The sequence below is a fragment of the Scyliorhinus canicula genome, chromosome 2 (genome assembly GCF_902713615.1).
Source record: "Scyliorhinus canicula chromosome 2, sScyCan1.1, whole genome shotgun sequence".
Taxonomy (NCBI): domain Eukaryota; kingdom Metazoa; phylum Chordata; class Chondrichthyes; order Carcharhiniformes; family Scyliorhinidae; genus Scyliorhinus; species Scyliorhinus canicula.
Genome location: NC_052147.1, coordinates 44,276,208 through 44,521,217, shown reverse-complemented (window position 1 = coordinate 44,521,217; position 245,010 = coordinate 44,276,208). Strand labels below are relative to the sequence as shown.

General features: G+C 46.0%; 2 protein-coding genes across 9 annotated transcripts; one reads left to right on the top strand and one right to left on the bottom strand.

Moving 5' to 3' along the window:
* Window positions 1-42,047: 42,047 nt before the first annotated feature.
* On the bottom strand, window positions 42,048-164,002 carry LOC119953087 (mitochondrial basic amino acids transporter). Of its 2 annotated transcripts, XM_038776931.1 has the most exons (6): window positions 163,882-164,002; window positions 87,684-87,816; window positions 79,497-79,630; window positions 49,995-50,038; window positions 47,644-47,727; window positions 42,048-45,361 (listed from the first exon to the last, which is right to left on the bottom strand). In XM_038776931.1, the coding sequence occupies exons 3-6, from the start codon at window positions 79,528-79,530 to the stop codon at window positions 44,618-44,620; spliced, it is 906 nt and encodes a 301-aa protein (XP_038632859.1). In that variant the 5' UTR covers window positions 79,531-79,630; window positions 87,684-87,816; window positions 163,882-164,002; the 3' UTR covers window positions 42,048-44,617. The 2 variants fall into 2 exon arrangements, with proteins under 2 accessions (XP_038632859.1, XP_038632852.1); XM_038776924.1 differs by lacking the exons at window positions 87,684-87,816; window positions 163,882-164,002 and having other exon boundaries at window positions 79,497-79,819.
* A 19-nt stretch (window positions 164,003-164,021) lies between these two features.
* Window positions 164,022-211,937, top strand: slc25a47b (solute carrier family 25 member 47b). 7 transcript variants are annotated; one of them, XM_038776970.1, is made up of 7 exons: window positions 164,034-164,384; window positions 176,021-176,159; window positions 180,443-180,486; window positions 180,565-180,636; window positions 182,566-182,748; window positions 196,683-196,965; window positions 204,787-211,937. In XM_038776970.1, the coding sequence occupies exons 4-7, from the start codon at window positions 180,586-180,588 to the stop codon at window positions 205,071-205,073; spliced, it is 804 nt and encodes a 267-aa protein (XP_038632898.1). In that variant the 5' UTR covers window positions 164,034-164,384; window positions 176,021-176,159; window positions 180,443-180,486; window positions 180,565-180,585; the 3' UTR covers window positions 205,074-211,937. The 7 variants fall into 7 exon arrangements, with proteins under 7 accessions (XP_038632907.1, XP_038632924.1, XP_038632881.1 ...); XM_038776979.1 differs by lacking the exon at window positions 176,021-176,159 and having other exon boundaries at window positions 164,022-164,384; window positions 196,683-196,990; XM_038776943.1 differs by lacking the exon at window positions 176,021-176,159 and having other exon boundaries at window positions 164,031-164,384.
* The last annotated feature ends 33,073 nt before the right edge of the window (window positions 211,938-245,010 follow it).

The following is a 245,010-nucleotide window of genomic DNA, read 5'->3' as shown; positions in this document are numbered from 1 at the left end:
GGCCATATGAACACAGTTTCCATTGGCATCAAGACCTGGAATGGGACTTGAACCCGGAGCTTCTGACCTAGAAGTAGGAACACTACCAGTGCTCCTACCATAGAGGCTCGGAAAATTGTGTATGTGCGCAACGGAGGAGTTGAGTTATCAGAAGAGAACTTTATCAATGTACTCCAGGAATGGGCAGTGCAAGAAAAGGCTTCCGATATGACAGCAGGTTTGAAGTCTGACAGATCAGAACTTTACAGAACAGAGTTGGTAAAGGAATTCACAGCTTTAGGAGTAGGGTAGAAGAAATAGTGAGGCCAAGAATATTGGGTTGCAACTGATTTGGAAGTTTATTATATATGGGTGGGGCATAAATTTTCACGGCTCTGTCAATGTGATCCTCGGGAAGTTGAGGAATGTAGTGTGTTCATCAACAAAATAACATGGTTGAATGAGTGGAAGGTCACTTTTGAGGACAAAACTCTGGGGAGCACTTTGGGGTGCAGAAGGAGGGAAGAGTGCAAACTAGGTAACTGAACATATGGTATCTCATAAAAGCCAATGTGTCACCAAATGCTGTCAACAGCATTGTAGATTATCTTGTTGCAGGGAGAATTTCCAAAGTTGTCAAGTGCAGAGTTCTGGGAATGAATTACATGGATAATAAAAACAATGGAATAGAGATCAAGTATTATACCAAAACTTTCAAGTTGGCAGTTAATTTGAGAGAGAATCACATTAGAAAGTATTAAAAAAATTAGTGTAGGGTGAGCAATTTTCTAAAACAAAATCTGGATTGGCGGTGAAATGACAAGAAATGGGATTAACTTTGAGGAATGCATCTTGAAGGCAGCAGTGTCAGGACCACTTTAAAATATTATTAGCTTTAATCATAGGTTTATGGCATGGGAATAGGCCACTTAGCCCATTGTGGCTGCACTGGCTGAAAAATGAGCCACCCAACCTAATCCATTTATCAGCATTTCGTCTGTATCCCTGCAGGTTACAATACTGCATATCCAGGCACCTTTTCAATGAGTTGAGGGTGTTGTGTTTTAATATTGGTACTGTTAAAATTTAAAGATTAATCAATGTATAGGTGGGTACGGAGGTGATTCAATATTACAACCATTAAGTTGCCACATGGATTCTCCAAACCCATAATTCACTAGTTTGCAAAGGCAAGCTAAACGACATACAGTACATAACAGTCCCTTGGAAATGTCAGTGTAACAAAACATTTTCTGAACTAGGCAGAGGATCGATCGACTCTATTCCTGGCTGAACCCTGGGGATTATTCTACCCCCAAACAAAACACATGGGTTCGCCGTTACTGTAACTCAGACACTCAAAAGATCTTTTTCCTCCTGGTGTGGATTACAGCAGACGTCTGGTGCTTTTACAGATAATTCATTGGAGACCGATTATTTCGGACTTGTAGCAGAATCTGATGTTGTCTAATGCATGTGAAGGCAAGCCAGACGGAGGAGATTAGACTGGAGTCCCCGTTCCTCGACTTGGAGATGGCTCACTCGAAGTGGTGATATCAGGCACTTGCATGAGAGGTTTATCTTCAGATGGTGCTTGACTTGTCAACATGTCTGCCAGGTGAGATCATATTCATCTTGGACTGTTTAAGAAACAGGTCCTGTGAGCAATCATAGTAATAGGAACCCATTTAGCTCCAGTACCATAATTAGAAACTAGAACATCTTGTCCAGAACAGAAAATTATTGGTTTTGATCTTTGTGCTCTTCGCTTTGTCGTGTTGTTGATCTTGCACAACTTGTCACATTTTTGTTGGTTTCAACAGATCAAAGCAAGTGTGTCTGCTGTGACATTAGTAGGAATGCTGGATACCTTTTTAATCATACAATGTGGCGTGTTTCAGCAGATCAGCAATAATGTGTCCATGTGCTTTTGAATGAAGGAATATACCTGTGTCGACCTTTTTGGCTTCACTGTCGGCCAGATCTGTTTCTGGTAGCTTTTGGCTACCTCCTGGAATATGTTATACATTGCTGAGTCTTTGCCAGCTGGTTTCAGTTTGTGCAGAGTGACGGTAAGCTCATTATCCTTCTCTTTGTTTTGTGGAATTGTCACGCATTCCTTTATCATTTGATTTCTGAGGATAATGAACTGTTCTTTCAACTGTTTATTTTCTCAATGCCCCTTGCTCTGGGGTCTCTTGTTGGTTTCTCTGGTCTTTTCTGCGTTTTTAGGTTTTGCCAGGCCTACCAGTAATGTGGGTGCTTTGCATTTTTTTACTTTTAAAACTAAGATTGTACAATTAAACAATCTTTAAGTTAAAGATTTCTCTTCTGGACGATCCTCTCATTTTTCTTTTTGCCTCTGCAAATTAGCTATTTAGAAATTTTGTTTTGAGAGTTTTAGGTGTTTTGTTTTCAAGCTGTCAGCTCTGCAGCAATGTGTTTAACTTTTAAAATTGTCTCCTGTTTTAAAAGAAACTGCAGTGATTTGTTGGGCTTCAGGGCAATTCATGTTTCTGTGTTTTTTTTTCTCTGCAGGTGTTTTTCCACTTTTAATTCCCCCGCCCAACTTATTTTTGTGAATTAACATTAGAATAAAACCCACACTAACTGTGATCCCATAATGCACTGACTTGTAAAGTACAAGACGTACGGTACAGAAGAGGGTTTCTGCCTCTACGAATCTTTCAACCCCCCCCCCCAACTTTCTGGATGAAAAATAATTTCCTCATCTCCACTCCAATATTTTCAGCAGTCACTTTAATCTATGCCCCCTCAGCCTCTCTGATCCAAGTAAAACCCCAGCCTATCCAATTGTCCATAGCTGCAATTTTCCAGTCCTGCAACATCCTTGTAAATCTCTTGTACCCATCTATTCTGTAATGAGGTGACCAGAACTGCGCACACTCCTCTCCTTTTGGCCCAAACTAATATTTTATATAGTTTGAGCATAACCTCCCTGGCTCTTGTATTCTATGCCTCGGCTAATAAATAAAAGGATTCCATTCCTTAATCATCTTATGAACCTGTCCTGTTACCTTTGGGGATCTGTCGACATTCACTCCAAGGTCCCTCACTCCCTCTATGCCTCTCAGTATCCTCCCATTTATTGTGTAATCCTTTGCCTTGTTGGACCTCCCCAAATGCATCACATCACACTTCTCTGGGTTGAATTTCGCTGGCACCTTTCTTGGCACCTGATCAACCTATACCTCCAACAGTACTGCACTCATTGAAGTGGCAGCCTGGATTGTGTGCTCAAATTTCTGGAGTGGGACTTGAATGCATAGCCTTCTGACCCCTGAAGTGAGAGGGCTGCCACTGAGCCACGCAGATCAGCCCTTGATGAAAAATCTACAAATGCATTCTTGAATGAGTGGAGTAAGGTCATTGTAATTAGAGGAGAAACTGATTCAGGAATTAGCTTTACTACAGGAGAGCTCAGACAACCATAAGCAGGACGGAGGCAGACAGGAGGATGCACAAAGGTTTGGAGAGAATCAGTGGAACAGAGAGACCGTATGTTTTTGTTTAGGTGAAATTAATCCATATAATTATAGAGGTGGAACTCGTGACTAATGGAAAACAAAATGTACGTCTTTAATATGAGAATTACATTTTGGAAGATTAAATATTAGGAGCTAAATTAATAGTAGCAAATGGATTTTTAGAGATGAGGCCATGGGTTTAATATTCTGCCAAAGAATACAGAAAATAAAGGCACAGGGGAAGGGCAACAGATGCATGGGTAGAGATACGTTTGGAAGATGCTGCTGTGAATCTTGTAGATGGTATTGGTATACACTGCATGGTAAATTGCATTGTAGTAGATAACATCAATTGAAAGGTAGATGTTTACTGGATTTGCAAGGGAATGTTTTGGTCTTTGCTCAGTCTCCAGATTACTAAGCCAAATCATTCCAGCAAAAGCTTCCCCTTTTTACCTTGGAATATTTACCTCACTTCCTGTCAGTTGCTGGAAATCCTGGAAACTGAAAGATGAGCAAGACCCTCAGTGAGTATCAGGTTTGTCAATTGCATTGCTGCTTTCTCTCAGTATTTTACTGACAGATTCCACAACTTTGTAGTTGCTTTGTAAGTACTAAAGTGAACATTTTGTTGGGATATGAATTAACCAACTGCAAAATCATTTGTCATGATTCCTATTGGTATTTCATTTATGACACAACCAAAATACATAGAAAATGATGCCCTGCATCACAGAAAATAATTTGGAAACACAAAAATTGGTCCAGTTGATACCAAGTTTAAAATGTTCCATCCTGAGTGATAACTGACCGTGCCATGGATGCTGGTGGCCATTAGGACTTCACCAAAGTGGCCACAGGTTTAATATTCTGCCAAAAGAATACAGAAAATAAAGGCACAATTCTGGATGTGGACAAGGTTCCCAATTTCTGGCATACATTTGAAGTGACAGATTTTCCAAGTGTTCTATGACTACAGTAATTAAATCAAGTTATAACTAGGGAATCATAATTAATTTTACCCTTGCATGATTAAGTAGGTTCATAGAATTTACAGCCCAGAAGGAGGCTATCCGGCCCATGAAGTTCACACTGGGACTCGGAAAGAGCAACCCATTTAAGCCCATCTCCGCCCTATCCCAGTAACCCCACCTAACCTATTTTTGGACACTAAGGGCAATTTAGTATGGCCAATACACCTAACCTGCACATCTTTGGACTGTGCAGGGAGAAAGTGCAAACTCCACACAGTCACCTGAGGCCGGAATTGAACCCAAGTCCCTGGAGCCGCAAAGCGCCAGTGCTAACCATTGTGCTACCGTGCCGTCTCACATGTATTGCCCTTATTATTAGTAAAGTTCAGTTAATACCATTGTTGGAAGCTACAGTGAGATTTCACCTAAGTGGCCAGTCTGTTTTGCGATTACAGTTGGATTATCCCTGTCAACAGATTTATGTCAGCTGTCACAATAACCAATCCTTTCCCAATAACTTTCCTCACACCCATTTTCTAGTGCAAGATACTGGACTGTGATCGAAGTAGCATCTTTGAGTGATTTTACTTCTCTCTAGCTCAGGAGCCATTGGTGCCATGTGAACACCACCACGTTGCCATCCAAGCCACACACCATCCTGACTTGGAACTATGCCTTTATTGTTGCTAGGTCAAACCTGGGAACTCCCTGTCTACACATGCACTGCAGCGGTTCAAGAAGGTCACCATCTTCTCAAGGGCAATTAGGGATGGGCAACAAATGCTTGCCCTGTTGAGAAAGGAATGCTGGTCTGCCTGGGGCATTGCTGCTCTGGTCAGTGCATTTGCCCTAACACATTTCTACAAGCATTTTATCTTTTCTGCTACCTGGATTTTGTGACGGTGTAATTTATGTTCAGTCAAAAAGAATATCAGGTGAAGAGTAAAACAGGCTTCTGATTTGCTTGTGCTTTTCATTGCATGGTGTTAAAATTTTTCCTGGTGCCCAATCTAAAGTTACTTAAGAACACCACAAGACCCAAATTGTCAACTGTGGAGCCAATCCATTTGTTATAAGTGTAACACTGCCACCATGAGGTAGTTAATTGTACTACAGCTGCTTGAGGAGTATACTTTTTCTTTGAACTAGAACAGTGTTCTTCAAACTTTTTCCGGGGACCCATTTTTACCAACCTTCGCGACCCGCGCCAGCCAACCTACGCAACCCACCATTTTCACTTACCTTGTTTGCTGCTGACAAAAATGGAGGAAATGGTTTTGGGTCCCTTTGGCCCTTGTACACGCCCCTCCAATGGAACCTGTTGGATGAAGGTGAAGCCTTCCGTTGTCGGAAAGTATGGAGTCTCCATCTGTCCAAAGTTCAGCATTTTTTTTCCCTGTAAAACGTGGGTAGGCACATAGTTTTGCCCATGCGCGACGATGATCTGGCACGCATGCACAGTGCAGCTGCTTTTGTTTTACATGTTTGCGGCCATTTTGAAGGCCGATTGCAGCCGGCATTATTAATAGCTGGCTGTTGTGTGCAGATTTGCGTGATCGGGAGCGCCGTGACGGACGGCTCTGCGACACTCCCTTTACCTGCCTGAGACCTACCCATGGGTCACGGCCCTGAGTTTGACAATACTTGTCCTAGAATCACTAAAGTGCAAAATGAGGCAATTTGGCCCATTGGGTCTGCACCTTTCGAAAGAGCACCCAGGCCCAATCTCTGCACTACCCCTGTATTCCCACCCAACTTTGGACACTAAGGGACAATTTAGCATGACCAATCCATCTAATCTGCACATCACATCTTTTGACTGGGAGGAAACTGGAGCACTCGGAGGAAACCCACACAGACACTGGGATAAAGTGCAAACTCCACACAGTAACCCAAGGTCAGAATCGAACCTGGGTTCCTGATGCTGTGAGGCAGTAGTGCTAACCTGTAGTGTTTGTCTCATCTTTCTTGCCCTTCCTGTCACCCAATCATACAATCATTCATTTTGTATCTGCCAGGCACTTTGCCCCTCCAATCTCTCATCCCAGCCTCCATGGCTCCTCTGCCTTCCCACTATTCTGTTGCCATTCTGGTTTTGCACCATCCTTGAATGAGTCTGCAAAAACCTTCTGTGCCTTTTGATATCCTCCTGAACACAAGATGCTTAGCGCTGCTTCTCCTAGGCCATTTGTTATCTCAAGTCCAAATGTGCAGACTTGAGCATTTCTGGCAATCAACTGGCTTAAACATTAACATGCGTGTTAGACCTCATCAAGCTTTACTAAGTTGGCAAAACCGAAGAACTAAGATCATCTTGGACATGATAAATAACCTCCAATTTCTTTTCACTACAAACCTTTGACCTAATTCTCTTGCATCATCCACCCTTGCCTACAATAACCAAGACTCAATTACCTGCAAATGCTTGTATTCAAAATATCGTCTTGCATCTTTGACTTTGTCTACATAAGGGGCTGTTTAGCTCACAGGGCTAATCGCTGGCTTTGAAAGCAGACCAAGGCAAGCCAGCAGCACGGTTCAATTCCCGTAACAGCCTCCCCGAACAGGCGCCGAAATGTGGCGACTAGGGGCTTTTCACAGTAACTTCATTTGAAGCCTCCTCGTGACAATAAACGATTTTCATTCATTTCATATATGTTTCTGGAACCTACCTCTTCATTCACCTGAGGATGGAGCAGTGCTCCGAAAGCTAGTGATTTAAAACAAACCTGTTGGACTTTAACCTGATGTTGTAAGACGTCTTACTGTGCTCACCCCAGTCCAACGCCAGCATCTCCACATCATGGCTACCATCGACACCGCAAACTGCTGGCTCAAAGTGGAGAGGATTTCCAAGAAGATTGCGCATATAGACACTGACCCATTAAGTTTTACAAAGGTGCAAGAAAACAGACAAGATCCCGAAATGGCTACAGATCTCAAACCCACTCAAGTCAACCTACAACAAAGACTACCCTGAGCGACTCTGCTGTCGCATGTCTCTCACGCCTTAACCACCTCGTACACCAGCTCTACAAACACCGCAACCTCAAAACCAAGATAGAGGCCATATTCTCAACTTACAATCAGGATGCAGCAGACCAGCTGTGGAACACCGCCAAACAGATGAGACAATGATACTACGCCACCTATATGCACACCAAGAAGAGGAAGCTTGAGACACACTGCATCACCACCACCAGCATCCAAGCCCCCCCCCCCTTGCATCACCACCAAAATGGACCCCATCAGTCCCCCGGCAGACTAGGAGGAATTCATCAGGCAAATGAGGCTCCGGGAGTTCTTCCACAGACCACAAGAGGCCGACAGCAAACGCAATGAGACAACCAATGAACTGGAACAGCAGACCCAGAGATCTGTGGTGCGGCAACCGAAGAGGAAAGTCCAATTGGACCCCTCCGGAAGGCCACTGCCCTAGACTCGACATGTATGCTCAAGCCGTCAGGAGTCGCGTCAATGCCAGATTCATCAGTTGCATTCACAAGACAACCCCGAATGTCACCCAAGCACAACGCAACACCATCTGCGCTCTCCAGTCGAACCGCAATATCGTCATCGGACCAGCAGACAAAGGAGGGGCCACCATCATGCTGAACAGAATGGACTATTGCAAAGGAGTGTACCGACAACTCAACAACCAGGAACACTACAGACAGTTACCTGCAGATCCAACCAAGGAACACGCCCGCCAACTCAACAGATTGATCAAGACCTTGGATCCAGACCTTCAGAGCACCCTATGTGCTCTCATCCTACGTACTCCGCGTTGGAGATCTCTACTGCCTCCCGGAAATACACAAGGTCAACACACCAGGCCGTCCTATCATATCAGGCACTGGGACCCTGTGTGAGAACCTCTCTGGCTACATCAACAGTATCTTGAAACTCATCGTACAATGACCGCCCAGCTTCTGTCGCGCTACGACGGACTTCCTACAGAAACTCAGCACCCATGGACCAGGAACATTCCTCGTCACAATGGACGTCTCGGCACTCTACCCCAGCAGTCCTCATGACAACGGCATTGCTGTAACAGCCTCCATTCAACTCCAATAACTGCCAATCTCCAGACCCAATTCTGCAACTCATCTGCTTCATTCTGGATCACAACGTCTTCACCTTCGACAACAAGTTCTTCATCCAGACAGACGGAACAGCCATGGGGACCAAATTCGCAACTCGGTATGCCAACATCTTCATGTACAAGTTTGAACAAGACCTCCTCACTGCACAGGATCTTCAACCAACATTTATACACCAAATACATCGATGACATTTTTTTACTTTGGACCCACGGTGAAGAATCACTGAAATGACTACATGATGACATCAATAAGTTCCATCCCACCTTCAGACTCACCATGGACTACTCTCCAAAATCGGTTGCATTCTTGGACATGCTCTTCTCCATTAAGGACGGGCACCTCAGCACTTTGCTTTACTACATGCCCATGTATAACCTGCTTTTAGAGGTTAGAGGCTTCTCCGTGATAGTGACTTTGAGGGTGACGGCAGCACTAAATTTCTTTGCCTCGGGATCCTTCCAGAGATCAACAGGGGACCTGTGTGTCATCTCTCAATCTGCGACACATCGTTACATAAAGGAGATCATCGATTGCCTTCCAAGGCCAATTGTTACATCTGGTTTGTTTTGGATGTGAATAGCCAGGCTTCAGATTCACCAACTTTCCAGGTATCTCGGACATTCTCAGGAATGCAGGGTGCAATGGACTGCATCCATGTGCCCATACGGCTCCCTGACAGCAGCCCTAATGTTTATAAACTGCAAGTTACACAGTGGGCTAAACAGCTGGCTTGCAATGCAGAACAAGGCCAGCAGCAGGGGTTCAATTCCCGTACCGGCCTCCCCGAACAAGCACCGGAATGTGGCGACACGTCACAGTAACTTCATTGAAGCCTACTTGTGACAAGTTATTATTATCTACCATTCCATTAGCATTCAAATTGTGTGTGATTTGAACCCCTCCTGCATGCTTGTGCACAGTTCCCTGGGAGTTGACATGACTCCTACATCCTCAGTCACTCCCAGGTCCCTGGTATTTTCAAGGGGCCAGAATCTCTGCAGGTATGGTTGCTGCGGGGGGGGATAAGGACTACCCACTTGAACACTAGCTGATGACTTTGATGCGTCACCCTCAGGGTCGTCCTGAGCAAGGGTGCAGCTCTGTTAATAGCTCCACACACACTCCCTTCTAGAGCAGACCAAAGGTCTTCTGAAGTCACGTACCTGGACCACTCAGGTGTGTCTCTGGCACTGGAGAGGGTTGACCACATGATGACAGTTTGCTGTGCCTTTCATAATATGGCTATACAAAGAGATGAGACCTTGTCAGAAGGTGAACTGGAAGAGGATGAGCGCTTGTAGGAAGATGAGGATCTGTGGGATGTCCAGGGGACTGCTGAGGTCAGTATGAGTATGCTGATGCTATGGAAGAAAGAAGACATGGGAGATGTATTTTAATAACTGACAACAAGTTTCAGAAAGTATATCTCCCTGGGCCCTCAAAGCCCTTTCCTGGGATAGCTGAACCATCACTGAGAGACCGGGTCCTACATACACACTTGGGCATTCTGATCTCATGACTCACAAGGATTTCATTTGAGCTGTGGACAATGGTGACCCGCTACTGGACTCAGTCTGTCAACTTAAAGTCCTCTGAGCAACGTCAATGATGTGAGACAAGGTATGACACTTTCACTGCCATTAAATGGTGTAAGCACTGCCATGAATGAGATGCAGACCAGCCTAGGGATCTCATCCTAAAGTGCATGTCATGGGTCAGATACTAAGAGTGATAAGACCCAGATGCCCCTAGAATACCATTGCTGATGAGCTTCCCTCAACCATTGCTATCCCTTGAGGAATAAGAATTCAAAATGTTCGCATGATACATTTCTGACTAAACAAATCTCCCTGACAACACACTAAGATTAGTTGCTCTGAGGTTGACATCACATGAATGTTGCTCTTAAAATGGGACACTCTGGCTGAGTGAGAATAATAGTGATCTTTATTAGTGTCACAAATAGACTTACATTAACACTGCAATAACGTTACTGTGAAAATCTCCTAATTGCCACACTCTGGCGACTGCTCTGGTACACTGGGAGAATTCAGAATGTCCAATTCACCTAACAAGCACATCTTTGGGGATATATGGGCAGAAACCCACACAGACATGGGGAGAATGCGCGGGCTCTGCACATACGCTGACCCAAGCCGGGAATCAAACCTGGGACCCTGGTGCTGTGAAGCAACAGTGTTAACCACTGTGCTACCAAGCCACCCAATCAAATGTGGGGAGCACTCAGCCAACGTTTGCAGCAAGGCAGAGAGCTGGAGAGAAGTCAACAGAACCTGTGAGGGTAGGAGTTAAGGAACAGTTCCTGGGATTTAAAAATCCAAGTGAATTGGTTCTGTACAATTGCTGAAGGTCTAGGCGAGACCAATGGATTTTAAGCCAGGCAAAGAGGATGACTGGGAAATTGAACTGGTTGGTACTTTATTTTGCAGCATTAAATAGTGACCAGGTGAACTCTGAGACAAGGAAGGGGACAATGAAAGAAAGAGGTGCCATGCCCAGCAGAGGAGTTTGAGTTACTGTGAGTTGGAAGGGCCAAAGGCAGGCCATCAGTAGCAAACAAGGTTCATGAGCACCTGTAAAGTTTAAGCAAGAGGATAGGATTGAGCCAGTGTCATGGCAGATTGAAATGGGGATGAAGGATGTCCCCAGGCTGAGAAGCAGGTAGTGAGGAAGGTGCTGCCCCAGTTTGACTAGCCACAAGAGAGTAATTAAGAATAATCTTTATTGTCACAAGTAGGCTTACATTAACACTACAATTAAGTTAACGTGAAAAGCCCCTAGTTCCCACATTCCGGCGCCTGTTCGGGTACACCGAGGGAGAATTCAGAATGTCCAGTTCACCCAACAGCACGACTTTCAGGATTTGTGGAAGGAAACCGGAGCACCAGGAGAAACACACGCAGACACTGCACAGACATTGACCCAAGTCGGGAATTGAACCTGAGACCCTGGCAATGTGAAGCAACAGTACTAACCACTGTGTTGCTGTGCTGCCAGTATGGCAGGAGCCAAATGCCCACTTGGAAGTGGTACTGTCCCAGGCAAAGTGGAATAGGTTAAAGGACTGCCAATTCACAAGACCACAGAGGGTGCTTATGATCCAGTGTTCTGTTCATCAATGGCTTCATGGCACATTTAATTGGGGAACACCGAAATCCCCAAACAGGCCAGGGAAGAGTGAGGGGGACCCCCCACTTAGCTGAAAAGCCTCGTGGCGCAGCAGTTGAAGTTAGCCCAAGCCCTATGAGTGAATCAATCTGAAAGATACAGAACAGAAACATCAGAAGGTCATACCTCAGGTGGAGCACTCTAACAAAGAAAGAAATGCAAACCCCTGCTGGAGGAGCAGGAGGTCTGGCTGTCCAAAACCGTTACCTTTTCAGATGAGGGACCCCAGAAAGGTCCACAAACAGATACTCCATTGGTGATGGAACTACCTTTCTCCGATTTAAGTCAAAAGTAGTCCATACACCTGCTGGATGAGCAGGAGCTCTGGCTGCCGAGCCCTAACTTTCCGATTAGGAGGCTTCTCGAGTAAATCTAAAATATCCCGGGAGGAAAATGGCTCCCTCGTCAAAAAGCCAACAGGGAGCATAGCTGAAGCTGAACCTCCACCAGAGGGCAGTGATGTTCCGAAGGACATGGAACATGTTAGCACAGCGCCCTCTCCAAAGCCAAAGGCCCCAGGCAGGAAGCTGGTGATTGATGTTGCTGACCACTGTAAGGTCATTATAAAGGGGGGGGGGGGGGGGGGAGCAGAATAGTTGGCCGTGGAAGAGTGAGGGTGCTACCTCAGCCCTTGACAAGCATCCTAGAGGTAAAACAAGAACCAAACCCCCACAGTTGAGAGCAGTCGTCGCTGAGCACATAGGACAGGTTAGGGGAAGACCCCCCCTCCTCAAATGAAAAAGGAAGAGATGAGGGACGTCTACTCTAAAGAAGATAAGAGTGTGCAGACATCGGGGGAGAATAGCAGGGAAACCCACTTTGGGGTAAACCCTGGTAAACCAGATAATCGTAACCTTTATTGTCACAAGTAGGCTTACATTAACATTGCAATGAAGTTATTGTGAAAAGCCCCTATGTAATCAAACAAGCTCTATTCCTCAACCTGGATTGTTTGATAAAAGGCTCATCGAAAACTGAAAAAGTGCTAGAACCAGAATACCTACAGGTGGTGAAAGTCTGAGCACAAGGCACTAACCTCCTAATAATTAGACCTGTAAAAGTGCTCGAGTGAACCATCCAATTTAAGGGTTCCAGAGGCAGGAATAGAGTTACACCTGACTGGAATGGTTCAGTCCAATGGCAAAAATACCCAGACCCCATTGATGATACTTAGTCAGCATCACAGCAAAGGACTGATACGACTACCGGCCCGAGCTGACTATAAGGGAAAAAACAGTCAGACACTGATACCAAGCTGATCAGTAAATGAATGTAGCCAGCCATTTGAAACAAAAATGCAAGCAAATAATCCAGTTTAGGATAGGATAAAAACACTTTGGGATTATCTGGGTATTGATCATGGCTGAGAGAATGAATGGGTGTGTGAGCATTTTGCTGTTTTATAAGGTTTATTTGCTCCCTTTTTGTAACGGTATGAGAAAGGGAAGTGTCAGGATGATAGAGAAAAAACCCTGAAACTACACATAGTTTTGGATTTTAAAAAGGACCTGAGTCTTCTATTTCACAAATGGGCATAGAACCAAAGATGGCTGAGAATGCCCAACTAAACACTGACAGGAATGGCTGCAGGGTCTGTGTCTAAGGAACAATGGAACCCTCCCTGTGCTGCCAGGCAAAGTACTTGTAAAACCATTCAAAGACTGATTACCATCTACGATAAAGTCAAAGTAACAAAACGACTATCTCACCTCAAAGACCCTGGTGCCTCGACGAACTATATTCCGGTTTGTTCTGGCAATATACAAAAAACAAGGGTTAAAAGCTTGCCGATGGAGCAGCACTGGACTGCTGTCTGTGTGCCTATGTGGACGTGCTGTGAGATAGGCAGCTGGAGGTTGCCACTCTGAAGATGACACCGTGACTAAGACAGGGCCCCTGCAAAGTGGCCAGCTTTTGCAGGGACATCTAAAACTCTTTCTGACAGTGAAAGGCAATCATCCAGGATTGCAGCCGAAAAAATAACTGAAAACTCTGCAGAACAACAGGACGCTTGAACCAAAGATTCAACTATTCGCCAGCAGAAAAAAATCATAATGGCCACAATGCGCCATCATCTACTCTGCGCAACTCAAAGACTATTCCAAAAAACAAATTTTTTGTATTTACTTACTATTGGACTCAATTCTTATCTCTAATCGATAGACTGTAGATGCATGTGTTTTACCATTTCACTTTACCTTTTAGTTAATAAATTTACTCTATCTTAACTCTAGATTCTGTTGAATTTGTTTCTTTGGAACATAACTATTGGGTCTGGAGAAGGTATCCAGGGGAAAGAAGACCTTTGTTAGATTAAACTTTGTGGCTACCAGCAGAAGGTGGATTATAATAATAATAATCTTTATTAGTGTCACAAGTAGGCTTAAATTAACACATCAATTAAGTAACTGAGAATCTTCTGGTCACCACACTCCGGCGCCTGTTTGGGTACACAGAGGAAGAATTCAAAATGTCCAATTCAACTAAAAGCACATCTTTCAGGTCTTGTAGGAGGAAACCGGAGCACCCGGAGGAAACCCACGCAGACACGGAAGAACATGCAGACTCCCCACAGACTTTGACTGAAGCCGAGAATCGTAGGCCCCTGGCGCTGTGAAGCAACAGTGCTAACCATTGTGCTATTAAATGAATATGCGGAACCAGTCATTCCTCCTCACCTAGGTTTGTGACCCATAGGGGGTAATCCAGTTAGTCGGTGACCAATCAAGGGGTCTTGACCATATCAGTAACTTTTGGCGATTCCCATCTGGGTCTGGTCGGAATAGGCTGATACCAATTGTCAACAACAGGATAAAAATAGGCTAGCAGAATGGGCAGTCAAGTAGCAGATTGAATTTAATGTTGAGGGGTGTAAGGTGATGCACTTTCACGAAAGGAATAGAGCGAGACAATACCAACTAAAAGGCATACTCTAAAAAGTGTACAGGGCCTGAGGGGCCTTTGTTCATAGACCTTTGAAGGGGCAGGACATTGAAACAGCAGTCAGCAGAGAATATGGGATTTTAGGCTTCATGGAAGTATTGAATACAAAAGCAAAAAGGTTGTGCTGAACTTGTATAAAGCTCTGGTTAAGTCACAGCTAGAATGTTGCATGTAGTTGTGGTCTTCAGGAAGAATGTGAGGATCCTGGAGGGGATGCAGATGAGATTTGCTAAAATGGTTCCTGGAAGGGGAGATTTTAGCTACAGGATTTGGTTAGAGAAGCTGGAGTATGCACTCCTTGGAACATAGGAGATTGAGGGGAGTTTTGATAGTGATTATGACAGGTAGACAAGGTAGTCACAATGCTGTTCACATTGGCTGCAGGCAAAAGGACTTGTGGGCATTGGGTTTAAGGTTTGGGTAAGAAATGCCGGGCGATATGAGGAAGAATGATTTCATGTGGCGAAAATCTTGTTGATAGTAATAGATTTTAAGAAGTTTCTTAAGGGTGGAGAGAAAGGTAGAAAGATTTAGGAAAGGAATTCCAGAGTTTAAGATTTGGACACAAGGAGAGGCAGAGTGCTTGGGGGTGGTGGGGAAGCTACTGATGTGACCAAGTAAAAGAGTTTCTGGTAGCGTAGTGCCTTGTAGCACTAGCACCCACTAGCTTTACCCAAATGATACACTTGCCCTGCCAACTCTGACTGTGATGCAGCAAGCTGGACTACTGCTATAATGCCAGGTCAGTTTATTCTAAATTTGTGGTGCTTCTGGTATGTGCCATATGATACACTGCAATTGCATAAAGTCATGGGATAGCTTTATGTTACAAGCAACTCTTCTGAATGGCTATTAGTCAGCCTTATAGTAGTCCTGCTATGAAACATAATATCCCAGGCCCAAAACACTCATTCCAGGTTAAGCAACATTTCACTTCCACCTCTTTCAATCTGGTCTATTGCATTCGCTGCTCCCAATGTGGCCTTTATATCGGAGAGACACATGTTAGTTTCTCTGCTGTTTGGCCTTTTGTTCTCTCTGGGGACAATCGTTTGCACCCAGTTTCCCTGGGTTTCTGTGGCTATTAGCACCTAGTTTCCCTGGGTTTCTGTGGCTATGACTCCCACTTTCTGTCTTTTAGCTTTGACAAAGGGTCACATGGACTCGAAACGTTAGCTCTTTTCTCTCTCTACAGATGCTGCTCAACCTGTTGAGATTTTCCAAGCATTTTCTCTTTGGTTTCAGATTCTAGAATCCACAGTAATTTGCTTTTATGAAACATAATAGCTGAATCATTGTCACAAGTCAGGGAGTACTGCCCTAGGGGCTTCTGAAAAGAAATAATTGAGGGCCATCATTAAGAATACCATTACAACAGTCTAAATGCTGAAATAGAGAATGTTTTACCAGCTCTGGATTCGGCATTAAAGAATTTCTGAGTTTCAAAGGCTGTATGTTAAGCATGCTTGTTAAGACTTCCGGTTGCGGCTATGCGGAGCTAAGCCGCACGTTCGGCAGCTCCCGCTACTTAAGGAATTTTGGGCCTATTTGAGGGCCCCAAACAGCGCTGTTTCAACAAATCCCGGTGGGGGAAGGTGTCTGGAGGAACATTCCCCATAATTTATGGTGCTCACCCGGAGTGGGGCAAGGGAAAAGGCTGCAGCAGTTCCCCAAGAAAAACGGGGGAAGAAGGACAAAATGGCGGCCGGCGGAACACCCGAGGACTGGTGGAAGTGGGTGCAGGAGCAGCAAGCCTCTCTTCTGCGCTGTTTTGCGGAGTTGAAGGCTGAGTTGCTGGACTCCCTGAATGCGACTACCAACAGGCTGCTTGAGACCCAGGCGGCCCAGGAGGTGTCCATTCGGGAGTTGCACTTCACAAAAAGTGGCAAGACCGCTTGGATGAGCTGGACGTTCGCACGAGGCAAAATAATTTGAGGATCCTGGGCCTGGCGGAGGGGCTGGAGGAGTCGGATCTTCCGTCTTATGTGACCACGATGTTGAGCTCGTTGATGGGAGCGGGGTCCTTCCATTTGCCCCTGGAGCTTGAGCAATCCCACAGAGTGCTGGCCAGGAGGCCCAAGACAAATGAACCCCCGCGGGCGGTGCTGGTGCGGTTCCATCGATTTAGTGACCGGGAGTGTGTGCTGCGCTGGGCCAAGAAAGAGAGGAGCAGCAAGTGGGAGAATTCGGTAGTGCGAATCTACCAGGACTGGAGTGCGGAGGTGGCGAAGCGGCGGGCCGGGTTCAACCGGACGAAGGCGGTGCTGCATGCCAAGCAGGTCAGATTTGGAATGCTGCAGCCTGCGCGTCTGTGGGTGACATATAAGGACCGGCACCACTACTTCGAGTCTCCGGAGGAGGCGTGGGCCTTTGTACAGGCGGAGAAGCTGGACTCGAACTAGGGTCTGGGGACACACTATGGTCATTGCTGTTTTTGCTGTTGCTGTTTTGTAATTTTGACATTTTTTTTAATGCTGGTTTTCTGCTCTGTTTCCGGGTGGGTCTGTTGGGTATGGTTTTGGGTTATGTGGGGAATGTTGGGGGTTTGTGTTTTTTATTTTCTCTTCTGTACGGGGCTGGGGGTTGGGGTGAAACTAGATTTTGGGGAGCTGCGTCAGAAGGGTGGGGTGTGGCAGTATGAAAGCGCGGGCTTTCCTCTGGTTTCCCACGCTGCGGGGCAGGGGGGGTGGAGCTGGCGGTGGGGGCGTGGCCTCTACTGGTTTTTCCCACGCTGAAGCGGTGCCAAGGAGGTGTGGCAAGAGGGGGATGACCCCATGTCGGGAGGGGACGGGTTTTGGCGGGAGTTGCCGGGGTCAGTAGAAGTCAGCTGACTCACGGAAGTACCATGGAGGGTGCGTCACGGCTAGGAGGGGTCCTAGCCTGCGGGGGGTGGGGGGGATACCGGGTTGCTGCTGGAATGGCCAGGAAGGAGCTGGTGTGGGCCAGGGGGGTAGAGGAGAGGCGTTATCGCCATGGGGAACGGGTCGGGCGGGGCGCACTGGCTTGGGGCGAGCAGTCGATGAGCTATGGCTAGCCGGCGGGGGAGGGGGGCGGGTTGCCCTCTGATCCGGCTGATCACCTGGAACGTGAGGGGGCTGAATGGGCCGGTTAAGAGAACTAGGGTATTTTCTCATCTGAAGGGGCTGAAGGCGGACGTGGCTATGCTCCAGGAGACCCACTTGAAGGTGGCGGACCAGGTTCGTCTGAGGAAGGGATGGGTGGGGCAGGTTTTTCACTCAGGATTAGACGCGAAGAACCGGGGGGTGCCGATTCTGGTGGGGAAGAGTGTGGCGTTCGAGGCGTCTGAGGTGGTGTCGGACAAGGAGGGCAGATATATTATGGTGAAGGGTAGGCTGCAGGGAGAGAAGGTGGTGCTGGTTAATGTATATGCCCCGAATTGGGATGATGCTGGCTTCATGAGGCGCATGTTGGGCCGCATTCCGGACCTGGAGGCAGGGGGCCTGATCATGGGGGGGGGACTTTAACACAGTGCTGGATCCCACACTGGACCGGTCCAGTTCAAGGACGGGTAGGAGACCGGCGGCGGCCAAAGAGCTGAGGGGGTTTATGGACCAGATGGGAGGGGTGGATCCCTGGAGGTTTGGGAGGCCGAGGACGCGGGAGTATTCCTTTTTCTCTCATGTCCATAGGGTTTATTCCCGAATAGATTTTTTTGTCCTGAGCAGGGGATTGATCCCGAAGGTGCACGATGCCGAGTATTCGGCCATAGCGATTTCAGACCATGCTCTGCACTGGGTTGATCTGGAGATGGGGGAGGCGCGGGACCAGCGCCCGCTCTGGCGCCTGGATGTGGGGATGCTGGCTGATGAGGAGGTGTGTAGGAGGGTCCGGGGAAGTATTGAGGGGTATCTTGATACCAACGACACGGGGGAGGTCCGGGTGGGGATGGTCTGGGAGGCTCTGATAGCAGTGATCCGGGGGGAGCTGATTTCCATCCGGGCCCATAGGGAAAGGAAGGAGAGGGAGAGACTGGTGGGGGAGCTCCTGGATGTGGACAGGAGATACGCGGAGGCACCGGAGGAGGGGTTGCTGGGGGAACGGTGTAGCTTGCAGGCCAAGTTCGACTTGTTGACCACCAGAAAGGCAGAGACACGGTGGAGGAGGGCGCAGGGCGCGGTATATGAGTATGGGGAGAAGGCGAGCAGGGTGTTGGCGCATCAGCTCCATAGGCGAGATGCGGCTAGGGAAATTGGTGGAGTGATGGATAAGGGTGGGAATGTGGTGCAGAAAGGGGCAGAGGTAAACGGGGTCTTTAGGGACTTCTACGAGGAACTGTACCGATCGGAGCCACCGATGGGCGGGGGGGGGGGGGGGGGGGGGGGGGGGGGGGGAGGGGGGATGGAGAGCTTCATGAACAGGCTATGTTTCCCAAAGGTTCAAAAGGATCTGGTGGAGGGGCTGGGGGCGCCGATAGAGTTGGAGGAGCTAGTCAGGGGGATTGGTCAAATGCAGTCAGGTAAGGCGCCGGGGCCGGATGGGTTCCCGTGGAATTTTATAAAAAGTATGCGGATCTGGTGGGCCCCCTGTTGGTGCGAGCCTTCAATGAGGCATGGGAGGGGGGGCTTTGCCCCCGACGATGTTGCGGGCGCTGATCTCTCTGATCCTGAAGCGGGATAAGGACCCCTTGCAGTGTGGATCATACAGGCCTATCTCGCTCCTCAATGTTGCTAAAAGTTATTATGATGCCGGCGGTGGAGGCGGAGATAGTGGTGGCGCTGGATGCAGAGAAAGAGTTTGATAGAGTTGAGTGGGGGTACCTGTGGGAGGTGCTGGAGCGGTTCGGATTCGGGGAGGGGTTCATCAAATGGGTGAGGTTGCTCTACGCGGCTCCGATTGCGAGTGTAGTTACCAATGGAAGGAGATCGGAGTACTTCAGGCTCTACCGTGGGACCAGGCAGGGGTGCCCCCTGTTCCCCCTGCTCTTTGCACTGGCGATTGAACCTCTGGCTATGGCGTTGAGGGAGTCAGGGAGGTGGAGGGGTCTGGTGCGGGGTGGGGAGGAACATCGTGTACCGCTGTATGCGGACGACCTGCTGTTGTATGTGGCGGACCCAGAAGGGGGAATGCCGGGTGTGATGGAGCTGTTGGCGGAGTTTGGGAGCTTCTCGGGCTATAAGTTAAATTTAGGCAAGAGTGAGATATTTGTAGTACACCCGGGTGATCAGGAGGAGGGAATTGGTAGGCTCCCATTTAAGAGGGCAGTGAAGAGTTTTAGATACCTGGGTGTGCAGGTGGCCAGGAGTTGGGGGACTCTCCATAAGCTTAATTTTACCAGGCTGGTGGAGCAGATGGAGGAGGAATTTAAAAGGTGGGACATGGTGCCGCTATCGCTGGTGGGTAGAGTGCAGTCCGTCAAAATGACGATTCTCCCGAGGTTCTTGTTCCTCTTTCAGTGTTTGCCCATCCTTATCCCTAGGGCCTTTTTTTAGGAGGGTGACTAGCAGCATCATGAGCTTTGTTTGGGCGCATGGGACCCCGAGGGTGAAGAGGGTCTTCTTGGAGCGGGGTAGAGATGGTGGAGGGCTGGCATTACCCAATCTCTCGGGGTATTATTGGGCGGCCAATGTGTCGATGGTGCGCAAGTGGGTGATGGAGGGGGAGGGGGCAGCATGGAAATGGATGGAGAGGGCGTCCTGTGGAGATACAAGCCTGGGGGCCCTGGTAACGGCGCCGTGGCCACTCCCTCCTACGAGGTATACCACGAGTCCGGTGGTGGCGGCTACCCTCAAGATTTGGGGGCAGTGGAGGCGACATAGGGGAGAAGTGGGGGGCTCGATGGAGGCTCCGTTAAGGGGGAACCATCGGTTCGTCCCGGGAACATTGATGGGGGATTTCAGGGTTGGTACAGAGCGGGCATCAGACAGCTGAGGGACCTGTTCATTGATGGAAGGTTTGCGAGCCTGGGGGAGTTGGAGGAGAAATTTGGGCTCCACCCGGGAAACATGTTCAGGTATCTGCAGGTAAAGGCATTTGCTAGGCGGCAGGTAGAGGGATTCCCTTCGCTTCCCGCGAGGGGGGTGAGTGACAGGGTGCTTTCGGGGGTCTGGGTTGGGGAGGGGAAGGTATCTGATATCTACAAGGTAATGCAGGAGGTGGAGGAGGCGTCAGTAGAGGAGATGAAAGCTAAGTGGGAGGGGGAACTGGGGGAACGGATCGAAGATGGTACATGGGCTGATGCCCTGGAGAGGGTTAACTCTTCCTCCTCATGTGCACGGCTTAGCCTCATCCAATTCAAGATGCTGCACCGGGCCCACATGTCAGGGTCTAGGATGAGTAAGTTCTTTGGGGGCGAAGACAGGTGTGTCAGGTGTTTGGGGAGTCCAGCGAACCATGCCCATATGTTCTGGGCATGCCCAGCACTGGAGGAGTTCTGGAAGCGGGTGGCGAGGACGGTGTCGAGGCTAGTAGGATCCAGGGTCAAGCCAGGCTGGGGACTCGCGATTTTTGGGGTTGGGGTGGAGCCGGGAGTGCAGGAGGCGAAAGAGGCCGGTGTGCTGGCCTTTGCGTCCCTAGTAGCCCGGCGGAGGATCTTGCTACAGTGGAAGGATGCGAGATCCCCAAGCGTGGAGACCTGGATCAACGACATGGCGGGTTTTATTAAGCTAGAGAAGGTCAAATTCGCCCTGAGAGGATCGGTACAAGGGTTCTTTAGGCGGTGGCAACCTTTCCTCGACTTTCTGGCTCAACGATAGGGTACGGGGTCAGCAGCAGCAGCAACCCGGGGGGGGGAGGTGGGGGAGGGGGGGGGGGGGAAGAGGGAGGGGGGGGGGGGGGAAGAGGGAGGGGAGGGGGGGGAAGAGGGAGGGGAGGGGGGGGAGGGGGGAAGGAGGGAGGGAGGGGAGGGGGGAAAGGGAGGGAGGGAGGGGGGAAGAGGGAGGGGAGGGGGGGAGGGGGGAAGGAGGGAGGGAGGGGGGAAAGGGAGGGAGGGAGGGGGGAAAGAGGGGGGAAGGGAGGGAGGGAGGGAGGGAGGGGGGAAGAGGGGGGAAAGGGAGGGAGGGGGAAGAGGGGTGGGAGGGAGGGGGAAGAGGGGGGAAGGGAGGGAGGGAGGGAGGGGGGAAGGGAGGGGGGAAGGGAGGGAGGGGGAAGAGGGGGGTAAGAGGGGGGGAAGGGAGGGGGGAAGAGGGGGGAAAGGGAGGGGAAGGGAGGGGGGAAGAGGGGAAGGGAGGGGGGAAGAGGGGGGGAAAGGGAGGGGGGGAAGGGAGGAGGGGAAGAGAGGGGGAAAGGGAGGGGGGAAAGGGAGGAGGGGAAGAGAGGGGGAAAGGGAGGGGGGAAGAGGGGGGGAAAGGAAGGGGGGAGAAGGGGGGAGGGGGGGACGATGACTATGTTTGCTTATTTAATTTTAATTTATTTTTATGTTTTCTTGTTGTTTACTGGGTTTGGGGGGGTGGGGGGGGGGGGGGTGTGATACATGCGTTGATACGATCTTGGGGGGGTTACAGTTATTATGGGGTTATATTGTTGCTTTTCATTGTTTGTTGTTATATTTTCTGTAAAAAATTCCAATAAAAATTTTTTTTTTAATAAAAAAAGCATGCTTGTTATGGGTAACTAGCACATGGTTCTTAATTGTATATTGGTCCCTCCAAATGTCTAATACAAACACAGAAGGCCCAGCAATGGGGAAATAGCCATGTAATTTTCAAGGGCACACACATGCTTATGTTTTACTGGAGTAGGGCAGCACTGTGGCGCAGAGGTTAGCATTGCTGCCTCATGGCGTCGAGGTCCCAGGTTTGATACCGACTCTGGGCCACTGTCCATGTGGAGTTTGCACATTCTCCCCGTGTTTGCATGGGTTTCGCCCCCACAGCCCAAAAACGTGCAGGGTAGGTGAGTTAGCCACATGAAATTGCCCCTTAATTGGAAAAAAAAATGAATTGGGTTTTCTAAATTTATTAAATAAAAGGAACAAAAAAAAAAAGGTTTTACTGGAGCACTCTATATTGCTGCAATGTCAATGGATTTGTTCTGTGAACCAATATATGGCAAGTAAGAAACAGCGAGCAGTTTATTAAGAAAAGCTATCTGCACATAAGGAACTGATGGCCTGGATACTCGAGTGGCAAAATGTCCTCTTATATTGCACCTCCCAATATGTGTATCAAAATTGTTTAGCTGGAGAAGGCTGTGTATAACGAGCGACAGTGCAGAGGTGGGAAACTATTGTCACCTCATGTAAAATGCATGACTGCCAGAGCAACAAGATGGGGAAAAGAATTGAGCAGAAAGGTTGACATCAGAGTTTATTAGTAGCATAATCCTTTTCATTGTGTTTCTTCGCTCCTTAATCGTTCACTCATTCATTTTCACATCCAGCTATATACTGCAATGTTGTGGTGTTCTACGCTAGAATGTTTTGTGACAATAAGCGATTTTCATTTCATTTTCATTTCATTTAACAGGAGACCATACAATTGAAGCTTTCTAGGTCTGGGGAAGCAAAGTTCTGACCATGCTACTCCTAGGGAAGTAATTTATTTGTTTACAGCACTGAGTATTAGGATACTTCATTGAATTTTTACTTAGGATACTTTATTGAACATTTTCCAAAACTGCTGATCTGAAATACTGTCATTTGTAGTCTATCCCAGACTGATTTGCTTTCCAGTCAGCCTTGCTGAACTACGCTGATTTATTTTCTAATTTAAAACCCATTCCCTAATGCTTAATCCCATCAGGGCCCTGCTGTTTCCTGTGATATAAATTGGTTAGCCCCCAAAATGGGCAAAGGAATAATGAAGACGAGAATGCAGACAGGATGCACATTCCATGCCACCTGCTAATTATAGTGATTTGTGCGCTCAGCCAGCATTTCATGTGTTGTTCACAGTTTGCAGTGGGAGCTGACTATCGCTATTAACTAGCATTTCTTACAACTAACCTGCAAATAATTAAAACTAGGCTGCACTTCTTAAAGGGGAGGAGTACTCTGATTGCAGTGGGCACTAGTAGCTGTTCTACAAAGAAAGAAAGACTTGCATTTGTGTAGATTTTTAAAAGAATGTATTTTATTACAAACATGTTTCAAAGAAGGTTACAGCAAATAAACTCCCCAGGAAACATACTTCCCAGCAATCAACTATACAGTCTGCAGATTTTTTCCCTTTTTCATCCCTGCCCCCTCCTGTTCTCCCCCTCCGCGATGAACAACTCCTCAAACACTCCCTATCTTTTCTCAAACCCATCCCTGCAGAGTGCATTTGTATAGGTTATTAAAAAAAAAAAATTTTTATTGAAATTTTTGAAAAATGTATAACAACAGAACAATAATAATAATAATAACAATAATAAACACCACCGGCACCCGTAACAACGCATATAACAAACCCCCCCACACCCCCCAAACCCAATAAACAACAAAATAAATGAACAATAAATTAAATTAACATAAACAATGCCCCCCTGAAACCCACCCCCCCTTTTCCCCCCTTTTCCTCTCCCCCCGCCCCCCCGGGTTGCTGCTGCTGCTGACCTAGTTCCCTATCATGAGCCAGAAAATCGAGGAAAGGCTGCCACCGCCTAAAGAACCCTTGTACCGACCCCCTCAGGGCGAATTTGACCCTCTCCAGCTTAATGAATCCCGCCATGTCATTGATCCAGGTCTCCACGCTTGGGGGTCTCGCATCTTTCCATTGCAACAAGATCCTCCGCCGGGCTACTTGGGACGCAAAGGCCAAAACACCGGCCTCTTTCACCTCCTGCACTCCCGGCTCCACCCCAACCCCAAATATCGTGAGTCCCCAGCCTGGTTTGACCCTGGATCCTAGCACCCTCGACACCGTCCTTGCTACCCCCTTCCAGAATTCCCCCAGTGCCGGGCATGCCCAAAACATATGGGCATGGTTCGCTGGGCTCCCCGAACACCTAATGCACCTGTCCTCACCCCCGAAAAACCTGCTCATCCTCGTCCTGGACATATGAGCCCTGTGCAGCACCTTGAACTGGATGAGGCTAAGCCTCGCACATGAAGAGGAGGAGTTCACCCTCTCCAGGGCATCCGCCCATGTCCCCTCCTCAATCTGCTCCCCCAGCTCCACTTCCCACTTAGCCTTCAGCTCCTCTACCGATGCCTCCTCCACCTTCTGCATCACCTGGTAGATGTCAGACACCTTCCCATCCCCGACCCACACCCCCGAAAGCACCCTATCCCTTACCCCCCACGGGGGCAGCAAAGGGAACCCCTCCACCTGCCGCCTAGCAAATGCCTTGACCTGAAGGTACCTGAACATATCCCCCGGGGGGAGCTCAAACCTCTCCTCCAGCTCACCCAGGCTTGCAAACCTCCTGTCAATGAACAGGTCTCCCAACTTCCTTATGCCCGCCCTGTGCCACCCCCGGAACCCGCCATCAATGTTCCCTGGGACAAACCGGTGGTTCTCCCGCAGCGGGGCCTCCACCGAGCCCTCCATTTCCCCCCTGTGTCGCCTCCACTGCCCCCAAATCCTGAGGGTAGCTGGCACCACCGGGCTCGTAGTGTACCTCGTTGGAGGGAGCGGCAACGGCGCCGTTACCAGTGCCTTCAGGCTCGTGCCTCCACAGGACGCCATCTCCATCCGTTTCCATGCTGCCCCCTCCCCATCCTTTACCCACTTACGTACCATCGAGACGTTAGCCGCCCAATAGTACCCAGAGAGGTTGGGCAGCGCCAGCCCCCCTCCATCCCTGCCCCGCTCCAAATAGACTCTCCTCACCCTAGGAGTCCCGTGCGCCCAAACAAATCCCGTGATGCTGCTGTTCGCCCTCCTAAAAAACGCCCTCGGAATGAAAATGGGGAGGCACTGAAACAAAAACAAAAACCTCGGGAGCACCGTCATTTTAACGGACTGTACTCTACCCGCCAACGACAGCGGCAGCATGTCCCACCTTTTAAACTCCTCCTCCATCTGCTCCACCAACCTAGTAAAATTAAGTTTATGCATTTGTATAGATAACACTTTTCATGACCACATGACATTTCAAAAGCATTTTAGAGCCAATGAAGGATTTTGAAGTGGAGTCACTGCATGTAGAAAATATGGCAGTGAATAGGCACACAGCAAACTCCCACAAAAAGCCACGTAGCAACGACCAGATAATCTCGTGTGTTGTTGTAGAGATAAATATTGGCCAGTTCACTGGGGATAATTCCCCTGCTCTTCTTCAAAATAGTGTCATGGAATCTTATAGAGCTACCCAAGCAGGAAAATGGGGCCTCAGGTTAATACCTCATTTGAAAGTCAGCACCTCCAATGCTCTCTCGGTACTGCATTGGAGTGTCAGCCTTGATTTTTCAACTCAAACTGGATTTGGAGCCAGAACTTTGTGAGCGGGGGGACAAGGATGCTACCAGCTGAGCCAGCCGCTGATACTCTGACTGTGGGAAAAGGGGAAAAGTGGCAGAGCGTGGGAAAGAGGAAGCCTCCAGGTTTTCAAAAACTTTGCTGGAAATCTTGGTGGATGAGGTGGAAAGAAAGAGAGGTGTCCTCAATCCGCGGGGGTGCTAATGTGCGGAGCGTAGCATGGTGGCAGGAGGCTCTCCAGACACATGGTCAAAAGGCACAGGCACAATTAGCTGTGGAGATTGCTGCCAGCCGTGCAGCTCCAAGAACCTGGAAACTGTTTAATAATCAAGGTCAGTGGATACATCTTCATATGCCATATCCCACCAGCAGCATCACTAACCTTTGGCATTGCTCAATTCACCACACCTAGATCGAATGAATACCTACCAAAGATCTATTATCAATCAGGACCATATATTTAATATTCACCACACCCTCATACACTGAGCACTGCCAAAGGCCTCAGATCCACACACCTCAGCTTGTAGCCAATATCAGCTATACAATTGTGACAGCCACATCACTCAAATTGTATGACGCTCACTGACACATTTCTCTTGCAGTAAGTGGCACCCAACTGGAGGCAGGAGTTATCTAGAGGGGAGAGACGTGGCTACGTGTTCAAACCACTATAGTGAAGACACTGCTAGCCATTACTGGCTACGACTGAGGCCGTGGCCACCAACAAGGCTGAAACATTAACAAAGACAGGAACCTCATACCTAATCCTCCTTCTCATTCTCACTTTTCCCTCATCCCTAATTCTTCTGACTTACAAAATGCCGTAGGTATGAACCTCTTGCTTCTTCATCTCCCATCACCACAACTCCATTTGTCCCATTTTTACTTCAGATAGCCAGGAACTACAGCCTGGCAGTCATGAAAGGGGAGGAAAACAGCGAAAGGTCAATTTCACACTCATAACCATCGCTCAGATACTGACACTAGGCATAAAGACTAGCCTGGATGCAGCATTTGCACAAGGTGATCCACAGGCAGGGCAATGGGATAGGGTAGTGCAAGTGCTTGCTCCCCATGGTTAAACATTAGTTCTGCTGCAGAGGACTCAGATGAGGACATCACTGGGCAAGTCTCCAGTAAAAGACCAACTGTTGTACACACCAAAATGCTTGATGCATTGGGAAGCCTGCCAGAAACCTGCATTCAAATCAAGCAGCATGGAGGAGCCCAAAACCTGAGTTTAAGTCCAGGGTTTTATGCAGAGTTTGGGGGTCCACCCTTTCCATTACAGAAATGGTAGCCAAAGCTACAAACACACTTGTGGATCAATGATATTGATGGCCAATGTCTCACTTTCCATTGGAGGACAAGGAGCAGACATCTAACATCTTGAGTTCTGCCTTGCAAGCTCAGATTGCTGCCATCATAGCTGTGGATTACAGTCTTCAAGGGTGTCACAGCAATCTGTTCTCCAATTGATTACTTGGAATGTTGAGGGACTGTCCCAGGAAAGTGTCAGTAGCTTCACAGTGTCACCTCTGAGCAGGTCTTCGGACAATGGAATTTGTACTTGCACCATTGCCAGCCTCAATGCCCTTAGAGTAAGTCAGCCTACCAGCTGATATGAAAGGATGTGCAGTCTGAAGTTGTCCTCCATGGCCGTCTGCAGCTACCCAGCTATGCTGTAGCCACTAGGGTAGCACCTCATTAAGGCATAGGGACAGGCACAAGCACACAAGATATAGGGCACAATTCTGCAGAATTGAGTTTAAGTTCACTGAATGGCGCAGTTAACAGGATGTTTCTCAGCGCCTTCAGGGCTGTGAAACATCCCAATATTCAATGGCACTTTGTCATTTCTTTGGCCTCAGGGAGATTCTCGCCACTGAGGCCGCACTTAGAAGGATTTCCTGCTGGCGAGCTGAAGCTTGCAAAGGTTCCTCGCAGATCGAGGTACCATTTTGGAAGGCTGCCCCAATCTCCCCCACTCTTTCAGGCCCCACCTACTTTTGGCCACCCCCCCTCTCGTCCCCCCAATGTTGAGGAGGTCCCTGAGAACTTTCCTCTAGCTGGTAAGGCTCTCCCTAGGCCTGATCCTGGGTAGTGCCAACATGGTACCCTAGCAGTGCCCCAGGCACCCTGGAAGTGACACCCAGGCATTCTGGCAGGGCACCAGGCAGGCAGTGCCTGAGGGAGAGCAAGGGTGCCACCCAGCACCATTGCCGACTACCTGGGGGTCTCCACTGGCCTGAGACCCCCCCATATGCCATTTCGCCTGGTCAATGTTTATGTGGAGCAGGACTAAACAGTGCTCTGGTGAGGTATCCCAGACTCGGCCGGTGAGTCACGGGTGCCAGGTGAATCCGGCGAATGTATACGTAAATGAGCCGTAGGCACATGCTGATCTGGATCACACTCAGTGAGGGCAAGATCCAGATCATGACGTCTCGTGAGATTCTGTTGAATCTCACGAGACATTTTGAGTGTTGCCCCAACACCATGTGAGCCGCGATGAGGCCGCTGAGTCGTGCCCATAGAATATTGCAAGAGTTGAGCATTTTGTTATACTGCGGGACTATTTATTGTTATATGTAAATTACCGTTACTATCAACTACATTCATTTTCATTGCAAATACACTAAAAACAACCTGTAACTCAACCTGTTAAATTACAGGCATTCTCGATGTTTATTTGGTCATATTGTAATCTGGTAAATTATGGACATACGCTGCTGAATGTTTAATGAGGGTGGCACGGTGGCACAGTCGTTAACACTGTTGCCTCATAGCGCCGGGGACCCGGGTTCAATTCCAGCCTCGGGTGACTGTGTGGAGTTTGTACGTTCTCTGTGTGGGTTTCCTCCCAGTGCTCTGGTTTCCTCCCACAGTTCAAATATGTGCAGGTTAGGTGGATTGGTCATGTGAAATTGCCCCTTAGTGTCCAAAGTTTAGGTGGGTGATAGGGTTACAGGGATAGGCTGGGGGAGTGGGTCTCGGTAGGGTGCTCTTTCGCAAGATCGATAGGCTCGATGGGCTGAATGTCTTCCTTCTGCACTGTAGGGATTCAACATGATTCTATGCTGCTTTTAAGTTGGGAGGGAGTGTAGTATAGCGCAAGAGTTTTAAAAAAAAATGTTTTTATTCTCCATTTTCACATTTTCCTTCAAAATTTACATCCCACCCACAGACAGTAAACAGTTTAAACCGGCCAGCACGGAGGCCCCCGCCTGGGTCCCTTTCCCCCTTGCCCGGCCCGAGGAAAGCCCAGAAATCCCCTTTTAGCACACAAACCCCGCATATCCACCTACACCCCAAAGGGCCCTCATTTCGAGTGAAAGTCCCATCACTTCCCTTGTCCAAATATATACAACATTGGCTCCTTTCGCCCATACACCCGCATGCAGTGAAACCAAAAAAGAAGAAAATACAGTCATGAGGTTACACTAGCACATGGCCATTTCACAATTTCTCAGTTCTGCCACAGTCCTTCTGCCTTCGCAAACTCCTCCGCTGCTTCCGCCGTTCCAAAATAAAAGTCCTTGAGCTTGTAAGTCACCCTCGGCTTTGCTGTATATACAATGCCGCACTGCATCTTGCTAATGTACAGTGCCCTCTTCACCCAGTTGAAAGCAGCCCGCCTCCTCGCCAGCTCCACCATAAAGTCCTGGTATACACGTATACCAGCTCCAGCCCACTGCACTACCCGCCTCATCTCCTTCCTCATTGTCTCCATGCATTTTGTAAACTGCCTTTCGAATTCCGCAGTCATCACCGTAGTTATTTCTTCAGCCGTAAGCAATGCGGCCTCCCCTGGTGCTCCAGCCTCCATTTAGTATAGAGCAAGAGTTGGGAATTTTATTATATTGTTCTCTCTTCTGGGAACATGTAAATAAAGTTTGTTCAATAATGACAGTCTGTAGTTTAGAATGTGTCAGTCTTAGTGCATTATACAACAGGAGGCAGGCATTAAGGGATAGCTGAGGGGTAGTATGGGACGGAGGAGTTAAGTCTGGGGGAGAGCTGAGGGGTAGTATGGGATGGAGGAGTTAAGTCTGGGGGAGAGCTGAGGGGTAGTATGGGATTGAGGAGTTAAGTCTGGGGGAGAGCTGAGGGGTAGTATGGGATGGAGGAGTTAAGTCTGGGGGAGAGCTGAGGGGTAGTATGGGATGGAGGAGTTAAGTCTGGGGGAGAGCTGAGGGGTAGTATGGGATGGAGGAGTTAAGTCTGGGGGAGAGCTGAGGGGTAGTATGGGACGGAGGAGTTAAGTCTGGGGGAGAGCTGAGGGGTAGTATGGGACGGAGGAGTTAAGTCTGGGGGAAAGCTGAGGGGTAGTATGGGACGGAGGAGTTAAGTCTGGGGGAGAGCTGAGAGGTAGTATGGGACGGAGGAGTTAAGTCTGGGGGAGAGCTGAGGGGTAGTATGGGATGGAGGAGTTAAGTCCACAAAAGTTGGGATTTGCTACTGTCTTGAGTTGCCAATGTTTTTTTTAAAGTTGTAAGTTTGTAAGGGTGGGATGGGGGGGGGGGGGGGAATCACTCTCCCCACCCCCCCCCACCCCCCCCCCACATTTTGTTTATTGGGAAGATGTTTTTGGTGTATTGTGGTATTTTATCATGTAAAGGTTGCGTCCGATGGGGCCCTTTGGGTTGTGTTGATGGTTTTGATGTTTTTTAGTGAGGCTGGGGGCCTGTTGCACACGCTAGGGTGGTGTCGATAGGGGGAGGGGGAATATGGAAAGGAGCCTTCGGGCAGGAGTCACCACACTGGCAAGTAATGCTAGTGAACTGGAGTGTGATGGGGAAGGCCGCAAAGGTTGGCCAGTTGGTGGTGGTGGGGGGAAAGAGGTGGTCGAAGGGAGTGAAGGGGAAAGCGATGTAGCAGATATAGAGAATGAGAGTGGTTATGGGCGGAGCAGGAGCCATCTTGGATGGGCCTGGTTCAGAGTGGGTTTGGGCGAGGCAGAGCCGAAGGAGGGGTAATGACAGACGATAGAGGGGGCTGGAGGCGTAAGCGTCTGATAAGTATTGTGGGTTACATGATCCGGTCAAGAGGCCTATGGTTTTGCACACCTAAAGAGTTTGAGAGTGGAGGTAATTTTCTTGCAGGAGACGCATCTCCAGCTGAAGGACCAGGTTAGGCTGAGGAAGGACAAGTATTTCACTCAAAGTCGAGGGGATGGTCATTGTGTTGAGCAAGAAGACAGGGTTTGTGGGGGCTAGGGAGGTGCCTGATCTGGGGAAGGTTTGTAATTAGTGAGTGGGGTGTTAGAGGGGAAGCCGGTAGTGTTAGTCAACATCTATGTGCCTAACTGAACCAACGCTGAGCTGTAAACATGTTACTGGGGGCGATTCCTGACTTAGGCACGCACCAGCTGATTATGGGTGTAACGGAGCTGAGGTCGAGCTCCAAGTCGATGGGGAGGTCGAGGATGGCGAAAGAGCTGGGAGAGTTTATGGAAAGGGTGGGGTTGGTGGATTGATGGAGGCTCAGGAACCCGGGAGGGAGCGAGTACTCCTCTTCTCGCATGTGTATAGCGTTTACTCTAGGCTTGATTTTTTTTGTGGTAGGTCAGGCGGTGCTGATGGGGCTGAATACGTGGGAATTGTGATCTCGGATCACGTGCTGCATTGGATGGATGTGACTTAGTCTGGGGCAGGTGCAAAGACCAGGGAGGAGATTGGATTCAGGGCTTCTGGCAGACAAGGCGTTTTGTGCGAAGGTGAGACTGGCGATTAGGAATTATGTGGAGCTTACTCTGAATGGGGAGGTGTTCACCACCACGGTTTGGGATGCTTTTAAGGCGGTGGTCTGAGGTGAGATCATTTTGTTTAAGGCTTATAGGGATAGGAGGAGGGAGGAACACCGTGGCTAATAGACAAGATAGTCGAGGTGGATAGGAGATACTCGGGGACCCCCCCACGAAGGCGTTGCTGGCGGAGAGGAAGAGTTTGCAGGGGCAGTTTCATAAGTTGACGATGGGCAAGGGGGTGGGGCAGCTGCAGAGGCTGAGGGGTGCAGTACAACTATTGAGAGAAGGTGAGTGGTATGTTGGCCTACCAGCTGCAGCATCAGGTAGCATCTAGGGATATTTTGCAGGTAAGGGTGGAGAAGGGGGAGCTGGTGTCAGAGCCAGAAAAGATAAATGAAGTGTTCAGGGGGCTCTACAAGATGATGGAGAAGGTGGAGTTTGTTGGCGAGGTGGGGGCTTTGGGACAGTTTCTGGATGGGTTGGAGTTCCCGGAGGTGGAGGAGGGGGAAGAGGCAGGCATTGGAGGAGCCTTGGGGCTGAGAGGTCATGGATTGCATTTGGGGAATGCAATTGGGGAAGTTCCCGACAACTTTCTGGCAGAGTTTTATAAGTAGTTTGCAACAGAGTTGGCCCCCCAGCTGTTAGGGATGTTTAGCGAGGTGGTTGGGGGGGGGGACGTTGTCACAGTCATTGATCTTGTTGATCCCAAAAAAGGAGAAGGGCCCACTGGAGTGTGGGTCCTACAGGTCTATGTCTTTGTTGAACACGGCCATGTAAATATTGGCGAAGATATTGGTGTGTAGGTTGGAAGGGTGTGTGCCATAGGTGGTCCCTGAGGAACAAACAGATTTTGTGAAGGGTAGGCAGCTCTTCAGTAACATTAGTTGTCTGTTAAATGTAGTTATGACTCCGTCAGGGGGGCGGGCACCAGAGGTTATTGTATCCATTGATGCAGAGAAGGCCTTTGATCGGGTGGAGTGGAGGTACTAGTTTGAAATTCTGGGAAGGTTTGGGTTTGGGCCGAAGTTTGTGGCATGGGTTCGTTTCCATTTGTGTCCCCTGTGGCAAGTGTGCATACGGACGAGATGAGTTCAGGGTATATTGGGTTACACAGGGGAACGAGGCAGGGATGCCTGCTGTCGCCGTTGATATTTTGCTTTGGCAATTGAGCCCTTGGCGATAGCCCTTCAAGGATCGGCCGAGTGGCGAGGGATTATGAGGGACGAAGGGGTGGGGGCAGGGAGTATCGGGTATCATTGTACATAGACAACCTGTTGTTGTTTGTGTTGGACCGTCTGGGGAGTATGGGCAGAATTAGGGGCTTGTTGGAGAGATTTGGGGCTTTCTCTGGCTAGAAGTTGAACGTAGGGAAGAGCGACTAAAGGGTTTCCGGTGAATGCGGCGGGACAGGGGCCAATTTGGGAGTACTACTGTTTAAGGTGGCAAGAGAGCAATTCAGGTATATGGGAATCCAAGTGACACATGAGTGGGCCAGGATGCACAGGTGGAACGTTACAGCCTTAATGGAAGAGGTTAAAGGGGATCTCAAGAGGTGGGATGTGTTGCACTTGACGTTGGCAGGGAGAGTGCAAGTGATAAAGATGAATGTGCTGCCAAGGTTCTTGGTTGTCTTTCAGACCCTCCTGATCTTTCTTCCCAAGGCCTTTTTCCAGAGGGTGGAGGCGCTGATCTTGGAGTTGAAATGGGCTGGGAAGGTACAGAGGGTTAAGAGGGCTCTTCTACAGAGGCAGAGACAAAATGGTGGGGTTTGCATTCTCGAACCCGATGCATTATTACTGGGCTGCGAACGTGGAGAAGGTGAGGCGTTGATGGTGGTGGTGGTGGGGGTGGGGGGGCGGATGCAGAGTGTATTAGATTGAAGGAGGAGTCTTGCAGGGGTTCTGAGGACACTGGTGACGGCCCCTTTGCCGTTAGCCCCGGGGGATGTATACGAGGAGCTTGGTGGTGCAGTCGATGATCAGGATATGGAACCAGTTGAGGAGGCATTTTATGTTGAATAAGATGTTGGTGCTGACACCACTGTGTGGGAACCACAGATTTGAGTTGGTGGGGGGGCGGGGGGGGGGGGGGGGGGGGAGGGCGGTTTCGATGGGATGTATGGGAATGGGCTTGATCAGTCCAGGGCACACATACTTTGGGCGAGGATGAGTGGGTTCTTCCAGGGGTTAACAGATGGGTGTGAGAAGTGTGGGTGGAGGAAGCGAATCATGTGCACATGTTTTGGGACTGCGAGAAGCTGGAGAGTTTTTAGGAGGCAGTGTTCGGGACATTTTCTGGAATAGTGGAGGGCAAAGTCAGGTGGCAATCTTTGGGGTCTCGGAGGAGCCGGGGGTCTAGAGGGGAAGGAGCAGGTGTTGTGGCCTTCTCCTCTCTGATTGCCTGGTGAAGGATCATTCTGAATTGTAGGTTGGATAGGCCGTTGGGGGTGGTGACATGGCTGGGGGATTTGTATGACTTGCTCCGGCTGGAGAAGATTAAGTTTGCTCTGAGGGGGACAGAAGAAGGTTTCAAGGTGTGGTGGAGGCCGTTCATGACTTTATTTGAGGAGCTGTACGTCGCAGGGGGTGTAGGGAGGGGGAAGGGGTAGAGATTAAAAGAGGAAAAAAAACAATATAAACTAGGTTGAGTTGGATTGCTTATTTTATTGTGTAAGTTTAGAATAAAATATGAAATGAAGTGAAATGAAAATCGCTTGTCACGAGTAGGCTTCAAATTAAGTTACTGTGAAAAGCCCCTAGTCGCCACATTCCGGCGCCTGTTCGTGGAGGCTGTTACAATTCTTCAAATTGTAGCGCTTGCTGGGAGGGGTGGCTGCCAGGGCTGGGGTTAATAGTGGGGAGAGGCTTGGTGACAGCTCCGAGAATTTGGCGAGGCCCCCTTGAGATCGGAGTGGCCTGGTTCTGGTTGCCATTGCTGCAGTATTTGTTTTAGGAGGATAACTCCAGGCTCCATTTGATGATGATGGCCAGGAAGAAGTAGACATGGAGCCCAGCCTGGGATGGCAGTCCGCTCAATATGTGCTCCAGGGCCGCTGCACACAGGACAATCTCATCACCTCCAGATTTGTCGACTAGGCCACAGGCAGCTCCGCCAACCTGTCCCATCTTTCCATACTCTCCCCACAACCCCACCTTCTTCCAAATGGCGCCCTCTTCCTCATAACTATTCACATCCTCCTGTCTCTCCTTCCTCCACTCCAACTTACCAACCCACCTCCCCCCTCCTTGGGCCCTACCAGCATCGCTACAGGGTGTTGGCCCTGGGCAGGCAGTACTGGAGGGCCTTGTTCACAGGATGGAGGTTGATGATGACTCGTGCAAGATGAGCTCTGGTGCAGGTTCGTTTGACAAACTCTGACTCCTACCTTCAGGATCACATTCCACTGTCTGCCTGGGTGATCCCTGCATGTGTACTGGCAAATCCATCTAAAGAGCCCATATATCGTTTGGGAGGGGGTGGTTATGGAGATGGAGATGGTGGGCAGTGACAGGTCACTCAGTTGGTAAGCTGTCCTACAAGGCGGCCTCACACTTCTGGCCCTGTCCCCTGCCACCTCGGAGGGCGGCCCCAGGTGGATTGTTCAATTGTCCTGGGACCCTGCCTGTACCATCGACACTATCTACCTCCCATACCCCCACCTGACACACCCTTTACACCCAGCCCAGCGCTCACACCCTAAAGACAGGGGATTGAGCCAGTTGAAAAACTGTTTAATAGTGCCCTGACCCATACCTCTAACCTATGTGCTGCATCTGTGTCAACTTAACTGGTGTCTAATTTCCTTATTTTACGTGGCCTATTGCTCGTTTTAGGTGTGACCTCAGACAGCACATCGGAATAGAGGCAGCCTGCTGCATATCCTGCCGGCTGACCTGGGATGCCTTTGGCAGCTGTCCTCTGGAGGGCTTAGACCTGGATGGGCACAGCTGATTTTTGGGTGTCACAGGTGACGAGGTGCTACCCTGTTCTGCCCGCTGCCCATGAGATGCGCAAGTGTCATGTTGGGGGCGGGGGGGGGGAATTCAGAAGCGCTGAGGTGCTCCAGCACCTTCTGTGCGAGAGGCACCGGCATAGGTCCCTTCACTTCCCCCTCCCTCGGGGTGATTGATGCCCCCCCCCCCCAGGGGACTCCATGGGACAGTGAGGCCAGAATGAGCTCTGAAAGCTCCACTGTCACCCAGCACTAACAATCCTGGAGGTTCTTCCTAGACTCAACCGGGTTCTTCCTAGACTCAACCGGGGTCTTGATGGCCTCACTCATGGAGCACTGCAACTGTGCCATATCCCTCAACGAGCAGACAATGTCCCTCACCGCCTCGGACAAACCCCTCTGGGACTGTGCCACATCCCTCTGTGACTGGCCCACGCTCTCAACATCCTCAGCTATGACCCTTTGTGAATGGGTCGCAGCAATGTCCATGTGGAGCCAGAAAACGGCTGCCTGTGATTGGACTCCCCTGTCTGAGCCTCAACATCGACTGCAGATTGCCCCAAGCCTTGGATGTCGTACCCAAGACTTCCACTGCGGACACCACCCATTCAGTATTGGCCTGGGGGCAGCACGGTGGTGCATCATGGGGCCGAGGTCCCAGGTTCGATCCCACTTCTGGGTCACTGTCCGTGTGGAGTTTGCACATTCTCCCCGTGTTTGCGTAGGTTTCGCCCCCACAACCCAAACATGTGCAGGGTAGGTGGATTGGCTATACTAAATTGCCCCATAATTGGAAAAATGAATTGGGTACTCTAAATTTATTAAAAATAAGTATTGGCCTGGGTACCACGCATTGTCAGCATGATCTCCTGAACCAGCGGCACTTGCAGACACTGGAAAGTTGCTGACACTCCCTCCTGTACATCCTGGCTCTGCGTCTGCAGCTCCACAGTGATGGGATCAAACTTCCCAGAAGTGCAATACTGGTCCAGATTACAGCTGTTTCCTAGAATCAGGCAGACTTCAGACTGTCCTCTCCCTCAGGTGTCCCTGCCTCCACCTGATGTGCTGCAGCATGTGTGACGCATGCACCAGAAGCCTCCACACTAAAATGCCCCACTGAGGTGATAGTCTCTGCACTGGTGGCGGGTGCAGATGAAATGTCAGTGTCGTCTCCGGACTGCTCCTCCGGGGTCTGTTGGGGTTGTGGTTGGGGGCAAGATACTCCAGACGGGCCAGCCTGGTCTGATGGTGATCCCACAAGACAGAACACATGGTGAGATCTTGGGAAGGAGTGGTCTGGGGGAAGAGGTTTGACTCACTTGCTCTTGGGACATTACTCTACATTGGGAGCTCAATTGGTTGTCGCATGCCAACCTTCTTTGAAGTAGCCCTCTCCTGCACCTCCCCGGATAATTCCATCGCTCTCTGCTTGGTGGACGTGAGAGCCCAGAGGTCTTGGATGCACCTTCTAGTCTTCGTTATGGGCTAACTTTTTCTACGGGACACAAAAAAGGGCATGGCGAGACACATGTGTTACACGGGGGGAGGGGTACTGTAGTTGGTGGCATGTGTGCGCAAGGCACCTGGCCAAAGAGGACAATAAGGGTGTTGGGGTTTGGTGCAGGGTGGGATGTGATGGGCGATGCAGGCAGATGGATTTTGATTGGCCTCTATGAGAGTGTGATGGGAGGAGTGAGGGACAGGAGTGATGGCAGGGGAACAGAGGTCGTAGCTCATCCAGGTTACCCCAAGGAGGTCATCTTCTTCCGACACTGCGTGCCAGTCTACCTGGTGAGGCTCACAGCACTTACCGCCTCAGCCACCTAGGTCCAGTTGCCAACCACAAATGGGTACCTCCTGCCCATCCTGGGGAAGAGGCTGTCCCAACTCCCCTCCATTTATCGAGCTCTAACTCGGTAAACCTTGGGGCCGCTCTCCTCTGTGCCACCTTGGCTGGAATGAGTGTGTGTAGGAGTGGAGCGCTTATTAGTCAATTCCAGCCCCAGCAAATCCGATGCCAGCAGAAATGAGAATTGCTCTAGATTCATGTGGACAGAGTGCTGTTTAGTATGTCCTGAATTACTCTACAAATAGCACCACCCCCCCACCCACCCACCCACCCACCCACCCACGGGAACGTGAACCGTATGCAAATCAGTCCCGGCACCAACAAATGAAATTCAGCCCTGGCTGTTTGTGCATGTCCTCCTCCCTTCAGCCGTCCAGGACCCTAGCTTAGAAATTCCTTCCCTAGACCCCTCTGCATCTCTCTAAAACTCACTTATGATGAAGCTTTTGATCACCTCGGTCAATATTTACTTTTGTTTTGGTTTCAATATTTGAGTACTTCATTATGAAACATTTTCCAACTTTTCCTGTGTTAAAAGGAAAAATATGACTTTTCTTAACGTCAATTCTATATTGGGCTTGAAGATTCAAAAACAAAAAATGGAATTTCAAACATAGTTCTTAAAATGATTGTTGCCAGCTACAATGACAGCTAGGGGCTGGTTTAGCTCACAAGGCTAAATTGCTGGCTTTCCAGTCAGGCCAGCAGCACGGTTCGATTCCCGTACCAGCCTCCCCGGACAGGCGCCGGAATGTGGCGACTAGGGGCTTTTCACAGTAACTTCATTGAAGCCTACTCGTGACAATAAGCGATTTTAATTTCATTTTTTTCATTTCAGAAGGAGGCCATTCGGCCCATCGAGTCTGCACCGACCTACCTGAGCCCTCACTTCCACCCTATCCCCATAACTCAATAACCCCTCCTAACCTTTTTGGTCACTAAGGGCAATTTATCATGTCCAATCCACCTAACCTGCATGCCTTTGGACTGTGGGAGGAAACCAGAGCACCCGGGGGAAACCCACGCAGACACGGGGAGAATGTGCAAACTCCACACAGTGACCCAGCAGGGAATCGAACCTGGGACCCTGGCTCTGTGAAGCCACAGTGCTATCCACTTGTGCTACCGTACTGCCCAATAGATGGGGATCCTCTCAGAAGGAGCGATCACAGTATCGTTGAATTTAATATACAGGTGGAGGGTGAGAAGGTAAAATCCAATACCAATGTCTTGTGCTTAAACAAAGTAGAGTACAATGGAATGAGGGAGGATTGGCTAAGGTAGATTGGGAGCAAAGACTTTATGGTGGGACAACTGAGGAACAGTTGAGAATCTTAAAGCAATTTTTCCACAGTGCTCAGTGAAAAGGACAATAGGAAAAGGGATAATCAGCCATATCTGAAGGAAATAAAGGAGGGTTTCAAATTGAAAGAAAATGAATACAAAATGGCAATGGTTAGTGGGAAACTAGAGGTTTGGGTCATCTTTAAAAGGTCAGCGGAAAGCCACAAAAAAAGCTATAAGAAAAGTAAGGTTATGAGAGTAAACTCGCTCAGAATATAAAAACCTACACCAAAGGTTTCTACAAATATATAAAACGAAAAGGAGTGGCTTTTTTCCACTACAATAGGTAAACATTGGTCTTTTAGAGGATGAGAAGGGAGATTTAATAATGGTTAATGAAGAAATGGCCAAGGCATTGAACAGGTATTTTATGTCAGTCTTCACGTGGAAAACACACGTCACGTGTCAATATTTAACTGCAAGGAGGCTACGGGAGGTGAGGAGCTAAAAATGATCATTAAGGAAGTAGTGTTAAGCAAGCTAATGGGACTAAAGGTAGACAAGTCTCCTGGCCCTGATGGAATGCAGATAAAAAGAGATGGTGGGGGAAATAGCAAATGTGCCGTGGTGATTGACCAAAATTCATTGGACTCCGGGGCGGTTCCGGCAGATTGGAAAACAGCAAGTGTGACGCCACCGTTTAAAAAGTGAGGTAGAGGGAGGCATGTGGCGCAGTGGTTAGCACTGGGACTGCGGCGCTGAGGACCCGGGTTCGAATCCCGGCCTTAAGTCACTGTGGCGTTTTCACATTCTCCCCACGTACGTGGGTTTCACCCCCACAACCCAAAGATGCGCAGGTTAGGTGGATTGGCCACATTAAATTGCCCCTTAATTGGAAAAGAAAATAATTAGATACACTAAATTTAAAAAAAAGTGAGGTAGACAAAACTGGGAAACTATAGGCCGTAAATGCTTGAATCCATCATCAAGGAAGAAATAGCGAGACATCTGGATAGAAATTGTCCCATTGGGCAGCCACAACATGGGTTCATGAAAGGCAGGTCAGGTTTAACTAATTTATTGGAATTCTTTGAGGACATTACAAGCGCGGTGGACAATGGGGAACTAGTGGATGTAGTGTATCTGGATTTCCAGAAGACAATCAACAAGGTGCCACATGAAAGGCATAAGATAAAGGTGCACGGCGTTAAGGGTCATGTATTAGCATGGATAGAGGATAGATTAACTAACAAAAAGCAAAGAGTGGGGATAAATGAGGGTTTTTTTGGTTCGATCAGTGGCTAGTGATGTGCCTCAGGATCAGTTTTGGGACCGCAATGGTTTACAATTTACAGACGATTTGGAGTTGAGGACCAAGTGTAATGTGTCAAAGTTCGCGGATGACACTAAGATGAGTGGCAGAGTAAAGTGTGCCGACAACACCGAAAGTATGTTCTATGTTCAAGTCTGCAGTGGGATATAGATAGTTTAAATGAGTGGGCAAGGGTCTGGATGGAGTACAATGTTGGTAAATGTGAGGTCATCCATTTTGGTAGGAGTACAGCAAAATGGCCGATTATTTAAATGGCAAAAATTTGCAGCATGCTGCTGTGCAGAGGGGCCTGGGTGTCCTTTTGCATGAAATCTCAAAAAGTTGAATTGAATGTTCAGCAGATAATTAAGAAGGCAAATGGAATTGTATGCCGTTATTGCTGGAGGGGTGGATTTAAAAACAGGGAGGTTATGTTGCAGCTGGGTGCTGGTGAGGCTACACTTGGAGTACTGTGTACAGTTTTGGTCTCCTTATTTGAGATGTACTGCACTGGAGGGGGTGCAGCAAAGATTCACTAGGTTGATTCTGGAGTTGGAAGGATTGGCTTATGAGGAGAGACTGAGTAGACTGGGACTATACTCTTGGAATTTAGAAGAATGAGGGGGGGGGGGCGGATCTTATAGAAAGTATGAAGGGGAATAGTTAAGATAGAAGCAGGGAGGTTGTTTCCACTGGCGGGTGAAGCTAGAACTAGGAGCGGGCATAGCCTCAAAATAAGGGAGAGCCGGTTTAGGACTGAGTTGAGGAAGAACTTTTTCACCCAAAGGGTTGTAAATCTGGATTCCCTGCCCAGTGAAGCAGTAGAGACTTCCTCATTGAATGTTTTAAGACAAAGATAGATACGGGGCCAGATTCTCCGGTTCTGAGGCTAAGTGAGGAGGATGTGTGGCCATTTACATGGAAGGAATTGGCGCCGCCCCCTCATCGATGCTGCGACTCACGAGAGGATAGCAGCCAGCCGCACCACATAAAACTCCCGGCCTCCGCAAAATAAATGGCCGGAGAATGGCCGGGTCCATGGCTGCTCATGGCGCCGGCAGTGCACGGACCAGACCTGCCAGATAGTGCCCCCCTGGACCCCCCCACACCACCCCCTGGCCACCCCCCCCAGCCCTCGCGGAAGCGCTCCCGGCCAGAAACACTGCTCCCGCCCGACTGTGGTGGCGCTGGACACTGTCTGCAGCCACCATGCCGGGTTCTCACATGGCTAGGACCAGAAGTGACCTGCGCCGTCGTGAACCCGACCCATCAGGGGCAGAGCATCGGGGAGGGCCTTCAGGTAACACGCTGAAGCCGTCCCAATGGCTTGTGGCGCGATGACGCTGTTTCAGAGGGGCGGAGCATGCAAAACCTGCATCAAACAGGCACCAACCCGATTTTGATGTAAAAAGGGATTCTCCGCCTGATCGCTGATTACGAAATAGACGTTGGGGAATGGAGAATCCAGTCCAAGATTTTGAACAATAAAGGAATTAAGGGTTATGGTGAGTGGACAGGTAAGTGGAGCTGAGTCCACAGAAAGATCAGGCATGATCTTACTGAATGGTGGAGCAGGTTTGAGGGGTCCGATGACCTACTCCTGCTCCTAGTTCTTATGTTCCAAGGAAGGCTGGAATAAAAAGAGTGACTTATAATAAGGACAGGGGCCGGAATTCTCTGGCCCTCGCTGGCGGCAGGATTCTCTGCCAGCATGGCATCGCATCAATGGGAAATGCCGCAGAGAATCCTGCTGCCAGTGAATGGGTGCCGCCTCCCGCTGCCAAGAGACATGTGGCTGGGAAGCTGTAGAATCCCAAGGTTGGAAAGCTTAGCTCGACAGCAGTGTGGGATAATGAATGTAAAACGCTGAATTTTGTGTTTTTCAAATATATGAAGTAAAGCAGAATTAACAGGAATTTGATCTGAATATGGATTTTATTTTCCCTTTTCCCCACCTTCCAGTCTGCATATGGTACTTACATAGTAAGGTACATGATGTGAAACACATTGAAACAAGCATTACACAGTAAAACCCAAATGACCAAAAAGTCATAGCTGTCGTGTATTGTTAATCAAGCATGCATTTTTCGATTCAGAAAAGGAAATTGTTCAGATAATATATAGACATTCAAGGTTTCCAGAGTCAAACACTTTGAAATTGCAATTCGCTTGATAGTTAGAAAGTTGATCATAGTGCTAAGAACAAACAAATGTTTCTCTTTTCTCACATTGTGAAATAAAGTGTTCTGTGCCCATCAAAAATGTCCTGGAAATGGTGCAAAATATTGAGAATCTTTGTTGATCAGCATCTCAGACCAATATGTATTGCACCTGTCCCACGTTACAGTGAAGATTAGATTCTGTAATCCCTACCTTTTGTAGTCATTCAATGCCACATTAACCATGGTAAATCAAGGCAGTTTCTTGTATGCTTTCCAGAAATTGCATAAAAATGGGCAGATGGGAATTAATGCATAAAATGCATCTATTAAAGGAGTGATGGACCTTCATTTAAAAAGCCCTTGAACCTTTGTTAGATGAAACAAGTAATATTTTAAAATTTCATCTTGAACAATAAAGCATAAAACTGCTGTACACTATGCACGTTTATTTAAAGTAAGTTGCTTAGGACCTTTTCCTTAATTCACAGATGTCAGAAGGCCACTGATGTGAGGGTCTGCTGCACAAATCTGAAGCAATAAGAGTGACTACTGTTTACATATGTCATTGGATGGCAAACCTGAACATCTAGCCTGTTCCAAACCACAGGGCTACCAATTTATACTAGTGCCACCAATCACTGTTAATGGGCTAAAATGACATTAGGATCTTAACACTTGCCCCCCACTATGAGGTTTCCCAATACTGCAGCCTCTGGAGAAGCAAGAGACAGCATACATTCAGGAGCATTGTAGCACATACTGTGCTCATACACTCAATAACCTTCTCGAGTGTTAGGAAAACAAAATAATCTACATGGACCCTGATCATAATAACTTGCTATCAATCTGTGAACTGACCTAACTCAGCAACCCCTATAGGACTGGTGACTTGCTGGATTGGTTTATTCACAGTAACAATTCTTCAACAACACATCAAGCAACAGAAAAAAAAACTCCATAGGTGTACTGCACATAAATCATAATTAATATGAACAAGGTAACACAACACATTAAAATGACAGAAGTGGACTGATTCCTGAAAACTCTGAATTGTAACATGAAATGAAATGAAAAATCACTTATTGTCACAAGTAGGCTTCAAATGAAGCTACTGTGAAAAGTCCCTAGTCGCCACATTCCGGCACATGTTCGGGGAAGCTGGAACGGGAATTGAACTGTGTTGCTGGCCTGCCTGGGTCTGCTTTAAAAGCCAGCTCTTTAGCCCTGTGCTAAAGGTTCCAAGTAAAATCTAATTTTATATACTAGATTACTTGGTGATATTAGGGAAAAGGGCTATGAAACATATCATTACAGCTAGAAAACCAGTGGAGTTGGGAAGAACTGTCGGAGAGTAATTATAAAATGCTACGAATGGATTTGCAGAAATAGGACTGGCTAGAAGAGTGCGGATTATTCAGGTTACACAAGATATCAGCAAAAGGACAAAAATCTGCATGATCCTTGATATAAGTGCGCAACAGAAATGAGTCAGGTTTATGGCCATTTCGGTGCTGAGCTTAACACTGTGGTTATTTAGAATAGAGTAAACACTGAATAGAGGTAACACTAAGTGTTAACTTTTCAGTCACCTTAAATGCTGATTTCTGAGAAAACCTAACTAAGCTTTAGTATATTACTTAAAGTTTTCTTACAATACAAGTCATTAATCTGCAATGGAATTGCCCCAATGTGCTGAAAACACAGACAAAAAAAAATAGAGTATGACTTGTTTTAGTTGCATGCTTCTTAGTACATTAGGAGGTGAAACTTTACTCTTACTGCTGGGTGGAAAACAGATGGTAATGGGTCGGGTGTCAATTTTATTTAGCCCGTACCCAATTTACCACTGAATTCCCTGGAAATGAGAAACAAAATGGGTGACCAATCCACTACCATATTAACCATTCACCAGGTAAAAGTGAAAATTTACTTCAATTTCTTTAGAAATCATCATCCAAGCTTGGACCCTTGCTAACAACTTACTTATTCTAGAGCCAGTCCCATTAATTAGCTTTCTGTACAGTCCATGTAATGGGCACAAAAAAAAAATCACATTTTTATTACTTGCTTTTATTAACTAAAATACAATATATACATTCATTTAATATAAGGCATGAAGCTGTAGTCCCACAAAACAACAAAACTGATGGAATAATGTTAAAAGTAAAACCCATGGTTATATTTGATAAAGAATTAATTCTTACATGGAACTTATTTACACCCTGAAACATTTTTCATTATTTTACTACACTTATAAAAATAGGACAGAATAAAATTCAGTTATCACAGCAGTTACTCTGCACAGGTAACATGAGGAAGACACTTTAGAGGCTCGAGTGCTGCTGGATTGCTGAGGCAGTCTCCAGCTCCTTACGTTCCTCCTCAGCCCGTGTGTACATGAGGAAGAGTGTGACAGTAGCAAAGGTAGCAGCATTGACAGGGAATGCCCTCAGAAGAGTAGAGGTGAGCCCTCTTGCGAACACCTGCCACCCTTCCTTCTTGTAACTTTGAAGGACACAATCCCAAATGCTATTGTACTGGTTTATCCCTCCAACTCCATCAGCTTGTAATCGGGATTTTATCACATCAATGGGATAGGTGGAGATCCAAGATGCAATCCCAGACATACCACCAGCAAAAAGCAGTTTAGGAATTATAAAACTAGCACCAGGTTCACAGTTTAAAGCTCTAGTCAGACAATCATAAGTTAGGAAGTAGAAGCCAAAGGCAGGTATTTCTCTCAACACAGTGGTCACCATGCCTTTGTTGATTCCACGAATTCCGTGTTTTCTATAAATTCTAAACAAGCAGTCAACTGAATTCTTGTAGACTTTGCTTTTAACTTGGTATTCACCCATGCCCTGAAGCTGCAACCTTGTTTTTGCTAGTTCCATGGGGCAACAGATAACACACTGGATTGCCCCAGCTGCAGCCCCTGCAAGGAACTGGTTAAGTGGTGTGTCACTCTCTAAGTAACGCATTGTGTTTCCTTGGACACCAAAAACAATAGCATTGATGAAGGTCAAACCCATCATTGGTGAACCAATACCTTTGTATAGTCCAAAGACCTAAAGCAAAAAAAAAAGAAAATAAAAAAGTTAACATTTTTTGCAACGAGCGTTAGAAAATCCTGCGAGAATGAATTAGAAGATGAGCAAGAGCAGGAGAACCAAAGGAGGGGTGGCTGGGGAAGGTGGCACGGTTTATATCTGCCATGTTGGTTGGGGTTTGTTGGTTATATTGTTGCGTTTTTGATATTTGATGTTTAAAATTCTAAATGCCTCAATAAAATATTTTCTAAAAAAAAAGAATGAATTGGAAATTGCCCAATGATAGCTAACTAAGTCGTGGTGGGTAAGGCTTTCTTTCAAAAAGATTGGAGTCAATTATACAGTGCGAGTAGCATGATCGTAACATTTACAACACATTAAGATTCACATGTACAAGGATTCTCCATTTGAAACCACAATTGGACTGCTACTGAGCTGGGATTTTAAAAAAGAAAAAAGAGGTGCCTAGTCAGAATATGGTGCAAGGAGACTAGGAATAGATATGTATGGTGTCCTTTCAGCCTTGATTACAACCAACTTGGAGCAGGTTCTCCAAAAGGTAAAAACTAAGAAAAGTGGAAATTACCTCAACTACTCAATTACCTCAACATGCAGCACGGTAGCATGGTGGTTAGCATAAACGCTTCACAGCTCCAGGGTCCCCGGTTCGGTTCCCGGCTGGGTCACTGTCTGTGCGGAGTCTGCACGTCCTCCCTGTGTGTGCGTGGGTTTCCTCCGGGTACTCCGGTTTCCTCCCACAGTCCAAAGATGTGCGGGTTAGGTGGATTGGCCATGCTAAATTGCCCGTAGTGTCCTAAAAAAAGTAAGGTTGGGGTGGGGGGGGTTGTTGGGTTACGGGTATAGGGTGGATACGTGGGTTTGAGTAGGGTGATCATTGCTCGGCACAACATCGAGGGCCGAAGGGCCTGTTCTGTGCTGTACTGTTCTATGTTCTATGTACTCTTCCCCAGTACGTGGTTCATCAAGAGCACAGTACAATGGACAAACAAGTTCTGATGGTCAGTATAAGCTGGCAAATTAATCCAAGGATTCAGTTAATGCTGCAACAAGCGGATGACAGATTCTTGAATTTATTTAATGCCTTTAATACCGTAAAATGCTCTAAAGTGCTTCACAGGAGTATTATTAAACAAGATTTAACATGCCAAATAAGGAGCTATTCAAGCAAATAACCAAATGTTTGATTAAAGTGGTTGATTTAAAAAAAGTTTTTCTAATTAAGGGACAATTTAGTGTGCCCAATCAACCTACCATGCACATCTTTAGGTTATGGGTAGGGCAGCAAGGTGCAGTGCTTAGTACTGCTGTCTCACAGCGCCATGGTCCCAGGTTCAATCACGGCTCTGGGTCACTGTCCGTGTGGAGTTTGCACATTCTCCCTGTGTGTGTGGGTTTCACCCCCACAACCCAAAGATGTGCAGGGTAGGTGGATTGGCTACACTTAATTGCCCCTTAATTGGAAAAAATGAATTGGGTACTCTAAATTTAAAAAAAAAATTATATAACTCTTTGGGTTGTGGGGACGAGACCTACGCAGATACAGGGAGCAAGAGGTAGATTTTAAGGAGCATCATAAGAGGTGACCGATTAGGGAGTGAGGCAATCATTTTTTCTTTACTAATTTTTACAGAATATGGGCTTCGATGGCTAGGCCAGCATTTGTTGTACATCCCTAATTGCCCTCAAGGTGATGGTGAGCTGCCTTCTTGAACCGCTGCAGTCCATGTGATGTAGGTACACCCACTGTGCTATTAGGGAGGGAGTTCAATTGGATTGGAGGGCTAAAGGAGATTGCAGAGATAAGGAAGGGCAAGGCCATGAAAGGTTCAACAAGATTAATATTAGAAAATTAGAGTTTTGTGGTACAATTCACTCCTTGCTCAAACTCGGGAATAATGGTTCAGTCCAGAAAGTGAAATTTTGTGGGGTGCTAACAGGTCTGCTGCAACTAATCGAATGGTCTTCAGGAAAGGAGAACAGGGGAAGAAAAGATATGAAAGGCTGTTTTAAATACCAACACAACCAGCTCACTGCACCTTGGATAACTGTATCCTGCTCCATCATCTGTCCCTTCCTTGTAAATATAACTCTCAAAAAGGAAAGGCAAAAAAGAGAAAACCCAACAGACACAGTAATAAGGAAATTCTGTCTGATGTCTATGGAATTCAATGCGAGCACTTGAAGATCCTGACTCCTGAAGAAGAGGGACATGGAAACCTGAACAAACCAAATATAAATTGTTTCAATCAATTAATCTTGTGAATGTGCTTGCTACTTACAGACTCTTGTTTGATGATGGACCGGAAACAATGTACAGTCCCACGGTAACGTGGCTGATCAGGATTTTGTACTTGAAGTCGGACCTACAAAACAAATATACTTCTAGAAAAGGAAGAGACATAGTCGGGCAGGAATAACAAGATATTTTGTTCCAAAATCTATCACTCAAAAATTGCAGTTACAGTTTTAGCATTGTTTGATATGTATATAAATTTATTTCTACAGCTCCCATGTTAAAATTTACATTCTGCAAAGTATACATATGAAGAAACAAAAAACATGCTATGCATTTAAAACTCAATTTTTTTTTCTGAAAAGTGATAGTCACTTGGTATACAGGCAAACGGGACAGAAACTGAGAATGTAGAAATTCACCTTTTCTGTACTTACTAGGAATCCCGTGATGAGGCTTATCTCTCATCACAAAGTAACACTTTTGCTGTTAATGAGGACAGCCCCTAGCTCAGAAAGTAGAAGTAGTTAAACGCAACAAACTTCACACATTGCATGAAAATAGCAAGAAAATGTAGCTCCCAACCTGACAATATTGCATCAATATCCTGGTTAAAAATCTCGAGCAGCCATTAAACACAATACAATCAGATAATGTTGACCTACGCTGACACTGCTATAGTTACGGAGTAAACAGAGTGATTAGATTTTCTAAAATATCAATGTCAAATTAAATATCATAAATTTTTGGGATGGGTATGAATCTCGATTGCGCCGCCCCCACCCCTTTCGTTTCCTTGGGCTTTGCACCTCTTGTGGCTGAGCAATCTGTTCCCAGGCCTCAGCCAAATGTCACTATCCTGGATGCAGCAAAGCAAGTGACACAGCTCAAGAGACGACTGTCCCTTGTTATTCTTCTCCCTCTATGAGACAGTACCCAGACTCTGCTCACTGCCTCTTCACAGTACTGCATTGATGCACTGGTGCAACAGGTTCACAAACTCAGCATCATTTAACAGGAATAATCCACACTTAATGCAACAGAAAATATTTTCTTTATTTCTCCACACTATCTCCCCCCCCCCCCAAACATGCCCATTTATTTTTAGCTCCTCACTGACTGCCATCTCCCTGGAGGTAGAACGCCAGGGTTACCTACTTCTTCCAGGTCTACCATAAATGTTGGTCTGATTGGCAGATATAAACTTCATGTAAAAGGTAAGCCTGAACAAGCTAATTTCCAAAACACAAGTGTAATATTACTGCAAAGTGTTCCAATTAGCAATCCAAGCTATAGCTGACATACCTAGTCAGCTCGGCAGTACAAGCCATTTTACTTCAGGGACCACTAATGGCCAACACTTTCTGTAAAAAATAATGTATCCTGCCCTTTACCTTATACTGCACTTACACTACAGTCCTGCTGCTGTATAAATAAGGTGGTGCTATTGCTTCTGGGGATAGAGATGTAGCGCAGGAGGTTGATTTCTCCTTGGTCTGCTGAAAGCAAACATAAACAGGTGATGCAGGTAGCATCAGATTCACATGTTGCCATTTTCATGTTCTTTTCCTGCTTGGAGAAGCCAGTAGTCTGGTTTTTGCAATAGGCCATGTGCACTTTCCTTCTGGTATCAGGAAGTCTATGACTAAAAGCTTCAAAGTGAAATAGAGTTTGAAACAACTGTATATACTTAATCTCTTGACATGTTCAGTTCTTACACTGTTGTCAATAGTGCTCTGGAATCTTGCTGCTCAAAAGTAAATAAATTAGGAGCCTGGTATAATGGGGATTTGCTTTCAGTGAAATGATCCCACAATATAAATGCAACCATTTGTTCCAACTGACCTTTCATTCTAATTATTCTTAACTCGCAAAAATAACCCAATATAAACAGGAAAATCATTTATATTAAATTTTTAAAAGGCATTTGAATAACCTTTTCCAAAATGCCCACATATTCCAGCCTCAAAACAAAATCCATCAAGCAAAGACTCACAAAATAACCACTTGGATTTATTTCAATGAAATGGCATGCTCGTTCATTCAACGACTTCCAAACTCTCCAGGTCAATTTTGAGGTCAAAAACCATCAAGGACAGTCATTAAATATTTAATGGCACAAAGTAGCACACAAAGCTGCAGCCAATCATTACCTTGGATAGGCTGAAAGTGTCTGAATGAAAGCGAAAATTGATTTTGTTATAATTGAGTTTAGGTTAGAAAATAATATATCTGATGATAAAGTTTCTGAAAATAAAGGTTTTGAATAAATTATAATTGTATGATGAAACATAATTTTCCTCTTTTTAAAAAAAGTATCACTTTTGAAATTATGGTCTTTGGTCTCAGACATGTTTAACACGATAGATATCAGCAAGTCCGCATCAGAAAACTCACCTTTACTGTGTCAAATGGATGCCCGACAAGAACACCCGCAACACCTGCAACAAACAAATGGCAACAAATTAGCATATCTGCTCAACTCGTGCTGGTAGATACCATCTGAGCCCCACCCAAAAGGCCACCCCCCCAAACAATGCACTGCCTGCCTAGAGCTCCTCTAGCAGAATTTCCACACCCCCACAGACCCCTGTAAAAGGGGGATTCCCCCGCCAAAAGGAACACCCACCCCTAGCAAAGAGACCCCTGTCTGGAAGCTAGAGAGGAGTCCTGACTGGGAAGTGGAAAGCATTATAGCTGTAATACTTACCTTGCAGCTCTACGTGCCCATTGCTCGCAGGACAGCAGCTGTGCCAGTTCCCACAGATCCATTATCTGCAAGCCATTCATAGCTTTCCATTAGTGGTCTATGATTACAGCTTGTAAAAACCATCTGCAGCTTTGATCCCTTCACACTTCAATGACCCAAGTGGTGAAACCTCATGTGTGTGTAAACATTGACCACATCAAAGAGCAGTGCAGTGAAATCACATTCTTGAGTGATTGGAATGCACTTGCATCTCGGAGGTCGTCTGTGGAGGGAGTTAGGCAGCGGGGTCCCTGTGTGGGGGACAGGGCGTTTGGGTCACCCCTGTACTTGGGGGTAGGAGACCAATTTGCGGTGCGGGGGGCCCGATAAGTGTGACACCCTGGGAATCCCTCGCATTCCATGCTATGCATATATTTGCATGGTGGAACACTGAATTGCATCCCCCTTTACAACCTTGGAGGAGGAGGAGGAGGAGGAGGAGGAGGGGGGGGGGGAGACTCACTTTGACTAAGGGGCCTGAACAGGGAACACGTGGCTGAGACTGCACATAGCTCTGTTTTTTTTTTGAAACAAGGGGAACTCTGCTCGCCGGAACTCCCCACTGTAGCGAGAGATCTCAGAAGCCCAAAAAGAATCCCCAACCTCCCCCTCAGCCTGAATGCAACTAGAGAGGGTCGCCTGGCCCCCAACACCCACATCGGGCAACCCTGCCCAATTGCAGGTGGGCAAAAATTGCCAGCGTGGGAGACTCCACAAGTGCCATTCCATCTGGTCCCCGTTTGGGAGGACCAATACCAAAACAGTGCTCACCCGAGATCCCCAAGGTGAAGTGATTGAATCCCAAAGCCTCAGGTACCTTGAGAATCTGTACATTAGAGCATGGCTTAATGCCTCGCTCCAGTATGCAGATTTGCTAAAAAGTGATTTGCCCATTATGGGCAGGGTTCTCCTTGCAATGTCTCACGAGGCATTGCGAGTCGGGTAGATCCCGAGAATGGGTTCTCCCGGCTTACACGCGCAACGGCGTGCTGCTTTACCGGCGCAGCGTGTCTGGAGGAACACGCCCATAATCTCCCAGAGAATCCCGCCCATTATATTTCTATGGCTTGGAAAATCTACATACAAATTATACCTTTTGATGTCATAACGTATGAAGAATTGCCATTCTGATTCTGAAAATTCGTCAACTAGTCAGACAAGATTTTACTTTTTAAAAAAAAGGTCCAAAGAGGCAGGACCTCCAGCTGTGCCAACTACTGTTATCTGGCAGCAAAATATTGCACAGAACAACACCTCCAGCAGCTTGCATCCTATTCACAACTTTGCAAGTAGTTCACAATGTTTCAATCCATTGCTCTCGATTTGACGGTCCAAAAATACAAGGGGCTTGTAATAATCTCTCAAGCTGATAGGGAAAATTGAGAGGCCCCCCTCTCACTGAAAATGGAATTTGTGGTAAACAAGATGAGAAAAGGATTTTCTTCAATTGTATTACACCCATGGTTCAACAGCCTCCCATTATTGGACATGAAAAATGGCCACTTGGGTGAGGTACTAAAGGTGTCCCACCCCAATATATGTGGGAAAATATGGCTGGGTTTAGTTTGACCTACCTGGATGCCATCCTTCTTATTGCAGTAGTTGTGCTTAAGTTACTTTTTGGGTGCACTGAAGCACTAAATTAACTGCCTAATTTTTCTCATGGGCAGAACACTGAAGATGTAATTTTAGTAAAAAGGTCAATGCAAGAATGAAATGAGATTTCACATGCTAATTTTTCTCATAACATTACGGAGATGTTTGGAACAAAGCCAGGAGACAACATGGTCTAATGGACTAACCATCTGCTAACTACAAGGCTTTGTGCAGGATATCAAGCAGGTTTTCAATATTATTTCATCCAGAAAACCAGATTCCAGCAACTTTGTTTTGGAAAAACATCAAGTTGCATCTCGTTTTGATTGCATGTTATGCCAAACGCCAAAAGAGAATACGTGCTTTGTAAAGTTAACGAAATATTTTTCCCAAGAAGAAAAAGATTCAAACAAACAGGATTATGTATTGAAAAAAAGAAGGGATTCCTGTTTAAACAGGCTACTTACAGAAAAACATTCCGAATAGGTTTACTTCCATTATTAAACAAGAGCTCAATGAAGATCGATGTAAAGGTACCACCACATGAACCAAACCACTGGTTCCTATATATAATATATATATATATCCCATTGTTTGCCTACCTTCACTGCTCATCCAATCGCATCCAGCATCCATCTCCCCTTCTCCGTACTTCCCAATGTTCTCAAAAGACTAAATTGGGGACACTGATTCAGCCAATTTTCAAATCTCAGATGTACTAAATCTTATCCCATCCTCTGGTATAATAGTAACAATTTGAAAATTAATCTCCTCAACCGTAAGCCACTCCACCATTAAAAACAAAAAATCAAACTATACACCACTTTAGGAGCATCAATCAACATAAAAATGGGGATCTGGGATGAACAATAATTGAAAGGAGCATTGCAGGTCAACAAAGCGATTAAAAACGGTGCCAAATCACTAGGGCGGGATTTAACGAAATGGGAACAAAGTCCCATAGCGAGCCGTTTAGCATCGTGTCTCCCGGCATTCACAGCCCAGAGAAAAACGCTATAAAATGGCACCCCGGTTAGATTGGGGGCCTCAGTGGGGAACATGTGGCCAAGGCCACACATTGCCACCGGAACTCATTTTTAAATGGTGTCCCGATCTCTGGAGCCCCTGAAGTGATCCCCAAACACCACCTCCCCAACCAAGCCCCAATGCACTATGGGAGGGTCCCCGCCAGCTTGGCATCCTGCCGGTGCCACCTGGGCAGCTTGGCAGTGGTGATCTTGACCAATACTGAATGGTGCTCGCCCAAGGTCTGAGGCGAAGGGAATAGATCCCAACGCCTTGGGTACCTGCACATTAAAGTGAGACTAGTTGTCTCATTTTAATATGGAGTTTTGCTTAAAAGTCCATTGTGGGCAGGATTTACATTGCAACATCACGCAAGATCACCTGGCTGTTCGATTGCACTCCAAAAGATGTCGGTAAACATGTCACATACAGCGATGAATTGGGCAGGCTCAGCACGTGAGCTTCAGGTCAACTTTCATCGTTAACCCCACAGCTGCTGATGTCCAACCCAGGTCACCCTCTCCCTCCGCAGGCACAGAGCAACATGAAGGAACAGCACTGTTGTAAGGGTGCTTCCTCATTTCCCCATTATTTTTGCTGTTATCATTTTGATCTATGGATGCTTAATGGACATGTATCTTCAAGTCAAACAGCAGCGAGAATTCAAGAAGTTGCAACATGGTACATGGTGCTGCTAGCTTTGGACAGGAAAACTAATTTCAGCAGCCAAGAGACAGGGTGGGACTTGGTTCGATTGGTTGGTTGGTGGCCTGTGAATTGGCCAAAAGGCCATATTCTGCCCGGTGATCGAGTCAATAGACCCAAGGTAAGCAGAGTTGAGACCTGGACACACGGGGACAAGGACCTGCTCCCCCTTCTCTCTCATGCCAGAAAGGGCAGCACGGTAGCATTGTGGAGAGCACAATTGACTGGGTTCTCTCCCTGCCACATGTGCAGTGTCATGGGAACCTCCTAAAAGGCTGAGCTCCCTCTGCACCGATAACCCTTTATGCAGCCACGGTAATGCCTCGGGGCTGCAATGACTGGCTTCCAGCCAGCCACTGCGTTAAACCCATGCATCCCAGTAAAAAAATTTAACCTCCCTCTCTAACAAGTTCACAATGAACTCTTTAACAACTTTAACTAGCCTTAATTGGGACCAAGGTGGGATCATTGCTCCCCCCTACCTGGTAACACCAAAATCAGTCACGCTAAACAAATACGCTGATCGTGCCGGTATATTTGGAACACCCACCTCCATTCGTGGCATTGTCGGGTCCCAAACATTCAAGCCCGTTCTGCATATTATAATAATGTAAAATAGAAAAAAAACATAGATGCAGTAGGGAAAGCACAAGACAGAAAGATTCACAAGGATTGTACTAGGACTGAGAGATTATAGTTATTAGGAAAGATTGATCAGGTTGTGTTTTTTTTCCCTTCAAAGTTTTAAGAGATGATCGGAGGGATCTTTAAAATCATGAATGAGCTGGACAGGGTAGATGTTGAGGTAATATTTCTACTTGAGAGAATCTAAAACCAAAGTTCATAAATATAAACAGGAACTAATAAATCCAATAGGGAATTTGTTTGGGAGAGAAGTAAATTCACTACCTTGGGGAAGCAATTGAGGAAAAAAAAATAGCCAAGAGAAAATGGAGATGCAAAGAAATGCTGAAGGGCCGCGTTGAGGTAGATGGAATTGGAGGAGACTCAAGAGTAGAAACACAAGCATTAGTTGGTTGAATGGCTTATTTCGGTACTAGATATCCTATGTAAGGATACAATATCTGGTGTTGTGGTTAGCACTGCTTCCCTACGGTGCTGAGGTCCCAGATTCGATCCCGGCCCTGGGTCAGTGTGTGAGGAGGTTGTGTATTCTCCCCATGTCTGCATGGATCTCACCCCCAAAACATCTACAAGGTAGGTGGATTGGCCAGACTAAATTGCCCTTAATTGGAAGTAAAAGAAATGGATAAACTAAATTTAAAAAAAAAAAGCAATATCTGGGCAGGGATTCTCTAAAACCACGACTAAATGTTGACACCAGCATAAACACCGGAGTGTTTCACACCGGCATCAACGGGCCTCTTGGCTCAGCAATTCTGTGGCCCACAGGGGACCAGCACGGCGTCGGAGTGCTCCGCATTGCTCCAGCTGGCGGGTCTGTGCATGCGCACGGCGGCCGCTTCTGCGCCACGCACCATGGCGGAGCCACACAGCGGGCAAGTGTGGAAGGTAGGGCCCCCCCCAAGTTTGCGCGCGCCTGCCGATCGGTGGACCCCGAACGCGGGCCTAGCCATCGTGGAGAACCCCCCCCCCCAGACTGATTCCCCCCCACCCCCAACCAGGAGGGCCACTGCAGCCGCGACTCCGAGCTCCTGCCGGCGGGAACTCGGCCGGGCGACTGCGGAGATTTGCTGCGGGGGCCTCGTTCAATGGACGCGATTGTGCATCTGAGGCCCCATTCTACGTCCCCCATGTCAAGCGCCATTTCGCTGCAGAGAATCCTGGTCGTGGTATTCACAGTAACAATTTGACTTAGGAAAGTATAAATTTAAAAACAGAGCAAATGAACCAATGTTTAATGTTTGACGGTTTGAAGGCCATGATACAAATCACATTCCGAGCCTTTAACAGTTAACCAAAGCTGCCACTTCCAGGTAGGATGGAGGATGCAGTGTATTTTTGGAGGATGCAGTGTATTTAAAAAAACACAGGTGCCAAATCGCAAATGGAAATTACACAATCTGTTGCAGAGGTTAATATCCCATTCAAATAAGGAGTTCTTGCCTAGCAACAACACGCAATCCAGACTGGGGCAGAATATGCTGCTAAAATAAGTAAGATTAATGGTCATCACAGAATACTATAGCAGAGGACGCCTTTCAACCACGATGGCTATACTGGCTTTTTGGTAGAGATTAATCCAAACTTTCTGTCCTTCAAACTCAATACATAAATGAGAATTAATGTTGAAATTCACCACTCTTGCACTTCCTTCTCAGTCCTGGGCTGTTACTTTGACATTCCATTTCTTCTTGCCTTGCGAAAGATGCAATAACCTAAACATGTCCAAGGCTTGCATGTCCAAGTAACAGCTGATTTCATGCTACAACTAATGAACCATTAACTCATTGATGTTTCCCAGACGTAGCTGTACATATTCACCTACATAAAAATTATTGCCCTTCTGAAACTCCACTTATTGTCTTATCTGAAATACAATGAGGTACTCCCCCAGAACTGCACTGCCATATCAGTCTGGATGACGGGCTCAAATCCTCAAATAGAGCTAGCAAGCACAACCTTTGGAGATTTGGAGGGAGAAGGTACTATTAACTGAATCAAACTGACGAGAGTGCTGTCTGAATTGAAGGTCTGTAAGTTCATCACGAAGGAGAACTTTTCCATTGCGACGAAAATCCAGTAAATGGCTGAAAATCTGAAGTCCTGCTCCCAAACCTGACCTTTCCAATCTTCGTGGGGGTGACATAGGAGTCAGGTTAGGGTTCGCACACATGTGATTCAGAGGCAGAAGGCCAATCACAAACTGCCCCCACTGCAGTGGGATTTAGGACGAACAGGAGTGTGGCATCTGGAGCGAGCAGGATAGATCAGATCAGAGGTTTGAACTTGATGGTAAGTTAGCTCTTTGGATAGGGTCCCAGGACACCTTTGGGAGAAGTAATGCATCTTTTGGGATTGTTAAAAGTGGTCAGGATGCAGTTTTTACGCACAATGTCATTGGAATATTCAAGTTGCCCAGCAAGTGTCAAGGAACTCTCCAAGGATAGTAGGGAAGTTGATTTGGTGGGGATAAGTCAAACTGTGATGGGTTGGAGGGCATGGATTGGTATCAAGTTGACATAGACGTATGGGTCTTTAGAGTGTGCGTGCGCGAGTGTGTATGGGGGGGGGAGGGGGGGGAAAGAGGGGCATGGCCTGGAGCATGTCTAGAAATTATCTATATACAGCAGCAGGACACAAACGCAAGCATTGTACCCAGCCGACCGCTGGATCCATTACAGTTGTGCCAGGATCACTTAACCCACCCCTCATGTTAAGACTTCTCCCTCCTACTGAAAAACTGACCTGTGATTGGACACTTTCAAGATAGTGCTTGGCCAGCCGAGTTGGCGAACCTGACCCCGAGATGAAAATCTGGGCGTAACAGTGGCACCGGGGATCTCGGCGTAGCTGGCGTATTTGTATGAATTTTTAAGACTTGAAAAGATCAAGTTCGCTCTCAGGGGGCCAGAACAGGGATTCTTAGTAAGATGGATTTTTTTGGGGATCTATTTGCTGCCAGTCGGTTGACTTGAGGGGGGTGGGTAGAAATTGGCAAACTATTTGAAACATGTTTTTATATGGTTGTTGTTGTTTGTCAATGTTTTTGATTGTGTTTGGAACAATATATACATGTTTAAACTTTTAATCTGCACCGAGGTCCATTTTTGACTAGACAGCATGGGAAACTAAACAACATGGATATTCTATGTGCTTTTTATTGTTCTTTTCCCATGAGCTTGTAATGCCCTGAAACATTATTGCATTTCCATAGCCCATTTCTGTAACTACCTTGGTCTAGCTAAAATATTAAACCACTGAAATTTCTATTTAATCGTGGGTACCCAGTATTATCCTTTACTCAGGGCATTCAAGAGATCCATTGAAACTTGACAAGATGCCTTCAAATGTTAATCTTTTTAAAAAATAAATTTAGAGTACCCAATTATTTTTTCCAATTAAGGGGCAATTTAGCGTAGCCAATCCACCTATCCTGCACATCTTTGGGTTGTGGGGGTGAGACCCACGCAGACACGGGGAGAATGTTCAAATGTTAATCTTACACCTACGAGATTTTAAATAAACAGCAAAAAAATGGAGAAACAGCGATTCAGCCAAGCTCGGCCAATGGAAGAATTCATGTTTCAGTTTTACACGTTCCAGCAGATCTCCAGTGTTTACATATTTTGCTTTTTACTCATCAAATCTTACATATTTCCCAATCCTGCAGCAATTGTGCATTCTCTGAAGGAATTCAGATAGATATGCGGTAACACAGACCTGTAGTAATGCCCCAAGTGGTCAGACAACATTGTGCTCATTATAACTTTATGTTGGTTGGAAGAAACTCAATACATAGTTTTCAGTTACTCGGAATTACCAATCCAGCACCTTGACCACAACACTGCCATATGCAATGTCTGAACTGAACCAATTGGAGGGTGGGGAAAGCACTCTCTCTTTGATTTTAAAAGTAATGCAGCTTCACCTGTGATTCACCCATGATATTTCACTATTATTGCTAGTAGCAGTGCAACACAAGTAAATATTCAGAGTAAAATCTATTTCAAATTCTGTTAATCAATATTCTTTCTAGCCTGTGGTCTTCAGGTTAAAAAGCCATTTGTCCAACTAAAGTGGGCATTTAAAATTTTATAAGATTCTCCATGATCTCGTCTTACAAAACAGCCAGGGATTACAAAATGGCGGCGCGGTAGCACAATGGTAAGCACTGTTGCTTCACAGAGCCACAGTCCCAGGTTTGATTAGAGTCTTGGGTCACTGTCACGGCGGAGTCTGCACACTCTCCCCGTATCTACATGGGTTTCCTCCGGGTGCTCCAGTTTCCTCCCGAAAGACGTGCTGTTGGGCAATTTGGACATCCTGAATTCTCCCTCAAGTGTACCCGGACAGGTGCCGGAATGTGGCAACAGGGGCTTTTCACAGTAACTGCATTGCAGTGTTAATGTAATCCTACTTGTGACAATAAAGATTATTATTAAAAAGAAACAAAGTAAGAATTTGCGGTGGTACTGTAACAGTTTGTAACATCATATCACTACAGATAATAAAAAATGTTAGATATATCATGTAATTGGTGATGATGACTTCTAAATAGAACCAGGAGGCCAGCATGTTTCTTTTGGTCTTCTTTTCCACTGATTTCATGCTAAATCACCAAGCTTTTGATCATTTTAGGTTCACTGCATATCACAACACTTGCCTTGAGAAGCTGTATTTTTTTTTCATATACAAGAACCATAGCAACATTCCAGACTACTGACAAGTCAGTGGTGTTGTACACAGCTCACTGGTTGTATACAACTCTTCTGTTGCTCAGTCTCTTAGACCGTTCAATAAGACTTGCAACTCTCTGGGTGGTGGCAGCAGTCATATGTGCTACCCTTGGACTGGGAAATGCCATTTTTCAAGGCACCGTTGAAGCCTCTCCACTCCTGCTAATGGTCTGCCACATGTATTTTGCAAATCTTGCTGCAGAGTTTATGTGAGAGGGGCCATGCAAGGACTGTCAACTGTTTGAAGCACTCGCCTTCTTCTGATTTCTACATTCAGATCCATCTGTGTACATAATCTGCTCCCCCCCCCCCCCCCCCTTCCATAAGTTTATAAAGCAAGTCCTGTTCTGGCTGACACTCAAACTGTATTTAATTTTGAGACCCTATACTCGCATTTTGTATAATATTATAAGCTAGATTTTATAAAAAAATGGTGAGATGCAAAAATCTAACAGTGTACTTCCCTTTATCTTGTGTGATACAAACAGCAATATTAAATGGCTGTCTCGTATCCCGAGATGCAGGACAGCTATCCAGGGCAAGTGTAGAATAACACATTTCATGTTAATACACCCAACATATCTGAAATAAATAAATTAGTCAAACAAACAAAATATCTCAACATTTCCCATGTATTAAATTACTGTTAAACTTCTTGCCTAAAAGCTGCTACATTTCGAGCCCAAACGTTTCTCAACTAAAGTTGCCCAATTAGAACATGGGAACAGGAGTAGACCATTCAGCCCCTCGAGCCTGTCCCACTATTCAATGAGATCATGGCTGATCTGTGACCCAACTCCCACTATTCAATGAGATCATGGCTGATCTGTGACCCATCTCCATGTACATGCTTTTAGCCTGTATCCCTCAATACTTTGCTTAACAAAACTCCATCTCAGATTTAAAATTAACAGCTGATCTAGCTTCAACTGCTGTTTGTGGGAGAGAGTTCAAAACCTCTACCACCCTTTGGAGTGAAGAAGTGCTTACCAACATCTCTCCTGAACGGTTTGGCCCTAATTTTGAGACCCTATAGTTTTAGAATCTCCAACCAGCGGAAATAGTTATCTACCCTGTCGTTCTCTGTTAATATCCTGAATACTTCGATCAGATCACCCCATTACCTTTTAAATTCTAGCGAAACAGGTCTAATTTGAGTACTCTCTCCTTGTAACTCAACCCCTGTAGTCCAGGGTATCATTTTTTTAAAACCTATGTTGCACTCCCTCCAAGACCAAAATATCCTTCCTGAAGTGTGTTTCCCAGAACTGCTCACCACAATCCCCCAAATGGGGTCTAACCAGTTTTTTCTTTAATAGCTGCAGCATAACCCCGGTCCTGGTGTCTTTATATTCAGTCCTCTAGATATAAAAGCTAGCATTCCATTAGCCTTTTAATTATTTTTTTGAATTTGTTCCTGGCATTAAGGACTTATGCACGTGAACCCCCAAGTCTCCTTGGACATCCACTGTATCTAACATCCTTCCATTTAAAAAGTACTCTGCTCTATCCTTTTTAGGTCCAAAATGGATAACCTCACACTTGCTCACATTAAATGCCATCTGCCATAATTTTGCCCTTTCACCTAGTCTGTCAATATATCCTTGCAATTTTCTGCTATCATCAAGGCTACCTAACTTTGTATCATCCTCAAATATAGATATCTGACTCTCTATGCCATCATCCAAGTCAATGAATAGTGTGAATAATGGAGGCCTCAACACAGATCACTTTGGCACACCACTAGTCACCTCCTGCCAATTAGAGTAATTACTCCCACTTGGTTGCCTGCCACGCAACTAATTTCCTAACCATGTCAATAATCTGCCCTCAACTCTGTGGGCTTCCACTTTAGTTAAGTCGCGTCAAGATCAACTAACATTGATCAATAGTTGCACTCACACTGGTATGTTTATGCCGTTCACCAACATGAACACTGTACTTGTGAAGGCTTGTGAGGGCTTAAGTTCAATTCCTATGCAGGGAGAGCAGATCTTAACATTATAATTTCTGATTACTGAATCAGCACTTATGGCAGATTGCAGCTATCTGAGCAGTTGCAAGAATTGAGACCAGGCAACAACATTTACATTAGAGTCTAAACCCATAACCATTGAGCTGAGTTTTCATACAAGAATACAGGTCGCCAGGGGTGGGGAAGGGAGTGAAAACTAAACAATTACAGTTGCATACAAGCATATGGATAGGGGTGAGGGGGAGAAGGGAGAAATGTTCTCAATCTCTTTTGCAAAGCTGAAAGAAAAATACAACCATGAGTAAAGTTCCATTTAAGCTTGAAACCCATTCAAAGCATCACTAGATTCTTGTGTTGTGTCAATGGCATTAATTTGAACAGTCTGAAGTAGTAAAACTATCACTGAACCTGCCAAAAACTGTCACGTATTTGATGATCTTAATCATAAAATCATGGACCTGTTTACCAATTGTACCAGAATGTTTTGTTAGAACAAATCACATCCGAATATAGCGATATCTACAGTCACATGGTTTCACGACTGTGTTAAGCTGTGCATTAGAATTGGGCAAGCTATTTCATGATTAACAAAGATTAAGCATGCCAACGAAAAGATCTAGTAAGCAGATTAAATTACCTTTACTGGCCTGAATCGCACAATTTTCTTTATTCTCGTCTTCAAATTACTGTTTGCAGTACTCAATGGGGGGGGGGGGGGGGGGGGGGGTTGGCAAACAGAATCTCTAAAGTAAATTAACAATGTTTGCTTTACAGGAGAAAATTTCTATTAATATTTATGTTACTACACTCCTTCACATTAACAGTATAACACCAGTAGAAAATCTCTATTGCATCGCAGACTGAGGTAAACATCAGTTAATGCGAACACCACATTAATAAGGACGCCATCAATTTTATTGCAGATTCTCCATATCCAACAAGCAGTCATGAAAACAGAATTTCTTTGAAAAGAAAACACGGAGGTGGAAGAGGAGGATGGGACCTAATTAACACGATAACCTGTATCTTGTATTAAAAAACATAAACTAGCTCTATTGAAGCCGGCTTTCAAACAGTCTTGCTATACTCACAAAATACCACCAACTATTAAATAATGACAAGATCAATACGTGTATGAGATTTTACGCTCTGAAAATAATATGGTATAGAATTGCAGAATGGTACAGCATAAAGGGTGGGAACAAATGAGCTGGTTCAGCTTTTAACCCCCTAAATTCCCACAAGGAATTAACTTCTATTATTTATTTAAGAATACTGGGGAGAGGGCCCATGCTGTACGAAGAATTGACAAAAGACACTTTTGTATTTGTCTACAATAGTTGATAAGGTGAGCTAAAATGTTCCAATATTTGTCAGCTTCATTAGTTATGCCCAGTGAAGATATATCACATTTCTAACTTCCAAGATAGAGACTTTTACTTTTAAAGTGGACAATTACCGACAAAGAGGGCCAAAGTGACCTTTTGTGATTTCTAGACAAACAAGGATCAACTTCCTCTCTGACCATGCTTCTGGAAAAGTCATTGAAAATTAAATCTCAATGGGTGGAGAGAAGACCGGTCACTTGTGAATTTACATCTTCTATTTCTTGGGTATTTAATAAAATTCTGGGCACAAAGAGATGTGGAGCAACTAGTTTATCACAAGCAGATGTGAACAGCCTCCATTGATTCTCCTCTTTTGTAGCAGTGGCTTGAACGTCTAATTCTTTGTGGCCATATCATTTCTGATTAAATGGTCACATGATCGAAACTAGACTTCCAGTATCAAATCATATTACTCCAAGGACCAGCCAGAAACAAGTCAGCCTGGAAATCAACTGGACACAAGAAACATCATCCTCCAACAAGAAAGGATCCCAGCCTAATATAACAGTAAACTCAGGCAGTGAGAGAGGGATAACTTGTCTTCACCTGTACAGATCATCTCCACAGAAACTTGGCCACAATTCTATTTGAAAGCCCAGACTTTCAACTTCCATTTATCTCTAAATAACTGCAAGAGAACATATCCAAGCCTGCAACACATGCAACTTAAAGGACTAATTTAAATTTGTGATTTACTTCTCGTTATAACCTAAATGCATGCTTTTTACCTCTGTAATTCATCTTTGTGTTAGTGTGCGTATGCATTTGAGGAATTGAATGTTATAGTTACATTTCAGGTTGCGTGTGAATAAATGTTCATCTTTTCTTCAGATTTAAACTTAACAGAAAACCTGGACGGAATTTTGAGACTAAGTGCCATGGCTGGTGTAGGTTAGGTGGATTGGCCTTGCTAAAATTGCCCCTTATTGTCCGAAGATGTGTAGGTTAGGTGTGGTCACAGGGATCTGGCAGGGGAGTGGGCCTAGGTAGAGTGCTCTTGGGCAGCACGGTGGCTCAACGGTTAGCACTGCTGCTTCACATTGCCGAGGACCCGGGTTCGATCCTGGCCCACACTCCGTGTGGAGTTTGCACATTCTCACCGTGTCTGCATGGGTCTCACCCCCCACAACCCAAAGATGCGCAGGGCATGTTAATTGGCCATGCTAAATTGCCCTTAATTGGAAAAAAAAAAGAATTGGGTACTCAAAATCAAAAAAAAGGTAGGTGCTCTTTCAAAGGGTTGCTGCAGACTTGATGGGCCTGGTCTCATTCTGTACTGTAGGAGTTCTCTGGTTCTATGGGTGCAAGAACATGGAAGTGTTTCTCGCTTCAGCAGCCAGCCATGGCAAATCTTCTAGTCCTGGCTTAATTAATTACGCAACCAGACATTTCACGCCATATTCAGTGGCGGGACAGATCTGGATGGTGCACATGTCCGCCGTCATGTCTGGGTGCTATATTTAAAAGGCATCCAACATACTGGCGCACCATTGAAGACAGATGGTGGACCTCCTGAAAATCAAGATAGACGTCCGGGAGCACTCGCCAAGACTGGAATACGGTTCCTCCCCAGGACACCTGCAGATGTATCCCCAACCCACTATTGTGATGTTCCAGCATTCAGGCAGCCTCCATCCTGAACTTCGGAGGCAGCTCAGGCATTGTTCAGATGAGTTCCAACATCTGCATGCCATCTTGTTCAGAGTGTAAATTATGCCGGCATGTTTTCCTGCTGGCACCACGAAAATCTGCTGTGTGTGTGGGGGGGGGGGGGGGGGGGGGGGGGATGGGATTGGGCCTTCACTTGCATCCAAATTAACACGATGCACAGGAGGTTCACGTTGGCCTCTGGCACACACTACTGGGGGCTTGGGAGAATTCCATTACCGGTTTTGTTTCTATTGTTAAAGTCGCAGCACTCGAATGGTTTAAAACACTCCCTCCAAAATACGCAGCTTATTGTGGATAACCAAGGGGTGAGGAAAATGGGAAAAGCCATTCCACCATTTCTTTCCTGCTCATGACATATTGCACCCTGCAAAAACAAAAAAGACTAAAAGTCTTTTAAAGAAAAATATGCAGCTAACAACCCTGGTATTTGCTTATGGAAAGACTGTAATTTGCCCAAGAAGCGGACTTTCCACATAAATTATGTAAGTAGTGTGTCAAAGGCTTGAAGTAAAATAGATGCATTAAGTGTTTCATACTTGAAAAATTGAGATTTGAAAAGGTCTTATTTTAACTATTAGAATTGTATAGTGTGGTGTGCAACGGTAAATAAATGTAACTAAGCATAGTAGAAGCCAAGTCAAACATTAAGTCCAATCCAGAACCAGGAAAATTCTCTGCCCAAGGATTAACTGGTTCCTGAGACATCAGGTTTGAAAACACAAAACTAGAAGTAGTCTATTGGAAAATGATTGAAAGTCAAAGAGGGCAAAACATCTAACAAATATGTAACAAGAGGTGAATAAAGTGAGGGGTCAGCTAAGGAACCAATGCTCATTATGCAATGTAATTTCTGGTCTGACTGAAGATACTACATGGAGAAGTTTAAAGACCTTTATACAACAGAAAGTTGCAGGTGAGCACTGGTCATCACTGACTACAACAAATGGCGATAACAAAACAACTAACTGTTGTTGAAAGGAGTTCACGAAAACTTTACTAAAAAAGGATGTGATGGATTACACTGGATGGGTAGTCATTTGGAAATGAAGCTGTGCTTTATCGTCTCATTCTTGACGGTTCAATGTCCTCTAACTTTGGTTATTGCTAACTTCCCTACCACAATTCTATGTTCCAAATGTAAGGTAGATTTCATCGTGAATGCAGAGTACCAAGAACAGAAATGCAGAGTTCTTTTACCATTAACAGAAATACTTAACTTGGGCAGGTCAAGTAAGTTTAAAATAAATAGAACTGCCCTACATCAATATGTACAAAAATATATTATCGGTGATCCAAAGATTAAACTCTAAACTGGAGACACATAGATGACGCCACAAAGCACAAGAACACATGAAACAGGAGCAGCTCAGATGGGCCCACAAATCTGCTTCACATAGTGATTAAACAGGACAACATAAAATAAATGGGTAAAATTTGTGAAACAAATCATTGCAACATTAATGAATATTAATGATAATAAAGGACAAGATCCATCTTGAAGTTAAAGATACCATGACATAGCATGCCATTCGGTCAAACATGGGCATTATCATTTCCCCTCCTCTCTCAGCTGATGAATCAGTGGTCCTCCACGTTGAGCACAACTTGGAAGAAGCACTGAGGGTAGCAAAGATAGGGAACAGAGAACAATACAGCACAGGAACAGGCCCTTCAAGAATGTACCAGTCATGATACCACCCTTGGCCAAAACCCTCAGCACTTCCTTGTGCCGTATCCCTCTATACCAGTATTTTTCAAACTTTTATTCCGGGGACCCATTTTTACCAACCGGCTAACCTTCGCGACCCACCATTTTCTCTCACCTTTAATGCGAGATGTGAGCCTGCTTGGTCCTCATTTACTTGTTGGTTGCTGACAAAATGGAGGAATCGCAGTTGTGCCCAAAGCACGTGACGTCCACATTTGGGTGGTGTGACCTGCTCATTGCCTCCCTTCCGGCAGGAAGATTACACTGAACTTTTAAAAAATCTTCTCCTTCATCTCCGATTGCGCGAATTCCCACACAACTGCCGGCTTTTAACAATGCCGGCTCCGAGCGGCCTTCAAAATGACAGCAGCAACCATATAAAAAAATGCGGGCGCACTGTGTATGCGTGCCCGCTCATCGGTGCGCATGCACTGAACCATGCCCATGGATGAGGGGGCACGTATGCGCAGTTCGGCCACATTAAAAAAAATATGGTCACTGCCGCCATTTTGAAGGCCGCTCGCCGCCAGTATTGCTAAAAGCCAGCTGTTGCGCGCGGATTTGCACATTCGGGAGCGCTGCGACAAACGGCTCCGCGACCCTCCCGACACCCACCCGTGGGTCGCGACTCTGACTTTGAAAATGCCTGCACTATACCCATCATATCCATGTATTTGTCGAGGTGCCTTTGAATCGCATTAATGTATCTGCTTCCGCAACCTCCCCTGGCAATGTGTTCCAGGCACTCACCACCCTCTGTAAAAAAACCTGCCTCGCACAAGTCCTCTAAAAACTTTGCCCCACAGACCTTAAACCTTTGCCCCCTGGTGACTTACCACTCCACCCTGGGAAAGAGTGCCTGCCCATCCACTCTATCCATGCCCCTCACAACCTTGAGACCTCAATCAGGTCACCCCTCAAACTTTGTCATTCTAATGAAAACAGTCTAGAGTCTATTTGGCCTCTCCGCATAGCTAACACCCTCCAAAGCAGGCAACATCCTGGTAAACCTCCTCTGCACCCTCTCCAAAGCCTCCATATCTTTCTGGAATTGTGGCAACCAGAATTGTGTGCAATATTCCAAGTGTGGCATTACTAAGGTTCTATACAACTGTGGCCTGACTCGCCAGCTTTTATACACTATGCCAATGAAGGCAAGCATTCCGTATGCTTTCTTGACTACCTTGCCCACTTGTGTGTTGCCACTTTCAAAGATCTGTGGACCTGCATGCCCAGATTTCTCTTTCTATATTCCCAAGAGTTTTGCCATTTACGGTATATTTCCCCTCAATGTTAGACCTACCAAAATGCATTCCTTCACATTTGTCTGGATTGTCTCCATTTGCCATTTCTCTGCCCATCTATGACCTATGTCCCACTGTATCTTCTGACAATCCTCAACACTATCTGCCCCTCCAGCAACCTTAGTATCATCTGTGAACTTACTAATCAGACTAGCTAAATTTTCATCCAAATTGTTTATGTACACCACAAACAACAAAGGCCCCAGCACAGATCCATGTGGAACACCACTAGTCACAACCTTCCATTCAGAAAAACACCCTTCTACTGCTACCCTTGGCCTTCGGTGACCGAGCCAGTTCTGTATCCATCTTACCACCTCACCTCTGAACCCGAGTGACTTCACCGTTTGTACCAGTCTACCATGAGGTACCTTGTCAAAGGCTTTACTGAAGACCATGTAAACAACATCCATCGCCCTCCCCTCATCAATCATCTTTGTCACCGCTTCAAAAAACTCGATCAAGTTAGTGAGGCACGACCTCCCCTTGTCAATCACTAATGAGTCCATTTGTTTCCAAATGGGTATAAATCACGTCCCTGAGAATTCTCTGCAATAATGTACCTACTACCGACATGAGGCTCACTGGCCTTTAGTTTCCTGGATTATCCCTGCTACCTTTCTTTATTAGCTATTCTCCAGTCCTCTGGGAATCTCACCTGTAGCCAATGAGGATACCGCTATTCTCCAGTCCTCTGGGAATCTCACTTGTAGCCAATGAGGATACAATGATGTCAGTTAAGGACCCAGCAAATTTCCTCCCCTGCATTCCTCAGTATTCTGGGATAAATGTCATCTGGTCCAGCAGACTCATCTACCTTAATGTAAAAGACCCAATACCTCCTCTTTTTCAATGTCAACATGGCCCAGACTGTCCACACACCCTTCCACAAAGTCTTTTTTTTTGGTGAACACTGATGCAAGAATACACTGTGGATGGGGGACTTCAATGTCCATCACGAAGAGTGGCTCAGTTGCACCATGACGGATTAATAAAAAAGACTGGACATGGAGCAGGTGATGAGAACAGAAACAAGGAGGAAAGCCCAAGTGATCTCATTCCAACAGAGTTGTGCATATCTAGCAGCTCAAAACTGGGCATCTGCGAAATATCATGTAGGCCTTCAGCAACAACAAAATTGTATTCAACCACAATCTGTAATCTCACGGTGCTATATATTTCTCACTCTAGCATTGGCATCAAGCCTTCAAATCAACCTTGGCTCAATGAGAAGTATAGGAAAGAATGCCAAGAGCAGCAGTAGGCAAAAACTTAAGAGGTGCCGAGCTGCAGAAGCTAAAATGCGAGATCCTATGAATACTAAACAGTAGAAGCAGCATGCTATAGAAAGCAAAATTATCCCATAACCAAAGAATCAAATCAAAATCTGCAGACTTGCTACATCCAGTTGTGAATGACATTGAGCAATTAAACAACCAACAGGAGAGAGGTTTCACAAACATCCCCATCTTCAGTAACGGGAGTACGCAGCATGACACTGCAAAGACAAGCCCTTACAACCATCTTCAGTCAGAACTGACAGTGTGGATTATTCATCTCAGGCTCCTCCCAAGATCCCCACCAGCATAGACGTCAATCTTCAGACAACATGGATTGAATTTAGTTGAGGCAAAGCGGGTCCCAAAAGTCGTGTGTAATATTTCCACGACACTATATCAGTGTAATAAGGCACTTATCTGACAGTGTTGGACCAGTAGGAGAGATATCCCACTGCCAAGACCTGCCACCCAATCAGAGGCTCCCAGAGAACTGTGGGCAGCTATCATCAGTGATACAGTGAGGCCTTCACCAGGGTTCGTCACCGGATCCTCAGAGATAGATAGTGGAGTGGGATCACATGGAAAGATAGGCTTTCAGTGGTTCCTCCTTTCCCGATACCACAAGAGGCCCTTGATAAGCCATTGACAAACCCAACAGGGTTTACATTGAGGCTCTCTGGCGGCATGGGAGACCCACGCGAGTCAACTAACTACCTGAGCTACCATTACATTCCAGTAAGCTCAGAGCTTACAAGTGACTCCTGAACTAGCTCAATTGCCTTCCCGCATCAGTTGTTGAGTTTCGCGCATTAGTCTCATTCCGCCCTTCATTAAAATGTAAGACACTTTTCCTAGCCACCCATGTGATTCCCTTGGCTTCCCTACCATTTTGCCCACTCCAGCAAGTTCCAAACATTTCACATGTTATCACGAAAGAACTGATGGCACTGAATATGGGTCCTGACAATATGCCAGCTGTAATCCTGAAAATTTATGCACGTGAACTAGCCGTGTTCTTGGGCAAATTGGCCCAGAACAAGTACAACACAGTCTTTTACCCAACAATGGGGAAATTGTCCAGATATGTTCTGTCCACACAAAGCAAGACAAATCCAATCTGGCCAATTAATGCCCCACCAGTCTACTCTCAATCAACAGCAAAGTGATAGCAGGTATTGTCAAAGTACTATCAAGTGGCACTTACTCATTAATGCTCATTTTTGAGTTCAGCTCCAGATATCATTATAGCCATGGTCTAAAAATAGACAAAATAATTGAATTCCAGAATTGAGGTGAGTGTGACTCCCCTTGACATCAAAGCAGCATTTGATCGAGAATGGCATCAAATGAAGTTGAGCATCTGGAGAAAAAATCTCCACTGCTTGGAGTCACACTGAGCACAAAGGAAGAGGTTGTGTTAGACCCAGAACTGCAGGAATTCCTCAGGGCACTGTCCTAGGCCCAACAATCTTGCGCCATTAATCATCGTCCCTCCATCATAAAGTCATAAGTATGGATTTTGGCTGGTACCATTTGTAACTTCGCAGATACCAAAGCATTCTGTGCCTACATGCCGCAAGTCTCGAGCTACATTTAGGCTTGGATTGATGAGTGGCAAATAACATTTGTGTCACACATGTGCCAGGCAACAATCATCTCCAACAAAAAGGAATCTAACTATCCCATCTCCCTTGACATTCGAATGGCATTACCATAGCTGAATGCCCCTCTCTCAACATCCTGGGGGTTACCATTGACTCAAAATTGAACTGGACCAGCCATAGGCTACAAGAGCAGGTCAGAGGCTGGGATGCCCAAGATGGGTAACCCACCTCCTGCCTCCCCAAAGCCTGTATACCATCTGGAAGGCCCAAGCATATTCTCCACTTACCTGGATGAGTGGAGCTTCAACACTCATTAAGCTGATCATTGAAGACAAAAGTCAACTGGATCAGCACCACATCCCACACTCGGTTGTGAAATCTCCATCATTGAATATGCTTAAAACCGGGAGATATTTTGTCACTCATGGAACAAAGCGATATCAGGAATGGCCAGGGAAGTGGAGTTGAACCTCAAAATCAGCCATAAAGAGAATAAAAGACAACCTAAATTTTGGTCATATTATTTCAAGTTTAACTGTGACTTCAATTGGGTAAATTAGACAAGGAATGGAATGAAAATTCTTTGGATATAGGTGGGAGTTCTCATTTAACACAATGAGAATCCTAAAGTGAAAAAAATTCCCAGAATTGGTTTAATAATAATAATCTTTATTGTGACAAGTAGGCTTACATTAACATTGCAATGAAGTTACTGTGAAAAGCCCCCAGTCGCCACATCTCCGGCACCTGTTAGAGTACACAGAGGGAGAATTCCGAATGTCCAAATTACCTAACAGCACGTCTTTCGGGCTGTGGAAGCACTCGGAGGAAACGCACACAGATACAGGGAGAACGTACAGACTCCACACAGACAGTGACCCAAGCCGGGAATCGAACTGGGGACGCTGGAACTGTGAAGCAGTGCTACCCACTGTGCTACCAATTTACATTTCTTCCAAAATCCAGGATGCTTTGCATCAGTATTCACCAAAAAGAAGGAATTGGTGGATGTTGAGTCTGGAAAGGGTGTGTAGATAGCCTGGGCCACCTTGAGATCCAGAAAGACGAGGTGTTGGGCGTCTTGAAAAATATTAAGGTAGATACGTCCCCAGGGCCTGATGGGATCTACCCCAGAATACTGAAGGAGGCTAGAGAGGAAATTGCTGAGGTCTTGACATAAATCTTTGGATCCTCACCGTCTTCAGGTAATGTCCCGGAGGACTGGAAAATAGCCAATGTTGTCCCTTTGTTTAAGAAGGGTAGCAAGGATAATCCAGGGAACTACAGGCCGGTGAGCCTTAATTCAGTGGTAGGGAAATTACTGAAGAGAATTCTTAGAGACAGGATCTACTTCCATTTGGAAGCAAATGGACGTATTAGTGAGAGGCAGCATGGTTTTGTGAAGGGAGGTCGTGTCTCACTAACTTGATAAGAGTTTTTTGAAGGGGTCACAAAGATGATTGATGCAGGTAGGGAAGTGGATGTTGTCTATATGGACTTCAGTAAGGCCTTTGACAAGGTCCCTCATGGTAAACTGGTACAAAAGGTGAAGTCACATGGGATCAGGGGTGAGCTGACAAGGTGGATACAGAACTGGCTAGGTCATAGAAGGCAGAGAGTAGCAATGGAAGGGTGCTTTTCTAATTGGAGGGCTGTGACTAGTGGTATTCCGCAGGGATCAGTGCTGGGACCGTTGCTGTTCGTAGTATATATAAATGATTTGGAGGAAAATGTAACTGATCTGATTAGTAAGTTTGCAGACGACACAAAGGTTGGTGGAATTGCGGATAGCGATGAGGACTGTCAGAGGATACAGCAGGATTTAGATTGTTTGGAGACTTGGGCGGAGAGATGGCAGATGGAGTTTAATCCGGACAAATGTGAGGTAATGCATTTTGGAAGGTCTAATGCAGGTAGGGAATATACAGTGAATGGTAGAACCCTTAAGAGTATTAAAAGTCAGAGATCATAGGGCAGCACGGTAGCATTGTGGATAGCACAAATGCTTCACAGCGCCAGGGTCCCAGGTTCGATTCCACGCTGGGTCACTGTCTGTGTGGAGTCTGCACGTTCTCCCCGTGTGTGCGTGGGTTTCCTCCGGGTGCTCCGGTTTCCTCCCACAGTCTAAAGATGTGCAGGTTAGGTGGATTGGCCATGATCAATTGCCCCTTAGTGTTAGGTGGGGTTTCTGGGTTATGGGGATAGGGTGGAGGTAAGGGCTTGGGTAGGGTGCTCTTTCCAAGTGCCAGTGCAGACTCGATGGGCCGAATGGCCTCCTTCTGCACTGTAAATTCTATGAAAAAAAATATATCATAGAATTTACAGTGCAGGAGGCCATTCGGCCCATCGAGCCTGCACCGGCTCTTGGAAAGAGCACCCTACCCAAGGTCAACACCTCCACCCTATCCCCATAACCCAGTAACCCCACCCAACACGAAGGGCAATTTTGGATACTAAGGACAATTTATCATGGCCAATCCACCTAACCTGCACATCTTCGGACTGTGGGAGGAAACCGGAGCACCCGGAGGAAACCCACGCACACAGGGGGACGATGTGCAGACTCCACACAGACAGTGACCCAAGCTGGAATGGAACCTGTGACCCTGGAGCTGTGAAGCAATTATGCTATCCACAATGCTACCGTGCAGGTCCACAGGTCACTGAAAGGGGCAACACAGGTGGAGAAGGTAGTCAAGAAGGCATACGGCATGCTTGCCTTCATTGGCCAGGGCATTGAGTATAAGAATTGGCAAGTCATGTTGCAGCTGTATAGAACCTTCGTTAGGCCACACTTGGAGTATAATGTTCAATTCTGGTCGCCACACTACCAGAAGGATGTGGAGGCATTAGAGAGAGTGCAGAAGAGATTTACCAGGATGTTGCCTGGTATGGAGCGCATCAGCAATAAGGAGCGGTTGAATAAACGCGGTTTGTTCTCACTGGAACGACGGAGGTTGAGGGGCGACCTGATAGAGGTCTACAAAATTATGAGGGGCATAGACAGAGTGGATAGTCAGAAGCTTTTTCCCAGGGTCGAGGGGTCAATTACTAGGTTTAAGGTGCGAGGGGCAAGGTTTAGAGTAAATGTACGAGGCAAGTTTTTTTTTTTAGACAGAGGGTAGTGGGTGCCTGGAACTCGCTGCTGGAGGAGGTGGTGGAAGCAGGGACGATGGTGACATTTAAGGGACATCTTGACAAATACATGAATAGGATGGGAATAGAGGGATACCGACCCAGGAAGTGTAGAAGACTGTAGTTTAGTCGGGCAGCATGGTCAGCACGGGATTGTTCCTGTGCTGTACTTTTTTTGTTCTTCGTTTGCTTCTCTGTCTAGCAATCTAAAAACTACACAGAATATACAGCAGAGGCTAGCACTGCTGCCCCACAGCGCGGAGGACACGGGTTCGATCCGGGTCACTGTCAGTGTGGAGTTTGCACATTCTCCTGTGTCTGCGTGAATATTACCCCCATAACCCTAAACGAATTGCAGGCAAGTAGATTAGCTACGTTAAATTGCCCCTTGATTGGATACTCTCATTTTTTTTTAAAAACTGTACAGCGAAGGCCATTTGGCCCATCCAATCCATGCAAGCATTTGTTCTATCAAGGCTCCTCCCATCTTTCCTTATCTAGCTATCAGAATACTCCTCTATTCCCTTCCTCCTCATATGCTAATCAATCTTCTACCTAAATGACCAGAATTTAAAAAAATAAAAACTTGGGATACATAGGCAATAATAGCCAAGGATGAAACCAATCCGATTCTCAACATGTCCAACCAACAAAAGTAGCAGTCAACAACATCAGCAGAATGCTAAATTAGATTGTCAAAACAGTAGTAGAAGTTGCAGGATATTGAAAGCTGAAATCTTTCTGGATCGGTTAACTAAGATTGTCCAATAACTTTCCTCATCTGTAAACATGGTCATCTTGCATACAACAGCCAAAGTATATGAAAACTAAAAATATGGCACAATTCTAAAGCAGGAGGGGGAAAAAAATTCTAGAAGTAGTTCATAATAAATAATTCTAGCAAGTTAATACTGATGGAATTTAGGTACAACTCACTCAATTTCAGCTACTTGCTAATCTGAATTTAACAATCAATTTTTTTTCTCATGTATTTCAAACCGGTTATGTTTCGAATCGACTAAAAAAGTATTTAAAAATCAGGCTACTGACCCAAGAAATTTGTTAAAACCTTTTCTTTCTTTTTAATGTGACATCACCTACAAACTGCATTATTTCGAGAAAAATTCACTTGAGTTATAGTGATAAGTTCACAAGATGTATGAAAATGATCTTAACCAAATTGAAACCGTGTTAATCTAGAACAAGTTGACAAGGAAAAGGATAGAGTTGGGATAAGGCATGGAGCTTTTTAAAAAGAAAATAATTTCCAATTAAGGGGCAATTTAACGTGGCCAATCCATCTGCCCTGCACATCGTTGGGCTGTGGGGGTGAGACCCACATGAACAGTGACCCAGGACCTCAGTGCTGTGAGGTAACAGCACTAACCACTGTGCCGCCCTGGGCATGGAGCTTTTAATCAGTATTGAACATGTTGGACTCACTCTGCCAGTTGAAGAGATAATCATCATAATTTGTACACCAAAAACACCATAGTCACAATTTTGTTTTTACCTACATTCAGTTACTTGCAAAGTACAGTAACTAAAACATGCAGGCTAAGATTTCAGTAAAAGTCAGCTGTGCATTTTGTTAAAGGTTTGCCATAATTCCCCCGAGCTATTTTTGTGGATGCTTGGTGTCTGCTGCATGGAAGTGATCTTCAGGCGATACAGTGGCACTTCATGGTGATGGCAGCACCCTGGGTTGTCTTTTGTTTTCTTACAACAACAAGAAGTACACCAGTGGTCTCACAGACTGTATTTCCATAACTGATCTGCGACTGCATCCGTCTAATAGGTATCTGCTCAAATTACTTTTCTTCATCAACTTGAAAGTTAACTGTAACATGAACCCAGATGCATTTTTAATTAGTGAAGCCAGTAATATGCAGTGCGATTTCTCATCCTCGTCACCTTTTGCTTCTTTTTACATGATCGTTGATGTTTTGACCCTCATTCAACATCGCACTGAAAAATTCTCGTCATTGTCACATTGCTGTCTCTTTGCTGCAGCCAAATTGGCTTGACATTTCTTACAATAGTAACCACACTTCAAAAAAGTGCTTCATTAGCTATTGAGACATCCAATGGTTGTGAAAGGCATTATATAAATGCAATTTTTTAAAAAGCCAAGATACATGCACATGCAACAACGTGTAGTTTTTTTCAATGGTTTTTAACAATGAGACTAACAACACAAAAGTGGAGGCTTAATAAAGTCACTGTTTATCGATTGCACTCTGAAGGAGCTTAATAGTACACTCTCTGGAGGGTGCATAGAAATCACTAACTGCAAATTATGGATTTCCACATTATTCTGTGCAGACAAGTTATCGCCCTTTCAGTGGAGCACTAACAGCAAATGCTGACAGTTCTAGGCTGCAAACGAAAGATGGTACCTCAGGCAGTGCCTCACTCCTTCAGTACTGGAGTACTAACTTAGATTTTTGTTTTTAAGCTAGGAGTGGGACTTGACACAGGGGCAAGTGTGCTATCAACTGATCCATAATTCTGCTCTTTGATGCATCGCCTCAACAACTGCCCAACTAAAAAGAAAATAGTTTAATCTTGCGTCTCGCATTTTCTGTTTGCTATCCGAAAATTAACTAAAACAGTTAGCTATATAATAGTGATGGTACTTCAAAAAGTAACTGACTTCTTTAAAATCCAAAGAGTTGTGATTGAAGACTGCACAACTGACATTGCTAATGTCGAAATGCTTTAAAGGGATTGGTGAACATATTTAAAAGTGGGCTGCATTACACCAATGGGCAGCATGGGTTTAATTAATCATTTTGCAGAGGTCTGATTGCAACTGTATCTACAACATGATGTTAGGAACGCTGGAATAGCAAACTCTAAAAATAAAACTGAAGTTGGTGGAGGCCTAAACCATAGACGAATGAGCCGTCATAGAACATAGACCATTACAGCGCAGTACGGGCCCTTCGGCCCTCGATGTTGCGCCGACCTGTGAAACCATCTGAAGCCTATCTGACCTACACTATTCCATTTTCATCCCCATGTCTATCCAGCGACCACTTAAATGCCCTTAAAGTTGGCGAGTCTACTACTGTTGCAGGCAGGGTGTTCCACACCCCTACTACTCTCTGAGTAATGGGTGGTTATTATTTATTTCCATAGGTACCACGTGAAGGAGAAGGTCCTGAGTTGGGCAAAGCAGAAGGTGCAGTGAGCTATTTACCAGACTTAACCGTGGAGCTGGGAAGGAGACAGTCGCCCTTTGGCCTAGTGAAAACAGCACTGTATAACAGCAGAATGCAGTTCAGCGTAGTGTACCCAGCTAAGTTGAGGGTGACCTACAACTCCAAAGACTTTTATTTTGAGAAGGTGGAAGCGGCAGAGGCACTTGCGAAGGCAGAAGTGAGAAATGGGACTAAGGATTGGTCTTGGACTGAGAGGGGGGGGGGGGGAAATGGAAAATTGTATATAGCTCAATTTTTTAAATTTCATGTTGTTCTATGTGTTAAATGAGGTGAAGTTGCCCGTTTGGATAAGGTGTTTTGTTTTTTTTTTGCAATGATGGTTTTTTTGGGGGTTTGTGTTTTTGTTTCTTTTGTTTTCCTGGGAGCAGGTGGGGGTAACAATGGGACGGGGCAGGCCAAGCTCAGTGGGCAGGGCCGGGAGTTATGATGACAGCGGATAGGAGGGCAGGGTGGGTGAGAGACCCCCGGTCAGGATAGTTAAGAGAAATGTGAAGGGTTTGTTGGAGGGAGGTTTTCAGGGTCATCTCGGAGGTAGTGCACAGGAACTTGGAATCATTTTCAGGCTGGCAGACCGGCTCGGGCTGCAGGGGCAGATGTTTTAGCCTTCACCCAGCTGATTTTGTGGAGGCGGGTCCTGTTGGGGTGAAGGTTAGCACCTCCATCCTGTGCCTCGGGACCTACTTGAATTTTTTTTTGACTCTCGAGAAGGGGAAGTTTGGTGTGTATATTGAGCAGGGTGCTGTTTTTTGTTTGGAGGGATTGGTTTTTTTCTTTGGTGGTTTATTTGATGAAAATGTTGGAAATGAGAATAGAAAGATTAAAAAAAATAAATAAAACTGAAGTTGAAAGAACATAAATGGAATGGGGCTGGTTTAGCACAGGGCTAAATAGCTGGCTTTTAAAGCAGACCAAGGCAGGTCAGCAGCGTGGGTTCAATTCCCATACCAGCCTCCCTGAACAGGCACCGGAATGTGGCGACTAGGGGCTTTTCACAGTAACTTCATTTGAAGCCTACTTGTGACAATAAGAGATTTTCATTTCAAATGGCAAAATCGTACTACTGGATATGCCATCAGTACTAAAATAATGATGAGAAAGGAGGAACTAGAGAAAAATAGAGACTCGGTACAAAATGGTTGTGATTTACCATGCACTTGTTTTTTTGCAATAATTTTGAATTTTGTGGGCATGGACGGAGAAATAGGTGAGTTTACAATATTCTAGCTTTGGCAGCCAATGTACCTTTTCTCAACTGACAGATAGCTGGGTGAATATTATCTGTGTTTTGTGGGCATGGACAGAGAAGTAGGTGAGTTTACAATTTTCTAGCTTTGGCAACCAATGTGCCTTTTCTCAACTGACAGATAACTGGGTGAATACTATCTGTAACCAACAACATCTATGGGACAACATGAAAAAGATGTATTTTCATCAAATTAACATTATTTTGTGTCAGGCTTCTGAAGTCTATTGTTGATCACTGCTTTAAGTAATGAAAGTTAAACTTAAAAGCTGCTCTTTGACTTATATTATGTATTTACAGGACAGTGAATATGCTGCGAGAATTAGCAGTCAGAGTAACCGATTCAGACCATTAAACAGTAAATGTGGTTTGACTTTTTTTTTAAACAAAGGGCAAAACTGAAGTATTCCTTTCAGGAAATTGACTGCATTATTTATAACTGGTTGCACAATATACTAAAATGTTGCAACACAACTTCACAATTTGGAAGGTTATTAGTCAGTTTTGTGACAAAGTAAATTTGCTTAGAGTTTGTATTATGCCTCAAACTGTGCTTCTAAATTATAATCAATAATTGAAGAAGACAGTGCCAGTGAGTGGAGTGCTTTTAGCAACATGTACTGTCCCATCTATGTAAAAGTTAGATTTTCAGAAAACAAACTAAACTTATTCAGATTGTTAGAACTCTTTCCCCAAACCTGTAAATTAATTTAAGCGTTGAAAAGCAAAATCTAAACACTTTTGAAGGTGACAGTGCAAGTTGATAAGGCAATTATAAACTAATCCAGAGTAAAAACAAATGTTTTACAGAGGATTGGACAACAGTAACCTAAATTTAGGGTGCAGCCTCTGTCACTTTGCTCTTGTGGATTTATATTATTTGATTACCTTACTACACTCGAATGACCCTTATTATTTAATCATTCCTGTTTTTACCCCGCTCCAACTTTCTGCAATACGCAATTCAATAAGATGACTCCAAGTATTATGTTGGTTACATCTCCATTCTAGTTCTGTACTCAATGCTAGACTTGGATTTTGAGATTCGTTTAACTTCTAACATGGATATCGAGTTTCAATATATTACAGACGATGTAATAAACTAAGCAGAACAATAATAGTCCTCCCAGTGCCAAATACACAAATAAACATTTGGACATTTATTTAAATAAGAGTAAAGCAACAAACTAGACAACAGTCACACTATGAGTAAACAGTCCAACCCAAAACAAACAATATCAACTTTGGCTCAGCATACTTAAAGGTAAACAAGGGCCCCCTGGCGAAAGAGATTGACAAAAGAAGCATCTTGTTTTCAATGTACATTTTTAGCTGACTGCATTGGGCAACAGCTTGCCAGGAATGTATCGGCTAACGCTATGGATTTTCACGTGTAGCACTGCTATTAATAGAGACAGGGATGATCAACGCAGGCAACTGTCCCCCCCCCCCCCCCCGAAGAGAGAGCTGGAAAGGAGTTGACTTCCTCGCAGGTTCAGAGAAAGGGGTTGAAGTGGTTGCGAAGGGAATCTTAGTCGGCCAGTGCCAGGAAAGGGAGGGAAGTGGCGAGGCTGAACGTCCCCTCTCAGACCGCCAGGCAGCACCGCTTCCTAATCTACTTTGGTCTGCCCTGACCTTGGGTCGGCGATTAGCAGAGACTGAGTGCTAAAGCCCACCACCCCCACCGAGCTGAGAGCAGCTGGTGTGTCCCCCCCCCCCCCCCCAAAAACCGGAGGCACCCATCCGACTCGGAAGGGGATCCGCTCTGTAAATACGTGGCAACCGCTCGATGCACTGCCTTGCCCGGCTGCGCCTTGCCAGACGTTTTCAGCATGAAGGAGGCCGATCCCCCTTTTTTATTGTTGGTTCGTTGCTGAATACATATTTGAAAAACAACCACCCCTCACCTCCCAGGCATCCTGCCGCGAAATCCAATGCCATTTCTCCTGCTCACACTCAATGGAAGGATGGCTCCTCCTCGTTGATCGGGCTGCTCACGCCGGCCGGGCCTTTCTGTTCGGGGCTGTCGACTCAGTTTACACTTAATAATAATAAAGAAAACAACAGTCGGCGGAATATTTACACAGCTTTAATGGTGAAGCACGTCCCGTCCTTCAACGCAGCTGGAATTCCACACAAGTCACCTATTTTCACCCCCCTGACTAAGCGCATCAGCCCCGTTTCCCCCTCACAGCCTCTTTCTTTTCTATTTCGAAACCTCCCGAAGCGGGTTTATAACCTTTTTTGGCTCAAGTGTCATCCAATCAGCGCAGCCCGCGAGTGAACACTCCCCCCGACGCCCCTCCCCGCTGCCCGGCCCACCCCGACTCCTATTGGCTGGCTGCTGTTTCCCCCCCCCCCCCCCCTGCCCCTGCCCCGAACGGCCGGCATCGCCCACTGACCCGCGAGCCGGGCCGCACGAGCCGGGCTGCTTGTGCCTTTCGCGAGCCACACTCGCCCCCCCCTCCCCCCACCTCAGGACGGGAACCGTCACATTTTAACGGACCGATCGAATGGAATGAAGCCAACTACCAGGAGAAGCGGGCGGCGGGTGGCTTACAAGCCGACGCATGCCCCCATCCAAAGGAGGGCAGAGCGCAACCCAATTCAGTTTCTTTTTGTTTTCAACGTTGCCGTTGAATTTGCAGCAAAAAAAAACAGAAGACGCTGGACAATCTCCTCTCAGCGGGTCTGACAGCATCCGCGGGCAAAGAGAGAGCGCGGAGTTTCCAGGTTTTGAATTTGCAGCTTTGTTGCGGTCACATCATCACCAACACCTTCCTGCCTGGGAAATAAAAGCTTTCTTGGGCCGATCTCCAAACATTTGCTCTCTTTTTTCCCCTCTCCTTCCAGACGCTGACTGACCTGCTCAGTTTATCCAGCCTTTCTAGTTTTATTACCTGATTGTCCTTGTGATTCATTGGCCTTTCTGCCAATGGAAACAGTTTCTGCCTCTCCTCTCTTGGGCAGTCCCTCAGCGTGGAGGATAACTTGCTGCCAACTCCAGAGAGGTGGGTTCTGCGGTAGCTGAACAGTCCAATCCTGGATCCGCAGACTTTGCCATCCGTTTGGCAAGTTAGGGTGCTTGATGTGGTGGGTGGGGGACGCTCTGGATTCTGCATTCCTCTGTTTACACTTGGCCTCCATGTGCTCCACCCTACAATGCTGTGGAGGTGATTGGCACCTTCGTGGGTGCTTTTTCTCCAGTTTATGCGTTCTGAGGCAAGTGGATTCCCACATTTCGGTGGAGATGTCGCATTTATTTAGGGAGGCTTTCAGAGTGTCCTGATAGTGTTTCCTCTGCCTTCTTAATGATTACCTACCATTGCAGAGCTCAGAATAAAACACTTGGTTTGGAAGTCTTGTGTTGGAGGCATGTGAGCAACATGGCAAGCCCATTGCAGCTGGTCAACCGTGACCAGTGCCTCGATACTGGGCCTGGGAGAGGCCACTCACGTTGGTACGCCAATCCTATCAGTAGATTTGCAGGATTTTGCAGAGACAGTGCTGATGTTATCCAAGGATTTGAGGTGCATGTTGTACATTGTCCATGTTTCTGATGCATACAGAGGGCAGGGACCACGGCTGCTCTGTAGACCATGAGTTGGCGTTGGGTTTGAGGTCTCAGTCTTCAAATACTTTGCTCCTCAGGCATCCGAGGACAGCAATAGCATATTGGAGTTTGTCTTCAATATCTACTCGCACCAAGAGGAGGCTCCCGAGGAATGGGAAATGATCCACATTGTCCAAGGACTCATCATAGATTTGATGGTTGGGGGGCAGTTTCGTGTGGCAGGAGCGAGCTGGTCGAGAACCTTTGTTTTCCAGATGTTTAGTCTGAGGCCTATTCTCTCATATGCCTCGGTGAATGTGTCGGCAATGGTTTGTGCGCGCACACAGGCTTGTCTACGTACTGCAGCTTGATGACAGAGGTTGAGGTGATCTGGACTGGAGGCGTTGGAGGTTGAACAGTTTCCCGCTTGTCTGGTACTTTAGCTCCACTCTTGTGGGTGCTTCAGGGTGGAGTGTTACATAGAACATACAGTACAGAAGGAGGCCATTCGGCCAATCGAGTCTGCATAGACCCACTTAAGCCTTCACTTCCACCCTATCCACGTAACCCAATAACCCCATCTAATCTTTTTGGACACTATCAGGGCAATTTAGAACATAGAACAGTACAGCACAGAACAGACCCTTCGGCCCTCGATGTTGTGCCGAGCAATGATCACCCTACTCAAACCCACGTATCCACCCTATACCCGTAACCCAACAACACCCCCTTAACCTTACTTATTAGGACACTACGGGCAATTTAGGATGATCAAACCACCTAACCTGTACGTCTTTGGACTGTGGGAGGAAACCAGAGCACCTGGAGGAAACCCACGCAGACACGAGGAGAATGTGCAGACTCTGCACAGACTGTGACCCAGCAGGGAATCGAACCTGGGACCCTGGCACTGTGAAGCTACAATGCTATTCACTGTGCTACCGTGCTGCCCAATCGTGTTGTTGCGAGGAAGATGGAGAAGAATGTTGGTGCAATGACGCAGCCCCGTTTGACCCAGTTTGCACACGTATCAGGGCTTTTCAAATTTCGGGTCATGACCTGCAGATGGGTCATGGGCAGTTTTGGGAGGGTTGCGGAGTGATTGCGATGATCCCATAGGTGGTCTCAATTGCAGGAGAACTGCCCAAAGGCCGTTACTGGCTTTTTAAAAAAAAATAGAGAATGGCGCTGTCTCCGCTTTTTAAATGAGAAGGAAATGAAGCTGTATGCAGTCTTCCGACCACAAGCGACAGCAGTGAGCAGGTGTCCTGAATGTACACTTAGATGCCCAGTATCCTGTACATACGTGTTTTTGGCATCAAATCACAGAAGAGAGCTTCCTCCATTTTGTAGCTGCTGGCAAGCAAGGCAAGAGGTCTGTGAAAATGAATTGTTTTCTTACAAGAAAGAGACGATCAGAGACATAAATAAGCCGTGTATCTACTGGTCAGGATCTCATATCTGAATCTATTGGAGCAGCAGCAGCTCAGGAGAATCCAGGGCAAGACAGAGCAGTGGTTAACAGCCCACAAAGAATGGTGGCTACCTCCGTCTTTTCACTGAGAAGGAAACAAAGCTGTACGCAGTCTTCCGACCATAAGCAACAGCAGTAAGCAGGCCAGCGTGTCCTGAATGTACACTTGACGCCCAGCACCATGTATAAAGATGATTTCTCGAGGTATAGCTTTGCTAATTGTGCCAATGCAAATAAGGGTGCAAAGCCCATGTTTGTTATATACAGAGCATACTGGCAAATAAGAAGTTTCAGGTTTCGAAAGTGAAGTGTTGGGTGAAAAATTCCTTTCAAGTTGAGACCCTAGAGTCAACTATTAACTTACAGCTGACTCCAAATGAAAAGATTACACTGCTGTACCTTACCTGTGACAGCACATTAAAAACACCAGAAGTCCATGAAGCTGTCAGCATTCACGAGTAGCATCTCCCAGGAGTATTCAGTAAAACCAGCATTTTGTTGCTATTTCCCTTCACGATGACTTATACATGTTAGAGGTTGGATTTTCCATTCTCACAAAGATGAAGGTGGCACAAAGAAACTGGCTGAAGTCTACACCTGATATGCGCATTGTCCTCTTGTGAACCTGATTGGAGTGAGATCGTGAGGACCAAGCAGGCTCCCTTTTTGCATTAAAGGTAAGCACATGTTCCCATTTGCATCAAAGGTAAGAATGTGGCATGTGCTTCGAAGGGCGGCCGGTGTGGGCCAGTGTTCGTTTTGTTGACATTGAGGGAGTTCACCAGATTCTCGATCTCTTCCTTGACATCCTCCCTAAAGAATGATGCTCGAGAGTTAAACCGGATATTCCACAAAACCTAACAGTGGTTTTGCATAGCTTGATAGTTTTTGTATTCCTACATTAATAAAGTGAAGGAGCCGTATGCTTTTTAAAAAGCCTTCTCTGCTTATCCTGCCACCGTTAAAGATTTGTGTACATACACCTGCTCTGAGCTTTCCCTGTAGTGCATACTGTTTGAGACTTCCTGGAATAAAATTTTTCTTCCTCAGCCTTCACCTTGCCGTTCGCATTCCCTCACTAAATAGCCCTTGTTGCATTGGTGACAAGCAGCGTACAGAAACTTGCAGTAAGTAGCCGGGGTATGGAATGCACTGTGGAAATAGTTGAGTCGGAAACATTAGTGACCTTCAAGCGGCTATTGGATAGGTACATGGATTACGGTAGAATGATGGGGTGTAGATTAATGTGTTCTTAATCAACGACAAAAGTTCGGCTATGTTCTATGTTCTAATTCACACAGTGTGGCCCTATACCTGAAACACTCCACTTATTTCACCATTCTGCTTGCAGCTTCTTTCTGTACTTGGTACAGCGACCCATTCTGGGCCACCAGCATTAGCCTGCTGAATAGTCTAGCATTGCTAGCAGCCATTTCCATGCTGAGAAATTTCCAGAACCTTCTTAAAAGTCAGTGTGGCTTCACACAACAGCTGACGCGGAATGCTGTCCTCGTGAAAGCCTCAAGTCAACCCATCGGTTGGCACGGCAGCACAGTGGTTAGCACTGTTGCTTCACAGTGCCAGGGTCCCAGGTTCGATTTCTGGCTTGGGGCACTATCTGTGGAGACTGCACATTCTCCCAGTGTCTGCTGGGTTTCCTCTGGGTGCTCCGGTTTCCTCCCTCAGATGAAAGATCTGCAGGTTAAGTGGATTGGCCGTGCTAAATTGCCCTGAGTATCCAAAAAAGGTTGGGTTGGGTTCCAGGGATAGGGAGGAAGTGTGGGCTTAAGTAGGGTGCTCTTTCCAAGGGCCAGTGCAGACTCGATGGGTCGAATGGCCTTCTTCTGCACTGTAAATTCTATGATTCTATCTGTAAGCATATCTTCTAAAATTGCTCCAAATTCTGACAGCTGAGGTAATTCTGTCACAAAGGTAGCTACCGATTGACCGGCTTTTCATAATGGTTATGAAATTTGAATCTTTGAGCAATCACAGAGGGCTTTAGGTTATGGTGATTCTGGACCAGAGCAACTAAAACTGCAAGTAAAATCGCTCCTGACTTCAGTGGTGTGGCCAGATTCCCCATCAACTTAGTGCATCAACCTTTCTCGACACACACCCTGGAGAATCGAAAGCTATTTTCCTCATCTTCTCTGCCATTTGCTAAAAGGAAATACTGCAACCTATTCACGTATTCAGCCCAGTCCTCGCTTCTTGCATTCTTACCAGCCACCTCGAATATAGCCATGGTGCGGCTAACTTGAAATTCCGTCAAATAAATCCATGGTAAAGCAGCACGGTGACGCAGTGGGTTAGCCCTGCTGCCTCACAGTGTGGAGGTCCCAGGTTCGATTCTGGGTCACTGTCCGTATGGAGTATGCACATTCTCCCCGTGTTTGCATGGATTTCACCCCCACAATCCAAAGATGTGCAGGCTAGGTGGATTGGCCACGCTAAATTGCCTCTTAATTGGAAAAAAATAATTGGGTACTCTAAATTTATTTAAAAAAATAAACCCATGATGAAAATTAGCTACTACTAAATGCCCCAACTTTCGTACCTTGATTGTATGTTCCCACAACCCCATCTCTTACCTCAGACAGGATGCCAGCCCCTTTCCACTTCACTCATCCATGCCCCCAATCTCACCCTCTGTCCTCTCTTGCATCCCTCTTCCACTCCTCCATCCATGCAAATTGCAACCTCTCAAATCCCATCCCCTCATCCTGACTTGCCCGTTCTGGTCCCCAGTCTCCATGCAAGCTGCATTTTCTTCTCCTTCCCTGTGCCAGAGTTCAAGGAGGAAAACCGCTGATCTCAGACACAATTGGACATAACCAACAGGATCTTACTGCCTTCAAACAAATCTTGAAGGTAGCACACAATTTGAAAATGTTTTGTGCTAATGAGTATTAAAACGTATTACAATTACAAACCTGCCTCAGGATGGTGTGAGACCTGACACACTGCAAACATATCACTGGTCTGTAATTTCCTACATTCTGCCTCCCTCCCTTTTTGAATAAGGGCGTTTACATTAGCCTCTGTAAAGTGCCGTGGGTCATTTTATTACAGTAAAGACTTTGAATAAATATATGTGTTCTGTGAAAGGTAAGTACATTAGAAGACCCGACGTCAATTGAAGAGGAGGTTGTGACAAATGTTACAGGCGATTCTATCACTTATAGTTCGAACACTGGCATATACAAATTTGTCTCATTTCAAAGTCCCCTCATAGTTCAAAATGTCTTGACATAATTCAATCTACCATTTGATTTCTGGACAGAACACCATCGATTCTCAACTTTCCTGGGATTAGATTTCTCTGGGTCTCCTGACATTTACTGTTAAATCTCGTACATCTATAGTAACCTCCCGGATTTTTTTGCATTTCTCAAGCCGTCTTGCTTCATTTATTTATTTTATTGAATACATTCATCATTATGATTTCAACTAAGAGTACAATCCTAAACTAAATTACCCAATTTAAGCTGCTCGAGGTTCATTCACAAAAAACTCAATTTAGTTTGTGACTTAATTTAGCTGATTTTTCTAATTAATGGAATTGGCTATGTGGACAGGTGATCAGGTACTTCCTCCCTATTTTAAAAAATTGCTTTGGAATTTTGGCATTTACTTGTTTTTGAAGAAAGGTGAGCCTTTTTGTTCTTCCAGCGATAACAGTGAGGCTATTCTCTATTCAATGAGCAGAATAGTCAGTCTGTCAAGGGTTCTGTTGAAAGTGAAAAGGTCATGTGAAAGGGGTGGTGATGCAGTGGGATGCGGTGGCATAGTGGTAATGTCACAGGGTTAGTAATCCAGAGACTAGGGTAATGATCTGGGGCCCCGGGTTTGAACACCAGGCATACCTAAAGATGAGGTAGTACCTGGTGAAGCGATAATACAGGACGACTAGTGTGCCAAAAAGCATATTCAGCAAGTAATAGACAGAGCTAAGCGGTTCCACAACGTGTCAGATCTAAGTTCAGCAGTTCTGCCACATTCAGCTGTGAACGGTGGTGGACAATTAAATAACTCACTGGAAGTGGAAGCTCCACAAATATCTCCATCCTCAATGATGAGAAGATCCCAGCACATCTGTGCAAAAGACAAGGCTGAAGTATTCGCAACAATCTTCAGTCAGCAGTGCCTAGTGGACGATCCACCTCAGTCTACTCCGGAGGTCCCCAGCATCACAGATGTCAGTTTCCGAATCACTTCACGTGAGGGAATAGCAGTCAACATGGATTTAAAATTGATTTAGATCCTGCTTTGATTTCTGTTAAAAAATGACTGTTCAAATAGACTGTGACGCCTAATCTGTACCTGGACTGTCAAAGGCATTTAACCATGTTCCACAGAAAATATTTTTAATCTAGTTCAAAACTGTGGGAATTCAGGGTAAATCTACAGAATTGATAAGAAACATGAAGTTTAGAAAATGAGAGATACCTATTAGAGGTAGTGCACAGTTGGAAGCAGAATAATGGCAGACAAAACGTAATGAAAACACATGTAGCGTTTTTCATATTGGAAGGAAAGTGCCAATACATACTCCGGAATGGTGAAATGAAAGTCACCATAGTCCCAGAGGACCATAGACTTCCCTCTCCTTTGAAAGAGAGAGAGCTGACTAGTGGTGAATTAACCCAAGGGTCACCACACCTCAGGTTTGGGACAAGGTTCAGGTTTGCCTTCATGGTAATCCCAACTGGTACAAGAACTGAACCCGGCTGTTGGCGTCATTCTGCATCACAAATAAGCTGTCCAGCAAACCAAACTAACCGATCTTCCTTCCACGAAAGGTATTAAATTAGCAAAAGATTAAACTTAGAGACCCAGCACACTTGATATTCAATCAATGTAAAGCAGCTGTCAAGAAAAAAAATAATGTAGCCAATACTAAACTGTACAAACCACAAACGAACATGATGTTACGATGAAACAAATTAAACAATCAAGCATTGGGCACAGTCCAAAGAACCTCAAGACATATCCCTATTGTGACACACTGCAATAACTTTTCAAACTATCAGTAAAAAACTTCAGGAGATAAATTACTCTTACTTTCCAAATGCTGTGATCACCTTTTCTTGTGATCACCTTATTTTCTTGAAACCCATCTAATGCCTTCTTGAACCGAAGCAAGGAATAATCCTCTACCACCTCCTCTGCAATTTTGTTCCACAGGTTGATGAATCTTGAGGGGGAAAGTAAATAGAAGATATTAATTCTCTGGACAGCTTGTAAAGTGGACCTCATCAACGCAAACATATCATCTATTTGCACAGTGCCCATACCTTTAACAATCTTAAATCTTAAAAGTCTATTTCTCCAGCAAGTACAATCCCTAAACATCAACTCTATGCTCCCGAGTAAATTATCTAGTCAGTGAACAAGTAGAAATTCCTCCCCAAACCTTTTCACTTCTTTACCAGCTTTTCCCTTGAGGTTATCAGGCTTAATATTTCATGTGGCTCAGTGACACACTTTGTTTTATTGTTGTTCTGTGAAACACCTTGGAATACTTTACCACATTAGAGGTGCTATACCAGTGCAGGTTGCCCTCCACTGACACTTTCTGCAGAGCCAGAATGCTCCTGAGGTAGGTAGGACTAAAGCTGGGCATAAGCATCCTCATTTGGAATAATCTGTGGTTAAAATAATTAACATAGAAAGTTTTGTATTTAAAAAAGTGAATTGTTTTTGAAAAGGCTGGAATAAAGGTTTTTCTTTATTTGTTGTTAACACATTTGATTAAACTCACTCCATTTGTCTGGTTATATAATATGTTATCCTTAAGCCATAGTTTATGCCAAGAACTTCTTATTGTGATAAACAGTCTATTTAATTAGAGATACAATTGATTACTGTGCAGAGATAAGAAGGCATTTCCCAAAAATTGTACCTTTTGTTTCCACATAGCTTTGGTAGCCAATCCTAATTTTCACATCCTACTGGATGTTACTTTCACATCAAGGGTTAGAAATTTTGAAGACTTCAAAAGTAAATAATCTGATTAATTTGACTGAAAATGGTATTAATGCTATCCCTAAATGAAACTGAAGGAAAATTTACAGGACAGATATGAATAGCTGAGGTTGAAGGAGGATTTGAGATGGAAAATGACTAACAGAAAGACAAACAGGCTTAACTCTAATTCAGGGTGACACGGTACTACAGTGGTTAGCGCGGTTGCTTCGCAGCACCAGGGGCCCAGGTTCGATTCCCGGCTTGGGTCACTGTCTGTGAGTAATCTGCATGTTCTCCCCGTGTCTGTGGGTTTCCTCCAGGTGCTCCGGTTTCCTCCCACAAGTCCCGAAAGACGTGCTGTTCGGTGAATTGGACATTCTGAATTCTCCCTCAGTGTACCTGAACAGGCACCGTAGTGTGGCGGCAAGGGGATTTTCCACAGTAAATTCATTGCACTGTTAATGTAAGCCCATTTGTGACATTAATAAAGATTTAGAAATATATATTTTTTCAGGTTCTAGTACAACAGCAAGAACTTTGGCAAAAATTAATGTTCTTTTTCATATGCTAGGTAGGATACTTTGCATCTTTACTAGATGGAAGAATGGCATGTTTAAAAAAAGTGAAGGTTGTTCCCTTATGATTCAAGATTACAAAGGAATTAAACTCTTAGCATATACCTTAAGAATGGGAGAAAGTAATGGATCAGAGGGTGAGAAAATAGTGGGATTCTTGCCCAGAAGCACCACCAATGCCATTTTTGTTTTGAGACAAGTAGGGAGGAATATTGAGAAGGCCAATACAACACAAATACTGTAACCATCGATCGAGAGAAGGTTTGTTACTGGGTAGACAGGGCTGAAGCACTCCAGATTGAGGGTGGCTTTTCATCTTTGAGGTCTTCAAGCCATCTTTAAATATTGTGGATGCCTCCAACAGGAGCAAATACAGCTGATGCCGGTCTGTCCTACCAAACACTTCCAGGACAGCCCTGCTCTGCCCACTCAAGACGCTGACTGCATATGTGCTGCAGGCTTTCCATTATGGTCACCTGGCAGTATTGGCCTCAAGTGTCACACATTGTTGGCATCATCTCCTGCCCCCATACTCTTTGGGATTCCTCCAATTGGATATGCATTCGCTGGCACGTTGCTGACATCTCCTCCTGAATCTCACGGCTAGCATCTGCATCAGTTCTGGGATAACATTTTCCAGAGGCTCGGCATCAGACTAGGACTCAGCGGAGTCCTGGGATCCAGCAGTCCTCCGACTGCTGACTTCTTTGGATGTTCCTGCCTCCACCTGATGTGCATAGGATAAGAGTCTCTGTACTGGCGGAAGGTTGGGGTGATAGCTGTGACGCTTTGATGGTGGTTTCCTTGGAGCTCTCCCCCAAGGTGGTCTCTTGGGTGGCGGGGAAGGGGATAATTCCAGACAGCCCGGCCCTATCAGATGGAGATTCTGCGAGAGAATGGACATGTGGTCAATGAGAGGGAAGGATCATTTTATCTGACATGAACAAATCACTTGAGGCAGATCATCTGGGTGAAGGGGCAGTGGATCCTCACCTCTACAGCATAGACCAACTTCGCTGTCGATGACTGCTCTCTCCTTAGACAACCCCTTGATTTTTAAGGCCTGTTCCTCATAGGTGGTGAGGACATGGATCTCTGCTACTCTGCCTTCTGTCTTGGCCCTATCTCGCTTATTATGATGTGGAGATGCCGGTGTTGGACTGGGGTGAGCACAGTAAGAAGTCTTACATCAGGTTAAAGTCCAACAGGTTTGTTTCGAAACAAACCTGTTGGACTTTAACCTGGTGTTGTAAGACTTCTTACTCGCTTATTATGGGCTATTTCTCCTGCGGGGACATCTTCTCCTGCGGGGACAAAGAGAGGGCTTTGTGAGCCACGTGCTTGATGGATCAGTGAGGGTCTGTAACAGGTAGCATGTGTGGGCACTGCAACTGGACATGAAGGAGTTGTGCTGGTGGGTGCCAGGGGGGCGCTGAGGAACATGGATGAAGATTGGATGTGGGGAGGGTGCGATTGGGTGTCAGTCAGGTGATTGGAAGATGAGGGGTAGCAGGCAGAACTGATGCCAGGAGAGATGGTAACCTACCCTTGAAGCTCGGTGGAGGTTGTTGGTCTTCTTCCAACATTGGACGCTGGTCCTCATGGTCATGCTGTCCGCACTGACAGCCGCTGCCACTACCTCTCAAATGGCATTGGTGACCCTGCTGCTGGTTTGCCGACCCCCTCGGGTGTTGGAACAGGATCTCCCGTCTCGCCTCAATGGCGTCCAGAAGCCTGTCCAGATCGGCATCCCCAAAGCGAAGAGTAGGTCTTCGCTGTCATGCTGGTGTGTTGACTGAGTGACTCGTGAGGAAGTGTTTAAAAGCAGCTCCTCCTTGATAGTGGCAAGAAGCTGAGGGACGAGTCTGGTGAAATCAGACAGCAAGATAGCCATTAATGGCGAGGCTCATGTGGGAGCTCAATTTTGGCACTAAGTGCTCTTAAATGTAGACCGCGATCTTGCCAATGCAGTTGTCGAGAAACACCCCACCAATTGCGCCCAAAATGAAATTATTCCGTTAAATTAGGCTCCTAATTTATGGAGTTTGAGACTAAAGAAGAGGATTAGTGTGAGGTGTAAAGATTATGGGTGAAGACCTGGAGAAAGTGAATAGCTCAAAGTAGCTGGGGGTCAGCGGTGATAGAAAATGGAAGTGTTGGAATGGAAATTAAATAACAGAAAGCTCGGGAGTAATGTGAAGACGTGCGGAGAGGCGTTGAGTGATGAAAATTACTGCTGAAACTGAAAGGAAGAACCTACAAGACAAGGGACTGGTTTAGCACAGTGGGCTAAGACAGCTGGCTTGTAATGCAGAACAAGACCAGCAGCGTGGGTTCAATTCCCGTTCCAGCCTCCCCGAACAGACGCCGGAATGTGGCAACTTGGGGCTTTTCACAGTAACTTCATTGAAGGCTACTGATGACATAAGCGATTATTATATTATTATTACAAGACAGTTGTCAGACCAGCCTTATTACACAGGGCAACATGAAGAAGAGGAGAGGTACAGTAACTGGATACTTATGAGACGCAGATACAGAGATGGAGTGACGATAAAGAATAAGCTAAAGAACCAGTACATTATTATTCAGTGAAGATTGTGCGGTATTAGAAGAAAGCTGAGCAGAGGTTGAAATATTATGGTTTTTGTTGCAGAGAGAGAGGGAGGTTATGTAGTAGGGTAAGTGATTGAGACGGACTCCCAGGAAGGGAAAGAGGAAGGCCTAAGACCAGATGGAAGAATGTGATGGGGAGAAAATTAAACACACGCAAGATTTGGAGAAGAATGAGTAACTGACAGGAGGCATGGAGAAGGGTGACCATGACCCCCAATCAGCACTGTGGCAACCCCAAGTAAAATTGTAGAAAATGAAAGAAAAATATTGTTCTCTCCTGATCGTGTTTTCTATTGTTTATAATCATGAGGACCAAACAAGGAATACTGCCAAAATTCAAATCCTATACAAATAAGACTTTGAAAATGGAAAATCAGTCCTTATGGTTGGGAAAACAATTACCCAGAGGAAACAGGAACTTGTTCTGCAAATACAACCAACAATAGGGATACAATGGGATTTTACGATATGAAGAAATGTTGGCACAAAAGTAGATAATTAGATTTCTCGGAATTGAAAAGAGTTGTAAAGAAAACGAAACAGTTTCACTGCAGCATTAAAAAGGACATTTCAAAATAGGAGAGAAGGGGCTTTGTGGCAAAAATTGTCCAGAGGAAAGAGGAACTTGTTCTAGACATAGAATTTAAAGTCCAGAAGGAGGCCATTTGGCCAATTGAGTTTGCACCGGCCTTTGGAAAGAGCGCCCATGCCTCCACCCTATCCCCCAACCCCACCTAACCTTTTTGAACACTAAGGGCAATTTAGCATGGCCAATCCACCTAACCTGCACATCTTTGGACTGTGGGAGGAAACCGGAGCTCCCGGAGGAAACCCACGCAGACATGGGGAGAACGTGCAGACTCCGCCCTACTTAAGCCCCTGCCTCCACCCTATCCCCACAACCCCACCTAACCTTTTTGAACACTAAGGGCAATTTAGCATGGCCAATCCACCTAACCTGCACACCTTTGGACTGTGGGAGGAAACCGGAGCACCCGGAGGAAACCTACGCATACATGGGGAAACGTGCAGACTCCGCACGACAGTATCCCAAGCTGGGAATCGAACCTGGGACCCTGGAGCTGTGAAGCAACAGTGCTAACCATTGTGCTATTGTGCCGCCCACCTGCAAATACAACCAACATTAGGGATACAATGGGATTTTAAGATATGAAGAAACATTGGCACAAAAGTAGATAATTAGATTTCTCGGAATTTAAGAGTTGTAAAGAAAACGAAAGGTAAAAGAACAGTTACACTGCAGCAATAAAAGGGGCATTTCAGAATAGGGAAGAAGTGGCTTTGTGGCAAAAAACGTCCAGAAGAAACAGGAATTTTTTCTGCAAATACAGCCAGCAATAGGGATACAAGTGAGTTTCCCAGTGCTCAGCCCAGCGAGGCCAGCAACAGTACTCAATGTTAATTGGTCCTCTCAACGAGGCCTTCTCGCCCCGAATGCTGGCTCGCCAGCTGATTCGCCAGTACCGTGCTCACCAGCCCCCCCACCCCCCACCCACTTACAATGTCGAGAAGTCGAAGCTGCACTTGCTCAGCCAACTCAAGCCAGCTTGCAACCATGTCGCCGAGGCGACCAGCCCCAAGATTTGGGGATGCTGACAAGGGAGAGGCTTCTGGACACGGTGGAGACCTAGAGGGTTGTCCTATTCCTCCAACGGTCCTGGAAGGTGAGCCAGTGCTGCCTGGGACAAGGAGGTGGCAGCATTCAGTTCAGGTAGTGTGACCAGAAGGACTGGCCTCCAGTGTCGGAAGAAAGTCAACGACCTACACCGGGCAGCCAGAGAAAGTAGACAGCAATGTCCCACCCCCCCAGGCAATCCCCAACCCTCCCTCCAAACCTTCCCCTTAAACCCTCCCTCCACCTAACCCTCCTTTCATACCTGCCTCCACAACTGTGAACCACGCGTGTGGCTAACAATCCCCTCTCTGTGTTCCGTCAGGAAAAGCTCTACCATAATCGGCGGGAGAACGCCCAGACTGGCGGTGGAGTGCCGGACTGGAGAATCCTCACCTTAGAGGAGTGGGCCCTGGAGGTGACTGGTGTGGCAGAGGACAGGGCGGTCACCAATGCGGAGACTGGCAGATGCCGCGGAGGTGAGGGACCACCAGGCTCCACCCGGAGGACCTGTCAAATGTGAGCAGTGATTGCATTACTGATTGGCCCAGCCCTCCCACTGTCCATTCTCTAGCAGGTCCAGCATCCGACGGCGCCGGCCCATCCCAGGCGACACCCTCTCCCGACTCCGAGGAGAACACCTCGGAGGAGGGCTCCAAGGATGCAACTGTTATAGTAATAATAATAATATTTAATATAATAATAGCGGCATCACAGGTGCCATTCTCACCCTCCGCCAGCACAGATACACCCCCCTCGGTGGGAAATGTTAGTGATCAGGCTTCTGGGGCACAATCTGGTGAGCACCACACTGCTGCTGATGTGCACCTGGTGGAGCCAGGAACATAGAACATAGAACGATACAGCGCAGTACAGGCCCTTCGGCCCACGATGTTGCACCGACATGGGAAGTCAAAAACTAAAGGCCATCTAACCTACACTATGCCATTATCATCCATATGCTTATCCAATAAACTTTTAAATGCCCTCAATGTTGGCGAGTTCACTACTGTTGCAGGTAGGGCATTCCACGGCCTCACCACTCTTTGCGTAAAAAACCTACCTCTGACGTCTGTCCTATATCTATTACCCCTCAATTTAAGGCTATGTCCCCTCGTGCTAGCCACCTCCATCCGAGGGAGAAGGCTCTCACTGTCCACCCTATCTAACCCTCTGATCATTTTGTATGCCTCTATTAAGTCACCTCTTAACCTTCTTCTCTCTAACGAAAACAACCTCAAGTCCATCAGCCTTTCCTCATAAGATTTTCCCTCCATACCAGGCAACATCCTGGTAAATCTCCTCTGCACCCGTTCCAAAGCTTCCACGTCCTTCCTATAATGAGGCGACCAGAACTGTACGCAATACTCCAAATGCGGCCGTACCAGAGTTTTGTACAGCTGCAACATGACCTCATGGCTCCGGAACTCAATCCCTCGACCAATAAAGGCCAACACACCATAGGCCTTCTTCACAACCCTATCAACCTGGGTGGCAACTTTCAGGGATCTACGTACATGGACACCGAGATCCCTCTGCTCATCCACACTGCTAAGAATTTTACCATTAGCCAAATATTCCGCATTCCTGTTATTCTTTCCAAAGTGAATCACCTCACACTTCTCTACATTAAACTCCATTTGCCACCTCTCAGCCCAGCTCTGCAGCTTATCTATGTCCCTCTGTAACCTGCAACATCCTTCCACACTGTCTACAACTCCACCGACTTTAGTGTCATCTGCAAATTTACTCACCCAACCTTCTGTGCCCTCCTCTAGGTCATTTATAAAAATGACAAACAGCAACGGCCCCAGAACAGATCCTTGTGGTACGCCACTCGTAACTGAACTCCATTCTGAACATTTGCCATCAACCACCACCCTCTGACTTCTTTCAACTAGCCAATTTCTGATCCACATCTCTAAATCACCCTCAATCCCCAGCCTCCGTATTTTCTGCAATAGACGACCGTGGGAAACCTTATCAAACGCTTTACTGAAATCCATATACACCACATCAACTGCTCTGCCCTCGTCTACCTGTTCAGTCACCTTCTCAAAGAACTCGATAAGGTTTGTGAGGCATGACCTACCCTTCACAAAGCCATGCTGACTATCCCTAATCATATTATTCCTATCTAGATGATTATAAATCGTATCTCTTATAAGCCTCTCCAAGACTTTACCCACAACAGACGTGAGGCTCACCGGCCTATAGTTACCGGGGTTATCTCTACTCCCCTTCTTGAACAAAGGGGCCACATTTGCGATCCTCCAGTCCTCTGGCACTATTCCTGTAGCCAATGATGACATAAAAATCAAAGCCAAAGGCTCAGCAATCTCTTCCCTGGCTTCCCAGAGAATCCTAGGATAAATCCCATCAGGCCCCGGGGACTTATCTATTTTCACCTTGTCCAGAATTGCCAACACTTCTTCCCTACGCACCTCAATGCCATCTATTCTAATAGCCTGGGTCTCAGCATTCTCCTCCACAACATTATCTTTTTCCTGAGTGAATACTGACGAAAAGTATTCATTTAGTATCTCGCTTATCTCCTCAGCCTCCACACACAACTTCCCACCACTGTCCTTGACTGGCCCTACTCTTACCCTAGTCATTCTTTTATTCCTGACATACCTATAGAAAGCTTTTGGGTTTTCCTTGATCCTACCTGCCAAAGACTTCTCATGTCCCCTCCTTGCTCGTCCTAGCTCTCTCTTTAGATCCTTCCTCGCTTCTTTGTAACTATCAAGCACCCCAACTGAAACTTCATGCCTCATCTTCACATAGGCCTCCTTCTTCCTCTTAACAAGAGATTCCACTTCTTTGGTAAACCACGGTTCCCTCGCTCGACCCCTTCCTCCCTGCCTGACTGGTACGTACTTATCAAGAACATGCAATAGCTGTGCTCTTGAACAAGCTCCACATATCCAGTGTGCCCAACCCTTGCAGCCTACTTCTCCAACCTACACATCCCAAGTCATGTCTAATGGCATCATAATTGCCCTTCCCCCAGCTATAACTCTTGCCCTGCGGGGTATACTTATCCCTTTCCATCACTAACGTAAAGGTCACCGCCAGGAGAGACAGCAGTTGGAGGTCTGCTGGGTGCCTGGGTCCCAGCCTGCATGGAAAAAAAATTTTTCACGGCCCTGGTCCCACACCTAAGGAATGCAGAAAAGGCCTTTAACAGAGTCGAGTGTAACAGAGAACAGAGAGCACGGTAGCACATGTGGATAGCACTGAGGCTTCACAGCGCTAGCGTCCCAGGTTCGATTCCCCGCTGGGTCACTGTCTGTGCGGAGTCTGTACGTTCTCCCCATGTCTGTGGGTTTCCTCCGGGTCCTCCGGTTTCCTTCCACAGTCCAAAGGCGTGCAGGTTAGTTGGATTGGCCATGCTAAATTGCCCTTAGTGATCAAAAAGGTTAGGAGGGATTATTGGGATATGGGGATTGGGTGGAAGTGAGGGCTAAAGTGGGCCGGTACAGACTCGATGGGCCAAATGGCCTCTTTCTGCACTGTACGTTCTATGTACCTCTTTGAAATACTGGAGCAGTTTGGCTAGGAGCAGTGTTCGTCTCCTGGGTGAAAATCTTGATGTCCCCAAGGCGAGCGTTCGGACCAACACCACCAGCTCTGAATACTTCCAGCTGCATAGAGGCACACAGCAGGGATACCCATTGTTCCTGCTTCTGTTTGCCTGAGCAATTGAACCCCTGCCGATCGCCCCGAGAGACGCAAAAAGCTGGAAGGGCACCCAGAGTAGGCAGAGAGCACAGAGTCTCACTCTATGTGGATGACCTGCTCCTCTACCTCTCGGAACCACAGAAACGCCCGAGAGCAATCATGCAGCTCCTGAAAGAGTTTGGAGCCTTCTTGGGCTACAAACTCAACAGGGGCAAGAGCAAGGCTGTCCTGGTGAACCCAAACAGGGAGAGACAGAGCTGGAGGGACTCCATTTAAACTAGCCCAAAACAAATTCCGCTACCTGGAGATCCAGATAGCCCACGAATCTACAAGTGGAATCTGTCCAGTTTATCGGAGGAAGTTAAAAAGGACCTATAGAGATGGGATACGCTCCCACTCTCCTAATGGGGAGGGTGCAGACGCTCAAAATGAACGTACTGCCAAGGTTCCTCTTCCTGTTCAGATCCATACCGATCTTTATCCCCAAGGCCTTCTTTCACAACATTGATAAAATGATCATGGCGTTTGTGTGGAGCGTAAGAATCTCCAAATCAACACAGCAAAGGTAAAAGTTATGGGCGATCTCTGGGACAGACTAGCGACGCTATCGAATCTACAATACTACCACTATGCAGCTACGGCGGAGAGAGTGAGGGGATGGATACCTGAACCCACCATGGAATGGGTGAAGATGGAGAAGTCTTCCTGCAAGGGAACGACACTCCGGGCCCTCGCCACGGCATCCCGCTCGATGAAATACACATCCTGCCCAGTGACGGCAGCCACACTGAAGACATGGAACCAGATGAGGCAACATTTCGGTATAACCAAGATGTCCCCCATGGGCCCATCTGCGGAAACCACAAATTACCGCTAGCCATGCTCGGCACCACTTTTTAAAAATAGAGATAGGATGGAAGGGATGTTAACAGTAAGGGACTTTTACATGGGGGACAGACTAACGGCACTGAGCGAATTGGCGGAAGATCTGGAACTACCAACAGGACAGGAACTTAGACGCCTCCAAACCAAGCACTTTCTCCGCAAGGAGACAGTAGGTTACCCCAGGGCCTGAGAGACAAACTATTAGAGGAACTGATAAACACGGACAGTAAGGGGGGAACTGCAGGAACATCTATGGACAGTTACTGGACGGGACAAGACTACCACTGGACGAAGCCATGCGGAAATGGGAGGACGAAGTGGGGACAGAAGTGGGTTGGGGACTCTGGAGCGAAGCACTGAGCAGGGCCAACTCCACCTCCTCCTGTGCAAGGCTCAGCCTCATGCAGTTTAAAATGGTGCAGAGCGCACCTAACCAGAACCCGAATGAACAGGTTCTTCCCGGAGGTGGAGGATAAATGTGAACGGTGCTAGGGAGGTCCGGCCAACCACAGCCACATGTTCTGGGTTTACCTCAGACTTGTCGGGTTCTGGACAGCTTTCTTCGAGGCAATGTCCAAGGTTGCAGGGGGTGAGGATGGAGCCGTGCCCGAGAGTGGCAGTCTTCGGAGTATCGGAACTGCCAGAGCTACACACGGGGAAGGGGGCCGACGCCCTTGCTTCCTTAATTGCACGCTGGAGAATCCTGCTCGGCTGCTGATCAGCAGCATCACCCACAGCTGCAGACTGGTTGGAAGACCTGGCGGAATTTCTTCATCTGAAGGGTCGGAAGAGGGCTTCCACAAAGTGTGGGGGCAATTCGCCGGCCTGTTCCAAGACCTGTTCAAGGCCAACACCGACTAGGGAAATAGGGAGACGGGGGAGAGCGGACAAGAACACACACTACAAGGAGGTACCAAAGGGGAGAGGAGAGGAGGTGGAAATCCAGGGGAGCCACAGAGAAAAGAATGGAGGGGGAGGGGAAGGGGCAGTAAGTGTTATGTTATGCTTCTTCATGTGGCATAAGCTGCTTCCTTGATATAAACTCTGACAAAGGAAGGTTCAGACATGGAGATGTGTTAAAACCTATTTATTGAACAGTTAGCAATTCTCCTACTGGAGTTTGACTCTCCTGCTAATCTTGCTATAGTGACTCAGTCTAACTAACCAGTCTGCTCTAATCCATGTGGTGGGTGTGATGCTTCCTGATTTGCCCCTGTCCTTCTGAGTGTCGCCTATGGAAAGAGGAAGAGCATGTGTGCCCTGTCCTTTTATACGGGTAGCCCCCTTGTGGTAGTGTCTCCTCTGGGTGCCTTGACTGCCCATTGGTCATGTCCTATTCGGTGTGTTCATTAGCTGTATGTCCGCATGTCATGAGGACGCTGGTGCTCCCTCTGATGTTTACTTCATCTTAGTGTATTTGCATTAACCCCTTGTGTATTGACAGTGATGTATATCACCACAGTACGTGCCTCCCCCGAACCCACAAGGCCTGCAACAAAAACGTCAGAAAGGGGAAAAAAAGGAACAGGAGCTCAGCGACAGAATGCCCAGGGTGGGAGAGGGGGATACCAAGGAGGGGGGGGGGGGGGGGGGGGGGGGGAGAAAGGGGTGAAGATAGCCCAAGAAAGATGTATGTAAATAAGAAACTGTCTAAATTGTAAATATCGGACACAAAGTTTCACTCTGTAAAACTGAAAAATGCCAATCAAAACATTACAAGAAAAAAGAAATCCACTCATCCAAATTAATTTGAACTTATCAACTGAACACACTGCTTAATTGGTAGGCCTCATACCAGATTACATTTTTGCTAGACAAGGGATTGACGAATCATCAAATTTAGCTGAAGTAGTACTAGAATCATTCCATGTTTATTCCAGCCTAGAAAGTAACAAAATCCTTGGAAGGGCTAGATTTAATAAGTGTATCCAGCAGCCAGGAGAACCTGTCAACTCATTCATTAATGATCTGTACAGGATGGCTGGAGGCTGAGAATATAGAAACTTAAAATCTGAATTAATTATTGATAGAATAGTTGTAGGCGTAGCGGACGATGCTCTCAGACATGCTGCAAGTGAAGGAAGATCTCAACCTCGAGAAACCAGCTATCCAGATTGTTAGGCAATTTGAACTCTTCGTTGCAGCATTGCAGCACAGGTCCATTTTAAGAGATAAAAGTAAACCATTTTAGAATGGAAACCCCACAGTTGAGTTAGTTAAACAGCACAGAAACTTCCAGGTCACAGGAAGCATACCCAAATCACCCAGTTGAATTAATATGTCAATGCTGTGGAGCAAAGCCCCCCCCCCCCCTCCCCCAACCACCACAGGCAAGATCAATGTCCTGCAATATCAGCTCAAGGCTTTCAAACTAATAGAATTGGGCAATTCTGCAAACTGTGCCAGGCTAAAACATCCAAGATAACCCAAATATGATTCATGAGGCTGAGTCAGCAAACAAAGAGGAGACATTGCCTGGGAGAAGGTCAGAAGATTCTGGAAACTGATTTTGGAATGCGGACATTTCAGTTAATGGCCTTCTCAAACTTAAAATTGGACACAGGTGCCAGTGTTAGTCCAATCGGACAGAGAACCATGGCTGATGACTCAATGGCCGATGCCATGAACGATACCAATGCAGAGGCATAAAGCCCCTGATGAAAGGCACCCTTGTAAGTGACACTGACACTGAGGTACAAGGATAAAAGAATTGGAGAGGCCCTGTTCGTGATCCACAACCTACTAAGCCACATAGCCTGCGTTAGACTTAACCTTCCGTAAAACATTGACAGTTTAAACCAACAATTTGAGCCAGAAATATTACACTGTACGATGTCAGCCATTTTGCAGGGCCTCAGGCGGTTGTTTGCTACATTATATCATTATCGAATAAATTGGCAATGGGCAATGAACAGGACAAGACTCACAGCAGTCGAATGCCTGCAGGAAGCAGGCTGACACGGAAAGAAAAAGGGGAGTATGCAAAAACATCAGTTCAGTTCCTGGATCATATCATCAGCAATAAAGGCATCCCAGTGTACCCAGAGAAAACCAAAGCTAGTAACAAGTTTTCAACACCATCCTTGACTTTTTAAAAAATATAATAAAAATTAGAGTACCCAATTCATTTTTTCCAATTAAGGGGCAATTTAGTGTGGCCAATCCACCTACCCTGCACATCTTTGGGTTGTGGAGGCGAAACCTACGCAAACACGGGGAGAATGTGCAAATCCCACATGGACAGTGACCCAGAGCTGGGATCGAACCTGGGACCTCGGCGCAGTGAGGCAGCAATGTTAACCACTCTGCCGCCGTACTGACCCCCCACCATCCTTGACTTCTGACCTTCAGCGGTTCTTGGGGACGATGAAGCACCTGCCAACAATTTTACCAAATTTGGCACAGATGACACAATATACGAGGCATCTGCTTAAGAATGTCCAGTTATGATACTGGAACAAGAGCAAGCATTCATTCGCATGGAAGCAATGCAGGTCTCCAGTTACATTCTGTCCCACTCTGACCGATTGCTGCCCACCACCACAGCAGCAGATGCTTTGTCCACAGGCCTTGGAGTGGTCCGGTCCTGTTCTCAGAATAATTGCATTGAAAGCTCAATGCTTCTAGAGGCCTGTCAGACATGGAGACGAGATATATCATTATAGAAAAGGTTACTTTTGCAATCACGTGGGCATGTGAGAAGTATCTCAATGACACAGTTGAAGCAAACCATAAGCCCTTAGGGTTACTGAATGAGAAGGAGCTGGGAAAGATACCTCCCAGAATCTAGAACTTTCACCTACCCCTCATGATGTTCGCTACAAGATGGCTTATGTCCAAGATAATAAAAAACAAACAACGGCAGACATACATTTCAAGGCCACTCTAGGTCTTCCAACAAAGGACATCAATCCCATCAAAGAGCTGAAACATACTCTCGATTGACAAGGAGACACCTGCCAGTGACACAAGTAAACTACAACAGATTGACTAGGAACAAATGTGTGATTAGGATTGTGTGCACATTGCCATTACAAGAGTGGCCACAACAAAGACGAAGCAGTGGTCCTATGAAAGCTTGTACGAACAACAACAAACACTTCATGGTCATAGATTATCTCCTGTCTACAATGAGTGGCTGGCCATCCCAATTTCCCTTCACCCAGAGATTCTTCAAAAAATAAAATACATCAGGGCCACCTAGAAATCACAAAGTACAGGACACAGACCCAATCTGATGTCTGGTGGTCAGGCATCTTCTGGGTGATTGAGGACAGCATAGAAAATTGTCAGGTATGCTGCACAGGCCAGGACCAAAGAGAGTCCCTCATATCCATACAGTTCCCTACCAGGTCTTGGGAGAAGCTGGGCATCAACCTATTGTCATCATCAGCAAGATATTCCTTATAGTGGAGAATCTCTTTTCCAGATGGGTTGAGATAAAACAGCTAAATGTAACCACCACAGAGCCGCGCAGTAATCAAGGGAGTAAAAGAAGTGTTTGCGAGCCATGGCACCCTGGATGAGATTATGTTCGATAACCACCCATAATTTACAAATTAGTATTTTGTGCATTTCACCACCACACCTGGCTTCCACCACCATACCAACTCCCTAAGATACCCGCAGTCGAATGGGGGGCTAAACGTGAGGTGTGCACTTTATAAGCCCTCCTTAAAACGAATGAGGATTGTCCCACAGCACTGTTAATCTGCAGGTTCACCCTGTTACAATGCAGCCTAGCCCCATCTGAACTCCTAATGAGCAAGAAACTGTGCACCCAACTTCAAATCCTTCTGGAAAAACCTTATACCAGGAAGGATCTGTGGAAAACCAGTGGGAAGCACTAAAAGTAAAGATCCTAAATGGATAAAGTAGACATGACACCTCCAAAAATAAGAGTGGTTGTATAAAGGAATACAGGGGAAGACCTAACAGAAAAAGAAAGCATATGATAGGCATAAGAATTAAGCACTGCAGACAGCTGGGACGAGTACAGGAAGTGCAGGGACATCGTCAAAAGGAAATCAAAGACAGGACATGAAAAAAGATTGGCAAATAAAGTTAAAGAAAACTAAAAGATGTTTGACCAATATATTAATGGTAAAAAGGTTAGTAAAGGAAAAAGTGGGACCTATCAGAGATGAAGAAGGCAACATGTGTAGATGCAGAGGCTATGGAAAAGGTTTTAAATGAATATTTTGTCTCTGTGCTTACAAAGGAATTGGATGATGCAGATTTACTAGTCCAGGAAGAACAATGAGATACTGGATGGGATAATCATAAGGGGGAGGATATACTCGAAAAATTGAAATTCTTGAAAGTTGATAAGTCGCCAGGGCAGGGTGGACTGTTTCTGAGGCTCCTGAAGGAGGAGATAGCAGATGCTTGAAGGATGATTTTCCAATCATCACTAGACACAGGGTAGGTACTGGAGGACTGGATAAATGTAAACATGGCACCATTGTTTAAAAAGGGATTGAAGGAAATGGCAAACAATTATAGGCCAATCAGTCTTACATCAGTGGTGGGCAAATTAGTAGAATCAATCCCGAGAGATAGGATTAACTGTCACATAGAAAGGCATGGACTAGTCACGGATAGTCAGCATGAGTTTGATAAAAGGTCTTGCCTCTCAAATTTGATCGAATTCTTTGAGGAAATGACAAGAAGGTGGTGTGGTGGATGTGGTGTATGTGGATTTTAACAAGGCGTTTGACAAAGTACCATTGGCCAAGAAAGTGAAAGCCCATTGGATACAGTGCAATGTGACAAACTGGCAATAAACTGGCTTAGTTGGACCCAGTTGAGACAGCACTTCGGGATAAGCAAAATGTCCCTAATGGCCCCCATCTGTGGGAATCACAGATTCCCCTCAGCCATGCTAGATACCACCTTCAAAAGTTGGAGGCGGGATGGGGCACACTGACGTTCAGGGACTTCTACGTAGGGCACAAACTGGCGACACTGGACGAACTGACAAGGAAGTGGAAACTAGCAAGAGGACAGGAATCGAGACACCTCCAAATAAAGCACTTCCTCCGCAAAGAGGCAGTAGGGTATCTCAGGAGCTCAGAACACACACTACTAGAGGACCCGATAGGCACAAGCAGCGAGAAGGGGGGGCTATGTGGGAAAATATACGGACAGCTACTGGACAGAGCCTGAACACCACTGGACGGGACCAGACAAAAATGGGAGGACGAATTGGGGACAGAGGTAGGATGGGGAGTCTGGAGTGAAGCACTGAGCAGGGTGAGCTCCACCTCCTCATGTGCAAGATAAGCCTAATGCAGCTCAAAGTGGTGCACAAGTGCACCTGACCAGATCTCAAATGAGCAGGTTCTTCCCGGAGGTAGAGGACAAATGTGAGCAGTGCTAGAGGGGGCTGGCCAACCACACCCACATGTTTTGGGCTTGCCTCAAGCTTGCTGGGTTCTGGACAGCCTTCTCCGAGGCAATGTCCAAAGTTGTGGGGGTGAGGGTGAAGCCATACCCAATAGTGGCAATCTTCAGGGTATCGGAGCAGCCAGAGCTACACATGGGGAAGGGGGCCAACGCCCTTACTTTCGCTTCCCTAATCGCACGCCGGAGAATCCTGCTCGGCTGGTGAACGGCAGCACCACCCAAAGCTGCAGACTGGCTCGCTGACCTCTCGGAATTTCTCCACTTGGAGAAGATTAAGTACACCATCCGAGGATCAGAGGAAGGCTTCCTGGAAACTTGGGAGAAGCCCGTCGGCCTGTTCCAAAACATGTTGGAGGCCAGCAACGAGGAGTAAGCCAGGGGGGAAAAAAACAAAAAGGTGAAGAACCAAAGGACTGCGCAACCCATGGGGGTGGGGTGGGGGAGAATGGGGAAACCACAAGAAAAGATGAAGGGTGCTGAAACCAGTTTGGGGGGGGGGGGGGGGGGGTATGAGGAGGAGGGAGGGGGATATCATAGTCCGATCCAAAGAGCAGCAAAATGTATGTGCAGTTAGTCAAATGAAGGACTAAACAAACCTCTCTGTAAAATAAAGCAAATTAGCGCAGGCAAGAAAAATGTTACGTATACAAATAACAACTGTTTATGAAACAAAGGGTAATGGCCGATGGCTACCCTTGCAATTGGAAAGTTGTTTCAAGTAGTGTTCCACAGCACTCAGTGTTGGGACCCTTACTGTTTGTGTTGTGTATTAACGATTTGGATGTGATTGTGGGGAACATGATTGGGAAATTTTCAGACAACATAAAGATTGGCTGAGTGATTGACAGTGTAGAGGAATAATCTCCAAAACGATATAGATGGATTGGGTGATAAAGTGGCAGATGGAATTTAACACAGAGGTGTGAGGTCATGCATTTAGGGAGGTCAAACAGTTATAGGGAATACACAATCAATGGGAATACACTAAAGAGGGGTATATGAAGTGAGATATATTGGTGCACAAGTCCCTAAAGGCAGCAGTTCAAGTAGACACAGTTTTTAAACAAAGCATATGGAATGCTCTCCTTCATTGACAATATATAGAATATAAAAGTAAGGATATAATGTTGGAATTATATAAAACACTGGTGAGACTACAACTGGAACATTGCAGTTCTGGTCGTCACATTACAGAAAAGGACATTATTGCTCTGAAATAGTGCAGAGGAGGTTCACAAGAATGTTGCAAGGGCTAGAAAAGTGTAGCTACGAGGAGACATTGGATAGGTTGGAGGTTATTTTCCTTAGAACAAAGAAGGCTGAGGGGTGACTTACTTGAGGTGTACAAAATTATGAAGGGAAGAGGTAGGGTGGTCAGGATAAAATGGTTTCCATTAGTGGAGAATTCTAGAATCAGGAGACAGATTCAAGATAAGTAGCAAAAGATGTAGTAGGGCATGAAGGAAGAACCTTTTTACCCAGAGGATAGTGGGAGTCTGGAATTTGCTGCCCGAGTTGGTGGTGGAGGCAGAGACCCTAAACTCTTTTTTAAAGTACCTGGATCTGCACTTCAAGTGCTCTCAGCTGCAAGGCTGTGGACTGGGTGCAGGAAGGCGAGATTAGAAAAGGCACCTGGATGTCCTTGGGATGGCATGGAAAAGGTGGGCTGAATGCTTCCTTCTGTGCTGTAACATTTCTACGATTCTATGAATGACAGAGCCCACAATTCCTCTGACAGTAGTGTGAGTGAGATATGAAAGGGTTATAAAGCCTACAGACCACCTGAACCTATGAACTCAGACTTAAAGGGAGGAGATGGGGTAGTAATAATGATGTAAATACATGGGGTAAAATAGAATAACTTGAAATACTTTGGGTAAAGACTTGTGAATGGGTGTAGTATAAGGCTCTGACAGATATTGGGTTAATGTGGACTTTAATATAGTACCGCCCAAATAGCAATGAGAGAACGAACACATGGTCCACACCAAGGGGTCAGTCCAGTGTTGAACAGATGTGTGAGCAAGCATGGAGACAGGTCCTAGCTTGAACCCTTTACTGTCTATATATGCACGCGGTTCTTGTAGTTAATAAATACATACAGTTAACCTATTAGACTACAAAGGCTTCATTAACACCTACCAAATGGCATTAAACACTCATAATAATATTTTGACATCCGCCAGTCAGGATAAAAATTGTACCCCTCAATAGAAATAATTTGATGTCTAATTTCAGAAGTGCAATTTTTTTAATGATAATGCACAAGACTAAGAGGTGAAATAAAGAGTTTGAACCCAGGATTAAATTGAAAGAATTCAATACAATGCCGTCCCTTTAAATAGAAGGCAGAGAATTTACAAGTCATTTTAACTTCCAACATTGTCAATGATCTACTTTTATACTGGTTTCCTTTTATTTCTGTTTTGAATCAACATTATGTTCTTGGTTGTATTTACACAGCTAATCCTGTTTTCCTCTGCGAGACAATTGATTTTCAACCTCCAGGTTTCATTTTTGATTTTGAAAGCCAAATTTCTCTTTTGTAGGATTTGAATTTTGGCATTATTCCTGGTTCAGTCTTAATTATTCCAAACAGTACTAGAGAAGAGAGTAATACCATATTAGATAATTAGAAGACTAAGAATAAGAAATAGAAGGACTGGTTCAGAATGCTTGTATGCAAATGCACAAAATGTAGTGAATAAAGTTAATTAAAAAAAAATTAATTTACGGGTTGTGGGCATCGCTGGTTAGGCCAGCATTTATTGCCCATTCCTAGTTTCCCTTCAGAAGGTGGTGGTGAGTTGCCTTCTTGAACCACTGCAGTCCTTGATGTGTAGCTACACCCACTGTGCTGTTAGGGAGGGATTTCCAAGATGTTGTCCCAGTGACAGTGAAGGAACGGCGATATATTTCCAAGTCAGGGTGACTTGGAAGGGAACCTTCAGGTGGTGGGGTTCCCAGGTATCTGCTGCTCTTGTCCTTCCCTTGTGGGTTTGGAAGGTGCTACCTAAGGAAACTTGGCGAGTTACTGCAGTGCATTTTGTAGATGGTACACATGATTGCCACCTTTCGTCGGTGGTGGAGGGTTTGAATGTGGAAGGGGGAGCAATCAAGCGGCTGCTTTGTCCTGGATGGTTTTGAGCTTCATGAGTGTTTTTGGGGCTGCACTCATTTAGGCAAGTGGAGAGTATACATTATACCCCTGACTTGTGTCTTGTAGATGGTGGACAGACTTTGTGGGGTCAGGAGGGAAGTTACTCACTGTAGGATTCCTAGCCTTTGACCTGCTCTGATAGCCATAGTATTAATATGGCCAGTCCAGTTCAGTTTCTGATCAATGGTAACCCAGAGGATGTTGATTGTGGGGGATTCAACGATGGTAATGCCGTTGAATATCAAGGGGCAGGGTTAGATCCTCTCTTGTAGGAGGAGATGGTCATTGCCTGGCAATTGTGTGGCACAAATGTAACTCGTCAGCCCAAGCCTGGATATTGTCCAGGTCTTGCTGCATTTGGGCATGGACTGCTTCATTATCTGAGGAGATACGAATGGTGCTGAACATTGTGCAGTCATCCTCAAACCTCATCACTTCTGACCTTATGATGGAAGGGAGGTCATTTATGAAGCAGCTGAAGATGGTTGGGCCAAGGACATTACCCTGAGGAACTTCTGCAATGATATCCTGGAGCTGAGATGATTGACCTCCAACCACCACAACCATCTTCTTTTGTGCCAGGTATGAATCCAACCAGTGGAGAGTTTCCCCTCTATTTCCATCGACTCCAGTTTAGCTAGGGCTCCTTGATGCCATACTCGGTCAAATGCTGCCTTGATGTCAAGAGCTCTCATCTCACCTCTGGCTTCCAGTTCTTTTGTCCACGTTTGAATCAAGGCTGTAATGAGGTCAGGAGCTGAGTGACCTTGGCGGTACCAAAACTGAGCGCCTGTGAGCAGGTTATTGCTCAAGTGCTGCTTGATAGCGCTGTTGATGATTCTTTCCATCACTTTGCTGATGATGGCAAGTAGACTGACAGGGCGGTAATTGGCTGGGTTGCATTTGCCTTGTTTCTTGTGTACAGGACACACCTGGGCAATTTTCCACATTGCAAGAAAAATCAACAGGCATTTGGAGAGATTTTAATTAATTAAGGAGATCAGCACATATTTGTAAAAGGCACATTTATATTTTTTGGTAGATAAATTTTACCCATATGAAAGTAGGAGCCTATTGTTGAAGAATGTCAAAAAAAGCTGGAACTTAGGGTGGAAATTCTTTGACTGACTCTGGGGGTTTCGCATGGCGCCTCAGCAGGGAAGTTCACAGCGGCAGCGGCTCTGGCAGAAATGCTAACTAGGGTGCTGAATTTGACAAGCATTTCGAGAGGCAATGGAGAGTGATGTTTGAAACCCTCGGAAATCGATAGAGGCGCGCTGAGCCCTGTCCGAGAAAGGTTGGAGAGAACTTTGGAAGCTGTGAAGCAGCATGGTGAGGTGATGAAAGGGGTGGAGACACCTCTGTTGAGGCATAGTGACCAAATTGCCTCGTTGGAGGCCGAGATCTCCTTGGTGGCAGAGAAAAATAAGAGTCTGAGGGTTAAAGTGGACGATCTAGAGAATCAGTCGAGGAGCCAAAACACCAGAGTTGAGGGGTTGCTGGAGGGCATGAAGGGCCCGAATCCTAGTGCGTATTTCTTGCAGATGTTCAGTAAGATGATGGGGGAAGGATGGACTGATGTCCTCTCCAGAGCTCGACAAGGCCCATTGAACATTCAGGCAGAGCCTTAAGTCAGGGGTGGGCAAACTACGGCCCGCCAAAGGTCTTTATGCGGCCCACCAAGATCAAGTCATAAAAATGTTTTTTTAATTTTTTTTTTAATTTAAGGTTAATGGGGGGGGGGGGGGGGGGGGGGCTGTTGGGTTACTGGTATAGGGTGGATACGTTGACTTGAGTAGGGTGATCATTGCTCGGCACAACATGTGTTTCATGTGAAGTTTCTACTTTAAAATATTAATTAATAAAAATTAATTGCTTTTTTTCTTTAAACCGAGTTACTTTGTTTTTCAAATAAATGTGTTTCATGTAAATTTTTTACTTTAAAATATTAATTAATAAAAATTAATTGCTTATTTTTTCTTTAAAACCTTTTATTTTGGCTATTTTAAATATTAATTATTTTACTTAATATACTATGCGGCCCTTTAAAATTGTGAATTTCTGAATGTGGCCCTTGCACGGAAAAGTTTGCCCACCCCTGCCTTAAGTGAATGAGCCACCACGAGCAATTATCATCAGATTCCATAGTTTCCTGGAGAAGGAGTGGATCCTGAAGTGGGCCAAGGAGAACTGTGATTAAAGATGGGATGGGAGCTTCGTAAGAATCTATCTAGATGTTGGAGCGGAGCTTGCAAGGAGGTGGGCAGCCTTCAATAAGGTTAAAGCAGTCTAGGTGATAGCATAAAATTGCAAGGAGAGATTGACAGATTAGGTGAGTGGACAAAATTATGGCAGATGGAATTTAATGTAAGCAAGTTTGAGGTTATTCATTTTGGACCATAAATGGAAAGAGGTTAGGTATAGTGGATGTCCAAAGAGACTTGGGGTTCAGGTGCATAGGTCCTTAATACCAGCAAGTGCAAAAAAGTAATCAAAAAGGCTAAGGGAATGCAAGCTTTTATATTCAGAGAACTGGAACATAAAGACACCAGGACCGGGGTTATGCTGCAGCTATTAAAAAAACACATGGTTAGACCCCACGTGGAGGACTGTGGTGAGCAGTTCTGGGTAGCACACCTTAGGAAGGATAGTTTGGCCTTGGAGGGAGTGCAACATGTTTTACAAAAATGATACATGGATTTACAGGGATTGAGTTACGAAGAGAGAGTACTGAAGTTAGACCTGGAATTTAGAAGGTTATGGGATGATCTGATCGATGTGTTCAAGGTATTAACAGGGAACACAAGGTGGATAAAGACCAATCGGCTGGATTCTCCGATTTGAAGACGAAGTGCTGACGCCGGCATGGGAACAGTGGTGTTTTACGCCCGGAAAAAGGTGCAAAAGCTGCACCAATCCTCAGTCTGGGGGGGGGGGGGCTAGTAGGCAGGCAACGTAAAGCCCCCCGGCTTTAGCTGCGTATATGGCCGGAGAATTGGCAGGTCCGTGGCCACGCATGCGCATGGTGGCGGCCTGCAGCGACCGCACAGTGCAACATGGCGCCGGCCGCACACAGACCCAGCCTGCCAAATAGTATCCCCCTTTGGCCATGCTGGCCATCCCCGGACCACCCCCAACAGTGACCCCAGACCCCACCAAAGCCCCACCTGCCCGCGGACCGGCTCCCACCCGACTGTGACAGCACTGGACTCAGTCCGCAGCCACCACGCCGGGTTCACAAAAATAAATAGCTTGAGTGACCGTCGTTTTGGAGGGGGGGGGGGGGGGGGGGGGGGGGGAAGAGAGCATCGAAATGGGGGCCGGCCCCCATTTTGCCGCAAACGGGGATTCTCCGGCCAATCGCCAAACACGATTTTGGCGTTGGAAACCGGAGAATCCCGCCCAATCAGTTTCCACTGGTTGGAGATTCTAAAACTAGGGGGCATAGTCTCAGAGTCAGATCGTTCAGGGGAGATGTTAGGAAGCACTTCTTCACTCAAAGGGTGGTAAGAGGTTTGGAACTCCTCATTGCTAATTTTAAATCTGAGATCGATAGATTTTTGTTAAGCAAAAGGTATTGAGGGATTTGGGCCAAAGGCAGGTATATGGAGTTAGATCAGCCAATATCTCATTGAATGGTGGGACAGGCTCGAGGGGCTGAATGGCCTACTCCTGTTCCTATGTTCTCAGTTTACGTTTTACTTTGTTTCAATTGGGTAACTATGGTTAAGAAACCTTTGGGCTCGAAATATAGCAGCTCTTATTTTTTTAGGTAAGGAGTTCAACGGAAGTTCAACAGTAACTTAACGTCAAAATATTTCATTTGTATAACTAATTTATTTATTATTTCTGATATGTTGGGTGTATTAACATGAAATGTGTTATTCTGCGCTTGCCCTGTATAGTTGTCCACCTGCATCACATGATACGAAACAGCCATTAATATTGCTGTTAGTTCGAGAGGTCAGGCTGTCAAAAGTGTTGTTGGAATACTAGGATTATATTTTAACCATCATGGATGTTTCCAATGTAACACAAAAGATATCCATGCTCGTATAATCCTGCCTTTTTAAAAATAGTTTCCCAAAATTCTAATAATCCCAGTAACAATTAGAAATGAAAATATGCTCCCCGTGTTTGCACGAGTTCTTCCCCCACAACCCAAAGATTTAAAGTTTTTTTTTTATAAATCTAGAGTACCCAATTCATTTTTCCAATTAAAGGGCAATTTAATGTGGCCAATCCACCTACACTGCACATCTTTGGGTTGTGGGAGCGAAACCCACGCAAACACGGGGAGAACTCCACACGAACAGTGACCCAGAGCCGTGATCGAACCTGGGACCTCGGCCCCGTGAGGCTGCAGTGCTACCACTGCGCCACCGTGCTGCCCCCCCACAACCCAAAGATGTGGTTAGGTGGATTGGCCACACTAAATTGCCCCTTAATTTAAAAAAAATGAACTGGGTACACTAAATTTATTTTTAAAAGTGATAAAAATATGCTTGCATCACAATTTATAGGGAAACACTAAATATGTTAGATTTTTGCATTTCACCATTTTTAAATAAAATCTGGCTTATAATATTATACAAAATGCGAACTAAAGTTGAGTGTCAGTTAGAACAGGACTTACTTTGTACAACACCACTGATTTGTCAGTAGTCTGGAATGTTGCAATGGTTATATATGGTTTTTGTATATGAAAAGAAAATACAGCTTCTCAAGGCAAGTGTTGTGATATGCAGTGTGGCTAACATGATCAAAAGCTAGGTAATAAATTAACATAACACCAGTGGAAAAGACCAAAAGGAAACATGCTGGTGTCCTGGTTCTATTTAGAAGTCGTCATCACCAATTACATGATATATCTAACATTTTTATTATCTGTAGTAATGTGATGTCACAAACTGTCATGGCACCACTGCAAATTCTTACTTTGTTTCTTTTTGTAATCCCTGGCTGCTGTACAAGAGGTGGTAATGGAGAACTTTTTAAAGTTGAAATGCCCATATTAGTTGAACAAATGGCTTTTTAACCTGAAGACCACAGGCTAGAAAGAATAATGGTTGACAGAACAGGAAATACATTTACTCTGAATATTTACTTGCGCTGCATTGCAACTAACAATAATAGTTGAAATATCATAGGTGAATCACAGGTGAAGCTGCATCACGTTCAGAATCAAACAAAGAGAGAGAGTGCTTTCCCGATCACCCCACCCTCCAATTGGTTCAGTTCAGACATTGCATATGACAGTGTTGTGGTTAAGGTGCTGGATTAGTAATTCCGAGTAACTGAAAACTATGTATTGAGTTTCTTCCAGCCAACATAAAGTTATAATGAGCACAATGTTGTCTGACCACTTGGGGCATTACTACAGGTCTGTGTTGCCTCATATCTATCTGAATTCCTTAAGAGAATGCACAATTGCTGCAGGATTGGGAGATATGCAAGATTTGATGAGAAAAAATCAAAATATGTAAACACTGGAGATCTGCTGGGACGTGTAATAACTGAAACATGAATTCTTCTGTTGACCTAGCCTGACAATCACTGTTTCTCCTATTTATTTAAAATCTCGTAGGTGTAGGATTAACATTTCAAGGCATCTTGTCAAGTTTCAATGGATCTCTTGAATGCCCTGAGTAAAGGATAATTCTGGGTACCCACTGTTAAATAGAAATTTCAGTTATTTTATATTTTAGCTAGACCAAGGTATTTACAGGAATGGGCTATAGCACTGCAATATTGTTTCAGGGCATCAAAAGCTCAATGAAAAGAACAATAAAAAGCACAGAATATCCATGCTGTTTAGTTTCCCATGCTCTCCAGTCAAAAATGGACCTTGGCGTAGATTTTAAAAATATATATTTTATTCCAAACAATCAAAAACATTGACAAACAACAACAACCAAATAAAAACACGTTTCAAACAGTTTGACAATTTTTCCGTCTCCCCAAAACTACCCCAAAAGCACCCCCCCCCCCCCCCCAAACCGGCTGCCGACAAATAGATCCTACATAGCGACAAAGAGCCTCCATCTTACTTAGAATCCCTCTTCGGACCCCGAGAGTGAACTTGATCTTTTCCAATCTTAAAATTCATACAAATACCCCAGCTACGCCGAGACCACCGGTGCCACTGTTCGGCCCAGATTTTCATTCCAGGGTCAGGTTCACTGACTCGGTTGGGCAAACACTATCTTGAAAATGTCCGACCACAGGTCAGATTTTCAGTAGGAGGGAGGAAACTTAAATTGAAGGGAGTTGGGTGATCCCGGCACAAGTGTGCTGAATGCAGAGGTGGGCTGGGCACAATGCTCGTCTCTGTGTCCCGGTGCTGAATAGAGAAAATTTCGAGAAGCACTCCAGCCCATGACCCCCCTCCTCCCGTGGACACACACACACACACACTCACTAATGCTCCATATGTCTATACCAACTTGGTGCCAACTCATCACCGTTTTTCCCTTATCCCCATCAAATCAACTTCCTATGATCCTTGGAAAGTTCCTTGACACTTGCTGGGCAGCTTGAATATTCCATTGACTTTGTGTGTAAAAACTGCATACTGAAGTTCACTTTTACCAATCCCAAAGGGTGCATTGGGACCCTATCCAAAGAGCTAACTTACCATCAAGTTCAAACCTCTGATCTGATCTATTCTGCTCGATCCAGATGCTACACTCCTGTTCTTCCCAAATCCCACTGCAGTGGGGGCAGTTTGTGATTGGCCTTCTGCCTCTGAATCACATGTGTGCGAACCCTGACCTGACTCCTATGTCACCCCCACGAAGATTGGAAAGGTCAGGTTTGGGAGCAGGACTTCAGAGTTTCAGCCATTTACTGGATTTTCGTCGCAATGGAAAAGTTCTCCTTCGTGATGAACTTACAGACCTTCAATTCAGACAGCACTCTCGTCAGTTTGATTCAGTTAGTAGTACCTTCTCCCTCCAAATCTCCAAAGGTTGTGCTTGCTAGCTCTACTTGAGGATTTGAGCCCGTCATCCAGACTGATATGGTAGTGCAGTTCTGGGGGAGTACCTCATTGTATTTCAGATAAGACAATAAATGGAGTTTCAGAAGGGCAATAATTTTTATGTAGGTGAATATGTACAGCTACGTCTGGGAAACATCAATGAGTTAATGGTTCATTAGTAGCATGAAATCAGCTGTTACTTGGACATGCAAGCCCTTTCATGTTTAGGTTGTTGCATCTTTCGCAGGGCCGGCTCAAGGCACCGGCAACTCGGGCAGTCGCCCGGGGCGCCATGTGCTAGGGGGCGCCAGACTCGGGTCCCGCGCATGCGCAGTTGGGCCGGTGCCAACCAGCGCATGCGCGGTGGCCGCCCTCCCCTGCTGTGGCCGCCCTCCCCCAGGGGAATGGGACAGTTCAGCGCCGACGTTTCAGCGCTGCCGTTTCAGCGCCTGGATGTTTCAGCGTCAAAAATTTCAGCGCTGCCGTTTCAGCGCCAAAAATTTCAGCTGGCCAGCGCTCATTCATTCACAGGTCACTTTACAAGCGCAACGAGATTAACAGGGGAGCCAAAAAGCTGCAGTGCAAAGGTGGTGACACAGGTATACTTAGTTATAACACTTAGTTATTTGGCCTTTTTTTGGAGTTTTATTACTGTGTGCTAAGTGGTGTGCAGAACCCAGATACAGAAGCCTCACCCCCAAGGTCTGCTTAAATGTCATGTCTGAAGCTTTTAAAATTTGCTTCTCTTTAAACATGGGGATAAAAATCCCATGCTCTTTAAACATAGGGGAGAAAAAGCTGAAACTGTCAGTGAGAGTTTTGAAAAACCCTCCGTTGAACTACATGTCATCTGGTGTAGGTTAGAAAACAATTTACCATCTGCTCATGCGGTTTCAATAATCAATAATCAATTATCACCCCCCCCAAGGACTATTATTATGACTGCATCCCGCTCCTTTCATTCTTTTCGTCTCTCTTGAGGGTGTTATTTCTAATCATGGTGCACTCTGTTGGTCGGGTTAGTTTCCCGGGGTCCCCCTGGCTGGGGCTGGAGTGATTATCCTTTTCCTCTTAATATGAATGGGGACAGTACATTTTCCCTGCTGGGGCGGGAGAGGTTTGGATTTGGATGGGGTGCAGGTCCAATGATATGGCCAGTATCCTGTTGTCCCTGGGTACTTGGGATGTTCCTTCTGGAGGATGCTTATGAGGGGCAGTTCCCCAAGGTCTTGTTTTTCCTGCTGTATGATTTTTTTTTTCTGGTGCTGAAATGTCCTGTCACTGAAAAGTCCTGGCGCTGAAACGGCAGCGCTGAAGCGGCGGCGCTGAAACGTACCGCACCCCTCCCCCAGGGCGGCCCCCCCCTGCCCCCCGGGGGTCCGTCCGCCCCCCGCCCTCCGCGGGTCCGCCCCCCGCGGGTCCGCCCCCCGCCGCGGGTCCGCCCCACCCCTGCGGGTCCGTCCCCCCCGCGGGTCCGCCCCCCCCGCGGGTCCGCCCCCCCCGCGGGTCCGCCCCCCCTCCCAGGCCCCACCCCCCCCTCCCAGGCCCCGCCCCCCCCCTCCCAGGCCCCGCCCCCTCCCAGGCCCCACCCCCCCCTCCCCAAGGGCGCCGAAGTTCAGCTTGCCCGGGGCGCCAGGAACCCTAGGGCCGGCGCTGATTCTTTCGCAAGGCAATTTGCTAAAATTACGAACTGATAACTGTGCGGTGAGGGAAAACAATTAGGTATCTCCTCCTTGAGCAATGAGGAAAGGAATGTAAGAGTAACAGCCCAGGACTGAGAAGGAAGTGTAACTTAGAGTGGTGAATTTCAACATTAATTCCCATTTATGTATTCAGTTTGAGGGACAGAAAGATAGATTGGATTAACAAGGAGAGGAGAGAAATCTCTACCAAAGAGCCAGTATAGCCATCATGGTTGAATGGCCTCCTCTGCTATAGTATTCTGTGATGACCATTAATCTCACTTATTTTAGCAGCATATCCTGCACCAGTCTGAATTGTGTTATTGTTAGGCGAGAACTCCTTATTTGAATGGGATATTAACCTCTGCAACAGGTTGTGTAATTTCCATTTGAGATTTAGCACCCGTTTTTAAAAAAAAAAACTACTGCTTCCTCCATTCTACCTGGAAGTGGCAGCCTTGGTTAACTATCCAAGGCCCGGAGTGTGATTTGTATTAAGGCCTTCTAACCTTCGGGTAGAATCATTCTTGAAAAGTCCGGTAATAATAGCTTCATTGAAAATTTGGAGGCAGTTCCGCCAACACTCGAGGTTGGGGGCAGGGTCAAGGGAAATGCTGATTTGGGGGAACCACAGATTTGAGCCAGGGAGGTGGGATGGAAATTTTTGGAAATGGGAGGAGAAGGGAATTAAGACACTAAAAGATTTGTTTTGCAGGATTGAAGGAGCTGGAAGCGAAGTATGGGCTGGAGGTGGGAGGATGGGATCATTGTTATTGATATGGGGATTGGTATATTTGTGTTATGGGAGCGGCGTTTTCAGAACCCCAAAACGTATCATAGAGTTCAACCAACTTCTCCCTTTAATGGATTGTTGCTTTTGAAGCACACGGCTTGTTCTCCAGGTGTGGTATTTCAATTATGGACACGTGGGTTTTTAAACACAAAACAATGTTTATTCCATGAATTCAACTTAACCTTTTAAATAAACATTGGATCACTTATCACCCCTTACTTCAAAGATAACCCCGAAAATAATACAACACTAAATAATCCCTCAAAATGTTCCTTCAAACCTCCAAAAGACTTCACCTTTAACAACAGAAACAAATGAGGTTAAAGACATTACTATTAGGAGTTTAAATTACCCAAATGATTCAGAGATAGTCTTTCATGGCAGAGATCACACCAGGTCCAGTTCACTGCTTACACAGACACACCAAAGCTCTTTTCCTCAAAAAATGACTTTCTCCTTTCAAACAGCTCACGGCAAACCAGCCAGGCACTTTTCAGCTGCTCTCTCTCAAACTGAAACTAAAAGCAGAAGTGAGCTTTGCTCCCCCCATCCTCTGACATCACTTTAGTAATATGAGCTGCTTCATTTCTTAAAGGTACATTGCTTAAACATCCATTTCTTAAAGGTACTCTCACATGACATTTGTTATTGATTATTGTTTATTGTTGGTGGGTGTAAATTGGGGAGAAAATGCGATAAAGGAGGAGAATAAAGAAATGTTTTTTTAAAAAAGAATAATTCTTGAAAGAATAACTGCAGTTCAAAGATCAAACATTCTTTAATTTGTTTGGTTTTTAAATTTATACTTCAAGTCAAATTGTTACTGCAAACATCAGATAGTGCTTTTTAAAAAATTTGGAGTACCCAATTCTTTTTTTTCCCCCCAATTAAGGGGCAATTTAGCCTGGCCAATCCACCTACCCTGCAGATCTTTTGGGCTGTGGAGGTGCGACCCATGCAGACATGGGGAGAATGGACAAACTCCATACAGACAGTGACCCAGGGCCGGGATCGAACCTGAGTCCTCAGCACCATGAGGCAGCAGTGCTAACCACGACACCAGATAATGTAACCTTGCATCGAATATCTAGCACCGAAATAGGCCAGTCAACTAGTGCTGGTATTTCTACTAGAGTCTCCTCCCATTCTATCTATCTCATCTCAGCCCTTCAGCGTTTCTTTGTATTATTCATGTACTTAATAACCTGTTGAGCTGCTCGCAGAAAAGTACTTTTCACTGTACCTTGGTTCACGTGACAATAAACAAAATGCAAATCCAAATCTCCATTTTCTCGAAGCTGTTTTTTCTCAATTGCTTCCCCAAGGTAGTGACTTGAATTCTCGACCAAACAAATTCCCTATTGGATTTATTAGTTCCTGTTTATATTTATGAATTTAATTTTAGATTCTCTCAAGTAGAAATATTACCTCAACATCTACCCTGTCCAGTTCATTAATAATTTTAAAGATCTCCATCAGATCATCTCTTAAGACTTTGAAGGGAAAACAAAATGCAACCTGATCAATCTTTCCTAATAACTGTAATCTCTCAGTCCTGGTACAATCCTTATGAATCTTTCTGTCTTGAGCTTTCCCTACTGCATCTATGCATGCCAGGAATAAGTGCAGAAAATAATCAAAAAGGTAAATGGAATGCTAGCCTTTATATTTAGAGGATGTCCAACGATACTTGGGGGTTCAGGTGCATAGGTCCTTAAAATGGCAGGAACAAGTGCAGAAAATAATCAAAAAGGCTAAAGCCTTTATATTTAGAGGATTGGAATATCAAAACCTCAGGGTTATGCTGCAGCTATAGAAAACCCTAGTTAAATTAAAATTTTAAATAAATGTAAATAATCTTTATTGTCACAAGTCGGCTTACATTAACACTGCAATGAAGTTACTGTGAAAAGTTGTGAAGTCGCCACATTCCGGCGCCTGTTTGCATACACAGAGGGAGAATTCAGAATGTCCAATTCATCCAACAGCATGTCTTTTGGGACTTGTGGGATGAAACCGGAGCACCTGGAGGAAACCCACGCAGACACGGGGATAACGTGCGGACTCCGCACAGAAAGCGACCCAAGCCAGGAATCAAACCTGGGACGCTGGCGCTGTGAAGGAGCAGTGCTAACCACTGTACTATCGCGGTTAGACCCCACTTGGAGGACTGTGATAAGTTCTGGGCACACACCTTAGGAAGGACATTTTGGCCTTGGTTGGAATGCAAAATGATCCCTGGACTGCAGGGGCTAATTTCTGAGGAACAAATAATCAAATTAGACCTATTTTCACTAGAATTTAGAAGGTTAAGGAGTAATCTGATAAAAGTATTCAAGATATTAACAGGGAAAGACAGCAGGAGATAAAAGATAAACAATTTCCATTGGTTGGAGATTCTACAACTAGAGGCCATAGTCTAAAAATTAGGGCTGGGCCATTCAGGAGAGAATTGGGAAGAACGTCTTTGCTCAAAAGGATGGTAGGGGTTTGGAACTCCCACAAACAGCAGTTGAAGTTGGATCAGTTGTTAATTTTAAAGCTGAGATAAAGGTTTTTGTTAAGCAAATATATTCAGGGATATGGGCCAATGGCAGATATATGGAGTTGGGTCACAGATCAACCATGATCTCATTGACTGACGGGACAGGCTTGAGGAGCTGAATGACCTACTTCTGATCCTATGTTCAGGGCTGGAAATGGTCGGCCAATATTTGGGGAGGTTGTTGAATGTTGTTCATTTCCTGTCCATTGGGCCTGAGCCAGAGTTGATTGTGTCTTGGATGCTGAGAAGTCATTTGATAGAGAGGAGTGGAGTTACCTTTTTGAAGTTCTGGTGAGGTTTGGAATCCGGCCAAAATTTATTTTGTGGGTACGGTTATTGTACAGGGATCCATCTGCTAGTGTTCGTACCAATGCTTTGAGCCTAGGTATTTTCAGTTGAAAACAGCGACAAGGCAGGGGTGTCCCCCTCCTATTTGAGTTATTAATTGAACCCTCACCTATTGCTTTGAGGACGTCAGATCAATGGAAGGGGATAAAGAGGGGAAGGGTGGAACATAGGGTGTCCCTATATGCTGGTGATTTGCTGCTTTATGTTATGGATCGGGTCCCCACTATGGGTGAAATAATGGAGCTACTGAGGAGCTTTGATTCTTTTCTGAATGCAAGTCAAATCTGGAGAGCCAGTCCACCAGTTGATCCCCCAAGGAGGGGAGCCAACCTGGGGCTACTGCTTTTTTGCCTGGTCAGCGCTAGCTTCAGGTATCTGGGTGGCCCACGGCGCAACTTTTGAAAGAGAGGAAACATTTGGCAGAAGCTGGGGAGCGGGGGGGGGGGGGGGAAAGAGGACAGAACAAGGCAGGAGGGAGAAGCGGGGGTGAAGGACCAGCTGAAGGCAAGAAAGAACTGGATAGGACAGACCTACCAAGCGTGCTATGGGATGAGTGCTGGGGAGGATGGCAATACTGTTGAAAATACGGTGACGGACCCAAGGGGACGGTATGTCATGCTCAGCGTATCCTGGAAGGTGCACCACTGTTGCGTGTGAATGTGTAACCCCCCCCGCCACACACCCCTCCACCCCCCCAAAATATGGGACGACACTGACTTTATCAAAAAGACTATGGCAGGAATCCCTAGCATGGACACCAGACACATCGGAGCGGGGCAGGTGGGGGAGAGAGACTTCAAGTGCGTCCAGAACCCATAGACGGGTAAACCCAGCCCCAAGTCGGAGAAGCAATCAGCAAAGCGATGGCAAGGGAACTGCAAATCTTTATGGAACAAATGGGGGACAGGGTTGGACCTGTAGGGGTTCACACACCTGAGGTAGGAGGAGGAGGAGTTTTCCTTCTTCTCCCCCCAGGTTCACAAAGTATACTCCCGTATCGACTTCTTTATAGTGGGTAAAGGGGTGCTTCCAGTGGTAGTGAGAGTGCAATACTCCGCAATAGTAAACTCCCACCACGCTCCGCACTCTATGTGGATGTGAGATTGGACATGGGCCGGGCCTATGGAGGCTGGACAAAGCGCTCCTCACCTTGAAGGCATTTTGCGGGAGAATGTCACAAGCCATCGACAGGTATATAAACTGCAACCAGAATAGGGAGATCCAGATTCTGAGAGCACTGAAGGTGGTAATAAGAGGGGGGGGGGGGGGGTGGTGAATAATTGTGTACAGGGCACACAGGGACAGGAAGGAGAGGGCAGCTAGGCAATGGCTGATCGACTCCATATTTGGAGGTGGATCGACAGTACTCCACAGCCCCAACCGTGGAACTACTGGCGGAGAGGGAAAAAAAACTTACAAATGGAGCTTGATATGCACTCCACTGGGAAAGCAGTGCACCAACCCCGCCTGATATGGGGGAACCTTCTATAAACATGGAGACAAGGCCAGCCACCTTCTGGCTCACCAGCTGAAAAAGCAGACTAGCCACAAGGGAAATAGTGTGGGTGAAAGTTAGAAACAGCAGACTAGCCACAGCCCCAGATAAAAATCAGCGAGGCTTTCGTGACATACGTCTTGGGGCTGTACACCTCTGAGTCTCCGGAGGGGGACTCGGAAGATGAGACAGTTTCTCGATGGACTGCACATACCAGTCATGGGGGACAAAAGAAAACAGGGACTGGAAGCATTACTAAAACAGGTGGTGGTGGGGGGGGGGGGGGGGGGGGGGGGGGGGGCGTGGGTCATGGAGTGTATCAACTCCATGCAGTTGGGAAGGCACTGGGTTTGAATGGATTCCCGGTGGACTTCTATAAAATATTCACAACAGCACTGGCCCTGCATCTGCGGGAGATGTTCAATGACTCGTTATCGAGAGGGGCCCTGCCATCCATGATGACACAGGCGTCGATAATCGTTGATCCCTAAAAAGACAAAAACCTAAACACAGTCGCCAAAGTCCCAGCGAAGGCCCTGATGAGGCAATTGGAGAGTTGTGTGCCAGAAGTAGTCGCGGAAGATCAGACAGGCAACTAATAGCGATCATCAGGTGCCTGCTGAACATGATCATGACCTCACCCGTGGAAGGGCACCAGAAGTGATCATCTCCCCAGATGCAGTGAAGGCCTTCAACAGTTGAATAGGAAGTACTAGAACGGGTTGGATTTGGGCTGGGTTCATCTCACGGGTGAAACGCCTGTACAGTGCTCCCATGGCGAGTGTACGGACAAACACCACCAACTCTGAATACTTATGGCTGCACAGAGGCACGAGGCCCCTTATATCGCCACTGCTATTTGCCCTGGCAATTGAGCCACTGGCCATCATTCTCAGATCAGCAAAGGGGTAGAGAGGCATCCAGAGGGGAGACAGAGAGCACAGAGTCTTGCTCTATGTGGACGACTTGCTCCTCCAAGTCTTGAACCCCCTGGCCAGCTTGGGAGGAATTATGGATCTCATAAGGCAGTTTGGAGCCTTCTCAGGTTACAAACTCAACCTGAGCAAGAGCAAAATATTCCCCCTGAACCTGCAAAGTGGGGGGACGAATGGACCAGAGTTAGGAAATTTGCTGTTCAAGCTGGCCCAAATCAATTTCCGATACGTGGGGCTTCAGACAGCCCATGATTGGACACAAATAAAACCTGTTGAGCCTGATGGAGGAGATAAAGAGGGACCTGCAGAGGTGGGAGTCACTCCCACTCTCCCTGGCGGGGAGAGTGCAGACGATCAAGGTGAACATGCTGCAACAGATTACTCTTCCTATTCAGATCCCTCCCGATCTTCATCCCCAAGGCCTTATTTACTAAGTTAGACAAATTAATCATAGTGTGTGTGTGTGTGGGGGGGAGGAGAAGAAGAGGGGAGAGAATCCTAGGATCCCCAAGAGTATCCTACAAAGAAGGAGGTGAACCATTGGGGGACTGGCCCTTCCGAACATCCAACTCTACCACTCGGTAGCGATCGCAGAGAATATGGGGATGGTCAAGGAGCCAGGAGAGCACTGGGTAAAAATGGAGATGAGCTCCTGTACGCATGACATCCGTCCTGGCACTGGACACGGCCACAGTCCCATTCCCCTGTTTAAAGCGTGTAACCAACTCAAGAAACACCAAGGACTGGTGGCAATGTTCTCCACGGCCCCCATCTGCAAAAATTCACCCTGGTGACATTGGAAACCTCCTTTAAAAGGTGGAGACAGGACGCGGGGCATGGACGGTAGGGGACCTATACATAGACGACAAAATACCGGCTCTGGGGGAACTGACAGACAAGCTACAGCTTCCAAAAGGGAATGAGTTGTGATATATGCAACTAACGAACTTCCTCCGCAAGGAGACAGCAACTTTCCCCCAGCGACCAGGACACTCCCTACTGCACAGACGTTTAACTACGGGTGAATTAGGGGACAGTAACTGCGACAACATGTATGGACGACTACTGGAGGTCATACGGTCACTACTGGACAAGGGAAAAGTGGGAGGAGGAACTGGGCAGGGAGATGGGGGAGGACTCTGGATTGAAGCATGGCACAGGATGAACTTCATCTCCTCAAGCACAGGCCTAAGCCTAATGCAGCTGAAGGTGGTGCAGAGGGCACACTTGACCAGAACACGCATGAGCAGGTTCTTTCCGGAGGTGGAGGCCAAATGTGAACTGTGACAGGGAGGCCCGTCTAACCACGCCCACACGTTCTGGTCATGTCCCAGACTTATCGGGTGCTGGGCTGCCTGTTTCGAGGCCATGTGCAAGGTTGCGAGGCTGGAGCCATGCCCACTAATAGCGGTCTTCATGGTATCAGTGTGGTGAATTATAAACCTAGTAATTCACACTGTTGTATCATATGTATTGTGTCCTTGTGAGCTCTGTATACGAGCCGTTGCGCGGCTCTGCTCATACGGGGAGATGAGGAGTTTGTACTGGGCTCCACCCTTGGCTCCCCCCATGGCTCCTCTCACCTACTGAAGTATAAAGATTGTGAGCCTGCTGCCAGTTCATCTCGTCACAGGCAGGCTCAGTTGTAAGACTATTAAAACCACTGTTCACTTCCAATCACGTGTCTTGTGAATTGGTGGTCTCATCAATTTAATAGTCTGAGGAAACTTGAAGAAAACTACTATGGAATCAGCCCTCAAACCTGACCGACTAGAACTCGACTCGCAGGCTGCAGAGGCGAAAGAAATCTTGCTACACTGGCTCAGATGTTTCAAGGCCTACCTGGCTGAATCAAGCACTTCAGAAACTACGGAGGAGCAGAAACTCAGCCTACTGCACGCAAGGGTGAGCCACCGTATCTCTACTCAATTTAACAGTACTACCTCGTATATGGAGGCCCTGGCCATGCTCGATCGAATGGACGCGAGGCCCATCAACGAGGTCTACGCACGCCACATTTTTGCAACCCGCTGAGTCGCTGGACGAATTCCTGCGCGATTTAAAAGCCTTAGCTCGGGACTGTAATTATCAAGCTGTATCAGCCGCCCAGCATATGGAGCTCGCTGTCCGAGATGTGTACGTGGCAGGGCTCAGGTCAAACTATGTGCACCAGTGGTTGCTTGAAAATGGGCCCAGAACACTGTAGGGTTAGCTACAACCATGGAGGTCTCGTTCCGCAGCCTCACCTCGTTCCCCGCGGACCAAGCGAACCCATCCTGGGCCCCCGACCAGCGACTGCCCCAGGCCTGTTCCGCGCGACCACCCACCCACTACGCAGCTCCAGTGTGCCATTTTTGTGGGCAGCCCCAACACCCACGGCAGCACTGCCAGGCACGCAACGCGACCTGCAGCAGCTGCGGTCGCAAAGGACACTATGCCCGGGTCTGCCTGGCGAAGAAATCCCCCTCTCCAAACTCTCCCGCAGCCCAGAGCACTCGCTTCCAAAACTCGCGGGCCCACAGACCCCGAAATGCTGCGGCCTGTATGCCGACTCCGCCCCCACCCGACACGTGTGACTCATGGGGGCCGCCGTCTTGGCAACCCTCCTCCACGCAGCCAGCCACGTGCAACTCATGGGGGCCGCCATCTTCCTTGCCGCCCGCCACGTGTGATCCATGGGGGCGGCCATCTTGGGATCCATCCTCTTCAAACTCAAACTCACCTCGAAGACTACGACCTCAGCGGACAGTCATCATGGGGCCACTCCAGCACAGCTGATCGAGCCGTCAACTACCTGCAACTCAGTGCTGTCACGTTGGACCAGTCGCATCCGAAACACCTCCGCAACTCGATGATGACCGTTAAAACCAACGGGTACATTACACCGTGCCTCTTCGACTCCGGGAGCACCAAGAGCTTCGTACACCCAGATCTGGTAAGACGCTGTTCGCTCCCCATTTTCCCTGCACGGCAAACGATCTCCCTCGCTTCGGGCTCCCACTCTGTTCACCTCCAAGGGCGCACCGTCGCGACCCTAACGATTCAGGGCGCCAGCTACTCGAACTTCCAGCTATACATACTCCCCGAACTCTGCGCCACACTCTTACTGGGACTCGACTTCCAGTGCAACCTCAAAAGCCTCACACTCAGCTTCGGCGGGCCCCTACCTTCACTCACTATCTGCAGTCTAGCGACGCTAAAAATCGACCCCCCTCCACTCTTTGCCAATCTCACTCCGGACTGCAAACCCGTAGCCACTCGCAGCAGGCGGTACAGCCTACAGGACAGGGTGTTTATCAGAACCGAGGTCCAGAGGCTCCTACGTGAGGGGATCATAGAGGCCAGTAATAGCCCCTGGAGAGCTCAGGTTGTGGTCGTCAAGACCGGGGAAAAATTCCGAATGGTAGTGGACTATAGCCAGACCATTAATCGGTTCACGCTCCTTGATGCGTACCCCCTCCCCAGAATTGCAGACATGGTGAATCAGATGGCCCAGTATCACATTTTCTCCACGGTGGATCTGAAGTCTGCATACCACCAGCTGCCAATCCGCCCGGAGGACCGCCACTACACGGCGTTCGAGGCAGATGGCCGCCTCTTCCATTTCCTCCGGGTTCCCTTTGGCGTCACGAATGGGGTCTTGGTGTTCCAACGAGCGATGGACCGAATGGTGGACCAGTACGGGCTGCGGGCCATGTTTCCGTACTTGGACATCACCATCTGCGGCCATGATCAGCAGGACCACGACGCTAACCTCCATTGATTTTCCAGACTGCCCAGAAACTCAACCTCATGTATAACACGGAGAAATGCGCTTTCCGCACGACCAGGCTAACCAACCTCGGCTATGTCGTGGAAAATGGAGTCTTGGGCCCCGACCCGGACGGTATGCACCCCCTCTTACAACTCCCTCTCCCTCATTGTCCCAGGGCCCTCAAGAGGTGCCTGGGATTATTCTCGTATTATGCCCAGTGGGTCCCTCAGTATGCGGACAAAGCTCGCCCATTATTTAAGACCACACTCTTTCCTCTGTCAGCTGAGGCCCGCCAGGCCTTCAACTGCATCAAGGAGGACATCGCCAAAGCGGCCATGCGGGCGGTGAATGAATCCGTCCCCTTTCAGGTGGAGAGCGATGCCTCAGAGGTAGCTCTCGCAGCCACACTAAATCAGGCAGGAAGATCAGTCTCCTTTTTCTCCCGAACCCTCTCCGCTTCAGAACTTCGACACTCCTCAGTCGAAAAGTAAGCACAAGCCATCGTGGAAGCCATACGACACTGGAGGCACTACCTCGCAGGTAGGAGGTTCACCCTCATCACCGACCAAAGATCGGTTGCTTTCATGTTTGACAACTCACAAAGGGGCAAAATTAAAAATGATAAGATCTTACAGTGGAGGATCGAACTCTCCACCTACAAGTACGATATTATGTATCAACCGGGGAAACTCAACGAGCCCCCAGATGCCCTGTCCCGCGGCACGTGCGCCAGACAACCGCTTGAAAGCTATCCACAACGAACCCTGCCCATCCGGGTGTCACCCGGCTCGCCCACTACATCAAAGCCCAAAATCTACCTTTCTCCACTGAGGAGGTAAAAGCCATCACCAGGGATTGCACGATCTGCGCGGAGCTCAAACCGCACTTCTATAGACCAGACACGGCCCACCTGGTCAAGGCCTCCCAGCCCTTTCAATGCCTAAGCGTCGATTTCAAAGGGCCACTCCCCTCGACCAATCGGAATGTGTACTTCCTGAACGTCATCGACGAGTTCTCCAGCTTCCCCTTTGCTATCCCGTGCCCCGATATGACCTCCCACACAGTCATCAGAGCCCTGCACAGTATCTTCACCCTGTTCGGTTTCCCTAGCTACGTGCACAGCAACAGGGGTTCGTCCTTTGAGCGACGAGCTGCGTCAGTACCTGCTCGACAAGGGCATCGCCTCGATCAGGACTACCAGCTACAACCCCAGGGGGAACGGGCAGGTGGAGAGGGAGAACGCGACGGTCTGGAAGACCGTCCTACTGACCCTCCGGTCCAGGAATCTCCCGATCTCCCATTGGCAGGAGGTCCTCCCCGACGTGCTTCATGCTATTAGGTCCCTCCTATGCACCGCCACCAACCAGACCCCTCATGAACGGCTATTTGTTTTTTCTTGGGGTACTACCACGAGGGTTTCGCTCCCAACATGGTTGAAGACACCGGGCCCAGTTCTCCTCCGGAAGCACGTCCAGGCACACAAAACTGACCCACTCGTAGAAAGAGTGCTCCTACTCCACTCGAACCCCCAATACGCCTTCATCGAATACCCTGACGGCCGTCAGGACACTGTTTCCCTCCGGGACCTGGCGCCTGCAGGATCCAACTCCACCACCACGACCGCCGAGGTACCCCTCACACTACACCCCGCACAACCCTCTGCGCCCTGTGCCCCCGCACCTACAGGTTCACTGTCTGTGCTCTGAGCCCCCGCGCCTGTGGGTTTCCAGCGCTCCCCATCGCCAGTCGAACCAGTCAGGTACGAAGCTCGGACCGAATCACCCCCGGAGTCCACCATCGAACCCTCACCGACCGCCACCACCCAGCCAGCAGAAGAGGCTGCAACCCCGGTGCTTCGCCGATCTCAGAGGACGACTCGGCCACTGGACCGGCTCAATTTGTAAACCCATCACCCCCGCCAAGAAGTATTTTGTTCAGTATGACAGAACATATTAACATACACTGAACTTGTTGGAGTCCGTGCCAAAATGGTTATGAATTGGTTTGGTAGTACAAACAAGAGACTGACAAATTACAGCACTTGACTTAGACAAATGGCAAAAGAAATGTATTTCTTGTACATATGGATTTGGGGAGATGGTGATGATGACAAGGAGCATAGTAATATGTGGCCGCTAGAATCTAAGAGACTCCGATCCCGGGACCTACCCACCTCATAACGCCTCGGGAGATCGAACGCAATCTCGCGAGACGTTTTACTTTTTGGCAAATCTGCATATTAGAGCGAGATAGCTAATGTACAGTTTCCCGAGGCATTGGGATATGTCCCCTTCGCCTCGGAGACCTCAGGCGAGCGGCATTCATCACTGGTCTCCACAAACAGTGATCAGATGGAATAGCGCTCGTGGGGGTTTCAGAGGATCGGTGGCCCCCAGGCGCATGCCCTTTGGTGCCAGACGGGCACCCTGATACTGCCAGCCTGGCACTGCCAAGGTGACCAGGAGGCACTGCAAGGGTACTAGGTGCACGGCCATGGTACCAGGTTGGCATTGCCAAATGGCATTTTCCACATGGTCACGATAGGGTGGGGGGCCCTGCATGGGTGTTGGGGCGATCATAGTGAGTTGGGTCGGGGGGGGGGGGGGGGGGGGGCAGTGGGGCCCAGGGGTCACGTCGGGGACTCCAGAGAATGGGACGCCATTTAAAAATAGCGTCTCAATCTCTGGCTACACTAAGCAGCTCTTCAGTGCAGAAAACAGGCGATGTGCGGCCTTGGCCACGCGTTCCCCGCTGAGGACCCTTGTCTAACCCGAGTAACGTTCGATAGGGTTGTGTTTCTCGGTGTTGTGATCGCTTGCACTTGCTATGGGACTTTGTTCCCATTCAGTTAAATCGCACCCAAGAAAATCACGCCCAAGATCTACAAAGCTGATGTTTTATGAGCATCTATATATAGTGAAATAAATCTAAACATTATAGATACTTCCCTCAAGAATAGAAGCTATCATATGCATGTCATATAGTAAAGTTTGTCACTGTTTTTTTTCACACCAATATTTTTTCATGGGATGTGGGCACCATTGGCTGGGCCAGTATTTTTATTGCCCATTCCCAATTGTCTGTTTTACTACAATTGTTCGAAATTGTTTTTGCAAATATTTTGATTTGAAGAATGAATGAAATGGTCAGTTAGAATCCTTATAGAACCAAATTTTAAGGAACAATTATGAAACTTTAAAGAAGTCAAGGGCTGCAACAAATACATACTGACTGTAAATATATTTTTTTCTGCATTTTTCAGATACGCATGGAGAGAAGGAATCTGTAAAGATGTCAACAGTTTTTAAGTTTCCAAAAATGTTTTACACAGGATGTGGGCATGGTTGGCTAATCCAACATTTATTGTCCATCCCTAACTGCCCTTGAAAATTTGGTGTTGCTGCTGTGGCATAGGTACACCCTCTGTGCTGCGAGGGAGGGAGTTCCAGAATCTTGACCCAGCAACAGTGAACGGTAATATAATTTCAAGTCGGGATGGTGTGTGGCTTGAAAGTGGTGGTGTTCCCGTGCATTTGCTGCCTTTGTACTTCCAGGTGGTAGAGGTTGTGGGTTTGGAAGGTGTTGTCAAAGCATCCTTGGGTAAGTTGTTACATAATTCTTATGAACCAATTAGCAGTTTTCATAACCAGATAGACAAATTTATTTCATTGCTGGCCATTGTCTCACACGCAGTCACTGTAAACAGTACTGGGTGCAGCTTTGACACGCCACATGATCCATGTTGCTTTTTTTTAATACAACTGACAAAGTAAGTAATCCATAATCTTGGTTTGTTTGGGGTTTATTCAATGACACTTCAAGCTATGGAACAGGATCAAAATAAAATGGAAAGACGAATAAATAGAAGTACTGAACAAGTGGTTAACTATAATCACTAGGAAAATGTTGTGTCAGCTGACATCGCAACCATTTTGGAAGGGAATAATAAACTCCATTGCACACTTCAATGTGCCTTATTGAGATTGTTTTGTTTTGCATTTCAGCAACATGAATGTGACTTGAATTGCATCCTTGAAGAAAAGGGTAACCAATTTTGCTAGAACACTGGTTTTAAACCAAGAATTAATATATCATAAGTACGTGGTCTGTAAATGCTCTTTAGTTCTTGAGAAACTTACATTTGTTTAATGCAGCCCAGAAATATATGGATTCGCAAAGAAGCCGTCATGCTCCAGTCACACCAACCAAGAGGATGCTCAGCAAATATCATACCCTAATATACTCAAGTCATGTTTGATTTGCAGAGTTTTTGCCTTACTGCCTGACCTATCAACTGGTGCATGATTCAAAATACTTGTGAAGTTCAAGTTTTGGCTTACACTGTGCAGAGTAGAGCTGCTCATTGAATCAGTTCACCAAGCTTACTCCACCACCAAGCCCCATAAATACACAAAGGGACAACTGTTGCCCACCTGCCACCACCCCTAGAACCTTGCATAGAACTTCGCAGGATCAAAGCTATGATTGTTGCAGATCGATGGCCACAGGGACATTCCTTCCATTCTAAAATGTTGTTGGCATTGGTTCCACACCCTCACCGGCTTCCTGGAGTGCATGGCAGCAGAGATCAAAAGGGGCCCCAACAATAGTGCCCTCAAACTAGACCGCCTCCATTCTCTCCACAATGACTGCTCCTCCACCGCCCATTTTCTAACCATTGCAATGTTTGCTGCCCAATAATAGTTTTGCAAGTTTGGCATTGCTGAGCTACCACCCCTCCCACCCACCCCGCACCCCCTGCTGATCCCTCTCCAAGAATACACTCCCAGCCCGCAGGGAGTCTTGCCCATCCACAGGAACCTCCTAATCATCCCATTAACCTTCCTAAAGGACGGCACAAAGATCAGGAGAATCTGAAACACAAACAAAAACTTCAGCAACACCGTTAACTTTTCCTTTTTTAGGAGTACCCAATTATTTTTTCCAATGAAGGGGCAATTTAGCGTGGCCAATCCACCTATCCTGCACATCTTTGGGTTGTGGGGGTGAAACCCACACCGACACGGGGAGAATGAGCAAACTCCACACGGACAGTGACCCAGGGGCGGGATTTGAACCCGGGTCCTCAGCGGTGTAAGCAGCAATACTAACCACTGTGCCACTGCGCTGCCCTACCATTAACTTTTTTGTCTGGGCCCGACCAGCCAACGACAATAGCAGCACATCCCACCTCTTAAAAGTTACCCTTCATTCCCTCCACCAACCACGCTAAATTCAATTTATGCAACTTAGCCCAACTCTGCATTACTTGTATCCCAAGATAACAAAACGTGTCCCAACCAACCAAAGTGGAAGCCCCCCCCTCCCAACCCGGACATTAACTGGGAATATCTAATTTTTCCCCTTGTTGCGCTTATTTCGGGAACAGAGACCAAACTCCCCCCAAATTCCCATGATCCTGTCAAAGCTCCAAATCAGGTCCGAAACATATAGCAGCAGATCATCTGCAAACAAAGAAACTCAGTGCTCCACCGTCCCGTCCCCTCTACCCCTTCAATACCCTGAGCGCCATCACCAAGGGCTCAATTGCTAGGGCAAAGAGCAGCGAGGAGAGAGGGCACTGCTGTCTCGACCCCCGGTGCAACCCAAAGTAATTCAAGCTGAACCTGTTAGTCACTCACTTTAAGCATATTATACAACAGCCAACCCCAGTCCACACACTCCTGCCCAAACACAAACTGGCCCAGCAACTTGAATAAGTACATCCACTCCACTGATCGAAAGCTTTCGCTGTGTCTGAGAATGTGAAGCAAGAGTTAATAGCTAGAACCATCCAGAATTAATGGGACATATTAGTGGAAAGTTACTAATAAGGGAGTTGTTATTGAATTCGTGAGCCGATTCATGACTGTAAGCCAAATAGCCTTGAGAAACAAGGAAGATGGCTGGATGACGGAATATGAAATGTAAGAGCCATTGATAAATCATGGCTGGACACCTGGTGTTTTGCTAAAATTGCTATACGCTCATGTGCCAATAGATAACCTCAATATCTGTAAAATTATGTATTGAAAATATGACAATAACAAATTAATCATGTACTAAACATTTGGTAAAAACAAGCTGTAATCTGTACTGGAGGCAAGCTCAAGTGAATGTAAGGGACAGCCTCTTAAAAAAATATATAAAGATAGGATGCTTTGGGCAAAACTTTGGCACACTCAGGTGTTTCTTTGGAATACCTAGAGGGCTGCCCAATAAAGAATATTCTAAATTACGAACATGTTCGAGACCGTTTCTTCCGGACTGAGAGACAAGTAAATTAGAGACACATTCACATTTTGGTGGCAGCGGTGGGTTTTCAAAAAGAGTCTCCGCTGGGACTGGCGGCATAAGCGACTGATCGAGTTTGGGAGCGAAGGAGGAATTGGGCCACCATTGTGAGTAAAGCTTTTGCCACTTTGGTATTCCCCTCCGCTGTACCGTCCACGATTCAGCCCCGCTGTCAGCGCTCAGGGACGCGCCTACGAAATCCAGGTCAGTCCGGCGAACCCGTTTAAGGGAGTGAGTGTGACCCCTACAGTAATAGTCACAGGCACAGTCAGGGGCTAGTGCTTTAAGGGAGGGAGTGTGACCCCTACAGTAATCGTCACTGGGCATAGTCGGGGACTAGTGCTTTAAAGGGAGGGAGTGTAGCCCCTACAGTAATAGCTACAGAAGAGGTTTCGGCATATCATGATCCTTGCTTTTGTTTAAAAGTGCCCCCGCGATAAGAGGCTTTAGAAGGGTGCGTGATCAACCCTAAGTTAAAAATATAACAAGGGCGTTATAACCTTGTACTGTAGTTAGATAGGCTTGCAGGCATGGATGAGCCTGCCTGAATTGGACAACGGAGCAGGATAACTCCGTTTAAATTCACGATTGAATAAAGTGGTCCAGGACCATTTCGCTAAATAAACAATAATCGCAAGGATCATTAACTGCCAATAGTGTTAAAGATGGGTAACACATTAGATGCAACCTCTGATGGTGGAAGCGCACTTCAAACCTTGTGAGAACAATATCCGGAATATTTCAAGCATCTGAGACAATTGTCAGGAGAATTGCATAAAAATTTAGAAGAAAAATGGCCACTGGGGGAAAACTAATGCATTAAAATTGGGTATAAAATTGACAGAGAAAGAAATAGTTAAAACAGCCAACGTCTTAAAAAAAAAGGAAGGCACATATGGGAAAAGAACCAAGTCATTAGGCTATCCGCTTTGAATCTGTATATTAATCCATGTGAGTTTAACCTTAAGTGGGATAAGGTGCTGTCAGGGACTGCAGAGTTCCCAAATCTTATCTCCCAGAATTTTGACATAGTAAACTGCTTTGTTACTGATATTCAGGCCTTCGTGTGAATATTTTCACCCCTAACATTTAGTGTAAGTCTGGAAGGATTTGCTGAGCTGGACGCCGCTCGAGCCGGTGGACAAGGCGAGTAGTCAAACCTTTGACCACCTAAAATTAGAATCACTTGTCGAGGCGGACAGACGGTGAGGTAACAATCCAATAAATCTAGTATCAAGGCCAAATGAGTAAAAAAGTCAGTTTAAAACATTTTTTTGGTTTTTGAAGAGCAAAATACTCTGGTAAAAAAAAAACAACGATCAAAGATGGGTGTGATTTCTGTGGAACAGAGAAAAATGGTGAGATACACAGAAGTAAAGCTAAGACAAATAAAGTTCTAAGCACAAATTATATAAATTAAACCTTCACACCATTTGGAAGACAGGCTGGTTTAAAGGAATTGAGCTCTAACTCCTTTAAGCATGTCAATAAAGCAGTAGATTCTGCAAACTAGCAAAAGACCTCACAAAACTAAAAAAAAAATCAAATTAAGTGAAGTCCAAAAGATCAGAAAGGGGCTAAAACACTCAATTTGTTTTGTTCAGGAATATCTGAGGATGACTAACCCCCCCTCCCAAAATGAAAAAATGGGGAGGAAAATCAATACAAGGTTACGGTTAGAAACTTAAGAATGGATAGAACATAGAACATAGAACAGTACAGCACAGAACAGGCCCTTCGGCCCTCAATGTTGCGCCGAGCCATGATCACCCTACTCAAACCCACGTATCCACCCTATACCCGTAACCCAACAACCCCCCCCTTAACCTTACTTTTTATTAGGACACTACGGGCAATTTAGCATGGCCAATCCACCTAACCCGCACATCTTTGGACTGTGGGAGGAAACCGGAGCACCCGGAGGAAACCCATGCACACAGGGGGAGGACGTGCAGACTCCACACAGACAGTGACCCAGCCGGGAATCGAACCTGGGACCCTGGAGCTGTGAAGCATTTATGCTAACCACCATGCTACCCTGCTGCCCCAAATACATGTCGAGAATAACTTCAGATCGTTTCAAGCCGTCCAGATAAATTCAGCAGTAATTCAACTAATTTGAAATAAAAGAAAAATAAACATCCAGTAATGTCTCTTTCCAAAAACCAGTTAAATAACGAACATTGAAAGGATGGATGGGTAATGTCTAAGGTCACATAACGGATGGAGATGGCATCATGCCAAGTTCTCCAACACTTTTGATTCTGTACAAAAATTTAACCATTTCAGCAAGCAGGTCATCTGCACAAAGAAATATACGTCTCTACGAATAGCTAATGCCTCTAAAATTAATCAGTGGAAATTGACTTAAATGGAATGACACAGATAAAGTTTTCGAAGGAGAATGAAAAATTTGTTCGGTATTTTAATTTTGTTCCATTTTAGAGAAAGAGAGAGAGACAGAGTTACGTAGAGAGAGTTACGTAGAGAGAGAGAGAGACTGATAGAGACAGCCAAAGTTGAGAGAGCGAAAGAGAGTGAGTCAGGGAGAGACAGAGAAGGGCAGGGGTAGTTAGATGAAGAGAAAGAGCGACAAGAGTTCCAGAGACAGACAGACAGAGTTTTAGGCATTTAAACTTTGTTCTGAACTATTCACCGTCTTTGTATTCAGACTTTGACTTCAGACCTTGACTTTTTATGAGCTGTGATTATTTGAAAGCTTCAAATTGTCTACGCATTGTCTTTAAAAGGGTAATTTTGATACACAGGGAATTTTAATCAGGGTGCAAATCACGTATGTAAGTATAAGAAAATATTAGTTTTATGGTGTTCGGTGGAGGTTAGGATAGTTGAAATACATATGACAAATATGATCAAGCCGGTGTTTCATTAGTTCAGGGTTAAAACTTCCCTCACACAAATAATCTTCAGTAGGGTGAAACAAAACTATCTCACAACGCAGATGTTTTAATTATGAGATTGCAGAATTACTTATAAACAACAGATGGGTAAATAAAATATGTCCATGAGTTTCAATAACATATTGTGTTCCTTGAAAGACTTGATAACGGGAATTTGGCAGCACTCCAACTTTTACTCCCAGCCATTTGAGTGAAAAATTTAAAAACAAGTTGAGTTGCGAATGGCATCATTCCAATTTATCCACCCAGTATACGCCCAGTATACGCCCCTTTTTGTCTCTGCAAGACAATTAACCCTTTCAACAAGCTTTTGTGTGTATTCCAGAAGATGTCTTGACACTCCCATGCTGGTTTGCCTGTGAGCACTGGCCTTTTAATTCTGATAAAGTAATGAACAGTCCACACAGCTGAAGATGCATTTTAATTGGAACTTACAAATCCTAAGTTTTGAATTTTCACCCTCTTAACGACCCAGACCTGACCATGTTCACAGATGGAAGTGCTTCCATCGGTGAAAGGGGGGGAGCAGTTATCAGGATATGCTATAGTCAACCAGGATAGGGAGACAGTAGAATCAGCAGCATTTGAAACTCCATTCTCGGCCCAGCAAGCAGAATTGTTCGCACTAATACACGCATGCGCACTAGGAGCAGGAATAAATATTTATACAGACTCCAGATATGCCTTTGGAGTCGTACATGATTTTGGATAATTATGGAAGAACAGAGGATTCTTAACATCTGCTGGCACCCCAATTTCCCATCAGCAGCTAGTAACCCAGTTACTCCAAGCTCTTATGCTCCCAGAAAAGGTAGCAGTGATAAAGTGTACTGCCTAAACGAAAGGAAAAACTCCAGTAGATGAAGGAAATAGGCAGGCCGACTACCAAGCAAAAGAAGCCTCTAAGTCAAAAGCCATGGTAGTGCCTAAAATGATGAGCCAGACTAAAAGCTCAAAAGACAAGTCTCCCTCTGAAAAACCTATGCCGACCATTACTGACATAATCCAGCTACAGGAGAACGCTCCTGCTAGCGATAAAAAGTTATGGGAAGAATTGGGATGTACATATGATAAAGAAAGTAAGCTGTGGATCACCCCAGCAGGGCAGACATGTATGCCCGATGCTTTGGCAGCCTGGGTGACCGAATGTGTACACTTTGCAACTCACTGTGGTGCTCGCGCTACAGGTGATATATTGTTAAAAACCTGGTGGCATCCCAGACTGCAGGAGATAGCCCAACGAATTAGCAGTCACTGCTTGATATGCCAGCAGTATAACCCTGGTAAGGCAGTGCCCTGTGAGCAGGGGAAAACACCATTGCCCGAGGGTTCCTTTGAGACCCTGCAACTGGACTACATTGAGTTGGAAAGATGTCAGTGTTATAAGCATGTATTAGTGATTGTTGATGTGTTTAGTAAATGGATAGAGGCCTATCCTACTGTAGATAATAAGGCTTCAACTGTAGTAAAAGTTCTTATGCATGAAATTGTACCAAGATTTGGAATTCTCTATCGTTTAAGCTCTGATAATGGACCTCACTTTGTGGGACAGATTAATAAAGAATTCTGCACTCAACTAGGAAATAAACCGCAGTTACACTGCGCCTACAGACCCCAAGCAGCTGGGATAGTGGAAAAAGCTAACCAGACTTTAAAGACTAAGCTTTTTAAATTACAAGCTGAGACTGTAGCCACTTGGCTCAAACTATTACCTATTGCACTCCGCACTCCATGGGATTGAGAGAGTCCCCAAGAGGTCCAGTTCCACCACATGACTACAGAAATGGCTAATTACATAATAGCCTTGACTAAAGTATTAAAGAGTCTCCACTTACGAGTACATGCCGCACAAGAGGAAGTGCCACCTTTAATTAGCTATGATATTGTACAACCAGGAGATCATGTGATGATCTGCATGTAGCGCCACACTGCAATTGGACACGGAAGGGGTTGGAACCACGTTGGGAAGGACCTTTCCAAGTTCTCCTAACCACCCCCACGGCAGTCAAAGTTGAAGGACGCAATGCGTGGATTCACACCCACCACTGTAAGCTAGTGAAGTTTTCGTGATTATTAACTCTCGTTTTAAGTTTTAGGTACATACGACCTTACTTGGAATAGGAGCAGGACCCCACGATGAAGCTGCTCTTTTTACTCGTGATCCTCGCCAGCGGCATCCAGTTTACATTTACTAGCGACCGGCGATGTAGACCCGGCGGACGAATTCTACACCTTTGTCGTAAGGACACTTTTAGCTGTGCCAACAGCACCACAGATGAGACCTTATGGACAGCAACTCCGGTGGATACTTGTACCACCATCATTCATCAAGACGAGCAGAAGCCTCGGTTCCTGACTACCCGCGGATCCCTGACCTGCGATCGCTACGCTTGCCGGTGGGACTACTGGTGTACGAGGAAAGGCAAGCCACGAGTTCCTGAATGTGTAAGACTATTCATACTCACCCGCCTACCAGGAGGAAGCGGGCAACGCACCATGTGACTGTGAACTCATTCCTTTTTATGTCTTATACTTATGCAAAGAAATTGAATGTCTTCTCTTGTTGGGTATGTACGCATGTTCCTAGCCATGCCCATGGGGGTATTCCTTTGGTCCCTCTTTCCTACTTGATCGAGGAGGTCGCAGAATAGGCTCTGCGACGTAATCGTACCGACCCTGATAATGATACACAAGATATGATAGATTGGCGATCGGCCGGGTTCAATATGAGTAGATTTAAAGGATGGTGGTGGCCAAAATTTACTGTAACCCGTCAGCCGCCCTACCTGATCCTCCCCAAGTATGCTAAATTTCCAAAAGGATCATGCCAATGGGACCCACCCGGTAGGTACCAGCCAATGTAACCAGACCTTGATTTGGCAAGCACCCATAACTAATCTTACACAAAAAGGCTTGTTCACCTTTAATTGGTCAGCAATAGAAAACCATACAAGTGGCGGCCCCTGGAGGGGGGAGCCGACTAGAATCATGATGACGGATGCCAAGGGGAACTTGACCTCGTACAATGATACCTATTTTATATGCTGACATAAAGCATATCCCTGGTTGCCGGAAAATTGGTCAGGTTCTTGCTACATGGGCTTTGTAGTCCCTGGCATCACCCATTATACAGATCTAGCCAAACATCCCCATGCCCAAACCACTAGGTCCCTTGTACCTTGGGAGGTGATAGCTACTGTCCTTTGGCCGCAGTTCGGCAGTATTAGAGCTCCGGGATATATTGGAGCAGGTGGCTAATGATACCGCGGAAGGACTCAGTGAGCTCAACGTGGAGTTAGTAGCTGTTCGGACGGTTGCCTTACAGAACCGCATGGCTCTAGACTACCTCCTTGCCAGCGAGGGAGGTACGTGTGCTGTAGTGGGTTCTGAGAGCTGTACTTATATCCCTGATAGCTCAGTGAACATTACTCACCTAGTGGACCACATTAGGGATGGGGTAAAGAGACTCCGCCAGTTCACCTCGGACGACTGGTGGGGAGGACTGTGGTCTAGTTCCTGGACCACCTATCTGTTTCATGGATTTATTATCTTTATCGCTATTTGCCTTTTACAATGTATCATAACCTGTGTTAAATGCTTTTGTAATCGTTTAGGCGCCTGTGATGCCACAGATGCTGCAGCAGCTTTCCCAGTTAAACAAGCAGGATTTAGTAGATGCCGGAAATGTGTACGAGAGCATTGGACCAAAGGATGATTTCCTGGAGGAATTCCTCAGACTCTCAAGGATAAGTCCCTGAGGGCTGTGTGATCATGGAATGATCACAGGGGGGAATGAGAATGTGAAGCAAGGGTTAATAGCTAGAACCATCCAGATGAATGGAAGCATAATTAGTTTCATCAATACCTGCAATAATGCCATTGCGACGTCAATTATTTTCAAACCACAGGGTAATGGCACAAAGGTGTCATTCCATTGTCTATTTTAAAGTAATATTTATTGAAAACAGTTTTGAATACTTTGTTGGTGCATTTTTCAGCTCATGGCATTTGTATTTTGACAAAGAGTCATTCAGACTCGAAATGTTGGCTCCCTTTTCTCTCCACAGATGCAGTCATACCTGCTGAGATTGTCAAGCATTTTCTGTTTTTGTTTCAGATTCTAGCACCCCCAGTAATTTGCTTTTATATACGCATTTATATTTTCTCTCGTTAATGTTTACCAAAGCAAAATCTTCATAGAATCATCACTACAATGCAGAAGGAGGAAATTCGGCCCATTGAGACTGCACCAACCCTCAGAAAGAGCACCTTACCTAGGGTCAGGGCCCCATCCTATCCGCTTAACCCAGTAACCCCACTTAAGTAACCTTTTGGACACTAAGGGGCAATTGATCACAGCCAATCCACCTCACCTGTACATCTTTGGACTGTGGGAGGAAACTAGAGCACCCGGAGGAACCCAGAGAGACAGGGAGAAAGTGCAAACTCCACACAGTACAGTCACTCAAGGCTGCAATTGGACCCAGGTCCCTGGAGCTGTGCGACAGCAGTGCTAACCAGCGTGTGCTCATGCCACTCATTCTTGTAATTTTATTACCCTATCTACAAGCAATTACATATTATTGTTTTACAATTTAAATTGTCTAGAAAATTCCTTGATAATCCACTGTAAATTGTATTTTGATAAACATCGGATCATTAATGTCATAATCATGTCAATAACATTGAGCACATCGGTAGTCAGTATTTTCTATTGGCATGCACTGCTGTTTCAATAAAAACAAATAAAATGAGCAATTTAAAATAACAGATATCCTGGAGTAATTTCAAGATACTGCTATAATCTTCAAGTTGTAAAGCTTTGATTAGATTTCTACCTCATAAATCACATCCATGTTTTGTTTGCCAAAGAAACAGAAACATGAAGGTCCTGGTGGAACTTCATCACTTTTGACTCTCGCAGTCTTTTATAGTGGAATTAATTACACTGTTGGCTTTTATAATTGTACAATTCGAGAACAGGTAGATGATAGATCAATCAGATCACTTGTAGTTCTAGAAGTTTCAGAAATTCTAGGCCAGCTACTTATTTTTCAGCTCATATAAAATAAGACAGTAACAGTTTAGATGCCAGCAACAACCTTAATAACTGGAAAAAAAAATCATAATAATCCGTTTTAGGGGGAATTGTAGCATGGTGGTAATGTTACTGGAGTAGAAATCCAGCGACCCAGTTTAATGCTTTGGAGGCATGAGTTCAAATCTCACACCACAGGTAGCGAATTTAAATTGAATTAATTGCTAAACCTGGAATAAAATTCTAATCTCGTTAACGATGAACATAAAACTGTCAGATTGTTGTAAAATTCCAACTGGTTCGCTGATGTCCTTCAGAGGAAAATAATCTGCCATCCTTACTCGATCTAACCAAATGCGACTCCAGACCCACAACAATGTGGTTGACTCTTAACTGTCCTCCAAAATGGCTTTGCAAGCCATACTGGTGTGAGTGTCTTAACACCAATTGCTCAAGGACAATTAATAATGGGCATTAAATGCTGGCCTTGCCAGCGATGCTCACATCCAGAGAATGAATTTAAAAACTGCCGCTTTATTTGCCTTTTCTTCCCCATTCACGCTTGTAGTAAACACCCCTCTGCCACATCCCGCACTACTGTTCAAAATTCCCTTAGCCATACTTACATTCTTTTATGTTTTGTGTATAGCATCCCAAATTTATTTTTGCTGGTCTAACAAAGCTTTTCCCAGTCACTAACTCTCTCCATCACCCCCCCCCCCCCCCCCCCCCCCAAATTTCCCAGCTTTCTTTTTCCATGTTCTCTTTAAACACCATTTTTTTTTTTTTTAAATCTAGTATCCAATTCATTTTTTCCAATTAAGGGGCAATTTAGCCAATCCACCTAGCAAGCACATCTTTGGGTTATAGAGGTGAAACCCACGCAAATACAGGGAGAATGTGCAAACTCAGTGACCCAGAGCCAGGATCGAACCTGGGACCTTGGTGCCATGAGGCAACAGGGCTAACACACTGTGCCAGCGTGCTGCCCTCTTTAAGATAGTAACACTCTTTTCTACTTTGCAGGCTTGACTTTTTTTTATTTAAAGATGCTTTTCCATAGATACTCTCTGCCATCACTGTCTCTTCTACGCCCCAGAAAAGTGTATTTCATGAATACCTAAACTGCTGCTGCTGCTAAGGTCGCGAACTCCCTTCTACAAGAAATTTGTACAAGAGAAGTTCCAGGCAGAGTTTCACTGATCTCATTGCTGGAAGGAGTCTGCGAGTAAACAGAACAGTGAACATGCTGAAGCAGTACCCAGTATGTGGCAGTCACCACTGACGTATATATAGGATGATATAGGTGCTTTCAGGTAAGGCCCCTGTACGACAGGTACGGGGGTAGATCCCTGCCTGCTGGCTCCGCCCCAGTAGGCGGAGTATAAATATGTGTGTTCCCCGTACAGCAGCCATTTTGTCAGCTGCTGTAGGAGGCCACACATCTCGGGTGTAATAAACCCTCGATTACATCCTACTCTCGCCTTTGAGTAATTGATAGTGCATTACAGCAGCAGACCAAAGTTAAAGCTCGGTTTTGAGCGCGTTGGCGGAGAGTTTAATGATGGCTGTGTTGGCGAGATCGCACCCCTATTCAACAGCACTTAGGGCCAAAAATGAGCCACCGTGAGATTCTCTACATTATTGGCTCCCTCGCTATCTGATTAGGGCCTCAGCAGCTCCCGGCTAACAAGGAGGAGCTGCTTTTAAACGCTCCCTCACCACTCACTCTCATTCAACACAAGCATGGCAGAGCACAGACCTCAAAGCTGTGGATCAGAGGCAGAGCACCCTATTCCCCTGATTGGGCCAGAGGACTAGCAACAGGGTCATCAATGCCTGGGATGCTGTGGCAGCGACTGTCAGTGTGGGCAGCATGACAAGGAGCATCGCCAAATAGACCTCTTCCAGGCCTTTCAGTGCCCCAGGCTGCCGTGCACGCTCCCAAGGTAGCAGGCATACACTTGCATGACTCTGAGGACACACTATCTGAACACTCAGGGAGTGGAACTCCTTCCAGTTAATATAGGACACTCCCTGATGCCCTGGTACTCGCAGGGTGACATGCATATCATCGATCACCCCGAACCTGGGGCATCCCAGCGATGGTGGTAAATCCTGCAGTCCGGGCAAGGATGGGGCTGTTGTTGTCTGGTGTACTGACCTCTACCTCGCAACTGCCTGGACCATGACCCCACCACCGAGCATTGAGCCATTGTTTCCAGCACTGACAAGAGGCGTGTGGGTGACAGAGGAGCAGATGCCTTTTCTGTGGCAATATCACTCTTCTAGGACTACAGCTTTCTATACTTACTGTGCTGCATCATAGTGCCAGATGGATGGGATGCTTGGTGAACACTTTATATTAGTGGCAGGATGACATCAAAGCTGTCAACAGGTGTCACCACAGTCTCTATGATGGTAGGTTCCACTGCTGAGATCATAGATCTGACCACTCACTGGGGCTGACAGTTTGGTTGGAATTGGTCTGCGTGCGTGCAGGTTCAATGAGAGGCATCTCCAGTGCGTTGAGCATGTCCCGATTTGTGGCCAGCAATTACCTTTTGTGGTCTGCACTTTTAAAATCTATATTGGAGTCCTCTTAAGCAGGACTAGGATAGAATCTCGTCATTTGGAAAGTTGGCTTGTGTTATCCCATATCCTCTCCATGCTTCTGCACATTTGTGCCCAGTGATTCCACAAAGAGGACTCTGGCCTCGCCTCCAAACGACACATTATGCCAACTTCCGAGCTAGAGCCTGTTAGCGATAGATTTAGGGCATCTTAAAATAATCAATCTTAAATAATCTTCAAATGGGTCCTCATCTTCTGCACTTGAACTAAAAGAGGGAGCTAATATTAGCTTTTAGGTGAGAGGTTTGAGGGCTGTAACCAGCTGTAGTTTGTCATACAGAATATGTAGAAGGAGCTAAGAGTTGCCTCCAGCGTTTCCACTTGCTGTAGCCATGGCCCAACCCTGCTGTCATATTAGGGACCCACAAAGAATCGGACTGCCTTAGCTACACTCTTGTAGCCATCTTTGCTTAGAAAACATCTTCTACTGCTTGCAATCACAGCGCAACTCCCCTTTTGAGATAAATTGCTTTAAAATTCCTGTAACAGCCTCCCCGAATAGGCGCCGGAATGTGGCGACTGGGGGCTTTTCACAGTAACTTCATTTGAAGCCTACTCGTGACAATAAGCGATTTTCATTTTTCAAATAGCATCAGCGACGACAGATTCCTTCAACCGCACCCCCAAACCTTGCAAATAGGTCTGCGGCAATAGCATTGGCTGCATAGCTACCTGGTAATTTCTCAACAATGTGATTTGATTTATTGGCAGATTTATTAGGATAGAGTGAAAAGTATTGTTTCTTGCATGCTATCCCAGACAAAGCATACCGTACATAGGGAAAGCAGGATGTAATGCTATAGTCATACAGTGTGACTGCATGAAGAGGCATATGTGGCCCATTGTGCAGATTAATATTTCAGGCCCAGGTTTTTAGTATTTTAATATATGCCACAGTGACCTAATTCAATTATGCTGGAGGTAGGGTAGAATGGTATCTGTAATATACAACAGGTTTTGTTGTGTTGCTCAGAACACATTGAGAACAAATTAAATCACGAATGCAGCCAGGAATGTTGTTTTGGCAGTAGCACACCCTCTTTACTGCATAGCATTTACTTTACTGCTATACAAAGGTTTTAACATTTATTTAAAGCACACATCCTCATTAATTATAGGGCACTTTTTGAACTGGTGTTAAGTGCAGAACGCTGTAACGAGCCCAATTGGAAGACGAGGTGATGTTCCTCCAGTTTGCATTGGGCTTCACTAGAACATTGCAGCAGGCCAAGTACGGCAGGTGGACATGAGAGCAGAATGGCGAGTTGAAATAAGTTGAAGTGACAGGAGGGTCTGGGCCCTACCCATTTTTCTCTATGCTCGGGGTCTATAGTAATGTGGTACATCCTCGTAGACATTCTCCAGAATGCACCCAGTGATAGTACTCTGGCACACTGTCTGGTAACATGACCAGAACTCCACCACTGAGCATCAAGCCATTGTTTCCAGGACCGTCACCAACCTCTCTCCTCTGGAGATCTTCCCTCCACAACTTTTAACCTCAAGTCTCCCAACCCCGGATAGCCCGTTTCCACCTGTTCCCCAAATATCCACCAACAGGACTGTCCCAGTAGGCCCATCGTATCAGCCTGCTCCTGTCCCAAACAAATTTCTTTCTATTTTGACTCCATATGGTCTCCTCTTGTCCACTCCCTTCCCAACTACAACCGTGATTCTGCTCACGCCTTAATCACATCCAGTTCCTCGGCTCTAACAGACTCCTCTTTACCATGGATGTCCAATACCTCTATTCTCCAACAGCTTGGTCTGAGGGCTCTCCACTTCTTTCTTGAATGGTGGCATGGTAGCATAGTGGTTAACATTGTTGCTTCACAGTTCCAGGGTTCCAGGTTTGATTCCCTGGTTCGGTCACTATCTATGCATTCTCCCAGTGCCTGTGTGGGTTTCTGCCAGGTGCTACCGTTTCCTCCCACAGTCCAAGGATGTGCAGGTTAAGTGGATTGGCCATGTTAAATTGCCCCAAGTGTCGAAAAGCTGGGTTACAAGGATGGGGTGGAGGCATGAGCTAGAGTAGGATGTTCTCATCAGGTGCCAGTGCAGAATCGATAGGCCAAATGGCCTCCTCCTGCACTGTAAATTCTATGATTCTATGAACAATCCTTATCCAACACTACTCCTCCATCTGGCTGAACATGTCCTCTCATTAAACAATTTCTGCTTGAACATGTCTCACTTCCTCCAAGCCAAAAGTGTGGCTATGGGTACCCGCATACGTCCCAGTTTTGCCTGACTTTTAAAAAAAATAATTTTAATTCAGATTTTCACAAAATATCAGGAACAGAAAATAATATTAACAGCTAATAAAGACAAGAAAGAACAACCCCCCCATCCAGGTAAACCGCCTGAAAAACCCCTGTACTGATCCCCTCAGGGCAAATTTCACCCTCTCCAATTTAATGAACCCCGCCATATCATTGATCCAGGCCTCCACGCTTGGGGACCTCGCATCCTTCCACTGAAGAATCCTCCGGCGGGCTACTAGGGACGCAAAGGCCAGAACACCAGCCTCTTTTGCCTCCTGCACTCCCGGCTCCACCGCAACCCCAAAAATTGCGAGTCCCCAGCCTAGCTTGACCCTGGGTCCTACCACCCTCGACACCGTCCTTGCTACGCCCTTCCAAAATTCCCTCAGCACTGGACATGCCCAGAACATATGGGCATGGTTCGCTGGGCTCCCCGAGCACCTAGAACACCTGTCTTCACCCCCAAAGAACCTACTCATCCTCGTCCCGGTCATATGAGCCCTATGTAGCACCTTGAACTGTACGAGGCTAAGCCTTGCACAAGAAGAGGAGGAATTCACTCTTTCCAGAGCATCCGCCCATGTCCCCTCCTCAATCTCCTCACCCAGCTCCTCTTCCCATTTACCCTTCAGCTCCTCCACCGAGGCCTCGTCTACCTCCTGCATCACTTGGTACATGTCTGAAATCCCCCCGCCCTCCAACCCACACCCCCGAGAGCACCCTGTCCTGGACCCCACATGGGGGCAACAGAGGGAACCCCGCCACCTGGCAAACGCCCTTACCTGCATATACCTAAAAATGTTCCCCTGGGGGAGCCCGTATTTCCCCTCCAACTGACCCAAGCTCGCAAACTTCCCGTCTACAAATAGGTCCCTCAACCTCCTAACACCCGCCCTGTACCAACTCAGGAACACGCCATCGATTCTCCCTGGAACAAACTGGTGGTTCCCCCGTATTGGGGACCCCATCGAGGCCCCCACCTCCCCCCTGTGCCGTCTCCATTGGCCCCAAATTTTGAAGGTAGCCGCCACCATCGGGCTCGTGGTACACCTCGTTGGAGGGAGCGGCTATCGGGGACCCCATCGAGGCCCCCACCTCCCAGTCTCCATTGCCCCCAAATTTTGAGGATAGCCGCCACCACCGGGCTCGTGGTATACCTCGTTGGAGGGAGCGGCAACGGCGCCGTTACCAGCGCCTCCAGGCTCGTGTCCACACAGGACGCCATCTCCATCCTTTTCCATGCTGCCCCTTCCCCGTCCATTACCCACTTACGCACCATCGCTGCGTTGGCAGCCCAATAGTACCCACAGAGGTTGGGCAGCGCCAACCCCCCCCCCATCCCTGCCCCGCTACAAAAACACCCTTCTCACCCTCAGAGTCCCATGTACCCATACAAATCCCGTAATACTCCTGTTGACCCTCCTAAAAAAAGGCCTTCGGGATATGGATGGGGAGGCACTGGAACAGGAACAAAAACCTCGGGAGTACAGTCATCTTGACTGACTGCACCCTGCCCGCCAGCGGCAACATGTCCCATCTTTTAAACTCCTCCTCCATTTGCTCCACCAGCCTTGTAAGGTTAAGTTTGTGTAGGGCCCCCCAGCTCCTGGCCACCTGGACTCCCAGGTACCTAAAGCTCCTCTCCGCCCTTTTTAGTGGGAGCCTACCAATCCCCTCTTCCTGATCCCCCGGGTGCACGACAAACAGTTCGCTCTTACCCAGGTTGAGCTTGTACCCAGAGAAGTCCCCAAATTCCTTGAGAATCTTCATCACCTCCGGCATTCCCCCCACTGGGTCCGCCACAAACAGTAATACATCATCCGCATAAAGAGACACTCGGTGCTCCCCCCCCCCGGCACCAGTCCCCTCCAGTTCCTCGACTCCCTCAACGCCATGGCCAGGGGTTAGATTGCCAACGCAGAGAGCAAGGGACACCCCGGTCTCGTCCCTCGGTATAACCAAACGTACTCCGATCTCCTCCTATTCGTGGCCATGCTCGCCATCGGGGCCTCATATAACAACCTCACCCATCTGACAAACCCCACCCCAAACTCAAACCTTTCTAGCACCTCACACAAGTACCCCCACTCAACCCTATCAAAGGCCTTCTCCACGTCCAGCGCCACCACTATCTCCGCTTCCCCCGCATCATTATAACATTCAAGAGCTCCGTATGTTGGTGTTCAGCTACCTTCCCTTCACGAACCCTGTCTGGTCCTCGTGGATGACCCACGGCACACAGACCTCTAGCCTTGTGGCCAAGATCTTCGCCAACAGCTTGGCGTTTACATTTAACAGTGAGATCGACCTGTATGACCCACACTGCAGGGGGTCCTTGTCCCACTCAAGGAAATCAGCGCCCGGGACATAGTCGGGGGCAAAGCCCCCCCCTCCTTGCCTTGTTGAAGGTCCTAACCAACAAGGGGCCCAGCAGGACTGCATACATTTTATAGAATTCGACCGGGAACCCATCCGGTCCCGGCGCCTTCCCCGACTGCATGTTCCCTATCCCTTTGACCAGCTCTTCCAGCTCAAATTGGCACCCCCAGTCCCTCCACCTGCCCCTCCTCCACCTTCGGGAATCTCAGCCGGTCCAAGAAGCGCCCCATTCCTCCCCCCTCCGCTGGGGGTTCAGACCGATACAATTCCCCATAGAAGTCCCTGAAGACCCCATTGATATCTTCCCCCCTTAGACCCCATTGATATCTACCCCCCTTTTTGCCTGACTCTTTATGGGATATGTGGAACATTGCCTGTTCCAGTTCTACTCCGGCACCATCCCACAACTCTTATTGGTACAAATCGGCAACTGTTTTGGTGCCGCTTCATGTTTCCGTCTGGGCCTGGGAAAAAAAATTATCAATTTCACTTCCAATTTCCACCTTTTTCATGGTCCATCTCCGACACTACACTTCCTTGACCTCTTTCTGGACATAGACTATCCATTAGTATCTATTATAAGCCCACCGACTCCCACAGCTACCTCGACTACAGCTCCTCACACATCCTGCAAGGATTCCATCCAATTCTCCCAGTTCCTTCGCCTCCATCACATCTGTTCTGATGATGCCGCTTTCCGAAGCAATGCTGCTGACGTCTTCATTCTTTCTTAATCGTGGTTTCCTACCCACTGTGGTTGACAGGGCTCTCAACCATGTCTGACCCATCACAGGCACCTCTGCTTTCACTCTTCCCCTCCCTCCCAAAACCAGGATAGGGTCCCCCTTGTCCTCACTTTCCCCCCCCCACCAGCCTCTGCTTTGAATCACCCTTCATCAGTTCTGCCAAATCCAACATGATGCCACCAAACATATCTTCCCTTCACTCCCACGTCAGCATTCCACAGGGACTGTTCCCTCTGGGTTACGCTGGTCCTCTCCTCCATCATCCTAACATCTCACCCTCTTCCCATACAAATTGCAGAAGGTGTAACACCTGCCCCTTTACCTTCTCCCTGCTCACTATCCAAGGGCCTAAACACTGTTCAGGCAAGGTGGCACTTCACGTGCACCTCCTTCAACCTGGTCTATATAAATCTGATCCTATTTCCAGTTCTCTCGAGCTTTGACAAAGAATCATCCAGACTGAAAACATTATCTCTCTTCTCTCTCCACAGATTTGAATTGAACCTGCTGACGATTGTCCAGCATTTTCTATTTTTGCTTCAGATTCCAGCATCCACAGATAATTTTTAAACTATGAAATTGGGCTGCATGAGGACAACCAGATAATAAGGTGGCAGGACTGTTGAGCTTTGGAAAATTGGAGTAATGGTTTGTGTATAGTTCTAACAGCTAGCTTGTTGGAGGCTGGTGCTCAACATTGCTCCTGTCCAGGTGGTGAAAGGGGTTGGTCCTTCTGGTTGGTAAAAATAACTATTGTAACATATACTATATCTCCTCCAAAATGATCCAGGCAGAACTGCTCTTTTAGAATGCCAGTGGTCTACTAGATAAAAATTTTGGTGGTGGCATGGTTTACAATAGAACATAGAACAGTACAGCACAGAACAGGCCCTTCGGCCCTCGATGTTGTGCCGAGCAATGATCACCCTACTCAAACCCACGTATCCACCCTATACCCGTAACCCAACAACCCCCCCCCAACCTTACTTTTTAGGACACTACGGGCAATTTAGCATGGCCAATCCACCTAACCCGCACATCTTTGGACTGTGGGAGGAAACCGGAGCACCCGGAGGAAACCCACACACACACGGGGAGGACTTGCAGACTCCGCACAGACAGTGACCCAGCCGGGAATCGAACCTGGAGCTGTGAAGCATGTATGCTAACCACCATGCTACCGTGCTGCCCACTTTTTTTTCTTTTTTCTAGAAACAATGTAGGCCCAGTTCTTGGTCTGTGACTCCGGATAGAATTCAGAAGTCAAGTCTGGTGGGGATATACTTTCTCATGAAGTTGCAGTGTGATCTGGCAGTTTGGCTGTAACATAGGTGGGATAGTAGACTGGTGCAGGATAATTGAATTGTAGCTGCTACAGGAAATTAGGAACAGACCTGCATAATTATGTTCTGCCCATGGTCATAAATAGAGAGATTGGTATTCCTTTCAATTGAGGAAGATGCCAGCTGGTGCTGGTCAACATGTTGGGCAATTCAAGTGCAGTCCACGATCTCTTGGACCCTGTGAAGCTTGCAAGTGTGTGTTCTCTTGTGCTTGACTCATAGGAGAAGGGCATTCCTCATGAGAAGACAGAATTGGTCATTTCCTTGATGCAGTGAAACGGCAGGCTGTCGCCCTCTGGAGCTTTGAATTATCTTGTATTAAGGTATTAAGGGGAACATTGGCCTTGCTAAGCAAAGGCTTGATGCCCTAGTTTGAGGCTACAGTTGTGGGTACTCTCCATTCCAGTCTCCTGGGTGAAGCACAGTCACGAGGTACGAAGTGTTAGTTCAGCTGCAGATCAGGCCTCCTCTCCCAGTTGCTCATCGCTCCATTGCTGCTACCTCTCCTCCTTCAGCCTCAAAGGCAGACCTAATGGACCACTTGTGTGAGAAATAACATTTCCAAGGAAGCCATGTAGCTGAACATGAGCAAAACATTGGTAACAAAATCAAGTCAGTTGTGAAACAGGCAAGTCAGTTGTGAAACAGGCAAAAAAAGAATAATGTTGGCCAGCAGCCGAGAAGTAACTTCTATTTACAGAGCATTGTGTGGTGAATCTAATTCACACTGTAATATATATTATACCATGTCACTGTAAGCTCGACATACGAGCAGTTGCATTGCCCTACCACTAGGGGGAGTTGCACTGGGAATGTACAGGAGTTTGTACTTGGGCTCCACCCTTGGCTCCTCCCCCTAGACTGACGTATAAAGGATGATGCCGAAGAGCCAGCCACCAGTTCATCTGGAGTTCGTGTTACAGGCTGGCTCTGTTGTAAGTTGATTAAAACCACTGTTCACATCCTAAAGCACGTGTCTTGTGAATTGATGGTCACATCAATTTAAATCAATTTAGGAAACAGGAAGGAACAACCATGGAATCAGCCCTCAAGCCTGAGCGACTGGAACTCGACCCACAGGATGCAGAGGCAAAAGAAATCTTTTTGCATTGGCTCCGATGTTTTAAGGCCTATCTGGCTTAAGCAAGCACAGCTGAAACGACGGAGGAGCAGAAACTTAGCCTACTGCACGCAAGGGTGAGCCACCGTATATCCACTCAACTAAACTGTACCGGCTCATATATTGAAGCCCTAGCTCTACTCGATAAAATGTACGCGAGGCCTGTAAATGAGGTCTACGCGTGACACGTGTTTACTACTCGCCGCCAGCGGCCTATGGAATCACTCGAAGAATTCCTCAGAGAACTAAAAACTCTATCTCGGGACTGTAACTATCAGGCTGTAACTGCTGCAGAGCATAGGGAACTTGCTGTCCGCGATGTCTTTGTTGCAGGCCTGAGATCAAATAACGTGTGCCAGCGACTGCTCGAAAAGGGGGCCCAAAATCTTGAAGATACTGTTGAACTTGCTACAACTATGGAGGTCTCGTTTCGCAGCCTCACCTCGTTCCCCGCAAATCCCTCAGGCCTGCGCCACGTGGCCGCCCAGCCACAATGCTGCTCCAGCCTGCTACTTTTGTGGCCAGCCCCAGCACCCGCGGCAGCACTGCCCGGCCCGCAACGTGACCTGCAGCAGCTGCGAACGAAAAGGACACTATGCCAGAGTGTGTCTGGCGAAGAAAACCCCAGCCTCTAACCCTCCCATGGCTCAAAGCACTCGTTCCCCGAATTCACAGGCCCGCAGGCCCCGAAATGCTGCAGCCTGTATGCTGACTCCGCCCCCACCAGACATGTGTGACTCATGGGGGCGGCCATCTTGGCAATCCTCCTCCATGCAGCCGGCCATGTGCGACTCATGGGGGCAGCCATCTTGGCAATCTTCCTCCATGCGGCCAGCCATGTGCGACTCATGGGGGCGGCCATCTTGGGATCCATCCCCTTCAAACTCCGAAACTCACCTCGACGACTACAAACTCAGAGGGCAGTCATCACGGGGCCACTCCAGCACAGCTGATCAAGCCGCCGACTACCCACAACTCAGCGCAGTCACACTGGACCAATCGCGCCCAAACCACCTCCACAACTCGATGGCAACGGTCCAAATCAAAGTTACAGCACACCGTGCCTTTTCGACTCCGGGAGCACAGAGCTTCGTACACCCAGATCTGGTAAGGCGCTGTTCACTCCCGTTTTCCCTGCGCGGCAAACTATCTCCCTCGCTTCGGGCTCCCACTCTGTTCAGATCCAAGGGCGCACCATCGCGACTCTCACAATCCAAGGCGCTAGCTATTCTAACTTCCAACTCTACGTCCTGCCCGAACTCTGCGCCCCACTCTTATTGGGACTCGATTTTCAAGAGTCTCACCCTCAGTTTCGGCAGACCCCTACCCCAACTCACTATCTGCAGCCTAGCCACGTTGCAAATCTCCCCCCCTCCTCTCTTTGCCAACCTCACCGCGGACTGTAAACCCGTAGCCACTCGCAGCAGGCGATACAGCCTGCAGGATAGGGTGTTCATCCGATCGGAGGTCCGAAGGCTCCTCAGTGAGGGGATCATAGAGGCCAGCAACAGCCCCCGGGGAGCTCAGGTGGTGGTCGTCAAAAAATTCTGCATGGTCGTAGACTATAGTCAGACCATTAATAGGTTTACGCTCCTCGATGCGTACCCCCTCCCTAGGATTGCAGACATGGTTAACCAGATCGCCCAGTATCGGATTTTTTCCACGGTGGATCGGAGGTCTGCATACCACCAGCTCCCAATCCGCCCGGAGGACCGCCACTACACGGCGTTCGAGGCCGATGGCCGCCTCTTCCATTTCCTCCGGGTTCCCTTTGGCGTCACAAACGGGGTTTCGGTGTTCCAACGAGCAATGGACCGAATGGTGGACCAGTACGGGCTGCGGGCCACGTTCCCATACTTGGATAACGTTACCATCTGCGGCTACGACCAGCAGGACCACGACGCCAACCTCTACAGTTAAAAAAAAGGGGGAAGCAGGGTAGCATGGTGGTTAGCATAAATGCTTCACAGCTCCAGCTCCCAGGTTCGATTCCCGGCTGGGTCACTGTCTGTGTGGAGTCTGCACATCCTCCCCGTGTCTGCGTGGGTTTCCTCCGGGTGCTCCGGTTTCCTCCCACAGTCCAAAGATGTGCGGGTTAGGTGGATTGGCCATGATAAATTGCCTGTAGTGTCCTAATAAAAAAAGTAAGGTTAAGGGGGGGGGGGGGGGGGGGGGGGGGGGGTTGTTGGGTTATGGGTATAGGGTGGATACGTGGGTATCATACGTAGGGTGATCATGGCTCGGCATAACATTGAGGGCCGAAGGGCCTGTTCTGTCCTGTACTGTTCTATGTTCTACCGTTTTCTCCAGATGGCTCAGAAACTAAATCTAACATATAACAAGGAGAAATGAGTTTTCCGCACGACCAGATTAGCCATCCTCGGCTATGTCGTGGAAAACAGAGTCCTGGGCCCCGACCCAGACCGTATGTGCCCCCTCTTACAACTCCCTCTCCCTCATTGTCCCAAGGCCCTCAAACTTGGGATTTTTTTTCCTATTACGTCCAGTGGGTCCGGTCCCTCAATATGCAGACAAAGCCCGCCCACTCTTTAAGGCCACACTATTTCCCCTGTCAAAGGCGCAGTTCAACTGCATCAAGGAGGACATCGCCAAAACGGCCATGCGGGCGGTGGATGAATCCACCCCCTTTCAGGTTGAGAGCGATGCCTCAGAGGTAGCTCTTGCAGCCACATTAAATCAGGCAGGGAGACCAGTCGCATTTTTCTCCCGAACCCTCTCCGCTTCGGAACTCCGACACTTGGCAGTCGAAAAGGAAGCACAAGCCATTGTGGAGGTTATTCGTCACTGGAGATAGGAGGTCGCAGATAGGAGGTTCACCCTCATCAGACCAAAGATCGGTTGCCTTCATGTTCAACAACTCGCAAAGGGGCAAAATTAAAAACGATAAAATTCTTCGGTGGAGGATCGAATTCTCCACCTATAGTTACGATATCAAGTATCGACCGGGGAAGCTCAACGAGCCCCCAGATGCCCTGCCCCGCGGGACGTGCGCCAGCGCACAGAGCGACCGCCTAAAAGTCATCCACAATGACCTCTGCCACCCGGGGGTCACCCGGCTCGCCCACTACATTAAAGCCCGGAATCTACCTTTCTCCACTGAGGAGGTAAAAGCTGTCACCAGGGATTGCCCGATCTGTGCGGAGTGCAAACCGCACTTCTATAGACCAGACACGGCCCACCTGGTCAAGGCTTCTAGGCCCTTTGAACGCCTCGCAATCGATTTCAAAGGGCCACTCCCCTCAACTAACAGGTACTTCCTGAACGTAATAGACGAGTTCTCCCGCTTCCCCTTCGCTATCCCGTGCCCCGATATGACCTCCCACACAGTCATTAGGGCCCTGCATAGTATCTTCACCCAGTTTGGTTTCCCCAGCTATGTACACAGCGACAGGGGTTCGTCCTTCATGAGCAATGAGCTGCGTCAGTACCTGCTCGACAAGGGCATCGCCTCGAGCAGGACTACCAGCTACAACCCCAGGGGGAACAGGCAGGTGGAGAGAGAGAATGAGACGGTCTGGAAGACCGTCCTACTGACCCTCCGGTCCAGGAATCTCCCAATCTCCCATTGGCAGGAAGTCTTCCCAGACGCACCCAACGCTATTAGGTCCCTCTTATGTACCCTGACCAACCAGACCCCTCACGAGAGGCTGTTTATCTTTTCCAGGGGCACTACCACGGGGGTCTCACCCCCGGCATGGCTGAAGACACCAAGCCCCGTACTCCTCAGGAAGCACGTCAGGGCACACAAAACTGACCCCCTTGTAAAGAAGGTGCGCCTGCTCCACAGTACGCTTTCGTAGAGTTCCCTGACGGCCATCAGGACACCATATCCCTCCGGGACCTAGCACCCGCAGGATCCAGCACCCCCACTACCACTACAGCGGTACCCCTCACACTACATCCCACTCAACAGCCCCCTCCCCCCACCCCCCCGCGCCCCTAGCTCTCTACCTTTCTCCACTGAGGAGGTAAAAGCTGTCACCAGGGATTGCCCGATCTGTGCGGAGTGCAAACCGCACTTCTATAGACCAGACACGGCCCACCTGGTCAAGGCTTCTAGGCCCTTTGAACGCCTTGCGCCCCCAGTCCCCAGTCGAACCAGACGGGTACAGAGCTCGGACGGAATCACCACCGGAGTCCACCATCGTACCACAACCCACATCCAGCCACCACAAGAGGCTGCAACCCCGGTGCTCCGCAGATCATAGCGGACAACTCGACCACCGGACAGACTCAACCCGTGAACCACCACTCCCGCTGGACTTGATTTTTTTTGTAGGGGCTGAATGTAATTCACATTAATATATATTATACCATGTCACTGTAAGCTCGACATATGAGCAGTTGCGTTGCCCTACCACTAGGGGGAGTTGCACTGGGAATGTACAGGAGTTTGTACTTGGGCTCCACCGACGGCTCCTCCCCCTAGACCAGTGGTTCCCAACGTGGGGCAATTTGATTTTTAAGGGGGGCAATTGAGCAGGACTGAGGTGGTCTGGGTCCAAATTTTCGATTTTTATTTTTTTGGATTTTCCATCAGGTAAACATATGTAGTTTTTGTTTCAGATGTTATTTTGAGTAAATAATTTTTTTGGGGTAAAAAAGGTCTTTATTGTGTAGTTATTACATAATAACCGCGCCAAAATGCATAATATTTGACTAGAAAATAGACAGTAAGATAATACACATAGTTTAGGCTGGAGTATCATGTGACCTTGAGTGTGACGAATATCATCAATATATTTATTTCAGTCACAAACCCCATGCATAAAATGAGTAGTGCAAGCAAGAAGAAAGTTTGTCAGTATTCAGAGGAATATTTAAAACTTGGTTCCATACCCGCTGTCCATGATGAACGGTCACCTTTCTGCCTCCTATGCCAACAATGCTTGACCAACGAATCAATGAAACGAGGTCATCTTGAGGCGCATTTGAAGGCGAAACATAGTGCGTATGTAAATTCAGATTTGAATTACTTCAAATCTTTAAAGGATAAGTTTGAAAAAAGATCAACAATAAAGTCTCCGTTCACTGCACAAACTGTTACTGTCAGTCGTACTCTTGAGGCTAGTTATGAAATTTCTTTACTCATTGCTAAATCTGGAAAAAAATCATACTATAGGGGAGGATTTAATTAAACCATCAATATCAGCATTTCTTAAAACAGTTCTGGAAAAAGATGACAAAGATGTTAAAGCCATGCCACTCAGTAACAATACTGTTAGGAGAAGAATAGATGAAATGAGTGAAGATATTGAAACACAACTTATTGAAAAGCTGAAATCAAGAAAATTCTCAGTACAAATGGAAGAATCAACTGTGAGAGACAGTGAGGCCTTATTGCTAACCTATGTAAGATATATTGATAAAAGGTGAATTTGCTGAAGAAATGTTATTCTGCAAATCGTTAGAGACCACCACTACCGCCACTGATATATATAATAAACTAAAACACTACTTAGATGTCAATAATATACCAATGGAAAACATAACATCTTGTGCAGCTGATGGTGCTCCTGTTATGATGGGCAAGAAAAATAGCTGCTTAAAATTGATGAAAGATGAGAATCCGGAAATGCTTCTTGTGCACTGTGTTATTCATAGAGAGAACTTAGTGTCGAAAAATATTTCTCCTGTACTTAATGAGGTACTGAAATCAGTTATAAAATCTATCAATGCTATCAAAGCTAATGCCAAATGTGAGCGTCTTTTCAAGCAATTTTGTGAAGATAACAATGCAGACCATGTGAGACTTTTACTTCACACTGAGGTACAGTGGCTTTCGAAAGGGAATTGTTTGAAAAGATTCATGGAACAATTTGATGAGCTTAGTGACGTTTTAAGTGAAGAGCCTGAAATGAAGCACCTGCTAACCGTTGATGGAAAAGCGTTTGTGAGTTATTTAGCAGATATTTTTGAAAAACTGAATGTGTTGAATAAACAACTTCAAAGAACAAATAAAACTCTTGTTGATGCAAAGGCGAAGATATTTGGCGTTATTTCATTTATCGAGTTATGCCAAAAACATTAGTGCCTAATATAAAATCTCTTTGCAGCGGGCATGAAGCACAAGGGTCTCACTAACTTTATTCTAATTATCTTGAGGTGAGCTCAAATGGTATTTTGCATTTGATAGGTACCTTTACTTTATTGTACAGTAATTTAAATGATCGAAGTATTACAGAAAAAGCTTCCATTCAAATTAGTTTGTGTTGTATAACATTTCAGTTCTCTATTATATGTTTTGAAACTTTATTTGCTGTTTTCGTATGAGACAATCCACAAATATTTCAATATTCTAATATAGAAATTTTCTCTCTCTTTATTACCTGTGAATACTCTTTTATCATATTTATCATTATTATTATTTTAATACCACTTAATTTTTTTTTCTTTTTTTAAACAATTTTTTAGTAATTTCTTGCTCAGAACTTTAACTGTCTTTTGTTTATTTCATTTTTCTTTTTCATGGATGCCATGTTCTTTTGAAGCTTGTTTAAACCAAGGTATTGGCGTTTTAAGCTTCTTCAGCTGAAACGGAGTTCACTTTTTAAATGATAAGAATTATATATCACCACATGGGGGGGGGGGGGGCATCAGGATTTTAGAGGTGATTAGGTGGGGCATGGCCAAAAAAAGGTTGGGAACCACTGCCCTAGACTGACGTATAAAGAATGATGCCGAAGAGCCAGCCACCAGTTCATCTGGAGTTCGTGTTACAGGCTGGCTCTGTTGTAAGTTGATTAACACCACTGTTCACATCCTAAAGCACGTGTCTCGTGAATTGATGGTCACATCACATTGTTAACATAATAAATCATCCCAAGGTGCTTCACAGGAGCACCAGAAAGCAGAATAAGACACTGAATCATGCAAGTCAATATTGGGACAGATGACCAAAAGTTCGGTCAAAGAAGTGAGTGTGTGTCTGAAAGGGAGTGTCTGAAAGGGAGTGTCTGAAAGGGAGTGTCTGAAAGGGAGTGTCTGAAAGGGAGTGTCTGAAAGGGAGTGTCTGAAAGGGAGAAAGAGAGATCGAGAAGCAGGGAGGTTTAGGGAGTACATTCCAGAGCTTGGAGCCTTGAGAACTGAAGGCACAATGATTAATGAATGGTGCAACAATTAAAATGCGGAAGACGTTATAATTAGCTCACTGCAGTCATCTCAGAAGCTTGTGGGGTGGAGGAGAAACCAAGATAGGGAAGGAGTAATTTAGAGAATTCCTACAGTGCAGCACCCTACCTAGGTCCAGTACCTAACCCCACTTCCCTACCCTATTCTTGTAACCCCACCTAACCTGTATATCAGGCAATGTAGCATGGCCAATTCTCTTAAATTGAGCATCTTTGGACTGTGGGAGGAAACCACAGCAGAAGACCTCACATAGACAAAGGGAGAAAGTGAAAACTCCACACAGTCACCTAAGGTTGGAATTGAACCTGGGTCCCTCATGCTGTGAGGCAGCAGTGCCAAGAACATTAAATTTCAAAATGAAGGCATTTCTTGATCCAAATGCCGATGCAAATCAGGTAACTAAGCCTCATAGAACTAAGATTTTTTGATAACTTCCAAGTTTAGAAGGGTATAAATAGGAGGGTGACCAGGAACACACTGGCATAGTCCAGGTTAGTGGAAAGTGAAAATCAATTCAGGAACTAACCTATAGGGAGGGACTGAACACTTAATAGTGCTCCACCAGAGAGCTTAGTAACTTTTGGCACCATGGTTACAGGGCTAATTTATCACAGAACAAATCTCACATTGGCAGACCAATTTCACAAAAGTGACCTATTTAATTATAAATCAGGTTTTTTCATACTTCCAACACACTCCCTGGATACCAACAGGAGCCATAGACAAAGCACCTCTGCGCTCAGACAGACATATACACATGGGTAATGTCTCATTTCATAGCTATAAATATGAATACATGGGTACAATTGCATTTCAACAGAAGCCTGCTTAGAGGGGGATCTCATGGGCATATACAGAACACAGTGCAGGAGGCCATTCGGCCCATTGAATCTGCACCGACCCACTTAAGCCCTCACTTCCACACTATCCCCGTAACCCAATAACCCCTCCTAGCCTTGTTGGACTAAGGGCAATTTATCATGGCCTGCACATCTTTTTGGACTGTGGAAGGAAACCGGAGCACCCGGAGGAAACCCACGCAGACACGGGGAGAACGAGAGCACAGACAGTGACCCAGCAGGGAATCGAACCTGGGACCCTGGCGCGATGAAGCCACAATGCTCTCCATTTGTGCTGCCCATATTAGAGACTCTGACTACACCTCCCACTGCCTTGGGAAAGCGGGCAGCATCAAAGACCCCTCCCACCCAGTGTATTCACTCTTCCAACTTCTTCCATCAGACAGGAGATACAGAAGTCTGTGAACACACACGGTTGGCAACACCTGTGGGCAACACGGTAGCATGGTGGTTAGCATAAATGCTTCACAGCTCCAGGGTCCCAGGTTCGATTCCCGGCTGGGTCACTGTCTGTGCGGAGTCTGCACGTCCTCCCCGTGTGTGCGTGGGTTTCCTCTGGGTGCTCCGGTTTCCTCCCACAGTCCAAAGATGTGCGGGTTAGGTGGATTGGCTATGCTAAATTGCCCGTAGTGTCCTAAAAAGGTAAGGTTAAGGGGGGGGGGGGGGGGTTGTTGGGTTACGGGTATAGGGTGGATACGTGGGTTTGAGTAGGGTGATCATGGCTCGGCACAACATCGAGGGCCGAAGGGCCTGTTCCGTGCTGTACTGTTCTATGTTCTATGTTCACAGATTCAAAAACAGCTTCTTCCCCACTGGTACCAGACTCCTAAACGACCCTCTGATCTAATTTCTTCACATATCTTCTCTAATTAACAGTACTACTGTATGCTTCAGACAATGCCTTTGCTTATGTATTTACATTTTGTATTTATGTTTACCGTATGTTTTTCATGTACAGAATGATCCATCTGAACTGTACATAGAACAATACTTTTCACTGTACTTCTACACGTGACTACAAATCCAATAATCATGTGAACAGCAGCATGTAAATGTGGAGCACACAATATAAACTGCATTATGCCAGTCATTTAGACATTTTATGACAAATTGTTATTAGAGATTTAACACATGTTCATTACAGTAATTCCGCCTTTAAAGGGAATGCCGATTGGTTGAGGTTTTGGTTCGATTTCAATAGCTTTTGCTTATTCAATTAGGTCTATCATTACAAGGTAAATGATACAATTGAGAATAATTTCATAAGATAAATAAGAGCCTGGAGCTATTCGATTTAAAAGCTATCTTCTGTGATCATCCACATCAAATACATTGCTTAATTTCGCTTCGGTAACTGACTCAAAAACGCAATGGTATCACTAAAGTCGATCTTCGAAAAGATTTGTACAATAAAATGAATGCAAACAAACTGGGCTCAAATTAAATTACGTGACCTGTGATGCAGATAAATAACGAATATAAAATTTGACGAGATTAAAATGTTAACCAACAGATAATAAAATGTTTAAAAACCTATTCTGGCCAATTTTTAAAAAAAATCTTATTCATAAATTGTGTGTTAGTTGAAATTAACGTAATAGCATATTTTATACAATCTGAACGACGTTTGCCTAACCGCAAACTTGTTTATTGCACCAGGCGAGACTTTAACCTTAGCCCACCGTAACCATATTTCAGAACGAATTGCAACGCTGCCTTGCCGCAGTCATACATCAATCGCACTGCAGGAGAATCCCACCGTAAATCGGATTACATTGCAGCCAGAAGCTGACTACCTGACTGGGTGTCTCTTGTGGCTGACTCTTCACTGATTAGTTATAACTAGAGTGTTTCCATATCAGGATGTTTGCTGCTCAAAGAACGCCTATCTACTAAAGAGAGCAGCCGTGTAAGAGACCGACCGCACCTTTTCCCGACTGCACAGTTCTAGAGACCAGCCTGGAAATTCTGGACAGTAAATGATCACCTCGGAAATCCATAACTGCGACGAGAATAAAGGTCGCACTTGGAGGGCGGTGTCAATGTAAAACAGACACTACTCCGCAATTGCAAGAGCAGGAAATTTGACTTCCAAAGTGATTTAAACATCTGCAGCTGTTTTGTTTTAGTCAAGACTCGAACGTTTTAAGGAAAACGTAGGTGTAGAGGGCGACGGACTTGAACCGATAGCGGCGGCATTAGGGCGGGGCCAATGTCCAGGGGGCGGAGCCAGCCGCTAAAGGACCAGATGGTCCAGGGGCGGGGCCAATGGCTGGGGGCCCCCCAGCGGACCAGGGGGCGGAGCCAGTCGGTATGAGTCCAGTGGGAGGACGTGTCCAGGGGGCGGGGCCAGCCACTATGGGACCAGATGGTCCAGGGGGCGGGGCCAGTCGATATGAGTCCAGTGGGAGGACGTGTCCAGGGGGCGGGGCCAGTCGATATGGGACCAGATGGTCCAGGGGGCGGGGCCAGTCACTATGGGACCAGATGGTCCAGGGGGCGGGGCCAGTGACTCGGGGCAGAGATCCAGGGGGTGGAGCCTGTAGGTACGGGTCCAGCGGGAGGACCTGGGTCCAGGGGGCGAGGCCAGCCGCTGTAGGATCAGATGGTCCAGGGGGCGAGGTCAGAGATTAGATTGGGGGGGGGGATTAGTATCCAGGGGGCGTGGTCAGTATTCGGAGGGTGGAGGTTCCAGTGGGGGTGGACCTGCGTCCAGGGGGGCGTGGTCAGTATCCAGGGTGTGGTCGGTATCTTGGGGGCGTAAGCGGCATCCAGAGGGCGTGGTCAGTATGTCCAGGTCCAGTTTCAGAGGATCAGTTTCTTGAGCACAGTAAGAAGTCTTACAACACCAGGTTAAAGTCCAACAGGTTTGTTTCAAACACGAGCTTTCGGAGCACAGCTGGAGCAGTGCTCCTAAAGCTCGTGTTTGAAACAAACCTGTTGGACTTTAACCTGGTGTTGTAAGACTTCTTGCTGTGCTCACCCCAGTCCAACGCCGGCATCTCCACATGACAGTTTCTTGAGGGCGAGAATCAGAATAAAATATAAATGTTCCACAGTCCCAGAAGCTGCTCTCCCGGTTGAGAGAAAGAGCTGACTCATGGTGATTTAACCTGAGCGTCACGCTATCTCTGGTGAAAGCAAGGTGAAGAATAGAACTTACAGTGCAAGCGGAGGCCATTTGGCCGATCGAGTCTGAACTGGCCCTTGGAAAGAGCCCCCTGCATTACCCCACACCTCCACCCTATCCCTGCAACCCAGTAACCCCACCGTACCTATTGGACACCAAGGAGCAATTTAGCCTGGCCAATCCACCTATCCTGCACATCTTTGGACTATTGGAGGAATCAGAGGTCCCGGAAGAAAACCAAACCCAAATCCAAAATCTATATGGCAATGCAGAAATTTGCCCAGGTGTGTCCTGTACAGAAGAAACAGGACAAATCCAACCCAGCCAATTACCGCCCTATCAGTCTACTCTCCCATCATCAGCAAAGTGAAGGAAGGAGTCATCAACGGCGCTGTCAAGCGGCAGTTACTCAGCAATAACCTGCTCACAGATGCTCAGTTTGGGTTCCACCAGTGACTCAGCTCCTGACCTCATTACAGCCTTAGTTCAAACATGGACAAAAGAGCTGAACACTAGAGATGAAGTAAGAGTGACTTGACATCAAGGCAGCATTTGACCAACTGTGGCATCTAGGAGCCCTAGCTAAACTGGAGTCAAGGGAATCAGGGGGAAATTCTCCATTGATTGGAGTCATTCCTGGTGGAAAGAAGGATGGTTGTGGTCAATCATCTCCGCTCCAGGACATTATTGCACAAGTTGCTCAGAGTAGTGCCCCATGTCCAACCATCTTCAGCTGCTTCAATAATCATGAATGATCTCCCTTCCATCACAAGGTCAGAAGTGGGGTTGTTTGCAGATTATTGCACAATGTTCAGCACCATTTAGGATAATGAAGCAGTCCATGTCCAAATGCAGCAAGACTTGGACAATATCCAGGATTAGGCTGACAAGTGGCAAGTTGCATTCACACCGCACAAACATCAAACAATAATCCATCACCTACAAGGGAGGATCTAACCACTGCTCCATGACATTCAATGGCATCACCATTGCTGAATCCTCCACAATCAACATCCTGGGGGTTACTATTGATCAGAAACTGAACTGGACTAGCCATATTAATACTATGGGTCAAAGGAGAGGAATCCTACAGCGAGTATTAACTAACCCCCTGACACCCCCCAAAGCCTGTCCACCATCTACAAGGTGCAAGTCAGGGATGGAATGGAATACTCTCCACTTGCCTGGATGATGCACTCATGCATGAGTGCATCATCCAGGCAAGTGGAGAGTATTCCATTCCATCCCCGACTTGCACCTTGTAGATGGTGGACAGGCTTTGGGGGGTGTCAGGGGGTTAGTTAATGAGGTGTTGAGCTTGTTGAGTGTTGTGGGAGCTGCACACTCCCACAACACTCAACAAGCTCAACACCATCAAGGCCAAAGCAGCCCACTTGATTGATTACTACCCCTTCCACAAACATTCAACCCTCCACTAGTGATGAACAATGGCAGCCAGTACATACCATATACAAGATGCAGTAATTTACCAACGTTCCTTAGAAAGCACCTTCCAAACCCAAGCCACTACCATCTAGAAGGACAAGAGCAACAGATACCCGAGAACCCCACCACCTGGATGTTCCCCTCCAAGTCACTCATTACCCTGACTTGGGTGTATGTCCCCATTACTGAGGCAATATCCTGGAACTCCCTCCCCAATAGCAGAATGGGTGTACCTACATCACGGACTGCAGTGGTTCAAGCAGGCAACTCGCCACCACTTCTGCATGGCAACTAGGTATGGGCAATAAAGCGACAATCACATTCTATAAATGAATCTAAAACAAATGCCAGCATCGGCAATATTTTGCTTTTAACAGTAAATAATTCTCTATTTCTCAGTGGATATTTAATCTTTTTCATACCGCCGCCGATCAGCCATTGTTAGCTTTGACAATTAGGTTCATTACCAATCGACCTCCCCATCGAAATATGAAAACCGTGTCCCGCCATATTGTCGACCCAGGATTGGCCCTCACTCGGCTATTCTCGCCGTCTGTCGGGCGGGTTTTATCCGCCCACAGCGGGTTATCGCCTCCCGACGTTCGGCCACTTCCGCTCCCAGTCGGGTATTTCCGTCCACACGGGGCTTTTCCCACCTCCCGTCGGGCATCTCCGCCCGCAGCGGGTTCGTTCCTCCCGACACTCGGCCATTTCCGCCGCCAGTCGGGCATTCCAGGTTGTTTACGCCGTCTCTCGGAATCACTTCATGCTGCAGCGCTTGGAAAGGCTGTCTATTGCCATGCTCGCAAGCTGTGTTACATAACTGGAGTTGGTCGGACTGTCACTGTCGTTAGGCCTTTGTGTGACAGTTATAAACTCCAAAGTCCATCACCCCGCCAGTGTTGGGGAGAAGGAGGTGACATTTGGCACGAAATGCACTTACTTGACTTCTTAGCAGGGTGGGTTGCAGGTAAGAAATAGCAGTGTTTCAGAGTTAGAGGCCCCTTTTAATCTACACATGGAGTTATTATTCAAAGACTAGTTTGTTGTCAAGATGAGAAAGTTTTAAATTGATATACAAGCGGAAAGTATTCACCAGTTTTGATTCGTTCTTGTCATTATTTCAACTTTTCTTATGGATTCGCGTAAATATGTTAAACTTAAAATAGTTTTTTTTGTTAATGAAGAGCCTATTGATTTTGAAATCTGAATGGAACAAACGTTTTGGAATTATTTGCGATTGGATTGATTTAGATACCGTTGACATTTGAAGGTCACAGTGAGGGCTGTGGATATGATTTATATCTGTACTGTAGTTTGTAAATGTCAAGATTCAGGGACAGTTTCCCTAAATGGCATTGATTCTTAGCTTTCTACAAACCACCTTTGTTATTGGCGCCCTCCTTCCAGGGAGAGGCGTTTAGATGCTGTTGTATAAAATGGATTTCACAAACTTCTGCTGGATAGGTTATTTACTATTAAGAGTTGTGGAAATTCAGGATAAATCTTAAGTATTGTCAAGAAATGGCGTACTCAGAGAGGTCATGTCAGATAGGGCAGCACCGTGGCACAGTGGGTTAGCACTGCTGCCTCACAGAGCCGAGATTCCGGGTTCGATCCTGGCTCTGGGTCACTGTCCGTGTGGAGTTTGCACATTCTCCCTGAGTTTGCGTGGGTTTCCTCCGGGTGCTCTGGTTTTCTCCCACAGTCCAAAGATGTGCAGGTTAGGTGGATTGGCCATGATAAATTGCCCTTAGTGTCCAAAATTGCCCTTAGTGTTGTGTTAGGTGGGGTTACTGGGTTATGGGGATAGGGTGGAGGTGTTGACCTTGGGTAGGGTGCTCTTTCCAAGAGCCAGTGCAGACTCGATGGGCCTCCTTCTGCACTGTAAATTCTATGATAACCCAAAAGATGTGCAGGGTAGGTGGATTGGCCACGCTAAATTGTCCCTTAATTGGAAAAAATGAATTGGGTACTCTAAATTTATTTTTAAAATGTCAGAGTGCAATCACCACCGACACTAATTAAGTATAGACTTACATGATAACATAAGAATTAAGAGCAGGAAACATAGAATCATAGAATTTACATACAGAAGGACACCATTCGGTCCATTGAGTCTGCACCGGTTCTTGGAAAGAGCACCCTACTTAACCCCACACCTCCACCCTATCCCTATAACCCTGCAACCCCATCTAACCCAAGGGCAATTTGGCATGGCCAATCCACCTAACCTGCACAACTTTGGACTGTGGGAGGAAACTGGAGCACCCGGAGGAAACCCACGCACACGGGGAGAATGTGCAGATTCCGCACAGAGAGTGATCCAAGTGGGAAACATAGGTGTATGCCATTCGGCCCTTCGAGCCTGCTCTACTATTCATTATGATCATGGCTGATCCGCTATCTCAATACCATACTCCTATGCTTTTCCCATACCCGTGATGTGGAGATGCCGGTGCTGGAGTGGGGCAGGCACAGTAAGAAGTCTCACAATGCCAGGTTAAAGTCTAACAGGTTTATTTGAATTCACAAGCTTTCGGAGCGCTGCTCATTCATCAGGTGAAATGGAGGCAGATACACAATTGCAAGATAATGATTTCAATATGAAGAATAGTTGGAATGCAAATCTTTAGGGATTGGTTTAGCACACTGGGCTAAATATCTGGCTTTTAAAGCAGAGCAAGGTAAGCCAGCAGCACGGTTCAATTCCTGTACCAGCCTCCCTGAACGGGTGCCGGAATGTGGTGACGGGGCTTTTCACAGTAACTTCATTTGAAGCCTACTTGTGACAATAAGCGATTTTCATTTTCATTCATTTCATTTACAGGAAAATAAGTCTTTACAGGTACAAAGTGTGAGTGGAGTGAGGGATAATCACAGATAATTGAGCTGTGAATTGTCTCAAGTCAGAACAGTTAGTAGGGTTCTGCAAACCCGGGCAATATGGTGGGGGTTGCATGTAATGTGACATGAACCTGAAATCCCGGTTGAGGCTGTCCTCGTGCGTGCTGAACCTGGCTACTAGTTTCTGCTCGGCGATACCTGTTCTCCATACCCGTTGACACCTTTAGAGTCCAGAAATCTATCCATTTCCTTCTTAAGTATATTCAGTGATTTTTCCTCCACAGCCTTCTGCGATAGAGAATTCCACATATTCATCATCCTCTGAGTGATGACATTTCTCCTCAACTCAGTCCTAAATGGCCTGTATCCGGAGACTTTGACCCCTTGGTCTCAACACCCCAGCCAGAGGAAACATTCCTGCTTCCAGTCTGTCCAAACCTGTCAGAATTTTATACGTTTCAATGAGATTCCCTTTCATTGTGCTAAATTCCAGTGAATACAGGTCAAGTCGATCCAATTTCTTCTAATCGGACAATCCTGCCACCCTAGGAATCAATCTGGTGAAACTTTGCTACATTCCCTTTATGGCAAGTAGATAAGGGGATCAAAACTGCACACAATACTCCGAAGTGTGGTCTCACCAAAGCCCCGTACATCTGCTGTAAAGATATCTTTGCTCCGGTACTCCATCCTCTTGTAATGAAGGCCAACATACCATTTGCCTTCCTAACTGCCTGCTGTACCTACATGCTTGCTTACAATGACTGGTGTACTTGGACACCCAGGTCCCTTTGTATGTCAACATTTCCCAATTCATCACTGTCATTCTGTTTCTTCATTCAAAGTGGATAACTTCCCATTTATCCATGTTATACTGCGTTTGACATGTATTTGTCTACTCACTCAACTTGTCTAAATCACCTTGAAGCCTCTTAATCTCCTCCTCACTACCTATTCTCACCAAGCATTGTGTCATCAGCAAACCTGGAAATATTACTTTTGGTTTCCTCATCCAAATTATTGTGAATAGCTGGGGCCCAAGCATTGATCGCTGTGGGAACCCAGAAGTCTCTGCCTTCCACTTTGAAAAATACCCATTTATTTCAATACTCTGTTTCCTGTCTGCTAACCAATTTTCAATCCATGCCACCTTCATGGGGGTATGTCACCTCCAATCCTATGCGCTTTAACTTTGCACACTAACCTTTTATGTGGGACTTTATCAAAAGGAGTCAACAACATGAGCCCTTTAACCCCCTCTGCATTCAATATGAACATCGCTGATCTTCTTTCTCCCTTCATTGCACTTTCCTGTCCACTTCCCATATCCTTTGAGTCCCTGGGAGATGGAAAATCTGTCTTAATATTAAATTATGGAGTATCTACAACTCTCAGAGATGGACAATTCCAAAGATTCACGGCCATTTGAGAGAGGAAGTTTCTCCTCAATCAGTCCTCTAAATAATATCCCCTTTATCCTGTGACTCTAACCAATGTTGTACATTCCCCAGTTAGGAGAAACAACCTCTCACTGTCTACTCTGTCAAGCCGCTTCAGAATCTTGCTCAATAATCCTGGAAGGTGTAAAGATAAACCCAGAAACTTCGGGGCTGGGGAAACTTCTAGACCCAGTAATTTGGACAAAGCAGGTTAATTAAGTTGAGGGAAAATCATAGTCAACCAATTTGCTGGGGGGTTTTGAAGAGGCTTTGGAAGTTGATGAGGATAATGCTGTTGATATGGTGCACATGGATTTCCAAAAGGCATTTGATATGGTGCTGCATTACAGATATGTGAGCAAAGTTGGAGCCCATGGAATGAAAGATAAATGGATATGACAATGGCTGACTGATAGGAAACAAAGAGTAGTGCTTAATGGATGGTCTGAGACTCGGGGAGGTTTGTAGTAAAGTTCCCCAGCGGTCAGCGTTGGGACCCTTGCTCATCCTGATATCTCAATGGCATAGACATTGGTGTACAGGGCAAAATTTGCAAATTATACAAAACTAATTTGTGGGGAGGATCATGTAGAACTTCAAAAGGGCATTGATTAGTTGCGGTTCAAGTTTAATTTGGAGAACTGAAGACCGTGGAGAGACAATATAAAATAAATGGAACAATTCTAAAGTGATGCAGGAGCAGAGGAACCTAGGGGCATATAAAGAACAAACAAAGAAAATACAGCACAGGAACATGCCCTTTGGCCCTCCAAGCCTGTGCATAAGTTATTGAAGGTGACAAGTTAAGTACGGACGGCTCAGCAGCACAGTGGTTAGCACTGTTGCTTCACAGCGCCAGGTCCCAGGTTTGATTCCCGGCTTGGGTCACTGTGTCTGCAGAGTCTGCACGTTCTCCCTGTGTCTGCGTGGGTTTCCACCGGGTGTTCTGGTTTCCTCAAGTCCCAAAAGACATGCTGTTGGGTAATTTGGACATTCTGAATTCTCCTGTCTATCCGAACAGGTGCCGGAATGTGGCGACTTCACAACTTTTCACAGTAACTTCATTGCAGTGTTAATGTAAGCCTACTTGTGACAATAAAGATTATTATTAAGTTGAGAGAGTGGTTAAATAAAGCATACAACATCTTAAGCTTAATCAATAGGCATATCGAGTGCAAGAGCAAAGAGGTTATGTTAAACTTGTTTGAAACACTGGTTCAGCCTCAGCTGGAGTATTACATCCGGTCTGGGAGATACACTTAGGAGAGAGTGCAGAAAAGATTAACCAGAATGGTTCCAGGGATGAAGAAACTTGGTTGCAAAGAGAAGTTGGGACCTGAAGAACAGAAAACTTAGAAGAGGTTTTGTAGAGGTATTAAAAATCATAAGCGGTCTGGACAGGGTAGAAAAGGAAAAACTGAAAGGATTGAGAACGGGAGGACACAGATTGAAAGTAATTAGCAAAACAAGCAATGGCGACATGAGGAAAAACTTTTTCATGCAGCAAGTGGTTGGGATCTGGAATGTACTTACTACCAGAGTATGGTAGAGAGTTATGGGGAGAAGGCGGGAGAATGGTATGAAGTGAATTGTTTATTCAGAAAGCCAGTGCTGACACAATGGGCTGAATGGTCTTCTGTGCTGTAATCATTTTGTGATTCTGTAAGTCCCTGCTTGAAGTTGCCCTGCTTTAAGTCATTTCATTTTAAAATCATGTAGTTTTTAGGGCTGCAGTTCCCCGTTTATGTCTTCAGCTACAATTTTATGTCGCTTTGTGTTGATGTCGTACATCTTTGCTCTGTGCTGTTTGACATCATTTCGTGTTGCCATTTCATGTTGATTTGACTTTGGGGCCCAGAGTTGATTGCTGCCATTCTGAATAGAATGTGAGGAAAGGTGTTCGATTGCACAGGAAGGATTCACAATTTTTTTTAACAAAGAATATCCAAATGAACAAGTCTTTTTTAAGCAAAGACATGTTGAATTTGGGTTGCTCATTTCTGTCAAGAAAAGGCCCATTTCACCTCTGCAAGGTAATTTTAATTTTGGAGTCCCGGGTGTGTCTGCTGTTGTCATAGATCATAGAATATACCGTACAGAAGGAGGCCATTCGGCCTGTCGAGTTTGCACAGCCCATGGAAAGATCATTCTACCTAAGCCTATACCTCCACCCTATCCCAGTAACTCCATCTCACCTTTTTGGACACTGAGGGAAATTTATCATGGCCAATCCACCTAACTGTGGGAGGAAACCGGAGCACCCAGAGGAAACCCACTGGGTGAACCTGCAGACGGTGACCCAAGCCGGGAATCGAACCTGGGACCCTGGAGCTGTGAAGCAACTGTGCTAACCACAGTGCTACCGTGCTGTTTAACACCAGATGAGACAGAATGGGCTTTTCGTGAGAATCTTGAGAGAGAGAGAGAACTGAACTTAGGGTTGCCAACCCTGCTGGGATGGTCAGGAATTTACTGGAATCGGCATCAATCTCCCAGTGGTCAAATAAAGCCTTCCTGGGATTTTTTTTTTTGAAAACGTTTTTATTAAACTTTTGACATTTGTACAAACATAAACAAAACCACAGTAAAACATATATCAATGCGAAAAAAGACAAACTTGTATCAACAACTATAACAACCCACTAAAAGAAATCCTAGAACAGCCCTCCTAGCCACCTGCCCCCCCTCGCCCCCCATTGACAGCTGACAGCTACTAGATCCTTAAAGTGTAAATGAACGGCCACCATCTACGATAGAAACCGTTGATCGACCCCCTCACAGTGAACCTGACCTACTCTACGTACAAAAACTCCATCAAATCACCTAGCCATGATGCGGCACTGGGCTCCTCCAACTCAGCAGAATCCGCCCCCAAGCCAACAACGAGGCGAAAACGAAAGCAGCAGCCTCCACCCCGTCCTCTATTCCGGCTGGTCCGCAAATATCACTACTAATGGACAGAACTCCAGCTCCACGTTCAGAATTGGGTGTTGAAAAAAGACCCCCAAAAAACCATCAACTTGGGGAAGGACCAGAACATGTGCATATGGTTCACAGGTCTTCTTGAGCACGCTCACACCTATCCTCGCCCGCCTCACAAAAATCAACACAATTGAGCCTTGGTGAGGTGTGCCCTGAACACCACCTTAAGCTTTCAAACTTACACAGAATAACGTAAGAGTTCACTCTTCGGAGGGACTCGCTCTACATTTCTTCCTCCAAAATGGGTTCCAGCTCTTCCTCCCACCGCCACTCTTCACCTCCTCAACCAAAACCTGCTCTTCCACCCCATGATCTGTCCATATGTCCTGAGGTGCTGCCCTCCTCCGACTCCTGCTGCCCCCCTCCGACCCCACTTTCCAGCAAAGTGGATGTCGGTGTCTCTGTGAATGTCAAAAAAGCCCGCAGAACCCAATCACGCACCTGAACATGTCCACCTCCCCCTCCCCAAAGTCTTGCTTTCTCCTTCAGCTCCACCCTCCTAATATAAGTTCTGTACCCTCTTCAACCCCTTACTTTCCACCCCCCAAATGTGGCATTCATTTTCGCCGGTTCCTGCAGATATGGGCCTACCTTAATACTCCCTGCAGTTTAAAAACATGTTGGTAGAGTTGCTGCCGTATCTTTAACGTGGAGCTGACCACTGGATTCGAAGAATATTTCGCTGGTGCAAATGACAGAGATGCTGTCACCAGTGCCTCTAAGCACGACTCTGACTCCATCCGCACCCAAGTGAGTTCCTAGTCCCCAAACCAATCCAGCACCTTCTCCGAATTGGCCCTCCAATAATAAAACCTAACTTCTGGCAGCACCAACTCCCCACCTGCTTCTCCCTCTGCAACACATCCTCCACAAAGCTCTCCCCGCCCCATATGAACCCTGTTATGAGCCCCTCCAACCCCTGCAAAAACATTTAGGCAGAAAGATTGGGAGGTTTTAAAACAAAAAAACGAATCTTTACAAGATATTCATCTTATTAGCCTGAACCTGGCCCGCCAGCAACAATGGAAGGCCGACCCACCGCTGTACCTACACCCTAACCCTATGCGCCAGGTTAGCGAAATTCAATTTGCAGAGTTGTGCCCAATCCCATGCCACCTGGAACCTCAATTTAGCACAGTGGGCTAAATAGCTGGCTTGTAATGCAGGTTCAATTCCCGTACCGGCCTCCCCGAACAGGCGCCAGAATGGGGCGACTAGGGGCTTTTCACAGTAACTTCATTGAAGCCTACTTGTGACAATAAGTGATTATTATATTATTATTGTAGATAGCGGAAACACGTCCCAGTAAGATGAAACAGCAGCCTTCCCAACCCAGTTCCTCTCCTCGGAGGCCCTACCACAAAATACTCACTCTTTCCAACGTTTAGTTTCTACCCCGAAAAGGAGTCAAACCTCTTTAATATTCCCCCATCACTGTCTCCAGGTTCCTTATATACAGCAAAAGATATTCAGCACAAAACAACATCCTGTGCTCCGCCACAATTCCTCTCCACTTGTCCGAAGCCCTCGAGGCAATTGCCAATGGCTCGATCGCCAACGCAAACAACAATGGAGACATAGGACAACCCTGTCTCGTCCCCGTAATCAGCCTAAAGGATCCCAAAGCCATGGTGTTAGTTCACACATTAGCAGATGGTGCCTCATCTGGCAGCTGTACTCAAGAAACAAACCAAGGACCGACCCAGACTTCTCCAAAAACGAAAACAGATAGCTCCATTTAATCCATTCAGAAGTATTTTCTGCGACCATAGATGTGGTTCCGGCCCCACCGCCGGTTTGAGAACCAGGATACGTAACCGCCTCACACTGGACGCCAGCTTCCCACCCTTACAAAGCCTGATCTTACCCCACAACCTTTGGGAGACAATACTCCAACCTTAACGCCAAATAGTTTGCGTCTACGTTGAACAGAGAGATCGGCTGGTACGATCCGGACTCTATGCGGTCCTTAGCCTTCTTCAGAAGAAGGGAACTGGACGCCTGCATCAATGTCTTCAGGAGGGAACACCATGCCAATTAATCATTAAACGTCCCCAGCACCAATGGGGGCCATCTGATCTGCGAACTTCTGATAGAATTCTACTGGGAACCCATCTAGCCTCTGTGTCTTCCCTGTCTGAATCTTCCCAAGGCCGTGTGAACCTCCTCCAACCCCAAAGGCGCTTCCAGCTTCCCCCACAGTTCTTCCTCCACCCTGGGGAACTCCATACTCTCTGGGAACTCTGCCATCCCCTGCTCATCCTCTGGTGGCTACATCTTATAAACCCAGAACACCTTCTCTGGGGTGGACACCAACCCACGCCCGGGTCCCGCACCTGCAACATCTCTCTAGCAGCTTATTACTGCCTTAACAGATGAACAAAAAGACGCTACCCTTCTCCCCATACTCATACGCTACCCCTCTACCCGCCGCAGCTGGTGCACCACCCGGTCTGTGGACAGCAGGTCAAACTGCATTTACATCTTCCTATGTTCCCAAAGCTCTGGAGTGGGGTCACTTGCATACTCCCTAGCCACTTCCAGGATCTCTTCCACCGGCCCCTGACACTCCTGCCTAGCCTCCCTAGCCATGTGCACCTTATACAAGACGATCTACCCCCTGATCACTGCCTTTAATGCCTCCCACACGTAGAGGGGAAATCATCCCTTTCTCATTCCTTTCAACGCTTCTTTATGACCCAAGAAACCTATACACAAAACCCGAGATCCGCCAGTAGCCCTATATCCAACCTCCAACTCGTACGCTCTGCCTGACCCGCCTCCAACTTCAAGTTCACCCAATGTGGCGCTTGTCTGAAATAACCAATGGCGAACACTTCACATTTTTTACCCTGGACAGCAGGGAAAACACAGCAAAGAAGTCAATTCTCAAGTATTTCTTGTTCACCAGTGATAAAAAAGGAGAACCCCCCCCCCCCCCAAAGTGGGCACCAGCTGATCCCTAAAGTTATACCAAGAAAACCCCCTGGTCACTGTTAGTTCCACCCCCCCCCCCCCCCTTCTACCCCCCCCCCCCCCCCCCCCCCCCCAAAACCAGGCTCACAGACTGTCTGGTGCCACATCCCTGCCCCCATCCCCCCACCAGACAAACAAATAGTTAGGCCCATTCTACCCCACCCAACCAGGTCAACAGGCTGCAGCCCCTCCCCCTCCCCACTCCGTTAACTAGCCACCTACTACTCCTTGCCAGCAAAGTGGCCCCCACCAGGGACCCTCTCAAATAGCTCCTCAATGACCACCCAGCCAACAGGATCTATTTGTTCAATGGGATTTCCTGTTGACTGCACCCCTGTCGCAGGGAATCCCATGCATCGCGTTGGACCGGAATTTCCCGTGGGCATGAACAGACAGTAAATCCCGCCCAAAGAATTGATACAATTTAACAATAAAGAACACAATATTTACCCCTGATCACAGTACTTGTGTGCATCATATAGATATAGAATTTACAGTGCAGAAGGAGGCCATTCGGCCCATCGAGTCTACACCGGCTCTTGGAAAGAGCACCCTACCCAAGATCAACACCTCCACCCTATCCCCATAACCCCACCCAACACGAAGGGCAATTTTGGACACTAAGGGCAATTTATCATGGCCAATCCACCTAACCTGCACATCTTTGGACTGTGGTAGGAAACCGGAGCACCCGGAGGAAACGCACGCACACACGGGGAGGATGTGCAGACTCCGCACAGACAGTGACCCAAGCCGTAATCAAACCTGGGACCCTGGAGCTGTGAAGCATTTGTGCTATCCACAATGCTACCGTGCTGCCCACACCAGCTCAGTAACCCACACGCCCTGTGTACAGTACTTGTGTGCATCATTAACCCACAAGCCCTGTGTACAGTACTTGTGTGCATCATTAACCCACAAGCCCTGTGTACAGTACTTGTGTGCATCATTTACCCACAAGCCCTGTGTACAGTACTTGAGTGCATCATTAACCCACACGCCCTGTGTACAGTACTTGTGTGCATCATTAACCCACAAGCCCTGTGTACAGTACTTGTGTGCATCATTTACCCGCAAGCCCTGTGTACAGTACTTGAGTGCATCATTAACCCACACGCCCTGTGTACAGTACTTGTGTGCATCATTTACCCGCAAGCCCTGTGTACAGTACTTGAGTGCATCATTAACCCACACGCCCTGTGTACAGTACTTGTGTGCATCATTAACCCACACGCCCTGTTATGTATTAGGCTCCCATGTGTTGGAAATAGTTGTTCTGATGTTGTCCAGTATTGTGACATATTCTAAAATAACCTCAGCATATATTTTTTAAAAATTTAGAGTACCCAATTCATTTTTTCCAATTAAGGGGCAATTTAGCGTGGCCAATCCACCTAGCTTGCATATTTTTGGGTTGTGGGGGCGAAACCTACGCAAACACGGGGAGGATGTGCAAACTCCGCACGGACAGTGACCCAGAGCCAGGATCGAACCTGGGACCTCGGCGCCGTGAGGCAGCAGGGCTAACCCACTGTGCCACCGTGCTGCCCTATAACCTCAGCATATTAACCGTACTAGTAAAGTAGCTGATTTATCTGCAGGCTTGATAGCTCTTGTGTTAAGTTCCCTATTTTTTCTTGACTGATAAGAGGGATGTTGAACCCCACCTATTGAGGGAAGGTTGAGGTGGGTACAAGGCATATCTGTATTTTGTTTCTTGCAATTGCAGCATTTGAAAACCATGATGAATAGTTATCTGTAAAAGAAAAGCCCCAAAACATTTGAATTACGATCCATCGTCATAATTGTGACCTCTCGGGATGTTCATCCGTTCTTTCCATGTACCCTTAACCTAATTTGGATTGCAGGAACTTTATAGGAAGCGGGGAGACAACCCTGGTAGATGCAGTTCAGCTATCATAGTTCAAAATACATGGGGGGGGGGGGGGGGGGGGGGCAAGGGCAAGGGGACTCTCCTGTACCGAGAATGTGCAGCAGAGAGAAGGCCCGAAATATTTCAATTTTTTAACCAACATTTAGCGCTCATGCCTATATCTGTGGTAACAAGAAGGGTAAAAGATCAAAAGTGATTCCTGTTGGAACAATAGAAATTGAAGTGTGCACCCTGACCCAGAAGAGATATAGACTGTAGATGGTGATGGGCCTGTGATGACAGTGGATCAACAGTGACAAGTTACAGCCTCCTGTATAACATTTACTGACTGCCCTGCCTTCTGGGAGCGGGTTGGTTGCCAGGTCCCATGTGCTCTTTCTGTAAAAGTCCGATGTGGGCTTGTTGGGACAGATTTGAAATCTTTCAAATTTAATTCCGCCTGAGCCAAATTAGCCTGTTCTTTCCCAGAAATTTCCCAGCACATGGAAATGGCTGCCTAAAATGCAAATGATATTCAGAAGATCAACGGCAGCAGGCAGGCAGATGCGCTGCATCTAGTAGAAAAAGAAGCTGCAAGTAAAAAGGTGAAGACAGTGGAGTATTTCAGGTATGAAGGGTCACACTATGTGAATCATTGTAAGTTTATGGATGCTGTTTGTCACTGATGCAACAAAAAAGGTCATTTAGCAAAGAGTGTTGGGGTGTTAAGAAAAAGTCGAAGGCTGAGTAGGAAACTAGTTAAATGTAAGGAAGCCTCAGTCGATGACGCATTGCTGGGAAAGCTCAGACCAGGCACTATTCTTACATGTTTAATATGAGCGAGGGACATGCAGAGTCTATTTATGCTACAGTGGAGGTCAATGGACAGAAAATCAAGATGGAGGTGGACATAGGAGACTCTACGTCGGTTATCAGTGAGGAGGCCTTCAGGAAGATTTGGGACTGTAAACAGGCAACAACCCCAATTCATGCAGGAATCAACCATCGGATGTACACCGGCGAGTGTTGGAGATGGACATTGCATATAATAGCCAAGAAGCATGGCTCCTGGTAGTAAAAGAACATGGACCTAGCCTACTTGGACATGACTGGCTCAGGAAAATTCACTTGAACTGGGGTGAGATAATGCACACAAAAGTGACAGAGGTTGTCATTCAGAAATATCTTGAGGTTTCCAAAGATGAACTGGGTACATTACAGGGTACGATAGTTAAATTGTTCATAGACCCTCTGGTTACTCCTCGCGTTTTCAAAACGAGGACAGTGCCCTACGCCATGAAAGGCAAAGTGGAGGCGGGGTTGGAGCGACTGCAAAGGCTAGGAACCATTGAGCCCGTTCAGTTTTCACATTGGGCACCTTCGATTATTCCTGTTCTTAAAAGTGACGATACTGTGTGCATATATGGGGATTACAAACTTTTAAAATTAAATTTAGAGTATCCAATTCATTTTTTCCAATTAAGGGGCAATTTAGTGTGGCCAATCCACCTACCATGCACATCTTTTGGGTTGTGGGGCGAAACCCACGCAAACACGGGGAGAATGTGCAAACTTCACACTGGGGGATTACAAACTTACCATTAATCAAGTTTCCAAGCTGGATGCTTACCCGTTGCCAAGGGTAGAAGATCTGTTTTCAACCCTTGCAGGAGACAAAGCGTTTTCAAAAGTAGACATGAGCCAGGCCTGTCAACACCGTTTGCTAGAGGAAGATTCAAAACAGTACATGACTATCAACATGCATAAAGGGTTGTTCAAGGACAATTGTTTGGTTTTTGATATATCCTTTAGTTTGGTGATCTTCCAAAGGACGATGAACAACCTGCTACAAGGCCTTCCTCATTTTGAAGTCATTTAAATTACATTTTAATTTTGGGTAAGACTGAGGAGGAGATGGCATGGGGGAACAGTGTAAGCAGTTTTGGTGGGTTAAGGGGTTACACAGATAGGGCGGGGGAATGTGCTTAGGTAGAGTGCTCATTCTGAAGGTCAGTGAAGACTCAATGGGCCAAATGGCCTCCTGCACTGTAAGGATTCTGGAAGTACTTGCCCAATCTCCACTGAGTATATTTGGTGGCTTAATATAGACCAGGATTTGGAGAACAAAGTGAAATTCTGTTCTGAATGTCAATCTAACCAGAAGATGCGCCACTTAGCACCATTTATGTCCTTGGTTGAGAATTCATGTGGATATTGCAGGTCTTTTCATGGGTCACATATTTTTAGTCATCATGGATGCACATCCTAAGCACCATGAGCAACATTACAGCTCCCATTACCCGACAAAAGCTACACCAAGCCTTTGCAACAATGGGTTACTGGTTTCACTCATTTCTGATAATGGTACAACATTTATGATCAAGTTGTTCCAAGAGTTTATGCAAAGGAATGGAATACGTGATGTGCCTGCTACGTCTTTTCATCCAACTTCAAATGGTTTGGCACAGCAAGCTGTTCAGACATTGAAGGAAGGATTGAAGAGGATGGCAGGTAATACTTTAGGTTCCAAGCTCTAACTTCTTATTTCAATATCGTATCACACCACAATGAATTAGGGGACTCTCACTGGCTGAATTATTGATGGATAAAAGACCGACGTCTCACCTGGATCTGCTACATCCGAACGTCAAAGCAAAAGTGGGAAGGGCATGAGAAAAGCAGGAGAGACATAATAAGGAAAGATATTTTAACCCAAATAAATTATTGTGTTTATATCAGGAATTATTGTAGTGACCAGCACTGGCTACTGGAGTTACTCCTTTTTAAAAAAATAATGCCAATTAAGAAGAAATTCAGCATCGCCAATCCACCTAACCTGCACATCTTTGGGTTGTGGGGGTGAGACCCACGCAGACACTGGGAGAATGTAAAAACTCGACAAGGACAGTGATCTGGGACCGGGATCGAACCCGGGTCCTCGGTGCCGTGAGTTAACAGTGTTAACCACTACACCACTGTGCCACTCTACCTGTATTTGCTTTTAACCAAAGTGGTCCAGTATCTTTGGTAGTAAAAAGGAACAATGGAAGAGATATTCGCAGGGACTAAGATCATTTTTATCTAGCCATGACTCAGACATCAAAAGTTCCAGATAACACACAATAGAAGGAAATGCAGCTGTGGAAATTCAATGAGAAATGGCTCCTGTTGTATCAGAACGTCCAGTGGACTCTGCTTCAGGAGAAGGACACTCATGCACAGATATTCAATCTACTCCTGCCCCAAGAGTAGATTGAACTATGCCATGCATCACTAGAGTTTACGGAGTCACCAGTGGTACTGCGAAACTCACAGCGTCGTCGCAAAGTTCCTAATGACTGATGGATAATTAAGGCATTAGCTTCATTGCATTTCTGTCTTTAAGGGGGATTAAAATTTAAGGGGGGGAGAAGTGCTAGAGTGTTAGTATTATCCATCTTCTTATTTAAATCTATTGCTGATGTCAGTAGTTATTGTTGTTACCTTTTGTATATTCGTACTTTACCACTTGTCTGATTCTTTTCTGTTACTGTTATTTCGATGTTTAACTAGCAGTTCCCATTTTTGAATCCATACTGTATGTTAAACTTTGTTATTTTTATATATTAAAGAAGATTAACTTTCAAAGTGTTTTGACTGCCTTTTTGTGGTCAAGTTACCATAATCTCTTTTAAAATCCCCTGCAATCTCTCCATCCATTGATTAAAATAGAAAATATCTATGCAGACAGATCGAAACAAAATGTGGTGTATGACTTCATTATTTCAATTGTTTTGTAAATATTATTTTAGCAGGCAGCAAATCATAACTTTATTAAAATGATAGCTTACAAATTGTTTTAAAGTTTTACTGATTTACAGTAGAACAGATTTGGTAAAACTTTCATTTTGAGAAATTAAAACTTTTTTGTTTTCTTTTTGTATTCATTAAAGTCAAGAATACCATTTGTATTTGAGAATGATACAATTTTCCATGTTAAAGCATACATTAGATCCACCGTAACAATATATATTTTTATGGTTACATTCTGGTAACTGGTAAATGGCAAAGGCTCTGATTCCAGCTGATAATCAGGTACTGCACTGTCAGCTACAAGAATACTACGTCTATTGGGCTAGAACTTTTGGCATTCACACAGTTGTGGGATGATAAAATGAAACAGATGCAGAAAACAGAAAGGTACATACCATTGCATACAGTGTAGAAAGTGATGGAAAGACTTTTTGTGAAATCAGAGCTCAAGCCCAAAATTGTTGTCAATTTGTTTAATGGATAAAGTTTGAGCTCTTTTTAAACTGCAAACCTTGTCTGTAGCGGTCCCTCTAATTGTGTGCAAGTTTCATCTAAGAATGCGCCTCAACTAATGCTAAACTGTGTGACACCAACCATAATTTTCTGGGATCAGTGTGAGGCTTGGACAGGTTTCACTGTCTATAGAGTTATAGAGCTTTAGAGCACTTCTACCCATCATGTGTGCACTGGCCATTGTGCACCTATCAATTCTAATCCAATTTTCCAGCACTTGGTCCTACTTCTATCTCATTACAGTCGAGTAAGGCTCATTAATGCCACTTTGCTTAACATCCTGGAGAATAATTTTTTAAATCATAATTGAAATCTGATTTCTGGAGATAAAAGAGCTGAATGCAAACTGGGTTAGTTGGAGCTGACTAGAGGAAGCTTTACTTGGCACCTGGCCCTTTCTGTGAAGCAAAGCAGAATGCAGAGCAAAATATGGAACTTCATTGAATCAACACACATACAGCACTTAGTTTTTTTAAGTTTACAGACTGCAGTAAGATAGATGTTTTCGAAATGATGTGCAAGATAAGTATGTTGAAGATTTTCTATCATGTAATGTTTGCAATTATTTTTATATCCACTGGTGTGAAATCTACATTGACACTGCAGGTGGACTTGCAACTGCTGTGGGATATCCTTTGGACACAATCAAGGTAGTGTTTTTATTTGGCCTATTGAAATTGTCCATGTTTATATCATTATGTTGTAGTTAATACCTGTTGTCTCACCAGGTGAGAATTCAGACACAGCATATGTACAATGGTGTTTGGCACTGTATTCAATCAACATATCAGAGAGAGAAGGTAAACCTGAGTTTTTGGCAATTTGTTTACAACTTTGTGAAACGGAGTATGCTTATTTTAGAAACCTTTATCTTCACTTCTTTAGTTATCATAGTCATAGATGTGTACAGCCCAGGCCCAGCTTGCCCATGCTGCCCAGTGTCTAAGCACTAAGCTAGTTCCACTTGCCCGCATTTGGCCCATATCCCTCTATATTCACCCTGCCCATGTAACTGTCTAACATTTTTTAAAAAGGAAAAATTGTACCCGCCTCTACCACTGCCTCTGGCAGCACTTTTCAGATGCTCACCACCCTCTGTGTGGGGGGGAAAAAAATCCCCTCTGGTCTCTTTTGTATCTCTCCCCTCTCACCTTAAACCCGTTATGGCCGTCTTGGATATAACCGTCTTTAACTTGAAGAATTGCCAAAGGTTGAGCACTACTGTTTTCTACTTTTGAAGCATTAGTGCAAACCCATCCTCCTTTAAAATCCATTTATGTTTATATATATTTATCATTAACTGCATGGCCTTCAATTTGAGCTAACCTTCAATGAATCATTCCCAATGTCGAGTGCTGAAATATCATGTTGCAACCACAACCAATATAAACATGTCTGTTCAACTAGAAGGCCTGTTAGTACGTAATAAGGTTTTGAATAGCTTTTATAGTTTTGCAAAAAGATGTTTTTCAATTTAAATATGCAAACATAGGAAGAGGAGTAGGCCATTCAGTTCCTTGAGTCTGTGCAGACATTCAATGAGATCAACTCCCTCCACCTGTCTTGGCTCCATATTCCTTAAAACCCTTGACAAGTGAAAGTCTATTGATCAGATTTAAAACAATTAACTCAGTTAACTTTTTTTGTGGGAGAGAGTTCCACACTTTTACCATCCTTTGCACAAAGTGTTTCCAAACATCTCTGCCTAGCTTTAACTTTAATGTAATGTCCCCTTATCTCTCACTTCTTCAGCTGTGGAAAAAATATTTCTATCTATTCTATCAATTGCTCTCAAAATCCTAAAAAATTCAACTAAGTCACCCCAACACTCTCTATTTCTGGGAATACAAGCCCCATATTTTGTCATTTCTACACCTGGTGAATTCATGCTTCACCCCTTCTAAGGTCGGTATATCTTTTCTAAGTTTCGGTGGCCTGAACTGTACACAGAACTGAAGATGTGATCTAACCAGGGCTTTGTATAGATGTAACAAAACTTCTAGTTTATATTCTAAACGGGCGATGCGGTGGCAAAGTGGTTAGCACTGCTGCCTACTGCGCCGGGGACCCAGGTTCAATCCCGACCCCGGGTCACTGTCTTTGTGGAATTTGCACATTCTCCCTATGTCTGTGTGGGTTTCACCCCTACAACCCAAAGATGTGCAAGTTAGGTGGATTGGCCACACTAAAATTGCCCCTTAATTGAAAAAGAAAATTGGGTACTCTAAATTTATTTTTAAAAAGAGAAAAAAGAAAGTTTGTATTCTAACCCTCTAGTTATAACGGATAACATTGCATTTTCTTTTTTGATCACTTTATGTATCTAATGGCTCAATTTTAGGATAAGAACATTAAATGCTCGAAAAAAATCAGGTCTGGCAGCATCTACAGAAAGAGTTGAGGTCGAAGTCTCTGTCACTTTTTCAAAGCTACAGATTGCATTTTAGTGTTCTGTTTATGAGCCAAGGGTAGCATTCCTTCAAATCTTAACCATCCAAATTAAGATGGTATGGGGAAAAGTGAAGGTTGTAATTCTCAGATGCAGGATTTTGTGTTTCTGCAAAGCATTATCAAATACAAACTGAACCCAATTACTGTTAGAAAAAAATACAACTTGAAATGAGACAAAGTTTAGACATTGTAATCATTACTTATTTCTTCTGTTGTAATATCAGAATTGTGAAATGATGAGAAAGTCTTCAGTAATATTTGTTGTGCCTTTTACTCAGGTGTATGGATTTTATAAAGGAATGGCATTGCCTGTTCTGTCAGTATCTGTATGCGGTTCAGTTTGCTTTGGCACGTACAGGAATTGCCTCCATTTCTTAAGTCAGTTGCGACATGGTAGCTCAGATGTGAAACCAGCCAGACTTGATGTTTTCATCGCAGGTTGCTCTGCAGGGACTGCTGAAGTAAGTAACTTGTTAAATTATAATTGGCATATGAGCTCAGGATTTTTCATTGCTTTGGTTTTTTTAGGCTAAGTTAATTAGATTTAATTTGGTTAATTCTGTGCCTTTTGTGGATTTGAGGGTGGGTGGAATCATGCCATATGTGTGCAACTGACCTGTGAAACTTGTGACTTCTGACAATTTCAAAGTTTCTGTCTTCAATGAGGTGATGTAACGTATCCTAGCTAACTAAATGGGCAATAGCTTGAAACTCTATTCTTGATTGCAGTACATCATTTATCTTTTTTCCTAAGAATGCATCATCCGGTGGCAGCCATGAGCTGAGCGGTCGCACAAAATGTGGCTCTCATCTAGGAACTCAGGTTTAGACCTTTTAATCCCATCAAATGGGTGCCAAAAGGGCAAAAACCCTTCCAAACCCTACCCCGCCATCAACTACAGTACAGGACCAACAATCCAGCAGTAAAAACAGCAAAAGTGAAGAGAGGGAAACTTCAGCCTCGGAGCAGGGAATCCCGCATGACCAGTGATGACAAACCCCACAGAATTGCCAGTGCAGGCCCAGGTGTTCATGGATAAAGTTATGAACTTCATCACCACCGAGCTCCAGAAACCCAGGAAAGAATAATGGAGGAACTCTTCACTGCTGTGGGGTCAGCAGTGGAGACTGCGATGGCCCTCATAAAGGAGGCATGGGCAAAATGGAGTGGAGGATTGAGGCCCAAGAGGCAACGGTGCAGGACCATGAAAAAGCCGCCACGGACCAGGAGACCGGGTCACGGCACTCGAAGCCAAGGTGTCGAGGCTGTTCAGGACCCAGAAGGGGCTGAGAAAAAAATCGATGACCAAGAAACAGGTTGTGTTGGCAAAACCTGTGGACCGTGGGGCTGCCGGAAGGAATGGAGGGGAGAAATCCCACAGAGTATGCAGCAGCAATGCTCGGAAAGTTGGTCAGGGAGGAAAGCTTTGTCAAACCCCTGGAGGTGGACCGCACCCACAGGTCGCTCCAGTAGCAGCCCAGGGCTGGGGAGTCACCGCAGGCAATGATAGTTAGGCTCCACAGGTATCAGGACATAGAACGGATCCTGAGGTGGGAAAAAAACACAAAGGTGGGCAAGTGGGAAGGACATTCCACCTACTTATATGAGGACATTGGAGCACACCTGGCCAGACGCTGGGCAGAAATTAATGGCACCAAGGTCACACTGTTTAAGAGCAAGGTGCGGTTTGGCATATTTTATCCTGCCAAACCTTGGGTCAATATCAAGGCAAGGAGTACTACTTCGACTCCCTGGAGGAGGCCAACAAGTTTGTTCTAAAAATGAACATGGGAAACAACAGTGTTAGACAATGATCTAAGTGCAGACTTTAATTATTATTCGGAAAGGACAAGGGCAACCACACTTGGGGCGGGGGCGGGGGGGGGGGGGGGGGATTAGATGGGATTAAAAACAGGCAAAGCGGGGGGGGGGGGGAGGGTAGAATGCTGGTTACAACATGCCACACATGGAGACCGGCAGAAAAGAGGAAGAAGACAGCGGCCATCTAAAGTGGCCCAAGAGCAAGGGCGGATGAGTATGGCTGACCACACAGGAGGGAGAGGCGGCGCGGCAGAGCACCCCTCAGGTAGCTACATGGAACGTGAGGGGCCTCAACGGACCGGTGAAAGGATCCAGAGTCCTCGCCCATCTCAAAAGCTTGAGGGTGGATGTAGCCTTCCTGCAAGAGATGCACCTAAGAGAGAGGGACTGACTGCGGGTAAGGAAAGGCTGGGTGGGACAAACGTTTCAAGTGTGCTTTAACGCAAGGGGATGGCCATACTAGTTAACAAGACTAGCACTTGTTCACAGCGACGAGCACTATTTGTAATGGTCATTGGAACCCATTAAGGGGCCCTGGTAGTTGTGATAAATATATACCTCCTGAACTGGGACGACGCAGAGTTCGTCAAGAAAACAATGGCAGAAATCCTTGACTTGGACACCCACCGACCCATCATGGGAAGACTTTTAAAATAAACTTAGAGTACCAAATTATTTTTTCTAATTAATGAGCAATTTAGCGTGACCAATTCACCTACTCTCCACATCCTTGGGTTGTGGGGGTGAGACCCACGCAGACATGGGAAGAATGTGCAAACTCCATATGGACAGTGACCCGGGGCCAGGATCGAACCCGGGTCCTTCGTGCCGTAAGGCAGAAGTGCTAACCACTGAAACACCATGCTGCTCCCGTGGGGAAGACTTTAATTGCGTCCAGGACCCGACAATGGACAGATCCAATCCTAGCACGAGAGCCATATCAGGAATGGCATCAGAGCTAAACGCCTTCATGGAGCAGATTTTGGTGGGGGGTGGGGGGGGGGGGGGGGCGAATCTGTGATACCTCACGGTTCCGACCTGTGGAAATGCTGGCAGAGAGTAAAACGCTGCAGATGGAATTTGATCTGCTCTCCATGGGGACAGCAGTCCACCAGCACCACGAGTCAGGGGGGCTTTTACAAGCATGTAGATAAAACCAGCCAGGAAACTGACTGCCACAATATAAATAGTAAAGGTCAGGGACAGGGACGGTAGTATCGCTGCGACCCTGAATAAGGCCAACGAGGCCGTTGCAAACTTTTATCGAGGCCTGTACACCTCTGATCCCCCATCACCTCTGGGATGAAACAGTTCCTCGAAGGACTGGATATACCACTGGTTGGAGAAGACAAGAAACAGGGGCTGGAAGCACCACTAGGGCTCAATGAAATCACGGAATGTATTAATTCCATGCAGTCGAGGAAGGCGTCAAGACTAGACTGGTTCCCAGTGGACTTCTACAAACATTTCAATGGCAGCAGTGGCTCTGCACGTGCAAGAGATGTTCAATGATTCACTGTCAAAGGGGGCCCAGTCGCAACGCTGGCACAGGCCTCTACCTCATTGCTCACCAAAAAAGGCAAGGACCCGGCGGAGTGTGGGTCATATCAACCTATCTCACTCCCGAATACTGACACTGAAGTGCTGGGGAGGTGCCTGGAGAGGTCAGAAGTGATCACGGAAGATCAAACCGGTTTTGTCAAGGGCAGACAGTTAACAGCGAACATCAGACTTCTGCTGAGCATAATTATGACCCCACCCGGGAAGGAGACACCAGTAGTGATCGTTCCCCTGGATGCTGAGAAAGTCTTCAATCAAGTAGAATGGAGGTACCTCATTGAAGCGTTTGAATGGTTTGAGTTTGTCCAGGGTTCAACGTCTGTACAGCGTTCTCACGGTGAGCATACAGACGAACGCCACCAGTTCTAAGTATTTTCAGCTGCTCAGGGAACGAGGCTGGGGTGCCCGTTATACCCTGTTGCTGCTTCTGTGTGAGTGTGCTGAACACTCAATTTGGCTCTGTTTCTTGTCTAAGCTCTGAAGTTGCCAGGTGTCGTTAAGACACCGCCACAAGCTTCAAGGTGAAGTTTAAAGCAATAAAACTGTACACCAATTAGTAAGTCCAAACAGCTAGAGTTTATTATAATACAATTATAATAACTACCCATGCACATGCTAAAAGGATTAAACTTATTCCTACCGCTAAACAACTAATACTTATCTCGAAGGAACTGCTGGGTCAGGGAACAAGGCCTCTTGCTCCGCTCTGGTCTGCAGACTTCAGGTTGGTATCAATTAAAAAGGTGGTCAGGAGTGCCTATCTCTGGTAGTGGTCATTGGGAGGCACTTGTTGGTGGCTGTTGTCCGAAGGCTGGATCAGGAGACAGGAGCCAGGAGACAGAACCATGTGTGGGACCTTTCTTTTATAGGTCCCAGGGGATCCGCGCCCCTTTGGGCGGACTCCTTTACCTGCTTGGAATCGATTGGGTCTCTTCCCAATCGATATGTTTGAACCCCCCAATCATGGGGCAGTTCCTCGGTCGCTGGGGCGGTTCTTGGAACTTATTGTTTTGGGCTCCTCTGGTGCCAAAGGGTCTGGCCTTCCATAGAATGTATCGATCTGTGTTTAACTTGTTTCCATTGTATCTGGGGATCGCCCGGTATCGCCTCATTAGTATGTTAACTGGTTTCTTTTCACAGTGCTGTCTGGTTTCTGCAACAGTCAAAACTGGTTTCTGCAGTCGTCCCAATATACAATCGCTTTGCAAGCTGCTCGCTTTACAACATGTCTATTTTACCTGCATTCGTTGCAATCTTCCATTTTGTGTTGGGCAGTGGCCACCCCAGGTGACTACACTCCCTCCTTGTGATCCTCATGAGAAATCATGAAGGATCACCCAAGTTCGGTGTCTTTGTGTTCCCTGACCTCAGCGAGTTCCATGGCTTCTATTCTTTCCTCAACTATGGCAAAAAATTTTACCTAACATTTTCTGATTGGCGCTATGTCAAAGGGGACATGCATTACCAATTTGAATCGGGAACCTCTAACTATCGCAATAAACTATTCTCATCTCACATTTAAAACATCCTATAACATTCTAAACCCTTACTCATTCATACAACAGTATCTTTACATTTCGTTTTCTGACTCGGCAGTCGAACGCAGAACATTATAATACATCCGAAATAATCTTTATTTTCAGATCGTATCAAATCTAATTAAATCCTTTATTACACATCAAGGGGTTGGGGGGGATTGGTGGAATCCGAAAATAGGGGATTGTACTCTGCAAATGGTTGAAGCGCAAGAGCAGGAGGCTCTCCTTCTCCATTTTCTTAACCGGAGGGTCTGCACTATGATGCAGAGAACTGTAATCACCAAAAGTGATTCAATGACGTACGAAAGCGACTACCAGTTCATGAATTTTGTGCACCATATCTGGTCCTTGCTGTTCGTTACTGGGCTTTGAGAAGTCGGTGTGTGGGAAACATTAACGGCGGGGGTCATAGGGGAAAAATGGTTTGCGTCCGCGCGCAAAAGTACAAAAACAGTAACTAAAAGCATGTAGTTCTTCATCGTCGTCTTCTTCCTTCTCTTCCTTCTGTCCTTTTGTATTGCTGATCTTGCTCTGATCCTTCCTTCGAACGTTTGAAAGCTATGGGATCAAGCACAGTATCTGTCAATAATTTGTTTAATACCTGTAATGTTAGTGTATCTGTCCTCTCATTCCAATTGTCTCTTAAATGAATGGCCAAGTCACACCCTATGACACCCCTCATTTTTTTTTGTTTCAAAAGTGAATTTAGGACCAGACATACACCTAACAACTGTGCCACTGCGAATCGTCTCGCAGGTTTTGCGATTTACCATCCGAATGTTCCTGGATGTAAATAACATATGGGATGGCGGCCGAAGGGCTACCTTAAACAAAAATTAAACCAAAGTTTAGAAATGAGATATCCGAATGAGTTGCGTGTGGGCCGCTACGGGTAAGATTTGAATGGGATCGCCGGGTAGGGCGTGCTGTGCTGTATCCGAGCTTAGCTGACCAAAGGGGGGTCCTCAGACAGGGTGGGTCCTCAATGCCGTTTCTCCACTGCCTGAGCAACCTGAAATGAACGGGCAAGAATGTAGTCGTAGTGGAATTACAGCCTCTATTCCCAGAATAGAGGGGCACCTAAAAAAAGGGAGGAGCCAAGATGCTCCAACATCTGTAAACAGAAGACAAGTCGTGAACATTGTCGGTTCTGCAGAGGACATTTCAACTGAGTGAAGTTCTCCGAAATTTCGGCGGACAAACTAACGTGCATGTGAGGTGGTCACAAGCTTTTCAGCTGAAAAGTAAGTGGCCAATCTCCAATCAAACATTTAACATACAAACAAACAAACATCCGTGCAGGTTCCATCAGTGGTGGCGTGGGGCTGTGAAAAGCTGTTTAAATTTAAACACTGAACATTTAACAAACACATACAAACAAACATGCAACGAATATCGTACAGGTTTCATCAGAACAAAGGATACTGTAAATTACATTTGGCTTGGGGTGTAACTAGCATATGGAGTCAGTGCAGTGTGACCGAAGAAGAGAGGAAGGAGAGAAACAAAAATGAATTGGCATTGCTGAGGTATCCCTGCCATGAGAAGTGGTGGGTAAGCGCTCATAGTTTGCATGGGGCAGCTGGGACCTTGTAGCTGCTGTGGGTGGTGTTCTCTTTCATATCTCGGGGCGGGTCTAGCTGGTGGTGGGGGTCTCCTGCAATCTCGGGCGAAGTGTCCTGGCTGTCTACAGTTGTAACATGACCCCTGAGGCACATAAGGCGGAGCAGGCACTCTGGTGCATTGTTCCCTTGTGTATTGTTCCCTGAGTGGGGGGTCTGGGCTGTTGGTTTCGTTGCTGCTTCGGGGGGCATTGGTGGGCTGATTCTGTTGCTGTTTCGGGGGGGGCTTGACATTCTCGAGCGTAATGTCCTAACTGTCCACAGTTAAAACATTCCTGTGACTTTGACTGCTGTGGGCTGTTCCTTCCCTCATTTACACATGCGGGGTTTTGATGTGTTTTAACTGAATGCATGTCTGCATCTGCCTGCTCTTCTTCGGGATTTATAAATGCTGTTTTATTGTGGACGGATTGCTGCCAAGCGCGGGAAATCTTTTCAAGACCCATTTTTCATTATGGGCCTCTTCTGAGGGGTCATAATTGCTGCAGACATTCTGTCCTGCATCTGTGGCGTGGAAGATTATTGTGCGGGTCCATTTAACCATATTATCGTGGGTTAAATGCGCTCGGTCTAAATCACCAAAAGCGGCAGTGAAATGAATCCACAGCCTTCCTGCGAATGCTGTGGGATGCTCTGTCCTCTTCTGCCTACACTTATTTAGGCCTTCGACTGGGTCTCCTCTATTGTACCCTATCGCGTCTAAAATAAATGTATGCATCTCCTCTAGTGTGCCTCCTCCAACGTTTTGTGGATCGGGGAGGGCTGCAACTACTGATGAGTCTAAACTCAAAACTGTGAGCTTCACTTGCTCTCGCTCATCCAGGCCGTACATGGTAGCCTGCTGTTTCACTTTTGTGAAAAATTGGTGGGGGTCTGCAGTGGGGAGGAACGGGGTGATTTCTCACACGCGTCCCTGAGTTATGTTACAGTTAAGGGGGTGGTGCAGGTGATGTTGGGTGCGCCTTCTGTGGTTGCCTTTCTTTGGGTGGTGACTGGGTTCATAGGTGTGGGTGCTATCTGATCTGTTGGGGGTTGGGGCGCTTTCCTTTTCTGTTGCGCTGCTGGCGCACATGTTCCCTGAACATAGCGCTGCGCTGTCTCGCTCAATTCTTGCCAATCTGGGGCATTTTCCTCATCTAACTGTGTTCCAAAGGTGCTTTGGAACCTATTCTGCACGGAAAGCAGAGATTGCAGCTCCGCAATCTGCTTCCTACACTTCGGGTGATCCACTGTGCTTTGTCTTTGCTCAGTGGTGGCAGCATGGAGTGCTCTTAAAGCTGCCTTTAGGTCAGAGCATTGCCTTTGCAGTGCCTCTACCTGCTTTTCTGACTCTTGTCTTATCAGGACTGCACGCTGCACATCTTGATAGGCCTTTTCATATTGGGTTTGAGAACTGCTCAGATGGGTTAGACAGGACTGATGTGCCCTCTTGGCATCATCCACCTCTCTATCCTTCTCTGCCAGCTTCCTTCTTAACTCTAGGTTTTCCTTTTCGATGTCCCTGTCACCCACTTTGCTCATCCTATTCCTTTCCTCTAATTCTGCTCGGAGCGTCCGAATGACCTCCTCTGTGCCTCGCAATTGTGCCAAGCAGGACACAATTGCCATCGGCTTGCGTGCTTTACTTAAATTCTTCCTGTGAATTTGAGAAAGGTTCTCCCACCAAGTATGTCCTATACCCCCGGGACCTGTCTCCTCATTCACACAAAACTCACTCCAAAGGGACCATCCTTTCCCTTTGAGATATTTCCTGAGTTCCAGCTCCCATACGGGACACTGACCTACTCTGCTACTGTTGGTCGCTGCGACCACGAACTGCTCTGGGTTCATGAGGCGTTCCATTGCCTGCATGGCCATTTCCTCTTTCTCTCTTTAATTTGGAACAAGGGATGATCAGGTAATGCTTTTAAATACAGGTACGGCTTTCGCTATGTTCCGATTATAAAACTCCCGACAGTTTGACGCAACAAAAATCTCTCGGTTTAACCTTACAACCCTGTTAGTTACGCATGCAAAAACACACTTCCGAATTATGACTATTGATTTGAACTCCTTGAACACTTGTGGTTTTTCATGTTCCCAATTGGATTTCCAATTCAAATTTCTGGGTTCTCTCGGAGTGGGGGGGGGCCACTTCTAATCGAGTCACGGCAGAGTCTGCCACTAAATGTTGCTGCTTCTGTGTGAGTGTGCTGAACACTCAATTTGGCTCTGTTTCTTGTCTAAGCTCTGGAGTCGTCAGGTGTCGTTAAGGCACCGCCACAAGCTTCAAGGTGAAGTTCAAAGCAATAAAACCATACACCAATTAGTAAGTCCAAACAACTAGAGTTTATTATAATACAATTAGAATAACTACCCATGCACACGCTAAAAGGATTAAACTTATTCCTACCGCTAAACAACTAATACTTATCTCGAAGGAACTGCTGGGTCAGGGAACAAGGCCTCTTGCTCTGCTCTGGTCTGCAGACTTCAGGTTGGTATCAATTAAAAAGGTGGTCAGGAGTGCCTATCTCTGGTAGTGGTCGTTGGGAGGCACTTACTTGTTGGTGGCTGCTGTCCGAAGGTTGGATCAGGAGACAGGAGCCAGGAGACAGGAGGCTGAACCATGTGTGGGACCTTTCTTTTATCGGTCCCAGGGGATCCGCGCCCCTTTGTACGGACTCCTTTACCTTTGCTTCTGAGCAGACCGTCGATGAAGAAAGCACACATGAAACTGGATATGGAACAGGATAAGCCAACGGGTTTTGGAAAGACGGTGGACTTACAATTTACACAGTCGGGACACATCGGGACACATTACTGACAAATAATATTTCAAGTACAGTTGTTAGGATGTGTTAATGGCAGTTGAAAATGGGACTTTAGCTGATAAAAAGCTTGTTTAATTAAAACTGCATAGGCAGTTTGCGCATCCGTCTCCTCGGAGGCTGAAAAATTTATTAAAGAATGCAGGGGTAAGGGATGAAGACCATTCTAAACTGATAGAACAGATTAATGATCGCTGTGAAGTTTGTAGGAAGTACAGAAGGACACCAGCACGACCGATAGTAATCTTACCTTTGGCCAAGGATTTTAATGACATTGTGGCCATGGACCTTAAGATCTGGGATAAAGCCAATCGTTTTTATTTTGCATTTTGTAGATTTAGCAACCAGATTTAGTCAATCAACGATTGTACGAAGTACGAAGAAAAGAGAGTAATTCTGGATCAAATCATGGAAAAATGGATAGGGACAGGAATGGGCCCATCGGCAAAATTCCTTATCGACAATGGGGGAGAATTTGCTAATGATGAGTTTAGGGATATATGTGAAAATGTGAATATCACAGTTATGAATACGCGTGCGGAAAGCCCATTTAGTAATGGTGTGTGTGAAAGAAACCGCGCGGTAATAGATGACATGCTCCGGAAAATTTTGGCGGATAGACCAAGCTGCAAGTTAAATTCAGCTTTAGCATGGGCGGTACATGCAAAGAATTCATTTCAGATGGTTGGGGGCTATAGTCCCTATAAATTAGTGTTTAGTAGAAACCCTAAAATTCCATCCATCTTAGATGACCAGCTTCCAGCTTGGGAAGGGACTATAATTAATTCTGCTTTTGCTGAGCATTTAAATGCATTCCATAGCAGTAAAAAAGCCTTTTTGGAAGCAGAAGTCTCTGAAAGAATTCACAGAGCTTTAAGACATAATGTACAGCCATCAGATGCCAATTTTCAGCAAGGAGACATGGTATACGATAAGAGAGACAATTCTAATGAATGGAAAGGCCCAGGGAAGATCATAGGCATAGATGGCAAAACAATTATTTTGTATCAAACTGTTAGGGTACATTCATCAAGGATAATGGGTACAGATTACAAATTTTCAAATTTAGACTGAGCAGACAGACATGACGAGGAACCAGAGTCATCTGGTACGCACGTGTTACAGGACTGTGAGGACCAGTTAACTGATATAGGCAGGGTTTTTGTAGAGGAACACCACACTTCTGATTAATTAGAACAGGCCATTTTTCTGAAAGGGCAAATGGCAAAAGTTGGTACAAAAGTGACATACTTGCCTGAAGGGTCTAGTCAATGGAATGATGCAACTGTTATTAGTAGAGCAGGGAAGGCCGCTGGAAAGTATAAACATTGGTTGAATTCAGGGGAGGGAGTCAAGAAGATGGATTGGGAACACAAAGTTCAAAAATGGAGGGCACAGAAACGCAGTACTAGTTCTGATAGTACATCGGATAGTGAACAGGTCGGCAGGAAAAGGTCGAGAACTATTGAAAGGACATCCCACAGCAGAAGGGAAAGATCAAGCAGTAGCAGGACAGAACAAGATACTAGACGGGACAGGGGACTTGGTTTATCAAGGTCTCGGAACATGAGTAAGACGATGAATACTAATAGGAGTAGAAGTCCACATGCATGTGAGATTTTGGTGGCTTCCAATAAATTAGATGAAAAAGTTATCAAAGATGCCAAACAGCAAGAACTGCATAGTTGGAGTGAATTTGGGGTATACACGGAAGTACCGGATAGGGGACAAAGAGCTTTATCCCACAGATGGATTTGCACGGAAAAGGTTCTTCCGGATGGAACTTATAAGGCAAATGTCAGGCTTGTGGCAAGGGGATTTGGAGAAAACTTAGAAGATCATGATTTAAGGGTAGATTCACCTATGGCAGGAAAGGTTTTTTTTAAAGATCTTCTTGACTCTATTAGCCACTAAGGCATGGGAATGCAAATCTATAGATATCAAAGCTGCCTTTTTGCAGGGGCATCCGCTCCAGAGAGACATTTTTATCCGTCCTCAAAAGAGGCAGCTAACATAGAAGGGGTACTCTGGAAGTTGAACAAATGTGCATATGGATTGAATGATGCATCTCGAGTCTGGTACTTTTCGGTAAGATCAGTTTTGTTAAAGTTAGGCTGTTGCCAGTTGAAAGCAGATCCGGCAATGTTTTACTGGCACTATAAAGGAAATCTTTATGATGCATGTCGATGATTTTTTGTGGGGTGGGATGAGTGATTTTGAAGCTATTGTAATCTCTGGTTTAAGGAAAGAATTCAGGGTTGGAAGTCAGGCTTCCGGTGCATTTAAATATGTTAGACTAGAAATTGGACAGACTACGTTAGGGGCAACTTTACGTCAGCAATCGTATTTGGAAAACATCAGCCCAATAGCAATTACTCGTGGCCGGGTTTCACAAAAAGACGCAATGGTTTCAAAGATGGAAAAAGAGCAACTTCGAAGTTTAATTGGGCAACTGAATTGGTTAGGTAGACAGACTAGACCGGACCTGAGTTTTGATGTCTTAGAATTGAGTACAAAAATTATGATTCCAAAGTGGAAGACATAATAAGAGCAAATAAAGCGTTGGTCAAACTAAAAATGCAGGAGTGTGTTTTTAGGTTTCCGGTTTAAGGTGACTGTAGGCACTTGAAACTCATAGTTTATAGTGATGTGTCCTTTGCAAATTTATGTGATGGGGTTTCAAGCGCAGGAGGTTTTATAATTTTCCTTTTGGGGAACAATGGTAAATGTTGCCCTCTTGTGTGGGAAACAAAGAAAATAAGGAGAGTGGTCAAAAACACTTTGGCTGCTGAGACGTTAAGCCTTGTAGAGGAAGTGGATATGGCCTTTTATATATTTCAGATATTGACAGAAATGTTGGGATTAGGGGATTTGGAAAATATACCTATTGAATGTCACATTGACAATAAATCCCAATGGGAAAATGTGCACTCGACAAAAAGTGTCAACGAAAAAAGATTAGGGATAGACTTGGCAAATTTGAAGCAGATGTTGGACAGAGGGGAGATAGCAAAAATTAAATGGGTTGACAGCTATCAATTGTCAGACTGTTTTACAAAAAGAGGGGCTAGCTCACAGAAACTTTTGGATATTGTTAAAGAAGGGTGCCTGTTTCTGTGACTGTTTTTTTTCTTCTTCCAAAAATGAAAAAAGAAAAGAAGGGGGAAGTTGCGTGTGTGTTTTTGAGTTTCTTGTAACTTTGTTTAATCTATTTGTTTTTCTCCTCCAAAGAAGGGGAGACTTAAGTAATGGGTTAAGAGACACTCCAATTAGTTGTCTCATTTATTTTAAGTATCCAATAATTGACAATGATATGTAAAGGGGCTTCAGGTGGCTCTTGTGTCAGGTGATGTGATGTTAGAGATTTGTGCAAAGTCTGTTGAAAGAAATTAAAGGTGTCTTGTGGAAAAGCAGCAGAACCTTTGACTCTTTATACTACAGCAGCTAAACGTCTAACAGGGGAAACATACGTAATACAGTGGAGAAAAGGGGAAACAGGCCCGACACTTGGTGGGGCTCAGACCCTTCCCACATATTAAACAACAGGGAAACAGATCACCTTTCTTGTCCGTTGTATTCATAATTGGATATGACTCTCCCTGCCATTGTAAATCATATGTTCTCCTTTCCTCAGCATGTACGATACACACTAATATAAATAATGAAATTATATTACTGGGACTACTGTCACAGATGTGTAGTGGCAACATTGAGTTACTTGTGTTGTTTTTATATTGCTCTGCAAATTTTGATATAAAATGTTAAAATTCCAATAAAAATATTTTTTTAAATGCTGCCATTGCTAAATTAGATCCACAGATTACCATAGGTTCTCCATATTATTTTATGTAAAATGCTTTCTGATCACCGATTTAAACTGTGTTAAAGAATCAATAAGGGGCGTTGCAATTTTGTGTATACTTGTAAATAATCGCAAGCTGACCAGAGCTTGGGCCCAGCAACTTTGGCTCAATGGTGGTATTCTCACCTCTTGTCAAAATGTTTTGGGTTCAAGACTGTCTGCCAAAATTCAACACAATCTAGACCAGTGGTTCCCAACCTGTGGTCCACCAAACCATTGGTGACCCACGAGAGTACTGCATGTGGTCTATGAGAAAAATATATTATTTTGTGTACCTTGTGTGTATCATAATCGATATTACGTTATTATTCACAATGTGATTTGCTTTACAAACATCCTTGTGTAATATAATCAGCAATGTATTTGTGAGCGTGCATCATAAACTATTGGAAATAGCTGTGTTTTTAATACCCAATGATATATAAGTTTGACTCCTGTCAGCTGGAGGCTATGTAAAAAATGTTTAAAACGGCAGACGTAAGTTGTGGTCCACAACATCTTTTGATAATTTATGGTCCGCATAAAGGAAAATGTTGGGAATCACTGAGCTAGACTGACTCTAAATCCAGCTTTGAGTGCTGCAGTGTCAGAGTTTCTGTCGATCAGATGAGACATTACACTGAGGTGAGCATGAAATTCTTTGGGCTACCATGAGGATAAAAAATGTGCGGAATAGAAAATTATTCTTTCTTTTGACTTGCAAGCCAACGATTATAGGCAGCTCTGCCCCATTAAATTCTATTCTTGAATCTGTGGGAAGCACTCTCTAGAAGTTTTGGTTTATTTTGGATGGAGGACATAATAGAGGGAAATATCATATTTAACCATGATATTATGTTTAACATTGCAATTTTACTGGAAGGCTATTTATTATATGGCTTTGTGAATTGGATAATCCTCTGCAAATAAAGGGATTTTATGGAACTCCATCTGTAATAGAATTATAAAATATGATCAGGACAATCCGTAGCATTCAAGAAATTCCAGTGCTTCAGTCAATGAACTCAATGATGGGTCTCAATAACCAATATTTATAAATAGATTTTGAGAAATGCTTTTTTAAAATGTTATGAATTTTGTTCCTAGCCTATCTTCATCCTAGTGTTTCCATAATTTCCTCACAGGGCCCCAATTTTTAAAAACCAAACCTAAATTTATCTTTAAATATCTTTTTTTTTCAGGCTATGGTGTTTGCTCCTGTTGATCTAGTCAAAATAAGGCAGCAGAATCAAACGCATCCTCATCAGACTTACCAAGGTCCTCCATCTCGTGGCCTTTCATCAAAGCCCAAATACAGAGGCCCAATCCACTGCCTAATAACAGTAATAAAAGAGGAAGGAATTTTGGGATTGTACAGAGGTATTACCGCACTGTGGTTAAGAGACATCCCCTGTTTTGGATTATATTTTTTGGTATATTCAATATTCACTGAGTGGCTAACTCCACAAGGACAACATAAACCAGGTATTTACATTGGAACCATTTCAAGGTCAGTTCAAGAGATGATTTTACTAAATGGCTTAGCTCTAATTTTAAGATTGCATCCTCTTGTTCTGGATTTCTCCACCAAAAGGAGTAGTTTTTATGTTTCTACCGTATCGTCTTTTTATTAATTTAGCTACTATGTGTTTTGCCTATATTATTTTCAAATTTGTTCTTGGGATATAAATGTTATTAACAATCCCAGTATTTAGTGTTCATCCCAATACCTTAGCTCTAATTTTAAGATTGCGACCTCTTGTTCTGGATTTCTCCACCTAAAGGAGTAGTTTTTATGTTTCTATGCTCTCGTCTTTTTATTATTTTTTTAACAAACAATTTTTAATGAGGTATTTTTGGCATAGCAAAGAACCACAGTACAAAAAACAATAGAGTACAAAGAACAGTAATCAGAAAGCAACCACCGACATCCGTCCCTCCAAGGCCCCCCCCCCCCCCCCCCCCCCCCCCCCCCCGCTGATGATTAATTCCTCGCGAAGAAGTCAATGAATGATTGCCATCTATGGGCGAACCCTGACATCGACCCTCTCAAGGCGAACTTGATCTTTTCCAGGCCGAGGAAGCTCGCCATGTCAGTTAACCAGGCCTCCAAGCTAGTAATATCCGTTGCCGGGCTACCAGGGAGGAAAAGGCCAGAACATCTGCCTCTCCCTCCTCCTGAACACCTGGGTCCTCCAACACCCCAAAGGTCGCTACCTCTGGACTCATTTCCACCCTTGTCTTCAATACCCTGGACATGACATCCACGAACCCCTGCCAATATCCCGTAAGTTTTGGGCATGCCCAGAACATGTGGACATGGTTCGCTGTCCACCCGCACATCTGACACACTTGTCTTCCACCCCAAAAAATCTACTCATCCGGGTCGCTGTCATGTGCGCCTGGTGCACCACCTTAAACTGGATCAAGCTGAGCCTTGTGCATGTAGTGGTCGCTTTGACCCTGCTCAGCGCCTCTGCCCATAGGCCGTCTTCCATCTCACCCCCCAATTCCTCCTCCCACTTACGCTTCAGCTCCTCTGTATGCGTCTCCTCCGCCCCCATTAATTCTTTGCAGATGTCCGAGATGCTCCTCCTCCACCCATCCCCTAGACACTACCCTATCTTGAATCCCTCTTAGTGGCAGGAGTGGGAAGGATGGTACCTGCCTGCACAAAAAGTCCCGCACCTGTAGATATCTGACATCATTCCTAGCTGTCAGCCCAAACTTCTCCTCCTTAAGCTAGGAAAGCTCCCTTCCAGAAACAGGTCCCCCATCTTCTCAATATCCCCCTTTTGCCATACCCGAAATCCCCCATCTAAGTTCCTTGGAGTGAATTTATGAACGGCAATGGTGCCATTATCAGTGCCCCTAAGCTGGTGCCCCTGCATGAGGCCGCTTCCATCCACTCCCAAGCCGCCCCCGTCCCACCACCCACTTCCTTATCATCGCAATATTGGCCGCCCAGTAATAATTACTAAAATGTGGCAGGGCAAGCCCGCCCTCCCCCCGATTCCTCTCGAGCATCACCTTTTTCACTCATGGGGACTTACCCGCGCAAACAAAGCCCAAAATGATTTTGTTGATCCTCTTTAAAAAACAAAAAAACAAAGACCGCAGTATGAAAATCGGGAGGCATTGGAACACAAATAAAAATCTTGGCAATATCGTCATCTTAACCGTCTGCACCCTCCCCACCAGTGATAGCGGGAGCACATCTCATCTCCGAAATTCGCCTCTCGTCTGCTCAACCAGCCGGGACAAGTTCAACTTCTGTAACTGACCCCAGTCACGTCCCACTTGAATCCTCAGATATCTAAAGTTGCCCCTCACTAACCTGAACGGTAGCTCCCATAGCCGACCCTCCTAGCCTCTTGCCTGGACTACATACATCTCACTCTTCGTCATATTCAGTTTGTATCCTGAAAACCGGCCAAATTCCCCCAGAATCGTCATAAACTCCCTCATCCCTGCCCCTGGATCCGCTACATATAGGAGTAAATCATCCGCATACAGCGATACCCTATGCTCCACCCCCCCCCCCCCCCTCCCCCCGAACCAGCCCTATCCAGCCCCTACAAGCTCTCAGAGCAATTGCCAGTGGTCCTACGGCGAGCGCAAACAGCAGCGGGGAGAGGGGACATCCCTGTCTTGCTCCCCGGTACAGCCTAAAATAGTCCGAGGTCGTCTTGTCCCACTCTACCCGGTCAAACGCCTTCACTGCATCCATGGCCACAACTACCTCTACTTCCCTTCCCTTTGGGGGCATCATAACCACGTTAAGCAACCTTCTAATATTGGCCACCAACTGCCTACCCTTAACAAATCCGGTTTGGTCCTCCATAATCACCTCCGGCACACAATCTTCAATCATGTAGGCCAACACCTTGGCCAGCAGCTTACCGTCCACATTGAGCAGCGAGATTGACCTGTAGGACCCACACAGCTCCGGGTTTTTGTCCCGTTTAAATATTAACTAAATGGTGACCTGTGACATTGTCCGGGGCAGCACCCCTCTATCCCTCGCATCGTTAAAAACATTGACCAGCAACGGCCCTAATATCCCCGAACATTTCTTGTAAAATTCTACCGGGAACCCATCAGGCCCCGGAGCTTTGTCCGACTGCACTGCCTTCAAACCCTCAGAAATTTTTTCGGCCCTAATCGGAGGCCCCAACTCACCTACCTGCTCCCTGCCCACCCTTGGGAAAGTCCGCCCGTTCCACCCACCTGCTCCCTGCCCACCCTTGGGAAAGTCCGCCCGTCCAGAAAGCGTTTCATCCCCTTGGTCCCCGTGGGGGGCCCCAAGCGGTAAAGTCCGCTATAAAAATCCCTGAACGCCCTATCTGGCCCAGCCGAATCCCCTACCAGGTTCCCATCCCCGTCGACCACCTTGTCAATTCTCCTGGCCGCCTCCCTCTTCCTCAGCTGCTGAGCCAGCATTCTGCTGGCCTTCTCCCCATATTCATACAGCGTCCACTGCCTTGCCCGTGGACAGTACTCCAAACTCAGCCTGCAACCTTCGACGCTCCATTAACAGTTCCACCTCTGGGGTGACCGCATACCTCCTATCTATCCGTAGGATCTCCTTCATCAGTCGGTCCGTCTCTGCCCTATCCGTCCTGTCTCTATGAGCTCGGATTGAAATCAACTCCCCTCTCTCCACTGCCTTAGCGCCTCCCAGACCACTGTTGCTGAGACTTCCCCTGTGTTATTGACCTGCAGGTAGTCCAGCACACACTTCCTTACTGTCTCACACACCGCCTCATCCACCAACAGGCCCACGTCCAATCGCCACTGCGGGTGCCCTCTAATCAAATCCGTTGATGTCCCCTGCAATTTGATGTCCTCCACAGCCTGCAATGTCCTTTCAACAACTCCATATCCTGCACAGGTGCCATATGATCTTCTACTCTCCTCCCCTGATCTGTCTGAGCCCTTCTGTGATGTTCCCCCCCCCACCTGAGCACTCCTCCTTCTGCCTCTAATCTTTTTCACCCTCCTCTCCTGATCCTTACTGGGTTGATGCCAATGGCCTATCGGCCTGCCTGCCAGCCAGCTAACCTCTGAATCTGGTTGGCTGTGGCAGGAAATAGAATTGAAAAATGGTAATTGGGTCCTGCTGTTTTAACTTCAAAAGGACCAGAAGGTCACCTGTTCTCCTGGGTTTGCCAATTACAAAACCACACCCCAACTTTCTTTGTACCCTCCTGCCTCCCCAATAGTATCGGGTCCAATCACTATTATATGACATGGAACATATCTTTACTAATATACTGATGTGCCATTACGAGTGAGATTTTAAAAACCACCTGTTTGGCATCAAATTGTGAAAAATCACATCTAAATATTGTTTCAAATACCTGAACTGCTTAAGAGAAAACTGATTTCTGGATTATTTGATCAAAAAATATAAAGTTGTTTGCTTTGTGATTTCTTGTTTGGTTTGAAAAGCTGACAATTTTTACCCCTTCGCTTTGTTTTCCTAATGCTTATTGCTAGCAATTCTATATTTCAAATCTGCAGTATAATAATAATTTGAATGTAACTTGCTATTGGTTACGTATTAACCCTACAGTCCCCCAAAATACATCTTCATTTTAAAAAGGGACAATAATGGGATTTATTGGTGTCACCATGGCTCAGTCTCGTCTTATTTGTCTCTAAGCCAGAAAGTTGTGGATTCAAGTCCGACTATAGTACTTGAATGGACTAATATGCCAAGGAAGTAATGAAGGAATTCTGGTGCTATCCTCCAGATTAATGTAACGTCTGGTGCTGTTGATATCAGCTTCTGAATATATGGATAATCCCATCTGTTATGGGCCACATGAACTGAAACCATCCTTGCTAAAATTTTGTATCTCTCTAATTGGCTGTTGGTCCTCTCCATATTGTTGAGTAAATTCAAAATAAAGGAGCATCGCTTCTGATTCCTGCAAGTCTGTTAAGAAATAATCTAAAGTTTAGTGGCTGATATTTACCATAAACTTACAAGGTATTAATTAACTGATGAAATGAAAACACAATGTTGAGGTCACATCACCCTCTTCACTTTGCCACCTCTTCTTGGCCTTTCCACTACCAAAGTTTTGACGGCCCTTTCCAATTAATTTTTGGTAATTCTCCACCCAAAACCCTTTACACCGTACAAACTCCACTTCCTTCTTCATTTACCTCAAAAACACATTCATTCAAGTCACTTACAATTGTACTTTGAAACTTCAATTGCCTAGGCTTTGTTTGGCCATCCATTCCCCACATTACATCTGCAGCTCTACAAGTCCCTAATCCCCACCTCTGTGCCCCTTGGCCCGTTTCACCATTGTGCTGTTCCCAATTTAATTGCTCCACTAGTGTGACTTCCAGCTTTTCTCTCAAGTCCAATACTTCAGTTGTCTGATTATTGGATCTGGCTGGACCACATCAAAGCACTATCAGGGCAAACAAAAACAAAGTGAATGTGAATGCTGGAAATTTGAAGTGAAAACAGAAGATGTTGGATGTACTCAACAGATCTGGCAGCATCTGTGGAGCGAGAAGCGTGGTTTCATTGACACTGTTTCTCTTTCCATATTTGTTGCCAGCATTATCCAGGACTCTTTTTTTTTCTTTTCCAAAACTGCACATTACTCCAGGCTCATCTTGGACAGCAAATATGACCCTTTCTTATTTTCTCTAGTACCAACCAATCCCTCTCCCTGCGCCATTCATCCTTGCATCTACAACACATTCATGAAGCCTTTGAATTTTTCACTAACCATTCAGACTGTCCTTTCAATGGCTTCTGCTGCTCCCTTTTTCTTTTTGCTCCCTTCTCTCCAGTTATGATGGCCACAAAGGACGCGGGAGATCATCAGTTGATCCTCATGGACTTTATGGAGTATGAACTTCCCTATTAAGTGGGCTGGAGCTCGCCCAATGGGGAAGGAGCCATGGGTGTTTAAAACCTGCTGCTTCAACCCGGGCTGGTGTTCTGTAGGTTCCCAGGCTTGGACTTGTGCATTGTAAGCCGTGGCTGCGGACTTTTCCGTTATGTAAATAAAAGTGTATGGTGTTGGAAGACTGGTGATTGGTCTTGGTGAGATTATTACATTGGCAATGAGGAGTTTTTTTTTCTCTGAGAGACCTTCATTGTTGCGAACAAGTGGCTTCTCCAGTCACAATTGAAAATGCCTCTCTTTGGGAAACTTGAACCCTATGAGTGAGTGGAGAAGACTGGGCCCAATACATAGACCACATGTGTTACTTCTTCCGGGTGAATAATTTTGAGGGTGTTGAAAAACTGAAAGTGATCTATTTGACAGCATGTGGGGCCTTGACATTCAGCATGGTAAAAAGTATGACCTACCAAGATGTCCTTGACTTGAAGACTTTTAATGAGTTGTTAGTAGACTAGGCGAAAAAACGACTATGATCCTAAGCCCTCTGTTGTACTTGAACACGGCATGGGGCACTCCGGGGGAATCTGTCACCGAATTTTCGGCCAGATTACAAAAATTGGCAGAACATTGTGAATTCAGACCATCCCTGAACAAAATGTTGCGAGACAGATTGGTAAGTAGAATAAACAACTTGACAACCCAAAAAGAAATGTTGGCAGAGTCCAACCTGGATTTTAAAAAGATATCAAAATAGCTCTATCACTGGAAAATGCAGAAAAAGGGACTCAGATGTTACAGGGGGTGTCAGTCAGCAATCCCTCTGGCTAGGGGCGGGCCCTTGTGTAACTGTGCCCATTCCTCAACTAAGAGCACTTGTGTAAGTAAGATAGCAGATAGTCCATTTACAGTATTGGAGCTCAACTCGCATCACCTGGCAGTCAAGGAAATGCAATGCCAGTCCCAAGAATGCTAGGAAACATGTTCTGGAAGGTTGCAGACACCAGATGATGGACTATTGCAAACACTGCCAAAGGACACAGCAAAGACAAAGTTATAGGAATAGGCAAAAAGCATGCTATTCAGAGAAGACTAGTACTGGCCCATGTCATGGTATACCCAATACCAGTAACAGGGACAATGCAACTAAACCGCAGCATTATGATCAAGGTCGCTCCAATAATGGTGGAACTGCTGGTAAACGGTCATCCATTGAAAATGGAGGTGGCCAGGGAGCTGCGGTCTCCATTATCAGGGAACAAACATATGATCATCTCCAAACTGGTATTCAATTCTTGAGCTTAAAACACATGAATGCCAGACTAGCCATCTATGCGGGGGAACCATTACCAATGAAGGACAGCACAGTGATCCTAGTGACTTGCAGGCAGCAATCAGCCTGATTCCCTTTCATCGTTGTATAAGGGCAAGGACCAAGCCTATTGGGGCGAGATTAGCTCCAGTGGATCAGGCTGAACTGGTTGGTGATCCTCAGGCTGGGCGTGGGAGGATTCTGCAAAAACAGAAAGAACATTCGAACAGGCAATCAGGATTACGTGAGAAACTTCGGAGATGGTCCCAGTTGGATCCCTGAGATTATAATGGAGGAAACCGAATTGGTGTCATACAAAGTGAAGGTCCAGGATAGTGTTGAAAAGAAACACTTCAGGAGCAATGAGTCTGCCCCCAAGCAAGCCTCACTCCTGGTTGTGAGCTGCCGCTGTCAGTATCGGGCAACAGCTCGAATACATAACAAGGACACAGACTCTTGAGATGGAAGCAGAGGAAGCGGGTGCCCTGTCTGAAGCGGGTGCCCTGTCTGAAGCTGGTGCCCTGTCTGAAGCGGACACCGAAGAGGAATCCGTGTCAGTAACTCTTCATCGCTCCCTCCGGAAATGAAGACCCTCATTCTCTTGCTTGTACCTTGCACCACACCAAGCCATATTCGCCATCACATTTGTCCTTGCTGGTCTGCATTGGCTTCTAATATCTCCACGTTAAAACTTTCACCCTTGTATTGAATATCTCTTTGTGACTTCTGTGGTAACCACTTCCAGCCTTGCTATTCTCCAAAAAGGTTTTCCTTTTGTTCAACTCTGGTCTCTTATGTATTCCCTTCCCTGTTGGCCCACATTGGTGACCATGCTTTAAACATTCCTCTTCCTTTAAAACTCTCCTTAAAATCTGTCTTTTTTACTAACCATCCGCATTTCTCCATTTTCGTCTCTACATTTATTTTTGTCTGATTGTATTTCTGTGAACTCCCTTGTAACGTTTTTCTATGTTAAATGCACGATACAAATGTAGCTTATGGTCTTTCCAAATGTCCGCAAGCTGATTTGCGTTAAATGGGGTAACAAAAATATGGGGAAATACTTTTACACGTTGAAGATATTTGAGTTAAAAACTTTTTCTTCCTCATCAGATTGGTCAGCCATGTTGTTAGCTGGTGGATGTGCTGGCATGACTTACTGGACATTGGCAACTCCAATGGATGTCATGAAATCCCGAATGCAGATGGATGGCATGGGACAGCAGAGATATAGCGGTGTACTGAACTGTATCACTGAAAGTTTCAGACAGGAGGGAACAAGAGTTTTCTTCAAGGGTTTGAGCTTGAACTGTGTCCGTGCATTTCCTGTCAATGGACTGACATTTGTAATTTATGAAACTGTGCTGGCATTCCTCAAAAAAATAAACTTAAAGGATTGATGAGGTTCAAGAATCTCAGGAGGCAGTTTATCTTTTTATCTATATAACTTGCTGGTTTAAAAACATATTTTAAAATGAATAAGAAATTAATTTTATTTCACAAAGTATTTTTGGAACTATGGTATTTGGAGAAATGTTATTCAAGGGACAATTTGGAGAACATTTGGAGAAATGTTATTTTGAATGTTATTTTTATCAGCAATGATTCTCATTGGATACATCCATGGGCACCTCATTTTCCTCTTACTGCAAATTTGCTGCCTGGCTACACTTTTCACCACTCACCCTGCCCAAACTATGGCAGTTGTGGCATAACCCTCGCCTTTAGACCATCAGATTCTGACTGAAAACCGGCATGTTTTTCTCCAGAAACACAGCCAGATTTTCTGTACATATCTTCAGACACTGTCCAAAAAAAAATCCAGGAGGGTGGGGGAGGGGGCTGCAGTTTGCACTGTCACTCTGGCAGGGTGGGGCCTGATTGATTCTGCAAACCCGGCTCCACAGGTCAGGGCACCAGTTTTAAAGGGCTCCCCGATCTGCAAGAAAAGTGAATTCTCTCTCAGTCATGGAGAACCCCCTCCAAGCTTCAGGGTGACCGTACCCCACCACAGAAGAATTGGGGGAGAACTATTTTACCCCCTCCTTCCGCTCTCCAGCATGCACCTCTCTTTCCCCCCCCCCCCCCCCCCTCCCCCAACTGCGCATAAGGGGATATCCCCTCATCCTCTATGGAGACATTTAACAGCCCTGGCATGCCCTCCTGAAGTACAAGTTATGCTCAGCCTCGGCCATCAACCCCAGGGCTTCAAGGCACCTCAGTACCCCTCAGCATGGTTATCATAGCTGGTTTTCGAAAACAGTAGTGAATTGCACTGATGTGATGTCACACCGCCGAGGGTGTGGTGTGGGTGGGGGAACGTTCCACATTGCCAATGTAAAGTCATTCAATGATATTGAAATCCATGTAAATTCATGGAAATCAAATTCACGCCCTTTCTGGATGCGAACTTGATTACGTTACCAGCGTGGGGATGGGTGGTGAAGATCTTACTGAGATCTCGGCATGGATCCATTAGGGCTCTCTCGCAACATTTAGCGGCCATAATGAGATTTGCATCTGCGGCGAGAGAATCCGAAAAAGCGCAACTATTGCCTTTAGCCCCCACCACAAGCCTTTCTTCCTGAATCCCCTTTCCATACCTGGATGGCCGAAGGGCCTGTATTGTGCTGTAATGTTCTATGGAAACTTAAGCTGAGTAAGACCTATTGCAAGATGGGGCTGAGTTTGAGCCAAGATGGTTTTCCAAACAGATCCATACCATTACCAAGATGTAGAGTAAGAAGTCTTACAACACCAGGTTAAAGTCCAACAGGTTTGTTTCAAAGGTGAGGAAGGAGCAGTGCTTCGAAAGCTAGTGTTTGAAACAAACCTGTTGGACTTTAACCTGGTGTTGTAAGACTTCTTACTGTGCTCACCCCAGTCCAATGCCGGCATCTCCACATCATGATTACCAAGATGGCTTATGTCCATTATAACACTGTTCCATTCTGATGCTGCCTTAGCTCACCTGAAACCATCATCCATACTCCTGTTACCTTTAGACTTGACTATTCCAATGTTCCCCAGATCTGTTCCTCCAAATCTCTGCCGTTTGTATCTTAAATTGCCCCAAGGTTTGATCACTCATCACCCCTGTGCTTGTTGATCTTCACTGGCTCCTGGTCTAACACCTCAATTTTAAAATCCTTATCCTTGTTTTCAAATACCTCCGTAAACCTTGGGCTGGATTGTCCGCCGGTGGAATACCCCATTTTGCCGGCAGCCCGGGGGTTTCCTGACGGCGTGGGGCTGCCCACAATGGTAAACCCCATTGACCGGCCGGCGTAACGTAGTATCCTACTGGTGGGGTGAAGCAGAAATGTGGCGCGGCGAAGCAGAGAATCCAGCCCCTTGTCTTTCCCTATTACTTTAGCCTCTACAAGCCCTAGAAATCTTCAAAATCTCCATATTTTTCTAATTCTGGCCACTTGCGCATCCCTGATGTTATAGAAAGATTAGTGGTAGGACAGAAGATCGGTCAGATTTTGAGAACCAGCCAAGAATGACTAAATAAATTAACCAAAAGAGAGAAAGTAGAGTACGCGAGAAAGTAGAGTATGAAATAAAGAGGGAGAAAGCAGAGGGAGAAAGAATATGAAATAAAGCGAGCTAGGATTATATAAACAGATAGTAAGAGTTTCTACAAGTAGTTAAATAGGAAAAGTGTAACTAAAGCTAATGTTGGTTCTCTAGAGTATGTCTGGAGAATTGATCATGGAAAAGGAGGAAAATGGTGGAGGTATGTTGTGTCTGTCTTGATTGTAGAAAACTTAGATAAACAAAGATATTTGAAAATCAAGGGATGGAGGAACTTAAAACAATCAGCATTACCATGCAACAAATGTTGGGGAAACTATTGGACCTAAAGACTGATAAGTTTCCAGGATCAGATGGCCTGCATCCTCAAGTCTTAAAAGAAGTAGCTGTAGAGTTAATAGAGGGATTTGTCATGAGCTTCCAAAATTCCTTAGATTCTGGGAGGATCCCAGTGGATTAGGAAATCACAAAAGTGACACCTTTAGTCAAGAAAGGAGGCGATAGAAAGCAAGAAACTACAGATCAGTTTGTTTAATATCTGTCATAGAGAAATTGCTAAAATCCATCATTAAGGAAGCTACAGGAGGATACTTAGAAAATCCTAATGGGATCTGACATAGTCAAAATGCTTTTGTAAAAGGTATATCCTGCTTAACTTATTTATTAGAGTTCTTTGAGTAACCCAAAGTGGATGAGGGAGAACCAGTAGATGCAGTGTACTTGATTTCCAAAGGCATTTGATAAGTAGCCATATCAAATGTTACTACATAGGATAAGAGCACATAGTGCAGGGAGTAGGCATAAGTGGGTCTTTTTCAGGTTAGTAAACTAAAACTCGTGGACTGCCACTGGGATCAGTACTGGGACTATTTACAATCGCTATCAGTGACTTGGATGAAGGGACTGAATGTTATGGTAGCTAAATAAGCCGATGACATTAAGAAAGGCAGGAAGAGGAAGTAAATAGTCCACAAAGAGATATAAATAGATACGGTGCATGGCACAATGGTTAGCACTGCTGCCTCTCGCACTAAGCACCAGGTTCGTTCCCGCCCCAGGTCACTGTGGAATTTGCACATTCTCCCAGTGTCTGCGTGGGTCTCACCCCCACAACACAAAGATATGCAGGGTAGGTGGATTGGCCACGCTAAATTGCCCCTTCATTCGAAATTTTAAAAAAAAGATATAGATAGGTGACTGGGCACAATTTGTCAGATTGAGTATAATGTAGGAAAATGTGAACGTCTCCATTTTGATAGGAAGAACAGAAAAGCAGGATATATACTATTTAAGTGAAGACAGATTGCAGAACCAGTGGTCTAAATGCAAGGAGGCTCATGAACTTTTTTGTCACTAAGATCAGCTGCCTTTGCCACATCCATCCCTCCCCACTTGGCCAAATCTTCTCTAAAAGGTCCCTGCTTCGTAGCCCTGAACTCGTATCTTTCTCTAGTTTTCCTCCTATTTTCCATTGCACCCTCTCTAAGCTCAACTTCTTTATGAGATCCATTTCCTGCTCCTTTGCTCTATTCCCGTGAATATGCTGACCGTCCTACTTCTCTTCTTGCGTCCTCTTGTTAACATTTTTTTGACTTCATGTGGTGCCCCTCTTCATCATCATTCCCCTCTTCAAAAACCAACTCTTGGCCCCCACTGACTTTGTATACCAGCTCATCTCCAACCTCCCTTTCCTCTCCGATACCCTTGAACTCCCAAATCCATGCCCATAATCACTGGAACTCTATGGTTGAATCACTCCAAATGAGTTTCTATCCTGCCACAGTGACAAAAAAACACTTATCAAATTCACACATGGCATCCTATGTGACTGTGACCGAGATAAAATATGCCTCCTTGACCTTTGTGTCGCCTTTGATATGTTGTCTATACAATTCTTCCTCAACAACTTTCTGCCATCGTCCAGCTGGGTCAGACTGCTCTTACATGGTTATTCTTATCTATCTTCATATCAAGAGTGTCACTTGCAATGGCTTCCCACATATTGGGCTGGATTCTCCACCGTCGGGATGCTCCGTTTTGCCGGCAGCCCGGGGGGTTACAACATTAACTGAGTAGGTCCTGTTCCGATTCGATCTACCAAACTCCATCTGCCATTCATTGGCCCACTGGCCCACTTGATCAAGATCCCATTGTAATCCTAGATAACCTTCTTCGCTGCCCACTATGCCACCAATCCTGGTGTCATCAGCAAATTACTAACCATCCCTCCTAAATTCTCATTCAAATCATTAATATAAATAATAAATAACAGTGGACCCTGCACTGATCCGTGAGGCACACCGCCGGTCTCAGGCCTCCAGCTTGAAAAACAACCACCCTTTGCCTTCTGTCATCAAGCCAATTTTGTATCTAATTGGCTACCTCACCCTGGATCCCCGAGATTTAACCTTATGCAACAACCTAACATGCGGTATCTTGTCAAAAGCCTTGCTAAAGTCCATGTAGACCACGATTACTGCACTGCCCTCTTCTACCTTCTTAGTTACCATTTCAAAAAACTCAATCAAATCCGTGAGACAAAATTTTCCACTCACAAAGCCATGCTGACTGGCCCTAATCAGTCCTTGCCTTTCAAAATGCCTGTAGATCTCTCAGAATACCTTCTAACAACCTACCCACCACAGACGTTATGCTCACTGGTCTGTAGTTCCCAGGCTTTTCCCTGCGGCCCTTCTTAAATAAAAGCACAATGTTTGCTACCCTCCAATCTTCCCGCACCTCACCTGTGACTATCAACGATTCAAATATCTTTGCCAGGGGACCCGCAATTTCCTCTCCAGGCTCCACACCATGTACTGTTCCCCTATCGTCATTGTGCTCCCGGACCTACAGTGTCAAGTAAAGTCTAGATGTTAAAATGCTCATCCATGTTTTCAAATTCTTCCATGACCTCGCCTCTCCCTATCTCTGTGATCTCCTCCAACCCAAAATCCTCTAAAATATCTGCACTCTTCTAATTCTGGCCTCTTCAGCATCCTCAGTTTGAATCGCTCTAGCATTAGAGGCCACGCCTTCAGCTGCCATGCCTTAAACTCTGGAATTTCCCTCCCTCTCTTCGAGCTTACTCTCCTCCTCCTCCTTTAAAACACTCCTTAAAACCTTCCTCTTTAACCAAGCTTTGGTCATCTCCTGAAGTGATTTAGTGTCATATTTTGTTTTGTAATGTTGCTGGGATGCATCTTCGGCTGATTTTTTAAATTAAAGATCCCATATTAATTGTTGTTCTTGAGTGGTCTAAAACTACAAAAGGAATTACAGAAACCATTATATCCTTAATCTATGTTAGTGAATTTGTATGATAAGGACAAAGGGATCGGCAAATGTTAATGTATGTTGATTAATATTGAAACTTCAGTTTAATTTTACATTTAATCTCTTGGTTAAGCTCTTGGTCAAGCGGTGTCTCCATTTTAAAATTCTCATCCTTGTTTCCTAAGCTTTGGAATGCCTTCCTTGTATCTCTCCATACTCTTTCCTTCTTTAAGAGGGGCTCCCTGAAATCTACCTCTGACCAAGCTTTTGGTCAACTGACCTAATTTCTCCTTATGTGACATAGTGTCAAATTCTGCTCTATGTAAAGTACCTTGGGATGTTTTATTGTGTTAGGGGCTATATAAATGCAAGTTATATATTCAAATGAATTTCTTTCTAAGTACTTAAATATTAGATTTATTGAGTGGCAGCACTCTTACCTTTGAATGAATGAAACGGTTGTGGGTTCAAACCCCACTCCAGGATTTGAGTTCATACATGGGCAGCACGGTAGCTCAGTGGTTAGCACAGTTGCTTCACAACTCCAAGGTCCCAAGTTCGGTTCCCAGCTTGGGTCACTGTCTGTGCTGAGTCTGCACGTTCTCCCCGTGTCTGCATGGGTTTCCTCCGGGAGCTCCGGTTTCCTCCCGCGGTCCAAAGATGTGCAGGTGAGGTGGATTGGCCATGATAAATTGCGCTAACTGTCCAAAAAACAAAGGTTTAGTGGGATTACTGGGTTACGGGGTTAAGTGGTGGACTTAAGTGGGGTGCTCCTTCCAAGGGCTGGTGCAGACACAGTGGGCCAAATGGCCTCCTTCTGCATTGTAAATCCTATGATTCTATGATGCTCATTTGGAGAGCCGGCGCAGACATAATGGGCCAAAGGGCCTGCGCTGTAACAATTCTGTGATTCTGTAATCTCAGTTGACAATTCAGTACTGCATCGAGGGATTGCAGCATTTCCATAGATGCTATATTTAATTGAAACAAACACTGCCTTATACCATGAATGCAAAGTTCCCCATACCACTATTTCAGGAAGAGCATGAAATTCTCCCAGTTTCCTCCAATATTTATTCTTTAACCAACCTAACAAATATACTAGTTATTTATCTTAATTGCTGCTGAGGAATCTCATTGTGCAAATCAGCTGCTATTTATGCTTGCAAAACAACAGTGTATAGACTTGTAAGTAATTAATTGCTGGGAAGTGCATTGGGGCATCCGGAAAATGTAAAATGTACTGTATCAATGATTGTTATTGACCAAAGACTGTATTTACAGAAGCTAAAGAAAAAGATTGTAATGTAAATTTACAATAAGCATATGTTGTGTTGCTTATTCACTATTGGTCATTTTCTAATTTGAAATTACATTTGTGAGCATGTAAAATATTTTTTGGCATCAGGATGAATTTCTAAACATTAATGAAAAATATCCAATCATGTGCAGCATTTTCTCCATAGTGTTTTTCCTCTGCACTTTGTGACACCTGCACAATACAATGTTTCACAAAACTACAATTTATTATCCTTCAAACGTTATCAGGAATCAGACAGGTAATGCAAAAAGTGTTTGCATGTAAATTAAGACAAAAATGTGCTTCGTTATTTCAAAAATAGTGTTAATGTAACAAACTGAAATGAAACCATTTTCACAACAGTTTCACTATATACTGTATCTTCCACACAATGTGCTCTAAGTCTATTAACCTCTAAGAAGCAATTTCTCCCTGACCTGTCAGAATCTGAATGTCAGAACATAAGTTAACTTTATAACTTCAATAAGCTGTATTCAATAGTGACAGGGGACCAACATATTCAATGCAGTATTTGAATGTATTTTTTTCTTATACCTGAGAGATTACTTTTTTCTCAAAACAGTCAATATCATTGCATTAATATTGGGAGTTTCTTAGCTCTAAAGATGTATATTTTTTCCATTAATTTTAGTTTTAAAAAAAAGACATGCATATAAAGTGGTCTCACCCACTCATTTATATGCAGTTCAATTGAATTAGAAAAACAAGAGATTATAGAACATACAGTGCAGAAGGAGGCCATTTGGCCCATCGAGTCTGCACCGACCCACTTAAGCCCTCACTTCCACCCTATCCCCGAAACCCAATAACCCCTCCTAACCTTTTTTTTGGTCACAAGGGCAATTTTATCATGGCCAATCCACCTAACCTGCACGTCTTTGGACTATGGGAGGAAACCGGAGCACCCAGAGGAAACCCACACAGACACGGCGAGAACGTGCAGACTCCGCACAGACAGTGACCCAGCAGGGAATTGAACCTGGGACCCTGGTGCTGTGAAGCCACACTGCTATCCACTTGTGCTACCGTGATGCCCCCTGGTAGTCCCATTATAATCCTAAATATCTTAAATATTATATTTTTTTGTATTTAGTATTCAATGTTAAGGACATTTCATCCAAAATAATTTAAATGAAAAGCAATTTAAGGGAGGCACGGTGGTGCAGTGTTAAGCACTGCTGCCTATGGCGCTGAGGACCTGCGTTCGATCCCAGCCCAGGTCACTGTTTATGTGGAGTTTGCACATTCTTCCCGTCTCTGCATGGGTTTCACCCCCACAACCCAAAGATGTGCAGGTTAGGTTGATTGGCCACGCTCCTTAATTGGAAAAAAAATAATTGGGTACTCTAAATTTAGGGAAACAAAATTTAAAGCAAGAACATTTTATCCAGTTGTCAGACATGCTGAGACATTTCTTAATCTCATATTGCAAGAAGTTTAGAGTTAAAGACTCATAGAAGTATACAACTACCTTTATTTTGTGAAGTTAAAATAGTTACAAACTAGTTGCACCTATCGATATAAAATATCCTCATTCCTTAATGAATCTGCAGTTGCCACTTGTGCACTTTTTCTCCCTCTTTTTCAATTTTCAGTCTTCCTGGTAGCATTGACTCCCTAAAGCAGGGATGAGAGTGCCGAAGGCAGAAAGGTCTGAAAACATGTTGGTGACGAGAAATCATGTAATTGCAATGCTTTAGTGAATGCAAATACTTCTAGGCTACTTCAAATAGATGCATTTATAACACTTTGAGTGGATAGAAACATTTGAGTTTCCTTTACCTTCAGTTGCTGTCAAGTCTGTGGACCACTGCATTTGCAACAAGTCACCAAAGTAACCTCAGCATTTCCGCATTCAATGCAATTGGTATGGACTTCATCCTGTATTACATGCACTAACAGAACATGACCTGAATGGATTGTGTTAAGAAAGGAGAAAGTTAAGATGAAAAAAAAATAAAAAGGGAACTGGTTAGAGGCAGACATCTGGAGCAATGATGAGATCTAAATTCAACTATCAGTGGAAAACAAGTATTTTTAATATGTGACTAGAGAAAATAGGGCTTATACTTCAAAGTGGAGAAACTGACACATATCTGGGAAAAGCCAACTTCAAAGGGTTTATAACATTTACGGGAAAATTATATAACTGCAGAACACTAACTAAGGAAACAGAGAGAGAGAGACAGCAACACAAGAACTGCAGGTTGCAGATTGTGGTGGTATGATTAGCATAGCTGCCTGCCATTGGTGCAGAACACCGGCTTACCATTGGCCCTGGTCGGTCATGTGCCTCTCGACCGGTTGGTTGAGACCAGTCATGTGAAGGCTCCCCGATTGGTCGAGAGGCTGAGTTAACCCCACCTCCAGGGTGGGGTATAAATACCCAGTAGTCCCGGCGGTCGTCCTTCTACTGTAATCGACCGCAGGGCTAACATCTAGCTGATTAAAGCCATACTTTTGTCCAGCAACTCGTCTCGCGTTCAATTGATGGTAAATCACCGATTTTATCTCCCGAAAGAAAGCAGCCATTTTCTGTTGTCACTGACCCTGAAGACTATGTCCCAGATGTAGTCTTAACCTGGTTGTGTTAATTAAATGCTGGATTTAGCTCAAAGTTACTTTAAAATTGAATGTTGTTTGTTAAAAGGGGTGGATCAGATAAATGTAGGCAGCTGGGGACCCAGTTTTTGTTACGAACCAACCAAATGTTAAATGTGGCATATCACAAAACCCAGAAGGATAAGTTAGAACACCGGTTCATAGTGGTGTATGTATTTTTTGATTTAATGCGAGGGACGGTATACAACTCAGTGGGCAACAGTCCTGTTGTTGTGTGAACAATTCATAAAGAATATTTATTAACTTAATTGAAGAATTCCGCCCGTTATCTCTCTACTTTGAAGTTACAATCCCTTTGTTTTCTCCAGTCACATATGTAAAATACTTGATTTCACTGCTCCAGATGTCTGCCTCTAATCAACTCTCTGTTTTACTTTGTTTTTTCATCTTAATTTCTCCCTTCTTAACAACTGGCACATGTGAAGCAAAGGAAAAGACTATGGCAGTGATTCATAAACTATTCTCTTATGTGACCCCATTTTAATTCACCACTACTTTCCCAAGGGCAATTAGGGATAGGCAACAAATGCTGGCCTTGCCAGTGATGCCCAAGTATCACAAATAAATATATTCAATTAATATGACCGCAGATGCCAGCAAAAACATCAATAAAGCAACATAATAACATCCAATGTAATTATTAAAATGCGTATATTATAAATCACATATGAAAGTTAGAGTACATTGTAAAAATATTATTTTATATGTTCGTAGATTTGAGCTATGTTCTGTTGACTGAAAATTCATTGCTCTTCTCCCCTCCAGCATCCCGCCACACTCACATTGTAATTAGCCCCTCTTCCCAACTCCCCTTCCTCCATCTGCGCAGCCCCTGTTCCCAACCTCCTAACTCTCTTACTGTCACTCAAATACCCTCTTCCCAAATCCCCATCTCACTCGCTCAGCATCCTGGCCTTTCCAACAGCAGTACAATAACACTGAGCCACGGTGGAGCCCCATAAACGTCTTTGTGACCAAGCCAACATGACTGAAAACTGGCACATTTTGCTATGATCAGACAACACTTGTGCCCCACAGTTCACTCCTGGCTAAATTGTTGCACTGTGTCAAAGCATGTTGCTTAATATGTCCATACTATCTGATCTTGCAAGAACTAATGGAAGGACTTTATTCTATAAAGAACTATTACAGAAAAACTCTGAATAAACAATAGGGGCAAGTTGTCAAATTAGTTTCCAAATGCTAATTAACCTAAAGTTTGAGCCTATATTCTAAAACTACTGTTTGATTCTCAATATGCTGATTTTGCATCTTGCAAGCTCTTGTTTTTTTGCAATGGAGAAGTATTGCAACATCTTGGGCGCAATTCTCCCATCGGGAGACTAAGTCCCGACGCCGGGCCTTGGCACTGCGTAAAAGCGGCGGCGCGTAAATTACGCGGCCAGCACCGCGTAAATGACATCACCTGCGCATGCGCAGGTTGGCCGGCGCCAACCTGCACATGCGCTGTTGCCGTCCTCCCCTCGGCCGCCCCGCAAGAAGATGTCGGATGGATCTTGTGGGGCGGCGGAGGAAAGGAGGTACTCCTTCAGAGAGGCCAGCACGGGCAGCACGGTGGCCTAGTGGTTATCACAACTGCCTCACAGCACTGAGGTCCCAGGTTCGATCCCGGCTCTGGGTCACTGTCTGTGTGGAGTTTGCACATTCTCCCCGTGTCTGCGTGGCTTTCGCCCCCACAACCCAAAAATGTGCAGAGTAGGTGGATTGGCCACGCTAAATTGCCCCTTAATTGGAAAAAATAATTGGGTAATATAAATTTTAAAATAAAAAAAGAGAGGCCGGCACGCCGATCAGTGGGCACCGATCGTGGGCCAGATCCCTTTTGATGCCCCCTCCGGTGCAGGAACCCCCCCCACAGGCACCCCCCCCCCCCCCCCCCAGCGTTCCCGCCGGCAGCGACCAGGTGTGGACGGCGCCGGCGGGAACCTGTCGTGTTCGGCAGGCTGCTCCACACATCCGGGCTGGAGAATCGCCGTGCGCCCGTTACAAACGACGAGCGGCGATTCTCCCAGCGGGCAGCTGTGAATCTCACCGCGCCGGTTTTGGGGGGGGGGGGGGGGAGAATCACGTGCGGGGGCGCCGTGGCGGGACTCGCTCGGTGCCCCGGCGATTCTCCCACCCGGCGTGGGGGGGGGGGGGGAGAATTCCGCCCCTTACATTTGAAAGCTAATTACAGTAGAAAATTGAGTGGCATAGATAGAATAGACAGGAAGAAACCTTTATGCTTGGTGGAGGGTTCAATGACCAAGGGACATAGATTTAAGGCAGGGGTGGGCAAACTACGGCCCGCGGGCCGCATGCGGCCCGCCAAAGGTATTTCTGCGGCCCACCAAGTCATTTAAAAAAAAAAAAAAAAAATATTTTTTAAAGAAAATTTTTTTTTTTTTTTTTAAATTTTTTTTTTAAAGGTTAATGGGTGGGGGGGGGGGCTGTCGGGTTACTTACTGGTATAGGGTGGATACGTTGACTTGAGTAGGGTGATCATTGCTTGGCACAACGTCGAGGGCCGAAGGGCCTGTTCTGTGCTGTACTGTTCTATGTTCTATATGAGGCGCCCAGAATCATAACCGGGTGAAGTAATTATTTTACTTAATATACTATGCGGCCCTTTGTGAATTGTGAATTTCTGAATGCGGCCCTTGCACGGAAAAGTTTGCCCACCCCTGATTTAAGGTAAGGGGCAGGAGGTTTAGAGGGAATGTGAGGAAAAGCTTTACCACTCAGAGGGTGGTGGGAGTCAGGAACTCTCCCTGAAAGGGTGATGGAGGCAGAGACCTTCATAACATTTAAGTATTTAGATGTGACTTTACAATGCCAAGGCATTCAAGGCTATGGGCCAAGTGCTGGAAAATGGGATTAGAATAGTTAGCTGGTTGTTTTTGACCAGCGCAGACGAATCGGACCGAAGGGCCTTTTCTGTGCTGTAGACCTCTATAACTCTAACATCTCACTGAAGAAAGAAAAATTGCTTGTCTTGTGAAATTTAATACAGCAAATAATTATGTAATTTATTTGCAGAAGTTATCAATTTTAACGTTCCCTTCCAGTGGGCAAGGTAAAACATCTTGCTCTCTTTAAACTAATAAATAATCCAGTGTAGAATCTAACTAAATAACTTTGGACATTTTCCAAATGTGTCAATTACATGTTTTGCAGCCACTGTTTCCAGGTGGTCTGGAGAGAGAAAAATAACTTCTGCACCAGCCTCCAGCTCCCTCACCTGCCTCCGAGACCTGCAGACCCTCTGGATCCTCAGGATTTGCTGGGTCTCTGCTGAATCTCATGGGTACTCAGGCTCAGCCACTCCCCCACTGCACCAAGCATACACACTTCCATTCCCTGGGCCTGCCAAACCCTGCAGCTCCACCAAGTGGCCAGCAGCAGAGTGCACCCCTTCTAATGGGATGAGTGGCAGAAGCCAGGCTTGGACTGGCATGAAGCTGAGTGGCAGCTGTTAGGCTCCAGGTGCAAGCTGCAACGTGGCTTCCTATTCTGGAGCTCGTGTATTTCAGGGATCGGCTGAAAGAATGAGGTCAAGGTCGAGCTAGCCAGAGAAGCAGTGGTTGGAAAAACATTTCCAAGGGTGGAATCTCACATTGAAAAGCCAGCTGACATGCAAATTTCAGTAGTAGCTCCTGTATAGTTATCAAGAACTTATGCTGCTTTTTTCTCTTGCCTCCAATCCAGGGCCCGCTGCCTCAACTAAAATCAGGCACGTTAATATAAACAAAGAGTTAAAATTGGGCCATTCTTACTTTTAAATTTTTCCAATTAAGGGGCAATTTAACGTGGCCAATCCACCAACCCTGCACATTTTTGGATTGTGGGGGTGACACCGCATTGCTGTGGGTCTGGAGTTAGATGTAGGCCAGATCCTGTAATGATGGCAGATTTATTTCCCTAAAGAACATTAAATGAACCAGATGGGTTTTATGCCAATCAAAATGGGTTTAATCTTTATCATTAGACTTTTAATTCCAGTTTTTAAAAAAAAATTATCTGCCATGGTGGAATTCAAACTCAGGTCTCAGAATATTACGTAACAGGTAGGTAAACCACACAGATCAGATCAAGAATGTCCCAATTTTGGGGGCAGCAAGGTGGTTAGCACTGCTGTCTCACGGCGCCAAGGACCTGGGTTCGATCCTAGCTCCAGGTCACTGTGGCGTTTGCACATTCACAGCGGCAGGGTCCCAGGTTTGATTCCCTGCTGGGTCACTGTGCAGAGTCTGCACGTTCTCTCCGTGTCTGTGTGGGTTTTCTCCGGGTGCTCTGGTTTCCTCCCACAGTCCAAAGACGTGCAGGTTCGGTGGATTGGCCATGATAAATTGCCCTTAGTGACCAAAAAGGTTAGGAGGGGTTATTGGGTTACGGGGATAGGGTGGAAGTGAGAGCTTAAGTGGGTCGGTGCAGACTCGATGGGCCGAATGGCCTCCTTCTGCATTGTATGTTCTATGAAATGTTAGCCTTTATTTCAAATGGTTGGATAACCAGGAAGTAGAAGTTATGATTCAGTTATAAAAATCTTGGTCAGAACCCTGCTCAGGTTCAGTTTTGGGTGCAAAACGGGAAGGATTTACTTGCCTTGAAGGGGTTGCAATGCAAATTTGCCAGCTGATACTGGAGCGTAAAGTGTGAAATGATTAGTTCAGATTACATACATTTAACGAAGAGCGATCCAGACCTGAAACGTTAGCTCTGTTTTCTCCCCACAGATGCTGTCGGACCTGCTGAAAATTTTCAGCATTTTCTGTTTTTGTTTTGAATTCCAGCATCTGAATTAATTTGCTTTTATTTTACATAAATTTGATTTGTTTTCTTCAAGTTGAGATATGATCTTATTGAGGTTGTACGGGTCTTTCCTGTTGATTCCCATATTTCTCAAGCTCGGAGGGTTGAAGTAGAGATCAGGAACTAACTTTGCTCAAAGGGCAGAATGTTCCGATGGCAGGTGTAGTATGGAAATTTGATATCCTGATAAAGGCACACCTAATAATAACTTGTCAGTTGACCTTCACCAGTGTTCTATATACAAGATGATGGCCAGTATTTTAATAAATCAAATCAAAATGAAGCAGTAACCCAATTTAAAAATAAATACATTTATATTTGTAATGTAACTGCATTTTTGTACTTGTGTCTATCTCTGTCAGTTTCACTGTACAATATTATAAAGTGATGTGCTGGGCTAGTTGGTATATTAGGAACTTACCAAATGATACCTTATAGCTAATGTCCCAGGCTCCTCCATCACAATTTCTGGATACGTTCTGTCCCATTGGCAAGACAGACCCAGCAGTGGTAGCAGCACAGTGGAAGGGAATGGCCCTGTGTGGCCTCAACATTGACTCTTAATGCGATGACGTCTCATGGCACCAGGTGAAACATAGGCACGGATACTTTCTGCTCATTGCCACCTACCGCCACCCCCCAATCACCCCCCCGCCCCGAGGCTGATGAAGCAGTACGCCTTTATGCTGAACACCACTTGGAAGAAACACTGAAGGTAGCAAAGGCACAGAATGTATTTTGGGTGGGGGAATTTCAGCTTCCATAACCAGATTGGTGCACTACTATGAACTGAGTTGATGGTCTCCAGAAGGACATAGCTGACAGATTCAGCCTGCGGCAGGTACTGAGGTAACGAAGAGGGAGCCTACTTAACCTTGCTCTCGATCTACTCTTCACAAATGCATCTGTCCATGGTAGGAGTGATTACCACACAGTCCTTGTGCAGGTAAAGTCCCATCTTCACACTGAGGATACCCTCTTGTGTTATGTGGCACTGGTGGCAACTTTCCAACTCGCCAGACAATGGTTTGCAGCGTGCCGATCAACTCTGTTAATCATCACCTTGGACCTAGGCCACTTTGGATTGAAATTGGGAAACACTTTTTGTAACACAAAGATGAATGGAAATCTGAAATTTCCTCCTCCAAAGCTGTGGATGCTGGTTTAATTGAAGTTTTCAAGACTGGAATCAACAGGTTTTGGGTAGGTAAGCATAGCAAATAATAATCTTTATTAATGTCCCAAGTAGGCTTACATTAACACTGCAATGAAAATACTGTGGAATTCCCCTGGGGTCCCACTCTGGTATGGGAGTCTCTGTTGCATACTGCAGAGGAAGTGGGCTGAGAAGGTTCAGAATTCATTGGCCTCTGTTTCCCTGAACCCGCTTCTTGACCTGCTGAGCTTTTTGTTTCTGCTTCCCTCTTTCAACGAATGTCTAGTCAAGCTCCAGAGGTCACCGTATTAAGCGATTGTCTCTCAGTTGCTGGTGTCAATGTTCACCATCTTCATAGGATCATAGAATCCCTACAGTGCAGAAGGAGGCCATTCAGCCAATTGAGTCTGCACCGACCCTTCGAATGAGCACTCAGCCCATTAACGAATGTCCACTTTATCTTTTCCCCGCAATCCCATAACCTAATCTGCACATTCCTGGACATTAAGGAGAAACGTATCATGGCCAATCCACGTAACCTGCACATCTTCGGACTGTGGGAGGAAACCGGAGCACCAGGAGGAAACCCACACAGACACAAGGAGGAAGTGCAAACTCCAGAGACAGTCACCCAAGGCTGGAATTGAAACTGGGTCCCTGGCGCTTGAGGAAACAGTGCTAACCTGTGCCACCTCTCGCTCATGCCTCGCTTTAAGTCCTTGTTGTTAAGGTATGGATGCCAAGGTGTCATGACATAGTGGCGAGTTCACAATACACCTTTGGGTATGGGACTGTCTTCCATCTGATGGAACATGGCCGAGCCTCCATAGGCGTCGTTGGCTTAACAATGAGCATATACTGCTGGAATTAATGGCTACACGGACAGTGACTTTACCTGTGAAGGGATACCAAGGATACATTTAAGACAGCAAGGTGGAAACTGTTCTGAAACTTTTCTCCTGCCTGCTTTATGTTGCCAAGGTTTCATCACTGTAGAGGAGTGCACTGAGGGCGCAAGCTTGGCACACTTGCTGTTTCTACTGTGCAGAACAAATGGGGATCCCTACAATTTTCTATGATACCATCAAGGCAGCATTTCAGGGTCTTATTATTGCCTGCTCCTCTGCCAAGAGATATAATGTAATACAAATTCAGAGACCTAAAGAAAATAGTGGAGCCTTCGATCACCAACAGAAAGCAGTCCCGTCAATGATTGTTACAGTCAAATTAGGAAAGCAGAGGGTGCTGAAATTAAAGAATTTGAGACCATTATATTTCACTTCATAACTCAAAGTCCCAGATCATCCCCCAAGAAACACATTACCGCATAGCAAAACACTTCCTCACCCAAATGTAGAAAGTCCTACATGAGAGGGGGTGGTACTTGACCTAATTTTAGGGAGTGAAGCCAAGCAGGTGGTGGAGGTGTCAATGCGCAAGCATTTCGGTGATAGTGACCATACCTTGGTAAGATTTTAGGTAGTTATGGAGAAGGACAAAGGTGCACTGGAAGTAAGATTTCTGAACTGTTTGAAGGCTGATTTTAATAGGATAAAATAGGATCTTGCCAAAGTGAAATGGGAAGCAGCTACTTGCAGGAAGATCCACATCTGAGCAGGGGAGTCATTCAAAAAGAAAATTGAGATGTACATGTTCCCATAAAGGAAAAGGGTGAACCAACAAGTCCAGTGAGCCCTGGATATCAAGGGATACACAGCATTGGATAAGGAAACAAAAGGGTGTTTTATAACAGAGTCAGGGGGCTCAATACAGCAGATGCCCTGGAGGAAAGTGCAAGGGGGTATCTAAAATTGGGGGTACCATGAAAAAACACTGGTGGGGAAATTAAAAGGTGTTTTGATAAGTATACTAAGGGCAAGAGGGTAACCAGGGAAAGAGTAGGGTCCATTAGAGACTAAAGTGGCAAACTCTGTGGAGCTGAAAGACGAAGATGTAATAAATGAGTATTTTGCATCTGTGTTCACTATGGAAAAGACAATGTCGTTATAGAGAGCAGGGAAGGGGGCTGTGATATAAGGGCAGCACGGTTGCACAGTGGTTAGCACTGCTGCCTCAAAGCACCAACGACCCAGGTTCGATTCTGACCTTGGGTGACTGGCTGTGTGGAGTTTGCACATTCTCCTTGTGTCTGTGTGTATTTACTCCCACAATCCAAAGATGTGCAGGTTAGGTGGGTTGACCACGCTAAATTGACCCTTAGGGTGGGGTTGCAGGAATAGGACGGGGATTGGGCCTAGGTAGGGTGGTCTTTCAAAAGATCGGTGCAGACTTGATAGATCGAATGGCCTCCTTCTGCACTGTAGGGATTCTATGATAATTTAACAGATTAGCACCGAAATGGAGATGTTAGCGGTTCTAGGAGGCTTAAAAATGGATAAATCCCCAGGCCCAGATGAGATGTATCCAAGGCTGCCGAGTGAGGCAAGGGAGAAGATTGCAGCGGCTCCCACTCTAATTTTCAAAACTATCTGGCCATAAGAGAGGTGCCAGCAAATGGAGGACAGCTAATGTGGTACTATTATTCAAGAAGGGAAGTAGGAAAAAAAACAGGTAATTACACGCCAGGGAGTCAAACATTGGTGGTAGGGAAATTATTGGAGGAAATTCTGATGGACAGAATTGATTTCCACTTGGAGAGGCAAGGATAGTCAGCATTGCTTCATCAGGGGGAGATTATGTCTTCCAAATTTGATTGAGGTTTTAGAGGTGACCAGGTGTATAGATGAGGGCAGTGTGGTTGATTGAGTCTACATTGACTTCAGTAAGGCTTTTGACAAGGTCCGCATGGGAGGCTGATCAAGAAATCAAGAGCCAATGGGAGCCAGGGCAATTTGGCAAATTTGGTCCAAAACTGGCTTAGTCGCAGGAGGCAGAGGGTAATGGTTAATGGTTGTTTTTGTGACTGAAAGCCAGTGACCAGTGGTGTACTGCAGACATCGGTGGGTGTCCCTTGCTGTTTGTAGTGCACATTAACGATCTAGATGTGAATGTCGGGGGTATGATCAGTAAATTCACAGATGACACGAAGATTGGTGGTGTGGTAAATAATGAGGCAGAAAGCATTAGATTACAGGATGATATAGGTGGGCTGGTCAGTTTGGCAGAACAGTGGCAAATGGAATTTAACCCTGAAATGTGTGAAGTGATTCATTTTCAGAGGATTAACAAGGCAATGAATAGCAGGATGCTAGGAAGTACAGAGGACCAGAAGGACCTTGGAGTGCATGTCCAAATATCCCTGAAGGCAGCAGGGCAGGTAGACAAGATGGTTAAGAAGGCATAAGGGAAAGTAAAGGACATAGATGTTGGAGATTCAGTCAGGGTGAATAAGGCTTTTAGGGATTTCTACAGCAGGCTGTACAGGTCGGAACTCCCTACGGGGCCGGAGGGGATGAGGCACTTCTTGGAGGGGCTGAATTTCCCAAAGGTGGATGGGGAACGGGTAGAAGGGCTGGGGGCCCCCAATTGGGCTAGAAGAGATAGTAGAGGGCTTGAAGGCCATGCAGGTGGGTAAGGCCCCGGGTCCGGACGGGTACCCAATGGAGTTTTATAAAAGGTTCTCGGGGAGATTGGGGCCAGCGTTGCTGAGGATGTTCAATGAGGCAAGGGAAAGAGGGGTGCTGCCCCCAACAATGTCACAGTCAACGATTTTGCTGATTCTTAAGCGGGACAAGAACCCGGTGCTGTGTGGGTCCTACATACCGATCTCCCTGTTGAATGTACAAAGAACAAAGAAAATTACAGCACAGGAACAGGCCCTTCGGCCCTCCCAGCCTGCGCCGATCCAGATCCTTTATCTAAACCTGTTGTCTATTTTCCAAGGTCTACTAGATGCCAAGATGCTGGCCAAAATCTTGTCCTCCAGGATTGAGGATTGTGTTCCGGATGTTATTGGGGAGGACCAGACAGGGTTTGTTAAGGGCAGGCAGTTGGTGGCCAATGTAAGAAGACTGTTAAATGTGATCATGATTACCCCGGGAGGTAGGGAGATGGAAGTAGTGATCACAAAGGATGCAGAAAAGGCTTTTGATCAGGTAGAATGGGAGATACTGGGATGGTTCAGATTTGGGCAGAACTTTATTGACTGGGTCAGGTTGCTGTATCAGGCTCCTGTGGCATGTGTACGGATGAAAAGGACTACATAGGACTATTTTAGGCTGCACCGGGGGACGAGACAGGGATGCCCCCTCTCCCCACTGTTGTTTGCGCTGGCTATAGAGCCGTTGGCAATTGCTCTGAGAGCCTCAAGGGGCTGGAGAGGACTGGTCCGGAAAAGGGGGGGGGGGGGCGTGTGGAGCACAGGGTTTTGCTCTATGCAGATGACCTGCTTCTGTATGTTTCGGACTCAATAGAGGTGATGGCAGCCCTGAGAGTTTGGGGCCAGTGGAGGCGGCATGTGGGAGCAGTGGGAGCATCGGTCTGGGCCCCAATCTGTGATAATTACCGGTTTGCCCCGGGGAGTATGGACGGGGGGTTCCAGTTATGGTGGAGAGCAGGGATTGAGAGGATGGGGGATATGTTTATAGAGGGGAGCTTTCCGAGTGTGAGGGCTTTGGAGGAAAAGTTTGGGTTGGCGAGGGGGAAACAAATTCAGGATCTGCAGGTGCGGGACTTCCTTCGTAAACAGGTGTCAACCTTCCCGCTCCTACCGCCACGGGGGATTCAGGATAGGGTAGTTTCCAGAGGTTGGGTAGGAGAAGGGAGCGTCTCGGACATTTATAAGGAACTTATGGGGTCAGAGGAGACCAAGGAGCTGAAGTGCAAGTGGGAGGAGGAGCTGGGAGGTGAGATAAAGGATGGTCTATGGGCAGACACGTTGAGTAGAGTCAACGCATCCACAACATGTGCCAGGCTCAGCCTGATACAATTTAAAGTTGTTCACCGGGCTCACATGACAGTGGCCCGAACGAGCAGATTCTTTGGGGTGGAGGACAGGTGCGCAAAATGTGTGGGAGGACCGGCGAACCATGCCCACATGTTTTGGACATGTCCAAAGCTTAGGGGATTTTGGCAGGGGTTTGCGGACGTCATGTCTACGGTGTTAAAAACAAGGGTGGCATTGAGTCCAGAGGTAGCGATTTTTGGGGTGTCAGATGACCCGGGAATCCAGGAGGAGAAAGAGGCTGACGTTCTGGCCTTTGCTTCCCTGGTAGCCGGAGACGGATACTATTAGCTTGGAGGGACGCGAAGCCCCCAAAGTCGCCGACTATCGGACATGGCTAGCTTTCTCTGTTTGGTGAAAATCAAGTTCACCTAGAGAGGGTCACTGTTAGGGTTCACACAGAGGTGACAACCGTTTGTCAACTTCTTTGCGGGAAATTAATCGCCAGCAGTTGGGGGGGGGGGGGGGGTGGGGGGAGTAGTTTAGATTAGAGTAGAGGGTCAATAAGGATGGGACCTGTACGTGAGGTAAATGGCTTTGGTATCATGTTTATGGTTTCATGCATATTGGCGGGATTCTCCCAACGGGAGACTAAGTGCCGACGCCGCGTTGGAGGCCGCTCCTCGCCCCCTATTCTCCCACCCCCGGGGGGCTAGGATCGGCACCGTGTAATTTACGCGCCCCAAGACCTTGGAGTCGCGTGAAAGCGGTGCCGCGTAAATTACGCAGCTGGTGCCACATAAATGACATCATCCGCGCATGCACAGGTTCGCCGGCGCCAACCCGCGCATGCGCGGTTGCCGTCCTCCCCGCCGGCGCCCTGCAAGACATGGTGGATTGATCTTGCAGGGCGGCGGTGTAAAAGAGTGCTTCCTTCAGAGACGCCGGCCCGCTGATCGGTGGGCACCGATCGCGGGCCAGACCCTTCTGAGCGCCCCCCCGGTGCTCGATCCTCCCTCCCCTCCCCCCACAGGCCACCCACGCAGCATACGCGCGCTGTTTACGCCAGCAGCGACCAGGTGTGGTTGGTGCCGGCGTGAACCCGTTGTATTGGGCAGGCCGCTCGGCCCATCCGGGCCGGAGAATCGGCGCTCGCCTGTTACAAACGGCGAGCGGCGATTCTCCGAGCGGCCTGTCGTAAATCTCGGTGCGCCGTTTTGGTGGGGGTGTGGGAGAATTGCGTGCGGGTGCCGGGGCGGCGTGGTACGACTCGCCCCCCCCGTGCGATTCACCCACCGGGCGTGGGGGGCGGAGAATTTTGCCCATTGTCTATTTTGTTGTTACTGTACCAAAAGTACCTCAATAAAATGTTTATTAAAAAAAAAGAAGGCATAAGGGATAATTTACTTTATTAGCCATGGCATAGAAGAGCAGGGAGGTTATGATGGAGCTGTATAAACGCTCATTAGGCCACACAACTGCCAGCTCTTAACCAAGAAACCAGTCAACATTAAAAATTCCCAATCCTGGAGAATTAGGATGGATAACTACTTCTCCATATTCTGTAACATTTTGCTTCTGGAACTGATAATTTCTCTACTAAATTCCTTCCACCTAAAAGAGACAAACGCTCTTCCAGCCATCCTTCACATAGGATTGTCACTCGGATGACAACACCAAAATCATTGCAACAGCACAGAACAAACCTTGAACAAATGGAAGGGAATTTCCTGAATATTTCTTGCCTTTGCTGGTTATTTTGGAAGTAGATTTAAATCTTGTGCTTTGATCCCACATCCACAAGATGCTCAAAATGACCTGTTTCCAAGCATTGCCCCTCAAAGCTGCACCAGGCAAGAGAACCACATGGCTAATTGAGAGACAGCTTTGTGCATGACTAAAGATGGTTGTGTGCCTGATAATGTAGATTTCGATTTGAGGTCGGTGTCTCTATTTTACGAAGTCTATGATTCTGGAGTACATTTTTATCACTTTGAATAGAATGCAAATTTCTTCCCACTAGAGACTAGGCTCTGAAACATCTGTCTCACCAAGGCCTTGGCATCTTAAAGATTGCTCTGGCAGCACTTACCAAAGGATCTTTGTGTTTGCTGGTAGGCTAAATTGGGGTGGAGGTTGCAGTTTAAGGTAACTGTGCTTTAAATGCGGTAGCATGAATGGAATGCTGAGATGGACAATTTAAGGAAGTCCTCATTAGGCATAGTTGTTATGAATTGTGACCAGCTTCATTGCTCTTGACTGTGATTCATGTTCTCTGGAGATGAGTCATCTCCGAGGTAAAGTGAAAGCAATTGTTGATAAATACGATAAAAGCAGCTTCGATCTTAGTACACTGTCAGGGAATTTACATTAAGGTCCATGTACATCACCTGAATGGTGGTCTGAAAATTTCTGTGGCATCTTCATATTTCTGCTCTAAGATCCATTTGGTCCATTGTTGTTGGTCCAATGCTTGGGGACAACTAGACTGTGCGGTTTGTGTGGTCTTAAGAGTGTAATGCACTTTCAGGTTTGATCCTATGGGTTGTTATGACTCATGTTGCTGAGAGTACTGACCATTGTCAGCACTGGGTGGTAGTTGGTTAAGTGAAAGAGATGGTAGTATCCTGATCAAGGTGCGGAGTGAGGTAGAATTGTGCTCCATCTCTGTTAGGGGTAAAGTGGGATGGGGGAATTATTGAAGTAGTGCTGCAACAATTTTGTGTAAATAGAACATAAGAACATAAGAACTAGGAGCAGGAGTAGGCCATCTGGCCCCTCGGGCCTGCTCCGCCATTCAATGAGATCGTGGCTGATCTTTTGTGGACTCAGCTCCACTTTCCGGCCCGAACACCATAACCCTTAATCCCTTTATTCTTCAAAAAACTATCTATCTTTACCTTAAAAACATTTAATGAAGGAGCCTCAACTGCTTTACTGGGCAAGGAATTCCATAGATTCACAACACTTTGGGTGAAGACGTTCCTCCTAAACTCAGTCCTAAATCTACTTCCTCTTATTTTGAGGCTATGTCCCCTAGTTCTGCTTTCACCCACCAGTGGAAACAACCTGCCCGCATCTATCCTATCTATTCCCTTCATAATTTTAAATGTTTCTATAAGATCCCCCCCCCCCATCCTTCTAAATTCCAACGAGTACAGTCCCAGTCTACTCAACCTCTCCTCATAATCCAACCCCTTCAGCTCTGGGATTAACCTCGTGAATCTCCTCTGCACACCCTCCAGTGCCAGTACGTCCTTTCTCAAGTAAGGAGACCAAAACTGAACACAATACTCCAGGTGTGGCCTCACTAACACCTTATACAATTGCAACATAACCTCCCTAGTCTTAAACTCCATCCCTCTAGCAATGAAGGACAAAATTCCATTTGCCTTCTTAATCACCTGTTGCACCTGTAAACCAACTTTCTGTGACTCATGCACTAGCACACCCAGGTCTCTCTGCACAGCGGCATGCTTTAATATTTTATCGTTTAAATAATAATCCCGTTTGCTGTTATTCCCACCAAAATGGATAACCTCACATTTGTCAACATTGTATTCCATCTGCCAGACCCTAGCCCATTCACTTAACCTATCCAAATCCCTCTGCAGTCTTCCAGTATCCTCTGCACTTTTCGCTTCAACACTCATCTTAGTGTCATCTGCAAACTTGGACACGTCGCCCTTGGTCCCCAACTCCAAATCATCTATGTAAATTGTGAACAATTGTGGGCCCAACACGGATCCCTGATGGACACCACTAGCTACTGATTGCCAACCAGAGAAACACCCATTAATCCCCACTCTTTGCTTTCTATTAATTAACCAATCCTCTATCCATGCTACTACTTTACACTTAATGCCATGCATCTTTATCTTATGCAGCAACCTTTTGTGTGGCACCTTGTCAAAGGCTTTCTGGAAATCCAGATATACCACATCCATTGGCTCCCCGTTATCCACTGCACTGGTAATGTCCTCAAATAATTCCACTAAATTAGTTAGGCACGGCCTGCCCTTTATGAACCCATGCTGCGTCTGCCCAATGGGACAATTTCTATCCAGATGCCTCGCTATTTCTTCCTTGATGATAGATTCCAGCATCTTCCCTACTACCGAAGTTAAGCTCACTGGCCTATAATTTCCCGCTCTCTGCCTACCTCCTTTTTTAAACAGTGGTGTCACATTTGCTAATTTCCAATCCACCGGGACCACCCTAGAGTCTAGTGAATTTTGGTAAATCATCATTAGTGCATCTGCAATTTCCCTAGCCATCTCTTTTAGCACTCTGGGATGCATTCCATCAGGGCCAGGAGACTTGTCTACCTTTAGCCCCATTAGCTTGCCCATCACTACCTCCTTAGTGATAACAATCCTCTCAAGGTCCTCACCTGTCATAGCCTCATTTCTATCAGTCGCTGGTATGTTATTTGTGTCTTCCACTGTGAAGACCGACCCAAAAAACCTGTTCAGTTCCTCAGCCATTTCCTCATCTCCCATTATTAAAACTCCCTTCTCATGCTCTAAAGGACCAATATTTACCTTAGCCACTCTTTTTTGTTTTATATGTTTGTAAAATCTTTTACTGTCTGTTTTTATATTCTGAGCAAGTTTACTCTCATAATCCATCTTACTCTTCTTTATAGCTTTTTTAGTAGCTTTCTGTTGCCCCCTAAAGATTTCCCAGTCCTCTAGTCTCCCACCAATCTTTGCCACTTTGTATGCTTTTTCCTTCAATTTGATACTCTCCCTTATTTCCTTAGATATCCACGGTCGATTTTCCCTCTTTCTACCGTCCTTCCTTTTTATTGGTATAAACCTTTGCTGAGCACTGTGAAAAATCGCTTGGAAGGTTCTCCACTGTTCCTCAACTGTTCCACCATAAAGTCGTTGCTCCCAGTCTACCTTAGCTAGTTCTTCTCTCATCCCATTGTAATCTCCTTTGTTTAAACACAAAACAGTAGTATTTGATTTTACTATTTCACCCTCCATCTGTATTTTAAATTCCACCATATTGTGATCACTCCTTCCGAGAGGATCCCTAACTATGAGATCATGAATCAATCCTGTCTCATTACACAGGACCAGATCTAGGACCGCTTGTTCCCTCGTAGGTTCCATTACATACTGTTCTAGGAAACTATCGCGGATACATTCTATAAACTCCTCCTCAAGGTTGCCTTGACCAACCTGGTTAAACCAATCGACATGTAGATTAAAATCCCCCATGATAACTGCTGTACCATTTCTACATGCATCAGTTAGTTTTGTTTATTGCCTGCCCCACCATAACGTTACTATTTGGTGGCCGATAGACTACTCCTACCAGTGACTTTTTTGCCTTACTATTCCTGATTTCCACCCAAATGGATTCAACCTTATCCTCCATAGAACCGATGTCATCCCTTACTATTGCCCGGATGTCATCCTTAAATAACAGAGCAATACCACCTCTCTTACCATCCACTCTGTCCTTCTGAATAGTTTGATACCCTCGGATAGTTAACTCCCAGTCGTGACCATCCTTTAACCATGTTTCAGTAATGGCCACTAAATCATAGTCATTCACGATGATTTGTGCCATCAACTCATTTACTTTATTCCAAATACTACGAGCATTCAGGTAAAGTACACTTATGTTTTTTTTTTTACCTCTGTTTTGAATCTTGACATCTCCAGTTTTATTCCTTTTAGTATTACTGGGCCTATTCACTGAGCTCCCCTCAGTCACTGTACCTTGTACTGTCGCCCTTTTTGATTTTTGACTATGTCTTCTCTGCCTTGCATTTTTACCCTTACTTCCTTTTGCTTCTGTCCCTGTTTTACTACCTTCCAACCTCCTGCATCGGTTCCCATCCCCCTGCCACATTAGTTTAAACCCTCCCCAACAGCTCCAGCAAACACCCCCCCAGGACATCGGTTCCAGCCCTGCCCAGGTGCAGACCGTCCGGTTTGTATAGGTCCCCCTCCCCCATAACCGGTCCCAATGCCCCAGGAATTTGAATCCCTCCCTCTTGCACCATCTCTCGAGCCACGCATTCATCCTATCTATCCTGACATTCTTACTCTGACTAGCTCGTGGCACTGGTAGCAATCCTGAGATTACTACCTTTGAGGTCCTACTTTTTAGTTTAACTCCTAACTCCCTGAATTCCGCTTGTAGGACCTCATCCCGTTTTTTACCTATATCGTTGGTGCCTATGTGCACCAGGACAGCTGGCTGTTCACCCTCCCCCCCCCCCCCCCCCTCCCCCCCAGAATGTCCTGCAGCCGCTCCGAGACATCCTTGACCCTTGCACCAGGGAGGCAACATACCATCCTGGAGTCTCGATTGCGTCCACAGAACCGCCTGTCTATTCCCCTTACGATCGAGTCCCCTATCACTATAGCCCTGCCATTTTTCTTCCTGCCCTGCTGTGCAGCAGAGCCAGCCACGGTGCCATGAACCTTGCTGCTGCCTTCCTCTGGTGAGCCATCTCCCTCAACAGTATCCAAAGCGGTATATCTGTTTTGCAGGGAGATGACCGCAGGGGACAACTGCACTGCCTTCCTACTCTTGCTCTGTCTTTTGGTCACCCATTCGCTATCTCCCTCAGTAACTTTCACCTGCGGTGTGACCAACTCGCTAAACGTGCTATCCATGACCTCCTCAGCATTGCGGATGCTCCAAAGTGAGTCCATCCGCAGCTCCAGAGCCGTCAAGCGGTCTAACAGGAGCTGCAACTGAACACACTTCTTGCACGTGAAAGAGCCAGGGACAGTGGACATGTCCCTGAGCTACCACATCGCACACGAGGAGCATGACAAGGGTCTGGGATCTCCTGCCATGTCTTAAACCTTAGGTAAACTTATAAAACTACAATTTCAAAAAACGAAAGAAAAATAAATAAATTAGACAATGAAAAGTAAAACTACTTACCAGTCACTTACCAGCACCTCCTCCCCACCCAGCTTCGAATTCCCACCTAGCTTCAAATTCCCAAACTCACTCTTGGTTGTGCCTCACTCTAGCTGTGTCTTCTCTGGCTCACTGGGAGAACTCACCCAGGGTCTTAGCTGCTCCCTGGTTCTCTCCCTGCAGATTAAAAGTCACAGGCCAGAAGAAGGAGAGAACACAAAACAGTAGAGAAAAAGCACCTTCTCCCACTCTGCACCGAATGACCTCACTGCACCAAATTACCAAGTTCCAACTTCCCACTCTGGATGTGCCTCACTCCGGATGTGTCTCATTGAAAAGCACAAGCGTAAATCTGTATATAAATTTGAAAACCACATAGTTTGTGCACCGTCCTGATTATAACGAGCTCCAAGTTCAATAATTGGTGGCAATTTAAAATGTATTTTAAAATGTTCCACTTTTAGAAGCAATAGGTTTCATCTAGTGTTATTTTCCTTTAAAGTAACAAATAGAAATGTTGATTCAGTCTGTTGGATTGTTTCACTGCAAGAATTTGTCAGCTTTGCAAACAGAAACCCAGGCAATCAGGACTTAGCTACTGTAAACCTCAATTTGTGCCTGTCAAGTGGCTCATAAGCCACTTAACTGGAGACTACAGGGAAGCCCCAGAAATATTATGAAAATTAAGTAGAACAGTGATTTTTGAACGTTTCACTGATGGGACTATATTTTAAATATAAATTACAAACCCACGGCATTAGAACCAAAGTATTTACTTTTACTCTTACTTATGATAATATTGGAAGCAAAGAGCAAATTGGAATCAAAGTGTATTGTGTAGTTTGTACGACTCTGGTTTTGCAGTTGCAGATAATTGACCCTGGGTTTCTCAATTTCTTTAAGTGAGATGATGGACTGGTTTTCATGGAGTTGGGTAGCCTCAGTGTACCATTAAAATAGCAAACGGGGTCCACTTCTGGGATTCCCTCCCCCAATTTTCGCTAGTACAGGAGAAGGGTGTGGGCAGCAAGCAGGCACCCTGGACTCCCGACCTGACTGGCTCCACTGTGGGGGTAGGCATCTCCAAGCCCCCTGCAATTTTCATGTCGTCGGGTCAGCTTCTCAAGGATATGTGCTTCACGGCTCCTCAGAGGTGTTGTGAACACAGTTTGGATGTGCGAACCTTTTGAAAGATAATCTGAAAAGAGCTTCTTACCCATGCTCCCCCCCCCATTCTAACCCAGCCTCAATGGCCCCTCATGCCCTCTGTGCCAAACTATGCCCCTCCACTCACCCCCCAATTGCACCACCACCCTCCCTGAATGGTCCACCATTCCCAATAGACCTACCCATGCCCCTCTGTCCACCTCAAATGTCCCTTCATTCACTGTATGACAACTCACAGCAGTATCCATCGCAGAAACTACGTGCACTTGATACATCTTTACCTTGTTTAAATAAACATCGAGTCATTGACAAAAAATAGTTTCAAGAAAAAAAGTATCAATCAAGCAATATTTTCCCATGCGTGAATCTGTTTCAACAGACTAATGGAAGTTTGGGCTCTCAGCCAAGAATACAAAATGAAGCTTTGGGTGGGTGGGCATGGGTTGACTTGAATTGGCATGGATGGGGCATGGGGATTAGATGGGGTGCAGGGGGAGGTAAGGGTTAAAGGGACTAATATTGAATAAAACAGCAACCGGGACAAGTACTGAACAACTGAGGCAAGCCCCTTAACCAACCTATCCTCGGCATATGTAGCTGCCTCACTGGCAGGTGGCAGGCAGGACTCAGGACACTCCTGCCTCTCCCCAAACCCCCACCCCGGAATCAAGATTGCACCTCTCGAGGTATCTTTTCCCAAGGCAGGCACGCCACGATGGGAAATTTCCACACTCCCACTACCCGTCCCCAACATGAAAATCCAGCCCGATGTAGCTGAACAGCACATTGGGTTCACCCGAGTCACATGCTGAGTGTGCCGAAGGTGCAACACAGATATTTAAGAGTTGATAGTAGTTGTAGGGAAGAATTCTTCGAGTCCTGTGAAGTTTACACTCCCAACAGTAATCTATAGGTCCCCAAACAGTAGTTCAGCAGTGGGGCACAGTATAAACCAGGAAATTCTGGGGACTTGTAAGAAAGGTACAGTAATAATCATGGGAGATTTTAATATGTACATAGACTGGAGGAATCAAATTGGCAAGGGTAGCCTGGAGGGAAAGTTCATTGAATGTATTAGAGATTGTTTCCTGGTTTCCTGGAACAGTATGTTGTGGAACCAACCAGGGAACAGGCTACTCTGGATTTGGTATTGTGTAATGAGGAGGGATTAATGGATGACTTCATAGTTAAGGATCCTCTAGGGAATAGTGACCATAGTAAAATAGAAGTCAAAATTCAGTTTGGGGGCGAGAAAGTAGAGTCCCACACTGGCATTCAGGAATTAAACAAAGTAATAACTTAGGCATGAGGACTGATTTGGCCCGAGTAGAGGTGGGCAGGAAGGCTAAAAGGTAGGACAGCTGATGAACAGTGGCAGTTGTTTAAGGACATACTCAACTCCCCACAACCAAAATATCTTCCAGAGAAGAAAGACGTTAAGAGGGATAAAAAAAAACCCATCCATGGCTAAATAAGGAGGTTAAAGACAATATAAAGACAAAAAGTAAGGTATACCATATTGCAAAGGCCAGTGGCAGGCTGGAAGACTGGGAAACTTTCAAACATAAACAAAGGGTTACTAAAAAAGTAATAAAAAGAGCCAAGGTAATTTACAAAAGAAATATAGCGCAAAATATCAAAAAGTATAGCAAAAGCTTGGTAATGATATGCACAGTAAGAAGTCTTACAACACCAGGTTAAAGTCCTAAGCTCCGAAAGCTAGTGTTTGAAACAAACCTGTTGGACTTTAACCTGGTGTTGTAAGACTTCTTACTGAGCTCACCCCAGTCCAACGTCGGCATCTCCACATAATGATATGCAGACATGTAACCAATGGGTCATCAGAATAAGACACAACCAATGGATAATCAGAACACCCAACGGTCGCATCACCATAAGAGAGACTAAAAGGACAAGGCACACAGGCTCTGGGCCCCTTCCGCCGGCAGAAAGCTAGAGAGCAATACGTGTGTAGTTAGCAGCACCGCCACACCATTACATGTGGTCTAGAGAAGTTCATATAGTTAGTAGAGTTTACTGTGTTACTAGAGTCAGATCAGTAGAGTGTAGAACTCATTTAGGAGCTTTATTAATCGCTCAATAAATATGTTCAACTTACCTCGAGGTCTGGAGTATTCTTCAACAGCGCCTACACCAAGTAGCGGCTTATGTTACTCAAAATAACATAACACATGGTACAAGAGTGGCTACTGAATCTACCTAGTTAAACTCAGTAAGGTCAGAGACAAACTCAGACAGCTCTTTGGCAACAGAGCCAACACAGGCAACGCTGCCGGAACACAGATACCAAATCCAGGCACGATGGACAAGACACAGGCTCCTCATCACCTCAGGACCATCGATAATCTTAGTGTTTAGTGGCGTTTGTTTAAACAAAACTTCCATATATATGTAAAAGCACCGACTTGAACAGCGCGACCGATGCTCGGAAGATAGCTCTCCTACTGACCATTGCGGGTGGCCACGCGATAGAGATCTTCAACTCGTTTCAATACACAGAAGGACACGACAAAACGAAATACAAAACTATGCTGGAAAAATTCGACAGCCACTGCGAGGTTGACACAAATGAAATATTTGAGTGCTACATCTTTAAACAAAGGATGCAAGGTAAAAACTGACTCCATGATCAGAAACCAAATCGTTTTTGGAATCCACTCTGATCCTCTGAGAGAGCAACTGCTAAAAATTAAACATATGACTTTAAAGATCGCTATCGAAACGTGCCCTGTAAATGAACATTCAAAAAATCGCTACTCACAATACAGAAACGCTGAGAGTGGAAAACAAACCTCCCACGAGGTGGAGAGCGTTCAGGCCATCTCCCAAATGCCTCCACATCTCATGTTACAGTTGTATAGGACTTTGGTTAGGCCACATTTGGAATACTGCGTGCAGTTCTGGTCGCCACATTACCAGAAGGATGTGGATGCTTTAGAGAGGGTGCAGAGGAGGTTCACCAGGATGTTGCCTGGTATGGAGGGTGCTAGCTATGAAGAAAGGTTGAGTAGATTAGGATTGTTTTCGTTGGAAAGACGCAGGTTGAGGGGGGACCTGATTGAGGTCTATAAAATTATGAGAGGTATGGACAGGGTGGATAGCAACAGGCTTTTTCCAAGAGTCGGGGTGTCAACCGGGCAGCACGGTAGCATGGTGGTTAGCATAAATGCTTCACAGCTCCAGGGTCCCAGGTTCGATTCCCGGCTGGGTCACTGTCTGTGCGGAGTCTGCACGTCCTCCCTGTGTGTGCGTGGGTTTCCTCCGGGTGCTCCTGTTTCCTCCCACAGTCCAAAGATGTGCGGGTTAGGTGGATTGGCCATGCTAAATTGCCCGTAGTGTCCTAAAAAAAAAGTAAGGTTAAGGGGGGGGGGGTTGTTGGGTTACAGGTATAGGGTGGATACGTGGGTTTGAGTAGGGTGATCATTGCTCGGCACAACATCGAGGGCCGAAGGGCCTGTTCTGTGCTGTACTGCTCTATGTTCTAATTACAAGGGGTCACGATTTCAAGGTGAGAGGGGGAAAGTTTAAGGGAGATGTGCGTGGGAAGTTTTTTACGCAGAGGGTGGTGGGTGCCTGGAATGCTTTGCCAGCGGAGGTGGTAGAGGCGGGCACGATAGCATCATTTCAAACTGGACACAGGTGCCTCCGCCAACCTGATCTCGAAGTTTGACTTCACGAAAATCAAAAAGGCTCCCAAAATCCTTCCAGCTGCTTGCAAACTCCAGGATTACATGGCAACGCAATCACGGCACTGGGGTCATGCCATCTGACAGTGTCCAACCGACACAAAGAGACAAGCCTGGGATTCGAGATTGTCCAACCAGACAGGGCGTCCCTGCTAGGTGCGCAAGCCTGCAAGCAACTGAACCTCATCAAAAGGGTCTACACCATGACGCCATCTCATCAGGATCTTCAGGCCAGCATCGACGACATACTGATCTAATACCCAGATGTTTTCAGTGGAATGGGCACACTTCCATATGAGTACAAAATTCACTGCGGCCTGACGCAAAACCAGTGGTCCACCCACCAAAGAGAGTTCCTGCTCCACTGAGGGATCGACTAAAAGCAAAACTCGCAAGCTTATAGAAGGCATCATCTCTAATGTCACTGAACCAACTGACTGGGTCAGCTTGATGGTGTGCGTCAAGAATGCTTCGGGGGACCTACAAATCTGCATTGACCCCAAGGATCTAAACAAAAACATTATGCGGGAACATTAACCAATCCCAAAAGGGAAGAAATCACGAGCGAAATGGCACACGTGTGCTTCTTCACAAAACTGGATGCATCCCAAGGATTCTGGCAAATTCAACTTGAAGAATCCAGCAGAAAGCTCTGCACCTTCAACATGCCTTTTGGCAGATTCTGCTACAACCGAATGCCATTTGGCATCATCTCGGCATCAGAAATATTCCACCGCATCATGGAACAGATGATGGAAGGAATAGACGGGGTTTGTGTCTACGCTGACGATGTCATAATCTGATCTTCAACTCCGGAGGAACATCTGTCACGACTGAAGAGAGTATTCCTACGCATACATGAGCATGGCCTCAAGCTAAATAAATCCAAGTGCTGCTTTGGGATGTCCACGCTGAAGTTCCTGGGTGATCAGATATCGAAACACGGTGTACGCCCGGGCGTGGACAAAATAAAAGCCATTGAGGCAATGAAAGTCCCCGAGGACAAGAAAGCAGAACTGCGCTTCCTTGGAGTGGTAAACTTCCTCGGCAAATTCATCCCAAATTTGGCCACACACACAACGTCCCTAAGAAAACTGATAAAGAAATCAACCACCTTCGAGTGGACGACGGAACACCAGAGTGGTTGGAGCTGAAGGCCAAACTCACCACTGCACCCGTCCTCGCATTCTTTGACCCAGATCGCGAATCTAAGATCTCAACCAATGCAAGTCAGGGTGGCATTGGAGCGGTACTGCTACAGAAAAACAACACATCATCATGGGTCCCAATAGCATACGGATCATGGGCAATGACACCGACAGAGACCAGATACACGCAGATTGAAAAGGAGTGTTTAGGTCTTCTCACTGGCATCCTCAAGTTCCATGACTACATCTATGGACTGCCAACATTCACTGTTGAAACAGATCGCAGACCTCTATTCCACATCATCCAAAAGAACCTGAACGACATGACGCCCCGGTTACAGAGAATTCTGCTCAAACTCCGGAGGTACGATTTCAATCTTGTGTACACGCCTGGCAATGAGCTAATCATTGCAGATGCATTGTCCCGCTCCGTCACCTCACCAAGTGAGCCACCGGAGATCATCCAGCACATTGAATCGCAGGTACAAATGTGTGCAAGCAACCTCCCGGCAACAGATGAAAAACTCGTTCTTATCAGAGAAGAGACGGACAAAGACCCACTGCTGCAGAAGGTCATCTACAACCTCAACAATGGGTGGCCAAAAAGGCAATGCTCTCAATTCTACAACGTCAAAGACAACCTAACGCTGATCAACGGAATCCTGCTGAAGATGGACAGAATAGTCATCCCGTTGTGTCTCCAGCACATGATGCTGTGGCAAATTCACGAGGGACACCTGGGCATAGAAAAATGCAGGTGCAGGGCCCGACAAGCCGTCTACTGGCCCGGCATCAACCAGGACATCACGGACATGGTCCTGGACTGCGAGACCTGTCAGAAGTTCCAAACAGCACAGGGCAAGGAGACGCTCCAAAAACATTACCTGGAAACCTCTCCATGGTCCAAGGTCAGCATTGACATATTTCGCACGAATGGTCGCGACTACATCCTACTCATTGATTACTTCTCAAACAATCCTGAGGTGCTGAAGCTGTCCGACCTCACCTCAAAGACCATCATCAAAGCGTGCAAAGAGACGTTTTCGTGGCATGGCATCCCGAATACTGTCATGAGCGACAATGGCCCGTGTTTCCACAGTCGAGAATGGATCACGTTTGCTAAAGGCTACAACTTCAAGAACGTTACCTCCAGTCACTCTGGGCAGCACGGTGGCACAGTGGTTAGCATTGCTGCCTATGGCGCTGAGGACCCGCGTTCGAATCCCGGCTCTGGGTCACTGTCCGTGAGGAGTTTACACATTCTCCCCGTGTCTGCTTGGGTTTCACCCCCACAACCCAAAAGATGTGCAGGATAGATGGATTGGCCACGCTAAATTGCCCCTTAATTGGAAAAAAATAATTGGGTAAATAATTGGGAAAAAATAATTTATAAGGGGCTGTTTAGCACAGGGCGAAATCGCTGGCTTTGAAAGCAGACCAAGCAGGCCAGCAGCACGGTTCTATTCCCGTAACACCCTTCCCGAACAGGCGCCGGAATGTGGCGACTAGGGGCTTTTCACAGTAACTTCGTTTGAAGCCTACTCGTCACAATAAGCGATTTTCATTTCATTTAATTTCAGTCCGCACTACCAGCAGTCCAACGGCAAAGTTGAAAAGGGGCTGAACATCATCAAGCAATCTATCCACAAAGCCTCGGATTCCACCTCCGACATACACCTTGCACTATTATCGTACCGGGCGACTCCCTTATCAACTGGCATGTCACCAGCTCAACTGCTGATGAACAGGGACCCGAGGACAACACTTCCAGCCCTACACCTACCCAACCCAGATCACCTACCGGTACTACAAAAGATACAACAGCGTTGTGACAGTCAGAAACAGCACTATGACGCACATGCCACCGATCTGGACACGCTATCCCCAGCAGACACTGTCAGGATCAAAATACCTGATGGCGGGCGGTGTGTCATCATTCGCAGGCCGCGCCCAGATCCTATGTGATAAAAACGGCTGACAGTACCATCATTCGACGAAATTGAAGGGCACTTCGGAAAATTATATGCCCACGACCAATTCCCCCTCCACTTCCGTCTGTTGAAGCGCCACCTGAAGACACCACGAACCACGATTCCACCAGTCGTGACATCCACATGACTATCAAGACACCGGCATCCTCTCCGCCACCTCTCAGGAGGTCATCAAGGATCAGACAGAGACCCCAAAGACTGGACTTATGAACATTTGCCTTCTCATGTCTACTGTATATCCAAGTCATGCAGATCATATTATTTTCTTTAATACTGTCAACCATAGTTACCATCACCACATTAGACAGGCACACAAAAAAAGGGGGAGATGTAATGATATGCAGACATGTAACCAATGGGTCATCAGAACAAGACACAACCAATGGGTAATCAGAACACCCAGCGGTGGCATCACAAGACAGCACCACACGACCACTATAAAAGGACAAGGCACACACGCCATGGGCCCCTTCCACCGGCAGAAACCTAGAGAGCAAGACGCGTGTGGTTAGCAGCACCGCCACACCATTACATGTGGTCTAGAGCAAGTTCATATAGTTAGTAGAGTGTACTGTGTTACTAGAGTCAGATCAGTAAAGTGTAGAACTCATTTAGGAGCTTTGTTAATCGCTCAATAAATACATTCAACTTACCTCGAGGTCTGGAGTATTCTTCAACAATGCCTACACCAAGTAGCGGCTTATGTTACTCAAAGTAACAACAACACAAGCTTCTATAACTATTTAAAAGGGACGAGAGTCGCAAAAGTGAATGTTGGTCCTTTGGAAGATGAAACCAGAGAGTTAATAGTAGGGAACACAGAAATGGAGGAGATGCTAAATCAATATTTTGCCTCGATTTTCACGATGGAGAACACTAGTACCATCCTTATGGGAACGGGTAATTCAGAGGTAATAGAAAGGGTGGAACTTAGGACAATCAGCCTCAATAGGGAAACAGACTCAAACTATTGGAATCGAGGGCTGACAAGTCCCCAGGGCCCGATGGCCTATATCCTAGAGTGTTGAAGAAGTGTCAATGGAGATAGTGGATTCATTGGTTATAATATTCCAAAATTCCCTGCACATGGGAAGGTTCCAGTGGATTGGAAAAAGGGAGGCAGAATGTAAGAAATTACAAAGAACAAAGAAAATTACAGCACAGGAACAGGCCCTTCGGCCCTCCCAGCCTGCGCCCATCCAGATCCTTTATCTAAACCTGTCTCCTATTTTCCAAGGTCTACTTCCCTCTGTTACCGCCCGTTCATATACCTGTCTAGATGCCTCTTAAATGATGCTATCGTGCCCGCCTCTACCACCTCCGCTGGTAAAGCGTTCCAGGCACCCACCACCCTCTGCGTAAAAAACTTTCCACGCACATCTCCCTTAAACTTTCCCCCTCTCACCTTGAAATCGTGACCAGTTAATTTAACATTAAGAAGGAAATTCCTCCATCACTTTCACCTGGTCCATCTCAGATATTTTTTGACAGGTCCCTCAACAGTGTGCGGGCCACCTCCCGTGCCATTACTCTCACCCCCTCCCCTCCTTTCCAGAACAAAGATAGAGACCCCTCATTCTCACATTTCACCCCACATGTAAAGCATATGCAAAGCATAATCCTCTACCATTTTTGCAAAGCCAGTATGATGCCACCACTAAACACATCTTCCCTTCACTCCCTCAGAATTCTGCAGAGACTGTTCCATCCGGTAATAATCTAGTCCACTCCTACACCATACCCAACACCTTTCCCATCACCCATGGCACCTTTCAATGCAATTGCAGAAGGTGTCACACCTGCCCCTTTACCTCTGCATTGCTTAACATCCCAGACCCAAAACACTCATTTCAGATTAAGAGCATTTCACTTGCATCTCTTTCAATTTGGTCTATTGTATTCGCTGCTCCCAATGTGGTCTCCTCTATATCGGAGAGATCAAACGCATACTGGGTGATCGATTTGTTGAGCATATTTGGTCTGTGCGCATTCAGAACCCTGACCTCCCCGTTGCTTGCCATGTTAACACAAGACCCTGTTCCCATGCCTATATGTCTGTCCTTGGCCTGCTGCAATGTTCCAGTGAAGCTCAACTCAAACAGGAGGAACAACATCTCATCTTCCGGTTAGGCACGCTACAGCCGTCCGGTCTCAACACTGAATTTAACAGCTTCAGATTATTAGCTCTACCCCACCCTGACCCCTTTGTTTTCATTCCATTTCATTTTAACTGTACATTTTATTTCTTTCTGGTCTTTCTTTATATATATATATATATATGTATATTTCCCCCTGTTCTTATCCCCCCTTTGCTTCCCCTTTCTCCTCTTTGCTTCCCCTTTTTTTACCTCTCTCCCACCCATGTCCTCCCTCCTCCCACATCTACATCTTTCACAGCTTACCCTCTGATTTTAGTTTCTATGCTGTTTGGCCTTTCACACCTCTTTTTCTGACCGGGTACTGCCATTAGCACTCTTTTCCCTTGGTTTCTGTGGCTACGAATCATTTTTCATTCTCTCGCCCTACAGTATAAATATCTCCCACTTTCTATGCCTTTTAGCTTTGACAAAGGACAGGTAATTAGACTTGAAACATTAGCTCTTTTCTCTCCCTACAGATGCTGCCAGACCTGCTGAGATTTTCCAGCATTTTCTCTTTTGGTTTCAGATTCCAGCATCTGCAGTAATTTGCTTTTATCCAGTGTTGAACTCACTGCCATTTCTCTTGCATGAATGCCTACCCTGAAGATGTACTGCTCTTCTCTCCAACAGGATTTCCGTATGTCCCCACCCCGCTATCCACCTTCACTGCTTTTCATTTCTCTCTTAGTGCTGGACAAGGGATTTACCAAGACTCGCTTCCACAAACATATTTCCTTCCTCAGTGACCGTCTTCGTCTCCGACTTACCCCACAGGGATTTCAACTCAAATTCCAACCTGCATGTAACCTCCAGGATTACAGGTACCTCCAGGATATACAACATTCTTCCAACTGCTGCTCTCGCCGCATCCTGAAAGCCACACTCAGTGCCATGTGCCGCCACATGAAGACACAAAACATCTCTCTCCAGCAGCACCATCTTACTCTTTCTCAAAGCTGTCCCTGTCCCCAGTTTCATTTCATCCTTCGCATCATTCGACACCTTTTCCTGTTTCTTGCAGATGTTAAGGAATGCAAGCTTCAACAACTTATCAACACCACTGCCTATATTAGGCCCTCCACCAGTCTCAATCCCTCGTACCCCATTTCTTCTAGCCCCAGCCCTTGCCGTGTGTTCACCATACCCTCCAACCTTCCCCTCTCTGAGACTGAGCATGCTGTTCTCAGCAAAGGACTCAGCTTTGTACCCTTACGTCCCCATCTCAATGAATTTCGGGCTCGACATAATGTTGAACTCTTCTTCCATCGCCTTTGTTTGTGTGCCCATTTTTTTGGGGCAAGAGTCCTCTCTCCATTCCACTGATCCTTTCATGTGCCTCCAACATTCTGCCTCCAATTGGACACCCCCGCCGGGACAATTGCCAGCCCTCGATCTTTTCATTGAGAACTGCCGACAGGACATTGGCCATCTTAATTTTTCTGCCCCCCATCACCCATTCCAATCTCTCTCCTTCTGAACTTTTCATTCTTCACTCTGTCAGGTCCAACCCTGACTTGGTGATCAAACCTGTCAACAAAGGGGGTGCTGTTGTCATCTGGCGCACTGACCTCTACCTCGCAGAGGCTGAGCGCTAACTCTCAGATTCTTCCTCCAGCTCCCCCTGGATCATGACCAGACCACTGAACATCAAGCCATTATCTCCAACACCTCATTTCCTCCGGATGCCTTCCCCCTAGGGGCTTCTAATCTCATAGTCTCCCAATCCCAGATAGCCCGCTTTTACCCAATTCCCCAAATCAACAAAAACGACTGTCCCGGTAGGCCCATTATGTCAGCATGCTCCTTCCCCACCGAACTTATTTGCTCTTATCTTGACTCTATCCTCACTCCTCTGGTCTATTCCCTCTTCACCTACATCCAGAATTCCTCTGATGCCCTGCGTCATATTGACAGCTTCCAGTTCGCAGGCCCTAACCGCCTCCTATTCGTCATGGATGTGCAATCTCTTTACACCTCCACCCCACACCAGGATGGCCTGAGAGCTCTTCACTTTTTCGAAAAGAGGCCTGAACAATTCCCATCCACCACCACTCTCCTCCACCTGGCTGAACTCATTCCCTCAACAACTTCCCCGTTAACTCATCCTCCAAACCAAAGGTGTAGCAATGGGTAACCGCATGGGTCCTAGGTACGCTTGCCTTTTTATGGGGTATGTGGAACATTCCTTGTCCCAGGTCCACCTGGATCCCCACCCTTTACCAGTACTTTGATGACTATTTTGGTGCTGCTTCGTGCTCTCGTCTGGACCTGGAAAAATTCATCAACTTCGTTTCCAGTTTCCATCCCTCCATCATTTTCACCTGTCCATCTCTCCATAATTTTCACCTGTCCATCTCAGACACTTCTCTGCTCTTCCTGTCTCGAGTTCCGGCAATAGACTCCCTACTAATATCCACTACAAGCCAACTGACTCCCACAGCTATCTGAACTACAGCTCTACGCACCTTACACCCTGAAAGGACTCCATACCTTTCTCTCAGCTCCTTCACCTCCGTCGCATTTGTTCCGAAGTGGTGCTACGAAAATGTGTTCCTTCTTCCTCAACCGTGATTTCCCACCTATACTTGTTGACAGGGCCTCAACAGCGTGCGGTCCATCTCCCGCGCCACTACCCTCACACCCTCCTCTCCCCTCCAGAACAAGGATAGAGTCCCTGTCGTTGTCACAGCCTCTGTATGCAAAGCATAATCCTCTG

What these genes read in the sequence shown, in the direction of transcription:
- LOC119953087 (XM_038776931.1), bottom strand. Translation starts at nt 79,530, where the DNA reads ATGGCATTGGATTTCGCGGCAGGATGCCTGGGAG. An exon ending in ATCCATTTGACACAGTAAAG is followed by an intron (nt 47,728 to 49,994) that starts GTGAGTTTTCTG and finishes TTTGTTTTGTAG; the next exon opens with GTCCGACTTCAAGTACAAAA. An exon ending in CCATCATCAAACAAGAGTCT is followed by an intron (nt 45,362 to 47,643) that starts GTAAGTAGCAAG and finishes TTTTTGCTTTAG; the next exon opens with GTCTTTGGACTATACAAAGG.
- slc25a47b (XM_038776943.1), top strand. Translation starts at nt 164,348, where the DNA reads ATGCACTTACTTGACTTCTTAGCAGGGTGGGTTGCAG. An exon ending in ATCCTTTGGACACAATCAAG is followed by an intron (nt 180,487 to 180,564) that starts GTAGTGTTTTTA and finishes TTGTCTCACCAG; the next exon opens with GTGAGAATTCAGACACAGCA. An exon ending in CAACATATCAGAGAGAGAAG is followed by an intron (nt 180,637 to 182,565) that starts GTAAACCTGAGT and finishes CCTTTTACTCAG; the next exon opens with GTGTATGGATTTTATAAAGG.